Raw genomic sequence first — 288,358 nt, forward strand, 5'->3', positions numbered from 1 at the left:
ACTACTACTATTCTTAATTCTACTTATAAATTTTACTTTATAGATTTTGACTTTGAGCCCCGGGGCCGGCGAGGGCCTTTCTGTGTGGAGTTTGCATGTTCTCCCCGTGTCCGCGTGGGTTTCCTCCGGGTGCTCCGGTTTCCCCCACAGTCCAAAGACATGCAGGTTAGGTTAACTGGTGACTCTAAATTGACCGTAGGTGTGAATGTGAGTGTGAATGGTTGTCTGTGTCTAAGCCCATGTTTACATTAGACCGTATCAGCGGATCATCAGATTAATGTTTTTAAAACGATTAGTGTGCACACAGCAACACTAATACACGATTTGCGTGCACACAGCAATACCAATACACGGATACGCTCAGCTCCGCAGGCATCCTGTGTTCCAAATCACTCCCCCCTGAACAGCGAGTGCCCTCTGGAGGGTGCGCACTCCGGCCTTGCACAGCTCACAGAGCACGCGAGTGAAGTGAACAAGCTGTGATTCGGGACTGAGCCGCTGTGTGTGTGATCCCAGCGCACATCACTTACCACTTGCAAGTGGAAGGATGGCAAGCCTAAAGACAATCATAACTACACAATGGTCAGTATTTGCATCAGTATTTGCAGTATTTTCATACTTTTATACTCTTTAATGAAAGGTGATACAAGGCGGAAGTCCGCGCCGTTTTTCAGCAGTCGCGTCACATGACCAACGCCAGCGAATCAGGAAGGTGGATGTCACAGTGACGTTGTCCAATGAGATGCCAGCTAGAACTCAGCACAGCGTATCCACGTATTCTGAATGTTTACACAGCACCGGAGCTGACACGATCTGGATTGAATACGTGGACGCTGGCGGATTCCTGTTTCCCGGCGTTTCCAGGCGGTTTAATGTAAACGGACAGTGCATCTGCGAAGAAAACGAGACAGATACGGTCTAATGTAAACGTAGCCTATGTGTCAGCCCTGTGATGACCTGGCGACTTGTCCAGGGTGTACCCCGCCTTTTGCCCGTAGTCAGCTGGGATAGGCTCCAGCTTGCCTGCGACCCTGTAGAACAGGATAAAGCAGCTAGAGATAATGAGATGAGATGAGATTTTGACTTTAGATTTTGATAGTATATCATTTTAAAGAACTAAAGTCGGTTCTGTTAGGGTTTTGCTGGGATTCGAACCTGGTTCGTTGGTGTGATGATCCAGCAAACCCCCACTAGGCCACCAGGGGAATGACTCAAATGCAAGGCGTGAGGCAGAAGTAGAAAAAGTAACAAAAGGTTTATTTATACTATGTACACTATATACAATCCAAGGCAAAACAAAAAAAACAAAAACAAAGAGTATAATTCAAAAAGAAAAAGGCAAAAATGCAAAAGCTCAGAAGATCCACAAAACACAGTACAAAGGAAACTGGAGATAAACATAACAGCACAAAGACTCCGTGACAAGAGGACTGAACTCAGGGGTATAAATACACAAACTAATTAAGGACACAGGTGAAGATAATTAGGACTAACAGGCAATTAACAAAAAAAAACACAAAACACAGGAACAGTGGCGGCCTCTAGAGGCCAAAATAAATATGACACGAAAAGGAAATAACAGCGGCCTCTAGAGGCCAAAACAGTCCAAGTCCTAACAGGACCCCCCCCTCTAGGAGCGTCTCCTGACGTTCCCAGGGCGATCCGGATGGGCCGAATGGAAGTCCCGACACAGTTCTTTATCCAGGACATCCCGAGCAGGAACCCAGCAGCGCTCCTCAGGACCATAGCCCTCCCAGTCCACCAGATATTGCAACCCGCCACGGACCCGGCGGGAGTCAAGCAGGCGATGCACAGTGAACACAGTCTGCCCCTGGAAGATGCGGGGGGGTGGGGGGTTCCTAGGGGCAGGGGCATACGTAGACGTCAGTACAGGCCGCAACAGGGAAACATGGAAAGTGGGGTTGATCCTCAGAGTCCGGGGCAACTGGAGCCGGTAGGAGACAGGGTTCACCCTGCGCACCACCTTGAAGGGGCCAATGTAGCGAGGAGCAAGCTTGCGGTTCTCCACCCGCAGCGGAAGGTCCTTAGTGGACAGCCAAACCCGCTGCCCAGGGCGGAAAGTGTGTGCAGGTCTTCTATGGCGGTTGGCCTGAGTCTGGTTGGTTCTGGAGGTCTGTATGAGGGTCTTCCTGACCTTGCTCCAGGTCTTGCGACACCGTCTCACATATTGGTTGACCGAGGGCACCCCCGCGTCCTCCTCCTGGTCCGGGAACAGAGGTGGCTGGAACCCGAATTGGCACTGGAATGGCGACAGCTTGGTGGCCGATGACTGCAGGGTGTTGTGGGCGTACTCTGCCCATGGCAGCCAGGTGCTCCACGATGTCGGGTTATCCATAGCCAGGCCTCGCAGGGTGGTTTCCAGGTCCTGGTTGAGCCTCTCCGTCTGACCATTGGACTGTGGGTGAAACCCAGAGGAGAGGCTGGCAGTGGCTCCGATGACCTTGCAGAACCCGTGCCACACTCGGGAGGAGAACTGGGGCCCTCGGTCTGAGACGATGTCCTGTGGAAGACCAAAGACTCGGAAGACATGATTAAATATAAGTTTCGCTGTTTCAAGAGCAGAGGGGAGTTTGCACAGAGGTATGAAGCGGCAGGCCTTGGAGAATCTGTCAACAATGACCAAAATGACCATGTTACCTTGTGACTCAGGGAGACCCGTGATGAAGTCGACTGCCACGTGGGACCAGGGACGCCGGGGAATGGTCAGAGGATGCAGGAGACCCTGGGGACGCTGTCGTGGGTTCTTGGTTCTGGTGCAAACCTCACAGGACAGGACAAATGACCTTACTTCCTGCTCCATGTTAGGCCACCAGAAGCGTCTTTTCAGGAAGTCCAGGGTCCTCCGAGCTCCCGGGTGGGCAGTGAGAGGGGAAGAGTGACCCCACTGGAGAACCTTGGCCCGGGCTTGATGTGGGACGTACAAGAGGCCCGGTGGCCCCGTCCCAGGACCGGGGTCCTGGCGTTGGGCTCGTCGAACAGCCTCCTCAATACCCCAGCGGACAGGGGCCACAATCCGGGACACCGGGATAATAGGCCCGACTTCATTCTCCCTGTTAGTGGCAGAGAACAGCCTGGACAGTGCGTCAGGTTTGGTATTCTTGGAGCCGGGACGGTACGAGAGGGTGAAGTCAAACCGACTGAAAAACAGGGCCCACCTAGCCTGTCGAGGGTTCAGTCTCTTGGCTTGCTGGAGGTACTCCAGGTTCTTGTGGTCAGTCCAAACCAGGAATGGATGTTGCGCTCCCTCCAGCCAGTGCCTCCACTCCTCAAGGGCCAGTTTGACCGCTAGCAGTTCTCGATCCCCCACATCGTACCGGGACTCCGCAGGACTCAGGCGGTGGGAGAAGTAAGCGCAGGGGTGCAGCTTTCCTTCCGAATGTTGAGAGAGTACCGCGCCGACACCACTGTCCGAGGCGTCCACCTCCACGATGAATGGTTGGGAGGTGTCCGGGAGGACCAGAATGGGTGCCGTGCAGAAGCGGGCCTTGAGGTCTTTGAACGCCTTTTCTGCCTGAGGAGACCAGCCATAAGATCCACCTGTCCCTTTGGTGAGGTCTGACATGGGTGCTGCCACAGAACTGAAGTTCCTGATGAACTTGCGGTAGAAGTTAGCGAATCCTAAGAACCGCTGAACCTCCTTAACGGACTTGGGAGTAGGCCAGTCCCGGACGGCCAGGGTCTTGGCAGGGTCCATTTGGAGTTGGCCTGTCCGTACAATAAATCCCAGAAAGGAGACCTCGGGAACATGAAATTCGCATTTCTGGGCCTTGGCGAACAGATTGTTCTGTAGCAGCCTCTGGAGAACCTGGCGGACATGGTGGCGGTGCTCCTGCACGGTCTTGGAAAAGATAAGGATGTCATCGAGGTAGACAAAGACGTACAGGTTAATCATGTCCCTTAAGACGTCGTTGATTAGGGCCTGAAAAACAGCTGGTGCGTTGGTGAGTCCGAAGGGCATCACCTGGTGTTCGTAGTGCCCAGACGGGGTGTTAAAGGCAGTCTTCCACTCGTCTCCCTGTCGGATACGGATGAGGTGGTATGCGTTCCGTAGGTCCAACTTGGTGAAGACGGTGGCGCCTTGGAGCAGGTCGAAAGCAGTGGACATCAGCGGAAGGGGATATCGGTTGCGCACAGTGATCTTGTTCAGGCCCCTGTAGTCAATACATGGTCGAAGCCCCCCATCCTTCTTGCCAACAAAGAAGAAGCCGGCACCAGCAGGTGAGGTGGAGGGTCGAATGAACCCAGAGACCAGGGCATCTTTGAGGTATTCCTCCATAGCCTTGCGTTCTGGCTGAGAGAGGGAAAACAGTCTGCCACGAGGAGGGGTAGTCCCAGGGAGCAAGTTGATGGCACAGTCGTAGGCCCGGTGCGGAGGAAGAACGGCGGCCCTGCTCTTGCTGAATACCTCCTTGAGATCCCAGTACTCTGTGGGAACTTGAGATAACTCGGTGAGATCAGGGGGCTCAGCAGGAGACACAGGAGAGCTAGAGAGCAGACAAGAGGCATGGCATGCAGGGCCCCATTCCACAACCTGGCTTGTTACCCAGTCTATGCGAGGGTTGTGGCGAGTAAGCCAAGGAAGGCCTAGAATAACTGGGAACTCAGGTGAAGGAATCAGGTGCAGGGATATTTCTTCCTTGTGACCTTGAGACTGGAGGAAGACTGGAGAAGTAACTTGAGTGACTCTTCCATCACCTAACGCTTGGCCATCGAGGGCAGACACAGACAGAGGGACTTCAAGAGGTGCAGTAGGTATATTGATGCTTTGGGCGAAGTGAATATCCATAAAGTTCCCAGCCGCCCCTGAGTCTATCAAAGCTTGACAAGAGTGGACAGACTCACCCCAGGAGATGGAGACCGGGATGTAGATTCCTTGGCCAGGGAGTCCGGGAGAGAGGGTAGGCCCCGTCACAACCCTCCCTCGGCTGGACGGGGCGGTCCTTTTCCCAAGAGTTCGGGACATGATGCTCGGAAGTGACCAGGCTTGCCACAGTAGATGCAGCACTTGTCCCTCCTTCTGCGCTCCCTCTCAGATGCGGAGAGGCGAGTACGACCCACTTGCATGGGTTCTGGACAGTCACTGAAGGAGGTAGACGGTCTCCAGGTAGAGGTAGGGAGGCTGGGGGGGCTCAAGGCTTGGTGGCGTTCTCTCATCCTGTTGTCCAGACGAATAGCATGTGAGATGAGGGTTTCGAGGTCACTTGGGCATCCAATAGAGGCCAGACCGTCCTTGATGGGGTCAGACAGACCATGGTGGAAGGCTGACACCAGGGCAGTCTCGTTCCATCCACTTACTGCTGCGAGTGTTCGGAACGAGAGGGCGTAATCTGCGACGCTTCCTCCTTGCCGGATGGACATGAGCTTTCGGGCTGCATCGGTACTGATGTCTGCCTGATCGAAGACCCGAAGCATCTCTTCAGAAAACAGCTGGAAATCAAAGCACTCAGGTCCCTGTCTTTGCCAGATAGCAGTAGCCCAGGCTCGCGCCTTACCAGCTAATAAGGTGATCACAAAGGCAATCTTGCGGCGATCCGTAGTGTAGGTGGTAGGCTGAAGCTCAAAGGTGAGTTGACACTGGGTAAGGAACTCTCGGCACTCACTGTGCTTGCCGTCATACCTCTGTGGTGCAGGAAGGCTGGGTTCGCGAGGTGAAGAAGGCAGCATGGCAGGAGGCACTGGAGCAGGAGTGGGAGCTGGATCAGGAGCAGGAGATGCAGGCAGAGATGTCAGCTGTGCCAGGGTTTTCCCAATTTGCTGAAGCAGTTCCTCGTGGCGAGCAAGGGCCTCACGTTGGCTGGTGAGCGTACGTCCATGAGCGTCCATGGTCGCTCCGAAGCGTGTCAAAGCTGCCATAATTCCCTGAAGATTGGCCGGGTAGACAGTTGAAGCAGCCTCTGCTGAGTCGGTCATGACGGAGTCTTTCTGTTAGGGTTTTGCTGGGATTCGAACCTGGTTCGTTGGTGTGATGATCCAGCAAACCCCCACTAGGCCACCAGGGGAATGACTCAAATGCAGAGGCGTGAGGCAGAAGTAGAAAAAGTAACAAAAGGTTTATTTATACTATGTACACTATATACAATCCAAGGCAAAACAAAAAAAACAAAAACAAAGAGTATAATTCAAAAAGAAAAAGGCAAAAATGCAAAAGCTCAGAAGATCCACAAAACACAGTACAAAGGAAACTGGAGATAAACATAACAGCACAAAGACTCCGTGACAAGAGGACTGAACTCAGGGGTATAAATACACAAACTAATTAAGGACACAGGTGAAGATAATTAGGACTAACAGGCAATTAACAAAAAAAAACACAAAACACAGGAACAGTGGCGGCCTCTAGAGGCCAAAATAAATATGACACGAAAAGGAAATAACAGCGGCCTCTAGAGGCCAAAACAGTCCAAGTCCTAACAGGTTCCCTGGTGCTGTGCTGTTTGTGGTTATTTAGCTGCTAAGGAGAGGTGCAATTGAATGCGAGACGATGATAAATCATTCAATAGACTTCTGAACAATTTGTCCCCCTCACTTCTAAAATGATGGCTATGCCCCTGGGTAACGGCCAGTGTCAGATCCTTCATTAGCTGGAGTTTTCGTGAAAGCTCTTTGTTGAGTATTCCAACAACGATTCGGTCGCGAATATTTTCTTCTCGATTCGCACCAAAGTCACAATGTTCTGAAAGTTCATACAAAGCCCTGAAAAAAGTCTCAGCTTTTTCTCCCGGTCTTTGCAGACGTTGGTGAAAACATGCTTGCTCATGAATCACATTCCTCCGTGGCACAAAGTACTTATCAAACTTCGCCAGTATGATATCAAAATCATCCATGTCTTCATTCTCCGTAAACAAGAACGAACGAAAAACATTCTCTGACTCGCTTCCCATTGCATTAATCAGGCTGCTCACCTGCACCGCGCCTTCTTCTTTATTAAGTTTGGTAGCAGTTCTGAACCTCACAAAACGCTGCTTCCAGTCTGGCCACTCTGCAGGCTCATCGAATGAAAAGTTCGTCGGGGGGTTGAATTTCGCCATGACTCTCCTAGTCTTGCGCTTCTGACACCATGTCAAGGATTACTCCTGAGGCGTTTAATCATGTATAAACTTTACTCAGAACTTCTGTGGCAGCACGCATACTGTACAACAGCTGCATCTCTGTCTGTTAATCTCCCTCGAGTGTTCACCCCCCGTATACATCACAGTATATGTGCACACACATTTCAACTACCGTACATGACATCTCCCATCAGGAGAAGACTGAACAACAATGTTGTGCATGGCAGGGCTGCAAGGAGAAAGCCACTGCTCTCCAAAAAGAACACTGCTGCTCTTCTGCAGTTTGCTAAATACTTGTGGACGGATGAGACCAAAATAGAATTTTTTTGTTTAAATGAGAAGCGTTATGTTTGGAGAAAGGAAAACACTGCATTCCAGCATAAGAACCTTATCCCATCTGTGAAACATGGTGGTGGTAGTATCATGGTTTGGGCCTGTTTTGCTGCATCTGGGCCAGGACGGCTTGCCATCACTGATGGAACAATGAATTCTGAATTATACCAGCGAATTCTAAAGGAAAATGTCAGGACATCTGTCCATGAACTGAATCTCAAGAGAAGGTGGGTCATGCAGCAAGACAACGACCCTAAGCACACAAGTCGTTCTACCAAAGAATGGTTAAAGAAGAATAAAGTTCATGTTTTGGAATGGCCAAATCAAAGTCCTGACCTTAATCCAATGGAAATGTTGCGGAAGGACCTGAAGCGAGCAGTTCATGTGAGGAAACCCACCAACATCCCAGAGTTGAAGCTGTTCTGTACGGAGGAATGGGCTAAAATTCCTCCAAGCCGGTGTGCAGGACTGATCAACAGTTACCGGAAACGTTTAGTTGCAGTTATTGCTGCACAAGGGGGTCACACCAGATACTGAAAGCAAAGGTTCACATCCTTTTGCCACTCACAGATATGTAATATTGGATCATTTTCCTCAATAAATAAATGACCAAATATAATATTTTTGTCTCATTTGTTTAACTGGGTTCTCTTTATCTACTTGTAGGACTAGTGTGAAAATTTGATGTTGTTTTAGGTCATATTTATGCAGAAATATAGAAAATTCTAAAGGGTTCACAAACTTTCAAGCACCACTGTATTTGCAGACGGCTCTCAATCCACTCCTCCATGCAGAACACTTTAAGCTCTTTTATATTATTAGGTTTGTACATGTGGACTTCCCTCTTCAATTCCATCTACAGGTTTTTAGTAGAATTCAGATTCAGGGACTGAGATGGTTATTGCAAAACATTGATTTTGTGTGTCTTTAACCATTTCATTTTTGAGTTGGAAGTACACTACCGTTCAAAAGTTTGGGGTCACCCAGACAATTTTGTGTTTTCCATGAAAAGTCACACTTTTATTTACCACCATAAGTTGTAAAACGAATAGAAAATATAGTCAAGACATTTTTCTGGCCATTTTGAGCATTTAATCGACCCCACAAATGTGATGCTCCAGAAACTCAATCTGCTCAAAGGAAGGTCAGTTTTATAGCTTCTCTAAAGAGCTCAGCTGTTTTCAGCTGTGCTAACATGATTGTACAAGGGTTTTCTAATCATCCATTAGCCTTCTGAGGCAATGAGCAAACACATTGTACCATTAGAACACTGGAGTGAGAGTTGCTGGAAATGGGCCTCTATACACCTATGGAGATATTGCACCAAAAACCACACATTTGCAGCTAGAATAGTCATTTACCACATTAGCAATGTACAGAGTGGATTTCTGATTAGTTTAAAGTGATCTTCATTGAAAAGAACAGCGCTTTTCTTTCAAAAATAAGGACATTTCAAAGTGACCCCAAACTTTTGAACGGTAGTGTACAGTATGTTTGGCTCAATAGCCATCTCTCTTTTGTGTTCAAAGTTCTTTGGGATTTTTCCTCCCTCAGTAATGGATGATAAAGGGATTTTACATTTGTGCAACCTCATTTTAGAGTTCCTGTAGACTAATCGCGAATGAGACAATATAATGTTTTCAAGAATCACAATTTGCATTTGAAAAGATATTCCTGAGGGTTGTCAATAAATGTGGAACATATTTCAAAAGATTGTCTTAAGAATGATTTTTGCTAGACATAGAAATTTTGAATTCTTGTATGCAATGTTTATATTGTAATAAATAGCAAATAACTTTATGATTTCCAATAATTGTGGAGGGCACTGTGTTTTTGACTGTAATATCATTTAAAATTTTCACTAAAACACATAAATAACGAGAAAACCTACAAAATTAAAGTCTACAAATGTATTATTTTTTTTCTTTGTGTGTGTATGTGTGTGTATAAAAACGTACCTGTGACCAATTCATCCACTGCAGTAGCTCAGGGGATCTTACACCATCTCTCAATCCAGAGACCTGGGTTCAAAACCTCACTTCTCTGACAACTTTCTAAGTATTTTTGTAGATAACATTTTGTTCATCATTTGTTTTGTAGTTTACCAATAAATGTCAACAGGCAATTGACATTCTCACCACATGAAAAGCCAGGTCAAAGGGATGTGGATTTTTTTTTTTTGAGACTTTAAATTTACATCTGGGGCGGCACGGTGGTGTAGTGGTTAGCGCTGTCGCCTCACAGCAAGAAGGTCCGGGTTCGAGCCCCATGGCCGGCAAGGGCCTTTCTGTGTGGAGTTTGCATGTTCTCCCCGTGTCCGCGTGGGTTTCCTCCGGGTGCTCCAGTTTCCCCCACAGTCCAAAGACATGCAGGTTAGGTTAACTGGTGACTCTAAATTGACCGTGAGTGTGAATGGTTGTCTATGTGTCAGCCCTGTGATGACCTGGCGACTTGTCCAGGGTGTACCCCGCCTTTCGCCCGTAGTCAGCCGGGATAGGCTCCAGCTTGCCTGCGACCCTGTAGAAGGATAAAGCGGCTAGAGATAATGAGATGATGTGATCCTCAAATTATATTTTACATTGAGGACGTTATTCTTAAATTGTTGCACTGTTTGCCCACACAGCCTTTCACAGAGCGGTGAACCCCTCTCCATCTTTACTTTTGAGAGACTTCACCTCTCTGGGATGCTCTTTTTATAGCCAGTCATGTTACTGACCTGTTGCCAATTAACCAGATTAGTTTTTTATTTTTATTTTTTTAGCATTACACAACTTTTTCAGTCTTTTGTTTCCCCTGTTCCAACTTTTCTGACATGTGTTGCTGACATCAAATTCAAAATGAGCATATATATTTTTCATAAAACAATAAAATTTCTCAGTTTCAGAATTTGACATGTTGTCTTTGTACTATTTTCAATGAAATATAGGGTTTCCATGATTTGCAAATCTTCACTTTATGTTTTACACAGTGTCCCAACTCTTTTGGAATTGGGGTTGTCATATTTTATACATTGCTTTTGCAAGAATATCATAACTGAGTGTAGTAATGTTTGCTGAAGAAAGCAGTCACACAGTTGAGTATCTGAGACCATTAAAGGTCATAGGCAAGGGTCGGAGGTGGAAGGTAGAATATCAACTTTATTTTCTAGAAGAATGACCCAAAAAGCGAATTCAATCTTCCTGGTGTCTAATTTGCACCCTAAAATTTAAAATATATTGGTTTGCGCAAGTTCCGAAGGTTTGTTTACATCTCACTTACACGCACTTTTACCGTCAGGGGACAGTTGTCATAACGTCATTCAAGGCAAACAGACTGGGAGCAGTTCTGTGTTTACTTGGGAACCAAGCACACGTGTATGGACTTTGGTCACGAGAGTTTGTGTAAAATGTCTGAAAGTGATAGCGATTTTGAAGTAGGAAGTCTCCAAATTGAATATCGAGAGGTGAAACCATATATGTATGAACCTATGGCCGTTGCGAAACGATCAGTGAATGTGGTTCACTGGTTTGACCGTGCGGCCCCGGAATCGGACAGCGACTCGGCCGACTCTGATCGCGGTGACCCCGGACCTCAACAAGACTCGCGCCCAAACGATTTATCCTGGTAGTTATGATAAATTCCTACTTTCGTCGTAATACTAAATAAGAGCCCTTTTGAAGAATAATTAAACCACACGGGCACACACATAATCCCTATAATATAACATGGATTCATTTATATTGCTAATATAATATATTGCTAATAGTAATACAAGCATTATACTATTTATAGCCTACTCTAAGCGAGGCAATATCCCTTTTGTCTCATTTCCACAATGATTGTACAGGATCCCTCAGGATTCTTGACTTGTCAATTGCAAACAAAAGTAAAAATGTTTACCTCCAATCTTCTCCTTTTTGCTTGAGCGTTGCTGGTCTGTTTCTTCTTTGACTGCTTGATTTTGCGTTCGAATTTTGTTGGAACAGCATCAGGTTTGAGCCTTCTCTGTCCGACACTGACACCTAAACCCTCCAACAGATGGGGAGTCTTCAAAAATGAATGTGATCGGCGCACAGAGTGGCATATTTACCCGGCTGCCAACCCTCTTTCTTCACGCGCACAATCCACTCTCTCCGCCTCTTCTCCTCTCTCGGAAAAAGGTAAAAACTTGTTCCTGAACTGGTCCTGTTGTTACAGTTCACTGCACAACAATAAGGCATGGTTTTTCTTTGGAAATTCCTGAATGCACGTCTGCACTCCTTGAACTGCCACCTTATTGTGGTGGAGGGGTTTGTGTGCTTGAATGATCCTAGGAGCTATGTTGTCGGGGGCATTATGCCCCTGTCAGGGTTTCCCAAGGCAGACAGGTCCTAGGTGACAGGCCAGACTAAGAGCAGTTCACCAAGACCCCTATGGAGAAAAATCCGAGGACCGTGACGTCGCCCGGGATGACGCAGCCGGGGCCCCACCCTGGAGCCAGGCCCGGGGTTGGGGCTCGTATGCGAGCGCTTGGTGGCCGGGCCTTTGCCCATGGGGCCCGGCCGGGCTCAGCCCGAAGAGCTGACGTGGGCCCGACCTCCTGTGGGTTCACCACCCACAGAGGTAGCAGTAGGGGACTGGTGCAATGTGGATTGGGTGGCAGTCGAAGGCAGGGGCCTCGACGACCTGATCCCCGGACACAGCGGCTGGCTGTTGGGACATGGAATGTCACTTCGCTGGGGGGGAAAGAGCCTGAGCTTGTGCGGGAGGTTGAGAGGTACCGGCTAGAGATAGTCGGGCTCACCTCCACGCACAGCTTGGGCTCTGGAACCCAGCTCCTCGAGAGGGGCTGGACTCTCCACTTCTCTGGAGTCGCCCGTGGTGAGCGGCGGCGGGCTGGTGTGGGCTTGCTTATAGCTCCCCAGCTCAGCCGCCATGTGTTGGAGTTTACCCCAGTGAACGAGAGGGTCGCCTCGCTGCGCCTTCGGATTGGGGAGAGGGCTCTTGCTGTTGTTTGTGCCTATGGCCCAAATAGCAGTATAGAGTATCCGGCCTTCTTGGAGTCCCTGGGAGAGGTACTGAGGAGTGCTCAGACTGGGGACTCCATTGTGTTACTGGGGGACTTCAATGCTCACGTGGGAGATGACAGTGACACCTGGAGGGGCGTGGTTGGGAGGAACGGCCTCCCCGATCTGAATCCGAGTGGTGTTTTGTTATTGGACTTCTGTGCTAGTCATGGTTTGTCCATAACGAACACCATGTTCGAGCATAGGGGTGTCCATAAGTGCACGTGGCACCAGGACACCTTAGGTCGGAGGTCAATGATAGACCTTGTAGTCGTTTCATCTGATCTCCGGCCCTATGTCTTGGACACTCGGGTGAAGAGAGGGGCTGAGCTGTCAACTGATCACCACCTGGTGGTGAGTTGGATCCGCTGGCGGAGGAGGAAGCTGGACAGACCTGGCAGGCCCAAACGTATGGTGAGGGTCTGCTGGGAACGTCTGGCCGAGCACTCTGTCGGGGAGGTCTTTAACTCCCACCTCCGGGAGAGCTTTTCCCAGCTTCCGAGGGAGGCGGGGGACATTGAGTCTGAGTGGACCATGTTCTCTACCTCCATTGTGGACGCAGCTGTTCGGAGCTGTGGCCGCAAGGTCTCCGGTGCCTGTCGTGGCGGCAATCCCCGAACCCGGTGGTGGACACCAGAAGTAAGGGATGCCGTCAAGCTGAAGAAGGAGTCCTATCGGGCCATGTTAACCTCCAGGACTCCCGAGGCAGCTGACGGGTATCGGCAGGCCAGGCGTGCTGCAGCTCGGGCAGTTGCGGAGGCAAAAACTCGGAACTGGGAGGAGTTCGGGGAGGCCATGGAGAAGGACTATCGGTCGGCCTCGAAGAAATTCTGGCAAACCGTCCGGCGCCTCAGGAGGGGGAAGCAGTACTCTGCCAACACTGTTTACAGTGCGGGTGGGGAGCTGTTGACCTCGACTGGGGACATTGTCGGGCGGTGGAAGGAATACTTTGAGGATCTCCTCAATCCCACCGTCATGTCTTCCACTGAGGAGACTGAGGCTGATGACTCAGAGGTGGACTCGTCCATTACCCAAGCCGAAGTCACTGAGGTGGTTTGCAAGCTCCTCGGTGGCAAGGCACCGGGGGTGGATGAGATCCGCCCTGAGTATCTCAAGTCTCTGGATGTTGTGGGGCTGTCTTGGTTGACACGCCTCTGCAACATCGCGTGGCGGTCAGGGACAGTGCCTCTGGAGTGGCAGACTGGGGTGGTGGTCCCTCTTTTTAAGAAAGGGGACCGGAGAGTGTGCCCCAATTATAGGGGAATCACACTTCTCAGCCTCCCAGGGAAGGTTTACTCCAGGGTACTGGAGAGGAGAATTCGACCAATAGTCGAACCTCGGATCCAGGAGGAACAATGCGGTTTTCGTCCTGGTCGCGGAACACTGGACCAGCTCTATACCCTTCATAGGGTGCTCGAGGGTTCATGGGAGTTTGCCCAACCAGTCCACATGTGCTTTGTGGATCTGGAGAAGGCATTCGACCGTGTCCCCCGTAGTATTCTGTGGGGGGTGCTTCGGGAGTATGGGGTTCGGGGCTCTTTGCTAAGGGCTGTCCGGTCCCTGTACGAACGGAGCAGGAGTCTGGTTCGCATTGCCGGCAGTAAGTCAGACCTGTTCCCAGTGCATGTTGGACTCCGGCAGGGCTGCCCTTTGTCACCGGTTCTGTTCATAATTTTTATGGACAGAATTTCTAGGCGCAGCCAGGGGCCAGAAGGAATCCTGTTTGGGAACCACAGGATTTCATCTCTGCTTTTTGCGGATGATGTTGTCCTGTTGGCTTCTTCAAACCAGGACCTTCAGCATGCACTGGGGCGGTTTGCAGTCGAGTGTGAAGCGGCTGGGATGAGAATCAGCACCTCCAAGTCCGAGGCCATGGTTCTCGACCGGAAAAGGGTGGCTTGCCCTCTCCAGGTTGGTGGAGAAGTTCTGCCTCAAGTGGAGGAGTTTAAGTATCTCGGGATCTTGTTCACGAGTGAGGGAAGGATGGAGCGTGAGATCGACAGGCGGATCGGTGCAGCCTCCGCAGTGATGCGGTCGCTTTACCGGTCCGTTGTGGTGAAGAAGGAGCTGAGCCAAAAGGCGAAGCTCTCAATTTACCGGTCGATCTACGTTCCGACTCTCACCTATGGTCATGAGCTTTGGGTAATGACCGAAAGGACAAGATCGCGGATACAAGCGGCCGAAATGAGTTTCCTTCGCAGGGTGGCTGGGCGCTCCCTTAGAGATAGGGTGAGAAGCACAGTCACTCGGGAGGAGCTCGGAGTAGAGCCGCTGCTGCTCCACATCGAGAGGAATCAGCTGAGGTGGCTCGGGCATCTTTTTCGGATGCCTCCTGGACGCCTCCCTGGGGAGGTGTTCCAGGCATGTCCCCCCGGGAGGAGGCCCCGGGGAAGACCCAGGACACGCTGGAGGGACTATGTCTCTCGGCTGGCCTGGGAACGCCTCGGTGTTCTTCCCGAGGAGCTGGCCAAGGTGTCTGGGGAAAGGGAAGTTTGGGCTTCCCTGCTTAGACTGCTGCCTCCGCGACCCGGTCCCGGATAAAGCGGAAGAAGACGAGACGAGACGAGACGTCTGCACTCAAACTGAATAGCAATGCAAATACAGTGGGGCAAAAAAGTATTTAGTCAGCCACCAATTGTGCAAGTTCTCCCACTTAAAAAGATGAGAGAGGCCTGTAATTTTCATCATCGGTACACTTCATCTATGAGAGACAGAATGGGGGGAAAGAATCCAGGAAATCACATTATATATATTATATACAATATGGAGGGTGACATCAAATTATTAATTTGGCCTGCTCTAGATCCCAGATTTGAACCAGGGACGCTGAATTCAGACGATGGTGGGACAGGGGCATTACAGCAATATGCACATTAATCCACAGAAGGCTCTTTAAAAGTTTTAGAGAGTTACAAAAAGAATTCGGACTAGAAAAAGATTTTTTCCGAGACCTGCAAATAAGAGATTATTACGATAAAAGAATCAGACCAACATTGTCCAAAGAGAGCAATACAGTGATAGATATTCTGACTGAAGCCTATAAAAAGAGGAATAGAAAAATAATTTCAAAAATTTATCAAGGTCTTCAGAAGCAAAATGGGATCAACACAGGATACATTAAAGCAAAGTGGGAGAAAGAACTAAACATAGAAATATCAGAGGAGGAGTGGCGCTTTATGTGGTGTGCACAGCATTCATCTACAAGTTCAAGGAAGTGGAGAATATTTGGCTGGAAAAAATTGATTCGTTTTTTCATTACACCCCTTATAAAGAGCAAATTCTCTCAATCACAAGAACAGTGCTGGAGGCAGTGCGGAAACATGAGCGCAGACCACTCCCATATATTTTGGCTATGCCCAAAAATTCAAACTTTCTGGGGTAATGTATGTATTATGGTGGGAAAAATCTTGGGATACACAATTCCTAACAACGTGAAGATCCTCTATTTTTGTGTCTTTAATGAAAATGTGATTATTAAAAGAGACTGGTATCTATGTAAAATACTGCTGATGGCTTGTAAAAAAGCTATAACAAAATGCTGGTATAAAGCTGAGTCTCCAAGCATTAAGCAATGGATGGACAAAGTAGAGGAAATGTGTCTAATGGAAAAGATAACTTTCTCTCTCAGATCTAGAGGAGCAACCTTTCATAGGAAATGGGAGAAATGGACTGCTTTTATCAAAACAATTGAGGACGCTTCACATTAACAAGTAAAGACACTGGACATTAAATATAGATTTATCGACCGAGGAGCCCCCATGTTTTTGTTTTATTTCCTTGACAGCTTGTTGTCAACTTGTTTTTCTTGTTTTGTTTTTTTCTTAAATTGAAAAACTAAATAAAAAGTATCAAAAAAAGAAAGATAAAAGAGCATGAGGCACATGAAGAGCGTGCGGCACATGAAGAGCGTGCCATGTGTGGGTGTGTGCGGTTCTCAACGCTTTCTATACCTCACAGATGACAGGGTACCCAAGTTTGTTATATGGTGGAATGGAATGTGCTTTCTGTCTGAATTTCTTAATTTGAATATCTTTATTACATTCATAATGGTGATTTTGGCACCATTGGCACTTCCCATTTATTTTTATTTACAATGTATACAGAACAATTTTTTTTAATGTGAAAGGCTTCGAAACAACAACAACAACAACAACAACAACAACACTCACAGTTTGCTGTGAAATGTCCTGAATCTTGAAACTTGACTTGATGGTTCTCCATGAACTACTGTAGAATTTTTCATTTGTAGGGCAGGATTATATACACTACTGTTCAAAAGTTTGGGGTCACCCAGACAATTTTGTGTTTTCCATGAAAAGTCACACTTTTATTTCCCACCATAAGTTGTAAAATGAATAGAAAATATAGTCGAGACATTTTTCTGGCCATTTTGAGCATTTAATCGACCAATGTCACTCAAATGTGATGCTCCAGAAACTCAATCTGCTCAAAGGAAGGTCAGTTTTATAGCTTCTCTAAAGAGCTCAACTGTTTTCAGCTGTGCTAACATGATTGTACAAGGGTTTTCTAATCATCCATTAGCCTTCTGAGGCAATGAGCAAACACATTGTACCATTAGAACACTGGAGCGAGAGTTGCTGGAAATGGGCCTCTATACACCTATGGAGATATTGCACCAAAAACCAGACATTTGCAGCTAGAATGGTCATTTACCACATTAGCAATGTATAGAGTGGATTTCTGATTAGTTTAAAGTGATCTTCATTGAAAAGAACAGTGCTTTTCTTTCAAAAATAAGGACATTTCAAAGTGACCCCATCCCCTTTTCACTTTTCGTTCTCGCTTCATCTTTTCTCATGAAACAGCATTGTGAAAAATGAAAGTTTTTAGTCTGAATTTCTGCTGTTGAATACTACCTTTTATTATTTTCTTAAATGTTTACATTCAGCATGCAAGGACTTTTATTATTATTATTAATTAATTATTTATAAATGATTAAATTGCAAACTATAATATTAATGTTAAACAAATCAATTAAACCTACTTCACCACATTTCTCCCTGTCATCATGTATTTTGTACAAAGCTAAAGCTGTTTCAGGGATAAATTAGTGTATAAATAATAATAGTTATTATGAACTATTAATTAAAGTTTATTAATTAAGAATATTTATTTATTGAGTTTATGGAAAGATGGTCACTACTGTATGGGGAATTACAGTTTACATATTCATATCTAATAAGAGTGTATGTACAGTAAGTAATGTTTGTAACGTAGTTACAGTAGTAGAATTTTTGGCACCCTTGGTAAAGATGTAAAAAGGTTGTATAAAATGTATATATATATATATATATATATATATATATATATATATATATATATATATTTTTTTTTTTTTTTTTTTTTATTTTTTTTTTTTTTTTCTGTGGCAGAATGATTGTACAGCATACATCTTTAATTAAAAAAAAACACTAGAATTTGGTGCACAAGTTTTAATTTTCTTTGGGTTTTCTGAAATCAACACAGGGTCAAAATTATACATACAGGGTCAAATATTTACATATGCTCACTGACATTATTAATTCAGAGGTACCTGTGATGATAATGTCTGGGTTTCCTCAGATTGCTGATCATGATAAATTCCCTCTCGGATAACGAGCTGTGTCATCAGACAAGATCAAAGGATGGGTGGGGGTCTTCAAGTTGGTTGATTAAACAAAAACTTGTAACTGAAACTCACATTTTGTAAAATTGCTTTTTATTGGTAAATCTGAAAAGGTGTTGATTACCTCCGCCAAGGAGGTTATGTTTTCGGTAGCATTGGTTTGTTGGTTTGTCTGTTAGCAACATTACGGAAAAAGTAATGAACGGATTGCTCTGAATTTTTTTCCAGAGGTGTGACTGGGCACAAGTAACAATCCATTAAATTTTGGCAGTGATCCGGATCACCTTCTGGATCCCGGATTTTTTTAAAGGATTCTTGGCGGAGGTCTGCGCTCTCCGAGTGCTTTTCTAGTTATGGACTGTTTAACTGTAGCTGCTGCTCTAGTAATATTCTTTTGCTTTTCTTGTGTTTCTTTGCCGAATCTGGACATGAGTTGAATATTTTAGTTGGTATAATCAAGTCTTCAGGCAAAGGGTTCAAGGAAAAAATAACTGCAAACAATCTTCTACAGAAAATTGTCATTGGTTTTGAGCCTTATGCAGTTCTCAAGGTAAGCTGATGAAAAGTTACTGTGCAAAAGTCTTAGGCACATGTAAAGAAATGCTGTAGACCAAAAATGGCTTAAACAGTGAAATGTTTCAACATAACTATCAACAGTAGTAAGCCATAAATGAAACCAAGTCAATATTTGGTGTGAAACGACCCCTTTTTTTTTTTTTAGTTGTCTCCAGTACAGTGAGTTTGGTTTGATAAGGAAATGAGCTGTAGGTTTTACTGAGCATCTTACAGAACTAGCCACAGTTCTTCTGGACACTTTGTCACACTTGCTTCTTAATTTTGCAGCAAAACCCAGCAGCCTTCATTATGTTTTATTTTTTAATCTGAAAAGTGGTCTCTTAGGGAATATGCTGCTCAGATACAAACTTTTTTTTCCTGTAACATTTAATTTTGTGCTGGAAAATGAATGTCTGGAACTCAAATATTTTTATACTGACTCAATAATGTAGAAATTATAAGATAAAAATCCATAAAGTTTGTATGAAAAAAGTTCAATACTACTGATCTAAATTTAATCTAATCTTACATGTATTTGGACAGGTGGCACATGGAGTGGGTTTTAAACATGGATGTTTAAAGCTGGCAAAATAACTGACTTATTTTTAGTTTTTGATCTGTCTGTACCAAAGGAGGTTGAATTGACAAAGTATGATCTACGAATGTAGACCTCCGCCACTGAAGAGATTCTGCCTCACGGATCGATCTGGGAGCAATCAATCACTGACATACTTATTAAAGCACAACAGGCAAAAACATGGAAACAGTGGCCGCAGCCAAACGATCCCTTGCCTGTACTCTGCTTGCCCTTGTTTGTTCAAAACATGGAATTTGTCCCAAGAGCAAACAGAGTCTTTAACTTCTTTAGTCTTTAACTACAGTGTCTTGTAAAAGTGTTCATCCCCCTTGGTGTTTGTCCTGTTTTGTTGCATTACAAGCTGGAATTAAAATGCATTCTTGGAGGGTTAGCACCATTTGATTTACACAACATGCCTACCACTTTAAAGGTGCAGGCTGTTGTTTTCAATAATTAAGATGAAAAAAACAGAAATCTGGAGTGTGCATAGGTATTCACCCCCTTTCATATGAAACCCCTAAATAAGAGCTGGTCCAACCAATTCACTTCATAAGTCACATAATTAGTTGATTAAGCTCCACCTGTGTGCAATCACAGTGTCACATGATCTGTCACATGATGTCTGTATATCAACTTGTTCTGAAAGGACCCTGACTCTGCAACACTATTAAGCAAGCAACATGAAAACCAAGGAGCTGTTATGGGTGACGAGATGTGGTGAGTTAGGATCCAAAAGCAGAAACATAAACCAGAAAATCCAATGAATAAAAAAAGATTTAATTGAAGTCCAAGAAAGTAAACAAACAAAAATAGCAAAAATAGTCCAGACAAAAAGGACTGGAAACCAGAGGTTTAAGCTGTGATACATGAAAGATAGGATGAACACGTCACATGGTGACTGGTAATGCCAGTCTAACGGAACATGGGTTGATAACCTTCTTGATGAGGAAGGGTCCAAGGAACCTGGGTGCCAGCTTGCAAGAGATGGCCTTAAGTGGCAGGTGGCACATGGAGAGCATAACTCGTTGGCCCACTCAGTAGACGGGTGCCTTGGAGCGATGTTTGTCAGCCTGCTTCTTGGATGTGAGTGCGGAGCGAATTAGTCTTATCCGGGCCAATGCCCATGTCCTCCTGCAGCGGTGTATAAAAGCCTGGGCTGATGGTACGGCGACCTCCTCCTCCTGTCTGGGGAACAGTGGTGGTTGGTACCCTAGTGAGCACTGGAACGAAGAGAAACCTGTGGCAGAGGAAGGGAGAGTGTTATGTGCGTATTCGATCCAAGGTGAGTACTTGCTCCAAGAACTAGCATTCCTGTACGCCATGCACCTGAGTGCAACCTCCAAAGCCTGGTTAGCCTGTTCTGCCTGGCTGTTGGTCTGTGGGTGGAAGCCTGAGGAGAGACTACAGGTGGCCCCAATGAGTTTGCAGAAGGCTGTCCAGAACTGTGCAGTGAACTGAGGACCCTGGTCAGAAATTGTCAGTAGGCAGACCATGTAGGCAGAAAATGTGGTGGATGAGTAGTTCTGTGATCTCTTTGGCTGAGGGGAGCTTGGGCAGAGGAATGAAATGGACGGTCTTAGAAAAATGGTCAATGACAGTGAGGATGCATGTATTGCCACCTGAGTTGAGGAGTCCTGTGATGAAGTCCAGGGCGATGTGAGACCAAGGTCGATGCGGAGTAGGAAGGGGTCTTAGTAGGCCAGCAGGGGGTTGATTGGCTGTCTTGTTCTGGGAGCATGTGTCGCAGGCTGCCACAAACTCCTGGACGTCCTCCTTGATGGATGGCCACCAAAAGTGCTGCTGGATGAGAGCCAGGGTTTGGGCGACTCCCAGGTGACAGGCCAACTTGGAACTGTGACCCCACTAAAGCACCCGAGTTCGCACATGACAGGGGACAAACAGATGGCCACGAGGAATATTGTTGGAGTTACCTTCACCGGGGTCCTGCTCCAGGGCCTTCTGCACGAGCGTCTCAACCTCTAAAATAGCGGCTCCCACCAGGCAGCGTGGAGGAAGGATAGTCTCGGGTGGCTTGGACTCCTCTTGGTGGGAAGAGAACATCCTGGACAGGGTGTTGAGTTTGCCATTCTTGGAGCCTGGGCGGTAGCAGAGTGTGAAGTTGAATTGGGAGAAGAAGAGAGACCAACGGGCTTGACGGGAGTTGAGACGTTTGGCAGACTTGAGATACTCCAAGTTTTTATGGTCGGTCCAGACTAGGAAGGGGAGGTCAGACCCCTCGAGCCAGTGCCTCCACTCCTCCAAGGCTAGTTTCACGGCCAGTAGTTCATGGTCGCCGATGTCGTAGTTTCATTCGGCTGGGGATAGCCAGCGGGAGAAGGAGCATGAGTGGACCTTGTTGTCATTGGCCCTCTGGGATAGGATGGCTCCGACCTCTGACTCGGAGGCGTCGACCTCGACAATAAACTGCTTGGTAGAATTGGGTATGGTGAGAATGGGTGCTGTGGTAAACCTGTGCTTGAGACTGGAAAAGGCTTTTTCTGCTTCCTCCCCCCACTTGAACTTGGTCTTGGTCGAGGTCAGGGCTGAGAGAGGTCCAGCCACCATGCTGAAGTTGCGGATGAAATGCCTGTAAAAGTTGGCGAGCCCCAGGAAGCGCTGGAGCTCTCGTCTCGAAAATGGGGTGGGCCAGTCAGCGACTGCCTCCAGCTTGAGGGGGTCCATCTGGATCTTGGCTGGTGAAATGATGAACCCCAGGAACGAGACAGAGCCTTGGTGGAACTCGCTCTTCTCTGCCTTAACGAACAGCTTATTCTCCAGCAGGCATTGAAGAACCTGCCAAACGTGACCCCAATGTTCCTCCAGGGGGTGAGAGAAAATCAAGATATCGTCCAGGTAAACAAAGACAAAGGTGTTAAGAAGGTCCCTCAAGACATCATTAACCAATGCCTGGAATACTGCGGGCATGTTAGTCAGGCTGAAAGGGACTACGAGGTACTCATAGTGGCCTGTGGTGGTGTTGAAGGCCATCTTCCACTTGTCCCCTTCCCTGATCCTAACTAGGTGATAGGCATTGCGTAAGTCCAGTTTAGTGAACACCTTGGCTCCCTGAAGTAGTTGGAAGGCTATAGTCATGACCGGTAGTGGGTAGTGGTTCTTGACTGTGATGGCGTTGAGACCTCGATAGTCAATGCAGGGGCAGAGCAACTTGTCTTTCTTCTCCACAAAGAAGAATCCTGCCCCTGCCGGGGAGGAGGAAGGGCGGATAATCCCAGCTGCCAGAGACTCAGTGATGTATTTCTCCATGGCCTGCCTCTCAGCGGGGGAAAGAGAGTAGAGACATCCCTTGGGTGGCACCATCCCTGGCAGGAGGTCGATACCACAGTCATAGGGCCTATGAGGGGGAAGGGACACTGCTCAGGTCTTACTGAAGACAGGCTTGAGGTCCAGATACTCCGGAGGCACATGAGAAAGGTTGGGAAACTCACTGGCTGAGGGCGGAGGTGATTTGGCAGGAGGCAGAGCGGAGTTCAGGCAGGAAGGACTCCAGCCTAAGATGGTGTGGTCAGTCCAGTTTAGGTGGGGGTTGTGCTGCATCAACCAGGGTAACCCAAGAATAATGGGAACGTGAGGGTTGTTCATGACGTGAAGTTGTATAGTTTCAGAGTGATTACCTGAAATCCTTAGGGTGAGCGGGGTGGTGAGGTGAGTGATGGTGGTCAAGCCAGTGCCATTGAGTGTCAGGACGGTGAGAGGGACCTCGAGGGTGAGTAACGGGATTCCGAGGTCCTTGGCGGTGGCGGAGCAGATCAGGTTCCTGTCTGCCCCTGAGTCGACAAGCACCTGAAGATGGTGATGTCGGTTGTTGAGTGTGATGATAACGGGGAGTAACAGTCGGTCGGCAGGGGACTGGTTCCGAGCATTGCCCACCAGGGCCCCTCGATTCACTGGTGGGCTCGTCCTTTTAGTGGGCAGGCTCGGCAGATGTGTCCCTGCTGAACACAGTAGAAGCAATCCCCGTGCTCTGTCGGCGCAGTTGTTCCTCCGCTGAAAACCTGTACCTGATCTACCTGCATGAGTTCAACGGACGAGGTGGGTGGTGGAGAGGGGTTGAAGTTGAGGCGGCTCCTCTCTCTCCTTCATTGTTGAACCTGCGCATCAATACAATTGGCAAGGTCCATCAGGCTGGAGAGGTCCGACAGCAGTTCCCGCGAGATGAGTTCATCCTTGATGGCATTGGATAAGCCTTGTAGGAGCGAGTCGACCAGGGCACTCTCGTTCCAACCGCATGACGCTGCCAACGTCCGGAACTCGATGGCATAATCCGAGGTAGATCAGGACCCCTGCCGCAGCTCCATGAGCTCTCTTGCCACCTCCCAGCTGGACAGAGAGCGGTCGAATGTTCGCCTCATTTCCTCAGAGAATTCCTTGAAGCTGGAACAACAGGGCGTGTCAGCGTCCCAGACCACCGTCACCCATTCCCTGGCCTTGCCGATGAGGAGCGTGATGGTATAGGCTACCCGGGAGCATTCTGTGGAGAAAGCCAGAAGTTAAAGAATCAGTACTGGCTGCAGTTAAAAATTTCAGTACCGGCTTCAGTTAAAGAATCAGTACTGGCTGCACTACTAGCTGCAGTAAAAGAATCAGTACTGGCGGCACTACCGGCCTGCTGTTAAAGAATCAGTAACGACTGCACTACCGCTGCAGTTAAAGAATCAGTACTGGCGGCACTACCGGCCTGCTGTCAAAGAATCAGTAACAACTGCACTACCAGCTGCAGTTAAAGAACCAGTAACAGTGGCACTACCAGCTGCAGTTAAAGAATCAGTACTGGCTGCAGGTAAAAAAATCAGTACTGACTGCAGTTAAAGAATCAGTAATGGCTGCACAACCAGCTGCAGTTAAAGAATCAGTAACGACTGCACTACCAGCTGCAGTTAAAGAATTAGTACCGGCTGCACTACCAGCTGCAGTTAAAGAATCAGTACTGGCTGCAGTTAAAGAATCAGTAATGGTTGCACTACCAACTGCAGTTAAAGAATCAGTACTGGCTGCAGTTAAAAAATCAGTATTGGCGGCACTACCGGCTGCAGTTATAGAATCAGTACTGGCGGCACTACCGGCTGCAGTTAAAAAAATCAGTACTGGCTGCAGTTAAAGAACCAGTAATGACTGCAGTAGCAGCTAAAGTTAAAGAATTAGTACCGGCTGCACTACCAGCTGCAGTGAAAGAATCAGTACTGGCTGCAGTTAAATAATAATCAGTACTGGCTGCACTACCAACTGCAGTAAAAGAATCAGTACTGGCGGCACTACTAGCTGCTGTTAAAGAATCAGTACTGGCTGCAGTTAAAAAATCAGTACTGGCGGGGATGTTCTGTAAAGTTATCCTACCTCTTGGATTTGTACTACCAAGCCAAATCAGTAACTACTGCACTACCAGCTGCAGTTAAAGAATCAGTAACGGCAGCACTACCAGTTGCAGTTAAAGAATCAGTAACGGTGTGACCACCGGCTGCAGTTAAAGAATCAGTACTGGCAGTACTACTGGCTGCAATTAAAGAATCAGTACTGGCAGCACTACTGGCTGCAGTTAAAGAATCAGTATTGGCTGCAGTTAAAGAATCAATCATGGCTGCACTACTGGCTGCAGTTAAAAAATCAGTAACGGCTGCACTACCAGCTGCAGTTAAAGAATCAGTAACAGCAGCACTACCAGCTGCAGTTAAAGTATCAACACCAGTTGCACTACCAGCTGCAGTTAAAGAATCAGTACCAGCTGCAATTAAAGAATCAGTAACGGCTGCACTACCGGCTGCAGTTAAAGAAACAGTAACGGCGGCACTACCGGCTGCAGTTAAAGAATCAATCATGGCTGCACTACCGACTGCAATTAAAAAAATCAGTGACGGCTGCACTACCAGCTGCAGTTAAAGAATCAGTAACGGTGGCACTACCAGCTGCAGTTAAAGAATCAACACCAGTTGCACTACCAGCCGCAGTTAAAGAATCAGTACCGGCTGCAGTTAAAGAATCAGTACCGGCGGCACTACCAGCTGCAGTTAAAGAATCCGTAACTGTGGCACTACCAGCTGCAGTTAAAGAATCAGTACCATCTGCAATTAAAGAATCAGTAACGGCTGCACTACCAGCTGCAGTTAAAGAATCAGTAACGGCAGCACTACCAGCTGCAGTTAAAGAAACAGTAACGGCTGCACTACCGGCTGCAGTTAAAGAATCAGTAATGGCGGCATTACCGGCTGCAGTTAAAGAATCAGTACTGGCAGCACTACTGGCTGCAGTTAAAGAATCAGTGCTGGCAGCACTACTGGCTGCAGTTAAAGAATCAGTGCTGGCTGCAGTTAAAGAATCAATCATGGCTGCACTACCGACTGCAATTAAAAAATCAGTGACGGCTGCACTACCAGCTGCAGTTAAAGAATCAACACCAGTTGCACTACCAGCTGCAGTTAAAGAATCAGTACCGGCTGCAGTTAAAGAATCAGTACCGGCGGCACTACCAGCTGCAGTTAAAGAATCCGTAACGGTGGCACTTCCAGCTGCAGTTAAAGAATCAGTAATGGTTGCACTACCAGCTGCAGTTAAAGAACTAGTAACAGCTGCACTACCAGCTTCAGTTAAAGAATCAGTACTGGCGGCACTACCAGCTGCAGTTAAAGAATCAGTAATGGCAATACTATCGGCTGCAGTTAAAAAATCAGTACTGGCTGCAGTTAAAGAATCAGTAACAGCTGCACTACCAGCTGCAGTTAAAGAATCAGTACTGGCGGCACTACCGGCTGCAGTTAAAAAAATCAGTACTGGCTGCAGTTAAAGAATCAGTAACAGCTGCACTACCGGCTGCAGTTAAAGAACCAGTAACAGCTGCACTACCAGCTGCAGTTAAAGAATCAGTACTGGTGGCACTACCGGCTGCAGTTAAAGAATTAGTACTGGCTGCAGTCAAAGAATCAGTAACGGCTGCTCTATCAGCTGCAGTTAAAGAACCAGTAACAGCTGCACTACCAGCTGCAGTTAAAGAATCAGTCAGTACTGGCGGCACTACCGGCTGCAGTTAAAAAATCAGTACTGGCTGCAGTTAAAGCATCAGTAATGGCTGCACTACCAGCTGCAGTTAAAGAATCAGTACCGGTGGCACTACTGGCTGCAGTTAAAGAATCAGTACTGGCTGCAGTTAAAAAATCAGCACTGGCGGCACTACCGGCTGCAGTTAAAGAATCAGTACTGGCTACAATTAAAGAATCAGTAACGGCTGCAATACCGGCTGCAGTTAAAGAATCAATACTGGCTGCAGTTAAAGAATCAGTACTGGCTGCAGTTACAGAATCAATACAGGTGGCACTACTGGCAGCAGTTAAAGAATCAGTACTGGCGGCACTACCAGCTGTAGTTAAAGAACTGGTACCGGCTGCAGTTCCTGTGACATTTAAAAGATCAGTATGGGCTGCAGTACTGGCTGGAGTTTAAAAAGAAGTTAAAGTAAATAGCTGTAGGATAAAAAGCAGTACTGGCTGCAGTTCAAGATGTAGCATTGGATACAGGTACAGGTACAGCTACAAATCCAGCACCTGTGAGAGATGAGCAGCTAACAAAGGACACAATGGGAGAACAAGACACAAAGCAGTCCCAGGATACACAGGTAGCATTAAACCAGAACACACACACCAATAACACAAGATTCTGCTTGCTAAACATTGCAATATGTTATACAGTGGGGCAAAAAAGTATTTAGTCAGTCACCAATTGTGCAAGTTCTCTCACTTAAAAAGATGAGAGAGGCCTGTAATTTTCATCATAGGTATACTTCAACTATGAAAGACAAAATGAGAAAAAAATCCAGAAAATCACATTGTCTGATTTTTAAAGAATTTATTTGCAAATTATGGTGGAAAATAAGTATTTGGTCAATAACAAAAGTTCATCTCAATACTTTGTTATATAACTTTGTTGGGAATGACAGAGGTCAAACGTTTTCTGTAAGTCTTCACAAGGTTTTCACACACTGTTGCTGGTGTTTTGGCCCATTCCTCCATGCAGATCTCCTCTAGAGCAGTGATGTTTTGGGGCTGTCGCTGGGCAACACGGACTTTCAACTCCCTCCAAAGATTTTCTATGGGGTTGAGATCTGGAGACTGGCTAGGCCACTCCAGGACCTTGAAATGCTTCTTACGAAGCCACTCCTTCGTTGCCCGGGCAGTGTGTTTGGGATCATTGTCATGCTGAAAGACCCAGCCACGTTTCATCTTCAGTGCCCTTCCTGATGGAAGGAGGTTTTCACTCAAAATCTCACGATACATGGCCCCATTCATTCTTTCCTTTACACGGATCAGTCGTCCTGGTCCCTTTGCAGAAAAACAGCCCCAAAGCATGATGTTTCCACCCCCATGCTTCACAGTAGGTATGGTGTTCTTTGGATGCAACTCAGCATTCTTTCTCCTCCAAACACGACAAGTTGAGTTTTTACCAAAAAGTTCTATTTTGGTTTCATCTGACCATATGACATTCTCCCAATCCTCTTCTGGATCATCCAAATGCTCTCTAGCAAACTTCAGACGGGCCTGGACATGTACTGGCTTAAGCAGGGGGACACGTCTGGCACTGCAGGATTTGAGTCCCTGGCGGCATAGTGTGTTACTGATGGTAGCCTTTGTTACTTTGGTCCCAGCTCTCTGCAGGTCATTCACTAGGTCCCCCCGTGTGGTTCTGGGATTTTTGCTCACCGTTCTTGTGATCATTTTGACCCCACGGGGTGAGATCTTGCATGGAGCCCCAGATCGAGGGAGATTATCAGTGGTCTTGTATGTCTTCCATTTTCTAATAATTGCTCCCACAGTTGATTTCTTCACACCAAGCTGCTTACCTATTGCAGATTCAGTCTTCCCAGCCTGGTGCAGGTCTACAATTTTGTTTCTGGTGTCCTTTGACAGCTCTTTGGTCTTGGCCATAGTGGAGTTTGGAGTGTGACTGTTTGAGGTTGTGGACAGGTGTCTTTTATACTGATAACGAGTTCAAACAGGTGCCATTAATACAGGTAACGAGTGGAGGACAGAGGAGCCTCTTAAAGAAGTTGTTACAGGTCTGTGAGAGCCAGAAATCTTGTTTGTTTGTAGGTGACCAAATACTTATTTTACCGAGGAATTTACCAATTAATTCATTAAAAATCCTACAATGTGATTTCCTGGATTCTTTCCCCCCATTCTGTCTCTCATAGTTGAAGTGTACCTATGATGCAAATTACAGGCCTCTCTCATCTTTTTAAGTGGGAGAACTTGCACAATTGGTGGCTGACTAAATACTTTTTTGCCCCACTGTATAACCATGGAGATGATGTTGTGAAAACTGTGATGTTTAGTTATATTATTGTCACAACACACATTCATCACAGCATTCCAGTAGATGTACAATGATGTTAATGTTATTGTAATAATGTAACCCTGAGTGGTCTAATACAATACCTAAAAGAGAAGCAAATTTTCCAACATTGGTTCGAATCCTGGCTTTGACGTATGATTATGAACTTTGCAGTATAAAATCTATTTGGACATCCCCCAAGGAGTTCATTATAGTGGGGTTGCAGTGTATAAACAATATCCAGAAACACCACCAACTTCTCTGGGCCCGAGCTCTTGATGGACTGAAGCGAAGTGGAAAACTGTCCTGTGGTCTGATGAATCAAAATATGAAATTATTTTTGGAAATCATGGACACTGCATCATCTGGGCTAAAGGGGAGAGGGACCATCCAGCTTATCAGCACACAGTTCAAAAGCCAGCATCTGTGATGGTTTGTCGGTGCATTAGTGCACATGGCATGGGTAGTTTGCACTTCTGGGGAGGCGTCATTAATGCTGAATGATATATACACATTTCAGAGCAACATGCTGCCATCCAGCTGGTGTCATTTTCAGGGAAGGCCTTCCTTCTTTCAACAAGACAATGCCAAACTGCATTCTCTATGTATTAAAACTGCATGGCTCCATTGCAAAAGAGTCCGGGTGCTAAACTGGCCTGCCTGCAGTCCAGACCTGTCTCCCATTTAAAACATCTGGTGCATTATGAAGCACAAAATATGACAACGGTGACCCCAGACTGTTCAACTGAAATTGTATATTGGGTAAGAATGAGACAACATTTCTCTTTCAAAACTATGGCAATTGGTCTCTTCAATTCCCAAACATTTACAGAGTGTTTTTAAAAGTAGAGGTGATGCAACACAGTGGTAAACATGCCCCTGTCCCAACTGTTTTGAAACGTGTTGCTGACATCAAATTCAAAATGAGCATGTATTTTTGAAAAAACAAAATTTCTCAGTTTCAACATTTGATATGTTGTCTTTGTACTATTTTCAATAAAATATAGTATCATGGTAGTATCATGGTTTGGGCCTGTTTTGCTGCATCTGGGCCAGGACGGCTTGCCATCATTGATGGAACAATGAATTCTGAATTATACCAGCGAATTCTAATGGAAAATGTCAGGACATCTGTCCATGAACTGAATCTCAAGAGAAGGTGGGTCATGCAGCAAGACAATGACCCTAAGCACACAAGTCGTTCTACCAAAGAATGGTTAAAGAAGAATAAAGTTAATGTTTTGGAATGGCCAAGTCAAAGTCCTGACCTTAATCCAATCGAAATGTTGTGGAAGGACCTGAAGTGAGCAGTTCATGTGAGGAAACCCACCAACATCCTCTTTTTGAAGCTGTTCTGTACAGAGGAATGGGCTAAAATTCCTCCAAGCCGGTGTGCAGGACTGATCAACAGTTACCGGAAACGTTTAGTTGCAGTTATTGCTGCACAAGGGGGTCACACCAGATACTGAAAGCAAAGGTTCACATACGGTACTTTTGCCACTCACAGATATGTAATACTGGATCATTTTCTTCCATAAATAAATGACCAAGTATAATATTTTTTGTTTCATTTGTTTAACTGGGTTCTCTTTATCTACTTTTAGGACTTGTGTGAAAATCTGATGTTGTTTTAGGTCATATTTATGCAGAAATATAGAAAATTCTAAAGGGTTCACAAACTTTCAAGCAGCACTGTAAGTGAAAGATGAAGATCAGAGGTCCTGCCATTACTGTTTTAGTGTGGCCTGGCACAATCTCTTAAGCATTTAGTACACTAGCTGTAGCTTCATTACATCACAGGCAACCTGAGCAAGATATTCAATTGACAGTGTAAAATACAGATGATTTTAACGGTATGAGCTGGTAAAGATAGTCCACCAGGAGGCATCCAATACACTCTAAAAACTCTGTTGGCAACAACCCAATGTAAGCTGTTTCACAATGCAGCCCAGAGGAAATATTAAACAGAACACATGCTGGCAATTCCATGCATTTCTGTATATATTAATTTATCAATTTTAATTAATTTATGTTTATTAATATACTTGGTCAGTGGTAACACCAGTAATGCTGGAGTAAACAAGCAACTTTACAGCTTGCTGGAAAGCATTTTCCCCCCTGCATCTTCCAACTTCCAGTATTTTTGTGAAAAGGGACTGCATTTCAATACTACTTGAATAAAGTGCAAATCTACAAAATTGTACCTAAGTATAATAATGATGCACAGTTACTCCCATAATTATTTTCTACCCCTGATAACTAGGCACACTGTATGTGACTAAAATGTCAAGCTATTACACAATATGTAACATGGGAATTTGTCAGCAATCAGACAAAATTAAATATTCTAATACAGTCGTTCTTAGGCTCTGTTATGAAGACAGAGGTCTATGAGAATTTTATTTCTTAAGTCAATATGCTAAAATTAAAAGTTGCTCACGTCTTACTGTGTGTCAAAACCATGGATGTAGTATTTCCTGTTTGTCAGATTGTGTTACTGATTTGTTGGCTAATCATGCTGTGCACGTTTTGATCTCTGAATTTACACACCACGAATCGTAACAAAACTTTTCCATGCAGAAGCTATTCATAGCCCAAAGATATTTGATGATGATTTTGACCTGCTCTGACCATGACGAATCTTGATTGTAATTTTAGGAACACTTGGTGAAATTCAGGAGCTGCAGTTTTATGGACTCCTCTGAAGAAAGGCTAATTTTCTGCACCTCTTCCAACAGGTTTTGCAGGTGGTGTCTCAGGGTTGGTTTTGTAACCGAATAACGTCAAAGCTCAACTGTGAAAAGCTAATCTGTGAATATTGGGCTCAACTTGGCATCCCTTACCATCTTTATTATAATTCTGTGGATTTGTATGCTTATGGGTCATGTGCAAAATCTCCAATCAAGATACCTCTGACGTTGTCCAGTGAACAATTTTTGGGTTGAAATTTTCAACAACTGCATCAGAGGCAGCATACTATTTCACTACATAAGCGCTGACGTGTTTGTACCTTTGCATTTCTCCAACAAAATATGTAGACTGCCAGCAAGTTAAAGATCCAGTTCAAGGGGAACTGAAGGCAAATTTTTTATTATCAAAATTCTTTCTCTCATTTTATAAAATGTAGGAATGCATTTCTGACAGCTATTTTGTCACTGCTATAGCAAGTTATGAGTGTTTGAAATATGCTCTGTAATATATCAGTCCATATGTCAAAGCAATGGCCGTAAACGAGATTTGCCGAGACCTGTGCGAGACTTCGTAGGACGGAAGTAAAATCTCATCTCATCTCATTATCTCTAGCCGCTTTATCCTTCTACAGGGTCGCAGGCAAGCTGGAGCCTATCCCAGCTGACTACGGGCGAAAGGCGGGGTACACCCTGGACAAGTCGCCAGGTCATCACAGGGCTGACACATAGACACAGACAACCATTCACACTCACAGTCACACCTACGGTCAATTTAGAGTCACCAGTTAACCTAACCTGCATGTCTTTGGACTGTGGGGGAAACCGGAGCACCCGGAGGAAACCCACGCGGACACGGGGAGAACATGCAAACTCCACACAGAAAGGCCCTCGCCGGCCACGGGGCTCGAACCCGGACCTTCTTGCTGTGAGGCGACAGTGCTAACCACTACACCACCGTGCCGCCCCCTATATTATATTATATTTAACAGTTAACCATCTCATTATCTCTAGCCGCTTTATCCTTCTACAGGGTCGCAGGCAAGCTGGAGCCTATCCCAGCTGACTACGGGCGAAAGGCGGGGTACACCCTGGACAAGTCGCCAGGTCATCACAGGGCTAACACATAGACACAGACAACCATTCACATTCACACCTACGGTCAATTTAGAGTCACCAGTTAACCTAACCTGCATGTCTTTGGACTGTGGGGGAAACCGGAGCACCCGGAGGAAACCCACGCGGACACGGGGAGAACATGCAAACTCCACACAGAAAGGCCCTCGCCGGCCACGGGGCTCGAACCCGGACCTTCTTGCTGTGAGGCGACAGTGCTAACCACTACACCACCGTGCCGCCCCCTATATTATATTATATTTAACAGTTATTCCACGAAATCGAGTTGTACATGAGCTGATAACTGATGAGGCACGCAGCACCAAGTTGGCTATAAGCCATGTATGATGAGATGGAGTGAAATAACTGTTTTATTCTATCCACATTCACTGGATTTTGAGAAACAGAGCCTTTTTATTTTTTTACAAATGTGATCAATAAAAACTTTATACAAAACGTCCGACAAAATAATTTCCGCTTAGAACATAAATAAACAGAAGAAATGACAATAGCAATTTGTGAAAATGCTATAATAATATTTCTTGAAAAATAAAAAGATACATTCTTATCATCAGCCCTGTGGTGACCTGGCGACTTGTCCAGGGTGTACCCCGCCTCTTGCCCATAGTCAGTTGGGATAGGCTCCAACTTGCCTGCAACCCTGTAGAACAGGATAAACGGCTAGAGATAGTGGATGGATGGATTCTTATCATCAAATACTTTTATTCCATATTGTGTTGCTTTTTTTGTATTTTTGGGGGTTTTGTTTTTGAGGAGAATTTTTATTTCATCGTCAGTTGGTTCAGCAACATGCTCCACCATTTTATTTTTCTCTACTCACAGTATATGAGCAGATAGCCTAGTAATAAAGTAGCCAATCAGAGCATGCGATTGCTCATATCCAGTGAAAGTGTATATTATATTATATTATATTATATTATATTATATTATATTATATTATATTATATTATATTATATTATATTATATTATATTATATTAATGTGAGTTTCAGTTAGCTTTGCACAGCAACAGCTGGCAGAAATTTCCTTCAAAGGGTTACTTTTTACTTTGAGCGCATTTCGGACCCTGTACTTTCGTACCTTTAGTTGAGTAAAGAAGTTGAATCAGTACTTCTACTTAGAACAGAGAATTCTTTACACAAGTATCCGTGACTGTGTACACTTTCATGACCCCTGCCTTTGTGTGTGTTTGCAGTGAGAATCCAGTAACCAGAGAAAGGCCCCCCCTCCTTTTTTTTTTGCACACAGATATTCTGCAATATTACAGTAAAAACAACTCCTTAATATTCCGGCTTTGGTGGTTTACACTAAACCAAATAAGTCAGCATAAAGCTGACTAGTGTGGGTTTTTACACAGCATGGTGATGTTCCGCAACCAGAGGTGTGACATATAACACAACAAAGTGTCGCCATTTAGGGTGATGTGGAACACATTATAAATACGAATACCCCGAGCAAAATGTCACCCTCAGCCAAGAAGAAATCAGTTCAGATTGTCAGGACCATCAAGACACAGGCCTGCCATGAAATGGAAGCTGCTGGAACACTGTGTGAAGTTTTACCAACATCATCGAATGAGAGCCTGTCATCCAAGAATGAAGCCAGCTCCAAAATCGACACCTTCAAGTTCAACTAAAGTTTGTGGCTGACCACATGGACAAAGAAAAAGCCCTCTGGAGGAAAGTTTTATGGTCAGATGAGACAAAGATTGTGCTGTTTGGAAACAATGACCAGAAGTACACGAATTCTTCAGCATAACCTCAGATCATCAGAAATGTGGACACAATTGGGTGTTCTAACAGGACAATGACCCCAAATAATACCAAAACTGTTGTGGAATGAATAAAGCAGGGTAACATTCAGCTTCAAACAAATCCTGACCTCAACCCTATCAAAAATATGTGGACTCTGATTAAAAGTCTGGTCTGTGCCAGGAAACACACATTAACTGAACTCTACCAATTCTGCCAAGAAGAGTGGTCAAATATCCAACCAGAATTCTACCAAAAGCTTGTTGATGATTATCAGAGGTGTCTCATCAAGATGAACCTTACTAAGGGACATTTAACCAAATATAAAGTGTGCTGTATGTTCATTTTTGACCCTGTATGTATAATTATGACCCTGTGTTGATTTCAGAAAACACAAAATAAATTAAAACTTGTGCACCAAATTCTTGGTTTTAATTTTTGTTATTAAAGCTGTATATTGTACAATCATTCTACTAAAGAAAAAAAAGAACAGTTTAAAGAAATCACTGAAAGCCCAAATTGCCATAACATTCATTTCCATGATGACATTCATGTCTGTGTATGTAAACTTCTGGGCACAACTGTATAATAGCTTATCTGTGAAGGTCAGTATCATTTGTGTTAAAAGCTTTTTGGTTTTGCCTTCACTGTGATGGATGATAGAGATTTAACAGACACAATATGGCCAAAAGTATGCGAACATCTTACCATCACATCTATATGAGCTGGATGGACATTCCATAACCATGGGCTTTAACAGGGGCTGCACGGTGGTGTAGTGGTTAGCACTGTCGCCTCACAGCAAGACTATTCTGGGTTCGAGCCCAGTGGCCGACGGGGGCCTTTCTGTGTGGAGTTTGCATGTTCTCCCTGTGTCTGTGTGGGTTTCCTCTGGGTGCTCCGGTTTCCCCCACAGTCCAAAGACATGCGGTTAGGTTAACATGGGGCAGCCATGGTCTGAGGTTGGGCTGAAGTGCCCTTGAGCAAGGGCACCTAACCCACAACTGCTCCCCGGGTGCCGTAGCATAGCTGCCCACTGCTCTGGGTATGTGTGCGCATGTGTGCATGTGTGTTCACTGCTTCAGATGGGTTAAATGCAGAGGTTAAATTTCACTGTGTGCTTAAATCTGTGCTTGAGTGTACGTGTGACAAACAAAGGCTTGGCTTGGAATGAGAAGGCCTGTCATGCAATCAACATTTATTACATTACATTAATTGTAATGTAATTACGTTTGTAATGTAATTACATTACAAATGTAATTGTAATATAATTTACATTACATAAATGCTAATGGCATTTAGCAGACACGCTTATCCAGAGCAACATACAACATACCCAAAGCAGCCTGGGGAGCAGATGGGGGTGAGGTGCCTTGCTCAAGGGCACTTCAGCCATTCCTGTTGTTCCAGGGAATCGAATCGGTGACCTTTTGGTCCCAAAGCTGCTTCTCTAACCATTAGGCCATTGAAATTATTTTCAAAGGTGTTTAATGGAGTTAAGTTCAGACCTGTGCAGGAGATTGGAGTTCTTCCTCACCAATCTCATCAAACTATGTCTTTATGGACCTTGCATCAGTCATGCTGGAGCAGGAAAGGGCCTTCCCCAATCTTCTGCCACAAAATATGGAAGTATGCAATTGTCTATGTCTTTGTATACTGTAGTACTAACATTACTCTTCGCTCAAACTAAGGAGCCTAGCGCAAACCTTGAAAAACGGCCCCCGACCGTCACAGCACTATGCATTCCAGTAGGTAGTGTTCTTCTGGCACCCACCAAACCTATCAGACTGCCAGGTAACAAAGAGTGAGTCCTCACTCCAGAGTCCAATGGCAGTGTGCGTTACAGCACTCCACTTGGCGTTGCACATCCTGATCTTGGGCATGTGTGCAGCTGCTGACCTATGGAAAGTCATTTCATGAAGCTGCTGATGCACAGTCCTTGTGCTGAGGTTGTTTGAAATTCTGGAGTGAGTGATGCAACAGAAGATAGGACATTTTTACCTACCACTGATTCTTGAAACTCTGGCAAAAACATGTCCCACTAAGAAAAGTGCTAAGTCTATTGGAAATTAATAACATTTTCATAAATAAAAAAAATTAAAGTTATAATCAGGGGGTCCTTTGCACATATGTACGGTTCTTTTATAGGATTGTGTTTATTTTTTATTAATTTAATGATTATATGCTGGTCACTGCCTACAAAATCAGTTGTCCTCGGATAGGAGCTAATCATTTCAACTTGATTAAAAAAACAAAAAGTAATAATTTAACTGAATAATACCTTTACTACATGAAAGAATACATTGTTATATGTATTTAAAACTGCAAACAGTGAGTTTTGAACGATGCTTACTATTATTTTGTGGTTGCTCAAAATGTGTCCCACATATTCGTCACCACCGTCAGATATTTACAAAAAGCAATAAAATCAGGCAACTACAAGGTCAACTATATTCCTGAGGACCCTCTTTTCAAACCTTCAGCTGTACTGCATGCTTCCAGATTACTCAAGCTCCTGTAAGTTTGGTATTTTCTCTTAAAGTGCCATTCCACCATTGGATGTATTCTTTGGCATAAAATACAATAGATTTTATGACAACATGACTAGACAGAGAAATCTTTTAGCTTCAAAATGATATATCAAACATAATTTTTTGACAATGACAAGTATATTAATTTTGCGACCAAAGTCACCTACCCTTTTAATTTCCGCGCGGTAGTGAAACGTGATGTCATCGGCAGGTTCCCCTTCTTGTGTACCACGTGTCGGTCTATTTTTAGACCAGAAAACCCCCAAAGTGAGAGAGTCATTTCTCCTCGTATATGGGGGCCAAAAAAATTGCGAAAAATTTTGAGTTAATCTTTCAATTAGCTAGATTTATTGGTATTAGCTAGATTTATTGGTATTATTTTTATCGCGTTCTATCCGCCATTGCTGATAATACAGTATGTGCCACGTCACACGTCACGTGGTACACAAGAAGGGGAACCTGCCGATGACATCACGCGTGGAAATTAAAAGGGTAGGTGACTTTGGTCGCAAAATTAATATACTTGTCGTTGTCAAAAAATTATGTTTGATATATCATTTTGAAGCTAAAAGATTTCTCTATCTAGTGATACCATTTATATATGTTGTCAAAATATATTGTATTTTATGCCAAAGAATACATCCAATGGTGGAATGGGACTTTAAACTTGTTCATATTTTTGGACACTGCTACAGTCACAACCATAGCATGTCAACACCATCACTTTTGTCTAAAAAATATTAGATTAGATTATGACATAAATGTATACTTTTTAAGAAGAGGTCTGAAGTAGCTAGCAACAGAGGGAAAACAAGATGGCTAATGTGAACAACTCCTGCATATCATGTGAAAGAGTAGGTTTTTGTCACCGCCGTCAGACGTCACCACCGTCAGGTTTTCTCTCTGACGGTGGTGACAAAAACCTCCAAATGGCCCTCAACAGAGGCTAGAACATAATTGTTGATCACAATAAATACCAATATGACATGTGATGTTTCATTAACCTCTTTTATATTTATATTTATGTAATTCCTCCTATATTTCTTCCCTATTGTCCAACCCTTAGGGGATGTAGTGCCTTTCCTCTCTCTCTCTCAATTCACTATTATGCCACGTTCATTTGGCTTATGTCTTTTGGGATGCACATAGGGCACCTACTACCTACCTATATAGCACATAGTATACAGTGTCCCTTCTCCAATGACTAAAGCCAAATGGAAATGGAATGACCTTTAACCAAATCCAACATTCATAACATCTCCCTCAATTTCATAGTCATTACACTCAACTTTGACTTTATGTATTTTAGGAAGTTATGGCTAGGCAGCAGCTATCAGTGGAGGAGAGAAGGAGAAGAAACAGGGAATATCAAAAAAAGCGCAGAGAGAAAATAAACAGTGATGCAGAGCTAAAGAAGGAATACCTCAGTACGGAAAGGCAAAGATGGAAGAAGAGAGTGGAGGAAGGGAAGATTAAAAATAATGACTTGAATGAAAGGGAAAAGAGAAGTCAGAGAAAGGCTTGGAAACGTAGGCACCAAGTATCAAGAGAACGTACAGTAAGAGAAAGGTCTCAGATCACCCAGAAACTCCCCCAGACAGCCCAGTGTTTTGTGGTATTTACACAGAATTTCTTATTGAATGTTTGCTCACAATAATTTAGTAATTTTTTAGTTTTTAGTTAATAACAAATATAGTTTGTTTTGTTCTTGTTTTTGTTGTTTCGTTACCTGTTCACATCCAATACAGTTTACAGTCCAGTTTACAGAAGAATCTAATGTATTATTTTATGAGTGGGGGGCACTAGATGACAGTTTAAGATGTTAGTGATGCATTGTACATTATTCCCACTGGTAATAACATTATTTCTTACTATGATGATTTGATATTTGATGGTATGGGGATGGAGTACTTTTAAAAATGATATTGCTTAATTGTACCTTAGGCCTATATTCCTTAAAAAAGTGTTATTACATTGGTCAGGATTGTTATTTTTTTGGACCAAATAGTTAAATAAAGTTGTTAAGCAAAAAGCCATTGACTTTGGAATTGAAATTTGGAATTATATGTTGTAATGAGGCCACTGTCACCACCGTCAGTTCTAAAGTCACCATCGTCACAGGGAGTTTTATTTGCTTTAAATGAATATGCTTACAACATGTTTCTTCAGTGCTGTTGAGTTATGAAAGTAATAGTCTCTTTTAATGCAAAAATAAGTTTGTTAAATAAAAAAACATTACTTTGTCTCCTGAGGCTGAAAGTAAATATTGTATAATAGTAGATCTTTAAAGGAGTCCACGTGAAACTGTATAAAAAATTTAATAAAAGTGAATATTCAACTTTTAACAGTCTATATGTGTGCTAAGAATGCCAGACAATTATTTAAAAACTCTAAAAACATATTAGACTAAATATATACAAAATAATTTGCTTTTTTATTGTGTCTGACGGTGTTGACAAAAGCAAAGTAATAGCTGAAAAAATGCCTATTTTATGAAAAAAAATACAAAATGAGGAGCTTGTACCGGTACATTGCTGAACAGCCAAGGCCTTGTCCTATAATGATATACCTTTAGATTTTGTAATTTAAGTAGCTTTTTATTTTCAAAATTAAAACCTGTTTTGGTCGGCACGGTGGTGTAGTGGTTAGCGCTGTCGCCTCACAGCAAGAAGGTCCGGGTTCGAGCCCCGTGGCCGGCGAGGGCCTTTCTGTGCGGAGTTTGCATGTTCTCCCCGTGTCCGCGTGGGTTTCCTCCGGGTGCTCCGGTTTCCCCCACAGTCCAAAGACATGCAGGTTAGGTTAACTGGTGACTCTAAATTGACCGTAGGTGTGAATGTGAGTGTGAATGGTTGTCTGTGTCTATGTGTCAGCCCTGTGATGACCTGGCGACTTGTCCAGGGTGTACCCCGCCTTTCGCCCGTAGTCAGCTGGGATAGGCTCCAGCTTGCCTGCGACCCTGTAGAACAGGATAAAGCGGCTAGAGATAATGAGAGTGAGATGAGAATGAGAAACCTGTTTTATCCAGAATCCCAAGAATCAGTGCTACTATGTGTTTTCGCACTCAGCAGTCCAGCTCTGTGAGTTTATGTGGTCTCCTGCTTCACAGCTGAGCTGTTGTTACTCCTAGATGCGTCCATTTCTCACTTACGCTTACAGTTGACTGGAGCAGATCTAGCAGGACAGAAATTTCCTGAATTGACTGGGTATTCTCTAACAGCACCATGTTTAAAGTCACTGAGTGCTTCAACATGACAAATTATTTTGCCCTAGTTTGTCTGTGGAGATTTCATGGCTATGTGCTTAATTTTACACACCTATTTGTAACAAGTGTGGGTGAAACACCTGAACTCAGTCATTAGGAAGGCTCTCCACATACTTTTGGTTCTATAGTGTATTTCTGACTGATGCAACTTTTGAAATTATTTTTTTAAAAATATTGCTTATTCAAAGAGGGATGATGTAGCTGGTCGCAGTTTAAGCCAGAGTATAAGTTTCCTCCATGTTCCTTGCACAGTTTATCAAGCTGGTAAGTGGATTAGTTACTCAATTTGACAATGTGTGTGTCTCCATTGTGCCCTGTGATCCACTATAAGCCTGAACTGCAGTTGTGATGAAAAATACCATGGAACCAGTAGCTAGACAAATAAAGGCAATCTAATAGCATCACATTTCAGCTTACATTTGAAATTTTAACATAGAAAATGATTTTATAGCCCAATATTTCTTTTTATACCGTTATCAGCAACGTGAGCTGAGCCACCAGAAGTTTCCAGTGCTCAATGCATGCTGGGATCTGGTAAAGGGGCAAAGAGGATGGAGGTGGACTGCGAAGTAGAAAATACAAATTTTGGTTGACAGAAATCTTTACCTGCACAGACCCTACAAAGGAAGTAGGTTACGCCAAGACAGTGTTTCTCAACCATTTGGCAAGCGCCATCTAGCGGGCTGCCAATTTTTTTTCAAGTTTGAATCCAAATACTAAGTAGTTCAGGATGTCGTAGTGTCCCAAATCTGGTAGCTGGTTTGATGTACACCTTTCAAGTGGAATAAATACATTTGTGGGTAAATTAAGAAGAACAAGTCTTTGTTTTTGTCACATTCCTCCTCTACATTTAACTTTCACGTGCATGCGTGCGCGTGCACACACACACACACACACAGAGGGAGCACGCTATAAATAAATATGTTTGTGGGTAAATTATATGGATTTGTGATGCCTGCTGGAGGAGAAGAGCAGGGCGGATTGAGAATCGGGCGGCTGTCGTTTCTTTACACCCGATACTAAAACTTGTAGCCTCCTAGCACCATTGCAAAGATGCAGACAACAAACCCAGAAAATTCTCCTTCCCTGTGTATAAACAGTACACGATTTATCTTGTAGTGTCCTGATCCCCAGAACTTTAACCCAGCCATATATAAAAAGTTGTACGCTTCCATGCTCTTCCATGTTTTCATCGGCTTGTCTGTGTAGAACGACGTCTGCAGCAGCAGGTAGTTTGAGGTATCGGGGAATTCAACAGATGGATAATTTTCCAAATCATAATGAATTAATAACTTTATTTAAACACACTAAGTTGATCAGCAGAGTTGGTGGGGTCGTGCATGTACAGATACAAATAATTACAGATACAAAAGACAAAAAATATATACAATCTTTAAAAAAAAAACCTTAAAATCTATTGATTATCTGTTAATTATCTTCACATTAAGTTAATTAATAGTATGCATAACTATTGTCTTTGTATTTAGTTACAGCTACAGTAGGATCAAAATATTCTACTAATATCAAATTTAGATAGTAAATTTTTCTTTCATAGGAAAAATCTAATCCCATCTGTAACAGGGAATGATGTTGCATCCCATTCATACACTTTACAAATAGATTATTAGATTCTAATAGAATCTTCTTTCTTCTTCTTTTGGCTGCTCCTGATTAGGGGATGCCACAGCGGCTCTTTCGTCTCCATTGCACCCTGTCTTTCTCATCCTTTTCTACCACACCTGCCATGTATCTCCCCTTTGGCCTTCCTCGTTTTCGTGTACCTGGCAGCTCCATCCTCAACATTCTCCTTCCAGCATGCTCTGCATCTCTTCTCAGGATGTGCCCATACCATCTCAGTCTCAACTCTCTTAACTTAATTCCCAAGCTCTCCACATGTGCTGTCCCTCTGATGTGCTCGCTCCTTATCCTGTCCAACCTCGTCACTCCCATTGCAAACCTTAACATCCTCAACTCTGCCAGCTCCACCTTTGCCTCCTGTCTCTTTGTTAAGGGTACGATCTCCAATCCATACATCACAGCTGGTCTTATACAGCTTACCTTTCACTTTTCACAAATGACTCCAGAAATCCTTCTCTAACTGCTCCACTCTGCCTGCACTCTCTTTCTCACCTCACTATCGCAGCCCCCATTTTCCTGCACAGCTGACCCCAGGTATTAGATTCTAATAGAATAGATGAGCCAAAATAATCGGGGATCTTTTTTAACGGGCCCCGACTCGTTACAGGTATGAATAGGTGGGCATTAAAGTAGAAAAGGTTGAGAACCACTGATCTAAGGAGCAACATCTAACTTCTGATGTCATCCATTATCTGCAGCCACTTATCCTGTTCTGCAGGGTCGCAGGCGCCTATCCTAGCTGACTATGGATGAGAAGCAGGGTACACGCTGGACAAGTCGCCAGGTCATCATCACAGGGTTGACAGACACAAACAACCATTCACACCTACGGTCAATTTAGAGCCACCAATTAGCCTAACGTGCATGTCTTTGGACTGTTGGAGAAACCGGAGCAAACCCAGACAGACACGGGGAGAACATGCAAACTCCACACAGAAAAGCCCTCGTCGGCCGCTGGGCTTGAACCCAGGACCTTCTTGGTATGAGGCGACAGTGCTAACCACTACACCACCGTGCCGCCCCTAGAACCTGACTGGTTTGAGGTTAATTTATGGAACTATAAACAGTCTCAATTCTCTTTGCTGTGGGCGAAACCAGAGCAAACCCACGCAGACATGAGGAGAACATGCAAACTCCACACAGAAAGGCCTTCGTCGGCCGCTGGGCTCGAACCCAGGACCTTCTTGCTGTGAGGGGACAGCGCTAACCACTACATCACCGTGCCGTCCCTAAAACCTGGCTGGTTTGAGGTTAATTTATGGAACTATAAACAGTCCCAATTCTCTCCGCTGTGGGCGAAACCAGAGCAAACCCACACAGAACATGCAAACTCCACACAGAAAGGCCCTCGTCGGCCGCTGGGCTCGAACCCAGGACCTTCTTGCTGTGAGGTGATAGCGCTAACCACTACACCACCGTGCCGCCCCTAGAACCTGACTGGATTGAGGTTAATTTATGGAACTATAAACAGTCCCAATTCTCTCCGCTGTGACGCAGAACATGCAAACTCCACACAGAAAGGCCCTCGTCGGCCGCTGGGCTCGAACCCAGGACCTTCTTGGTATGAAGCGACAGTGCTAACCACTACACCACCGTGCCGTCCCTAAAACCTGACTGGTTTGAGGTTAATTTATGGAACTATAAACAGTCCCAATTCTCTCCGCTGTGGGTGAAACTGGAGCAAACCCACACAGAACATGCAAACTCCACACAGAAAGGCCCTCGTCAGCTGCTGAGCTCGAACCCAGGACCTTCTTGGTATGAGGTGACAGTGCTAACCACTACACCACCGTGCCGTCCCTAAAACCTGACTGGTTTGAGGTTAATTTATGGAACTATAAACAGTCCCAATTCTCTCCGCTGTGGGAGAAACCGGAGCAAACTCACACAGACACGGGGAGAACATGCAAACTCCGCACAGAAAGGCCCTCGCCAGCCGCTGGGCTCGAACCCAGGACCTTCTTGGTATGAGGCGACAGTGCTAACCACTACACCACCGTGCCGCCCCTAGAACCTGACTGGTTTGAGGCTAATTTATGGAACTATAAACAGTCCCACTTCTCTCTGCTCTCCCCTATTGCGGCGTATTTTATCATCTCATTATCTCTAGCCGCTTTATCCTGTCCTACAGGGTTGCAGGCAAGCTGGAGCCTATCCCAGCTGACTACAGGTGAAAGGCGGGGTACACCCTGGACAAGTCGCCAGGTCATCACAGGGCTGACACATAGACACAGACAACCATTCACACTCACATTCACACCTACGGTCAATTTAGAGTCACCAGTTACCCTAACCGGGCGGCACGGTGGTGTAGTGGTTAGCGCTGTCGCCTCACAGCAAGAAGGTCCTGGGTTCGAGCCCCGGGGCAAGCGAGGGCCTTTATGTGTGGAGTTTGCATGTTCTCCCCGTGTCCGCGTGGGTTTCCTCCGGGTGCTCCGGTTTCCCCCACAGTCCAAAGGCATGCAGGTTAGGTTAACTGGTGACTCTAAATTGACCGTAGGTGTGAATGTGAGTGTGAATGGTTGTTTGTCTATGTGTCAGCCCTGTGATGACCTGGCGACTTGTCCAGGGTGTACCCCGCCTTTCGCCCGTAGTCAGCTGGGATAGGCTCCAGCTTGCCTGCGACCCTGTAGAACAGGATAAAGCGGCTACAGATAATGAGATGAGAATGAGTTAACCTAACCTGCATGTCTTTGGACTGTGGGGGAAACCGGAGCACCCGGAGGAAACCCACGGGGAGAACATGCAAACTCCGCACAGAAAGGCCCTCGCCGGCCACGGGGCTCGAACCCGGACCTTCTTGCTGTGAGGCCACACCACCGTGCCGCCCGTAATTTATCACGGTAGAGATATTACATCAGATTGCCCAGCCCTGTGTGTAATATTTATTTCCCTATGTCTCTGTAATGAAGCGTGCCAAGAGCAGCGGTTACATGTGTCTGAGGTCTGAGACACTCCCTGCATTGTACTGTCGCTTCTTACGCACGATGATGCAAGGGGAAGTATGTGGAGTATTTCTGAGCATCCTAAAGGCCCGGTCACACAGCGCTTTACGGCTTTATCACGTACAAAAAGATACAAAAATCTGGTGGACGTGGTCGTAAGTGGTAATTTTTGGTCAATTTTTGGCTTTGCCGTGCTTTGTACGGGGTATGGCCGTCGGCGGCTGTTTCACTGCTGCAGCACTGTCAAATCACGGGTAACCGCGGCTCAGCGTCGTTGGAAGAGCGGCTTGCTGCGCATATAAAAGCGGTAGGATATGTTGAGCCTGTATCAGTTGGTTCTGTTGGTGCTGGAGCATTAAGATGAGGACATCACAGCGTTGAGGGTTCATGTTCACCCCTTGACATCTAGACTGCAAGTGCCGAGGTCTCAGAAAATTACGGTATTTACATGCCGCAAATCAGAAGTGATGCAGAAGTGATTAGACAGTGATCAATCGAATTTAGAACTTGTTTGAGACGTCGTTTAACGGGCTTAGACAGTGGTATGTACGCGGAAAAATCCATTTCTCAGTGATAAGCCGCTAAACACACGCTATATCCCGTGATACCAACGCGTAACACCCGTCCGATGACCGTGCTCTGCCCGTGATAGACCGCCAAACTTTCGCGTCTTACCACGTCTCCCCAAGTTTTAATAACGGCCGGGACACTGATTATCACGTGTTTTTCACGTGTGTTGCACGTCTTTACCACGTGTGCCGGCCGTGGTTGTCCGCGGTCTAAAGTTTTGAGCAGTCCAAAACTTTTTGCCGCGTCCGACGCCGTTCCGATTTTCCCCTGCGTCCTGTCACGTCTGTATATCGACTGTAACACGTCTTAAGTTCGACATCAACACGAACAACATCGTCTGCTTCACGGGAGAGCACTTTTTGACGGGTTTTGGCCGTGATAAAGCCGTAAAGCGCTGTGTGACCGGGCCTTTAAGTAAAGTGTGTGTGTGTGTGTTGATCGCGCCCTCGAGTTGGACTCTCTCCGTCACTCCCCACTCCCTTGTGAAAGCCCTCCTCTTCACTCGGTAGGCTGAACACTCGCCCTGGATGTGCGCTCAACACAGCGGCTTGGAGAAGATGTCCGCCGCGGGTGCTGGAGCTTGCGGACCCGGTGGCGCTCCGGGATCTGGAGCATCCAACCCTCGAAAGTTCAGTGAGAAAATCGCCTTACACACTCAGCGCCAGGCCGAGGAGACTGCTGCCTTCCAGGAGGTCATGATGGACATCACCTCCACCCGGGTAAGCAGCAGCAGCAGCAGCAGGATGAGCCTTGGAGCTTAGGCCTGCTAAATAAACAGATACACGGACGAGTTGGTCTAAAACTATGTTCCTTATTATGTGATAATATAATGATTAAGATACACCACGGATGGTGTTTACAGGAAGAAACCTGCACTTCAAAGGCATGCTAACTCCACAGCTAACAGCTAGCGAGTTAATATGTTGTGATGTGGCTAGTTGCGGTTGGGAGATAACAAGTTTTGACCCTTTTTCTTACCTTGAAGGCTAAAACCTGAACCATGTAAGCTTTCAAAAAGTCCTAATGACTTCGGGGATAATAAACAGGGAAAGCAAGAAGCCAGTGCGTGTTATAAACTCGCTCGCACAGACAGAAGCAGGAAGCTAACGTTAGAGAGCTGGCTGTTTGGTTAGCATGTTTGCTAACAGCAGAAGCTCGCTAGCTGTGTTGCTCCCTGACAGGAATAATGTTTATAAAGGAATATGGATTTACTGTAGCGCTGAGTTCATTAACAGCTAAACGACTGTGTAGTGCAGTGTAATGTTAGCTGGCTGTAACTTTTCCGCAGTAAACGGAGTACAGGAACTGCGGCTAATAAACCTGCTAGCCGAGTGCAGTGCTGAGAGCGGAGCCGCTCGCTGTGATTTATCGCTTCACTGAGCTCACAACATGCCGACAGCTTCGACTATTTAAATTCTCCTGCGATTAAAATAGATGTTTGAGAGCTTCATGGACAGTATACAGAGAAAAAGATGCCCTCGTTTTTATTTTATACTCAGAGCAAAACATCACGTTTTCCCCCCATGACTCATCCTGTACTCATTTTGTGTTCGTCCAATAAAATACTCTCTATAAAACACAAGTCCCGCCCACAGGCCCAGACCATGCTCTAGGAAGGACTTTCACTGACGTCACAGATTTTTGTTTTTCACGCAGCGTCCGCCATATTGCCGGGCAAACATTATCCTGTTCTACAGGGTCGCAGGCAAGCTGGAGCCTATCCCAGCTGACTACGGGCGAAAGGCGGGGTACACCCTGGACAAGTCGCCAGGTCATCACAGGGCTGACACAGACACAGACAACCATTCACATTCACACCTACGGTCAATTTAGAGTCACCAGTTAACCTAACCTGCATGTCTTTGGACTGTGGGGGAAACCGGAGCACCCAGAGGAAACCCACGCGGACACGGGGAGAACATGCAAACTCCGCACAGAAAGGCCCTCGCCGGCCACGGGGCTCGAACCCGGACCTTCTTGCTGTGAGGCGACAGCGCTAACCACTACACCACCGTGCCGCCCCACTGTGACAGTTAATAATGAAAATTGAAATGACTGCAGTTGGTACAGTCTCTCTCTGAAACGATTAAAAATTTACCAGCAGATCATGCTACATCGAAAAGCTGCAACATGCAGGCATCGCAGGTCCAGATAATTTACCTACAAACGTTTTTATTTATTATTTATTCTGCCTACTGCACATTCTCTCTCTCTCTCTCTCTCTGTATGCATGCGTGCATGCTTGTTCACCACTTCAGATGGGTTAAACTGCATATTCTGGACCAATTTCCTTTTTTTTTTAATATGAAAGTATGTGGGTGGCACGGTGGTGTAGTGGTTAGCACAGTCGCCTCACAGCAAGAAGGTCTGGGTTTGAGCCCCGTGGCCGGCGAGGGCCTTTCTGTGTGGAGTTTGCATGTTCTCCCCGTGTCCGCGTGGGTTTCCTCCGGGTGCTCCGGTTTCCCCCACAGTCCAAAGACATGCAGGTTAGGTTAACTGGTGACTCTAAATTGACCGTAGGTGTGAATGTGAGTGTGAATGGTTGTCTGTGTCAGCCCTGTGATGACCTGGCGACTTGTCCAGGGTGTACCCCGCCTTTCGCCCGTAGTCAGCTGGGATAGGCTCCAGCTTGCCTGCGACCCTGTAGAAGGATAAAGCGGCTACAGATAATGAGATGAGATGAGATGAAAGTATGTCCCTTTACACACTCATCCAGAAGGGTAATTTTGCACAAGGCCGTCTGTCTGCAGCAGAAAAAAATAAAATAACAAAACACGTCTGGAAAAATCCCAAGCGAGTCTGGAGCCAGATTCGTGACGTCACCTGCGGAAACGCCAGCAGGCTGAGAGAGCTTTGCACGGTTTCAGTGCACAGCCTGTGTAGACCAAGCGCTCCCATTTCTCTCTCATTGTCCGGTCTTTTGGGAAACGATGAGTACTAATCCCATCATGATTGGTGTTGCTACACCCTCCTACAATACATCTGTTAACCATTTTAATAATTACGCGATAACATTGAAGAAATTTGCAGAAAACCACCAGGTCGTTTTCTCATAAACAAACCAGTGCTGACGTAGGATTCAGAAGGAGGCGTCCCGCACTAGGGATGTCACGAAAATCAACGTTTGCTGGGAAATCCAAATGCCAAGTTTTTTCAGAGGCGGACCAATTCGCCTCAAATGGCTTGATTTCAACTGAATTTTTCTGGTATTGTGCAAGGAAAAAAATTGCAGAGAATGCAAAATGTGACAGATATATGACCAAAGTTTAATATAAAATAGGAGAATTACATTGATCTTGCTCCTGAATTTACCCATGATATGTACTTTAAATGCCGAGGAGGAATTTCGTTGTGCTTGAGTTTACATGCAACAAATCAAAAATAAAGGCTGCATCATCTTAATTTACCCACAAATGTATTTATTCCACTTGAAAAGTGTTCGGCAAACCAGCTACCGGATTTGGGACACTACAACATCCTGAACTATTTAGTATTTGGGACTTCTGAATACGGGCGGCACGGTGGTGTAGTGGTTAGCACTGTCGCCTCACAGCAAGAAGGTCTGGGTTTGAGCCCCGTGGCCGGCGAGGGCCTTTCTGTGTGGAGTTTGCATGTTCTCCCCGTGTCCGCGTGGGTTTCCTCCGGGTGCTCCGGTTTCCCCCACAGTCCAAAGACATGCAGGTTAGGTTAACTGGTGACTCTAAATTGACCGTAGGTGTGAATGTGAGTGTGAATGGTTGTCTGTGTCAGCCCTGTGATGACCTGGCGACTTGTCCAGGGTGTACCCCGCCTTTCGCCCGTAGTCAGCTGGGATAGGCTCCAGCTTGCCTGCGACCCTGTAGAAGGATAAAGCGGCTACAGATAATGAGATGAGATGAGATGAAAGTATGTCCCTTTACACACTCATCCAGAAGGGTAATTTTGCACAAGGCCGTCTGTCTGCAGCAGAAAAAAATAAAATAACAAAACACGTCTGGAAAAATCCCAAGCGAGTCTGGAGCCAGATTCGTGACGTCACCTGCGGAAACGCCAGCAGGCTGAGAGAGCTTTGCACGGTTTCAGTGCACAGCCTGTGTAGACCAAGCGCTCCCATTTCTCTCTCATTGTCCGGTCTTTTGGGAAACGATGAGTACTAATCCCATCATGATTGGTGTTGCTACACCCTCCTACAATACATCTGTTAACCATTTTAATAATTACGCGATAACATTGAAGAAATTTGCAGAAAACCACCAGGTCGTTTTCTCATAAACAAACCAGTGCTGACGTAGGATTCAGAAGGAGGCGTCCCGCACTAGGGATGTCACGAAAATCAACGTTTGCTGGGAAATCCAAATGCCAAGTTTTTTCAGAGGCGGACCAATTCGCCTCAAATGGCTTGATTTCAACTGAATTTTTCTGGTATTGTGCAAGGAAAAAAATTGCAGAGAATGCAAAATGTGACAGATATATGACCAAAGTTTAATATAAAATAGGAGAATTACATTGATCTTGCTCCTGAATTTACCCATGATATGTACTTTAAATGCCGAGGAGGAATTTCGTTGTGCTTGAGTTTACATGCAACAAATCAAAAATAAAGGCTGCATCATCTTAATTTACCCACAAATGTATTTATTCCACTTGAAAAGTGTTCGGCAAACCAGCTACCGGATTTGGGACACTACAACATCCTGAACTATTTAGTATTTGGGACTTCTGAATACGGGCGGCACGGTGGTGTAGTGGTTAGCACTGTCGCCTCACAGCAAGAAGGTTCTGGGTTCGAGCCCAGCGGCCGGCAAGGGCCTTTCTGTGTGGAGTTTGCATGTTCTCCCCGTGTCCGCGTGGGTTTCCTCCGGGTGCTCCGGTTTCCCCCACAGTCCAAAGACATGCAGGTTAGGTTAACTGGTGACTCTAAATTGACCGTAGGTGTGAATGTGAGTGTGAATGGTTGTCTGTGTCTATTGGCCCTTTTCCACTACCCTTTTTCAGCTCACTTCAGCTCGCTTCAGCTCACTTCAGCCCGACATGGCTCGCGTTTCGACTACCAAAAACCAGCACGACTCAGCTCGCTTCAGCCCTGCTTAGCCCCTAAAACTCGCACCGTTTTGGAGTGGGGCTGAAGCGAGCCAAGCCGTGCCGAGTGAGGCTGGGGGCGTGAGCAGACACTCCCCTGTGCACTGATTGGTGAGGAGGAGTGTCCTCACATGCCCACACACGCCCCGCGAGCGCGCTGGGATCTGTAAACACCGCAAACCCGGAAGGAGAAGAATTACGAATTACTAGAATTTCTGAAGCCTTATGCGCCTCGCCTCATCTATACGCTCTTGCCAGTATCTGTTGGCGTTGTCGGTGACAACAAGCCACAGCACCAAGACCAGCAACACTAACGACTCCATGTCCTCCATGTTTATTGTTTACTATTCGGGTCGAGAGACTACCGCTTAAAAGCTCACTGATGTCACTGTTTGCGCTTCTTAACGACATCACCTGACGTCCACCCACTTTCGCTAACTCCACCCAATGTGTCCACCCACTTCCAGCCAGCACGGTTCAGCGCGGTTGTAGTCGAAATGCAACTCCAACAGCCCCACTCAGCTCGACTCAGCACGGCACGGCTCAGCCCGACTCAGCCGCGTTGGTAGTGGAAGAGCGGCATATGTATCAGCCCTGTGATGACCTGGCGACTTGTCCAGGGTGTACCCCGCCTTTCGCCCGTAGTCAGCTGGGATAGGCTCCAGCTTGCCTGCGACCCTGAAGAACAGGATAAGTGGCTACAGATAATGGATGGATGGACTTCTGAATACACCAGAGATGCTAAAGGCTTACAAAAGTACAGATGCCTACCAATATCTCGAGGCAAGTTTTGTGCCGGAATGTTATGGGAAATTCCTAATTTATGATAAAGGTAAGCTCAAATGTGGACTTGTAACAGTAATAAATAAGCCAAATCTGGCATATTTTATGGTGTTTTTAGCCGAGTCTACATTATCAGTACATAACAAACGTGCTGCTAGTTGAGCCAAGCGTTAGGTCTAATAAAATATATTGTGTCCAAAGCCCACATCCAGATTTGTATTTTAATGCTGCACAGAGCTTTTACAACTAACCTGATATAAAATATTCTCCACACACACACGAATATTTTATCATTCAGTCTTCCTGTTTAACTGCAGCTCGCCACTTTTCTCATCTTTCTGGGTTCGTGGGGAAGTGGTGAAAAGTTAAACCAGGCTGATCTCCACATCTGTTATTACATCCAACAGCACTATAGGTCTTTGGATTTTTTTTTCTTAAGATGTAACTTCTACAAGTTTGTCTGCAGATGTGTACTGAATTTTGCTTACATACACTTGTACCGGTCATTGTAAAACACAAAGCTTGCCAGGCAATATGACCCCGTAAACCAGGGGTGTCAAACCTGATCCATAAAGGGCCGTGTGGCTGCAGGTTTTCATTCCAGCCATGCAGCAGCACCCTGATTTGGCTTATTCAATCAACTGACACACCCACCCTTTAATCAAGGGTGGGTGTGGCTGCAAGTATTTGACTGTGTGAAGACAGTTCAGTTGATTGAATGAGCCAAGTCAGGTGTGCTGCTGCATGGCTGGAATGAAAACCTGCAGCCACAAGGCCCTTTATGGATCAGGTTTGACACCCCTGCCGTAAACAAATCTGCAGTTGCGATGATGTCATGTGAAAGTCCTCCTATAAAGTTGCCATTTGGATTTAAATAAGCAAATACTTAAGAGCCTTTGATTGGATAATTACTGCAGTGATTGTTTCAGCTGGCAACAATTCTTTTAACCCTAATTGATGCAGTGAGTAGTTTCTCATTTTTAAAACAAGCATGTCAGAAGATGTATCCTGATGTATTTAGCTTCTTAAGGAACACAGGTCTAATTATTTATTTATTTATTTTTGTTTGTTTTTGTTTTGCCTCATACTTGGAAAGGTTAAACTCAAGTACCACACCCCAGGCCAGCTGGTGGCAGTAATGCACCATTGAAGCTAGTTGCCAACCGCCATAAAACTGAAAGAAGATGATGATGATGATTATGTATCCTGTGCTAATGGAAAAGATGTTACTGTGTTTCAAAAAGGTCAAATTCTTGGCCTGCATCAAGCAAAGAAAACAACTAAGGAGATTACTGAAATGACTATAATTGGGTTAAGAACTGTCCAACGCATTATTAAAACCTGGAAGGGTAGTGGTGAACCATCAACTTCCTGGAAGAAATGTGGTCAGAAACACCTCTTGACTGACCATGATCAGAGATCATTTGAATGCTTGGGGAAGTTGAATCATAAAAAATTGACAGCTGAAGTCACGACTGTGTTTAACAGTGAAATTAAGAGCATTTCCACACTCTCACAGTGTGACGAGAACTGGCAGGATTGAGACTAAACAGCTGTGTGGCCAAAAGGAAACCACTTGATAATGAGGCTAATTGAAAGAAATGGCTTCAATTTGCTAGGGAGCGCAAAGATTGGACTCTGGAGCAATGGAAAAAGGTCATGTGGTTTGATAAGTCCAGATTTAGCCTGTTCCTGAGTGATGGGTGTGTCAGGGTAAGAAGGGAAACACATGAAGCGATGAATCCATCATGCATAGTGGCCACTGTACAAGCCTGAGGAGACAGCGTTGGGATCTGGGGTTGTTTCAGTTGGTCATGTCAAGGCTCAGCAACATTATGGGGCAATAAGATGAAGTCAGCTGACGATATGAAAGACCAGGTTCTCACATCAATGGGTTTTTCCTTCCCTGATGGCGCAGGCGTAAAATTATGGCTCAGATTGTGAAAGAGTGGTTCAGGAAGCATGAGCAATCATTTTCACACATGAACTGGCCACCACAGAGTCCTGACCTTAACCCAACTGAGAGTCTTTGGGCTGTGCTGGAGAAGACTTTACAGAGTGGTTCTACTTTCTCATGGTCAAGACAAGATCTCAGCGAAAAATTAATGCAACTCTGGGTGGAAGTAAATTTTGTGACGTTGCATAAGGTTGCTGAAACGATGCCACCGTGGTCCAACAAAATCTTAGTGTGTGAATTTTTTGTGGCTGGGCAGTGTATGTTGAACTTTTTTTTTTTTCTTCACATAGTCCAGCTTGTTAGAAAGCTTGGGTCAGTCGTGATGCAGCACCTCTGGAGCAGAGGGTTTGCGGCCTTGCTCAAGGGCCCCAAGAGTGGCAGCTTGGCGGTGCTGGGGTTTGAACATCAGACGTTCTGATCATTAACCCAGAGGCTTAACTGTTGAGCCGACACTTCCTAACAGCTATTCCCTTTTCCAACCATCACCTGGTGGAGGAAAAAATGGTTTATTCATTTCAAAGAGGAAGAATTTTGTGCGACTTGGCAGTTGTGTTTTACCAGCTGGTGAAACCTTAGTCTTTTGTCTGAAATCATAAGGAAGATTGATTGTGTGTGTGTGTGTGTGTGTGTGTGTGTGTGTGTGTGTGTATAAAATTTCTCACAATAGCATGTACTGTGAATTAATCTTTTTTTTTTTTTTCCACATGTAGTTTTATTAAAACGTTATCAGTTCTCTGTGCTTGTCTTCAGGTGGAATTTGCAGTAAACCATGTGCTGGTGTTTAGATTCTACCACCCGCTTGTGTGTATAGTGTTGTGTTTTTCATCTCATCTCATTATTTCTAGCCGCTTTATCCTTCTACAGGGTCGCAGGCAAGCTGGAGCCTATCCCAGCTGACTACAGGCGAAAGGCGGGGTACACCCTGGACAAGTCGCCAGATCATCACAGGGCTGACACATAGACACAGACAACCATTCACACTCACATTCACACCTACGGTCAATTTAGAGTCACCAGTTAACCTAACCTGCATGTCTTTGGACTGTGGGGGAAACCGGAGCACCCGGAGGAAACCCACGCGGACACGGGAAGAACATGCAAACTCCACACAGAAAGGCCCTCGCCGGCCACGGGGCTCGAACCCAGACCTTCTTGCTGTAAGGTGACAGCGCTAACCGTGCCATCCCGTGTTGTGTTTTTCTTTTTTTTTAAAAAAAAAAAGGACTTCATTATTTTACAAATCTTCACATTTTCAGCATTTTCAAGTTTGGGATCATGAATTGTTGGATCGTGAGCATAGTCTTAATAATAATACCACCCTTTGTCGTATGACGCGGCAAAGCCACAAATCCAGTCAATCAGCTCAAATGGTTCCTCGGGCCAATCTTAATTATAGTGCCTTGCTATTTACTGTTTACTCAAAGAATCTGGTTATTTGATCTGCAAATGTAAACCGAGAGATTGTAAAGAAAAATAAAGCTTGGCGGGAAGTAACAGAGACTGTTGGTGCCTCAGGTAAATCTCTGTTGCTAGTACGGTTAGCTTCCCTTGCTAATTAAGCTACATACAGTGGTGCTTGACAGTTTGTGAGCCCTTTAAAATTTTCTATATTTCTGCATAAATATGAACTAAAACATCACATTTGCACACAAGTCCTAAAGGTATGTAATATTGGATCATTTTTCCTCAATAAATAAATGACCAAGTATAATTATTTTTGTCTCATTTGTTTAACTGGGTTCTCTTTATCTACTTTTAGGACTTGTGTGAAAATCTGATGTTTTAGGTCATATTTATGCAGAAATACAGAAAATTCTAAAGGGTTCACAAACTTTCAGGCACCACTGTATAGCTACTATCATTTCTCACAGAAATCCAGCTTCGCTGCAGATGTGTTCATCTGATTAGTTTTTACTGTTCACCCTCGAAGCAGCATGTTTGGCTGAGCTGATTAACTTTTAAATAATGATTTAATGCTGGAGTCTAGCTGTGTGCTGTGATCTGTAGCTGCATAGTACTGTAGCAGTTATACGCAATTATGGGCCGCTAAATGGATTTTGTGGCACCAGGCCAGAAAGAGATTGCGTAATTTGAATGTAGTTTCACAGGTTTTTGAATAAACAAACAGTGACAAAATGTGACCTAGTTGTCTAGTTTAGCTGTTTTTTGTGGCGTCACAGTGGTGTAGTGGTTTGCACTGTCACCTCATAGCAAGAAGGTTCTGGGTTCGAGCCCAGTGGCTGACGGGGGCCTTTCTGTGTGGAGTTTGAATAAATAAACGGTGACAAAATGTGACCTAGTTGTCTAGTTTAGCTGTTTTTTGTGGCTGCACAGTGGTATAGTGGTTTGCACTGTCGCCTCACTGCAAGAAGGTTCTGGGTTCGAGCCCAGTGGCTGACGAGGGCCTTTCTGTGTAGAGTTTGCATGTTCTCCCCGTGCCTGCGTGAGTTTCCTCCGGGTGCTCCGGTTTCCCCCACAGTCCAAAGACATGCAGGTTAGGCTAATTGGTGGCTCTAAACTGACCGTAGGTGTGAACGGTTGTTTGTCTCTATATGATGATCTGGCAACTTGTCCAGGGTGTACCCCACCTCTCGCCCATAGTCAGTTGGGATAGGCTCCAGCTTGCCTACAGCCCTGTACAGGATAAGCAGTTACAGATAATGGATAGATGGATGGATGGAATGGAGCTGTTCCTTGTGGTATTTTGTGTGGAGTAGTATCGAATGCTCTATGAATGTTCACTGGCACTCACAAGAACCCTGTACAGCTGTTTTGTTTTTTAACTCCTCAGAATCATGTGTGTTTGCTGAAACATGGCTAGTGATGTATTCTTCTCGTAATGAAGGCCTGTGCTGTTTCCTGACAAGCATTATCAGAATTTCTACAATTTTCCTCCAGGAAAGATACAACCCCGATTCCAAAAAAGTTGGGACAAAGTACAAATTGTAAATAAAAACAGAATGCAATAATTTACAAATCTCAAAAACTTGTATTCACAATAGAACATAGACAACATATCAAATGTCGAAAGTGAGACATTTTGAAATTTCATGCCAAATATTGGCTCATTTGAAATTTCATGACAGCAACACATCTCAAAAAAGTTGGGACAGGGGCAATAAGAGGCTGGAAAAGTTAAAGGTACAAAAAAGGAAGAGCTGGAGGACCAAATTGCAACTCATTAGGTCAATTGGCAATAGGTCATTAACATGACTGGGTATAAAAAGAGCATCTTGGAGTGGCAGCAGCTCTCAGAAGTAAAGCTGGGAAGAGGATCACCAATCCCCCTAATTCTGCGCCGACAAATAGTGGAGCAATATCAGAAAGGAGCTCGACAGTGTAAAATTGCAAAGAGTTTGAACATATCATCATCTACAGTGCATAATATCATCAAAAGATTCAGAGAATCTGGAAGAATCTCTGTGCGTAAGGGTCAAGGCCGGAAAACCATACTGGGTGCCCATGATCTTCGGGCCCTTAGACGGCACTGCATCACATACAGGCATGCTTCTGTATTGGAAATCACAAAATGGGCTCAGGAATATTTCCAGAGAACATTATCTGTGAACACTATTCACCGTGCCATCTGCCGTTGCCAGCTAAAACTCTATAGTTCAAAGAAGAACCCGTATCTAAACATGATCCAGAAGCGCAGACGTCTTCTCTGGGCCAAGGCTCATTTAAAATGGACTGTGGCAAAGTGGAAAACTGTTCTGTGGTCAGACGAATCAAAATTTGAAGTTCTTTATGGAAATCAGGGACGCCGTGTCATTCGGACTAAAGAGGAGAAGGACGACCCAAGTTGTTATCAGCGCTCAGTTCAGAAGCCTGCATCTCTGATGGTATGGGGTTGCATTAGTGCATGTGGCATGGGCAGCTTACACATCTGGAAAGACGCCATCAATGCTGAAAGGTATATCCAGGTTCTAGAGCAACATATGCTCCCATCCAGACGACGTCTCTTTCAGGGAAGACCTTGCATTTTCCAACATGACAATGCCAAACCACATACTGCATCAATTACAGCATCATGGCTGCGTAGAAGAAGGGTCCGGGTACTGAACTGGCCAGCCTGCAGTCCAGATCTTTCACCCATAGAAAACATTTGGCGCATCATAAAACGGAAGATACGACAAAAAAGACCTAAGACAGTTGAGCAACTAGAATCCTACATTAGACAAGAATGGGTTAACATTCCTATCCCTAAACTTGAGCAACTTGTCTCCTCAGTCCCCAGGCGTTTACAGACTGTTGTAAAGAGAAAAGGGGATGTCTCACAGTGGTAAACATGGCCTTGTCCCAACTTTTTTGAGATGTGTTGTCATGAAATTTTAAAATCACCTAATTTTTCTCTTTAAATGATACATTTTCTCAGTTTAAACATTTGATATGTCATCTATGTTCTATTCTGAATAAAATATGGAATTTTGAAACTTCCACATCATTGCATTCCGTTTTTATTTACAATTTGTACTTTGTCCCAACTTTTTTGGAATCGGGGTTGTAGATAGATAATGCTTTTCATACAGACCAGAATTGAACGACTTGATAGAATTGATCTGATTGCTGCATTGAACTGGCATTTATATTTCAGATGTTTGTCTCGGTGCTGAGCGTAGTTCACGCCGGCCAAGTTTCTGAAGTGTAGTTACACCGCTTCTTCACGAGCATTTGCTGTCAGAGGCACATTTGTACTGTGTAAAACTCAAGTAGCCCAAGCAGCACTCTGCCTTTGTTTTATATGGTCTTGTTTTGCTCATGCATGAGTGAAGTATAAACTTTATTATTCACATTTTGTCTTTATACACTGTTAATTTTTTTTAAAAAAACTACAACAATATCATGTACACAGCAAAATCCGCATACCCAAATTAACACTGTCAGATTTAATTTCAACACTTTTAAAGTGTCTATATGGGTCCACCCCATGAGTGTTAATTTAACTCTTTTTGCAGTGTTGGTACCTTAACACTAATTTGGTGTCATTTTTCACTCTTTTTGGAGTTAAAAGTTAACACTTATTAACAACATCCAGTGTTAGTTTTTCTCAACATTGATATGTAGTGTTAGGGCCTCTGCATGCTCTTGCGACAAGGCTTTCGCAGATAGCTTTTCGCAGACAGTTGTAATTTATCGTTGAGCGGGGAGTAATAGGCGTGCGCGATGTTATTCACCGCCACAACGCAAGGGGGCGTGAAGTCGCGAAATCGCTAGGAGTAGCCTAGTTGGTGGGTGTGGTTAGTGGAGTGTTTATCCTCCAGTTACTTATAATGACTAGAACTGGAGTCGTATAGATGTACGTACTTCCTCACTTCCTCGATCAACCGCTCTTCGTGCTGCTCCATCTTCGCTCGTGTTTTTAAAAATGGCCGTCGTGAAAACAAACCAAACCGGGAAAGTAGGGATGCAGAAGTGCGTGTACAGCGGATGTAGAGTGGACCAATCGGAGCCCTCTTGTCTGCGACGCTGTCTGCGGTGGTCACAATTTTTGGGAGGTGCGCGCAGAGCGTCTGCGAAGGGGGGGGAGCTACGCAGACGCCATCTGCGACGCCATCTGCGAGGACTGGGTTGTCAGCATAAATTGGCCTTTAGACATTACCTCTCTCAGAGGATCATTTGTTGACTATAAAAGTGTTAGCCCCATAACACTTAAAAGGTGTAAATACAGCTCTTCCTGGAAATGATTTTCAAATTAAAGTTTGCTGAAATAAAGGTTGACATATTTTGTGTTTTACAATTAAACATTTGCACCCCAAAAAAAATGAAGTCACATTAAAAAATGTAACAATATGGAACAATATATGTCCTTTCCCTCTCATTAGAATATTGCTTCTGAAATGGTCTAAAGTAAGTCAACTGGTCAACAAAAATCAAAGCATGTTCATTACTCTGTTCCTGTATACAGTATGCATGAAAGTGTTCATCCAAATAAAGTGTATCAACAGTAGAGGCTATTATTAAAGCACGCTGTTCATGTAATATTCTACCAAATCGCAGTGATGTACTTCCGGTTAACATGAAATGCACACGCGTGCCGCCGTGAGTCCGACTTCGAAGGTTGTGTCCATAATTGTGCTTTAAAATCTCATGTTAACCGGAAGTACGTCACTGCGATTTGGTAGAATTGAAAATTAAATGAGACTTACCTGTAAGTTGAAGTTCGATGATAATTCTACCAAATCCGCAGTGGTACTGAGGGTTAACATGCCCTCCCTTAATTCACCCAACCCTATTTATTCCTAACTATTATGTCCACAACCTTTGAAGTCTGACTCACGGCAGGGCGCGTGTGCATCTCATGTTAACCCTCAGTACCACTGCGGATTTGGTAGAATTATCATCGAACTTCAGCTTACAGGTAAGTCTCGTTTAATTTTCAATTATGTTACAGATTTTGTTGAATACAGGTAGGTCATTGGATGTTCCAGTGCATACAAACAAACCAATCTGATACTCAGTGCCATAATTTCTGACCCATCTTGCAGTTGAAACATTTGAAAATGGATCTAAATGTAATGTTTGACACAGTAATTGGCTTCAGCCAATCGATGTGTGTCTATGCAGTGGGCGGGGTGACATGAACACTTCAAGTGTAAAACCCAGGATCGGAGTTGAGAGTTAGGGCCTCTGCATGCTCTTGCGACAAGGCTTTCGCAGATAGCTTTTCGCAGACAGTTGTAATTTATCGCTGAGCGGGGAGTAATAGGCGTGCGCGATGTTATTCACCGCCACAACGCAAGGGGGCGCGAAGTCGCGAAATCACTAGGAGTAGTTGGTGGATGTGGTTAGTGGAGTGTTTATCCTCCGGTTACATATAATGACTAGAACCGGAGTCGTATAGATGTACGTACTTCCTCACTTCATTGATCAACCGCTCTTCGTGCTGCTCCATCTTCGCTCGTGTTTTTAAAAATGGCGATAGTGAAAACAAACCAAACCGGGAAAGTAGGGAAGCGGAAGTGCGTGTACAGCGGATGTAGAGTGGACCAATCAGAGCCCTCTTGTCTGCGAGGCTTCTGCGGTGGTCACAATTTTTGGGAGTTGCGCGCAGAGCGTCTGCGAAGGGGGGGGGGCTACGCAGACGCCATCTGCAACGCCATCTGCGGGGACTGCGTTGTCAGCATAAATTGGCCTTTAGAAGTTCAGAGTTAGTATTTATACAATTACACTGACAGGTTTGATTTAGTGACGCTTTGTTTTTTACACCCGATTTTGATACCAACTACTTATCAACTGAAGTCAAATATCTCATCTCATCTCATTATCTCTAGCCGCTTTATCCTGTTCTACAGGGTCGCAGGCAAGCTGGAGCCTATCCCAGCTGACTATGGGCGAAAGGCGGGGTACACCCTGGACAAGTCGCCAGGTCATCACAGGGCTGACACATAGACACAGACAACCATTCACACTCACACCTACGGTCAATTTAGAGTCAACAGTTAACCTAACCTGCATGTCTTTGGACTGTGGGGGAAACCGGAGCACCCGGAGGAAACCCACGCGGACACGGGGAGAACATGCAAACTCCATACAGAAAGGCCCTCGCCGGCCACGGGGCTCGAACCCGGACTGAAGTCAAATATAATGGATTTAACTCTATCAGAGTAAAATTAACTCTACTTTTGCTCAAATTTCACTAACACCCAAAATTTAACACTTCTGAATTTGCTGTGTAGGTTTATAGTGAAGCATTTGTACAGTAGAGTTGCTCATGGATAACCAGAAGAAAAAAAAAACAACAACAACCCACTGTTTATTCACTGCGCCACTGTTTAATATCACATTATTATGGCGCTGTCTGGTAATTCCAGCTGGTCCAAATTTGGCAGTCCTCGTCCCCTGTGCCTAGTTGACATGGTTGTATGTGTTGCCGTTGGTTTTTGTGCCAGTAGAGCATGTGGAACGCAAGCCGTGTGCCTTGAGCAGGCGATCCGGCAAAGAATGACCATGTGCTTTTTTTGGACCTCAGCATTGTTTCTGGCATTTGGGTTAAAAATAGAACTTCCTTCTGCTGTGTGGTAGATCGATGCCGATATGGTATTTGTGTCCATCATTACTGAGAGCGGAGTGCTATGATGAATTGCTTTCTTCATGGTGAAATTAACTCCAATTAAAGGGTCAGTAATGTCACACAAATATCACATGAAGTGGGCATGTCAAGCTTGTGAAATTTTAACTGCGAATGAATTGACATGCTAATTTCTTTTGTGAGTTTTATGCATCTCTTACAGCAGGGGTTTTCAAAGTGTGGGAGAGTCAGCCCCCCCTCGGATAGCGAATAAACAACAGCGCCCCCCCCTTACAATTTTTGTTGTTGCTATACTTAATGTTCCATTCGTATTTTTAAAAAATGGTTGTTGTATACATTATTTTTTTCTTTTTCACATTTTAAACATCTGTGCTTTGTAAAACAAGATGTTTTAAACATTTTAAACATCTCATAGCATCGTTAGCGAGCACCTCTTGGCAGACAACACACCGTGGCACTGGAGCATCTTCAGATCCAGTCCATGAAAATCCAAACTTTAAATAATCGTGGTCATACTTCCGTCTTTTTTCAGTCCTCCCAGGATCTCTCGGGCCTTTTTTGTGATTGTTGCGGGCTAAAATGTCTGATGTTGCGGGGGGTTTTCCAAAAAATTGCGCTGAAAGTTGCGGTGTTTTTTAGGTTTTTGTTGCGATTACATTGCGGGAGAAAGTGAAAGTTGCGAGAAATTGTTGCGATTTTCTCTTTTTGTGATTAAAATTGAGTGATATGTTAAATACTAAGTTATTACTGAAAAACTATTGATTAAAAAAACAAAGACACTGAGAAATGGTCCTATAAACTACTTTACCAATATAAAAGATTAGCAGGACTACAAAAATGCAGAAAAATAGGCTTTACTTATCCAAATGCACCTGTTGGTTCAAATGTTAAAGTGCAGAGAACCTCACAGCACAACATGAAGTTACCTTAAAATATAAATGCCTCAGCTTTCATGTAAGAAAAAAAACTATTAATACTAGTACCGTGTGCAGGCAGTCTCTCCTGAAGACTAAATTAAACAATAATTATAAACTAATAAAATAAATGGCTCAGGCTTCATAGAAGAAAAAAAACAATTTGAACAGAATCTCACAGTATGATGCTGAAGCTGCCTAAACAATGGAAAATCAAATACCATTTTGGAAAAAATGTTGGCATCCATTAATTTCTTGTATTAAGTAAAAAATAATGTAAAGTGCACACAGTCCTTCACTGTAAACATAACACACTTTCAGTAACAGAATTTAAGCCTATATAAACACTGACTCGCACATCATGCAGTGTTGCCAGATACTGCTGACATTTTCCAGCCCAAAATATGTTCAAAACCCGCCAAAATGCACTTAAAACCGCCCAATCTGGCAACACTGCGCGCATGCTGCTTCTCTTGAATGTATACACGGAAGTAAGGCGGAAAGTAGTTTGTCGACGTCACCTCAAGACGACGCCAACGATTGGTCAAATTTGCGGGAAGGTTGCGGTGATTGGATATAATTGCAACACCGCCCTGAATTCGCGGGGATTGGTTGAATTTGCGTTGAAGTTGCAAATCGCAACATCCTGGAGGCTCTGTTTTTTTTGTTTGGCCCAGACTCTGTCTCCTCACTCACTGTAGCTTTAGGTGCTAAAAATCGATCCATTTTGTCTCTGGTAAAGGCTAGCTGAAGTTCACTAAATGTCCGCAATAGTAACTTATTCTGGTTTATTTTTCCTGACGTTGCATCCCCCCCCCGAAGAACTCTGGCGCCCCCCAGGAGGGGCGCGCCCCACACTTTGAAAAGCCCTGTCTTACAGTATGCAGTACTTTTGGTGTTGGCCAATTCATACCCACTAGCCAGCTCTCTCCTCTCACACAGCAGCTACCAACTGGAGAGGATCGAGACCAACACATGCTTCCTCCGAAACACGCAAAACCATCCTTCACAACTTACTGAACTGCTGCTCATGCTGCATCACAGGGCTGCATCTCAGAACACAAAAGAAAGCGTTCTCTGCCCTTTTACGCACACGTGAGCTCACAGGAGCCTATGATTGGCTAGTGTCACTGTGATTGACTGAGGAGAGAGGAATACTATCCCACCCAGAGAGCATGACTAATTCTGATCTCCTGGTGTAGGATAGCTCTAACATTGTCTCGATTCAAACTCGAGATCTCCAGGCTGTTACTCAGGAGCCTCAAAGCACACAGTATGTTCTAATATAAGCTAAATGAAAAGATACTGATGGTAAACATCTGGCTTCCTATTTACTGTGTTTACCAGGTAGTGTATGACACAAAATCTGTCTGGAACCTACATAGTGTGTCTTATACCAGTAGAACAGAAAAGAAAAATATGCACATCAAGTGTGCCTTAAAGTGCACATCACGGGTAAATTCAGGAGCAAGATCAATGTAATTCTCCTATTTTATATTAAACTTTGGTCAAATATCTGTCACATTTTGTGCAATTTTTTTTTTACCTTGCGCAATACCAGAAAAATTCAGTTGAAATCAAGCCATTTGAGGCGAATTGGGCCGCCTCTGAAAAAACTTGCCATTTGGATTTCCCGGCAAGCATTGATTTTCGTGACGTCGCGTGCGGGACGCCTCCTTCTGAATCCTACGTCAGCGCTGGTTTGTTTATGAGAAAACGACCTGGTGGTTTTCTGCAAATTTCTTCAGCGTTATCGCGTAATTATTAAAATGGTTAACAGATGTAGCGTAGGAGGGTGTAGCAACACTAATCATGATGGGGTTAGTACTCATCATTTTCCAAAAGACCGGACAATGAGAGAGAAATGGGAGCGCTTGGTCTACACAGGCTGTGCACTGAAACCGTGCAAAGCTCTCGCAGCCTGCTGGCGCTTCCGCAGATAACGTCACGAATCTGGCTCCAGACTCGCTTGGGATTTTTCCAGACGTGTTTTGTTATTTTTTTTTTTTTCTGCTGTAGACAGACGGCCTTGTGCAAAATTACCCTTCTGGATGAGTGTGTAAAGGGACATGCTTTCATATTAAAAAATAATAAAATTGGTCCAGAATATGCACTTTAACTTACAGTCTCTTGCAAAAGTGTTCATCCCCCTTGGTGTTCGTCCTGTTTTGTCGCATTACAAGATGGAATTAAAATTGATTTTTTTTTGGGGGGGGAGGGTTATCACCATTTGATTTACACAACATGCCTATCACTTTAAAGGTGAAAATCGTTGTTATTGTGACACAAACAATAATTAAGATGAAAAAACAGAAATCTGGAGTGTGCATAGGTATTCACCACAGGTGGCTTCTCCAGTGAGGAGAGGGAGGAAGATCCTCCTTAAAAATTCTAAGAATAAAAAGTTGAAATTGTCTTGACCAATTTAATGAATTGCTGTCCTTGAATATTACTATTTTACTGCCAAATACGACATGTACATTATATTTGTTTCTCTGGGTGAAATTACATTAGCACCCCCTATCGCTCGCTATTAGAAATTACTGCACGGAGGATCTTCCTCCCTTCGGCTCCCATTCACTCCGATTCAAACAGTCTCCGGCACTGGCGGCTCGTGGTTAACATAGACTTCAATGAGAGAGAGGAGGAAAATCCTCCTCTAAGAGGGTGGGACTAGCTAAGAGATCTGACAAGTGCTACAAAATATCAACCAATAGGCTGCAGCCCTAGTTGCGCAATGAACCAATAAGTAGAGGCCTTAGCTGCCTGGGGGGAGGGGTTATCTTATCAAACTTAACTTCTAGATCCGGTGACTTGGGCACTTCGGCAGTCAGAGTGAGAACGGCGAGGTGGAAGTGGATTGACTATGTTATAAATATTCTATGAATAAAGTAATGGAAACAGAGGACGTGGTGAATGTTTTGCTTGCAAAACCCTTCCATGGGCTGAGCTACAAACATGGCCGCCAGGTTTGCTTCATTAAATACGGAAGATTTTGAGAGAATTTTGAAAGAGAAAGATGTGTTGAACACCTGAAAGTAATGTGTACAGCAGCTATAAAAAGTGTACACACCCCGTTAAAATGATAGGTTTTTCAACTATTATCAACTCAACCCGTGCGTGTAACTATAGCCGGTCCAGCAGGTGCGGTCGCATTGGGGCCCGTGACCTTCAACCAAGCATTCCTTCCTCCCTCACTTTTACAAAAGCCAGCCGCTACTGGTATTCACCCCCCAAAGTCAATACTTTATAGAGCTACCTTTTGCTGCAATTACAGCTGCAAGTCTCTTGAGGTATGTCTCTATTAGCTTAGCACATCTAGCCACTGGGATTTTTGCCCATTCCTCAAGGCAAACCTGCTCCAGCTCCTTCAAGTTAGATGGGTTGCGTTGGTGTACAGCAATCTTCAAGTTATGCCACAGATTCTCAGTTGGATTGAGGTCTGGGCTTTGACTAGGCCATTCCAAAATATATAAGTGTTTCCCTTTAAACCACTCCAGTGTAGCTTTAGCAGTATGTTTAGGGTCATTGTCCTGCTGGAACGTGAACCTTCGTCCCAGTCTCAAACCTCTGGCTGACTCAAACAGGTTTTCCCCAGAATTGCCCTGTATTTAGTGCCATCCAGCTTTCCTTCAGTCCTGACCAGCTTTCCTGTCCCTGCAGATGAAAAACATCCCCACAGCATGATGCTGCCACCACCATGCTTCACTGTAGGAATGATGTTCTCAGGGTGTTGGGTTTGCGTCACACATGGCATTTCCCATGATGGCCAAAAAGATCAATTTTCATCTGGTCATCTGACCAGAGAATCTTCTTCCATGTGTTTGGGGAGTCTGCCACATGCTGTTGGGCAAACTCCAAACGTGTTTTCTTAAGCAATGACCTTTTTTTTTCTGGTCACTCTTCCATAAAGCCCCACTCTGTGGAGTGTACGGCTTAAAGTGGTCCTATGGACAGATACTCCCATCTCCACTGTGGATCTTTGCAGCTCCTTCAGTTCTCTTTGGTGTCTGTGTTGCATCTCTGATCAATGCCCTCCTTGCCCGGTCTGTGAGTTTTGGTGAGCGGCCTTCTCTTGTCAGGTTTGTAGTGGTGCCATATTCTTTCCATTTTGCTATAATGGATTTAATGGTGCTCTGTGGGATATTCAAAGTTTGGGATATTTTTTATAACCCAACCCTGATCTATACTTCTTCACAACTTTGTCTCTGACCTGTTTGGAGGCTCCTTGGTTTTCATGTTGCTTGCTTAGTCGTGTTGCAGAGTCAGGGTCCTTCCAGAACAGGTTGATTTATACAGACATCATGTGACAGATCATGTGACACTTTGATTGCACACAGGTGGATCTTAATCAACTAATTATGTGACTCATGAAGTGAATTGGTTGGAGCAGCTCTTATTTAGGGGTTTCATACGAAAGGAAGTGAATACCTATGCACACTTTTTTTTTTTTTAATCTTGATTATTGTTTGTCACAATAAAACAACCATTTTCACCTTTAAAGCATGTTTTGTAAATCAAATGGTGCTAATCCCCCCAAAATCCATTTTAATTCCAGCTTGTAATGCGACAAAACAGGACGAACACCAAGGGGGACGAATACTTTTACAAGACGCTGTACATGCATTTTCTCAAGGGACATAGGAGTTTAGGAAACATCTGTTTCAATAGATTTGCATTAGGTGTTGAAAAAGAGCATCTTAAAAACTGTAAATAAATGTAGCGATGCAAATATGATGAAAGTTGAATTTGTTCTGACACCTGTACTGTATACTTTGACCTGAATGTAAGCCTGTCGTGTTAGTTTGCTGATTTTGTTGGGATTTCCTTACAGGAGTGTTGATTTAAATGTGAAATAGGTATCCTGAGCATGCTGAAGCAGCTCTGCTGAACAGACATTTAACTGTAAATCCTTTTTAAAAACTATTCTACAGGTCGACCATACAGACAAAAAGAGGGTTAAGATAATTAGCTAATTCATAAGTGAATGTGTAAAAGTCTGCTTGATGTTTTCAGGTTAATGTAATGAGGAGCAGTCATTGTTTCCTCTCTTAATTGTGGATTATCAAACTAGAAAAGCTGGATGATGTAATTATGCGACGTAAATGGACGATTGCACAATCGTAAGATTGGAAGATATTTGCGGTCAGCTTCAATAACTGTGGTCAAGTGATTTACGCCTTAACTCTGACAGGACTAATTGAGGTGTTTGTTTGTTTGTTTGTTTGTTTGAGCATTCTTATAACTGCTTAACAAGGAACAGGAGTTTAATGAAAGAACTGTTGAAAAATAAAATGAAGACAGAACTGATAGACGTTCAGTTCCTTGTGATTCATTCACACAGCGTAATGTAACATGATCGTGTTTGGCACAGTGCCCTGTCTCCTGCCTGTGATTTGAGCTGCTACTGTAAACAACTGCGTCAGGGTTTGATCTTGAACTCGGGTTGCTGTCTGTATGGAGTTTCACGTCTTCTCCCCCGTGTTCATGTGGGGTTTCTCAAATTGTCCAGAAAGCATGCAGTTAGACGGAGTAGCTCTGATAAATTGCCCCATGTGTGAATAAGTGTGTGAATGGCTCACTGCTATGGATTAGCATCCCATGCAAGGTCCCACTCTCGGGAGAGACTCTGGATCCACGTTCACTCTGACCAGGATGAAGCGCTTACGAAAGGTTAATGAAGTGAGGCCATCCTTAAAAAAAATCCGTTTCCTGTCCACCGGGTGAGCAAAAAAATTTTCAGTAGGGAGGGAGGGATTTTTTATTTTATATAATATGGATAGGGATATATATAATATGGAGATATATATTAGTGCTGTCAAAAATATCACGTTATTAACGCGTTAAATTGACTCAATTTTAACGGCGATAATTTTTTTATCGCGAGATTAACGCTCTGTGACATGATGTAGGTTTTGAAACTGCTTTTGAAACTGCCAGGAACTTGGAACAGAGACTTTGCTTAGAAAAACGATAGCAGCTAGACTGTAATGCCACGCCCCGCACAGCCAGAGTCCTCTGCCCTCCCCCGAAGAGCCACGGTGCTCGGCTTAGGTTTCGTTTTCCCATCGGCGGCTCCAGCCCGACTTTGCAGTGGCTGTGACAAGACGTGTTATGCTCTGCAATAAAAAAAAAAAACATTGGTACAACCAGTGTTCGAACTATGCCGATATTTTCGGGGGGGTCCCTTTTTTCCCCTTGGGGGGGGTGCTTGCGCTTGTCTCAGAGCGCGGATCTCCATCGCGCGCTCACTTCCGATATGCAAATGCTTCCCGTTACACACGATTGCTATGTCAATAAACATCATTTTGCCAATATTTTAGAGACCCCCCAACATTTCCCAAATCATGTTTTCAAGGGATCTCATGTCTGTTTCAGGGGATCTCGGATCCCCCGAGTACCCCCGTAGTTCGAACGGTGAGCAAGCCCATTCACTTTTTTATGCTGATAAGAGAATTACATGGTTTTTCATGTGACAAAAATGTGCGATTAAATTGCGATTAATCGCGAGTTAACTATGACAGTCGCAACATTAATCGCGATTAAATATTTTAATCGCTTGACAGCACTAATATATATATATATATATATATATATATATATATATATATATATATATATATATATACACACACACACACACACACACACACACACACATACATACACATATATATATATATATATATATATATATATATATATATATATATATGGATGGATAAGAAATCACAATGCTGTGTTTGCTTTTTCTTTCAGTACTTTATTACAAAAGCAGACACATTTCATAAAATATGACAGTTTAATCAACTGAAACTTGTACAAAAACTTTATTATAAAACCTACCGTGCAGGAACAGGCGTCACCACAGATGGTCCTCGGCATTTCACTGCCTCTTTGATTATGTCCTGGCGGCCGTCTAAATACCACAAGCAGTTTGTAATGTTCATTACTACATTTGTTCCTTCAGTTTGGCCAGTATGTCTAGATAGACAAGGTCCTTCTCTCTGGATGTCTTTTATAATTTCGTTGTGTAATTCGTTCTTTTTATTTGCTACAGACACAGTTTTTAATTCTCTCCAGCCAACCTGCATTAGTTCCGTAAACGCATTTTTTTTTTTTTTTTTTTTGTTCAGTTCTGTTCTCATTTTGAATAGATCTATTGGGTTCTCCTACAGATCTGTCAGGGTCGTTAACAAAGTAGGTAATGAATTTAGCATAACAAAACTCAAAAGCTGTTTGTAACGTCTCGGATGGATCAAGATCAAATGAATTTTCCAGTAACGGTTTGTGATGGTCCGACACACGGACTTTTTGTAGTTCTAAACTGACCGTTAGGCCTAGTTCGGATGAAATTACACTATTAAAATGATCATTGAATGATTTGTTTTTCTGAATCTTTACTATTTTGTTGTTCGCTAGAATACCATTTTGCGATTTCACAATTAAGCAAATGTTTGAAAACTCCGGATCTCCTTCCTTCATGGTGGCTGCCATTTTTTTGTGCCGCACGGCGCATGCGCAGATCTGATTTGATTCTATATTCTGCGCGGAATGCGTAAATGTCAAGTTCGATTTTAGATTTACGAACCCGAAAAAAATGTCGAAAAAACGGCGTTAAAAAAAAAAATTCAACCGCTCAAACGGCACTCACCCGGCCGGTGGACCGGAAACAGAAAATTTTTTAATAATGGCCTGACGTTTGCTGCTACTAAGATTCTAATCGCTGACTTTTTATCCCCACGCTGGCCAAAAGGCCCGAAGGGGGATTATGTCGTGGCGATGTCCGTCTGGCCATCCCGGGAAGGGTGCTCACCTTCTGAAATCGACTCCTCTCTCAATTTTTGGAGGAATTTCACCAAACTTGGCAAAAGGCTTTGTTATATGACAGTTATACACATATTGTAATTTTGTTAAATTCGGTCACGTTTTCCCCAGAGTTATGCCCTTGATTATTAACAAACTTGTACTTTGGCAACTTCATCAAGGTGTGCTTACGTTCTGAAATCAACTTTCCTTGTAGTTTTTATTATCCCCGCTGGCTGAAAGGCCCGAAGGGGGGTTATGTCGTGGCTCTGTCCGTCCCGGGAAGGGTACTCGCCTTCTGAAATCAACTCCTCTCACGATTTTTGGAGGAATTTCACGAAACTTGGCAAGATTCTTTGTTGTATGTTGGTAATACGCGTATTGCGATTGCATTCAATTCAATTGCATTTTACCAGAGTTATAGCATCGTTGCCAGCGGGGGATATTGTGCTCTCGGAGCACTCGAGGTTTTTTTGTTTGTTTGTTTTTCGCATAATTTGCATGTGAATGGACGATATTTACCATTTTTTGTTTATGGTATTGCAGCTATTTACAAAGTGGACAGCTAAATAATGTTTTATTTTTATAAATTTATGCTCTTAAAAAAGGTCAGGATAAACTGATTGATATGAAATGTTAACCTTTTCATAGATGTATTTTTGTGTGTGTGTGTGTTCATTGTTTTACTTTTTTTTTTTTAAATTTGCTGTAGCAAAGCTGCTTGTAGAATCATGTAACTGTAGCCATATGTTCACGATCCTGGCTCAGATCTTCGAGCTCTTCCTCCTGTTAGGAGGAGGGTTTTTTTTTTGCGGTAGAGGATGTGGTTAGTGGTGTCAAGCTGAAGGTGCGAATAAAATGGTTTGATCCTGGATGCTTCATTCTGCTATTAATCACACCCAAGATACATTTCTTCCTGTTGTTTCTCTTCATGTTTGTGACGTTCTTGATCACATGGACCCAGGAAGCTAAATAACACCATTATTTATCTGTTCTACAGTTTACCCATAGCTAGATCTGAGCAGGGAAGACCTGGAGATTTTTTTTTTTTTTTTGACACTGCAGTGAGACACTGTAGTGATGCAGGTCAAGTCTTTTTTTCTTTCTTGGAGAATAATAAAACTTTCTTCAAGATTTTGAGCGAAAGCTACAGATACAGTTGAAGAAGCTGAGCTCAAACTCGGCATCTTTGGATATTTGCTTGGAAGCAATAAATACTCGAAGCTTCTGCTGCTTTAAAAATGGTAAACCACAGTGCCTCAAAAGCTCTCAAACAGAAGAGCCACTTGGATCATTTTTTATTTGTTTAGGCTGTGAATGAATGATTGTTCAGAAAATCTCATTCACCAGGTCATGGCATAAGGCCATTATTAAAAAATGTTCTGTTTCCGGTCCACCGGCCGGGTGAGTGCCGTTTGTGCGGGTGAAATTTTTTTTTTTAAACGCCGGTTTTTCGACATTTTTTTCAGGTTTGTAAATCTAAAATCGAACTTGACATTTCCGCATTCCCAGGGCTTTCCACTAAGGCTCATACTAGCCAGCCATGACAAATAAGTAGCCAGCCGGGGGGGGGTAAACACAAAATAAACTCCTGTGCACGCAGTTCCCAGGATTAAATGTATTTTCCACAGGCCATTTATTTATTCACTTTACTCAAATACAAAGTAAAATGGCAGTAAATCTTCTTTCTTTTCTTGCGTATTGCATCATGAGGCGTTCCTGGCTTGTAAGTCTCTTATTTTTGGTGCATGACACATTCACGCAACTGAGCATGCGCCGAGTGACCGCGCACACCGCATGTCGGGGCGCGGATGAGTTACTCTCCCTTGATCAACGGTTCAGTTTGACATTATTGTCAGTCCGTTAGATAAACATTTAATTTTATTAAAATCGAAAATTAATATTTAGAGCCTGTGGGCTACAAAAATAGTCATTAAAGTAGCCGGCTGGACTTAATTGTGCGGCCGGCGCTTGTGGAAAGCCCTGTTGAATCAGCTCTGCGCATGCGCTGTGCGGCACAAAAAAATGGCAGCCACCATGAAGGAAGGAGATCCGGAGTTTTCAAACATTTGCTTAAGTGTGAAATCGCAAAATGGTATTCTAGCGAACAACAAAATAGTAAAGATTCAGAAAAACAAATCATTCAGTGATCATTTTAATAGTGTAATTTCATCCGAACTAGGCCTAACGCTCGATTTAGAACTACGGAAAGTCCGTGTGTCGGACGTTTTAAGTACCTTTGTAAAAGTTTTGCAAATGTTGCAGTCAGCATTTAAAATGCTAACTTAGTTTTTGTACAAGTTTCAGTTGATTTAACGGTCATATTTTATTAAATGTGTCTGCTTTTGTAATAAAAAAAGTACTGAAAGAAAAAGCAAACACAGCATTGCAATTTCTTATCCATCCATATATAATAAAAAAAAAATCCCTCCCTCCCGACTGAAATTTTTTTTGCCCACCCGGTGGACAGGAAACTAATTTTTTTTAAGGATGGCCTAATAATGTATTTATTGCATTGTGTATATCGTGCCATATACACAAGGTGTCCTTGACCATGACCTCATGTCGCGCTTGGCCTTGCCCATGCACGGTACTCTGCCTTTTATTCTCGTTTCCTTTGATTAATAAACGTTGGTGGAGTGCCACACTGGCTCCAGCACAAAACAATATCGTCACTGTCATTTATGTACCGATTTTAAGCCTTTGAAAGATGTGGAATGTGAACTGCTGTTGGTCCATGCGTACCGAAACAAAAGCGTGATTATACTCTTTTGGAGTGGGTTAGAACAGTGAGGTGGAGCACACAATCGCCCTCGTTTCAGCTTGCTCGAGATGACAGCAGCCGATTGCGCCATGAATAAATGTAACACTGACCAGTGCAGCACTGTGAGAAGTTATAAAAATGTACAGAGAAATGATGACACACCACAGTATTTATTGGTGGAGTATCTGAATCGTTCTTCATCTTGTTCTCCTCCTTCAGTGCAGTTTTCAGTATGAAATGCAGCAACATGGCATGTCTCCTAATAATCTGCCTTTTATTGTGTGACTTAAAAAAAAAAAAAAAAAAAGTGGGGTTGTTCGGGGTTACATCACTGTACTGTCGCCTCACAGCAAGAAGGTCCAGGTTCGAGCCCAGCAGCCGGCGAGCGCCTTTCTGTGCGGAGTTTGCATGTTCTCCCCGTGTCCGCGTGGGTTTCCTCTGGGTGCTCCGGTTTCCCCCACAGTCCAAAGACATGCAGGTTAGGTTAACTGGTGACCCTAAATTGACCGTAGGTGTGAATGTGAGTGTGAATGGTTGTCTGTGTCTATGTGTCAGCCCTGTGATGACCTGGCGACTTGTCCAGGGTGTACCCCGCCTTTCGCCCGTAGTCAGCTGGGATAGGCTCCAGCTTGCCTGCGACCCTGTAGAACAGGATAAGCGATTACGGATAATGGATGGATGGATGGATGGATGGATGGATGGATGGACACCACTGCACTGTTCTTTTTCTGTAACCTTCCACTTCCTCTAACAGCTCTGATGGAAGTGTTTTATGTTAACACGCTCATTCAAATATTTGAAGAAGAATAATGATTATAGTAATATTTATATGTTACCATTTCTCTCCTAAAAGCTCATTCACAGGGATGTGTATGGTGGACCCGTCACATAATCTTAGCCTAATAAAGATCACTTTATTTAAAAAGAAATGTATAAAGATTGATCTTGTGAAGCTTTGTGCAAAGAGACATTTATGGAATGTTTAAAGTGCACTTCACGGGTAAATTCAGGAGCAAGATCAATGTAATTCTCCTATTTTATATTAAACTTTGGTCAAATATCTGTCACATTTAGCATTTTGTGCAATTTTTTTTACCTTGCGCAATACCAGAAAAATTCAGTTGAAATCAAGCCATTTGAGGCGAATTGGTCCGCCTCTGAAAAAACTTGGCATTTGGATTTCCCGGCAAACATTGATTTTCGTGACGTCACGTGCGGGACGCCTCCCTCTGAATCCTACGTCAGCGCTGGTTTGTTTATGAGAAAACGACCGTATTATTTACATCTCCGGTGTTGTCTCCGTCATCTTCACTACTTGAATCATCATCAAGTCCAAACAGATGAAGCCCCAATTCTGATATCTCATTATATTCTTCAGGGATGAAAGTCTTCCGGAAATACCCAGAAATCCGGATATTTGACAAAACTCTTGAAAATCTCCGGTTTTCCAAATGGAGAAATGTATTTTTTGGGATTTTTTGCTTTCCTAGGCAAGGCAAGTTTATTTATATAGCACATTTCATACACAATGGCAGTTCAATGTGCTTTACAGAAGTAAAAACAAAAACAGTAAACAATAGAGAAATAAGATTACATAAAATAATTGTATTTTTATTCTAAAACAATTAATTAAAAGAATTAAAAGAAAATAAGAATTAAACAATAGTAGAAATAAAATAATAAAATGAAGTAGAAGTTCAAATAGGAGGAGAAAAAAAAGAAACCAGCAGAATAGAATAAAGAATAAAATGGAATAAAGTTAAAATTAAAGTAAATTTAAAACATCTAGACACGGTGTAATACTTCACATCATCCTTGCATGGGCGCGGTCCTTAAACAGCCCAAACACAGTTCATTGATTAAAGCCAGGTGTTCTTTGTTAACGGCGCACGTGCCGGAGCTCGTTAGGTGTGGGCGCGCCCCAAGGTGCGCCTTCAGGTGCATGTGCTAAGGCGTGCAGGACTGACACCGTTCTGCGCAAGCACAACACAATCACACTAGAAAGCATGTTCAAGCTGCCAGTGTAGCTGCAGTCTTTTTAGTTGTGAATTACGAGTATTTCCTCGTGTTAATAATTCACCATGTCAAAACAAGCAAAACTTTCCTCCTTCTTTCGACGTGAAGAGAGGTAAGCAATTTATTATATATATTTTTAGCATCAAAGTTGCGTTTTGTGGTTTCGAAGCTAAGTTTTAGTGCTGTTTCTAGAACACAACATCAAGAAAACGTGGAAGAAACGGCAATAATGGAAGAGCCGGTTTCTAAGCTGCCTAAAACTAGCAATGGTAATTTTTATTTTTTGTTACATAATGCACTCAGGCTGCCAGTCAGTGTGTGACATATATACACACACACACACACACACACACACACACACACACCCTACGCCCCTGATTTACATGAGGAATTTGGTCTTCATTGGCGTGTTTAAATTTACAGACAATACGAGCTAATGTAAACAATTGGCTTCAACTCGCATAAATATGAATTGGAAATTTTTAGTTCACTTTAGCTTCTGCAAGCGCACAACTCTACTAAAAGATTGATAAACGAGGCTCAGTGTCCCCAACATTGAAACCTGAAAGCTTTAGAAACTCTAACAGACCTTTCCTTTTTAACAGGACTGTTTTGGGATTTTGCTGAGTTTACCTTCAACTGTCTGATTTTTTTTTTTTTTTTTCAAAGTAATGAACTGTGTAGCAGGAAAATCACCGCGTTTTCTAAATGCACTCCTGAAAATTACTCATTAACTAGCGGAATTAAATTTGATATTTTTGACATGTTAATCATTAATGTACATGAAAGAAAAAGGCTTAAAAGTTATAACTTGTTTTAGTGAGTACTAAAATGCACTAGAATGCAGGGTTTTGCGTGTTGTGTTATTAAAATATTTTCGGGGGACGTCCCCCTCCATATCTTAGTTTGACTTTCAAAAGTTCAGGATTTTTTTCTTTGCTCCACTTTCATTTCGAATTCTTCATCCAAAGGTGAAGTAACATTGCGCTCAGGTGACAATTCCATATTTCAGTGCAAAATCGCTAGCTGCTAAACTTGGTCTACACAGGCTGTGCACTGAAACCGTGCAAGCTCTCTCAGCCTGCTGGCGCTTCCGCAGGTGACGTCATGAATCTGGCTCCAGACTCGCTTGGGATTTTTCCAGACGCATTTTATTTTATTTTTTTCTGCTGTAGACAGACGGCCTTGTGCAAAATTACCCTTCTGGATGAGTGTGTAAGGGACATTCTTTCATATAAGAAAAACGAAATTGGTCCAGGATATGCACTTTAAGGAAGAAGTCTGCAGTGTCAGCAGGTGGTAATGAGCATTTGATATTTGGAAGTGTCTAATGTTTATTTCTTGCTTATGATTTTTATTTCTTTTCAGATTCAGGCTCAGAAGGTGCGACTGGCTAGAACACAGGGCCCTTCCTACGGAGGCTCTCTGCCAAACGTCAATCAGATCGGCAGGAACGCGGCCGATCTCCAGGTATGTCGCTGGGTTCCGTAGTAGTGGGTGCTGTAGGTAAATGTTTATATTGGACTATAGTTTCAAATGATCCCAGTAAGGGTGTATAGCACAGAATAAAGTGATGTCCTTTAAACTTCACAAGGATCAGTAAACAATTATTTATGTTGGGCAAGGAGCTAGTGTTCTGGTATGCAAGCCACTGTGGCAGGTTGTTTAAACCAGTGGTTCTCAACCATTTCTACTTTAAGGCCCACCTGTTCATACTTGTAATGAGTTAATTAAAAAAGATCAATTATTTTTGCTCAGCTATTCTATTAGAATCTAATAATCTATTGTAAAGTGTATTAATGGGATGCAGCATCACTCCCTGTTACAGATGGGAGCCCAGGAATTAAATAAATGCAGTAAAAGCAAACTGTTTTTAACTGTAGGTATTGTATTTAAAACTGTACGGATGTGCCAGAAGCCAAACCATGCATGCAGGTCATTCTCAGTCAGAAGGGATTAATGATCCAAAAGTGGAGTCTGGTTCATTAACACAAGAACTTACTGCCATGTTTGTGTTCAGCAAACAAGCAAGTTATTAAAACCAAGAAGTGCACTCAAAAGAAGTGGATATAGAAACCACTCAATGGGATTAGACCCTTACACGCTAACAAAGAAGGATTTTTGCTATGAAAGCCAAATTTACCACAAAAATTTGACATTACTAGAATAAATTTTGTTCCTGTTGTAGCCGTAACTAAATACAAAGACAGTAGTTTTGCATACTATTAATTAATTTAATGTGAAGCTAATTAACCGACAATCAGCAGATTTTAAGGGTTTTTCTTAAAGGTAGTGTATATTTTTAGTCTTTTGTATCTGTAGTTATTTGTATCTGTACATGCACGATCCAACCAGCTCTGCTGATCAACTTGGCGTGTTTAAATAAAGCTATTCATTACGAGTTGGAAAATGATCCATCCGTTGAGTTCCCCGACATCTCAAACTACCTGCTGCTGCAGACATCGTTCTGCATGGACACCCAGATGAAAACCTGGAAGAGCATGGAGGGGTACAACTTTTTATATGTGGCTGGGTTAAAGATCTAGGGATCAGGACACAACAAGATAAATCTTGTATTGTTTATACCCAGGGAAGGAGAAATTTCTGGGCTTTTTGTACATGTCTTTGCGATGGTTGCTAGGATGCTACAGGTTTTAGTATCAGGTGTAAACAAACCACAGCTGCTCGATTCTCCCTGCTCTCCTCTTCCAGCAGGCATCACAGATCCATATAATTTACCCACAAACGTATTTATTTATTCTGCCCACTACGTGTGCTGTTTGTGCTCTCTCTCTCTCTCTCTCTCTCTCTCTCTCTCTCTCTCTCTCTCTCTCGGTGCGCACACATGCTTGGGTTAAATGTAGAGGAGGAATGTGACAACAATAAAGGCTTGTTCTTCTTAATTTACCCACAAATGTATTTATTCCACTTGAAAAGTTTTCAGCAAACCAGCTACCCAGATGTGGGACACTACGACATCCTGAACTATTTAGTATGTGGTTTCAAACTTGGAAAAAAATTAGTGGGCCACGGCGCAGTGGTTGAGAAACGCTGGTTTAAACTGCTTCACCTTACATTTGATTCAAACTTCACGCAAGCAATACACACTCCCATGTGGGCTAATATTTGGAGTAACTTCAGCCACAAGGAATGTGCGATGTAAAATATAACTTATTCTGTCGTCTTCTGGGTGGTACGGTGGTGTAGTGGTTAGCACGGTTGCCTCACAGCAAGAAGGTTCCGGGTTCGAACCCAGCCAAACCGTGTGAGAACTGTGAACATCCGGCACCTCAAGACTAGAGATTTAAAATCGGTGCTTCTATAGCCAATAAAACCACTTGTTTGAATTTCTTTGAGAAAAAGCACCAGTATTGGCAGTCTACCCAACAGAACTGCAATAAGTTGTACAAAAGCTCGTTATTTGTCCTTGTGTATGGGCTGGTGCACGTTTTGTGTTGTGATGGATCTTTTCTTGTGTGTGTGCATTCCCTTAGGGCCTGTTCCACTCAAATTTGGAATCCAGCCGCTCCACACGGCACCATGGGCTGGTGGAGAGAGTCCCTAGAGACCGACGCTTTGCCTCCCCCAGCCGACCGTACAGGAGACATGTATCCTTCCATTCAGCGAACTGCGTTTGCTCTGTTGTATCAGTTAATGTCTTTAGAACAAACGATGTCCTTTGAAAAGTGTTCAGTGGGCCATTTGCTTATTGGAAAGGGGTTTATGTTTGCAGTTGTGCCCTTGACCTTTGACTTAAGATGGACAGCTCTCACTGCAGCTCTGCATACCTGTCTCCACCCCCTGACCCGAGCTGGAGAAGGTAATGCTTACTAATGAAATCTAACGATGAGCTCGGTCAAGACCTTTGTGTGGCGCATGTATTAACTTCACTGTGCATTTTGTCGTGTAATTGAAAGGTGTGTGCGTGTGTGTGTGTGTGTGTGTGTGTGTGTGTGTGTCTTGTGATGCACTAACACTAGCACTGACAGAACTAACCCAACGGTGCTGCTTCAGTTACCACTCCTCCACAGCTTTGTCTTCAGTTGCTTTTCAGGCATTTTGGTCAGATTTTCCCATCTTCTTTCATCTTTTTCTTTAACTTTTTAGCAAGCCGTTTTTAATATATTTGTCTGACTTGGGATATCTTCATTTCTACTATTCATCTCTTTCCGTTTCTGGCTTCACTAAATGGAACAGACTCCGTCTCAATGAGTGGGATACTGACTTTCCAAACGAATCACTTATTACTGATTAAACGACAAAGTACTTCATTTTTGACCATTCGGTTTATTAGATTGGTAATTTCAGTTTAGATTTTCTCAAATCTTGGTGGTGGATTGCCCAGTTTAAGCCTGGAGGATTCAGTAAACATGTATACTTATTCTATCCACGTTCACTGGATATGAGCAATCGCGCACTCGGATTGGCTACTCTACTACTAGGATATCAGCTCATACACTACCGTTCAAAAGTTTGGGGTCACCCAGACAATTTTGTGTTTTCCATGAAAAGTCACACTTTTATTTCCCACCTTAAGTTGTAAAATGAATAGAAAATATAGTCAAGACATTTTTCTGGCCATTTTGAGCATTTAATCGACCCCACAAATGTGATGCTCCAGAAACTCAATCTGCTCAAAGGAAGGTCAGTTTTATAGCTTCTCTAAAGAGCTCAACTGTTTTCAGCTGTGCTAACATGATTGTACAAGGGTTTTCTAATCATCTATTAGCCTTCTGAGGCAATGAGCAAACACATTGTACCATTAGAACACTGGAGTGAGAGTTGCTGGAAATGGGCCTCTATACACCTATGGAGATATTGCACCAAAAACCAGACATTTGCAGCTAGAATAGTCATTTACCACATTAGCAATGTATAGAGTGGATTTCTGATTAGTTTAAAGTGATCTTCATTGAAAAGAACAGTGCTTTTCTTTCAAAAATAAGGACATTTCAAAGTGACCCCAAACTTTTGAACGGTAGTCTATACTGTGAGTAGAGGAAAAACAGAATGGCGGCGCGTGCTGCTGTGAGCCAAGCACGGACGAAATAAAAACTCTCTACTTGAAAACAAAACCCCAAAAACTAATAAAAAAAAAAAAGCAACAAAATATGGAATAAAAGTATTTGATGGTAAGAACGTATCTTTTTTTTTTTCAAGAATTATTATTATCGCTTTTTTCACAAATTGCTCCTGTCAGTTCACCGGTTTGTTTACGTTCTCAGCAGAAACGATTTTGTCGGATGTTTTGTGTAAAGTTTTTATTTATCGAATTTGCTAAAAATCAAAACACTCCATTTCTCAAAATCCAGTGAAATGTGGGTAGAATAAAAGTTATTCCGCTCAATCTCGTCGTACATGGCTTATAGCTATGTGCCTCGTTGGCTATCCGCTCACGTACGACTCGATTTCATGGAATAACCAAGTGTTCCATTGTATCAGTGAAGTCTAAACGCTTTTTGATTAACAACTGTATAAATCCTAGCCACACACCCACAGCGGAAACCTGTGAAGTAAGTATTGAGACATGTGCTGGCTTGCATGGAAAAAAGTTAGTTGATGAATATCCTGATGTAAATTCCATTGACCATGTCCTTGGCAGTACTGGTTTGGGTTATAGGGTGAGAGAAAGGCTCGATGTACTATATATGCTGTCGGTGTCCCTCTTTCTGATTTTTACCCTTTGGCTGCTTTCGGTACTTTCGTAAGCCTGCTCCATTTTTTCCTCTTGGTGCTGGAAATAATGGGCATTTTTCTGTCAATCATAAAGGAACTGGTCCAGTAATTTCTCCATGGACAAGAACCCATTGTTCCGTCTTCCCACCACAGCACTCAACAGGTGAATTCGCCTCTCTGATGCTCTCTCTCTCTCTCTCTCTCTCTCTGATTATCTCTGTCTGTGTCTGTCTCTCTACATCTCGTTTGCTTTCCATTCCTTTCCATTTTTCTTTGACCCTGTGTCCAGCTGTCTTTTCCACTCTCCTTTTCTTTCCTCTCTTGCCTTTTTTTTCCTGAACTCATATGATGAGGTGTTCTGACAGCACTAGGACTCGGACGGTAAGTGTGTGTGTGTGTGTGTGTGTGTGTGTGTGTGTGTGTGAAGGGCTTGTGTTGGAGAGCAGGTGTGAGCTGTTTCTACTTTTATGCATGCACTGACTGACCTGAGTAAACAGTCTGGGGTTATTGTATTTTAGTCACTTCTGCATGCCTTGTTAGCGATGCATCACTATGGAGAATTTCTCAGTTTTATTTGGTGTGTTGTTGTGATTTTCTGCACTAACGGTGTCCTTAAAACTGCTTTCCCCATTTGTAGGAAGGAGCAGTAAGAGAGGTTATTTGTTTGCTCCTTTGTCTTTACAGTCGCCATCTCCTGAGACTGCTACCTTCTCAAAAGCTGTTCTGCCATCTTCACCTGACTTCATTTTCACCTTGTTCTCGTCTGCTCTTTAGAACGAACTCCGACTCTGCTCTGCACACCAGTGTGATGAACCCTCCCACTGGAGATCCATTCAGTACAGGATACGCCCTAAGTCCACACGGGAGACGCAGCGGTGGGTTCCTCACTAACTTGCAGTGGTGCTTAAGTTTATGAACCCTTTAGAATTTTCTATATTTCTGCATAAATATGATCTAAAACATCATCAGACTTGTACACGAGTCCTAAAAGTAGATAAAGAGAACCCAGTTAAACAAATGAGACAAAAAATATTATACTCGGTCATTTATTTATTGAGGAAAATGATCCAATATTACATATCTGTGAGTGGCAAAAGTATGTGAGCCTCTAGGATTAGCAGTTAATTTGAAGGTGAAATTAGAGTCAGGTGTTTTCAATCAATGGGATGACAGTCAGGTGTGAGTGGGCACCCTGTTTTATTTAAAGAACAGGGATCTATCAAAGTCTGATCTTCACAACACACGTTTGTGGAAGTGTATCATGGCACGAACAAAGGAGATTTCTGAGGACCTCAGAAAAAGCGTTGTTGATGCTCATCAGGCTGGAAAAGGTTACAAAACCATCTCTAAAGAGTTTGGACTCCACCAATCCACAGTCAGACAGATTGTGTACAAATGGAGGAAATTCAAGACCATTGTTACCCTCTCCAGGAGTGGCCGACCAATAAAGATCACTCCAAGAGCAAGGCGTGTAATAGTTGGCGAGGTCACAAAGGACCCCAGGGTAACTTCTAAGCAACTGAAGGCCTCTCTCACATTGGCTAATGTTAATGTTCACGAGTCCACCATCAGGAGAACACTGAACAACAATGGTGTGCATGGCAGGGCTGCAAGGAGAAAGCCACTGCTCTCCAAAAAGAACATTGCTGCTCATCTGCAGTTTGCTAAAGATCATGTGGACAAGCCAGAAGGCTATTGGAAAAATGTTTTGTGGACGGATGAGACCAAAATAGAACTTTTTGGTTTAAATGAGAAGCGTTATGTTTGGAGAAAGGAAAACACTGCATTCCAGTATAAGAACCTTATCCCATCTGTGAAACATGGTGGTGGTAGTATCATGGTTTGGGCCTGTTTTGCTGCATCTGGGCCAGGACGGCTTGCCATCATTGATGGAAGAATGAATTCTGAATTATACCAGCGAATTCTAAAGGGAAATGTCAGGACATCTGTCCATGAACTGAATCTCAAGAGAAAGTGGGTCATGCAGCAAGACAACGACCCTAAGCACACAAGTCGTTCTACCAAAGAATGGTTAAAGAAGAATAAAGTTCATGTTTTGGAATGGCCAAGTCAAAGTCCTGACCTTAATCCAATCGAAATGTTGTGGAAGGACCTGAAGCGAGCAGTTCATGTGAGGAAACCCACCAACATCCCAGAGTTGAAGCTGTTCTGTACGGAGGAATGGGCTAAAATTCCTCCAAGCCGGTGTACAGGACTGATCAACAGTTACCGGAAATGTTTAGTTGCAGTTATTGCTGCACAAGGGGGTCACACCAGATACTGAAAGCAAAGGTTCACATACAGTGGTGCTTGAAAGTTTGTGAACCCTTCAGAATTTTCTATATTTCTGCATAAATATGACCTAAAACATCATCAGATTTTCACACAAGTCCTAAAAGTAGATAAAGAGAACCCAGTTAAACAAATGAGACAAAAATATGATACTTGGTCATTTATTTATTGAAGAAAATGATCCAATATTACATATCTGCGAGTGGCAAAAGTATGTGAACCTTTGCTTTCAGTACCTGATGTGACCCCCTTGTGCAGCAATAACTGCAACTAAACGTTTCTGGTAACTGTTGATCAGTCCTGCACACCGGCTTGGAGGAATTTTAGCCCGTTCCTCCGTACAGAACAGCTTCAACTTTGGGATGTTGGTGGGTTTCCTCACATGAACTGCTCGCTTCAGGTCCTTCCACAACATTTCCATTGGATTAAGGTCAGGACGTTGACTTGGCCATTCCAAAACATTAACTTTTATTCTTCTTTAACCATTCTTTGGTAGAACAACTTGTGTGCTTAGGGTCGTTGTCTTGCTGCATGACCCACCTTCTCTTGAGATTCAGTTCATGGACAGATGTCCTGACATTTTCCTTTAGAATTCACTGGTATAATTCAGAATTCATTGTTCCATCAATGATGGCAAGCCGTCCTGGCCCAGATGCAGCAAAACAGGCCCAAACCATGATACTACCACCACCATGTTTCACAGATGGGATAAGGTTCTTATGCTGGAATGCAGTGTTTCCCTTTCTCCAAACATGACGCTTCTCATTTAAACCAAAAAGTTCTATTTTGGTCTCATCCATCCACAAAAAACATTTTTCCAGTGGCCTTCTGGCTTGTCCATGTGATCTTTAGCAAACTGCAGACGAGCAGCAATGTTCTTTTTGGAGTGCAGTGGCTTTCTCCTTGCAACCCTGCCATGCACACCATTGTTGTTCAGTGTTCTCCTGATGGTGGACTCATGAACATTAACATTAGCCGATGTGAGAGAGGCCTTTGGTTGCTTAGAAGTTACCCTGGGGTCCTTTGTGACCTCGCCGACTATTACATGCCTTGCTCTTGGAGTGATCTTTGTTGGTCGGCCACTCCTGTGGAGGGTAACAATGGTTTTGAATTTCCTCCATTTGTACACAATCTGTCTGATTGTGGATTGGTGGAGTCCAAACTCTTTAGAGATGGTTTTGTAACCTTTTCCAGCCTGATGAGCATCAACAACGCTTTCTCTAAGGTCCTCAGAAATCTCCTTTGTTCGTGCCATGATACACTTCCACAAACATGTGCTGTGAAGATCAGACTTTGATAGATCCCTGTTCTTTAAATAAAACAGGGTGCCCACTCACACCTGATTGTCATCCCATTGATTGAAAACACCTGACTCTAATTTCACCTTCAAATTAACTGCTAATCCTAGAGGCTCACATACTTTTGCCACTCACAGATGTGTAATATTGGATCATTTTCCTCAATAAATAAATGACCAAGTATAATATTTTTGTCTCATTTGTTTAACTGGGTTCTCTTTATCTACTTTTAGGACTTGTGTGAAAATCTGATGCTGTTTTAGGTCGTATTTATGCAGAAATCTAGAAAATTCTCAAGGGTTCACAAACTTTCAAGCACCACTGTATTCTCATCCCTGCAGTGTGACTGACATTGCGTGTGTTTTAACTTTCTTCTGTCTGTATTACAGGTTTGCCTGAGGGTGAAGGGCGGAGAAGTAAGTCAGTGATCATCTTTCACCGCAGTGGCCATGAAACATTTCGTCAATTTTTAATATCAGTAGAATGAGCCGTAAGTTTAAAAATAAAAAGGTTACTGAGATGTTGATTTACTATCCCGATTTCTGCACAGTGTTTCCATATCCAGTCCCTCCAATAGAGGAGAACGTATTAGATGAAGGCAGGCTTTTAAAACCCTGGGACACAAAGAAGGTATTCTGAGCGATTATCTTATTAAAATAATTGTGTTCTCAGTATCATTTGCTGTAGTTGATTGATTTTTGCCTTTGTGTGCTCCAGTTACCCATGCTGTCCTCACGACCAAAATCTTGTGAAGTACCTGGAATCAAGTACGTCTCAAACTCCACCCCCCCAAAAAAAATAAATAAATAAAAATACGTTTGAAGTCTGTGAAATGGTTAAACTGATCTGTTTCATAATTTATCAATTGCCTTATCTTTTATACACAATTTGTATATATTTCTCACCGAATAAAACCTTACACTCCTCTCTCTCTCTCTCTCTCTCCTCTCCTTTATTATTAGTATATTCCCTTCACCAGATCAGCAGTCCAATGCCCCTGTTGTCCCGTCTGCTTTGAATACTGGAGGTTCTCTGCCTGACCTGTCCAGTCTGCACTTCCCCTCACCGCTGCCAACACCACTCGACCCAGATGAGCCTGGCTACCCGTCTCTCAGCGGGGGCAACAGCACTGGCAACCTAGCCTCCACCCTTACTCAGCTTGGCATCAATACCACTAATGCCTTCAACTCTCCAGGTGTGTGTCTTCATGACATGCAAATGTTGCGAATTAATTTTTTGAAAAAAGGTCAAGACAACACTGCGATCATGACGACGTTACAAGGGGGGGGGGGGGGGCAGGGGGGGAAATCCTTAGAAAATTTCCATTCAGCGTGTTTAACTTGAGACATGTTAAACTGAAGGCAGCTTAGTAATTTGAACACACTACTGGGCCACGCGTTGTCTGACAGCGAAGGACGTAGTAGGTGTACATGTACTCGGAAGTAGCAGCGAGTTTTATCTCCTCTGGGCTGATCTTAATCACCACACAGGATGCGGCCTCCTCGCTGCACTCTTTCAGTGTGGTTTGCAAATCCGAGCTGGAGATTCCCTTCAACATTTAGCAGACAATTATTTTCCCCTTGCCTGTTTATTTTGGGCTGTGCAATTCAAAAAGCACCAGAGAAGTTGTTTGTTTCTGTATTTTACATGCTGAATTCTTGTGTGTCATGCATTCTGTATCTCTCCTTCGCTCTTGCAGGTCTCCTGGCCTCTCTGCAGGGCACACTTAGTAACCCTACTCTCCAGTCTTCTCTTAGCAACCCGAACATCCAGTCATCTTTAAGCAGCCACTCTTTCCCCAACTCCCTTAGCTCTGCCTCGCTGCAGTCATCACTCAGCAATCCTTCCCTGCAGTCCTCCGTCAGCTCCTCCCCTTCTCTGCAGTCGTCCCTCAGCAACCAGTCCCTTCACTCCTCCCTAAGTAACTCTTCTCTAAGTGGTCAGTCCCTCCCATCAGTGAATAGTACAGTGGGGTCAGGCCCCTGTTTAAGTTCCTACCCTACGCTGTTACCTGGCCAGGTGCAGCCACAGTTAAGCTCCTCCCCCCGCAGGCGGGGTCAGCTGTCACCGCTTAACCTGCCCCTGGGCCCGGATTCCCGCAGGCACCACTCCAAACAGTTCTCGCCCACTATCTCGACCACGTTGACTTCAATCACACAGGTAAACAACCCCCACAGTCACAGAAGAGATGCCTGCTGAGCACAGACTTCTAACATCTGCTTGGATGTCACTTTACCCACGAGCAGATACAGTTACATTCCTGTTGGTGGCTTTGACCGGTGAAAATGTTGGACTAGTTACTAAGTTTGGAAAAACATTTCAACAAAGTTTAATTTCAAGCCCTGAAACCACAGGATGGTTACGAAGCACTGAAACTCGAGACTCGTTCCATAAAAGTTATATGAAGTCTCTTGACCGAAAGCTTCACTGCATCAACGGTCATTCATTTTTCCTGAAGTAACTTTTTAAAGGTTTATTATTAGCCCTAGATTATGCGGAACCTCCACCATAGAAATCCTTGTGAATGATAAATGATGATGATGATGTATTAATACGACCCTGCGATTTTAAATTAACAGCTGGGACTAATTGATTATGGGACCCAACTTTTGTATTGAATTATCCGTATGTCTGAGTGATGAAAGCCCGTCCTGACTACTACTACTCCTTCTGTCCAGGGTGTCCCACTAGATACCAGTAACCTTCTGATGGACCAGAGATTACCACCATATCCTTTCAGTCAGCCTCAGCCAGTCCAAAGCAGTGATGCACAGAGAGGCTGCTCCTCACCACAGTCAGGCCAGGCACCAATCCAGCACCAACAATTACAACAACATCAGCAGACAGCACCGTCTCCTCAGCACCACCCACATACACAACACCCACAGGCCATGCAGCTGCACATGCAGAACATGCACAATCTACATAAAACGCAGAACTTTCCATTCGAACACACCCAACGACAACAGGGCTCCCATCTCCAGCCACAGCCGAACCAAAACCGCAACAGCGCAGCTGACACGCCAGGGCCAGTGAACTCGCAGAGCATGCAGGAGCCTGATGGACAGACGCAAACACACATACAAGCTGCACAGCAAGAACAGAACCAGAACCTTCCTCAACTTCAGCAGATCAGCCAGTCTCTAGCCAGCGAACTTGGGCTTTACAACGTGAGTCACTTCTTTTTTGTGATTTCTGATCAGACCAAAAAAAGTTCTGTACCATGCTCTGGTTTGTAGTGCTGTACGTTTTATTTTACTTTCTTGGTATGTTAATCTGTTGTGCAGTGAAACACAATGAATTTTGTTTCACTGTGTGACGTAAGCTTCTTTCGGTCTTTACCCGTTTATGTATTTGCAGTGTATTAGCCAATATGGCTGTTTCTCATGTAGTAACAACAGTGTCAAGTTGCACTGGTTGACTCACTTGAACTAGCTGCCAACAAGACCTAATCATAGCGTTTTATTCATAGTGCAATACCAGTTATAGAACAGTGTGCTGTTTTTTTTTGGTTTGCTTAGTTCAGTGATGGTGGGTTAGGAGTTTGCTTCTCTTAGTAACTTGTGAATCGCTGCTCTCATGCAGTACAAATATTCCATGACCAGCAAAACAGCCTCGTTCCTGCTCGAACAGTGTGTATGTATGTGTGTGTGTGTGTGTGTGTGTGTGTGTGTGTGTGTGTGTGTGTCTGAGAGGGAAATAATTACAGTTTTCTACCCACAAAGTCAGAAAAAGGATGTGGTTCAAAGACGCCTAAACTAAGGCTGCACGTTTTAGCTGTCTTGTGTTCTTGGTGCTGTAGTTAGGTGGTTGTTGAACCATTAGAAGGTTAGAATGGGTTTACTGATTTTTATCTGAACCTTTGTTGAGGAACATATGAAGTTGAAAGGAGGACTCTGTGTGTAAATGTATCTAATATATAGATTTAGGCACTGCCTAAAAGCAGAGCTCCCATCTATTTCTGGGTTGTAGAATTTTCTTATATCATAGCCAGTCTCTTTTTTGTTTTATTTCTTTACTGCCTAGCACTGGCCACTAGGCGGTGTGTGTATGACTGGTAATTACTAACACTGGCCACTAGGCGGTGTGTGTATGACTGGTAATTACTAACACTGGCCACTAGGCGGTGTGTGTATGACTGGTAATTACTAACACTGGCCACTAGGCGGTGTGTGTATGACTGGTAATTACTAACACTGGCCACTAGGCGGTGTGTGTATGACTGGTAATTACTAACACTGGCCACTAGGCGGTGTGTGTATGACTGGTAATTACTAACACTGGCCACTAGGCGGTGTGTATGACTGGTAATTACTAACACTGGCCACTAGGCGGTGTGTATGACTGGTAATTACTAACACTGGCCACTAGGCGGTGTGTGTATGACTGGTAATTACTAACACTGGCCACTAGGCGGTGTGTGTATGACTGGTAATTACTAACACTGGCCACTAGGCGGTGTGTGTATGACTGGTAATTACTAACACTGGCCACTAGGCGGTGTGTGTATGACTGGTAATTACTAACACTGGCCACTAGGCGGTGTGTATGACTGGTAATTACTAATACTGGCCACTAGGCGGTGTGTGTATGACTGGTAATTACTAACACTGGCCACTAGGCGGTGTGTGTATGACTGGTAATTACTAACACTGGCCACTAGGCGGTGTGTGTATGACTGGTAATTACTAACACTGGCCACTAGGCGGTGTGTGTATGACTGGTAATTACTAACACTGACCACTAGGCGGTGTGTATGACTGGTAATTACTAACACTGGCCACTAGGCGGTGTGTATGATTGGTAATTACTAACACTGACCACTAGGCGGTGTGTATGACTGGTGGTACACGGACAAACCACAAAAAATCGACTCGATGGGTTTACCATTATTTCTTAGGTATGGTGCTCCGCTGGGAGCTCCGCTATTAATAGCTCTGTCCTAAGCCCTGCTTCCTGTCTTCTTTTGTTTGAAAGGTCCCTGAGATCAAGATCAGTGTAACACAGGCACTCTTAAGAGGTGTCGGACATTAGTCCTCCATTCATAACTCTGATGGTTTGTACAGTTTCTCAAGCAGAATGGGTATCGCGGAGTCCAGTGTGCAGCATGGATTTGTTTGGAATCTAATCTCTCCTTTTTTGCTTTAGGATTCCTTATTACTGAATTCCCTTCTGGATGATCCATACCTGGGCCTACAACTCACTGGCAGGCAAAACCAGAACTTTTCTCAGCAGGTCAGAAGCAAATATACTATAGCAACAATTCACTGAATAAATGAACAGAAGTGAGTGGTTTTATGAGATTTTCCTGTTTTCCTGAAATGAGTAACGTAACTTCACCATCCTCTTTATTAGAAACTCTTACATCTGCTCAATCATGCGTCAAGTTTGTTTGTATCACGCTTTTGACAATAAACATTGTCGCAAAGCAGCTTTACAGAATTTGAACGACTTAAAACATGAGCTAATTTTATCCCTAATCTATCCCCAATGAGAAGCCTGTGGTGACGGTGGCAAGGAAAAACTCCCTCAGATGACATGAGGAAGAAACCTCGAGAGGAACCAGACTCAAAAGGGAACCCATCCTCATTTGGGCAACAACAGACAACATTAACAGTTTTAACATGAAGTCAGTTTCGTTGATGTTAAAACTCTTCATTGATGGAAACTTGAGTTTCATCATGTCACTGTGGCCTCAGTGCATAAAAATCATGTAGATACAGGTCAGGGGCTTCAGTTAATGTGCTCATCAAACATCAGAATAGTGAACCTGTGCCCACTGGAGCCTCGAATTCCCGTTCTTGTAGCCCAGCCATATCGAAATTTTTCATATTCTGGGATGTTTTTCTGCATACCACAGATGTAGAGTTATTTGAGTTACCAGAGAGTTGTGTCGGTGCAGACCATTCTGGATTTTCCTCTGACCTCTCTGACTAACAAGACCTTTTCACCCACAGAGCTGGTGCAAGTGTGGGTATGTGTGTGTGTGTGTGTGTGTTTATATATAATCAGTGTTTTCCCCAGAAAAAATTAAAGCCCTAAATTCTGGCATGATAATACCCAGACAACTGAGCGCCAATGGCGCAAAAGTGAGCGTCGAAGGCGCGAAGTGAAACTGGGGGGGTCCGGGGGCATCCCCCTCCGGAAAATTTTTGAAAATAGATGCTCTCGGGTGCATTTTCAGGGTCTCTGAGAGGTTTTAGATCCATGATTATAGGCTAGATTTTACCAGTGTTTCAATGATTTCTGACCTAAATAGTATTAATGTATACACATTTGAAATTTCACCTTAAAGTTCAACATGCAAGTTAAACTGTTTTGTTATAGATTACTGAGGTATATGATAGATTGAAAATCTACGGGGATCCCTTGCACTTAATTATCTATGATCAAGTAGTGTTGTAACAAAAATGTGCATGAAAATATGAACAGTGGTTCGCGCCATCTTATGCAATCCAATGAAGAGAATCGATCACAAAGGGATCTGAACGTAAGACCTGCCACCTTAAAATAAGTTGCTGTATTACTATAACTGTAATGATTTAGAATGTTTCTGATGCAATTACCATAATATATGTATAACTAATACACTGAAAAGAAAAACTGCATATTATAAAGTTTAAATTTTGGCACTTTATTAAATGGACTAGATTAAGATTAAAACATACTTGAAGGAAAGGAAAACTTAATTTCTACAGTTTAAGTTTGCAGAAAGATTATGTACTTTTAAACACATTTCATGAAGGGAATTTGTTAATAAGTGTCAAATGTAGCATAATTTCGAATAATAATGATAAGCGTATTTGGCAGTGTGATGTCACTGTGAGCCTTTAACAAAAGAATAATCCGGAGCCGCCTTTTGTTAAATGGATCCCAGTGACATCACGCTGCCAAAAACGCTTATGATTATTATTTGAAATGATGCTGTATTTGACACATTTGGACAACTTCACTTCGTGAGAGTGTTTATAAGCACATAATCTTTCTGCAAACCCAAACTAATTAATTAAGTTTTCTACTCCTTTAAAGCAGATTAATTCTCCTTGGCTTTTGCTCGGCCCAATGTTGGGCGACCCTCTCATAGTCCATCTCGCTGTCATCCATGCTGATGTGGATTAATTTGTCCAGCGAGTCTTCTCCTAGCTTATTAAAATCAGTCGGCTTTGTCCGTCTGGTGGGGGACAACATCGGCAGCCGATGAGATCGCTTATAATGAATCTGAAACTTCTGGGATGTCTGACGTTTTCTTTCGATATTTTTATTGGACGGTTTGAACACGTGATCTTGACGTAGCCAACAGATTACAGTTTGTTTACATCATACCACGCGGACAGATTACTTTGACAGAATCAACACAAACATTGGAAAAAAAGGCCGCTTGTTTAACACAAATATCAGTCAATATGTAAATGGATCTGTTATTTGCTCTCCGGTGTATCTAGTTACTTGTGGGTAGGAAATTTAACGTATCGGTATAAATCTAAGCGTATCGGATTTTAATTAAAGCAACTAAGCGTATCGGCAGGCAGAGCAAGTGTGTGTGTGTATATGTGTGTGTATGTATATATATATACACACACGCACGCGCGCGCGCGCGCGCGCGCGCATATTAAACACAATTTTTTTTTCTTTCTGTGTATGGACATGAGTGTTTTACTGGGAAATACACCACTCATATTTTTCAAACAAGTTACATCCAGGACATTGAGAACCAAAACCGTGACATAAATCTCTGTTTTTTTCGCGGTCCAAGTCCTGCGCTCTGATTGGCTGGCAAGCGGGTCTGTATCCTACAGTACGGACCCCGGTTACGGACCTCTGACGACTCGCTCGTTCACAACAACAACAAACATAGTAGCAATTTTTGTCAACATTTATTAGATTTATTTATAAGATTATCAAAACATCTTATAATTTTTTGCCAGCATTTCTCAGGAGAATAGCATTAATTTTACAGCATGGATAGCGATAACAACAGTGTTCACAGCGAAAGCGAGTTTTACTACCCTGAGGAAGAAGAAATAAAATACAACATTTCAGGAGAAAGCTAAAAACCTCCAATTTGCTAACGCCGAGCAAAAGCATGGCTGAATCCTGAATGACTCCTATTTGTATAAATAGGGGACCACATAGGCGGCAAAATGTAGTTTTTTCCTGCCATGGAAGTGCACTTGTATACCGAGGAGGAAGCCATTTATATTACAGCCATGAATGAGGATTCAAAATGGCGGCTCGGCTCGGTTTTCCCTTTCGGGCGCTCTCGTTTTCTGTTAGAATTTGGTAAAGAAAAAAATAAATGTTATTTACCAGCTTAAGGTCGGTCCGTATGGTGAAATACCGTGAGCTCGGCCTTGAATACTGACCTCGGCCCAGAGGGCCTCGCTCAGTACTTTCAAGACCTCGGTCACGGTATTTCACCATACGGACCTCCCAGCTGGTAAATAGTGTGTGTGTGTGTGTATACGGTATATGTCACTTGTGAGGAAATCGATGAATTGTTTTGATAAATTTGGGTACTTTGTTTGTGAATGTGTCAATATAATAAAAAAAAGATATGAAGTTTGTCTTCTCATGCTGAAAATACTCAACTGCTGCTTTCACTCATGAATATGTTCACCACTCGAAGATGAACTTCATATCTTCGCGCAACTGTGTAATATCTCTCTCTCTTTTTTATATATATATATATATATATACATATACACACACACACTCACCGGCCACTTTATTAGGTACACCTGTCCAACTGCTCGTTAACACTTAATTTCTAATCAGCCAATCACATGGCGGCAACTCAGTGCATTTAGGCATGTAGACATGGTCAAGACAATCTCCTGCAGTTCAAACCGAGCATCAGTATGGGGAAGAAAGGTGATTTGAGTGACTTTGAACGTGGCATGGTTGTTGGTGCCAGAAGGGCTGGTCTGAGTATTTCAGAAACTGCTGATCTACTGGGATTTTCACGCACAACCATCACTAGGGTTTACAGAGAATGGTCCGAAAAAGAAAAAATATCCAGTGAGCGGCAGTTCTGTGGGCGGAAATGCCTTGTTGATGCCAGAGGTCAGAGGAGAATGGCCAGACTGGTTCGAGCTGATAGAAAGTCAACAGTGACTCAAATAACCACCCGTTACAACCAAGGTAGGCAGAAGAGCATCTCTGAACGCACAGTACGTCGAACTTTGAGGCAGATGGGCTACAGCGGCAGAAGACCACGCCGGGTGCCACTCCTTTCAGCTAAGAACAGGAAACTGAGGCTACAATTTGCACAAGCTCATCGAAATTGGACAATAGAAGATTGGAAAAACGTTGCCTGGTCTGATGAGTCTCGATTTCTGCTGCGACATTCGAATGGTAGGGTCAGAATTTGGCGTCAACAACATGAAAGCATGGATCCATCCTGCCTTGTATCAACGGTTCAGGCTGGTGGTGGTGGTGTAATGGTGTGGGGAATATTTTCTTGGCACTCTTTGGGCCCCTTGGTACCAATTGAGCATCGTTGCAACGCCACAGCCTACCTGAGTATTGTTGCTGACCATGTCCATCCCTTTATGACCACAATGTACCCAACTTCTGATGGCTACTTTCAGCAGGATAATGCGCCATGTCATAAAGCTGGAATCATCTCAGACTGGTTTCTTGAACATGACAATGAGTTCACTGTACTCAAATGGCCTCCACAGTCACCAGATCTCAATCCAATAGAGCATCTTTGGGATGTGGTGGAACGGGAGATTCGCATCATGGATGTGCAGCCGACAAATCTGCGCCAACTGTGTGATGCCATCATGTCAATATGGACCAAACTCTCTGAGGAATGCTTCCAGCACCTTGTTGAATCTATGCCACGAAGAATTGAGGCAGTTCTGAAGGCAAAAGGGGGTCCAACCCATTACTAGCATGGTGTACCTAATAAAGTGGCCGGTGAGTGTATAATATATATAAAATGAGAGATTGCACAGTTGCGCAAAGTTGTTAATCTTCTATTCATAACTCTGATGGTTGCCTCATTTCTGTGTCAACTCTTGAGTCTGTTGTGTGTAAAAATCACAGGAGATCAACAGATTCTGAAATACTCAAACCAGCAGATCCGGCACCAGCAAGCATTTTCTGTATTGTGGTGTTGCAGCATGATTTTGTTGATTTGGATAATTGCAGAAATGAACAGGCGTACAGGTTCTCCTCATAAAATGGTCAGTGAGTGTAGATGGGCTGCTTAATATGAATTAAAGTTATTACTTATTTATCATAAAAACAATGGACGTTTCTGAACTCTGGACGTATGAACTATGGAGATGTGTGTTTGCTACACTCCGGCTGAGTCTGGAGTCATTGCTTGTTTTGAAACTGATGTATACTTTGTGATTTTGTTCGACTTTGTTTCGACTCAAATGTAGCCTCAATGTTGTTGTTGTTGATTCAAAACCTGCTAGTCAGCTCCATTTAATAAATAAGATCACATAGTTCTGATCCATCCCCAACATCCAACTGGATCTTTTCATTGTTCTTTCTTTCATGTGTTTTCTTCTTGTAGTTCACCATTGACTCTCATGTGGAGGGTTTGACCTTTAACCACAATGTGGACTCTGGAACCCCCGCTAAAGGCCAGGATGGCTCCTACCCCAGCAACCAAGGGGTGCTGGACTTGCTGGACTCCTCAGATCAGCAGTTCCTCAATGCCAGTCAGAACCAGAACTATGGAAGTGGGCGCCACCCTGTCCCCAACATCATACTGACTGGTGTGTGTTGGTTACTAGGCATTTAATGATCTATCATGCAACAATAAATCACGATACAATTTGACTATTCAAAATGATAATGGCATGTTGTGGTTTTGTTTTTAATTACTCTATATTATTAGGCTGTGTAATTTTTTCCGAGCTGTAATTGCCTTGTTTAGACATCAGCAGGTGTAAAATAGCAGTAATACACTGACTTCATCGTAGGCAGAAGTAACCCAACTCCAAACAATGCCGCGAAAAAAAACCCGGAACTAAAGCTGGGCATACACTGTGCGATTTTTGGCCTGATTTTGACACGATTTTCACTCGTGCGACTGTTTTGGAGATCGGGCCGAGTTTTAGCTCAATCGTGCGTCTCGGATCGTGTAGTATACGTGGGGTAACGACAAGCGATTAACACCTCACAACCTCCTCCTGATCGATCGGATAAAAATCAAACCTGTTTGAAATCCTGAGCATCGCATCCGAGCATCGCATCGTATAGCGTGAGAACAGGAATCGTAAGCTGCGTGCTGTTTACCCCTGCGATTCACTCGTACAGTGTGAGCAGCAGCTGAATACCGCGATTGAAAAAATCGCAGTGTATGCCCAGCTTAAAATGGGTAAAACGCTTTTGTGCGATTGACTTTATACACAAATTCAACAAGAAAGCTGAATAAAAGGGAAAAAAAGGATGTAGTTTTGTGTTTTAAGCTGGTTACAGCCTTCACTAAGGCCTATTTGTTAACCTTTTTAAGAAAAGGAATAGGCTATTTTATTTTTTTTCGCCGTGCGGTTTTCATCAAATCCTGCGCTCTGATTGGCTGGTGAGCGGGTCCATATCCTATGGTCCGGACCTCTGGCGACTCACTCGTTCACAACAACAACAAACATAGTAGCAATTTTTGTCAACATTTAGCTTTTTTTATAAGATTTATTTATAAGATTTTTATTAAAAATCTTATAAATTTTTGCCAGCATTTCGCAGGAGAATAGCATTAATTTTACAGCATGGATAGCGATAACGACAGTGTCCACAGTGAAGGCGAGTTTTACTACCCTGAGGAAGAAGAAATAAAATAAAACATTTCAGGAGAAAGATAAAAACTTGTAATTTGCCAACACCGAGCAAAAGCATGGCTGAATCCTGAATGACTCCTATTTGTATAAATAGGGGACCACATAGGCGGCAAAATGTAGTTGTTTTCCTGCCATGGAAGTGCACTTGTATACCGAGGAGGAAGCCATTTGCATTACAGCCGTGAATGAGGATTCAAAATGGCGGCTCGGCTCGGTTTTCCCTTTCGGGCGCTCTCGTTTCCTGTTAGAATTTGGTAAAGAGAAAAATAAATATATTATTTACCAGCTTAAGGTCGGTCCGTATGGTGAAATACCGTGACCTCGGCCTTGAATACTGACCTCGGCCCAAAGGGCCTCGCTCAGTACTTTCAAGACCTCGGTCACGGTATTTCACCATACGGACCTCCCAGCTGGTAAATAACATATATTTATTTTACTCCAACATTTAAAAATGTGGGCAAATAATTGTTGGTGGTTATTAAGACAAGTTCTTTTTTTAAATTTAACATAAAGGTTATTTAAGTCGATAATAGGAAAATAAATGTCGCATGTTCTTTTTGGTGGTAAAATTTGTTCTCCGTCTCACTCTTTCCTTCAAAATATTATGGGAAAACCGAATCGTGAATTAATACGTACCCATCTGTTACAATAAGTCTGTATTGAGTCAGTGATGGTCTATCTTAAAGGCATTGCATGTGAACCTGAAGCTGAGATAAGCCCACATCTAATAATTACGCAAAACAAAGATGTTACAAAAAGCATAGGTTAGGACCAAAGTAGTTTGATGGTTAGCTTCTTTTTTTTTTTTTTTTTAAATTCACTTAAATGCGCCTCAACTTATCTCATGCACTTTGTTACAGGATGTGGGAATCATGTGTGAAATAATGAGCCCTAAAGTTTGGAGTGCATGAACAGTATACACTTAGGCTTCGTGTGTCCGCCGTCTTCCCATTCTCATGACTTACCATTTAAACAAATCATGATTAAGGATGTACTCATCCACAAACTAAACAGACTAAAAAAGAAAGGAAAGTGAGCATTTCCACCATGTTAATTTTAAGGAGAGTATGGGAGGGTGTAATATTCCCAGCTGTGCAGTCAGGAAATGCTTGCCAGCAGCGACACGGTGGATTTTTAAATGATTCTTGCTAGGGCTGTCGAAGTTAACGCGATAACGCATTAACGCGATCTCAATTTATCGCGATTTTAAAAAATGGTGCCGTTAACACAAATTCTAATTTGGCCCTGCAAGTCATCCGTAGTTCATGTTGAGGCTTGTTGCCTGCTGCTTCAATCAGACCCTCCAGGATTTCGCGATGTTGCGATTTGCAACTTCAATGCAAATTCAACCAATCCCCGCGAATTCAGGGCGGTGTTGCAATTATATCCAATCACCACAACTTTCCCGCAAATTTGACCAATCGTTGGCGTCGTCTTGAGGTGACGTCGACAAACTACCTTCCGCCTTACTTCCGTGTATACGTTCAAGAGAAGCAGCATGTGCGAGTCAGTGTTTATATAGGCTTAAATTCTGTTACTGAAAGTGTGTTATGTTTACAGTGAAGGACGGTGTGCACTTTACATTATGTTTTTACTTAATACAAGAAATTAACGGATGCCAACATTTTTGCCAAAATGGTATTTTATTTTCCATTGTTTAGGCAGCTTCAGCATCATACTGTGAGATTCTGTGCAAATTGTTTTTTTCCTTCTATGAAGCCTGAGCCATTTATTTTATTAGTTTATAATTATTGTTTAATTTAGTCTTCAGGAGAGACTGCCTGCACACAGTACTAGTATTAATAGTTTTTTTTTCTTACATGAAAGCTGAGGCATTTATATTATATTTTAAGGTAACTTCATGTTGTGCTGTGAGGTTCTCTGCACTTTAACTTTTGAACCAACAGGTGCATTTGGATAAGTAAAGCCTATTTTTCTGCATTTTTGTAGTCCTGCTAATCTTTTATATTGGTAAAGTTGTTTATAGGACCATTTCTCAGTGTCTTTGTTTTTTTAATCAATAGTTTTTCAGTAATAACTTAATATTTAACATATCACTCAATTTTAATCACAAAAAGAGAAAATCGCAACAATTCCTCGCAACTTTCACTTCCTCCCGCAATGTAATCGCAACAAAAACCTAAAAAACACCGCAACTTTCAGCGCAATTTTTTGGAAAACCCCCCGCAACATCAGACATTTTAGCCCGCAACAATCACAAAAAAGGCCCGCGGAATCCTGGGGGGACTGCACAGTAAGTGTGAGTGATGGAGAAAGGTCTGTTAAACGGGAAGTTTCATTTCAAAAGTTTCATTTCAAAAGAAGAGTGTGATTGAGTTGGTTTTGGTATGCACTTTACAGTTCTAAAATCCTTTTGTAAAGTGAGATTTCAGTACGCTGTAGCACTGTGATACGACACTAAATGTCATTATTGAAGTCCAACTGCAATTTATTTTTGTTTGCACAGCACTGAGTCCTATAGGCTGTGACTGAATACAACTCCGGCACAACTGAAGTTTTATTTCATTTTTATTTTCTTTTGTCACACATGTCTGAACTGAGGCACAGCAGTATGTGACTCCATGTTTTATATTTGAGACTACAGCTCCCTAATCCATCACAAAATCCAATTTTGTGTTTTGTATGTTCAGTACTGCCTAGTATGCGAGTGAATAAACTCCCTTACCATTTTCTCTTGTCCCAGCAGTTTTTAACAAGTACTTTTAGCATAAAATGTGTTCACCATTTTAATTGTAACATTTCACTTTAAAAGCCTTATTCATTTACATAGATTTTAAAAAATGCGATTAATCGCGATTAACTATATGAAATTCTGAGCTTAATCGCGATTACATTTTTTAATTGTTTGACAGCCCTAATTCTTGCATAAACAGGCGGGGGGAAACCCCAGAACTGTACATTTTCAGTATAATCTGTTTGCCTCTAATGTCCCCATGATCCACAGAGATCTTGCATTTCCTGGTTTTCCCACGCTAACCTGACATGCTTCTTCATGTGTAGTTGTGAAAAGGCTGTATTTATTGTGAATGTGTAATTCACTAGTCATGAATCGAAACGCTTTGTTGTAATGCTCTGGTTCCTGTCTGTGTGTCGTGCAGGTGACTCTCCTCCTGGTTTGTCGAAAGAGATCACCAGTGCTTTGTCCGGCGTGCCAGGCTTTGAGGTGGACTCGTTCTCTTCAGACGACACACTCAGGATGGAGCCTCTGGCTCTGGATGGCCTCAACATGCTCACCGATGGAGACTTGATGCTGGCCGACCCTGCCGTGGAGGACTCGTTTCGTTCTGACCGACTCAAATGAACACGAGAAGAGAGATTCGAACGACTGGGAGTCAGGAGACGTCCATACAACGTGCGAAGAAGAAGTAGTAGTGAAGTCTTGAAGGCATTCCAGTGGGATTTCTCCTTGAAACCAGCTGAAGAGATTCCTGAAAGGGACCAACTATGTTTATGATTAAAAATAAAAAGTGTTAGTCCAGCTGTTTTTGCTGTAAGCCCCATGCACTTGCTGAGAGTTTTTTTTTTTTTTGATGCAAACATAAATCTAGGCATTAGCTTGTCTAAGTCCTACCTGCATGCTGACGTGCACTTCAGATTACACAGCTCCCACAGAGGAGTCAAGCATGCGATGCCAACTTGCAGCGAAACGTTTAAATCCACGGGAGGCTCGTTTTCTATTTATTGTCCGCCGTGTGTCGACTCTCAAAAACAGACCAAGTGTTAATCTCTCAGAGGAGCATTTGCCAAAATAGAAATATGATCAACATGTCGCTGTACGTCACCAACTTTGTATTGAGGGCAACCTCTTGTACTAAATTCTGAGTATTTATTAATTCCAAGCTGGTTATTTAGTGACGGTCTCTATTTTTTATGACCTTGCCATTGAACCCCAATCCCCCCCACCCCACCCCGAGTCTTTAATTGACTTGTGGCTTGGATTTATCAGCAGCCTCTCTTTCCATGAGAGCATCAGGGGGGAAAAGATCAAACTCTCTCTCTTTTTAAAAAAAGATTTTCTTGAGGATACCGACCAAAATGCCTCCCAATAGATTATTTCCGTGCTTCAGCTAAAGCAAGCCTCCGTCTTGCCGCCGTAATGTGACCTGATGTGATAGTGGCTGTGTGTACTGGCAGTGTGTGTTTTTTCTGATGTCTTCTGTGTCGGGCTGAACTGGTACCCTGGAGCTTGGTTCATGTGAACTGAAAGCTGCAGTCCTGCTAATGTAACGTAGCCTGTGCTATTGCGTTGCAGATGCATGAAACGGTGGTGGTTTTGCATACAAATAGCCACACACCGATGCATTTGTCCTAATTGTTGTTCCTCGTGATGTTTGCTTGTTCCCGGTGGTGTGTGTGTGTGTGTGCACGCATGCGTTTGTAGCTCAAGCATGCAGTCCAACCTTCAGTCACTGTGATCTGCACCTCTTCCTGCTCCCTGCACCTGCCTTTGCACATACCTACTCCTGAACAAGGCCATATACAAAGGACTACATATTTTATGTAACAAATAGTATGTACTATGAATTTTTATTTTTTAACAGAGCAAGTCTAGATGTAAATGTATATAAATGTATTCCTCTAATATAAATCTCTAAATTAAGGAAGAGAAGCCTATTTCTGAATAGAATGCACCAAAGCAGCATCATTCAGCAGATTGAGTTTTATTGTTTAAGCCACAGGTTATTAGTCGTTTTTTGCCTTCTCGGTCAGTGTTGTTTTGTGATTCTGGTTTTTTTTTTTTTTTTTTTTATATCTATCTATATATATATAATTTTATTTTAATTTTTTTTAAACATCTTTGATTATTATTTTTTTGAATAATTGTACAGTTGCAGTGTTTACTGTCCCTTCACTGCTATGTGCACGTTATTAACAGCACTCGAGTTGTCACTTCTTCGTGCTCCATGTGAAATCAAAGCACAGGCATGTCTCAAATGCCAGAATGTCTCGAAAATGTAGAAAAGCCTTTCGTTCTACTGTAATGATGATAATTTTCAAAATAATTGTTTATGTGTAAGTCTTTTTATACGCTTGCGCTTTAGTGGCTTGGTACCTTCATGCTTAGCCTGATATCTAGGCTGCTAACTCTATTGACTGCCGCGTAATCTTTATGGAGGGGGGAAAAACAACCAACCAAACAAAAAAAAACTCTATCTAGCACTTTTCGTACATTTCTAATTCATCTCAAAGTGTGTACAAGTACTCATGAGACATCTGTGGGTTTTTTTGTTTTTTTTAAATGCATGCACTGGTTAAAAAAGAAGGTGAAGTGTGTGTGTGTGTTGTTTTTTTTTTTAATAGAAGAAGAAACCTAGCTCATAAAATCCAATGAATAGAAAAACACACACATTAAAGAAACCTGATGTTTCCAAAAGAAACGCTCCGAATTGAAAGTGTGTGAAGTAAAAGGTAGCTTTCATCACGCTCATCTTGCGTTCGAGTCTCGTAATTATTCATCAAGACCTAATCCTAGGTCCCGACTCGACGTGTATTCGGTCACGTCCATTGAGAAATGGGGAAAGGTGCTAGATTGCAGAGCTTTCAAGCCATAGTGTCTGGTATTTGCACAGAAACCATTTTCTGACTTTCAGCTGTCTTGCTGATTACCGTTCGATTTCACCGATTTAAGTTCACACCAGTTTGTCTGGGACTTTGTGTAGAACGCGATTTTCGAAAAGGATAGACCCCTTCATTTCAAAGCACTGTGAAACGAACAGACGGCGTGAGCAAAATTCCATCGCTGATATCCGAGTAGCTGCAGTTTGTACTGGTGTCTTTCTAGATAATCCTCATCGAGTCACGATTTTCTTCTGCATGGTAATTGAGCTCGAAAATGAAAGAAAGCAAGCATTATCGATGACCGATTTCTCAAATCAGAGTTAGGCGCATCACCCAGGTTCCTTACTGCAGACTTGATTTCTAGCACCAGATTCTTTAGTTCTACAGTAAAAAGTAGAATTGCTTCATACGTTTTAATATTTTTAGGCCATCTTCAACACCGCGTCTTATTGCTGAGGTCTGACGCGAAGATGCGCTCTAACGCTCATCTGCTGTCTCGTATGTGCAGCGTCTTTTGTGTAAAATAGCCTTATTCCTGCACTACCTTAAGATTTATACAAAGACTGCACTTGAAACAAAGTTAAGGTTTTCAAGCCATTCCTGTGGATCTGCCGTATTGCAAACGTTTGGCCACTCGTGCGATATAAAATTCAGGTAATCGTATAATGCACTCTGCTGTCGAATGAATGTCATGGTGTCCAGGGAAGCGATTTGAAAGGTTTATTGTGGACGTTTGTGTAGATGATGAGAGAAAAGTTGTGAAGTCAAAAGGCTTATCAGGCATACCTGATGTTTCTTGCTTGTACTATTTTGATGCTTATTAGATCAGTTTCCCCCGTGCCACATCATCATCATCCAGGATCATCTTGAAATCGAACAATCTTGGTTGGGTTTCCTAAAAGCCGCTTAACGCTAAGAGCATCTTAACTAGGAGAGAGAGTGTTCATTGTGCTGCTCGCTCTACCATTTAATGATCTTTGTGCTGCGATGTTTTTGGGAAACCCAGCCCTGCTGAGCTGCACAAAAACTTTCTGGTTTATCAAAAGTCAGGGACATGAGAAGGTTGTATGAAGGATGTTGAAACCAGTGCAGGTCTCGATGATGATGATGATTTTTTATTTTCGTTTTGCAGCATTTTCAACATTCCATGAGCAGTAAACTTGTTCATGATCATCAACAGCTGTATCTCTGTTGGCTCTGGTTTTCACACGTTTTTCACTGAACTGTAGGACTAATGGAACAGAGGGCTTGTTTTTCTAAAAGAACTGATTTAAGAGACACCAAGACTGTGATTAGAAATATAACAGCCGTTTAGCAACCAAGGCTTTGTTACTGAGTCCAAACAGAGTATTTTCACCATTTCTACACAATGTTTGGAAAGATTTTCAACCATGACTGTGGACATTTCTTTTAATGAGGATGTGTGCAAAGAATTTTTTAAAAACCTATTTTCATATGCTACAACTGCATGCCAGGCGGTTATGCATGCTTTCGACTTTAACTGCACTGTAGAAATGCGCATTGGACTTTGTTTGTTTGTTTGTTTGTTTGTTTGTCCTGGGTGTATTAAAGGCACTGCATGCTTCAGTCAGGCGCAGTGCTGTTTTCACAGCAGGTGGAGCTGTTGAACAGCGGGTCAGAGCTGAACACAACAGATTATGTGTTTTATTGAGAGAATTAAAACAATGTTCTTTATTCCGTTTTCTGTGTCCTTGTGCTTGAGTTGAGTTGAGTTGAGTGATCCACTCTCCGGTCTCTGTTTATATCCAAGTGAAATGAATAAATAAATAAATGTCATGCCTTTTTGCAAATGTTACTTTTGCTTTACATTATTTTGATAACCAGGGAATCCATATTTGTTGTAAATATATAAAATATAGGTGCTTCTAACGGAATATTTTTAAGATTGTATGCTCCATAATATTTTACAAAAAATAAAGAATTTAATTGAATGTGTAAGAAGGTCTGTTGAAATCATTCACTTGGTTCTTGCATCTTTGTCTGTCAAGGTTCTCAGTCATCCAGGTCATCGTAAACCGTAGGTGCTAAAGAAGGCAACCGGACTCGCTTGAAATCACCTCTCATCCGAAAGGCTTCTTCAGTTCTGTCTGACCTAGTTCCTGGGAGTTCCAGGTTATTATCCTGTACTGGACCAAAAACAGGCCAAGTTTACATTAGACCGTATCTGTCTTGTTTTCTTCGCGGATGCACTGTCCGTTTACATTAAAACGCCTGGAAACGCCGGGAAACGGGAATCCGCCAGCGTCCACGTATTCAATCCAGATCGTGTCAGCTCCGGTGCTGTGTAAACATTGAGAATACGCGGATACGCTGTGCTGAGCTCTAGCTGACGTCGTCATTGGACAACGTCACTGTGACATCCACCTTCCTGATTTGCTGGCATTGGTCATGTGACACGACTGCTGAAAAACGGCGCGGACTTCCGCCTTGTATCACCTTTCATTAAAGAGTATAAAAGTATGAAAATACTGATGCAAATACTGCCCATTGTGTAGTTATGATTGTCTTTAGGCTTGCCATCCTTCCACTTGCAAGTGGTAAGTGATATGCGCTGAGATCACACACACAGCGGCTCAGTCCCAAATCACTGCTCGTGCGCTTCACTCGCGCGCTCTGTGAGCTGCGCAGGGCCGGAGTGCGCACCCTCCAGAGGGCACTCGCTGTTCAGGGCGGAGTGATTTGGAGTGCAGGATGCCTGCGGAGCCGAGCGTATCCGTGTATTGGTGTTGCTGTGTGCACGCGAATCGTGTATTGGCGTTGCTGTGTGCACGCGAATCATTTTAAAAACGTTAATCTGATGAGCCGCTGATACGGTCTAATGTAAACTTGGCCTAAGGAGAATTGTTAAGATCACACACGTCGTTAACCCCCTTGGTCATCCTGTAGGTGTTAGGGTCGCTGGACGCCGGGTGTGAACGGTGTTAGCAGCTTTGTGGGTCGTTGGCTCTCTCTACCATCATGTGAGTCACTGAAGTCTAGACCTACACCTACAGGATGATTTGAAGGTTAGTGACCAATGTGACCTCAACGACTCCCTTTAGATTTGTTTTTGGTCCACTAGAGGATAAATACCTGGAACGCCCCAAGAGTCAGACAGAACTGAAGAAGCCTTTCGGATGAGAGGTGAAACGTCTTCAAGAATTTTAAATCAAGTCCAGTTGCCACCTTTAGCGCTAATGGTTTCTTGCATCTTATTCACAGACTACGCTGACCATCTTTACCTCAGCTCGTGACTAAAATCCGACAGCCTACTGTATTAAGAGTGTGTAGTCATTGTTTTGTAAAGTAAAAACAGCAGATGTACGGTACATGAAACATGACCCTTGTTTATCATCTATACAAAAAAAAAACCTACCTTTGTAACAGCATGGTAGAGGTCAGACAAGCTGATCATCCATCCATCCATCCATCCATTATCTGTAGCCATTTATCCTATACAGGGTCGCAGGCAAGCTGGAGCCTATCCCAGCTGACTATGGGTGAGAGGCGGGGTACACCCTGGACAAGTCGCCAGGTCATCACAGGTCTGACACAGACACAGACAACCATTCACACTCTCATTCACACCTACGGGCAATTTAGAGTCACCAGTTAACCTAACCTGCATGTCTTTGGACTGTGGGGGAAACCGGAGCACCCGGAGGAAACCCACGGGGAGAACATGCAAACTCCACACAGAAAGGCCCTCGCCAGCCCCGGGGCTCGAACCCAGGACCTTCTTGCTGTGAGGCGACAGCGCTAACCACTACACCACCGTGCTGTCCAGCTGATAATCATTTTTCATGTTATTGACTTGGTTGTTATCACTTTGTGGTATAAATGTAGCTTTTGTTTTATACCAGTGGTTCTCAATGTGGAGTCAGGGGACCCCCATGGAGCTGTAAAGTATAGACAGACTTTTATCTATCAATCTAATCGAATCTATTTTTTTTTTTTTTGCACTGGTGGAAATCGCAATGTCACATTAGCAAAGTGGTTATATTTAGGAGTCCAAGCAGGTTGGTGCAGCAGGTGTAGAATCAGAGAAAGACCCTCCAACTGCTGAACCCTAAACAAATGCAGTTAAACACAGGGCTCTACTGACCTTGGTGTATTCAGTCGTGTGATAGTTCAAAAGCATTTTCAGTTTTCCATGTCGTAAAACCCTCATGTTGGTGTTCTGGTTAGTGCTGGACATTGATCAGTCTTCTATAGTATCAGTCAGTTCAGATCTAGTGTGTTCTATTAAAAAGTTTTCATAAAATAAATCTTTACTCTGGGCATCTGTGGAATATTACATATTTGACAGTTTAAGGGGGTGGCATTGTCGCCTCACAGCAAGAAGATCCCAGGTTCGGGCCCAGTGGCCGGCGAGGGCCTTTCTGTGTGGAGTTTGCATGTTCTCCCCGTGTCCGCGTGGGTTTCCTCCGGGTGCTCCGGTTTCCCCCACAGTCCAAAGACATGCAGGTTAGGTTAACTGGTGACTCTAAATTGACTGTAGGTGTGAATGGTTGTGTCTACCGTATGTGTCAGCCCTGTGATGACCTGGCGACTTGTCCAGGGTGTACCCCGCCTTTCACCCGTAGTCAGCTGGGATAGGCTCCAGCTTGCCTGCAACCCTGTAGAACAGGATAAGCAGCTATAGACAAGGGATGGATGGATGGATGGATGGACAGTTTAAGGGTTCGCTGTCTACAAAAAGTGAAAACCTCTCTGTTTTATACATCCATCCATTATCTGTAGCCGCTTAACCTGTTCTACGGGGTCACAGGCAAGCTGGAGCTTATCCCAACTGACTACGGGCGAAGGGCGGGGTACACCCTGGACAAGTCGCCAGGTCATTGCAGGGCTGACACAGAGACACAAACAGCCATTCATACTCACATTCACACCTATGGTCAATTTAGTCACCAGTTAACCTAACCTGCATGTCTTTAGGGGCGGCACGGTGGTGTAGTGGTTAGCGCTGTCGCCTCACAGCAAGAAGGTCCGGGTTCGAGCCCCGTGACCGGCGAGGGCCTTTCTGTGTGGAGTTTGCATGTTCTCCCTGTGTCTGCGTGGGTTTCCTCCGGGTGCTCCGGTTTCCCCCACAGTCCAAAGACATGCAGGTTAGGTTAACTGGTGACTCTAAATTGACCGTAGGTGTGAATGTGAGTGTGAATGGTTGTCTGTGTCTGTGTGTCAGCCCTGTGATGACCTGGCGACTTGTCCAGGGTGTACCCCGCCTCTCGCTGATGGTTCTCCTCCTGGCCTGCAGGTGTCGCTGTGGTGTTTGAGCTGCGCCTCCTACAGGCAGAAACCAATAGCGGCTATGTGCTGTGTTTTGGTTTTTTCTTCCTTAACTTCGTGATGGTTGAACAGTGCTGTGCTAACTGCTCAGCCGCGTAGCGTCGTCACGGAAACTCCGGTTAGTTTGTGTGTGAGAGAAACACTCTTTGCGGGGAGAGAGAGAGCGGCTCTGAGCCCGGGTTGTGCTGCTCGGTGTTGAGAAGCGGCCGGATGGACGAGCCGGGCTGCACCCTGAGCTAAACCCGCCCGGAGATGCCACTCTACACCGCGCTGTGTCTCTTCCCAGCACAGGTCAAGTGGTGAGTGATTGTTTTTGCCCCAGAATTAAAATGAAACGTGTTGTTGTTGGTTTAAATCTCCTCCGGCTTGTGTTCGGTGTGTGTCGTGGTGTGGGTGAGATTCGAACCTGCCTCCACATGGGCACTGTGTGCACAAAGCAAAGCAGAATCATGTTCAGTGTGAATCAGACACCCGTCTGGTTTCCAGTGTTGGCCCCGGATATTAAAGCCCTGCGCGCTGGCGGCTGGGAGCGGAACGGGCTCGATGGTGTTTGCTAATGTGTCCGTTAGCTGATGTTAATGGTGCTGTGTGAGGAGCCCGAGCTTTCACCCTCCAACAGCAGCGGTACATTTCTGTCAAACACCATCACACGTGCTGTCCAGGGGGCTGGGAGAGTCCGGCCCTTCCACACCACTCCGGGAAAACTCAGCAGCAGCAGCATCAAGTCTACTGGACTGTCAAAGGCTTATCATCATGGATAAATACTAACTGAAACATACAGGTTGCTTTTTCTTCTAAATTATGGTACAGAAATGTTGTAATGAAAACAAGTTTCAGTTTTCACCCATACTGCCAATATTTCAGTATGTAAAGGTTGTATACAGGTTATCAAGTCAAGTCAACTTTATGGTCAAATATGCTATACATGCTCGACATACAGCACAGATGAAATATCAGTCCTCTCTGACCCACGGTGCAAACAGGCAATGCAATAAATAAAAATAGAATAATTGAAATAAACAACACAAACAGTGTAAACACTCTAGATAAGAACTAGACATAGACTAAACACACACACACATGCATACATACATATTGAAGCAAATAAACATTCAAGGGCACTTGAGGTATAGCAGGTAAACATGAGATAAGCAGAATAAACAAAGTCAAGTCAACTTTATTGTCAAATATGCTATACATGCTCGACATACAGCACAGGTGAAATATCAGTCCTCTCTGACCCACGGTGCAAACAGGCAGTGCAATAAATAAAAATAGAATAATTGAAAAAAACAACAATATAAACAGCATAAACACACTAGATAGGAACTAGACATAGACTAAACACTCAAACAATATAAACAGTGTAAACACTAGATAAGAACTACACACACAGACTAAACACTCAGACAATATAAACAGTATAAACACTAGATAAGAACTAGACATAGACTAAACACTCACAATATAAACAGTATAAACACTCTAGATAAGAACTAAACATAGACTAAACACTCAAACAATATAAACAGTATAAATATAAACAGTATAAACACTAGATAAGAACTAGACATAGACTAAACACTCACAATATAAACAGTATAAACACTAGATAAGAACTACACACAGACTAAACACTCAAACAATATAAACAGTATAAATATAAACAGTATAAACACTAGATAAGAACTAGACATAGACTAAACACTCACAATATAAACAGTATAAACACTCTAGATAAGAACTAAACATAGACTAAACACTCAAACAATATAAACAGTATAAATAAACAGTATAAACACTAGATAAGAACAAGACATAGACTAAACACTCAGACAATATAAACAGTATAAACACTAGATAAGAACTACACACAGACTAAACACTCAAACAGACAATATAAACAGTATAAACACTCTAGATAAGAACTAGACATAGACTAAACACTCAGACAGTATAAACACTCTAGATAAGAACTAGTCATAGACTAAACACTCAAACAATATAAACAGTATAAACACTAGATAAGAACAAGACATAGACTAAACACTCAGACAATATAAACAGTGTAAACACTAGATAAGAACTACACACAGACTAAACACTCAAACAGACAATATAAACAGTATAAACACTCTAGATAAGAACTAGACATAGACTAAACACTCAAACAACAAACAGTATAAATATAAACAGTATAAACACTATATAAGAACTAGACATAGACTAAACACTCAATATAAACAGTAAAAACACTAGATAAGAACTAGACGTAGACTAAACACTCATATATACACACACATATATATATATTAGGGTTGGGCGGTATTACGGTAAGAAGGTATCCCGAGGTATCCAAAAGTACCAACGGTATCGGTCTCATTACCGTCATTTTAAAAAAATATATAATATCTAAATAAATATGGAGTACATGAGGTCATAATATAAAATAATAAATTGAAGATCATCCCGAATAACTGTGTGATCGTATTTTCACTAATTCTATCAATTTCCTAAAGAAGTTTTCATCGCGTGCAGGGTTGTTTATGTCGTTACCATGGCAACCCTGCGTGACATTTTGGAGTCTGACAGAAAGCTTCGCAAGAGACTGAGCCCGGGGGTGTCATGGCTCAGATGGCTAAGGCACCGTACCATAAATCCGGGGACCCGGGTTCGATTCCGACCCGAGGTTATTTCCCGATCCCGTCTCTCTCTCTCTCTCCCCCGCTCATTTCCTGTCTCTCTACACTGTCCTATCTAAAAAAAAAAAAAAAGAGACTGAGACCGCGGTTGAAAGATGGCAAGTCAAGATAACGAGTTAGTGGCAAAAAAAAATACAACATCGGCAGTGTGGCAGCATTTTGGTTTCAAACCAAACGAAAAGGAAGAGCCAGCAATAATGTAAATGACTGCGCAAAATCGAAAAAAATCTAATATGTCCCCTAAGGCACACCATAGCCTGGGGTACTCCACTTCCACGAGATCTCTCCAATGAGTTGTGTTTTGAGTAGGTTACATGAGTAACAACAAGGTAAAATAATATAACGTATGACATTTGGGATGTGGGTAATAAACGTTTGAAATGTCATCTACTGAAGAAACGGAAGAAAACATCGTAGCGTAAACTGTTCGGTTTCTGGTGGGAATTAGCAATGCGCTTGCTATCTTTGTTGGGTGTGTTAAACCGTATGGATTTAAGTGGAATAATTGTAAGGAGTTATGTGATCAAGACAACGTTTTAAGCAAGGTAAGGCCATTTGATTATTAATTTCCCCGCCATGGCATGACGTGGGCCCATATGATTTTGCCTTGTGCAGCTATCACGCATTTGAATTAGGTTCGCCTCATTTGCGCTGAAGAATATGGTTTATCGCGCAGTCTAAACGGACTTGGGTGTTGGTTGATTCTTTTTCTTTTTTTTATTTCCCATGCTTGAAAGGGTATGATCCTGCTCATCGTGTACTTTTTTTTTTGATGGAGTAGGTGAAATAGTGCTGCAAATGGCGTTTCAACGCAGACATGCGTAAACGACAGTTGAATGCTATTTTCAAGATGAAGGAAGAGTTGCGTGATGCTTTGAAATATCTCTTAATCCGTTCATCAATGCGCAAAATTCGCTTTGCTGCTTAATCCATACCACAATGCACACAATTCGCTATGCTGCTTTTAAATAGTACATTTGAGGCATAGGCGCACGTTACACAGTAGGCCGAAACAAAATATTTTTTTCTCGGTAATACCGTATACCCCGGGAAAACACAGAGACGGTTTAAAGGTATCAAAATTTGGATACCGCCCAACCCTAATATATATATATATATATACACACACACACAAACTAATAGCTATTAAGATGAGGTAGTGCGGAATAGTGCAAATGAGCAAGGTAAAGTGAAATGTGCAGTCCCTGAGTTCAGTGTGTCAATGAACGTTGAGAGTAAGTGTGTATGTGTGTGTGTGTAATACATCCTTCAGGTCTAGTTCACCATCAACCAAAGGAAGCATTTTGTTGAGTTTAAGCTGTGTGTCATAAATTCAGGGTGTTTTGAAAATGCTTTCATAGGCAAAGAAAGAAAGCACAACTTTATTCATCACACACTTGTGAAAATTCCTCTCTGCATTTAACCCATCTGAAGCAGTGAACACACACCCATACCCAGAGCAGTGGGCAGCCATGCTGACAGCGCCCGGGGAGCAGTTGGGAGTTAGGTGCCTCGCTCAAGGGCACCTCAGCCCAAGGCAACAGTCAACTTGTGAATGGCCGATTTTCTTGGTCTTTTTCTCGGCTCTGCTTTGGTCCTCGGCTTTTTCCGGGTGCCTCACACCGCACAAAGCACTCCCGTTTCTCTCTCATTGTCCGTTCTTTTGGGAAACGATGAGTACTAATCCCATCATGATTGGTGTTGCTACACCCTCCTACGATACATCTGTTAACCATTTTAATAATTACGTGATAACGTTGAAGAAATGTGCAGAAAACCACCAGGTCGTTTTCTCATAAACAAACCAGCGCTGACGTAGGATTCAGAAGGAGGCGTCCCGCACGCGACGTCACGAAAATCAGTGTTTGCTGGGAAATCCAAATGGCAAGTTTTTTCAGAAGCGGACCAATTCGCCTCAAATGGCTTGATTTCAACTGAATTTTTCTGGTATTGCGCAAGGTAAAAAAAATTGCACAAAATGTGACAGATATTTGACCAAAGTTTAATATAAAATAAGAGAATTACATTGATCTTGTGCCTAAATATACCCAAGATGTGCACTTTAAGGTCAAAATTATTAGCCCCCTTTGTGAAATCAGACATAACCCTTTGTTTATCCATGAAAATGACAATTTCCAAAAATGTGTATCGTTTATATGATTCCAAAAGAGGAAAGACAGAATGGCCACTAAGTTTGATGATGATATTTTATTCATGCTCTGACTTGTAACAAGAAAATAGAAAAATGACATGGTCAAAATTATTAGCCCCCTGACAGTCAATAGTCAAACGGGTGGCACGGTGGTGTAGTGCTTACCTCACAGCAAGAAGGTTCCGGGTTCGAACCCAGCGGCCGGCGAGGGTGGAGTTTGCATGTTCTCCCCGTGTCTACGTGGGTTTCCTCCGGGTGCTCCGGTTTCCCCCACAGTACATGCAGGTAGGTTAACGTGGAGTGGCCTTGGGCTGAAGTGCCCTTGAGCAAGGCACGCCGGGCACTGTAGTGTGGCTGCCCACTGCTCTGGGTGCGCAGGTGTTCACTGCTTCAGATGGGTTAAATGCAGAGGATGAATTTCACTGTGCCTGAAGTGTGCATGTGACAAAGTGCTTTGGATAGTCCTTTACAAGGTTGGCACATGTCTCTGTAGGTATTTTGGCCCATTCCTCCTTGGCAAAGAGCTCTAGCTGGTCCAAATTACATGGTTTTCAGGCATGGACTTTTGTTTTGAGCATGTGCCATAGATTCTCAATGAGATTGAGGTCTGGGCTCTGTGCAGGACATTCCAGGTGTCCTTTAGGAAGTTTTGGACCACTTTCGATGTGTGCTTTGGGTCATTATCATGCTGAAAGACCCAGCGGCGACCTAAGCCTAGACTAAGAGCAGATGTCTTGATGTTATCCCTCAATGTCAACATAATCTTCCTTTTTCATGATCCCATCAGATCAGAATTACTTTATTAATCCCCGGAGGGAAATTCAAATTTGCTACCGAGCTCCCGAATCAAAGAAGTAGTCTGAAAAAGAATAAATAAAATAAATTTAAATAAGTTCAATAACTTACATAAAAGCAAAATGAAGTGATTTTATATACAATGATTCCTATATACATATATTGCGCCTGAGTTAAGGATACAGTATACATGGTAAGACAGTGTACCACAGTTATACAGTGGCATTGTACAGCTTGATTGCAACAGGTCGGAATGATTTCCTGCGTCTCTCAGTTGTGCACCGTGGAAGAATCAGCCGTTTACTGAATGTGCTCATGTGGCTGATCAGCTCCTCATGTAGAGGGTGGGAAGGACATGCACCCGAACAAGGCTCCCTGTGCCTGAGGCAGCAAAACAGCCCCATAACATGATGCTCCCACCACCATGTTTCACTGTGGGAACTGTATTTTTGGGGTTGTAGGCCTTGCCCTTCTTTCGCCAAACAAAGGCAACATCCATGTGCCCAAACAGCTCCAGTTTAGTCTCATCAGACCAAAGGACAGACTTCCAAAACTCATCTTTAACTTTCAAATGTGCATGGGCAAAGTTCAGTCTGGCTTTGAGATGCCGCTTTTGGAGTAATGGTTTTTTTTCTTGGGTGATGACCTTGGAGCCCTCCACGATGAAGAGCCCTCGCTATTGTCTTCCTCGAGACCTCAACCGCAGAAGAGGCAAGGTCAGCAACAATCATTTTGGTGGATGTGCGGGGATTCTTGCCAACATCCCTGATGATTTTTCTCTCTTGGGATTGAGAATTTGCATTTTCGTCCACGCCCAGGTTTGTTTCGCACAAATGCCCCTTTTCCACCAAAGCAGTTCCAGGGCTGGTTCGGGGCCAGTGCTTAGTTTGGAACCGGGTTTTCTGTTTCCACTGAACAAAGAACTGGCTCTGGGCCAGAAAAACCGGTTCCAGGCTAGCACCAACTCTCTGCTGGGCCAGAGGAAAGAACTGCTTACGTCAGCGGGGGGGCGGAGTTGTTAAGACCAACAACAATAACAAGACCGCGAAAGGTCGCCATTTTTAAGCGACGAGAAGCAGCAGCTGTACAAACGCGAAGTCAGCCATTATTATTATTATTATTGTTGTTGCTGCTGCTTCTTCTTCAGTGTTGTTTTTGCTTCGATATTCGCGCCAAGGTTTATGCAAACGTAGCGACGTAACTGACGTATACAGCGACGTAATGACGTGGCTTCCCTTAGCACCGCAAGCTATGGAAAACCAAACTGGTTCTCAGCTGGCTCGCAAGTTGAACGAGTTGTGAACCAGCACCAGCACTGGCCCCGAACCAGCCCTGGAACTGATTTGGTGGAAAAGGGGTAAAAATGGAACTCCTTGTACTTTGCAATGATGCATCGCACAGCTATTCTAGAGACTGTGAAGTGTCTGGAAATGACAGTATAGTCTTCCCCCTTGGTATGGGCCTCAACTATTTTTTCTTTCTGAGGTCCAGAGTGATTTCTTTTGTCTTCAGCATGGCTCTCAACGCAGACCCCTCTCAGAAATGTCTTCAACTGCCTCTAGGCCTGTTCCATCGAGTCCCTTAAGTAACAATCAATGCTGATTGGATGTTCAGGTGTTGTGTGGGAGCTAACTGACTGCACAGATGTGGCTTGAAAGCTGACAGGCTGGTCATGTGTGTTTTTTAAAAGCAAGAAAATTGCATGGGGGCTAATACTTTTGGCCACCCCATTTTTTTTCACTATATTTGAGATTAAGGATACTTAAATTTTAATCTTACATTCCAAAATGCACCAGATACTACGGAATAACACTTGTGAATGGTTGATATTTTAAAATTACGTCAGTGTTACAAATTTTGGGGAGAATTTTATAGTAATGTTCCAAAATTTCATGGGGGCTAATAATTTTGACCTTAACTGTATCTCAGAGTAATAAAATATGATGATTTTTCTCAATTATGAGGCAGGGTCACATGATTTTTATCTCATAATAACGACTTGCTATCTCATTGTGAGAAATTGTTCTCATTATTATTATTATTATTATTATTATTATGACGTGTTTTTCCCTAAGTGGTGTGAAAGGGCTGGACTCTCCCATCCCCCTGAATAACACGTGTTATTATATTTGACAGAAATGTAATAACGTTAGTCGGTGAAAGCTCAGGCTCCTCACACATCAGTATTAACATCAGTTAACGGAAATGTTAGCAAACACCATTGAATCCGTTCAGTATCATGCTAGCTGAAGGGAATAGATCTGATATACCATGGAAAAAAGTTGTTATTATTATTATTATTATTATTATTATACATATTTCTTTTCGGGTGTTCAACTCAAAATGTGCATGAATGAGAATGGGGATGAGAGTGTAGTGAAGATGCAAGGAGTAGACGTAAAGAAAGTTGGTGAAATTCAAGTACCTGGGGTCAACTGTGCAGGAAAATGGGGGCTGCGATAGTGAGGTGAGAAAGAGATGGAGAAGGATTTCGGGAGTCATTTGTGTCCCAGCAAAAGTGAAAGGTAAGATGTCAGTAGTGAGACCAGCTGTGATGTATGGATTGGAGACCGGACCCTTAACGAAGAGACAGGAGGCAAAGTTGGAGGTGGCGGAGTTGAGGATGTTAAGGTTTGCGATGGGAGGTTGGACAGGATAAGGAACGAGCACATCAGAGGGACAGCACACGTGGAGAGCTTGGGAATGAAGCTCAGAGAGATGAGACTGAGATGGTACGGGCACATCCTGAGAAGAGATGCAGAGCATGTTGAGGGGTGTTCACACGGCACATATTTGCATCGATGCTGCACCGATGTATTTTGTTGCGATATATCTTACACCGGTGTAAATTTTGCGCAGCGTTCACACGTCACAACCCTGCTTACTAGAGAGAAGCGTGTCAGCACCGGTGCAGCCCCACTTGCGGTCACACGGCAGTTTCTGCGACCGTGTTATAGTAGCAAAAACTTTATTACTATCATTTCCTATCATTATTACTATCATTTCCGATAGTAATAATGCGGAAATGAAATATGCGCATGCGTGAAAATGTACTTCTTTTTCCCGGTTGTCATGGCATCACCAAGCGCCGGGAAAACAACGTGGATGAAGACACCAGTGTTGCCAGATATTGCTGACGTTTTCCAGCCCAAAATATGTTCAAATCCGCCAAAATGCACTTAAAACTGCCAAATCTGGCAACACTGGAAGACACGCAGTTCTGTTGTTGATATTCGCCATTTTGGAAGCGCAAAATACCAGGATGCAAATTATGCAATACCCTTATGTAATCAACTCTCCTCACGCGTAGCGAGTCTACCCCTGTAGCGTTCAGACGTCCCATTTTATATCAGTGCTGCCCCGCAAACTAGCATTTACTCCGGAGTAAATTTCTTAAACCACCTCCCGAGCAGGGTTAGATTTGCACCGGTTTAAGCAGCTTTCAGGGGCTGCACCGGTATAACTTTGTACCGTGTGAACGCTCTACCGGGGCAGCCCCGGTGCTACACCGGAGTAAAAGTTGCCGTGTGAACACCCCTTTGGAAGGAGAATGTTGAGGATGGAGCTGCCAGGCACACGAAAACAACGAAGGCCAAAGAGGAGATCCATGGATGTGGTGAGAGAGGACATGAAAGTGGCAGGTGTGGTAGGGAAGGATGTGGAAGACGGAGCAATGGAGATGAAAGATCCGCTGTGGCGACCCCTAATCGGGAGCAGCCAGAAGAAGAAGATTCCTTTCGGGTGTTCAACTCCTCTTGCTCTTTCAAACCCCTAAAGTTAAAGCAGATACGCAGAACCTTTATTTTTAAATACATTTTCTGAGTGGATAGTATCTCCATCCTTGACTCTTGTATGCTGCATAAATGGGAAAAAAAAAAAAATATATATATATATATATATATATATATATATATATATATATATATATATATATATTTTTTTTTGTTGTTTTAGTTAAAATCGACTGCAAAGTTGGCATTCGAGCTGCCCCGCTGACTGTAAACATGGCCAAATTTGGTGTGTTTATTGATGATAGAAATCTAGATTTTGTAGTTAATGTTTTATTAATACTTGGAAAATTCTTTATACATAAATGCAGGTATTTTAAAACAAAACCCTGTCTCATTAGGTGGAGGAATGAGCATATGGTCCTCAGTAATTCATTAAAGCTGATTAATGATAAAAAAAAAAAACCCTTAAATTTTCATTACTTGATACCTTTAAGTTAATATGAGAGAGATCTTTGTATTTTGTTTATTCTTTATTTTATTTTGCTCAACCAAAAGAAGGAACTGTCTTACCCCTTTTCCACCAAATCAGTTCCAGGGCTGGTTCGGGGCCAGTGCTGGTGCTGGTTCACAACTCGTTCAACTTGCGAGCCAGCTGAGAACCAGTTTGCTTTTCCATAGCTCACGGTGCTAAGGGAAGCCACGTCATTACGTCGCTGTATACGTCAGTTACGTCGCTACGTTTGCATAAACCTTGGCGCAAATATCGAAGCAAAAACAACACGGAAGCAGCAACAACAACAACAATAATAATAATGGATGACTTCGCATTTGTACAGCTGCTGCTTCTCGTCGCTTAAAAATGGCGATCTTTCGCGGTTTTGTTATTGTTGTTGGTCTTAACAACTCCGCCCTCCCCGCTGACGTAAGCGGTTCTTTCCTCTGGCCCAGCAGAGAGTTGGTGCTAGCCTGGAACCGGTTTTTCTGGCCCCAGAGCCAGTTCTTTGTCAGTGGAAACAGAAAACCCGGTTCCAAACTAAGCACTGGCCCCGAACCAGCCCTGGAACTGCTTTGGTGGAAAAGGGGCATCTGTGACTTTGAAGTGCCTTGTTTGTTTGTACCTGTATGTTCTCAATAAAGTTGGGGGGGGGGGGGAATCTTTCTTTTTCAAAATCTTCCGTATTTAACAAAACAAACAAACCTGGCGGTCATGTTTGTTTACAATTCGCTCACTCGTTCACTACTCCCTATATAGGGAATTACTATATAGTGAGCTCATTTCTTTTTTGCCGCTGCCTTTTATTAAAATAAATTTGAGACTTTTAATTTGATTTCTTTCAGCGTGACTGCAGTGCATGATGGGATATATTGCTTTGGTTAGTGACCATCAGTTGTACACTACTTTTCGTGATGCATTGTGGGATACTTTGAGTGCACTGTATAGGGTGTAAATAATCTTCACTAAAGTTTCGGGCAGCACTATAAAATGGCGTCCTCAGTATATAGTGCTCTATGTAGTGAGTAGGGAGCGATTTCAGACCAAGGGACAGTCTCTCGCTAGCGCGGAAGTTTTGCAATATCATAAACCATATGCAGCACTCGTTCTCCATTGGGTAGAGTGATGTCATACATGTAGGATAAGCGATATGCTAACAATATTGCATGCTATCAAACCAAATGAACAAAACCTGCTAGAAGGGAATAGAACACGTTTTTATTCCGTCGAAAAAGTGTCCTGTATGTATACTAATGAGAGAAATCATCATGACTTCATGATTATGATGGAGGAAACGGGCCTCCATAGAATGGGCACCTGTACCAGATGAATGTGTGTGGTTTTTTGAGGGTTTTTTTTTTCCCTTGTATTTGTATGATATTGAAATGTTAAATGGACTTTTCAGTTGCGGTTTGTGTTTAATATCTGGAGTCAGCTGTACAAAGTAATGGCGAGTGAGGAAGAGAGTGCAAGCAGGTTGGAATGGGTGGAGGAGAGTGTCAGGAATGATTTGTGACAAAAGGAAAAGTATACAAGATAGTAAGAACAGCGATGTCGTATGGTTTGGAGACAGTGACACTGCCACAAAGACAGGAGGCTGAGCTGGAGGTAGCGGAGTTGAAGATGGTGAGGTTTTCATTGGGAGTGACAAAGTTGGACAGGATTAAAAATGAGGAGTATATAGGGGGTGTTCACACGGCAACTTTTACTCCGGTGTAGCACCGGGGCTGCCCCGGTAGAGCGTTCACACGGTACAAAGTTATACCGGTGTAGCCCCTGAAAGCTGCTTAAACCGGTGCAAATCTAACCCTGCTCGGGAGGTGGTTTAAGAAATTTACTCCGGAGTAAATGCTAGTTTGCGGGGCAGCACCGATATAAAATGGGACGTCTGAACGCTACAGGGGTAGACTCGCTACGCGTGAGGAGAGTTGATTACATACGGGCATTGCATAATTTGCATCCTGCTATTTTGCGCTTCCAAAATGGCGAATATCAACAACAGAACTGCGTGTCTTCCAGTGTTGCCAGATTGGGCGGTTTTAAGTGCATTTTGGCGGATTTGAACATATTTTGGGCTGGAAAACGTCAGCAGTATCTTGCAACACTTGTGTCTTCATCCGCGTTGTTTTCGCGGCGCTTGGTGATGCCATGACAACCGGGAAAAGGAAGTACATTTTCACGCATGCGCATATTTCATTTCCGCATTATTACTATCGTATAGCACGGTCGCAAAAACTGCCGTGTGAACGCAAGTGGGGCTGCACCGGTGCTAACACGCTTCTCTCTAGTAAGCAGGTTTGTGACGTGTGAACGCTCCACAAAATTTACACCGGTGTTAGATATATCGCAACAAAATACATCGATGCAAATATGTGCCGTGTGAACACCCCTTATTAGAGGGACAGGACATGTAGGATGGCTTGGAGACAAAGTGAAAGAGGCGAGATTGAGATGGTTTGGACATGTACAGAGGAGAGATCTGGGGAAAGAATGCTGGAGATGGAGTTGCCAGGTCGAAGGAAATGAGGAAGACCAAAGATGAGATTTATGGATGTGGTGAAGGAGGATATGCAGACGATTGATGTGACCGAAGACACAGAGGACAGAAGGAGATGGAGGGACCCCGAATGAGAACAGCTGAAAAGAAGTAGTAGTGGTCGCAGTTTAATTTTGGCAGCCGTTATACCTTGTTCATACAAATGCAACTGCGAATACATATTTAAGTTAGCATTTTCTTGAATGTTATGTTAAGGTTTTCTTTAAAAGATGGAAATTTAACCCTAATACCTCATTTATACTAGTCACCCTGCTCATGTGTCTTTATTCTACTATGCTGCACTTGTTTTTCTTTTTTAATGCCATATATTTCTTTTTATTCGGTATAAAAATAAAAATTCCACTTTTATCGAAACCGCATATTACATTGGTCTTGCAGCCGCCTCTTCAAATTATCCCTGTGTGTTTCCATCATGGTCCTGGAAGCTCGATGATTCCACCTACTATGTACTCGTATAAGGATAAAAATAAAACTCAGTGGCTGGTGATGCTTATGAAATGAGGAACTTCTGTCCAGACCAGTATGGCATAATTAGATTTCTTTTGGAAGAATGGTGTTGGTTTTTGTATATACAGTGAAACAGACCCCGCACATGTGTGTACAGTGGTGCTTGAAAGTTTGTGAACCCTTTAGAATTTTCTATATTTCTGCATAAATACGACCTAAAACAACATCAGATTTTCACAAAAGTCCTAAAAGTAGATAAAGAGAACCCAGTTAAACAAATGAGACAAAAATATTATACTTGGTCATTTATTTATTGAGGAAAATGATCCAATATTACGTATCTGTGAGTGGCAAAAGTATGTGAACCTCTAGGATTAGCAGTTAATTTGAAGGTGAAATTAGAGTCAGATGTTTTCAATCAATGGGATGACAATCAGGTGTGAGTGGGCACCCTGTTTTATTTAAAGAACAGGGATCTATCAAAGTCTGATCTTCACAACACGTTTGTGGAAGTGTATCATGGCACAAACAAAGGAGATTTCTGAGGACCTCAGAAAAAGCGTTGTTGATGCTCATCAGGCTGGAAAAGGTTACAAAACCATCTCTAAAGAGTTTGGACTCCACCAATCCACAGTCAGACAGATTGTATATAAATGGAGGAAATTCAAGACCATTGTTACCCTCCCCAGGAGTGGCCGACCAACAAAGATCACTCCAGAGCAAGGCGTGTAATAGTTGGCGAGGCCACAAAGGACCCCAGGGTAACTTCTAAGCAACTGAAGGCCTCTCTCACATTGGCTAATGTTCATGAGTCCACCATCAGGAGAACACTGAACAACAATGGTGTGCATGGCAGGGTTGCAAGGAGAAAGCCACTGCTCTCCAAAAAGAACATTGTTGCTCGTCTGCAGTTTGCTAAAGATCACGTGGGCAAGCCAGAAGGCTATTGGAAAAATGTTGTCTGGACAGATGAGACCAAAATAGAACTTTTTGGTTTAAATGAGAAGTGTTATGCTTGGAGAAAGGAAAACACTGCATTCCAGTATAAGAACCTTATCCCATCTGTGAAACATGGTGGTGGTAGTATCATGGTTTGGGCCTGTTTTGTTGCATCTGGGCCAGGACGGCTTGCCATCATTGATGGAACAATGAATTCTGAATTATACCAGCGAATTCTAAAGGAAAATATCAGGACATCTGTCCATGAACTGAATCTCAAGAGAAGGTGGGTCATGCAGCAAGACAATGACCCTAAGCACATAAGTCGTTCTACCAAAGAATGGTTAAAGAAGAATAAAGTTAATGTTTTGGAATGGCCAAGTCAAACCTTAATCTAATGGAAATGCTGTGGAAGGACCTGAAGCGAGCAGTTCATGTGAGGAAACCCACCAACATCCCAGAGTTGAAGCTGTTCTGTATGGAGGAACGGGCTAAAATTCCTCCAAGCCGGTGTGCAGGACTGATCATCAGTTACCGGAAACGTTTAGTTGCAGTTATTGCTGCACAAGGGGGTCACACCAGATACTGAAGGCAAAGGTTCACATACTTTTGCCACTCATAGATATGAAATATTGGATAATTTTCCTCAATAAATAAATGACCAAGTATAATATTTTTGTCTCATTTGTTTAACTGGGTTCTCTTTATCTACTTTTAGGACTTGTGTGAAAATCTGATGTTGTTTTAGGTCATATTTATGCAGAAATATAGAAAATTCTAAAGGGTTCGCAAACTTTCAAGCACCACTGTAAGTCATAATGAGCATGAGCGACCAGTGGACCGTGACATCATTTCTCCACACACCAGGACGTGTTGTCTCCTGTGGTGCATTTCTTCGAGGAGTAGATTTGCAGGATGACTCTGCTCCATAGCGTGACTTTCAATGTTTTCAGAGAATTGTTCTCTGCCTTTGATAGTTAACTGACACAACACAAACACTATGATGTCTCTCTTTCACCTGGCAGACTGGCTCTAACGTGTATTATATATTAGTCTCACTTTTTTTTGGAGTAATGCCAGTCTCCTCAGCATCTCTGCTTTCATCAGTCACTGATTGTGTCCTTAAATCTCATCTCGTTCATAACTTGTAAATGTTGATTAAAAATACGTAATTTATAGCTGCCACCAAACGGTTCCAGAGTCCTCACCGTGATCCTGAGTTTGGGTTATGGTCTGTTCAGAGTTTCCCACATTCTCCGTGTCCATGTGGGTTTCTTTTGGAGTTCTCTAGTTTACTCGCACATCCCAACACCACGACAGCAGGTAGATTGGCTTTGCAAATTGTCCTGAAGTGTAAAGGAGTGTGCGAATGTGTATAAGCATGTAGTGCGCTGAGATGGACTGGCGTCCCATCCAGGGTCTATTCCCACCTGATGCCTAGTGTTCCCAGGACAGGCTTCAGATCCTCCGTGACCCTGACCAAGATAAAGCAGATACTGAAGATATATTTGCACCAGAATAAACTTTTTTTTTTTTTTCCCCCCCTGAGTATCACCAACAACGTCAGGCATCTGTGCTTAGATAAAACACCATGAGCCACTGAAACGAGCAACCAATTACCAATCTGTTAGGAATGAAACAAAGAGGAGAAAAAGCAGAGCAGCATTAATTTAACAGAACCCAGAAGAAGAAGAACCCAGCCGAGCTGAAATGGCTTCTCTTTCCCTATTAATTACTTGATGTTCTGTGGGTTTGGTTGCCAGCTTGTGACTTGGAATATTATAGAAAATGATGTATTACGTCTCTCGGATACAACAAACTTCCCCCTTCTTAATTACACCCAGTTCCCCCAAGTGTTTTATTTCAAGCCTGTGGGAAGTACTGAATGCCATGAAGCCATGATCTGCCTTATACAAGTTGGACAGATGGGACGCTAGTTCTGTGGGCTACCATAAGGCAAAGAAAGAGTCTGACCCTCCCCCCCCCCCCCCCCCCCCAATAGTATCCTGTGTTAGTGTAGAAGAGAAGTTCAGTAATCCAATCAGCCCTATTGATTATGATCCCTCATTTACAGTGACCTTTTGTATATTTAATGCAACCAAATCCAGGGCATAACACAACCGCTACGGCTGGAACGAACAAATCCGTCACCTCTTCGACTCCTCTCACGCAGGTTCAGCTGCGTCCTCGTTGCATCGGAAAAGTCTATTATGACACAGCCGATGACCATTTGAGGAACTGAACAACTGAAAGTGCTAAGATGGAGCTAAAAATGAGTGCTACAGGAAATGGCACATGCAGGCACATTTCACTTGTAAAGTTTTGAATGAGGAACTCAATTGGTTGAACATAGAAGAATGTGAAAGTTGAGTGGTGGTGTGACGTGGCTACAGCATACAAACGCACACTTTTTTTTTTTTATTATTATGACCAGCTTCCCTGTCTGAACTGATAAGCACATCAAGTTTTTTGGCTAATCCACTCTTGCTGGAGCAATTGGGGGTTAGGTGCCTTGCTCAAGGGTACTTCAGCCAGTCCTGCTGGTCCAGGGAATTGAACCAGCAACCTTTTGGTCCCAAAGCTGTTTCTCTCACCATTAGGCCATGGCTTCCCTAAACACGCACTGTCCAGGTGCATAAACCTGACCATGCTTTGGTCAATAATCAAGTATCATTTTATTTCTAACTTCCAGTTGTGGTCAGAAGTTTACATACAGTGACATGAAGGTCATCTTGGATACGAATATCATGGCAATATTTAGGCTTTCAATGATTTCTCTGAACTGATCTTTTTTTCTATGGTAGAATGATTGTACAGCATACATTTAAAAAAAAAACCTAGAATTCAGTGCACAATTTTCTTTGGGATTTCTGAAATCAACACCAGGTCAAAAATTTACATACACTCACTTGGATTATTAATTCAGAGGTGCTGAAACTTCCAAAATGTCTCTTATCTTGCCAAGGCCTCTTAACTTCCTGTTAGTGATGTGTGATTGACTGACTACATCTGGTAGTTTCTCTGTGTCTTCATAAAAAGGGTTTGTTTACAGCACTCGTTTGATTGACCAACACACAATAAAATGGGAAAGTCCAAGGAGCTCAGTGCAGATCTGAGAAAGAGGATTGCCGATTTACACAACTCAGGAATGTCTCTTAGAGCCATTTCTAAACAACTGCACATCCTGAGATTAGTTCAGACAATTGTATGTAAGTTACTGGGAGGTGTAGTCACTTTGCTAAGCCACTTTGCTTCAAGAAAACCCAAACTGTCACCCTCAGCTGAAAGGAAGTTGGTTCGGATGGTCAGGAACCACCATGGCACAGTCCTGCCATGAACTGGAAGCTGATGGATCACTGTCTACAGTTCAGTGAGTTTTATATCACCATGGACTAAGAGGCTGCTATCCAAGAAATAACCCCCTGCTCCAAAATCGACACCTTCAGGCTTAACTAAAGTTTGCAACTGACCACATGGACAAAGAAAAAGCCTTCTGGAGGATAGCTGTATGGTCAGATGAGAGAAATATTGAGTTGTTTGACCACCATGTACAGAGGGACACTGTACCAGCTGGTGGTGGTGGTAGGATCATCATGCTCTGGAGCTGTTTTGCTGCCAGTGGAACTGGTTCATTGCACAAAGTGGATGGAATAATGAAGGAGGACTACCTCAGAATTCTTCAGCATAACCTCAAACCATTGGAAACTCGAACATGACTGGGAGTCACAATGGGACAGTGAGCCCAAACACACATCAGAGCTGGTTGTGGAGGATAAAGCAGGCTAATATTAAGCTTAAAACAAATCCTGACTGCAACCCTATTGAAAATATATGGACCGTGCTTATAAGTCGAGTCCATGCCAAGAAAAAAACAAATTTAATTGAACTCTACCAATTCTACCATGAAGTGTCGTGAAATATCCAACCAGAATTCTGCCAGAAGCTTGTTCATGGTAAACAAAAATGTTTGGTCAAGGCAAATCTTGCAAAGAGACATTTTATCCAAATATTAGGTGTTACTGTATGTAAATCTTTAACCCTGTATGTATACTTTTGTCCCTGTGTTGATTTCAGAAAACTCAAAGAAAATTGTGCACCAAATTCTAGTTGTGTGGGCTTTTTTTTTAAAGACGTATGCTGTACAATCATTCTGCCACAGAAAAAGATCAGTTCAGAGAAATCATTGAAAGCCCAAATATTGCCATGATATTCATATCCAAGATGACCTTCATGTCACTGTATGTAAACTTCTGACCACAACTGTACATTTGTTCAGTTTCATGTTCATGACATTAGGGCATTCAATGTTGTCTTCACACATAAGGCTGTTACACCGACTCTACACTGTTAACTTGAGCTATATTTGAATTCTAATAGGGCTAACCAGTTTTTATGGTGGTGCAATGGTTAGTGCTGTTGCCTCACAGCAAGAAGGTTCCAGGTTTGAACCTCACGGCTGATGGGGGCCCTTCTGTGTGGAGTCTGCATGGGTTTCCTCCAGGTGCTTAGTTTTCCCTACAGCTCAGACCTGCAGTTAGGGACAATAGGGCCGCTGTAGCGTTTTCTCAGTTATAATGTACATGCATATATATTTTGCTATGACACAGGTAAATAAATTAAAAGCCTTCATTAAATACATGATTAAAATGGTTTCCCCCACAGTTCAAAGACATGCAGATTAGGTAAAATACCCAGCCACTGGGGCTGTACAAGCCAGTGCATACTTGGTGCCAGTCCCAAGCCCGGATAGATTGGGGAGGGTTGCGTCAGGAAGAGCATCCGGTGTAAAACCTACACCAAATCAACTATGCAGAACAGATCCGCTGTGGCGACCCCTAAAGCCTAGGTCACAACCGGACGTATGACTTTTTTGGCCGTGCGATTTTTGGCGTTTCCCAAATCGCTGCGTTTTTTTTTTTGTTGTTGTTCGTGGAGAAAGATGCACGTTGGCCGTAAGTTTGTCTTGCAACCTGAAAAAAAACATAAGCGCCTGTAGAGTTTGTTTGACATGACAACGAACCTCTGCGGCCGGTCTGCAGCCAGTCTACGGCTCGAAAATCAGCACGTCACACGCGCGCCCTCCGTGCGTTTCTTGCGTTTTTTGCACGTAGACCGGCCGTAGGAGCGCGTACGGCCAGTTGTGACCGAAGCATAATGGGAGCAGCTGAAAGAAGAAGAATTCAAATCTGTGGTTGGTTGAAGAGAACAACTGGACTTGCTTGAAGATTCTTGAACACGTTTCGCCTCTCATCCTAAAAGCTTCCTCAGTTCTGTCTGACTAAAGCCTAGGTCACAACCGGATGTACAATTTTTTTTGGCCGTGCGATTTTTGGCGTTTCCCAAATCGCTGCGTTTTTTTTTTTTTTTTGTTCATGGAGAAAGACGCGCGTTGGCCGTAAGTTTGTCTTGCAACCTGAAAAAAACGTAAGCGCCAGTCGAGTTTGTTTGACATGACGAACCTCTGCGGCCGGTCTACGGCTCAAAAATCAGCACGTCACACGCGCGCCCTCCGTGCGTTTCTTGCGTTTTTTGCACGTAGACCGGCCGTAGGAGCACGTATGGCCAGTTGTGACCGAGGCATAATGGGGAGTATCCAGTATTTATCCTCTCATGGATCATCATAGAATCCGAATCAGAATGCTGATGGCTGCATTGTAGGTGGCTGATAAAAGATGTCATAGACACCCACCTCTGTTCAGTGGTGGTCGTTCCAGGTTGACAGAAAACTGGCAGACATCGTAGCCAGAGAGGATCGTTCATTTTTGTTAACCTGGAACGACTATCATTGAACAGAGGTGGGTGTCTATGACATCTTTTATCGGCCGCCTACAGTGCAGCCATCAGCATTCTGATTCGGATTCTCTGATGATCCATGAGAGGATAAATACTGGATACTCCCTATTAGTCAGACAGAACTAAGGAAGCCTTTAGGATGAGAGGCGAAACGTTTTCAAGAATCTTCAGGCAAGTCCAGTTGCTCTCTTCAACCAACCACGGATTACTACAGTATGTACCTGGATGACTGAGATTCGTCACAGATAAGAATTCACATCACGTTTGAGCACGTGCCTATTCTTGTGCATCATAAGCAAATCTGAAAAAGAGTGAAACATACTGATATTGTTGAGCTTTGTGTCCGATAACACTCCTTATCATCAAAGATGTGTACAGTCCGATTAAAACAAGAGCACGTAAATTCCAAATTTTCTTAATCATCAGTTTGATAGTGTATATGATGAATAATTTATCATTATCAGCCATTCTATAGTGAGTAATGGTAATAGTACAGGTAATAACATATTTTAAAATGGTTATTAATGCTGTTTACTATCATTATGCATGTGGAAACCTCATACTTTGATGCAGACGATAGCGTAAACTGTGATGTAAGAAGAAGAAGCCTTTATCACATGCACACTCGAGCACGGTGATATTTCATCCTCTGCGTTTAACCCATTTGAAGCAATGAGCGCACACGCATATACCCAGAGCAGTGGGCAGCTTTACTACAGCGCCCAGGGAGCAGTGGGTGGTTAGGTGCCTTGTTCAAGGACACTTCAGCTCAAGGCTGTCCCATGGTAACCTAACCCGCATGTCTTTTGGACTGTGGGGGGAAAACCGGAGCGCCCGGAGGAAACCCACGCAAACTCTGCACAGAAAGGCCCGCCCGTCAGCCGCTGGGAACCCAGAACCTTCTTGCTGTGAGGCAACAGTGCTAGTCACTACGCCACTGTACCGCTATTATTACAAGAAATTTCTCCTGTCATTTTAATTGTAGCTGGGTAGTTGGAATGAATAGTCTGTCTGTTTTCATAGAGCATTTTAGCACACAGATATACAGACCGTAGCGCAGGAACTGCAGCCTTTCCCAGAAGTCCGAGTCCAGTTCCTGTATGATTTCCATCCGTGCTTATTATCCATCCTTCTAAGGGCCTCTGCATGCTCTTGCGACAAGGCTTTCGCAGATAGCTTTTCGCAGACAGTTGTAATTTATCGTTGAGCGGGGAGTAATAGGCGTGCGCGATGTTATTCACCGCCACAACGCAAGGGGGCGCGAAGTTGCGAAATCGCTAGGAGTAGTTGGTGGGTGTGGTTAGTGGAGTGTTTATCCTCCGGTTACTTATAATGACTAGAACCGGAGTCGTATAGATGTACGTACTTCCTCACTTCCTCGATCAACCGCTCTTCATGCTGCTCCATCTTCGCTCGTGTTTTTAAAAATGGCGGTCATGAAAACAAACCAAACCGGTAAAGTAGGGAAGCGGAAGTGCGTGTACAGCGGATGTAGAGTGGACCAATCAGAGCCCTCTTGTCTGCGACGCTGTCTGCGAGGCTTCTGCGGTGGTCACAATTTTTGGGAGGTGCGCACAGAGCGTCTGCGAGGGGGGGGGGCTACACAGACGCCATCTGCGACGTCATCTGCAAGGACTGGGTTGTCGGCATAAATTGGCCTTAACACATACTGAACTCTAACATCATGCTCTTTCTGTACCAGTTTAAACTGTACAATACTGAGGCGTCAGTCTGCCAAATGAAAAATGACCCTTTTTGTGAGAGAAGAGCAGCACGAGCTATGGCAGGTGTGTAACTGTTACACTTCGACATGTTACACTCATGAATTTGGATTTGCACAGGGCTGTACGTGATCTTACACAGGAAAGCAGACTAGTTCAGCGCTAAATGGATCCTGGAGATGACTTAAAATAAACCCACACTTTTTTTTTTTTTTTTGGCTCTCACGCTGTCTCTGTCTCTCACTTCCTTTTTGTTACACATCCCGTTCTGTTTTCTAATAAAGGCCAGATGAGGTTTGGTGGAGTAGCAGCACCCAAAACATACTTGCCCGAAAAACAACTCCACTTGCCCAGAGCTCTGTTTTATTTTAGAGAGGACAGAATGCAGGGTTTTTGTTTTTTTTAAATAGGTGAAGCAGCATAATTTATCATAAATTCACAAAACCATAACACCAGTATATGCAGACACATTCAGAAAGAAAGAAGTTCTAGTCGAAAAGGAATGAATATGGTATATTAAGCTGTAGAGAGTTATGAATGAGTATGATCTTCTCTCATCTCATTATCTCTAGCCGCTTTATCCTGTTCTGCAAGCTGGAGCCTATCCCAGCTGACTACGGGCGAAAGGCGGGGTACACCCTGGACAAGTCGCCAGGTCATCACAGGGCTGACACATATGGCCCTTTTCCACTACCCTTTTTCAGCTCACTTCAGCTCGCTTCAGCTCACTTCAGCCCGACACGGCTCGCGTTTCGACTACCAAAAAACAGCACGACTCAGCTCGCTTCAGCCCTGCTTAGCCCCTAAAACTCGCACCGTTTTGGAGTAGGGCTGAAGCGAGCCAAACCGTGCGGAGTGAGGCTGGGGGCGTGAGCAGACACTCCCCTGTGCACTGATTGGTGAGGAGGAGTGTCCTCACATGCCCACACACGCCCCGCGAGCACGCTGGGATCTGTAAACACCGCAAACCCGGAAGAAGAAGAATTACGAATTACGAGAATTTCTGAAGCCTTATGCGCCTCGCCTCATCTATACGCTCTTGCCAGTATCTGTTGGCGTTGTCGGTGACAACAAGCCACAGCACCAAGACCAGCAACACTAACGACTCCATGTCCTCCATGTTTATTGTTTACTATTCGGGTCGTGAGACTACCGCTTAAAAGATCACTGATGTCACTGTTTGCGCTGCTTAACGACATCACGTGACGTCCACCCACTTTCGCTAACTCCACCCAATGTGTCCACCCACTTCCAGCCAGCACGGTTCAGCGCGGTTGTAGTCGAAATGCAACTCCAACAGCCCCGCTCAGCTCGACTCAGCTCGACTCAGCACGGCACGGCTCAGCCGCGTTTGTAGTGGAAAAGCGGCAATAGACACAGACAGCCATTCACACTCACATTCACACCTACGGTCAATTTAGAGTCACCAGTTAACCCTAACCTGCATGTCTTTGGACTGTGGGGGAAACCGGAGCACCCGGAGGAAACCCACGCAGACACAGGGAGAACATGCAAACTCCGCACAGAAAGGCCCTAGCCAGCCACGGGGCTCGAACCCGGACCTTCTTGCTGTGAGGCAACAGCGCTAACCACTACACCACCGTGCCGCCCGATTAAGTATAATAATAATAATAATAATGCTGGAGCTTTGATTCTGTTATCAAAGGAACACAGTCCTGTGCAAAATGTCCCCGTGGAAGTAGCCTGGCTAACGCGACTTCAAAGCTCTGCGAGCTATTGGTCTGGCCAAGATATTAAGCCCAACCGTTTCCCAAAGTGCGTGGTTGACCCGCCTCCCTGAAATGCCTCAGTTTGCTACTGGTCGAAGGCAGAAAAGGCTGTGACGAAGCTTAAACCAATCGCATCACTCTTTCCTCTGACGTATGTGACGCGACGGGGCTAACTGGTAGATTAAACTCTTACCGAAGCCGGTCGGGAGCAAGGCGAAAACGTCCTTCCTTTCAATAAATACCTCCAGGGCTGCTCTTTGCTCCGTTTTCAATGAGAACTTGCTCCATGTCCGTAATGTTTCTAGTGAATGAAGCGCTTCCGGCATAGATTCTGTAAACAATCTATGGCTTCCGGTCGCAGTTCTACTACGTCACTGCCTTGAACACGCCTCTACCCAGGGCCGTTGGAGATGCTCAAAGTTGATTGGCTCCCGATTTTTCGGGAGCTTGGAAGAGCTGTAGATAGCTTGCCTGGCCAGACTAAGCTCGCAACAGGCCGTCGTGTTGCGTCACACTTAGGATGGGCGGGCCCAGGCTACCGTGGAAGCAGAGTTAGAAATGAACCTACAATTCAGTAGAGTTCTACACAAACACACTGAACTTTACACCAGCTGCACGCAGGTGAAATGGAAATAAATCGACTAATGCAGGAAAAACTATTTTGGATAAAATTATTACAGTCTGTTACACACTTATCAACCTGCGTGACTCAGCTGTGCCTCTGAATCGAGAATAAATGAAGAGGGAACTGAGCATTAACCGTTTATTGAAATTATTATTACAAGGGTGATTTATAGTTACTATATGACTACAGCTACAACTGGAATGTGCTGATTCTGTTAGCGTTTGTAATTATTGTACCATCCACTATTAGATAAAATTAAAACTAGATAGAACTCGACGCCAACAGCGTCGATGGGGATGCCTCCGCCCGGTAGACCACACGCCTTATTAAGTTGTGATTTGGGGATGGATTTGACCTCACAGTAATCTTGACCTGGTGAAATTCCTTTCATCTGCCTTGGAGATATTGTGTTCACAAGGTTTTCGGACGTGACCTTGACCTTAGACCTTTTGATCTCAAAATCTAATCAGTTCATATTTGTCCCAAAGCGCACAAATGGTGAAAGTTTGGTGAAATTCCTTTCATCAGCCTTTGAGATATCGCGTTCACAAGGTTTTGGGACGGGCGCACGCACGGACAGACGGACAACCCGAAAACATAATGCCTCCTGCACCTTATGGTGGCGGAAGCATAATAAAATCTTACAATATTGTTTGAAAGTCTAGAGCAAGATATTTTGTTATTTTACAAATAACACTTCAGATATTGTTTTAACAATAATTAGCATCACTGTATAAATGACAGTGTAGACAGCTGTGTAGCTACATATCCTTGGGGTTGATGAGACATGAAGGGGCGGGAATACCATCTAGCCCACAGTTTAGGTCAGAGCCCTTTGAGAGTAAATGCTTTATATAAAATATAAATAACTGTTCTTCCATGTCAGGACTTTTCAGGGAAAAAGAAGGTATATTGTATGGGCGGCACAGTGGTGTAGTGCAGTGTTTCTCAAACTTTTTCAGACCAAGGACCACTTTGTCCCCAAAAAAAATTTCAGGGACCACCTGTCAACACCCCCCCCACACACACAGAGATGTGTACTATTAGGTGTTTTTAATTGAAAAAATTATAGTTAACTAAATACATTAAAGGCCTATCCATTCCATATCCTCCGTGGTTTTTAAAGGCAAAAGTATGGAGGTTTAAAATTCAGCAAACAGTTAATCAGAACAGTTCGTATCAATAGTTCAAAATTGTTCAAAATTAGGAGGAACATGAATGAACTGAAATGAACAAAACAAATTTTAGATTTAACAGATTACACTTACTTGTCTTCTGCTCAAAACTGACTCTTTTTTTTCTTAACCCATTGACGCCTGAAACGTCTGCAAATGCCTAAGCCAGTTTTTAGAAAAGGTCCCCATCTGCCTGAGGGTTTTCTGAAATAAAAATAATTAATTGAAAATGCCTATGAAAAATTCAATATCTCAGCCTCTGAAGCACATAAAGACATGAAATAAGTTGCATTTAAAAGATAAAATTCTCTGCTTTTATTGGATCATGCTCATTCAGCATTAACACTAACACATTTTTATAAAAAAACAAAAAAACAAATCTGGCATGCGTCTTGAAAATAATGACAAATCAACAATGCTGCGTTATGCAGCAACCAGCATTTGGGGCAATGTTGCGTTACGCAACAACCGGCGCTAGGGGCAATGTTGCGCAACGCAGCATCCGGCGTCAATGGGTTAATGGGAGGAGTGGTGCTGATGCATACTAAGCATCAATGATTTAATATCTGGTTCCAAGCTGGAAATCGTGGAAATCGCCACGAACACGAGCTAGTTAGGATTAGCCTATTATATGTTCAGAATTTTCATTTGCTTGTTTTCAGGTCTGCCTGCCTGTTTGCCTGTGAGGCAGAGATTTGTGAGGTGACTGTTGCCTAGAGACGAGAGGCGGAATAAGAGCACGTGCACACTACAAGTTTTATGTGGTGCAAATTCAGATGCGGAACGCTTTTTAAATAATAATGATGATGAAATTACAGGCCCGTTTGATTGCCGTTAAAAACAAGATTGGATAAATTTAGCTTTCTAATAATGTTACAAAGCATACGCTAGCTTATCTTGAAAACACTGACTACATTTGTAGATCACTTCGCGGACCACTTGAGGTCTCTCGCGGACCACACTTTGCGAAACACTGGTGTAGTGGTTAGGCACGGTCGCCTCACAGCAAGAAGGTTCTGGGTTCGTGGCCAGCGAGGGCCTTTCTGTGTGGAGTTTGCATGTTCTCCCCATGTCTGCGTGGGTTTCCTGTGGGTGCTACGGTTTGGTTAATATGGGACGGCCTTGAGCGAGGCACCTAACTCCCAACTGCTCCTGGGCACTGTTAGCATGGCTGCCCACTGCTCTGGCTATGTGTGTGTGCTCATTGCTCGCATGTGTGTGTTCACTGCTTCAGATGGGTTAAATGCAGAGAGGAAATTTCACAAGTGTGTGATGAATAAAGTTGTTCTTTTTCTTCCTTCCTTCCTTCCTTCCTTCCTCCCTCCCTCCCTCCCTCCCTCCCTCCCTCCCTCCAACATGTAGCTACTGCTAACACTAGGCCACAAATCTGCACCATCACTCCAGCCGTTTCAAGGAATTTTGTACAGATCAGAACCGCGAATAAACTCTAATTTCCGCGTATATCTATCCTTTGCTTCTTTCTGACTAAGGTTGTCCAAGTAATCCGGTCGTAGAGCTTTTTTAGCTGTAGTTTTCTTCAGACTTAACAACAGCACCAGACGCAGGACATCTCCGCTTGGCTCCAGTATGTGAACTGCCAATCAGCGGGTCCCGTATATGTTAACGATTTTTATGCCTCCGCCACCGGAAGGTGCAGGAGGCATTATGTTTTCGGGTTGTCCGTCCGTCCCGAAACCTCCGTCCGTGCGTGCATCCGTCCCGAAACCTTGTGAACGCAATCTCTCAAAGGCTAATGAAAGGAATTTCACCAAACTTTCACCATTTGTGCGCTTTGGGACAAATATGAACTGATTAGATTTTGAGATCAAAAGGTCTACGGTCAAGGTCACTGTGAGGTCAAATGTCCGTCCGAAAACCTTGTGAACACAATATCACCAAGGCTAATACAAGTAATTTCACCAGGTCAAGATTACTGTGAGGTTAAATGTCCATCCCCAAATCACAACTTAACAAGGTGTGTAGTCTGCCAGGCGAAGGCATCCCCATCGACGCCGTTGGCGTCGAGTTCTATCTAGTTATGTCATGATTTACAACCAATGGGAGACACCCTTTGTCAGCTGCCCACCAATCACAAGTTCCTGTGCCACAATGGCGGTATGTTGATAAATATTTAGAAAATAAAAATATCATTACGAAATATATGAAACCATCAAATATATGCTGGTTAGAGGTAAGGAACATTATTCAGTGATATTGTTTATTATTAACTCCAGTCGTGATATAAAAGTTCCAAGTTTGACACCTGCCTGCTTCAACCACACTGCTGGCACACGATGTCCTTGACCCGCGTCGCCCTTAGCCAATTGGTATAATTACATCAATACGTGGACCCCTCTGAGCTGAGCTTTTCCAGTACACTTGAACACACGCACACTTCGACGAATTATAACCAAAAAAAGGGAATTTGAATGGTTTCCTCAAAATATTTTTTGTACTTTTGTGTTGATGAATAAAACTTTTTAATGCATTTTCCGTGAAAGGAGACGAGCTACTTTAGACTGGTTCTCTGCTCTCTTAGCGCAGAGTGAGCATACAGTCAATTGCCGCTTTTCCACTACCAACGCGGCTGAGTTGGGCTGAGCCGTGCGGTGCTGAGTCGAGCTGAGCGGGGCTGTTGGAGTTGCATTTCGACTACAACTGCGCTGAACCGTGCTGGCTGGAAGTGGGTGGACACATTGGGTGGAGTTAGCAAAAGTGGGTGGACGTCACGTGATGTCGTTAGGCGGTGCAAGCAGTGACATCAGTGACCTTTTAAGCGGTAGTCTCACAACCTGGATAGTAAACAATAAACATGGAGGACATGGAGTCGTTAGTGTTGCTGGTCTTGGTGCTGTGGCTTGTTGTCACTGACAACGCCAACAGATACTGGCAAGAGCGTATAGATGAGGCGAGGCGCATAAGGCTTCAGAAATTCTCGTAATTCGTAATTCTTCTTCCGGGTTTACGGTGTTTACAGATCCCAGCGTGCTCGCGGGGTGTGTGTGGGCGTGTGAGGACACTCCTCCTCACCAATCAGTGCACAGGGGAGTGTCTCCTCACGCCCCTAGCCTCACTCGGCTTGGTTTGGCTCGCTTCAGCCCCACTCCAAAACCGTGCGAGTTTTGGGTGCTGAGTAGGGCTGAAGCGAGCTGAGTCGTGCTGCTCTGAGGTAGTCGAAATGACACTGTTGTCATTTCGAGCCATGTCGGGCTGAAGTGAGCTGAAAAAAGGGTAGTGGAAAAGGGCCAAATGTCTCTGATGCTTGGTAGGATTCATTTTATATAGGAACCAGTTCAGGAAAACAAGATTTTCGATAGATGCAGGTGAACTTTTTGTTTTGAGGAGGAGTCACAATGCGTGATTCACTTTGCATAATAATAATTGAAATATGCAACTGCTGGACTGACAGTTCAGATCTGCATCATGGAGTGGTTACCTGTGTTGCTTAGGTTGCCAGCACTAATTTTTGTCGTCTGATCGGACAATTACCATTAAAGTTTTACTCGTCCTTGCACATGCTTTAGTTGTCTCGGACGATCGGACATACGGTTTTTCGAGCATTGAGCAGGATCATTCAGTTGTGACTGACAGATAACACATGTATTAGCCAGTACGTAATTTAAGAATGAAGTACACCATACCGTACAATGTAAGGAAGTAATATAATGATTGAAGTGGTGTTATCACCAACAATTAGAGATGACCCAATACCATGATTTCATTTCTGATGTCGATACTGAAACTTTGAGGATCGGTCCATACTGATAATCATTTGATGTTTTTAAAATTTGAGGGTTTTTTTTTGTTTTATTTATTTTTTATTTATTTAAACTTTGCAGTTAAACTCTTTCACATAATCACTTGCATGGTGTATATAATAAAATCAGTCCTGACAAAAGTATACATTACTTTTCCAAATTCATTGCCAATCTTTGCCATTTGTTACCAGGTTCACTATCTGATATGTTTTTCTCCAATATCCAATCCACTTTAATTTAAAAAAAAAAAGTAATACTGCATTAAGGCGGAGCTCCTGATGAGTGTATGAGCAGGATATTTGCAAGGGCACAAAATCAACCTGAATAGAATAATAATAATATGGCATGTGAACCATTGAATTGTGTAGCGTCGTGTATTTCATGTCAGTAAATTGCTGCATTGTCTTGTGACAGTGATACTAATAATGAGATACGCATCACAGTTACGATACATATTTATTCCTTTCTTTGACACCACATGCCATGCACCAGAAACAACACCATGACCTTTATTATGGTGTGACTCTGCTGGGTGTCTGGTGGACAGCTGGGAACCAGAGCTTTCACTTTACATCATTACTATATAGTTACGATTGAATATCAAACTTGATATGTCACCAGGCTTTCACCTAAACCAGGGAACAGGGGCACTGCGCCCTCTTACCGAAATGCCTATTGAACCCCAAGTCACACTTAGGCCATGCACTTATATGCTACTGCACAACATGCAGGCTTTCTCAAAATTATCTTTTCTCCATGAAAACATCCCAGCAACACCACGTGACAATGTGTCTGATCATCAAATACGTTATAATTACTCCAGAAATATTCCAATCATAGTAGATACACCGCCAGACGGTGCAAAAACAATCCGAATTGGCGTTTTCCAGACTGAGGCGCCATGTTGTTTAGTTGTTTACTTGTCGCAGCTGCTCTCGTGAGATTTGACATGGGTTACATACAAGGTCAGCTGACTTGTAGAGCGAGATTTCTCGAGACTGAATGACCTTTCGCCCACCGGCGCGGGAGCTTTTGACAGAAGTAGTTCATTAGTTGTTTTTGTTGACACTTGGGCATTTAAAGATGTCATCCCGCAGCACGAAACGGAAGAAAGACAAAGACTGTCCGGGGCAGAAGAAGATTACTTCTTTCTTTTTCAATGTTGACAAACAATTAGTTACAATTTCCCTCTCAGATAGCCTCAGAATGTCCCATTGTAGCCTCAATTTTTCAAAGGCTTTGCACGGCAGAGGGGGGTGGACCCCCCCCCAGTTGCTTTGCTCCCTCGCCATGGTGAGCGCCCTCCCTCATACTAAATTTTTCTAGAAAAACCTGTGTCACAGTTGTCTGGTTACATCTTTCACATCCATGTGCGTTGGTATTTGGAGCACACAGCGCTGTTAGGACTAATTACCAAGCACCTGTTCCTGATTACAGTGCAATCACAGCGTAAGGACTCTCAGTAACACACAGACCTTGCAAAAAAAAAAAAAAAAACGCTCTGTCCCCTGCATTTGACATTACCAAGCCTTGTATCGCTTTTCTGGTTTAGACCCTGTTTGTGTTTTTGGACTGTGAGTATTGTGTTACCTCCAATATCCTGTCTGTGCCTCACTCAACCACTGTCTGTCTGTTTTTCGACTCTGCCTTTGCCTTTGTCTGTGTTTTGGATCTGTTTGTGAGCGTGCTTTGAGTAAAACTCTTCCCGCACTGATATCCGTCTATCATCCTTTCATGACCGAAACTGTCGATTGTCCAACAAGTTCATGGACGTTTAAACTAGTTTTGAATATGAAACTGTTGTGAATATTTTCTGTAAAATGTGTTCGTAAATAATCCCACTTTTTTTAAAAGCAAATTAAAATTAAGTGCTGGATTAAAAACCTATCTATCTTATGTAAATAAAGATACAAATTTCCTTGTCAGGTGTTTGAGATACATTGCCTGGCACTTACGATCAGGTTCCCTGCGGTGGTACACACGTACGGATGTCGTACGGTCGCCAAAACCATCAAAAATGAGTTTGATGCATTATTATTCTCTTAAGTATGGACTGGCGTGCTCCGCTATCAGATCAGTGTCATCTCTAACTAAAAACTGACTTGATTACAATATACAAAAATCAGTCCACCTTTAAGTGTTATCTTTTCACCTGAATAAATAATCTTTTTTTTTAAATTATTTGTGAAGAAAGACAAGTTTTCAGACCAGTAAAAATGTATTTTGTTATTGGCTGTGTGTCTGTTGGTCGAGGCTTAATGTTACATTAATGGAAATATGATGGAAAAATGACATCACAGTATTTATCAATGCAAGCCTGAAAGGTTACACCTTAGTCATTTCTTTGTCTAAAAACCGCATGATAAACATTACACAATGACATGGTGATCCTTCACAGAGACCCATAGAATCTATTTAGCTTCTGTAATCTAGTGAGAACCAGGGGCCTGTTCAGTCTCTCAGAGTAATCGGTGTGCAAAAAGTTTGTTTCGCCTGGTTGTGCCTTTTGCTGAATATTTAACACTGAGTTTCATGTATAATACATTTGAAAGTCCCTGTTTAAGAACGTGGCTTTTAGGACACAGTTCTAGTTTGCTGCAACTTGTTTTCGCTTGAATATGGTGCATGACATTGTTGCCAGACCAGAAACAGGCTCCACCACTTGATTAAGAGTAGCATTGCCAAAATTCAAGACCAATAACAAAATAGTGCAGATGGATTATGTAGGGACCATGCTCGTACCCGTGTTTCACATAGGCTTGTTGTAATTATGTAAACATTTTGTAGAGAGCATGTTTACTTTGAATCCTGACGGTACAGGGGTAAATTTGTTGTTCCTGTTTCTATGGAAGTAGAAAATACTTGGTTAATTTAGTAACTACTGCTGGGTCGTATATGGGTCGTGTCCGCCCCCCCCCCCTCCCCCCTCCCACACACACACACACAGATTTAGGAGTTACAACGCTATTGCTGCGTTCATGTGCTATGGGAAGATGATATTTTCCAGTTGGGAAGTGGTATTTACCAGTGTGTTGTGTTCACATGCTTTTGTTGTTGTTGACAAATTAAAGATGGTGGACCAGATTCAGAATCAGGCCTGTTATTTGGCTAAAACAATTATAGATTGCCTTGTTCATCAGCTGCAGCAGGAATATGAGTTATCAAAAGTCAAAAGGTAAATAATGCTGAATATTTCCTGATCATGACAAGTAGAGATTTTCTTAACACATTGAATGCCACGCAGTTTTTGGAAATTTGGCTGTAGCCACAATGAGAGTAGCCAGTATCTAGATCATTGTTGGCGTTCTTTGGACAGCCACAGAATATTTTGTATTAGGCTATAATATACATATTATAATAATATAATATACATAACATGACTCGTTTAAAAGGTGAGAGTCAGCTTTCCGTAGGTGAAAACCACTTCTTTCTTGGTTCATAAGCTAGTCTTGTACCGCTCGCCGCCATGTTGAAAAGGTTAAAGTTCATCTCATCTCGGCAACTCGTGTATCAAAATTTTCTACGAGTTGCCCAGTGGAAAATACCACAAGAGGGGGCGTTCATGTGTGCTTTCCATGTCGGTGTTTGGTATTTACCATAATTCCCATAGCACATGAACGCACCATAAGTCTGTGCTACTGGTATTTAAATGTACACTCACTGTCTACTTTAATTGGAACACCTGTAGACCTGCAGTTATCCAATCAGGGCTTGACATTAACGGTAGTCCGACTGTCCGGGACAACCAAACGTTTGTTCCGGACAAATCTGCATCTGCCTGTCCAACAGAGGTGGACAAAGTACCCAACTTCATTACTTAAGTCAAAGTACAGATCCCACTGGTCAAATGTTACTCCGATACAAGTGAAAGTTGTCCAGTCAAATTTTACTTAAGTTAAAGTACTGAAGTACTTGCTTTTAAAAATACTTAAGTATTAAAAGTATATTTTCTGTCAACGCATTATTGTATTATTGCCACAACGCTTACAAAACCTAATGCCTTTGAAGCAACAGACTGGATTTCCAAAATGAACCCATGCTGTGCCATCATGGTGGTTTAACATTAAGCTAGCTAGTCAGTGAAGCTCCACCTGACATGCTAGCAAACTCTTTCAAACTCAAAATCATATTGGGTAGCTAACGCTACTAGAAAAGAAATATTTGTACGTTTTGTTTATTTGGCAAGATTCTGCCAAAACATTTCTGAAAGCACTTCAGATAAGTTAAGGGTTGTTTTACAATCAGGGTACAAAGTTTTTGTCACGGGGTCCAAAATTCAAATTGATTCAAACTGGTTCTTGTACCTGTTTTTAAGTGAAGGACAAGTTAAGGAACAGATTTCAGGTAATTTTTTGACATATGTGTATGGTAGTTTTGTGTAATCTGCTATAAGGTAAAGAAGATTAAGTGTAGCTTTAAGCAGGGCTGGGAGAAACAAATGAAGTGATTCTCGGAGAGGACTTTTTTTTTTTTTTTGACAATTCAGAATCCACTACTTCCATAGTGCTTTTAAATATAAGGCTGTAAGCTTTGTGTTAATTGTCTCTAATATTTATGTCCCGATATCTTGACCACATTTTAGGATGAAAATAATCATTTTAGATATGTTATTTTATATTGAAAAATTAGCAGTCTCGGAGAGGACTTTTTTTTGACACAATTACATACTAATTTGATCAAAATAGTCTGAAAACTTACTGGCATTCAACATTAAAACTTAACTATGTTTCCAATGATATGGAACCAAATATTTGTTTTATGCTATAAAGAATGATTTAAGTGCATCCCTTTTGGAGCTACCTGTGGTCAAAAAAGCACTTTTTCTAAATGACACGAGTAATTTTGCTAAATATGACATGTATTGCCATACATTCACCAAAAATAACGTTATCACCAAATTTTATTTTGCATGGTAAATAGAGCGATCACAGGGCTACAATAAACAACCAAGTTTATTTAGTCAAGCCTTTTGATATTGAAGATAATAAGTGTTAAATGTGATTTTTAGCTTGCGCACCCTGATTGTAAAACAACCCTTAATGTAACTCCATTTTTACATGCTAGCTAACGGTGTCCAAGTTAACTAGCTATGTGTTAACGTTAGCTGTGGACAAGGCTACAGCAACTTGGTGGGAAAATCCACAGAAAGTCATTTGACAAACCAGACTGCAGAGCTATTAGTCAGTGAGGACTGTAATTTCATCTGTGCTGTATGTCGAGCATGTATAGCATATTTGACAATAAAGTTGACTTGACTTAGCAACGTTATCGCTAGCTCTAAATGCACAGACAACTTCATTACAAGCTTTCTCTTGGAATAAAACGTTTATATCCCTCAATATGCTTCCTTCCACAGGTTGGACGGAGAGTTTTTGTAGGCTGTGATGTGGTTCGTTTTTGGCAAACAAAGCAAACATTTTAAATGAACTGAATCTTTAATCCGTTCAGAAAACTGAAACATGAGTTCTAGGTAAAGCCATGAGTGCGTGCATTCCCCAGAAGAACCACCTTCTTATGTTCTGCCATCAACTGATTATGTTAAATAACGCTGCTGAGAAATCACTGAACTTGATTTTATCCAGTCTATGGACGTGACGTGACCCTAGTGATTACTGATCGGCTGTCTCAGTGTCACCTGGGAAAAAACCAATCACGTTTTAGAAAAGAAAAGAAAAAACATCCACTTTCAACGCCGCTTCATAGTAACAAGGACCTTGATAGAAATGTAGCGGAGTGAAAAGTACGATATTTGTTTTTCAAATGTAGTGAAGTTAAAGTCATAAGTTTCCAAAAAGAAAATAAAGTACAAATACTCAAAGTGTACTTAAGTACAGTACTCAAGTAAATGTACTTTGTTACTGTCCACCTCTGCTGTCCAATGGGACAAGTCAAATGTTTGTTGAAAATCACCATTTTTATAGTAATTTATTCAAGATTTACATCGATAAAGTTCCAATAAAACTAGTTCAAGCCCCTCAGTGATCCGGCCGTGTTATTGTTTATGAAATTCCAGGGAAGCCGAGTACAGCAGGTCTGTGTGAAAAAATAACCACGTTGTAATATCTAATCATAGATTATTAGACTTTGAATTCATTGAAATCGAAGAAATGGCAATCACATACCTCAATAAAACTAGAAAAGCACTCGGAGAGTGCAGACCTCTGCCAATAATTCTTTAAAAAAAAATCCGGGATCCAGAAGGTGATCCGGATCACCGCCAAAATTTAATGGATTGTCACTTGTGCCCAGTCAGACCTCTGGAAAAAATTTCAGAGCAATCCGTTCATTACTTTTTCCGTAATGTTGCTAACAGACAAACCAGCCAACGCTACCGAAAACATAACCTCCTTGGCGGAGGTAATAAATATCTGTGGTGAATCTTCATTTCATTCGCACATTCACTGTTTTTTTTTTTTTTGTTTTTTGTTTTTTTTTTCGTACGGTTCACATTAGCCATCACAAATGTCGTAAAATATTTCATGGGAATTTTACAACAGTGTCAAATTCACTCATGGTTTGTTTTCATCCACCGTGTGCTTCTATCCCTCTTATCATGTCCATCTTGTTTTCTTTTGGTTTCATTTCATCGAAAGAAAGTGAAAAAGACGACAGTCCTAACTCTTAAAACTGCAGGTCAGGTCATGGGTTATTACCTGACACGCACGGTAATGGGGCATTGGATGGTTTGTTTATTGTTGCAATTAAAGTTTAAGTTTTATTGAAAATTATATAAATTATTAAAGAAAAAATGATTATCATAACCTATAATTGCTTTTTGATTAAGTACTTTCCTTTCATTGAACTAGTAAATGCATAGTCATAAAAAGATTATGGACAGGACAAGTGAAAAGCCTTGCTGCTTGTATGACTGGACAAGTGGATTAAAACGTTAATGCCGAGCCCTGCCAATCATGTGGCATCAGCACAATGCATAAAACCATGCAGCGCAGACACAGGTCAAGAACGTCTGATAATGGACAGACTCACCTAACCTGGACAGTTAATGACGGGAAGAAAAAAAAAATCACCTGGGCTTCTTCCAGTCTTCAGCTGCCCTGTTCGGGTGAGTCTGTGCCCGTGGTAAGTTCTGATTCGTGTTCTTGGCTGACAGGAGTGGAACCTGATGTAGTCTTCTGTTGTCGTAGCCCATCCACTTCAGGGTTTGGTTTGTGTATGTTGAGATGCTTTTCTGCTCACCACGGTTGTAAAGAGCGATTATTTGAGTTACTATGTGTTTCCTGGCAGCTTGAACCAATCTGGGCATTTTCCTCTGACCGCTCTTCTCAACAAGACGTTTCCACCCACAAAACTGTTGTTCACTCAGTGAGTTCCTGGAGATCAGTAGATTCTGAAATACTACCGAAAAAACAAACAAATGATCATGTTTTCCCCATTCTGAGGTCTGATGTGAACATTAACTGAAGCTCTTGACCTATGCGTGATTCTGTGCGTTGTGCTGCTGCAACATGATTGGCTGATTAGATCACTGCGTCAATGTGCCGGTGTTCCTATTAATGTGGAGGGTGAGTGTAGTGTAGATCAGATCAGGATGTAATTATGCTTTAGCTTCGTTTTTTTATGGTGAATCAGTAAATTAAGTACTAAGTATTCATTCATTTTCAGTAAGCACTTTATCATGGTCACGGTTATAGTGGCTCTGGCAGCTATCCCAGGATCACGGAGTATGACGTAGGAATACAGGCCAGTCCAGGCCAGTCTCTCTCACACACGCACACACTCGCACACACTGGGCATGAGCCAGAAAATGTGCTCTGAATGCTCTGAATACTCTGACGCTGGAGGTAATATTGTGCTGTATGGCTCAATCTCACCTGTTAAATGTCTCTTTTTGCTTTTCTATCAAAATATCTCTTGATGCCGATGGAAGACCTCAAGCTGCTCAAGCATGTACTTAGTCGTGATTCTCAGCAAGATAAAATAAAATACGGAGCAGGTTTACCTACATTCTATACAGCTACCATTTGTACACGTGCTAAAAATGTGTATTATTTACAGGGCTTTGAACCAGAATTTTTTTCCTATTGGTTCGTTCCGAACAGAAACGGAATTTTAACGTTTCCGGTTTTGGGTTCCACCATTAAATAGACGTTCCCGAACCGGTTAGAACAAAAAAAATTTCGTTCCTGGAACGGTTAATTACGTTCCCTGTCAGCTGTTTAACAAATGGCTATAAAATTATGTCTCTGTCTCATCCAGCTTAAGCCAAATGTAGGCTAATTCTATTACAACCTTCATTAAATAAGACAAGAAATAATTCAAAACAATTATTATTTCAAATGTTGGCGATTTGGATTCTCAGTATGTCTTCCCATCTACACAAACAGAAAAAGTGCCAAAAATGAAAGATAATTCGTTTAGTGTGTTACCAAAGGCTAGTCAGGCCCTATAGAGGGCTACCGCATGACGTCACCGCGCCGCGAGAGTTTGTTAGGTGCCATATTGGAAGACCAAGTACACATCTATGCAAGTACATACATACATAAAACAAACTACACCTGAAATGTAGCCAGGGCCGGTTCTGCCCTAATCTGGACCCGGGTGCAACATCGCGCAAACCCCCCCCCCCCCCCCCCCCAAAAAAAAAAAAAAACAAAAAACACCAGTCTAAATCAGGACAACCATCACATAACTATAAACATTTTATATCAACTATTTTAACTAAATGGGCTATAATAAATCAGCCTGCAGGCAGCCACGGCGGGCTGCCTCAGAAAACTAACCATTCAATGACAACTGAAAGCCTGCAGCCACGGCGGGCTGCCTCAGAAAAGTAACCATTTGTCCTACCTTAAAACTCGTTTTGCATTTTCTGCCTCCTTTTTTGTATTTTCGACCCTCCGTTTATTTTCTTTCCTTTTCTGAAAACCCGATTTGTGTCCAGACATTTTGTTCTGCTACCAACGAACTAACTCGTCAGGTCTCGTCTCTCGAGCCCGCGATGATTCCCGTGGGAAGGGCAACAACTGATACATTTTTACAAACAGCCAATAGGGAGGTTGCATCGTTCAGACTCTTCTTTGCTCAGACACTCAGTAATGGATAGTGTGATAGTAGTCCACCTTCCCGCTCTCTCCATTCAGTCAGCAAACGTCACACAGGAAGTGAACCCCAGCGGGTCATAGAAACTTGCGCAGGAGGAGAATGGCTTTTTTATTTGTAGGCTACGGAAACTTTGAGGAACGAAATAAAAACCGGTATTAACCGGTTACCATTATTTTTAATAAGCGTTTCTGTTCCGGAACATAAAAAATAATAAAGTTTCTGGTTTCGTTTCTGTTCCATGTGAAATAGAAAAAGTTCCCGGTTTTCGTTCCTTGAACCGGTTCAAAGCCCTGATTATTTATAACCTACATTGCATGCTGCCTTATTACCGTGATTTGTGAAGCCAGCACACTATTGTTAGCCATAAGACCACTTTTTTGTTGTGCTGCTTCCCCCGCAATTTTCGAGATATTGACCCTAAGTTCAACTTGTCTGTTCTCTTGTTTCTGGCCTTTTTTTTTTTTTTTTTGCCTAATAGGAATACGTAGAGTTTCAGAATCCAACCCTGTGTCTGAAATCGCTCACTACTCATGATATAGTGGACTATATAGTGAGTTCGCCATTTTGTAGTGCTGTCCAAATGTACAGTGAGAATTATTACACCCTACATAGTGGACTCGTACCCTGTGTCCAAAATCGCTCACTCATTCACTACTCCCTATATAGGGAATTGCTATATAGAGGACTATATAGTGAGCTCATTGGTATTTTTTTTTTAAATTTATTTCGAACATGTATAAAAAAATGTATGTAACTATTTGTACATACAAAAGAAAGAAAACGAGAAAATGACAAAAAAAAAAATAATAAATAAAATAACATAAAGAGCTAAGACATTACAATACACCGCACATTGTTCGAAAAAGGAGTGGGAAGAAGTACAATACTTTTTTTAATTTCCCACCCCTTTTTAACTACCCCGAAATCCAAACTTCATTAATACACCTATAAAAATATATACCATATATACACTTCATGAATATCTATATAATTACAAAAATATATACTACACACCATATATACACACTTCCAAAATATCTATATAAATATTTAATTACACAATAAATATATACTACATTCCATATATTCACTTCACAAATATCTATATAAATATATAATTACAAAAAATATATATATACTATATACCATATATACACTTCATAAATATCTATATAAATATACAATTACAAAAAAAAATCTACTACATACCTATCCCTGTAAATATGAATATATAAACTATCCCCGTAAATAAATACATACCATATATACCATATACTAAGTTAGTTCTAATATAACAATCAACTCTATTTATCCCTCATCATAAAATGGGAAAAAAAAAAAAAAACTTTTTCGGACACTAGTCCGTCACGCTGGTATTTACGTCATTACTGTCGCACAGTTAAAACATGCCAGATCAGCTGGCTGTGTTTGTGATAAATCCATATTATACTGAGCGTATTTCCTACATTAATCAATACAAAGTACCTGCATCTTTCAGTTCTTTTAAATCAAGCCTGAATGCTTTCTTCTTTGCCGCTGCCTTTTAAATCAAATTTGAGGCTTTTAATTTGATTTCTTTCAGCACGACCGCAATGCATGATGGGATATATTTCTTTGGTTAATGACCATCGGTTGTACACTACTTTTCGTGATGCATCGTGGGATACTTTGAGTGCACTATATAGGGTGTAAATAATAATCCTCACTAAGGTTTCTGACAGCACTACAAAATGGCGTCCCCACTATATAGTGCCCTATATAGTGAGTAGGGAGCGATTTCAGACACCGGGATAGTATCCCACAATGCACCGTGAAAAGTAGTGTACAACCGATGGTCACTAACCAAGCAATGTATACCATCATGCATTACGGTCGCACTGAAAGAAAAAGTGTGTTTGGGGGGCGAATGAACAGAGGAAGAAACGCGTTATAAACGGACATTCAAGTACAAATAAAAATAGTAAGCGAATAGGAAATTAAAAAAAAGCTAAAATAGAATAAGATAAAATACGAGAATAAAAGTTATAGTGCAGAGCGAGGAATTGGTCAAAAGGCTCATATTTGATTTTAATAAAAAGCAGCGGCAAAGAAGAAAGTATTCAGCCTTGATTTAAAAGAACTCAAAGATGCAGCAGACACAAAGTATTCCTACAGTATTTATTACTGTAGGAAATATGTTCAGTATACAATGTATTTATCACAAAAATACATGCATGTGTTTTATTTTGTAATTGTGCGATAGTAATGATGTAAATAACGGTGCGGCGGAGTAGTGTCTGAAAGTGTTTTTTCATTTTACCAATGAGCTCACTGTATAGTCCTCTACTCGAGGGAGTAGTGAATGAGTGAGTGACTTCGGACACAGCCCAAGTCTTCATGCTTGGACACATCAGAGAGCCACCGAGCTTAATGACACCGGATTGGCAGTAATGCATTTTTTTTTTTTTGTGCTGCTGCAGAGCAATCACACTCCCATTTTGTTCAGGAAATTCACTTGTCTAGTTGAATACTCGTGTTGTTGGGTAATGGCTAAATTTAAAGTAGTGATGCCACAGCAATACTGACGAGTGTTCCTGGTCTATAGCCATCTTCGAACATGGTTTTATAACAATCACTGTAATCATTCAGTGTCTTCCATCAAGCAAAGCATGACTTAAATCCATTAAAAAACTGTCTGTCCTGAATCCTAAGGTGAAGCTGCTGGAAAATCCTAAGTGTGCTGCACTCTCTGATGTTTCCTATATGACCGAGCAGTTTATTTCTGAGGGTGGCTTTAAATAGAGGCGTCTCTTTGAACTCTCTGCTCTTTCACTGTCTGCGTTGATAGACCGACACAACCTACATGTGGCCAAGCAACCAAACACACACCAACAACACCAAACTTGTACTTGACAATGGAGGTCACTCTCACAAGCTTAATGTTTTTAACATCGGTGGATATTTTGGCCTTTTTTTTTTTTATTGACTCATTATAGTTCAGGGGTCACCAAACTTTTTTCTCTGGGGGCCACATTGTCGTTCCTGACTGTGATGGGGGGCCGGGATCAGGTCAGCTATATAACATAGAATTGTATGACGCAGACAAATATGACCACCAGCAGGCCTCATTGTGTAGTAGAGATTACTAGCCTGGCACAGCCATCCCCACTACTATATCCCCACTACTATACCCACACTACTATATCCCCGCTACTATATCCCACACTACTATATCCCCACTTACTATATCCCCACTTACTATATCCCCACTTACTATATCCCCACTTACTATATCCCCACTTACTATATCCCCACTACTATGTCCCCACTACTATATCCCCACTACTATATCCCACACTACTATATCCCCACTACTATATCCCACACTACTATATCCCCACTTACTATATCCCCACTTACTATATCCCCACTTACTATATCCCCACTTACTATATCCCCACTACTATATCAGCACTACTATATCCCCACTACTATATCCCCACTACTATATCCCCGCTACTATATCCCCACTTACTATATCCCCACTTACTATATCCCCACTTACTATATCCCCACTTACTATATCCCCACTTACTATATCCCCACTTACTATATCAGCACTACTATATCCCTACTACTATATCCCCCACTACTATATCCCCGCTACTATATCCCCGCTACTATATCCCACACTACTATATCCCCACTTACTATATCCCCACTACTATATCAGCACTACTATATCCCCACTACTATATCCCCACTACTATATCCCTACTACTATATCCCCCACTACTATATCCCCCACTACTATATCCCCCACTACTATATCCCCACTACTATATCCCTACTACTATAACAGCACTACTATATCCACACTACTATATCCCCCACTACTATATCCCCACTACTATTATCCCTACTATTATCCCCCACTACTATGTCCCCACTACTATGTCCCCACTACTATGTCCCCCACTACTATATCCACAATACTATATCCCCACTACTATATCAGCACTACTATGTCCCCACTACTATGTCCCCACTACTATATCCCCACTATTATATCCCTACTACTATATCCCCCACTACTATATCCCTACTACTATATCAGCACTACTATATCCACACTACTATATCCCCCACTACTATATCAGCACTACTATATCCCCACTACTATTATCCCTACTATTATCCCCACTACTATTATCCCCCACTACTATATCCCCACTACTATTATCCCCCACTACTATATCCCCACTACTATATCCCCACTACTATTATATCCCCACTACTATATCCCCACTATTATCCCCCACTACTATGTCCCCACTACTATATCCCTACTATTATATCCCTACTACTATATCCCCCACTACTATATCCCTACTACTATATCAGCACTACTATATCCACACTACTATATCCCCCACTACTATATCAGCACTACTATATCCCCACTACTATTATCCCTACTATTATCCCCCACTACTATTATCCCCCACTACTATTATCCCCCACTACTATATCCCCACTACTATTATATCCCCACTACTATTATATCCCCACTACTATATCCCCACTATTATCCCCCACTACTATCCCCCACTACTATCCCCCACTACTATTATCCCCACTACTATATCCCCACTACTATATCCCCCACTACTATATCCCCCACTACTATATCCCCACTACTATTATCCCCACTACTATTATCCCCCACTACTATTATCCCCCACTACTATTATCCCCCACTACTATTATCCCCCACTACTATTATCCCCACTACTATTATCCCCCACTACTATTATCCCCCACTACTATTATCCCCCACTACTATTATCCCCCACTACTATTATCCCCCACTACTATTATCCCCCACTACTATATCCACACTTGATTCCTGGCACATATTTGTTTATCTTTACTAGTGGTTTGCAAAAGTAGTAATCGAGTCTTCACACTTTTGTTTTAATTTGAAATACCACATATATTCCATTTATTTATTTTCTAATAAAAATAACATCAAAGCTGTCAAGGTAAGAAACATATGCCTAGTTGAGGTGATTGACACTGGCAAAGGTGAGTGGGAAATTATAAATTGTAGGTAGGCCTGTTGATATTATTAATAATAATTGTGTGCAGCACTTAATAAAGGTCAAATAAATAGGCCTATAAAATAAATACATTTAAAAAAACAGTGAAAGTATAATATGAGCAATAGATCAATAGATCACAGCAGTTGTGCTGTGTCCTGCACGTCATTGCTCTCATCCATGGCCAAAGCAAAAAACTCGAATTCTGACGCTTTCTCATTCAGCTGGTCATGCACGTTGTCCCCCAAATCTTCGGTTCGCCTGGTCATAGTAGGTGCAGAGAGACTCACTGCGCTGAGCGCATCCTTCTTGTCGGGACACACCACCTCGGCCACAGCAAGCATGCATACTTTAACAAAGTCCCCATCAGTAAATGGCTTTCCATGGGTAGCTAGTAGGTGAGCTACCTTATAGCTAGCTCGGACAGCAGCCTGGTTGATCTGGGTTTGGCGAAGGAATACATTCTGTTGTGCAGCCAGTCCGCATTTCATCCTCCGAATCCTGTCTTCTCTTGTTTGCCCTTGTAAACTAGCATACTCGTTGTGGCGTGTTTCGGAGATTATATTCTTTGAAAACCGACACACTTTCTTTACATACAAGACAAACTGCACGGTCCTTACACTGAACGAAAAAATAATCGGTGGTCCACTGTTCTTTTAAAAACTCTGCACTTTCTGTCAGCTTTTCGCTGACCGCTAGCCATTTTGCTGTCCTGAACACTGACGGTTCTCTGCGCGTGCGCTGCCTGTCACTGCTTGATCGCGAGCATATGACGAAAATTCGGAAAATATGAATAGTTCATTTTATAACTAAATATCAATTTTAATTGATAAAATCAACAAAATACAAGATGCAGACATGTTATTATTTGCCAAAAAGCAATTTAAAAAAATAGGCCATGACCACTTTTGGGGATTGCCTCATAGGGCCGGTTCAAGTGGTGGGGGGCTGGGGGGGCTGGTCAAAGGGGGGTGGCGGGCCGGAGTCGGCCCGCGGGCCGTAGTTTGATGACCCCTGTCATAGTTTAACAAATCAGGGCTTGAAATGCAGGTAAGCAGTTGACACCATTGGTCCTCTGGTCCCACTGAAATACATTTGCAAACATTTTGAGTAATCACTGGGGGGAAAGGGTTAGGGTTTCATTATGGTAACGCTGAGCAACTGATAATGATTTTAATTGTGGGTTGGGAAGTCACGAGTTCGAATCTCAATGATACCACAGCCATCTGTGGCCAAGAGTCAGTCACAGAGATGCTAGCCAATCATAGGTATCTGTAAGCTCGTGTACGGAAGAGGGCAGATAGCGCTTTCAAGTGTGTTATGCCACCCTGTTACACAGCATTTTCAAAAAGATGTGGTTTGCTCGCTTCAATAAGCATGTTCACTTTCAACAGTCGCTACTTGCTGTATGATGAGTAAGAGCTGTCTGGTGGGTGGGAATAATTATAGAGAGAAAAATGGGGGGGGGTTGGTCCCCTTTTCAATATCCTGTACAGCCATCACTGGGTACAGTGCCCTGCTGTACCCAGGGCACAGTGCATGCTTGGAGGACCAACTGTTGGTGGTAGCATCATATTCTGGGGCTGTTTTGCTGCCATTGGAACTGCATTGCACAAAGTGGATGGAATAATCAAGAAGGAGGACTACCTCAAAACTCTTCAGCATCACCTCTAACCATCAGAAACATGGACACAACTGGGTGTCCCAACAAGACAATGACCACAGTGCCCTGGGTACAGCACTGGGTATCAGTATCAGGGCTGTCAAACGATTAAAAAAATGTAATCGCGATTAATCTCAGAATTTCATATAGACCCCTTTCACTGACATCACCCGAAACCGGAAGTAAACAGACCCTGCGCCATTTTGGAAGACCAACAAACTCGTGATTAGGGGATAATAATGGCAGCGGTATGTGAACCCACGAGAATAAAGTGGAGTGGCAAACGACTTAAACAAACAAATCTGAGCTGTTTTATTTATGATTTATTGGCCCAACAGTAGACTTGAAAGAAACCTGTGTGAGACTTGGCAAAAAACTGTGGATATAATGGATAAGTCTGTGCATGATCTGCGGACACTTTGAGGTAAGCAAACGCAAGAAATTCAGATTTAAAACATGCTAAAGTGGCCCCAAGTTGATAACTGTATGAGGAGCAAGCCTCCCAGACTTCTACAATTTAATAATAATAATTTAGGATGTTTTGGGGCTTGCTCGCTGCTGCCAGGTTGGTTGTTGAGTAGCCTGACGTTTTTTTTTTTTTCTTGCGTGTGGTATCATTGTTGACGCGAGGTTGTTTTTTGAACATGCCAATGTGGACACGATTTCCCCTGATGAGTTATGACTTCAGACGCGATGCGTGTGCGGAGGTGTGGAGTCCGCGTGATATGTGCGTAAGATAGGCTTCTCATGTGTTTGGAGATCCGCGCTCTGAGACAAGCGCAAGCACACACGCCCCCAAGGGAAAAAAAGGGGCCCCCCGAAAATATCGGCATAGTTCGAACACTGAGTGTAGGCACTGGGTGTAAACAACAAATAGTTTACAATGTCTGGGTAGCAAACAGATGGCAGAATTGGTGTCAGGTCCTCCTTATGTTTCCATTCTCCCTTGCCGCGAGTCTTATCATATGGGTCAAACCCATCAATCACAGCCAGTTTCTCCACATACCGTGCCCTTGTAGCTGGTAATGTACTCACATAACCAGAATTATCATCCATCGTGTCACTTTACTCTCGCTCGTACTTTGTTTTATATTGTGAGTGCATGTACTTGGTCTTCCAATATGGCGCCTAACAAAATCTTGCGGCGCGGTGACGTCATGTGAAAGGGGTCTATAGTTAATCGTGATTAATCGCATTTTTTAAAATCTATGTAAATGAATAAAGGTGATGATACACGGGGCAACTTTTTGGGCAATGTTGCCGAGCAATGTTGCTGGCAACGGGCAACTAGGTGAGACACAGGGCAACTTTTCAGGGCAACTAACAATGGGCAACAACAGTTAGCAACAGTTAGCTAAAAAAAAATCTATGTCTTAATTTTTGCTGTGACCATTTAATCAAGCTGTCTGTTGTTTTTTTAGAGCTTTGGTGAGGTAAATTCCTCCATATAGAATATTAAAATAACTTACCGGCGTAAAAACAGATGAGGAGTCTCTCCATCTCTTCACTCCACTGATGGTGATGATACACGGGGCAGCTTTTTGGGCAATGTTGCCCAGCAGTGTTGCTGGCAACGGGCAACTAGGTGAGACACGGCAACTTTTCAGGGCAACTAACAATGGGCAACAACAGTTAGCAACGGCAGTTTACAGTTAGCTAAAAAAAACGATGTCTTAATTTTTGCTGTGACCATTTAATCAAGCTGTCTGTTGTTTTTTAGAGCTTTGGTGAGGTAAATTCCTCCATATAGAATATTAAAATAACTTACCGGCGTAAAAACAGATGAGGAGTCTCTCCATCTCTTCACTCCACTGACACTGAGCGGCCGCCATATTTGTTTGAAATTTCTGATCCGAACCTCACCGGAGGTCACATGACTCGATACTCGCGTTCTGATTGGCTTATCTCAAAAAGTTGCCAGAGATTATCAAAACCATTCAGAAAGAAACAATGTTGCCCAATCTCAATAGAAAAGAGTCAAAACGCAATTGCCCAGCAACATTGCTCGGCAACATTGCCCAAAAAGTTGCCCCGTGTATCATCACCATAAGGCTTTTAAAGTGAAATGTTACAATTAAAATGGTGAACACATTTTATGCTAAAAGTACTTGTTAAAAACTGCTGGGACAAGAGAAAATGGTAAGGGAGTTTATTCACTCGCATACTAGGCAGTACTGAACATACAAAACACAAAATTGGATTTTGTGATGGATTAGGGAGCTGTAGTCTCAAATATAAAACATGGAGTCACATACTACTGTGTCTCAGTTCAGACATGTGTGACAAAAGAAAATAAAAATGAAATAAAACTTCAGTTGTGCCAGAGTTGTATTCAGTCACAGCCTATAGGACTTCACAGTGCTGTGCAAACAAAAATAAATTGCAGTTGGACTTCAGGAAAGACATTTAGTGTCGTATCACAGTGCTACAGCATACTGAAATCTCACTTTACAAAAGGATTTTAGAACTGCAAAGTGCATACCAAAACCAACTCAATCACACTCTTCTTTTGAAATGAAACTTTTGAAATGAAACTTCCCGTTTAACAGACCTTTCTCCATCACTCACACTTACTCTTATTGAAGCAGCGCGCGACAAGCCTCAACATGAACTATGGATGACTCGCAGGGCCAAATTAGAATTTGCGTTAACGGCACTTTTTTTTTTTTTTTTTAATCGCGATAAATTGAGATCGTGTTAATGCGTTATCGCGTTAACTTCGACAGCCCTAATCAGTATACATACAGCACACCTAATATTTGGTTAAATGTCCCTTTAGAAAGTTTAATCTTGACCAGACACTTTTGTAGACATCAACAGGCTTTTGGAAGAATTCTGGATATTTGACCATTCTTCTTGGCAGAATTGGATGTTCATTTCCTGAGACGGACCTGATTTTTACGCACAGTCCACATATTTTTGATAGGGTTGAGGTCAGTAATTTAGAAAGGTCATTTTAAAAGCTTAATGTAACTGTGGTTTATTCGTTCCACAACGAGCTTTGGGGGTCATTGTCTTGTTGGAACACCCAGTTGTGTCCATGTTTCTGATGGTTAGCGGTGATGCTGAAGAATTTTGAGGTAGTCCTCCTTCTTGATTATTCCATCCACTTTGTGCAATGCAGTTCCAATGGCAGCAAAACAGCCCCAGAACATGATGCTACCACCAACAGTTGGTCCTCCAAGCATGCATCTGGTCGTTGTGGCCAAACTTTCCTCCAGGTTTTTTTCTTTGTCCATGTGATCAGCTGCAAACTTTAATCACACTCGAAAGTGTCAATTTTGGAGCAGGGGATTCTTTCTTGGATGGCAGCCTTTTAGACTACGTTCAGACTGCACCCTGAAACGACCCATATCCGATTTTTTTTTTTTTTTGCCCATATGCGACCTGTATCCGATTTGTTATTGACAATCTGAACGACACAGATCCTTTTTTTTTTTTACATGCGACCCAGGCCGCTTGGATATGTGGTCCTAATTCTGATGCATATCCGTTATTTTCACATGCGACTGCAGTCTGACCGGACAGGTCGCATTCATGCGACGTACACGTCATCAGCAAGAGACAAACGTCACTATTCTGCGTTGGCTAATCCTGCCTCTTTGGTGGAAACTTGAAGAGTGCGCTTTTTTTTGTTTACGTATTACGTAGGTGTGCTTATTACGTGTCAATTTGCACATGCGGGACACTTTTGGGTCGTTTTCCGTTCATATTGGAGATCGCATACAAGTCTCATATAATTGGTAATGTGAATGGCCTAACAAAAAAAAAATCGGATTTCACAACAAATCGGATATGGGTCGTTTCAGGTTGCAGTCTGAACGTAGTGTTAGTCCTTGGGGATGAAAAACTCGCTTGACTGTAGACATTGTTCCAGCAGCTTCCAGTTCATGGCAGGGCTGTGCTTTGGTGGTTCCTGACCATTCGAACCAATTTCCTCTCAGCTGAGGGTGGAAATTCGGGTCTTCTTCCAGATCTTGGCAAAGTGGCTACATGTCCCAATAACTTGTAATTGCATACAGTTGTTTGAACTGATGATCTTGAAGTCGTTTAGAAATGGCTATAAATTACATTCCTGAGTTGTGTAAATCTATGATCCTGTTTCTCAGATCTACCCCGAGCTCTTTGGACTTTCCCCATTGTAAAGTATGTTGGTTAATTCGATAAGTACTGTCAAACAAACTGTTTTTATGTTGGCACAGTGAAGCTTCCTGCTGTAGTCAATCATGATCACTAACAGGAAGTTAATAGGCCTTTAAAAGACATTTTGGAACTTTCAGCAGCGCTAAAATTGATAATCTAAGTGGGTATATGTATATTTTTGATCGTGTATGCATTTTTTGACTGTGTTGATTTGAGAACTCAAATTAAAAGTTGTACACACTGTTTTTTTTCCTTTTTCTATTAAAGATATGTTTTACAGTCATTCTGCCCCAGAAAAAGAACAGTATGTGTTACTGTATATACTAGCATGTGCTTTAGATCGAACAACATGCAAACATTTTTTTATTATTATTATTATTATTATTAAGTTCAACTTATAAAGCACCTTTCTCACACCCAAGGTCACTTTTTTTAATAATTATTTTTAAAAAAGAAAAGAAAAAGTCCACCAAAAGAGGGTCAGGATGTAATTCCAGTGGCGTAGCTGCCCACAGTCCCACAAAAAGGCACACAAAGATATGTCCCGCACAGCCGCTGCGATGCCACCGGGCAGCATCACTTGGAACACCGCACCAAGAACAGAAGTACCACCGCACAGAGTGCTGGATAACCCCGATGTTAAAATGCATAATGAGCTCACTACAGTCCATAGCGAGGAGTACAGGCATCACCCAATGGCGGACCAAGGCCTGAGGAAACAGACGCTCAAAACTGGGTCTGGAGCTACGCCACAACCGGCGAACAAAACATTCAAACAAAGAACAAACATCAAGTCATACGATCACAAAAAGAAAAACAAAGGGAAAGAAAAAGCTCTAGTGAGAAGCGGCAGCCAAAATGCACACAGCGTACTCTAAACGGAAATGGGGAAAATGTAGAAACAAGTCTATAACCTTGACTATACGGTTTGCAGTTTTTAGGAGGACCTCATATCCCTACTATTAGCTGCAAGATTGTTGCTAACCAAAGCATCCAAGTTTTTTGCCACTTTCAAGATTTTCAACCTCGGTGTCGAACACGACACACTACTTCTCGGTTCCAGCTTCTCACTCTTGAGATGAACGCAGCATTAAACTCAATATAGGTATGGCCTAAACTAGAAGTGGTGTTATTTTAAGTATTCTGGCTCTGAAAGTTCCTCAGCCTCAAGCGACAGCACTCAGGTTCATCACTGGTCTCAACTAGAGATGTGCAGGAGACTGTGTGCTGCTTTTTTTTTTTTTTTTTAAATCCCACTTCATGTACTGTATTTTTCGGGCGATAAGGTGCACCGGATTATATGGCGCACTGTGAATTAACGTCTCTATGTTCACACATAAGGCGCACCGGATTATAAGGCGCATTGAGCAAAACAACACAGTCCGGTAAGTCAGACTTTATTCCACTCAGTTGTAACAACAAATACCGGTACAGAAAAATACACTCACTTATTGATTCATTCCTCTTCCAACCCGCTTGAAACCCGCTTCGTAAGCATGCCTCTTAACAGGTGCCATTTTGGGGGTCCTTTTACGTACACACAGATGTACTGTAATATAATGTTGAAGCACAGTACGTATTACGGTACGTATAAAAAGTGGCGGGGGTAAGCGTACTAAATACTGTTCTCTGATTGGTTTATTGTTGCTAGCTTGTACTCCGGGCCCGGGCTGCCTTACATGAATGCACTTCTAGTTTAGACGTTACAGTCAGGCAGTCTTGTAGACTGCTCAGGGGTCCTGTTACGGGGCCGATCAGGTAGTGACACAGCGTACCGTAATGCTCCGAATATCCATTGAGCGGAGCGGCTTCGTTGCTTACCAAAGTCGTACTTACACATTTTGACAAATTTTTGAGCGCATTGTACCACATAAAATCGGTCAGTAAGCACAACAAGTAATCATACATAAGGCGCGCTGGATTATAAGGCGCGCTGTCAATTTTTGAGAAAATTTAAAGTGCTGATGACACGTTTTTGACATCTTTGGTGATGTTTTATAACATAAAAAGTAATTCCCAATGATCCATATATTAATTCACGAAGGCGCCTATTTTACAAGTTATGATAAAAAATGCGGCTATTTGGGCAAATTTGACGGGGCTGCAGCACCCAGGAGACGAACGAGGAGGAGGAGCTATATGACGTCAGCGAAAGAACCTTCCTCCTCACTTACCAGTTTGTTGTTGATGCAACAGGTGTTCAGTTTGTCATTATTATTATTATTATACATTTTATATATATATATATAAAAAAGTTATTATGCCTTCGTGTTGTGTTGCCGGCTTTTGCTCCAAAACCCACAAGGATGGGGTAAGTTTATTCAAGTTTCCCAGAGATCCCGAGCTGCATGCGAAGTGGGTGAAGCAAGTCAGGCGCACTCGTGACAAGTGGGAGGCCTCACCAACATCCGTCCTGTGCTCTGAACACTTCGATTTGGATTGTTTTGACACCCTTCCCAGCTTAAAAGAATCTCTTGGGTGTTCAGTTCAGCACAAACGTGTGTTACTACCATCAGCAGTGCCTACACAGTGTCACAGTGCCTACACAGTGATGCCTACACAGATACTGCTGAAGTTTTCCAGCCCAAAATATGTTCAAAACCCACCAAAATGCACTTGAAACCGCCCAACTGGACGGGATTCCTCCCAATCTGGCAACACTGCCAGTATTCCGGAGGGGGTCTACTAGTAGCTATGCCGGATCCAAAGACAGTCCTCCTGTCAGAACATTTGTTGTGAAACGACATAAGATAAAGGTACGTAGAGCTATAGATTCTACATGATAATCATAAATGTAATCATAAAGTCGGCGTGATATCAGTCATGTATTTGCTTGTGAAAGCTTGCGGCTTTCATGTAACTGCCGCCTAGCAACGAGAGGCAAAGGGTAAAGAGGGTAGGCTATCATAGATTCTATTCGGAAGAGATCAACACAATTCTAGACTCCCAGAAGAGGAAGAGCTAGCACTAGAGAGTTCACCGGCGTTTTCATGTGCCATTTCCACTGAGTAGAACCAGAGTAGAACAGCCAGTGAACCGCAGCGTGTTCTTCCGCTGACGTCACAACATGGCCGCAAGCCACGGACCCAGTTTTCTTGCGCTGTGCAATTAAAAGTTGGATATTTGCGTAACAACAGCTTCTTTTCACGTAATTATAACAGAAATCTAACATGTTTGCCATGTTGTATAGTTTATTTAAGAAATTGCATAGATTCATGTTCGTGTCATCAGCACTTTAAGGATTTTAAGTGTGCCTTATAGTCCCAAAAATGTTAGTTATTTTTGTTTTATTTGCTCTATTTGTCCAAATATTAACAAACTAACAGCCTAATTTAAACCACCCTGTCCCTGACCAGGCATTGTCTAAGGATGACTAAATGAAAGATGTAAATGCATGCCATCTTAATGAATGTGGCCTTTGTCCTACAAGCTCCGTATCTGACCACTTGTTTACATCCGGATAAAAGTAATAAGCTCCTGTTCATGTCCTGTACCATTCAAAAAATATATATTTTTGTGTATGTGTCCTACAGGATCCCAGTCCCGATGCACACCTCGGGTGTTTTATACTATATCTGCCTCATGATCCAAAGCAGCTCAGTGATTGATTGATTAAAGCAGCTCAAGCTGTGTTTGCGGTATTTATTGTTAAGTGGTGACACTGGAGAGAAGTGATTATTACTCGTGGTGTTGATGGCTTGCTATTTGTCAAGTCTCAGCCTGGAGCACTCGTTTTTTTTTTTTTTGTACCAAAGATGTAGAGATGGTTAGATCTACCAATGAGAGACGAGCCTGTAACACAGTGAAGCATTGTAATATGGCTGTGTGCCTGTAAGCGAAAGACCGGTATTGTTTGTGATTCAGCAGTGATGTGGATGTCACTGTGTCAGCTTGGGCCTTCCCAACCCTCTCCTCTCTCTCTCTCTCTCACACACACACACACACACACACACACACACACACACACACACACACACACACACACACACAGGCCCTGGCACCTCCTGGCCTGTTTGAACATGCACACACTCTCTGAATGGCTTCTGTGTCACTCTTCTCTTCTCCACTTCCTCTGTCAGCACGCAGGATGAGCCGACCCTCACAGAACACACCTTTAGTGAAGTTCGAAGAAAGTGCACAGGTGATTTTAGTTTCCCTGGTTAGTTATTGTCTCTAGTTGTTAAAAACTAGACCGAATGTAGTGGGTTTGTTCACCAATATGCAAAGCCATTTGAAGCAGAAAGAACGAACTGCACACTGTGTGTGTGTGTGTGTGTGTGTGTGTGTGTGTGTGTGTGTGTGTGTGTGTGTGTGTGAACACTGACGGGTTTGGACTTTGGGACTTATTGGCTCTTGTTGGCTGCTCGCACCTTTAGCGTGAGACAGGAGAATTTTATCTTGCACACATGCTTACTCACTCATCTTAATGACCCACTGACAGTCATTTCGTATTAATTTTTAAACAAACAATATATGACTCCAAAGATAAATTCTGGTTTTAATTCTTGGTTTAACTGTCCGTTTTAAACATCAGAAGTAATTTTAAATTTCGCGCAGGGAGATTGACCTGGATATGAACTGGGCTCATTCAGAGATGCCGGAAGTGACGTCACATCGGTGTGTCGTTTTTGTTTACAAGTCACTATGTTGGTTCGGTTCTCACAAGTCTTGTGATATTGAGCTGTGGTTTTGTTGTGATTTCCTTGCGTGAAAAAGTTAAATGGCGTCTAACCGAAAAGGGATTATATGTGTGGCTTACGGGTGTTCTAACACCACGTCGGAAGGAGTGAAACTCCATTCCTTTCCTTGGAAAAAACACCCTGAAATAGCAAAAGAGTGGGAAAGAAACGTTTCCAAAACACGTGCGAACTGGAAGTCAACAAAATGGTCACGTCTCTGTTCAGCACATTTCGAGGAGCACTGTTTCACTTTGTCGTCCAGAACTCGAAGAACGTTTGATCCAACTTATCCACTGGTGTTGGAGGAGTCAGCTGTGCCGACGTTGTTTGACAGGCCCGGGCCGAATCAATCTGTCAAAAGAGAAACAGATGACAGCAGACCCCCCGAAGGGGCGGTCAAAAAGCGAAAGTCCGGTGGTGCCTTTGCCAAAAGAGAACGAGCCAGGGTACGTGGCTATGTGTTGTTATTCAATACATGTATGTTGTTTAAAATTTGTTGTAACGTCACAAATGCGTCTTATACCATTGCATATTACTTATCAATAGGCCAAAGCAGCTAATACCAGTAATGTACAACAACTGAAAGGCCAATACCTTGTTTCATATATTTAGTTAGGATAATATACATGATATATGTGTGGAGTGATAGATATAAGATGTCATCCGGCATGTTTTTTCCTATACCATAAAAGAAAAAAAATTACAACAAATTCCTTTCATCACCCCCTCCTCCGTGTCTTATTATAGAAATCGAAATACTGACAGACTATAATATAATGCAACTTTCTTCAAATTAGACGCTCCAAGAAATAGAAGACTCAGAACCCAATGTACATGTGCCAGATCATGCAGAGGAGGTTATACCAGATATTGAATCTGAGGTTTGTCACAGACCATGCAGACATTGTTTTCAACTTCTACATGCCATGAAATTGTTCAAATGTTCTTTTGTCTCTTTGTTATTCTTATTTTTGTATTGATGCCGACTGTGTTGGTTCAAACTGATACGGTAAAACGCCGAGTTTTGGATATTCTTCATAACACTCTTCTTCATGCTCTGAATCAGAAATATCCGCATATTCGCCACTGAAACTTGACGAAGAACAAGAGAAGTGATCGTCTTCGACATGAGCCATGTTTTGTTTTCATGCAATCCAGAACGACATACACTGATGTGACGTCACTCGCCCTAGCGGCAAAAACGGGCAAATGGCTCATGGCGCTTGGAGAAGCCGGGGCAAAAAACACAAAATCGGCTCTGAAATTCTTGATTTTCTACAAAGACGACCCTTTATTCAAGTTGAGTTTTGGATATTTTATTTCACAATACAGCAATAAAACAATAAATATACATATTACGTGGTGTAAAAAGTTCTCAGTGGGTCTTTAAAACACTAGACACACTTGGATGATATGGGTGCACTTATACAGTCACTTAAAAGTCCTACAAGTTTCCTGTCTGTCTGCGCGCACTCATGAAGAGTTGGATGATTTGCTTATCAGACACAAAGCTACTCACAACTTGAGAGAATCTTTTCCCTGGAAAACTAGATTCATTACATGGTTCAGTCTTTCCGAATTCCATCCATCCATTATCTGTAAGCCGCTTATCCTGTGCAGGGTTGTGGGCAAGCTGGAGCCTATCCCAGCTGACTACGGGCGAAAGGCGGGGTACACCCTGGACAAGTCGCCAGGTCATCACAGGGCTGACACATAGACACAGACAACCATTCACACTCACATTCACACCTACGGTCAATTTAGAGTCACCAGTTAACCTAACCTGCATGTCTTTGGACTGTGGGGGAAACCGGAGCACCCGGAGGAAACCCACGCGGACACGGGGAGAACATGCAAACTCCACGCAGAAAGGCCCCTGTCAGCTGCTGGGCTCAAACCCAGAGCCTTCTTGCGTGAGGTGACAGCGCTAACCACTACACCACCGTGCCGCCATATATTGCTTGATTGGCGCAACAGCAAATAATTGGTCCAGAAAGTACCCAGTCTAAATAAGAAGGGAAATGAGACTGATTGAGTGTAGCATTTCAGTTCTGTACATACTTGAGAGATTTGAAAATTGTTTTATACTGTAGCTGTCTTTAAAATGGCTCTTCCCAAACTGTAACATTATCTCATTCATAACTGGAACAATTTAACATGCACACCATTGTTAGTTGCATAATTAACAATTATTCCATGAAATCGAGTCGTATACAAGCTGAGAGCCAACGAAGCATGTAACGCCGAGTCGGCTGTAAGCCATGTACGACGAGATTGAGTGGAATAACTGTTTATATTTTTTGCAGTCCAAATCCTGCGCTCTGACTGGCTGGCGAGCGGGTACGTATCCTACAGTACGGACCCCGGTTACAGACCTCTGGCGACTCGCTCATTCACAACAACAACAAACATGGTAGCATTTTTTGTCAACATTTTTTTTTAATAAGATTTATTTATAATATCAAAAATCTTATAAATTTTTGCCAGCATTTCTCAGGAGAATAGCATTAATTTTACAGCATGGATAGCGATAACGACAGTGTTCACAGTGAAAGCGAGTTTTACTACCCTGAGGAAGAAGAAATAAAATAAAACATTTCAGGAGAAAGATAAAAACCTGTAACTTGCTAACACCGAGGAAAAACATGGCTGAATCCTGAATGACTCCTATTTGTATAAATAGGGGACCACATAGGCGGCAAAATGTAGTTTTTTTTCCTGCCATGGAAGTGCACTTGTATACCGAGGAGGAAGCAATTTGCATTACAGCCGTGAATGAGGATTCAAAATGGCGGCTCGGCTCGGTTTTCCCTTTCGGGCGCTCTCGTTTTCTGTTAGAATTTGGTAAAGAAAAAAATATATATATTATTTACCAGCTTAAGGTCGGTCCGTATGGTGAAATACCGTCACCTCGGCCTTGAATACTGACCTCAGCCCAGAGGGCCTCGCTCAGTACTTTCAAGACCTCGGTCACGGTATTTCACCATACGGACCGACCTTAAGCTGGTAAATAAAATTTTTTTATATATATATTTATTTATTCACTGGATTTTGAGAAACAGAGCATTTTTATTTTTTGCAAATTCGATAAATAAAAAATTTGTACAAAATGTCAGACAAAATAATTTCCGCTTAACAAACCGGCAAAATGACAGTAGCAGTTTGTGAAAAATGCTATAATTATTCTTGAAAAAAGATGCATTCTTACCATCGAATACTTTTTTTATACCATATTTTGTTGCACTTATTATGCCTCCACCACCATAAGGTGCAGGAGGCATTATGTTTTCGGGTTGTGCGTGCGTCTGTGCGTGCGTCTGTCCCGAAACCTTGTGAACGCGATATCTCAAAGGCTAATGAAAGGAATTTCACCAAACTTTCACCATTTGTGCATTTGGGGACAAACATGAACTGATTAGATTTTGAGATCAAAAGGTCTACGGTCAAGGTCACTGTGAGGTCAAATGTCCGTCCGAAAACCTTGTGAACACAATATCTCCAAGGCTGATGCAAGTAATTTCACCAGGTCAAGATTACTGTGAGGTTAAATGTCCATCCCCAAATCACAACTTAACAAGGCGTGTAGTCTACCAGGCGGAGGCATCCCCATCGACGCCGTTGGCGTCGAGTTCTATCTAGTTTTTTGGAGTTTTGTTTTCGAGTTGAGTTTTTATTTCGTCCTCGGTTGGTTCAGCAACACGCGCCTCCATTTTATTTTTCTCTACTCACGGTATATGAGCTGATAGCTTAGTAGTAGAGTAGCCAATCAGAGCACGTGATTGCTCATATCCAGTGAATGTGAATATAATAATGTTTGATAGTAAGCCGTGTCCGTTGTATTCTAGCCTGGCTTTTTTTCATCTCTCTAGCTACAGTATGTTGATGGTCCATAATTAAACCGCAAACAATACCCAGATGTCTGCTGGTGTTTCGCTGTGAATAGCATTTGCTTATATGTACCTTTTTATAAAAGCAAGACTTTGGTAACATCAGCTTTGACTATGGCTTATAGTGAATGCATTGTAAACAGTTGTTGTTTTCCTGTCTTTCTGATTTGTCCTCTTAACACGATCGTTTCTTGCTTTTGTTGTCTGAAGCTACACACACTTCGCTTCTCTAATTATGTCGTCTCACTCACGCGTGCATTTATTCACACCATCGAGTGTATGACTGCTCTGGTTCTCAGCTTGTTGCCAAGCAACCATTCTATCCTAATGAGAGGGGATGTTGGCCAGAGTGTAGCAAGTGCTGAGGCGAGAGCAATGTGGAACATGAATTTTTGTTGTAGTGACTGGAATTTCAAGGGACTTTTAATACGACTGATGTTAGGGGCAAGGGATTAGTTTAAATCGAGTATAAATATGGAACATCGACTCAAGTGCCGTAGCATGGCACAAATGGATCGTGATTCAGAAAGAAATCTTGACCGTGTGTTCTGTGCTCCAAGTTGGAAATCTATTGTGGTCAGGGTATGTTTAGTATCCTTTCCCATGGCGTTTATATACAGAGAAATGAAAGCAAAAACTTGAGTCATGGTCACTACAGGCAGGACAAAGCGTGAGGCAGATCCCAGATGAGAGTCCTCCACGTGTCTCTAATTGTTTCTAATTAGTGGTAAGATACGGACAGATAAGTCGTAATTCCGTGTCCCAGTCATCACTTACATTTTCCTCGGTAGTATTTAGGCAGCACGGTGGTGTAGTGGTTAGCGCTGTCACCTCCAGTGGCGTGCACAGACATTTTGGGGGGCAAGTGCTCTGGGGGGAAAAAAGGGCACTTTTTTGCGCATGTGGAACACCTTATTATAAAAGTCTGAGATTTAACCCTCCTCTTGTGTTCGGGTCGCCACTGACCCGTTTTAGTTTTTAAAGGTGTAAAACAACCACTTAATTTATTACATCAAGGCTTTTTGACTTTGCCAGGAATCTCTAGTTGAACAAAATAGAAAAATAAATTTTTGTTTTCCTAAATCTGAAAATGGTCTAGCAAAAAATATAATACTTATGTGCAGTTGTTTCTGTATGCGACGGGCTACTTCACGACAAAATAATTACAGCTTGGGCTTAGAGGGCAAACAATACATTTTCACTCGATTCATGTGTTACCTGGCTGGTGGGGCAGGGGAAGAGCTGACTGACTGCCCGATGTGTTGTCTGCGCTACGACAAGGCCGTGGCTTCCAGGACGCTATGCTGCTGCAACCTCACATTGAATGCACTGCACGCTTGTTCACGTGACAGAGCAAGAGAGACAGAGGTCCGGTGTGTGTGCGGAGGGGGCACACATCGGGACATTATTTTCTCACACGCTTTTAATGCCGCGGCTTTTCTAAAAGATCATGTCGACATTGGCTTCAGTAAACTGTAAAAAAAAAAAAAATTCAAAAGGGCACTTTTTTGGACAGAGGGCAGAGGGGCAGGTGCTTGAGCACCACCTCGTGTCTATCTGTGCACGCCACTGGTCGCCTCACAGCAAGAAGGTCCGGGTTCGAGCCCCGTGGCCGGCGAGGGCCTTTCTGTGCGGAGTTTGCATGTTCTCCCCGTGTCCGCGTGGGTTTCCTCCGGGTGCTCCGGTTTCCCCCACAGTCCAAAGACATGCAGGTTAGGTTAACCGGTGACTCTAAATTGACCGTAGGTGTGAATGTGAGTGTGAATGGTTGTGTGTGTCTATGTGTCAGCCCTGTGATGACCTGGCGACTTGTCCAGGGTGTACCCCGCCTTTCACCCGTAGTCAGCTGGGATAGACTCCAGCTTGCCTGCGACCCTGTAGGACAGGATAAGCAGATGGATGGGTAGTATTTAAATTCCAAATTATCATGAACTGCTTACACTTGTTATTCCTGTGTTCCATTTTGATGGCCTACTTCTGTTCTCTTGAACAGGAAGTAGCAGCTGCATTATACCTGTACCTACTCGGGTAACCTTTTCTGAGGTAAACAGACGGCTTTGCTTCCACATAATGTGTTAGACTCAGGACAAAGCAGCTTGACCAGTTTTTAACTGATGTTTTCAGACCGCAGGAAAGAGGATGTTCATGTAACGGATGCTGAGTCTCACTGTCTCTTTCTAGCCACAACAGGTGTGTCTCCACAACTGCGTGTCTTTTTTTTTTTTCCACCCCACCCCCCACTGCCGTCATGTGAACCTCAGATTCACACAATACTAATGAAATCTCACGTACTCTGTGTGTGTGTGTGTGTGTGTGTGTGTGTGTGTGTGTGTGTGTGTGTGTGTGTGTTTATCTCCGATTTAATCTGTATGTACTGTATTTTCTCTTAGGCTATTAGTATCTTATAAATTCTCTCTCTCTCTCTGTCTCTCTCTGTGTGTTTTGAAAAAGTGCGACTAGGAAGCACGCTAGCATATTCACTTCCTGTGTGAATTAAACCTTGCATGTTTAGCCTAGCGTTGTGCACTGTAAAAATACACTGTAGTGATCCTTTTGTCCCTTCGTGTTTTGGCTTAGCTTAGTGAACAGCAGTGTTTTACTGATGTACTCCGGGCTACGCTCATATCCAGAGATCAGTGCCTTTGTACTGGTAAGTTATAATGACTATTTTTGTGTAAATGATGGCCTCTATTTGCTATTCATTTTCTATGCGGATACATAACAGGATGTATGGATGGCATGGAGGAAGAGTGCAGGGTGAACTTTAGGCCAGCCAGCAACCATCTGTCTTCTGATGACAGAGAGTGGAACAAGGATTTAAAAAAAAAAAAAGAGCTGACGATGAATCCGTGAGCAGACGTGCTGAAAACAAATCATGTAATGGGGTTTTTACTGTTCTTCTGATAACTGTAACGCTTTTTTTTTTTTAACTCTGTTTATACATGTTGCTTTTATGGAAGCCGCAGCTATTTTAATTTATTTATTTTTTTTTTAAATTCACTTTCATGCAACCCTAATATGTGTGGCACTGTAATAGAGCTGCCGTTCTGTTACGCTGCTGTAGCATGCATGTGGAGCCAGTAGTCACTCGGTGGTAAAGGCTTTGGGCTACAGGTGAGTTTTTCATTCAAATCCCGGCACCACGAAGCTGCCTTAGAGTCCCTGTGCAAGTTGCTTAAAGGAACAGTCCACCGTACTTCCATAATGAAATATGCTCTTATCTGAATTGAGACGGGCTGCTCCGTACCTCTCCGAGCTTTGCGCGACCTCCCAGTCAGTCAGACGCAGTCAGACGCGCTGTCACTCCTGTTAGCAATGTAGCTAGGCTCAGCATGGCCAATGGTATTTTTTGGGGCTGTAGTTAGATGCGACCAAACTCTTCCGCGTTTTTCCTGTTTACATAGGTTTATATGACCAGTGAAATGAACAAAGTTCAGTTACACAAATTGAAATGTGGCGATTTTCTATGCTATGGAAAGTCCGCACTATAATGACAGGCGTACTAACACCTTCTGCGCGCTTCGGCAGCGCATTGATATCTGAGCTCCGTATCAATGCGCTGCCGAAGCGCGCAGGAGGTGTTAGTACGCCTGTCATTATAGTGCGGACTTTCCATAGCATAGAAAATCGCTACGTTTCAATTTGTGTAACTGAACTTGTTTCATATCACTGGTCATATAAACCTATGTAAACAGGAAAAACGCGGAAGAGTTTGGTCGCATCTAACTACAGCCCCAAAAAATACCATTGGCCATACTGAGCCTAGCTACATTGCTAACAGGAGTGACAGCGCGTCTGACTGACTGGGAGGTCGCGCTAAGCTCGGAGAGGTACGGATCAGCTCGTCTCAATTCAGATAAGAGCATATTTCATTATGGAAGTACGGTGGTTCCTTTAACCCTCTCTGTTTCAGGCATGCTGTACTATGACTGACTCTGCATTCTGACTCCGGCATCTTTTGAAAGAAAACAAAAAACCAGACCTTTCTTGCACTGTATGTGTGCATATGTACAGTGTGTTGCACAAGTACTCACCCATCCTAGACTTTCCCACACTTTATAGTGTCACAACTTGGACCTGAAGTGGACTTATTTTGTATAATTACCATACGATTTATATAATATGTCTAAGGGTGTATTCAGACCAGGATAGTTCGATAGTTCACTTGCTTTGGTCCAAACCAAATGTTTTTTTTTTTTTTAATTTTTTCATTTTGGTGCGGTTCGCTTTCACACTGTACATTTTAGTAAGCGGACCAAAATCTGTCAACAAAGCCACGCGCCCTGAGGTCGTTCAGCTATTGGTCAGAGACGACACGCGCACAAAGCATTTAAGTTCAAAAGTAGTCATGGAGGCTTTCCATGCTGTTATTCTTTTTAATGTCATCAAAGCTATGTTTTTTTCCAGTTTTTACTGTTTTCACAATTGTGTGATTACTATGCTGTTGTACAAGTAATTTATCAACGACGACTTCAAAGGGCAAGGCGGCTACGGAGGATAGCGCTGATGAGCGCACATCATGTTGTGACAGTTCTGGCTCTTCACGCAATAGATGAATTTCTTTTTTGCGTCGCTAGTACCGCCACTTTTTGAAAGAATGTCCCTGATTTTAATGTAGGTCTGACGGAGTTTCTTCACTTTTAGCCGACATTGTTCTGGGGAGCGCGTGAACCCCTTCTCCTTCATTTTCTCACTGAATACAGCAAACACGTCGGCATTTTTGTGTGTTCTCTCCAAAAGCTCAGATATGTGGACATCTGCCCATATATCCACAAGGGTACGCGTTTCTTCCTCGGCCCACGTTTGCCCCTACTCATTTTTTGTACTCTGTAGTCTAGCCTACCACTGGTCTGAATGACTGAACGACTGTTGTAAGGTTCCCTTGACAACCGAAACAGTGTTTGCGCTTTGCGGTGGAGTGTCAAGACTCTGTTTCCCATAATGCTCCACAAACGACGGAAGCTCCCGAGGTACAAAAAAGCAAAATTGTCAGATTAGGTCTGGTCTGCTTTCACACCTCCAAAAGGTCCGCACCAGAGTTCCTTTGGTCCGGACCGAGTCCGACCTTGCAGCTCGGTTTCGGTCCGCTTGTTTGGTCCGGACCAGAGTTCGGTGGTTTGTATTCAGACCAACCCAAAAGGTCCGGACCAAGGGAAATTTGGTTCGTTTGGTCGTTTGGTCCAGACCAAACAACATAGGTGTGAATACGCCATAAGTTTTGATAGTACAAGGCAGTGTATGACCTTTAGGCCAGAAAGTTGCAAGCTATTTGGGCTCTCAACTTTAAAAAGTTAAGTGCCTGGCAGAAAACTTAAGTGCCCGAAATGTAGCAGAGACGGCACGGCAGAAACTTTTTGTTACCCATTGAAAATGAATCTGTAATTGGTGGTGAATTTCATTTCCTGTTAGAGTAAAATAATCTGAAGGAAATCAAAGCCTACTTCTTGTGATGGTATATTGTAAAATTTATTGAAGAACCAGATTCTGAGCTCTTCAGCTCGGTACACTCTAGCAGTAAATAAAATTCATGACCAATTACATAATTAGTAATCATTTGGGTTGAAATAATTTTTTTATGCCTCCGCCACCTTAAGGTGCAGGAGGCATTATGTTTTCGGGTTGTCTGTCCGTGCGTGCGTCCGTCCGTCCCGAAACATTGTGAACGCGATATCTCAAAGGCTAATGAGAGGAATTTCACCAAACTTTCACCATTTGTGCGCTTTGGGACAAATATGAACTGATTAGATTTTGAGATCAAAAGGTCTAAGGTCAAGGTCACTGTGAGGTCAAATGTCTGTCCAAGAACCTTGTGAACGCAATATCTCCAAGGGAAATGAAAGGAATTTCACCAAACTTTCACCATTTGTGCATTTGGGGACAAACATGAACTGATTCGGTTTTGAGGTGAAAAGGTCACAGGTCAAGATTACTGTGAGGTCAAATGTCCATCCCCAAATCACAACTTAATAAGGTGTGTGGTCTACCAGGCGGAGGCATCCCCATCGACGCCGTTGGCGTCGAGTTCTGTCTAGTTTCCACATGAAAGCTAGCATTCACATAATCTGTCATTTTGTTTTTGGGAAAACTGTAGCACTTTGGTGGGGGGGGTCTACCTGCAGACTTTGCAGAACATTCCATTCTTCTTGTCATGCAGTAACCAGGGAAATCCTTGCACCCAAGCATCCTTAAAGCTTCTCTCTCTTGTCTCTTCATATTCCTTCTTTTTTTTGCTTCCTCTCCTCCTCAGGTTTCCTCCTAATTTTTGCAGGAGGGGGGTTTATTTCTGACTTTAACCACCTCTGCAAGAAGGACATGTTGTATCTTGTGACTCAGCCCCTTCTAACAGCGCATTTGATTGGCTGTATTTGCAGGTGGACCAATCAAATTGCCCCTACTAAAACTAGGTCAGCCAGCAAAAAAAAATGTGCTCATCTTTTGATGACGTAGTACGCATAGTACACATATATCACGTGTAGCCTAGGCCACTCAGTGACTTATTGACCTCGGATCTAGGCTTTATGTCGGCGGGTAATGTGACGCTAAATGCTGGGTTTTGATTGGCTACAATTATATACTTCCTGTCCAACTAACCAGTCAGAAGAGGGCAACCCCCCTGTTTTTATTAATAAGGTTGGGATTCTCCTGGTCAACGTGCCTCACACACGGAAGTGATGTTTAGGCACCGGTGTCTTCACCCAGTCCTTTTTCGCTCCAATTTCTGGCTGTTCAATGCATATTTCATAAATAAATATTAGTTTAGGGTGGCACGGTGGTGTAGTGGTTAGTGCTGTCGCCACACAGCAAGAAGGTCCGGGTTCGAGTCCCGTAGCCGGCGAGGGCCTTTCTGTGCGGAGTTTGCATGTTCTCCCCGTGTCCGCGTGGGTTTCCTCCGGGTGCTCCGGTTTCCCCCACAGTCCAAAGACATGCAGGTTAGGTTAACTGGTGACTCTAAATTGACCGTAGGTGTGAATGTGAGTGTGAATGGTTGTCTGTGTCTACGTGTCAGCCCTGTGATGACCTGGCGACTTGTCCAGGGTGTACCCCGCCTTTCGCCCGTAGTCAGCTGGGATAGGCTCCAGCTTGCCTGCGACCTTGTAGAACAGGATAAAGCGGCTAGAGATAATGAGAAAAATGAGTTTATTTATTAGGTAGATGTATTTTCTAAATTCCTGCCTGTTGTTTTCTGGCTGTCTCTCCATATTTTGGTCGCATTTTGAAGAAACACTGCTCTTTTCGCAGAGTATGTGGTGACTGTGTAAGAGTCAAGAGTCTAGGTCCCAATGTCGGCGGGTAAAGTGACGCTAAATCCTGGATTTTGATTGGTCACAATTATATACTTCCTGTCCAACTAACCAATCAGAAGAGGGCAACCTCCGTTCTATAAATAATAAGGTTGGGATTCCATCCTGCCAAGTAAAGTGACTCTAAATGTTGGGATTGGCACCTCCGTCTACATAAACCGGTAATTTTCGCTCCGATTTCTGACTGTTTAATGCATATTTCATATATAAATATTAGTTTATTAGGAATAATTTTGATAAATTTGTCTCAAAAAGTTGGTGGCCAGACGGGCACCCATCTATAAAAAATTTTGTGCCCGCCCAAAATGTTACGTGCCGCAGGCACGCGGGAAAATCGGACCCTGGTACAAGGTGCATTTGGATGCAAGGTATGTACATTACCCCCTGGATCAATACTTGGTTGAACCCGTTTTGACTGCAATTACAGCTGCAAGATGTCAAGGACATGTCTCTGTCAGCTTTGCATGTCAGGATTCTGGTATTTTTGCCCAAATTTGCCCAGGTTCTGTCAAGTTGGAAGGTTGCGTTTGGTGACCCGCATTTTTCAAGTCTTGCCACAGATTCTCAATCAAACTGAGGTCTGGACTTGGGCAGTATGTTTACACCATTGGCCTGTTGGAAGGAAAGCCTCTTGCCCAGTCTCAAACTTCTGCAGGCTGGAGAGAGATTGATTGTCTTCTGTTTGTTCCACCCATCCTGTCCTCAACCCCAGCCAACTTCCCAGTCCCTGTTGATGAAAAGTATCTTCACAACATGATGTTTCTACATTGACATTACGTTACATGGCATTTAGCAGACGCTCTTATCCAGAGTGACATACAATGAGTGCAAAAGTCAGGTACACACAGTGCTGAACTTCTAGACAAGAAAGTTCTAGTGCCAACTGACCAAGTGACAGTAATGCCTACAGTGGTGCTTCAAAGTTTGTGAACCCTTTAGAATTTTCTCTATTTCTTCGTAAATATGACCTAAATATGATCAGATTTTCACACAAGTCCTAAAAGTAGATAAAGAGAACCCAGTTAAACAAATAAGACAAAAATATTATACTTGGTCATTTATTTATTGAGGAAAATGATCCAATATTACATATCTGTGAGTGGCAAAAGTATGTGAACCTCTAGGATTAGCAGTTAATTTGAAGGTGAAATTAGAGTCAGGTGTTTTCAATCAATGGGATGACAATCAGGTGTGAGTGGGCACCCTGTTTTATTTAAAGAACAGGGATCTATCAAAGGCTGATCTTCACAACACATGTTTGTGGAAGTGTATCATGGCACGAACAAAGGAGATTTCTGAGGACCTCAGAAAAAGTGTTGTTGATGCTCATCAGGCTGGAAAAGGTTCCAAAACCATCTCTAAAGAGTTTGGACTCCACCAATCCACAGTCAGACAGATTGTGTACAAATGGAGGAAATTCAAGACCATTGTTACCCTCCCCAGGAGTGGTCGACCAACAAAGATCACTCCAAGAGCAAGGTGTGTAATAGTGTAATAGCAACTGAAGGCCTCTCTCACATTGGTTAATGTTCATGAGAACACTGAACAACAACGGTGTGCATGGCAGGGTTGCAAGGAGAAAGCCACTGCTCTCCAAAAAGAACATTGCTGCTCGTCTGCAGTTTGCTAAAGATCACGTGGACAAGCCAGAAGGCTATTGGAAAAATGTTTTGTGGACGGATGAGACCAAAATAGAACTTTTTGGTTTAAATGAGAAGCGTTATGTTTGGAGAAAGGAAAACACTGCATTCCAGCATAAGAACCTTATCCCATCTGTGAAACATGGTGGTGGTAGTATCATGGTTTGGGCCTGTTTTGCTGCATCTGGGCCAGGACGGCTTGCCATCATTGATGGAACAATTAATTCTGAATTATACCAGCGAATTCTAAAGGAAAATGTCAGGACACCTGTCCATGACCTGAATCTCAAGAGAAGGTGGGTCATGCAGCAAGACAATGACCCTAAGCACACAAGTCATTCTACCAAAGAATGGTTAAAGAAGAATAAAGTTAATGTTTTGGAATGGCCAAGTCAAAGTCCTGACCTTAATCCAATCGACATGTTGTGGAAGGACCTGAAGTGAGCAGTTCATGTGAGGAAACCTACCAACATCCCAGAGTTGAAGCTGTTCTGTACGGAGGAATGGGCTAAAATTCCTCCAAGCCGGTGTGCAGGACTGATCAACAGTTACCGGAAATGTTTAGTTGCAGTTATTGCTGCACAAGGGGGTCACACCAGATACTGAAATCAAAGGTTCACATACTTTTGCCACTCACAGATGTGTAATATTGGATCGTTTTCCTCAATAAATAAATGACCAAGTATAATATTTTTGTCTCATTTGTTTAACTGGGTTCTTTTTATCTACTTTTAGGACTTGTGTGAAAATCTGATGCTGTTTTAGGTCGTATTTATGCAGAAATCTAGAAAATTCTAAAGGGTTCACAAACTTTCAAGCACCACTGTAGTGTAATATTCTGTTGAAGTACCAGTGCTCAAACAGCCAAGGAAACAAACCAACTATACAAAGTACAACTAAATAGATAACTCAAAATGGCTAATCCCAGGCTAGACAGTACGCAGCCTGGGTTGGTCTAGACCGAAACGCAGTTTCACAAATCATGTCGAAGGCTCATTGAGTTACATGAGACACAAAGGCTAGCCCATATGGTCCAATCCCACAGAAGAGTAACTGGAGCGCAAACTACTGAAAAAGTTAATGCTGACACCTTTTTGTTTCAGCCAGCATTAACTTTTTCAGCAGTTTGTGCTGGAAAAATAATGAAAAATTCACAATGTTTTAATAAAATGCACTAGTATTTTTTTTCACTCTATCTTTTCTTTCTCCCTCTTTGTCTCAGTGGTGGGTAGATAGGCGGCATGACTGAGGAGAAATGTCCTCAGTTGGTGGATTATTTTGTGGTGGCGGGGCTGGCGGGCGACTCTGCTCCACCAGACGAGGAATGTCAGCAGAGAGGCGGCCGTGGTATGGAGCCCGTCAGCGACCTGACTGTGATCGCCCGTGGCCTTGGAGAAGACGTGCCTGAGGGCTTCACGTGCATTGAGAAGACATTGGGGGGCCACCCAGCTGAGCTCAGTGCCGGCCTCATCAACAACCCACACATGTTCCTCTGCTACCGACGCAGCCATGACAAACCACCCATTGTGGAGCTCGGGTAGGACATGCCCACACATGCTCTCGCTATACACTCACTCCGCTGAAGAATTGCCACAACATCCCTAATCTGGATCACAAACTCAACCTTCTTGATCCATCTAATAATACTGTTCTCAATTTGCTGTATCACATTCTCAGTCCACTGTGTAACAGCATAATCTCACAATTTAGTTGCTAACAATCTTTATTTAGTTTTCATAGTTATCAATACAAGACAATCTCGTCAATAGTATTGGAAAAAAAAAACAACCCAAAAGATATAAACAAACAAAAACAGAGCCTGTGTGAGATTGTATTAGTAAATGTTACTGACATTTGATTAATCATGTCTTCCCTTATATGTCAACCATTTCCCACATCTTTTTATATAAACATCTTCTTTCATTTTCAACTTGTATGTGAGATGCTCCATCACCAGTATATCTATGATTGTCATCCACTGTTTGTAACTTGGGGTGTCAGACTTAAGCCAATTTTTAGTACCGTATTTTCCAGACTATACGTCGCTCCGGAGTTTAAGTCGCATCAGCCAAAAAATGCATTATGAAGACGAAAAAAACATATATACGTCGCACCGGACTACAAGTCGCACTTTTTTGAAGGGTTATTCTATCCATAGAATCTGTGATTCTATCTGATAAGCGGCGCGTGGTTACTGCGCGACTGCATTGTTTATTTAATAAACGAACAGCTGAGCAGTGATAACGCGCCCTTTGCCCTGTAAGTAGCCTAGTCTGATTATTTTAAATATCTTCTACTATCTTTAATACTATCACTATCGTTATTACTAATAGCTTATATTATTATTATAACTAATATTAGTAGCCTATTACTGATGCATTAATCAGTTTGCTTTTAGAATATTTTTACCGGTAGGGCTTATTGTCGCCCCATGGCTCTTTCATCTGTGTTATTAAAGCTGTAGTCATCATCGAGGAGTGTCATTCTTCATTTTTGTCGAATTTTATTTCATCAAATCAGAGGCGACTTATAGTCCGAAAAATACGGTAATAGTCTTCTTCCCAGCCACCAAAAGAATCCTGACCAAATATTGGTCACTTTCATCCACCGTGCCCTCCAAATGACCCAGGTACAAAAGAAGACAGGATTTAGGTATCCTATATCCCAAAACATCACAGAGAACTGAGTGAATATTCCCCCAGAAGGGTTGTATTTTTGTGCAGTATGATCTGGATCCATGTGGTTGCATAATCTCCAACATGGCTGTTGAACTTTTATCTGTTTTACTTCTAATTTTAGGTGTAATAAAGTACCGAATTAGATTCTTCCAACTGAATTCCCTCCATTTCAAAGATTGTGTTGTAATTTGATGTGTTTTCCACATATCATACATATCCCCTCTGGAATCTCCTCACCCAGCTCTCTTTCCCATTTGACTTTATAATGTTGAATCTCTGTTCTAGAAGCCATCAAACATTCATACAGAACCACCACAGCCTTTGGAATAGCTTGGCTATAACCAACGAGCAAATATTTAAGCCACTCAAAATTGTGTGATTGATAGTTAGACACTGTATGTGTGGGGATGTGGATTTTTATCATCATTTCTTAGAATTTCCAAACCTGAACCTGTAGTTCTGTAATTCTTCTCTCATCTCAGTGTGCTGTATGATGGGAAAGAGGTGGTGAAGCAGGGTTGGCATGTGATCGAGACAACGCCATACAGCCGCTGTGCCAGTCTGAGCTCAGGAGGCCCTGCCACCCATAAGACGTTCCTCATGTACAGGCGCGCCCCTGACTCGCAGGCCCTGAACACACTCGGGGTGACTGATATCTCATTACTCATGCCCAGCAAGGGAGAAGTGGCACCACACACCTTCTGCAAAGTGGACAAGAATCTGAATACTGGCATGGTAAAGCCTCTCTCTGTCCACCATTCAGCTAATTTCTGATTCTGTCTCTTGTTTTTTTGGGGTTTTTTTATTGCTCATGAATTGTATTTGTTTTCCATCACTTAATTTGTATAGTGTTTCTACAATACTTTTTCTTTTTTCTTTCTTTTTTTTTCTTATCATACCATCAAGCTTCTTTTTCTGTATTTTTGTCTTCTGTGGTTTTGGCTTTCCTGTTTGTGAATAGCAGTTTTTGAATAACAGTCGACTGTTTGTTTACACTCGTGCTTGTTTTTGTACGTTCTGCAGTGGGGCCCGGCGCTGTACTTATGCTATAAGCGGGCTGTCGCGAAAGCCAACGCCCTGGTGTATGAGGCAGGTGAGTGAGACTTTTTTTTTTTGGTCTCATGTGGTTCTTGCTTTAACCAAGCCACATGTAAGCTCCAGGTTTGAGGTCAGGTGCAGGTAGAGGGAACTGTAACAGAGGGAAACAAAACTATATTAATCCTTCTCAGGAATGATTGTCTCAATGGACTTCCCGCTGAGGTCAGTTGACCTCTTTTTGGTGGCTTTTGACAGCAGTAACTGGTTCTCTTTAAAGTGCATATTCTGGACCAATTTCGTTTTTTTTTTTATATGAAAGAATGTCCCTTTACACACTCATCCAGAAGGGTAATTTTGCACAAGGCCGTCTGTCTACAGCAGAAAAAAATTAAATAACAAAACGCGTCTGGAAAAATCCCAAGCGAGTCTGGAGCCAGATTCGTGACGTCACCTGCGGAAGCGCCAGCAGGCTGCGAGAGCTTTGCACGGTTTCAGTGCACAGCCTGTGTAGACCAAGCGCTCCCATTTCTCTCTCATTGTCCGGTCTTTTGGGAAACGATGAGTACTAATCCCATCAAGATTGGTGTTGCTACACCGTCCTACGATACATCTGTTAACCATTTTAATAATTATGTGATAACGTTGAAGAAATTTGCATAAAACCACCAGGTCGTTTTCTCATAAACAAACCAGCGCTGACGTAGGATTCAGAAGGAGGCGTCCCGCGCGCGACGTCACGAAAATCAATGTTTGCCGGGAAATCCAAATGACAAGTTTTTTCAGAGGTGGACCAATTTGCCTCAAATGGCTCGATTTCAAATGAATTTTTCTGGTTTTGCGCAAGGTAAAAAAAAATTGCACAAAATGTGACAGATATTTGACCAAAGTTTAATATAAAATAGGAGAATTACATTGATCTTGCTCCTGAATTTACCCGTGATATGCACTTTAAACACTGCATTAAGGGGATTGTGTGTGTGTGTGTGTGTGTGTGTGTGTGTGTGTGTGTGTGTCTTTCAGGGCTGATTAGCCGCTACCCTGAGGAGGATCTTGAGTCCTTTGCACTGCCAGACTCAGTTCCTGTCTTCTGTCTTCCCATGGGTGTCACTGTAGAGAGTTGGCCACTCAATACCAAATACCAACTCCCTGTCTTCTCCACCTTTGTCCTCACCACCGCATCTGGAGATAAGGTCAGCTACTCTACCTCTGCCTGAATGTTCTCTCACCTTTTCCCCTACCCATTGCTGTCTTGATTGCAATAACTGATTTGATCTCGTGCTTTCGGCTGATCTTATTGACCCTCCGTTTTACCAAGATGATTTAGGCTACAGGGGGCGGCACGGTGGTGTAGTGGTTAGCGCTGTCGCCTCACAGCAAGAACGTCCTGGGTTCGAGCCCCGGGGCCAGCGAGGGCCTTTCTGTGCGGAGTTTGCATGTTCTCCCCGTGTCCGCGTGGGTTTCCTCCGGGTGCTCCGGTTTCCCCCACAGTCCAAAGACATGCAGGTTAGGTTAACTGGTGACTCTAAATTGACCGTAGGTGTGAATGTGAGTGTGAATGGTTGTCTGTGTCTATGTGTCAGCCCTGTGATGACCTGGCGACTTGTCCAGGGTGTACCCCGCCTTTCACCCGTAGTCAGCTGGGATAGGCTCCAGCTTGCCTGCGACCCTGTAGAAGGATAAAGCGGCTACAGATAATGAGATGAGATTTAGGCTACATCCACACGACAACGGCAACAAGATTTTTTTTTTGTAAAATATCAGGTTCATATGGCAACGCAACGCTTGCTGAAAACGATGCAATACACATGCCACACCTCTACATGCGCTGTAAGACGGTCTGATCGGAGACACCAGAACAATAGAAGAAGTAGATGCATGCGCATAAACCCCTTCTTCTGTAGCATCAGCCACATAAAGTTTTGATTATTAATCAGTAGCGTAAAACGAAAGACGCAGAAAGAGGAATGAATGGGGGTAGATGGAAGCCGCTACGCCAACATTCTGATATCCTCCAGAATTCTTTAATGGTCCGGAATAAATTGAATGCTACACGTTGATGGATTACTTTGTTCTTCTACGCCCTTTTTGAGGAATGTATTGTCGGACTTAAACCAACATCTGAAGAGGTGAGATCGCTCCTTTTTTTTTTTTTTTCCCCTATTTTTGCTGGCGGGATTGTTTTTGTTTTTGGAAAGCAGTGAAAATACTTTGTAAGCGCGTTTCATGAACCAAGTTATAGGATTTGTTGACAACTCGCATCGAATTCGTTACACTTCTACCCGGCGTGAAGCACTGACAGTCGTGGTTGTGACATCATCGTAAACAAATCCGTTCTACTCATCCAGACGACTTCGCAACGGCGCGGTTGCCAGATTTTTCCACTCTGGAACCCGTTCTCAAAAGATTTCGTTTTGGGGCACCCAAAACGCCGGTGCTGTGTGGACGCCAGGCCGAAACGATAAACAATTTTATCAGATTCACCTGAATCCGTTGCCGTGTGGACAGGGCCTTATTCTTCTGTGTGGTAATCTGATCTCTTCTCTCACCTGGCCTGATTTACTGTCTCTCTTAGGTGTACGGAGCTGCGATCCAGTTCTACGAGGCGTACCCACGGGAGGCTCTGTCTGAAAGGCAGCGGGTGCGGCTTGGGCTGGTCAGTGTTGTGGACCGCCGACCTATCACCAACCGCACAGTGCAGGTGAAAAAGAGCGTGTGTGTGCTCTCTCACTGGCCGTTTTTCACCGTCTTCCAGAAGTTTCTCACCTTCATCTATCGCTACTCCATCTCTGGACCTCATGTGCTGCCCATTGAGAAGTGAGTGTAACAGTACATAGTAAAGCTTTCTTTTTTAGAAATGTACAAGATCGTCACTGATTGCTGGCACGCGATTCTTTTGTAGCTTAGGCATGTGTTAGCCCTGTTTATTGCCAAGACTGCTTCAATTTGATTTTAGACTCTACAAACCGACCTGTCGTTTTTATTCGTGTGAGCATAATGTATATAACATTACAAGGCATTTCCTGTGTCTCATGCAATTCTCGTATAATAAGAATATGGGAGTTGAGTGTTTGTATTATTCAGAGGTTTACGTCCAGCAAAGCTCTAATAGAAGCGAACAATGGTCTCTTAACAGGCATATCTCCAGTTTCATGCACAACGTGCCCTTCCCTTCACCACAGCGGCCGCGCATTCTGGTACAGGTGAGACTCATGCACTGCATAACTGGAGCAGTTACAGGACTGGTGCACATACACAATGCCATATTACGTCAACCTACTTACATCTTTGTTACACAGCAATAAATAAATAAATGACAAATAAGACCTGCGTAGGATTGTCAATGCTTCTGATACTTTTTTTTTCCTGTGTTTCTGGAGTTGTGTGTGTGTGTGTGTGTGTGTGTGTGTGTGTGTGTGTGTATATATCACTAACGGCCTCACTACCTCCACAGGCGTTTGATGGTCTCACTGCTTAAAAACCACACAGTCGAGTTACAGGGTAAAAGTGGGCTCTATGATGGCTCCGTATAATCAGTAGATTAGTTCAATTATTTGTGATCCCTGCAAATACAAATCCTGATGCAATCAGAATCACTTGTCTGTTTGCATTCAGTTTACATGAAATGCTTGATTCTCCAATTGATGACCAGGGAATAAATTGGAATCATGGGTGAAGATGGTATTGTGTTGATGAAACCGTAGATGTAGTTCAGTGTTGCAGTGCAGCCATGTTTCATGTACAAATATTTTTGTTTGCTTTTACAGCTGTCTCCGTATGACAACCTCCTGCTGTGCCAGCCAGTGTCCTCACCCTTACCATTGAGGTAAACCTGGTCCCTCTGGTTCGGATCATTTTGGGCTTTGTTCATATTTGATCTGTGTTCAGATTTAAGAAATGTAGATGCCAGTCCAAATCTGTTTCATTAAATTCTGCACTGACAACACAGCTCTGCTTTGACATCCTCTGTACGTGCTGTCTGCCTGCAGTGGTGCCAGCTTTGTGAAACTTCTGCAGAATCTGGGGCCAGAGAACGCATGTACCCTGCTGTTGGCTGTTCTCACTGAGCACAAGCTGCTGTTACATTCCCTCCGGCCAGATGTGCTGACCTCAGTCAGTGAAGCCCTGGTGTCGGTCAGGACCTTTCTTTGTTCCTACTATCTACAGTGCCTTGCAAAAGTATTCATCCCCCTTGGTGTTTGTCCTGTTTTGTCGCATTACAAGCTGGAATTAAAATGGATTTTTTTGGGGGGTTAGCACCATTTGAGTTACACAACGTGCCTACCACTTTAAAGGTGGAGTGTGCATAAGTATTGACCCCCTTTTGTATGAAACCCCTAAATAAGAGCTGGTCCAACCAATTCACTTCTTGAGTCACATAATTAGTTGATTAAGATCCACCTGTGTGCAATCAGTGTCACATGATCTGTCACATGATGTCTGTATAAATCAACCTGTTCTGGAAGGACCCTGACTCTGCTACACTACTAAGCGAGCAACATGAAAACCAAGGAGCCTCCAAACAGGTCAGAGACAAAGTTGTGGAGAAGTATAGATCAGGGTTGGGTTATAAAAAATATCCCATGGAGCACCATTAAATCCATTATAGCAAAATGGAGAGAATAGAAGGCAGCCCAACAAAACTCTCAGACCAGGCAAGGAGGGCATTAATCAGAGATGGAACAAAGAGAACACTGAAGGAGCTGCAAAGATCCACAGTGGAGATGGGAGTATTTGTCCATAGGACCACTTTAAGCCGTACACTCCACAGAGTGGGGCTTTATGGAAGAGTGGCCAGAAAAAAGCCATTGCTGGGGCGTCGTGGCTCAGGTGGATAAGGCGCCATACCATAAATCTGGGGACCCGGGTTCAATTCCGACCCGAGGTCATTTCCCGATCGCTCCCCGTCTCTCTCCTGCCCATTTCCTGTCTCTACACTGTCCTATCCAATAAAGGTGGAAAAAGCCCAAAAAAAATCTTAAAAAAAAAGAAAAAAGCCATTGCTTAAAAAAAATCACGTTTGGAGTTTGCCCAACAGCATGTGGCAGACTCCCCAAACACGTGGAAAAAGATTCTCTGGTCAAATGGGACAAAAATTGAACTTTTTGGCCATCATGGGAAACGCCATGTGTGGCACAAACCCAACACCCTGAGAACACCATCCCTACAATAAAGCATGGTGGTGGCAGCATCATGCTGTGGGGATGTTTTTCATCTGCAGGGATGGGAAAGCTGGTCAGGACTGAAGGAAAGATGGATGGCACTAAATACAGGGTAATTCTGGAGGAAAACCTGTTTGAGTCAGCCAGAGGTTTGAGACTGGGACGAAGGTTCACGTTCCAGCAGGACAATGACCCTAAACATACTGCTAAAGCTACACTGGAGTGGTTTAAAGGGAAACATTTAAATGTCTTGGAATGGCCTAGTCAAAGCCCAGACCTCAATCCAATTGAGAATCTGTGGCATAACTTGAAGATTGCTGTACACCAACGCAACCCATCTAACTTGAAGGAGTTGGAGCAGTTTTGCCTTGAGGAATGGGCAAAAATCCCAGTGGCTAGATGGGCTAAGCTAATAGAGACATACCTCAAGAGACTTGCAGCTGTAATTGCAGCAAAAGGTGGCTCTATAAAGTATTGACTTGGGGGGGGGGGGAATACTTACTGTATGCACATTCCAGATTTCTTTTTTTTTTCATTTTAATTATTGCTTGTGTCACAATAAAAAAAAAGTGCACCTTTAAAGTGGTAGGCATGTTGTGTAACTCAAATGATGCTAACCCTCCAAAAATCCATTTTAATTCCAGCTTGTAATGCGACAAAACAGGACAAACACCAAGGGGGATGAATACTTTTGCAAGGCACTGTGTGTGTGGGATTGGTTTAATAATGTGGTACAGTATGTGCTGAAATCACTGTTGTAATCATATTTTTTTGTACCAATGTATTAATTGGTGTGATCAGTCGATGCTATCTGCAGGTTTATTTTAGCTTGTTTGATTTCAGATTATCAAACTAATTAATTAAATTAATCTCTCCACCCTACCTTTCAGATGACGTTTCCGTTGCGTTGGCCCTGTCCGTACATCCCGCTGTGCCCGCTCCGGTGTGCAGATGTGCTGTGTGCCCCAATGCCTTTCATCGTGGGCGTTCACTCCAGCTATTTTGACCTGTACGACCCTCCTTCAGATGTGGTGTGTGTGGACCTTGACACCAACACCATTTTCCAGTGAGTTGTGGTGTTTTTTGTTGTTGTTTGTTTGTTTGTGGGGGGGTTTGGCCATTGTTCTGGCAACAGATGACACAACAGCACAGTGTGCTCAATGCTGCAGATGTTTGGCTCCGAGTATATCACAATGAAGGTGAAAGAGCTCCATTATCATTGTATTTTTTTTTCTGAAAACAAAGTAATTATAAAATAGCAGTTTATTGTTTATCACTGTGGACAACGGAGAAAAACTGAATGACTAACTGAAATGAAATCTTTCAGATCAGAAGACAAGAAACCCTTGTCATGGAAATCTTTACCCAGGAAACATGGCAAAATCTTGCTCAGCTCACTCATCCACCTGCACAAAACTTTGGAGAAAAGTAAGTATTCTACCGTAGATAAAAATCTGTCTCAGCTGTCGATAGAAATTCCACCAGAAAGTTAAAGGAGGGCTGGAGAGGTTCATTGACTTCTGGACAGGACTGAAACTGTTCATTCTTTTCTCTCTAGTCTGTACCCCTGGTCACGAAGAGGCGACCCTGGAATTCTTGCTGACAGATTACGATCTGATCTACGGGCGTCAAAAGCAGCTGGAGCTGGAGATCCAGGAGGCCTTCCTGCGCTTTATGAGCTGCCTCCTAAGAGGTTATCGCTCCTACCTCCTGCCCATCACCCAGGCTCCCTCTGACAGAACCACTGACTGCAGCTCTCTTTTCAATTTGCAGGGTGCGCTCCTGACCTACTCACACCCACTTAAAGTCTAATAAGCTGTTGAAGAGTTAGTAGCTGATCTGTTGACTTGTAGCAAAATCGTAGTGTCCTAGAATCACATCTGATACCCTGCTGTTAAATTAGATGTTGCGTATGATTGAGTAAATTGATGTCCATGATCTTCACGCAGGATAAATTCCTCACTGTATAATATTGTTTCTCCTGGTTACAGGGATGTGATTTTTCCGCGAATTCGCAGAATTCCGCTTTTTTCATCTCAAAACTTGAAGAAAATTTTTTTTCCGATTTTTCCCTCATCCACATTCGTATCCTATTCGTTCCGACTTTGTTTGAAAGATGGCAGCCTCGGATTTGCATCTTTACGCTCGATCACGGAGGCTGCCATCTTTCAACTCTTTGTTTGAAGCGAGCTTACGTACAGCTATCTAACAAGCGCGTTCATTGGTTGTTACAGAGCGATGAGCCAATCACGTACCTCGTTTCATCTCAATGACGTAATTGCGTAAATTATGTAATTACGTCAATGAGATGAAACGAGGTACGTGATTGGCTCATCGCTCTGTAACAACCAATGAACGCGCTTGTTAGATAGCTGTACGTAACTCGCTTCAAACAGAGTTGAAAGATGGCAGCCTCCGTGCTCGAGGCGTAAAGATGCAAATCGAGTTAAAGAAATCGACAGAATAATGAAAAAAAAGTTCCGCTGGGAATGGTTGGAGAAAAACCGTGGCTCGCCTCGGGGTGAATTACGTCACAAGGCGCGGGGCTAGCGGGCCCTGCTCGCGCTGGTTCTTTGGGGTGTGTGTGTGTGTGAGCGAGAGTGAGAGAGAGTGTGTGTGTGAGCGAGTGTGTGTGTGTGAGAGTGAGCGAGTGTGTGTGTGTCAGAGTTGCATGTTGACCATTAAATTGGCTTGAATTTGTTAATCATGACAAGTTTTTTCTTGTGTGTTTGCTTGCCATTTTAGTACAATTTTTAAGTCAGAAAACCCCAGAACCCAGGAGCTTCGGGGGGCTTCCCCCCCTTGTCCCCCCACCAGGCCGCTGCCCTGGACCAGCTGGGAGCCTGCGGCCCCCAGACCCCCGGCTAAAATTTTCAGATAATTTCACCAGCCCCAAATCACATCCCTTTGGTTAGGATGAGACACTCCAGAGTGGGTCTAGTCAGTTTGCAACACTAATCATAAATTTTGATGCTTCTCCTCAGGCTTTCTAAAGTCTCGAGATCGGACGCAGCAGAAGTTTTATTCCCATCTCACCAAGACTCAGATGTTCACACAGTTTATAGAAGAATGCTCCTTCGTCAGTGACAGACACGCATGCCTTGAATTCTTTGATGAGTGTGTTCAGAAGGTCTGTATGTTAGCATACTTTGTGTATTTTGTAATTGAAAATACTTTATTATTATTATTATTATTATTAATTTATTATTATTTTTAAATACCCCTGCTTCCTTCGGAGTGTGTGTGTGTGTGTGGGGGGGGGGGGGGGGGGGGGGGGGGGGGGTAATACTGGTTTATCTCTGTCCGTCCATCCGTATCTCTAGGGGTGTTCACACGGCAACTTTTACTCCGGTGTAGCACCGGGGCTGCCCCGGTAGAGCGTTCACACGGTACAAAGTTATACCGGTGTAGCCCCTGAAAGCTGCTTAAACCGGTGCAAATCTAACCCTGCTCGGGAGGTGGTTTAAGAAATTTACTCCGGAGTAAATGCTAGTTTGCGGGGCAGCACCGATATAAAATGGGCCGTCTGAACGCTACAGGGGTAGACTCGCTACGCGTGAGGAGAGTTGATTACATACGGGCATTGCATAATTTGCATCCTGGTATTTTGCGCTTCCAAAATGGCGAATATCAACAACAACAGAACTGTGTCTTCCAGTGTTGCCGGATTGGGCGGTTTTAAGTGCATTTTGGCGGATTTGAACATATTTTGGGCTGGAAAACGTCAGCAGTATCTGGCAACACTGGTGTCTTCATCCGCGTTGTTTTCCCGGCGCTTGGTGATGCCATGACAACCGGGAAAAGGAAGTACATTTTCACGCATGCGCATATTTCATTTCCGCATTATTACTATCGTATAGCACGGTCGCAAAAACTGCCGTGTGAACGCAAGTGGGGCTGCACCGGTGCTAACACGCTTCTCTCTAGTAAGCAGGTTTGTGACGTGTGAACGCTCCACAAAATTTACACCGGTGTTAGATATATCACAACAAAATACATCGATGCAAATATGTGCCGTGTGAACACCCCTTCTGTATTTCCATCTGTCTGAAACATCCTTTTCCTCAGCTACCACAAATCATAGCCAAACTTCAGCTTGGGGTTCTGTACCGCGTATACCGTTTTCAGGTCTGTCGCACATCGACTTCCTGTTTACCGACTGAATATATTTACAAAACCATATAGCGTGGATTTACAAAATTTTCATAACACTTTTCTCCGCAACTACAAATCACAACTGCTTGATATTTGGTACCGAGCTTCAGCTTGGGGTTCTATACCATGTATACCGTTTTCAGGTCTGTCACACATCGACTTCCTGTTTACCGACTGAATGTATTTATGAAACACACAGGGTGGATTTTGACACTATTTCAAGAAGCAAAATGCTATTTCAAAATGGCAGTTTACCAGGATGCTGTTTGAAATCCCTGGGAAGAGACACTGCTCTTTACTGACTTGTTTCAAGGTTAATTATTTGTTGAAGTCAACATTCATAATAAGCGTCCTATTCCTTCTGATATAAGCGAGAACGGGGGGATACGTAAGTGAGCAGTAGCTCACAGTTGATCTTGTTTAGTAAAAAGAATGGTTTTTCCCCCATAAGGTACTCGAGTAGTAGTCTGGTTAACACCAGACCATATCACAAGTGAAATATGGTCTGGAATCCGCCTATTGAATTTCTCGTAGGGGAGGTGTGGTTTACGATTGTCAACGGCCGTTTATTGGACGTTACGAATGTCTATCATTTGGCGTATACGTAGCCCATGGCCAATCATGGCAGTTGTACCCGGTGACGTAGTTAGAGCGGCGAAGAAGAGAAGGAAAGAGAAGGCAAAACAAAAAATAGGAAAACAATGGCACTGAACGATTACTGCCGTTTGTGCAAGACAAATATGAGAGAAGCTGGTTTGGTTAGTTTGGTTCGTATCACTCACCACCATGTTAAATGTGATCCGTAAACAGTCCCAAATAAACTACAAGCTTCCAAAAAAAAAAAACTACAAGCTTCCGTTTGTCGAGTAGTACGCGTCACCATCTTTCTACCCCTCCCCACTCTCTGATTGGCTCCCTAACTCAGGCGAGCCTTTAGACCATAGTTTCCATGCTGTCTTTTCAGATCGGAACGATTGTGCAAAGCAGCATGGGATTTCCCAGGCTACTCGAGTAGAGCAGTCTCACACTAGCCATGTTTCTATCCAAACATCTAAAATTTGAACATTTTCTTTGTATTTTTCATATAATAAAAATTCTTTGAAGGAAATGTATCTTGTATCTCACTCTTTCACACCACCAAACTCACTGTTTCTTATTTTTCTCTCTTCCCTGTGTAGGTGGATGTGGAGAAGCCTGAGGAGGTGAGGCTGATCGATCTTGATGAGACTCACAGTGGAGAGCACACAGTGTTTATAATGCCACCAGAGGAGCCTCAAGAACTTGATGGCTCTGAATGCCCTGCGCCCTACAGGTTAGCCCAGACACACAGTCAGGTTGTTCTTCACACACCCAGTTACAGCATATTGTAGCATTTTCTGTTATTTAACTTGTGTATATACATTGATCTAGCTATGAGACGTTTCCTGTTCTACATCCTGAGTTGTTTGACCGGCCTCAGGATCAGCTCCGTACCGCAGCGAAGGGAAGTGCCCCCAGTAGTCCCGCCCCTCGCCGTACCAAACAGGTACACCTTACTAAATGAATCCAAAGATGTAGTCAAGTCAAGTTTATTTCTATAGCGCTTTTAACAATAGACATTGTCGCAAAGCAGCTTTACAGAATTTGAATGATTTTAAACATGAGCTAATTTTATCCCTAATCTATCCCCTGAGCAAAACCTTTTTGTTTCATTATCATCCTTCTTTGATGGTTTATTTGTATATTAATGTTATAGAGCATTATTTTTTTTTTAAATCTGAGAATCTGGTTAATCTAGAATACAGCTAGGGTTTTGTTTTGTTTGTTTACGGTATAATGCTTATGACGTTTATAAGATGACTATAAAATAAAATTAACATGTTTCTGGTTGCGTGCTGATTCAACCTTTGGCTCATTAATTCTTTACCCCTTAATGACGACCCCATGCATGCACCATAATTATGACATTTGACGACTGAATTTGCCTCGACATACGTATTTTACCCTTTACTGGTATCCCAGGTGAATATTTATGATAAAACGTATGAATTTTGAAAAGATAATTGAGCAACGTTATATAAAGCATCTTTGTAAAGTTGCAGTAATCATTTATTGTACACCATTTGACATGAATTCTTCATGTAAAATGTGAAGATTGGTTTTCACACAGGTATTCCTCACCTTTCAAACACTACCTGTGAGTTGCTGAATGTTGAAACAACTTTGAGTGATTTTTGTATTCTGTGTCATGCCCTCTTTTCAAAAATGTATGATGTGTCATGATTGTGGGGCGGCACGGTGGTGGAGTGGTTAGCGCTGTCGCCTCACAGCAAGAAGGTCCGGGTTCGAGCCCCGTGGCCGACGAGGGCCTTTCTGTGCGGAGTTTGCATGTTCTCCCCGTGTCCGCGTGGGTTTCCTCCGGGTGCTCCGGTTTCCCCCACAATCCAAAGACATGCAGGTTAGGCTAACTGGTGACTCTAAATTGACCGTAGGTGTGAATGTGAGTGTGAATGGTTGTCTGTGTCTATGTGTCAGCCCTGTGATGACCTGGCGACTTGTCCAGGGTGTACCCCGCCTTTCACCCGTAGTCAGCTGGGATAGGCTCCAGCTTGCCTGCGACCCTGTAGAACAGGATAAAGCGGCTAGAGATAATGAGATGAGATGTCGTGATTGTTTGAACATAATGGAGAAAACTGATATGAACAAAACCTTGTCTTTAGACTTTTTTTCTTGTAAATACAGTTAGGTCCATAAATATTTGGACAGAGACAACATTTTTCTAATTTTGGTTCTGTACATTACCACAATGAATTGTGAACAAAACAATTCAGATGCAGTTGAAGTTCAGACTTTCAGTTTTAATTCAGTGGGTTGAACAAAATGATTGCATAAAAATGTAAGGAACTAAAGCATTTTTTAAACACAATCCCTTCATTTCAGGGGCTCAAAAGTAATTGGACAAATTAAATAATTGTAAATAAAATGTTCATTTCTAATACTTGGTTGAAAACCCTTTGTTGGCAATGACTGCCTGAAGTCTTGAACTCATGGACATCACCAGACGCTGTGTTTCCTCCTTTTTAATGCTCTGCCAGGCCTTTACTGCAGCGGTTTTCAGTTGCTGTTCGTTTGTGGGCCTTTCTGTCTGAAGTTTAGTCTTTAACAAGTCAAATGCATGCTCAATTGGGTTGAGATTAGGTGACTGACTTGGCCATTCAAGAATATTCCACTTCTTTGCTTTAATAAACTCCTGGGTTGCTTTGGCTTTATGTTTTGGGTCATTGTCCATCTGTATTATGAAACGCCAACCAGTCAGTTTGGCTGGATTTGAGCACACAGTATGTCTCTGAATACCTCAGAATTCATCCGGCTGCTTCTGTCCTGTGTCACATCATCAATGAACACTAGTGACCCAGTGCCACTGGCAGCCATGCATGCCCAAGCCATCACACTGCCTCCGCCGTGTTTTACAGATGATGTGGTATGCTTTGGATTATGAGCTGTACCACGCCTTCGCCATACTTTTTTCTTTCCATCATTCTGGTAGAGGTTGATCTTGGTTTCATCTTTCCAAAGAATGTTCTTCCAGAACTGTGCTGGCTTGTTTAGATGTTTTTTAGCAAAGTCCAATCTAGCCTTTTTATTCTTGAGGGTTATGAGTGGCTTGCACCGTGCAGTGAACCCTCTGTATTTACTTTCATGCAGTCTTCTCTTTATGGTAGATTTGGATATTGATACGCCTACCTCCTGGAGAGTGTTGTTCACTTGGTTGGCTGTTGTGAAGGGGTTTCTCTTCACCATGGAAATTATTCTGCGATCATCCACCACTGTTGACTTTTGTGAGCGTCCAGGTCTTTTTGCATTGATGAGTTCACCAGTGCTTTCTTTCTTTCTCAGGATGTACCAAACTGTAGATTTTGCCACTCCTAATATTGTAGCAATTTCTCGGATGGGTTTTTTTCTGTTTTCGCAGCTTAAGGATGGCTTGTTTCACCTGCATGGAGAGCTCCTTTGACTGCATGTTTTCTTCATAGCAAAATCTTCCAAATGCAAGCACCACACCTCAAATCAACTCCAGGCCTTTTATCTGCTTAATTGAGAATGACATAACGAAGGAATTGCCCACACCTGCCCATGAAATAGCCTTTGAGTCAATTGTCCAATTACTATTGGTTCCTTTAAAAACAGGGTGGCACATGTTAAGGAGCTGAAACTCCTAAACCCTTCATCCAATTTTAATGTGGATACCCTCAAATGAAAGCTGAAAGTCTGGACTTTGTCCATGTCCATTATATACAGTGGGGCAAAAAAGTATTTAGTCAGTCACCAATTGTGCAAGTTCTCCCACTTAAAAAGATGAGAGAGGCCTGTAATTTTCATCATAGGTATACTTCAACTATGAGAGACAAAATGAGAAAAAAAATCCAGAAAATCACATTGTCTGATTTTTAAAGAATTTATTTGCAAATTATGGTGGAAAAAAAGTATTTGGTCAATAACAAAAGTTCATCTCAATACTTTGTTATATACCCTTTGTTGGCAGTGACGGAGGTCAAACGTTTTCTGTAAGTCTTCACAAGGTTTTCACACACTGTTGCTGGTATTTTGGCCCATTCCTCCATGCAGATCTCCTCTAGAGCAGTGATGTTTTGGGGCTGTTGCTGGGCAACACGGACTTTCAACTCCCTCCAAAGATTTTCTATGGGGTTGAGATCTGGAGACTGGCTAGGCCACTCCAGGACCTTGAAATGCTTCTTACGAAGCCACTCCTTTGTTGCCCGGGCGGTGTGTTTGGGATCACTGTCATGCTGAAAGACCCAGCCACGTTTCATCTTCAATGCCCTTGCTGATGGAAGGAGGTTTTCACTCAAAATCTCACGATACATGGCCCCATTCATTCTTTCCTTTACACGGATCAGTCGTCCTGGTCCCTTTGCAGAAAAACAGCCCCAAAGCATGATGTTTCCACCCCCATGCTTCACAGTAGGTATGATGTTCTTTGGATGCAACTCAGCATTCATTCTGCTCCAAACACGACAAGTTGAGTTTTTACCAAAAAGTTCTATTTTGGTTTCATCTGACCTATGACATTCTCCCAGTCCTCTTCTGGATCATCCAAATGCTCTCTAGCAAACTTCAGACGGGCCTGGACATGTACTGGCTTAAGCAGGGGGACACGTCTGGCACTGCTGGATTTGAGTCCCTGGCGGCGTAGTGTGTTACTGATGGTAGCCTTTGTTACTTTGGTCCCAGCTCTCTGCAGGTCATTCACTAGGTCCCCCCGTGTGGTGCTGGGATTTTTGCTCACCGTTCTTGTGATCATTTTGACCCCGCGGGGTGAGATCTTGCGTGGAGCCCCAGATCAAGGGAGATTATCAGTGGTCTTGTATGTCTTCCATTTTCTAATAATTGCTCCCACAGTTGATTTCTTCACACCAAGCTGCTTACCTATTGCAGATTCAGTCTTCCCAGCCTGGTGCAGGTCTACAATTTTGTTTCTGGTGTCCTTTGACAGCTCTTTGGTCTTGACCATAGTGGAGTTTGGAGTGTGACTGTTTGAGGTTGTGGACAGGTGTGTTTTATACTGATAACGAGTTCAAACAGGTGCCATTAATACAGGTAACGAGTGGAGGACAGAGGAGCCTCTTAAAGAAGAAGTTACAGGTCTGTGAGAGCCAGAAATCTTGCTTGTTTGTAGGTGACCAAATACTTATTTTACCGAGGAATTTACCAATTAATTCATTAAAAATCCTACAATGTGATTTCCTGGATTCTTTTCCCCCCATTCTGTCGCTCATAGTTGAAGTGTACCTATGATGAAAATTACAGGCCTCTCTCATCTTTTTAAGTGGGAGAACTTGCACAATTGGTGGCTGACTAAATACTTTTTTGCCCCACTGTAACTATAACTTGAATATGTTTCAGTAAACAGGTAAAAAAAAAAAAAAAAATTTGTGTCAGTGTCCAAATATATATGGACCTAACTGTATGTTCTAAGGGTGAACGGTATATACATATGCAAAGGTGGCTGTAGCAACTCCTTTAAGGGGTAAAGAGTTAAGTTTCATCTATACAAATTATCTTTGGGCATTTATTCACACACCTTTTTGTGTCCTTCTGAAGGGCTCTGTCTGTGTGCGCACTTTAATGTCTTTTTCGTGGACTATAATAACAATATAACGGTGTAATCTCTTTCTGTCCATTCTGTTCTACAGGAGATCAAACTGGCTCAGAAATGTGCACAGAAGTACTCTGCAGTACCAGACATGTGGTCCAAGTGTCTGCTGGGCCACTGTTATGGTCTGTGGTTCATCTACCTGCCCACATTTGTTCGGGCTGAGAGCACCAAGGTGCGGGCACTGCACACTGCCTATGAGGTCCTCAAGCACATGGAGACACGGAAGGTGGTGCTGCCCGATGAGGTGAGACCTCATACCAAGCACTGACGTATGACATGAGTGTGATAAAGCCCTTTTACATGACTCCAGAGTCAGACGAGACTTCACCGCCTCCCTTTATGCCCTCAGTATTCGAGATGAGCAATGTCAGTGCTGTCTCCTCCGATTTCCTCATGCAAAAAATCTTTTCATGCACTTTAATTAATTAATAGTGTCATATTTACAGTGCCAATCAAAAGTTTGGACACATCATCTTATTCAATGGTTTTTCTTTATTTTAATTCATTAAAAGACACTTCATGTCTTAAAGTAATGACGGATGTCGTTTCTCTTTATTAGTTGAGCAGTTCTTAAAAGTCTTAAATTTAATATTCCAAAATTAAGGCCTTAAAGTCTTTAAATTGCTTTAAATTCTTAATTTTTTAAACAAAGGTCTTAAATTTACTCATACTATTCTACAATGTGAAAACGTGGGTTTTGCGTAACATCAGTGAATTTCTTGGAGTACGCGCAAAGAGAGAAACAATATTGATACATTTTCGCGCCGGTGTTCTGATAAACTGTCCTACACGTCAGTGTGTCCTACAAAGCCCCACTGCGCATGTGCAGAGCACGAAATGTCATTTCATGGCATTTGAACAGATTTTTGTCCTACATCAGCTGTGCTATAAACGGTGCAGATTAACGGCGTGCATTCAATCTTTACTACTTAATCTAACATAATGCTGATTTCTAACCATTGCGTGAGTCTTGCAATACATCTGAAAAATCTCCCCTTCACGATCTTCCACCAAAGCGCTTCAACTTCTGACCTATCTGATCAAACGTAAAGATAACTTGAAAGAGAACAAGTTATATTACTTCATTTATTTGAGGCAACGAGTTTCCACCTTTTTTCAAGTAAGCTTAACTTATTCTTTTTTACAGTGAGTGTAGTATATTCTGGTGGGGTCATTTGGTGGGGGAATTGTCAAAACTTCCTACATTCATATGTTAATGTAAAGGCATATTCTGATGGTCATTGAGTTGTCAGAAAGTCCTGCATTCATATATTAAAGTAAAAGAATATTCTCTGACGAGGTCGTTTGAACTGTCAGAACGTCCTACACTCCTATCTTAATGTAGAAGCATATGTCAGAACACCCTACATTCATATATTGTAAAAACATATTCCGATAGTCATTTGAATAGTCAAAACGTCCTACTTACTGTAGAAGCATATTCTGACGGGGTCATATGAGTTGTCAGAACATCCTGCGGCGTCATTTGAATTGTAAGAACGTCCTACACTCATATTTTAATGTAGAAGCATATTCTGAAGGGGTCTTTTGAATTGTCAGAACATCCTACATTCATTTATTAATGTAGAAGCATATTCTGATGGGGTCATATGAGTTGTGAGAACGTCCTGCAGCGTCATTTGAATTGTAATAACGTCCTACACTCATTTTAATAAAGCAAATGAATAGTGACAAAAAAAACTATTAATTCTACATATTCTGACAGGGTCGATTGAAGAGTCAGAGCGTCCTAGATTCATATGAATGTAAAACAGTGGCGGCTGGTAGCCTTTCAAACAGGGGAGGCTGGTCGGTTACGATATTTCCAGATTTTAAAAGAAAAAACATCAATTTTGCCCATACTCTTGCCTCTGATCTGGCTGATTGTTGGCAGGGTCACAAACTGTGAAATAACAGGTTCTTTTGGCCCATTAGCCTACTGTCCAATATACATGATGGTGGTGTTGGGGGGGGTATATTTTAACATTTTAAAATTGTGGCATGTTGTTTAAAAATTGATCATTATTGAAAGCAGCTGTTTGTCAGGAACCTCAGCAGTAGAGCTGGGTGCCACACATTTCATTCAATGACACTTTCCCTATATTTTACTTATTTTGACTGAGAAATGTTTTATTGACAATTTTGATAACCCTTCACTTTTAATCCAGGTCTGTAGTGTGAAATGTTCTTGGCTGTGTTTTTGTTTAAAAATGTTTTCCAAATTGTAGCGGTGTTTAATTCATATCCAGAAAAATATATATTCCAATATAATATACTCAGCATAAACATTTTAAATAGATTCTATATTTTTGGTCCATCCATGACATATTACTAAAGTAGCCTATTTACTGTTGTTGATGTGGATCACTTGCTGTTAGCCAATTCACTTTCTCGTACCAGGAGAGCTGAAAGGAACGAGTATTATTCCCTACCTTTTTCACCAAGTCACTTTGAGGCGTTGGTCTACCCTGCTCTTTAATTTTAATTTTTTCCTCGAAAGGAAGACTGGCAAATAGCTTCGCCAAAATTAAATCAGCAATGCTTGGCATCCGTGCGCAGCTTTCTTGCTAGCTGACTAGCCCCCTCAAGTTCAGTCACTCAAATAAACAACATTTCTGGAACTAAGATAGCAAACTTGACAACACTATACACTTTATTTACAATGAAAATGTATACAAACTAAAAAAGCTGGTAGAAACCGTATGTAATGAATGAAATCGAAATGTAAGCTGATCTCTTACAATACACCACAGCACTTGCGAATCCTCATGGGACTGAACTGAAATTCACCGCTGCCTGTCTATAGTTGAAACGAGCTGTCAATCAAAGAAAATATCCGGCCGCTTTCACCAATCACCAGTCTCCTCGCAGAAACTGCCATGTCCCTCCCATGTGAGGCTTGGAGTCCGTAGGCGGGCATTTTCGCAGTATTTGTCCAATAACCGTCTTGCATTTTGAGATTGAAAAGCGCAGAGCTCCCAATGCCATTGGTGCACTGAGTCTGCGCTGCATCGCGCTGTCACGAGGGGGAAAAACTCACGCGCACATTAAAGTTATAAGGGCATTTTTAGAGGAGGCTGAGCCTCCCTCATTGTCTTAGAGCAATCGCCCGTGATGTAAAAGCATATTCTGACGGAGTCGTTTGAATTGTCAGGACGTCCTACATTCATATGAATTCTGACAGGGTTGGTGGACGTTGTATCAATGTAGAAGCATGTTCTTTGCAGAGGGAAAAACCGCGAACTATGACTAAAAGTTAAAGTTGAATCACACTCTAGGATTTCCTGCAATGTAGGACTGCTCGACAGACATGTCTGACATCCCCTCCTACCGTAAGACGCTTCACGGATGTAGGACCGTTTATCAGAACACCGGCACAATTGTCGGAGTCCGTGGTGGAGAGGAGACTCTACGAATCGCAGCATGGGGAAGTGTCGTTTTAATCAGCAGTGGCTTTCAGATGAAAGATATCGTGATTGGGTGAGGGAGGTTCCTGGAAGCGACATTGAAGCAAGACACTGTGTTTGTCGAAAGACCTTCAAGTTGTCCACTATAGGTCATTTCGCTTTAGAGTCTCACATGAAGAGCTCAAAGCACATTGCATCTGCCCTGCACCGCCACCAGCCCATCGCTCAGTTCTGCATGGTTCAATCTCCGAATGCACCTGGAGTTGGCACTAGCACCACTGTCGAACGTCAGCAGCATCAGCCAAGCCAGACATCATCGGCACGGCTAGCAACAACACAAGGGCCGAGCAGTGGCATGATGGGTGTCGGTGGAACCCCAACACTTCGGGCAGAGGTGCTCTGGATTTTAAAAACAATTACGGAACACCACTCGTACAGCTCGAATGAGGGCATAAGCGAACTCTTTAAGGCTATGTTCCCAGACTCGGAAGTCGCTACATCATTGTCCTGTGGAAAAAACAAAACGTCTTACATAACAAAATTCGGTCTTGCTCCTTATATAACGAAGGAGTTGGTCAAAGACGTTAACGAGGCAAGTGGTGGATTCGTCGTAATGTTCGACAAAAGTCTTAACAAGACGACGAAAAATAAACAAATGGACATCCACCTCCGGTACTGGAGTGGCGACCGTGTGAACTCCAGATATCTTGGCTCCCAGTTTATGGGTCATGCAAAAGCTGAAGACCTACTGAAACATTTTAAAGTAAGTGTTTGTGATCGTTTGCGTTGTGAATCGTTTGTGATTGTGTATCGCTTCACGGAGGTGCCTTAAAGGTTCCTCTAACATCAGGACTTCGTTCGTCTGTTGTGTCTGCAAGGAGCAGATACAGAATGCACCTCGAAACCGAAAAGCAAAAAAAAGACATCAGAAGCACAGGGCCTGAAGCGAAACGCAATTGAGGAGGAATTGCAGCAATTGAAAAAGAAAAGGTTATCTGTTCAGCAAGTGCCTAGTGAGGGATGCAGACAGTTTAGCAGAGAAGGCGGAAACGAAACAAGGGAGCAAGATGGCTGAATTAATTTCAAAATCAAATGCTTTCAGGATGAGCCACAGAGAAAAACAGGCCGAACTGAGGAATGTAGATGAGGAGATTGTTGCCAAAGGTGTTCAGCTTAGAAACCTATAGGTACTATTGTAATTTCATGTTATTGTGATCTACTGACACCACTCTATCTGTCTCTCTCTCTCTCTCTCTCTCTCTCTCTCATATATATCTGTCTATCGCTCGGTCTCTCCTGTCTGTCTATCTCCTATCTATCTGTCGGTCTGTCTCTCTCTCTTAACTGTCTACCACTCTGTCTGTCCTATCCATCTATATATCTCACGATTCTATCTATATCTTTTTAGCTTTCCTCTCTCCTATCTATCTCTTATGTCTGTCTACCAGTCTATGTGTTATCTATCTATTAGGGCTGTCGAAGTTAACGCGTTATTAGTGCGTTAACGCAATTTAATTTGATCGCGATTAAAAAAAAAATGACGGCGTTATCGCAGGGTATTTAAACAACAGTGAATTGGGCTCATCTTGGTAAGGAACAATGCAGATTTTCGTGGGTGACTAGCATGCAAAATAAAGCTAGTTATAACATTAACTTTGTGGTAAAACGTAGCTCTACAACTTGTCAAATAAACCCACAACATGGTCAGTTAAACTGTAGTCTGCATATGCGATGCGGTGCGAGTTCCGTTTACTTTCACTTTACCGGGTGAAATGTGTTGATTTCTGATGGGCTACGATCGGGAATGCGCACATTTCCTTTATCTCCACCTGTAGATTGTAGGTAGCCTAGCGATTTCCAAATAGCCTACTGCTTCACTTGAATGAACTTGCAGGAGTCAAACTACTTCCTCTTTACTCTTCGAAGTGTAGCTTGCAGCCATTACAGTTGAGAAAAAAAATATATAGTCTGTTATTTCTCCAAATCGTATTTTGCACATAGCCTACAGTATGCCCAACAGATGTCTGATGGGCTACATTGGAAAGAATATGCTGCATGCCTAGATCTAATATCACAACCCGAATGCCAAATAATTGTGCATTAGGCCTATATATTGTCTATCATAGAGAAGATGAGCCTTATAATTGACATGGAGCATCAGAGCATATATTCAAATGTGTGCTCTGATGTAGAAATGTATTTGAGTACAATTTAAACAGATGTTTAAAGATTTTTTTTTGCGATTAATCGCGATTAACTACATAATTTTATGAGATTAATCGCGATTAAAAATTTTAATCGTTTGACAGCCCTACTATCTATATTATGTCTATCGCTCTCTCCTATCAATCTCTTATCCATCTGTATACCTCTTTCCTATCTATCTATTTATCTCATTGTGTCTCTTATCTATCCACCTCCACATCTATGTCTTCCCTCCCTCCCTTGTTTACTAGGAGTATTTACATTTCTTTTTATTTTTCAAAATGTAAAATGGTTGAAGCCAGTTGAATGCTGGGAAACTAAGACAAAGAGTTTGTCTGTTTATCATCTCTGGGTGCATGGTCATAATTAGTTTAGAGACAGTTCTTTAGGCCTTGAGTTGGGCCCTCAGTTTGGCTTTTTGACTTGTGAGTGCACACCATTGTACCAATGTATTGGTACGCCAATTGCATTTTTGTGCACCTTTAAGAGACTTTAGGCTTACCTCTTTTCTATCGATCTATCTATCTCTATCTCTCTTCCCATCTATCCCCCTCGTCTCTTATCTATCTGTGCCCCTCTGTATCTCTCTCCCTCCCTTGTTTACAAGGGTACAAAATGTAAAATGGTTGAAGCAAGTGCTGGGAAACTAAGACAAAGAGTTTGTCTGTTTAGAGTGTTGTGAATGTTTTGATATTTTATTTAAAAAAAAATACACCCACATCACTTTTTTATTTTAAGTATCATCTCTGGGTGCATGGTCATAATTAGTTCAGAGACAGTTCTTTAGGCCTCGAGTGAGGCCCTCAGTTTGGCTTTTTGACTGGTGAGTGCACACCTTTGGCATTAACGTGTTGGTATGCCTATTGCATTTTTGTGTACCTTTAAGGCCATGACTTGGTTTAGACTTGTTTTTTTGTCTTGAATGTGAAGATTCGACAAGCAATGCACATAACGACTTAAGTATATAACTTTTATAATAAAAGTATTTTTACTTGAAACATTTGTCATTATTGGGAATTTGATCTGGTGTTCTACGACCGCATAATGGGTGCGATGTAGGTCTTAATTCTCATTTAAGTGGTCTTAAAAAGGTCTTAAATTTATGGTGGTCAAACCTGGGGAAACCCTGTCTTGACATATGGATTACTACAGTTGTGGAATAGGGCTATTTACTGTATTTTTATTATTTACTGTTTGATCTCAAACACGGGCGGCATGGTGGTGTAGTGGTTAGCGCTGTCGCCTCACAGCAAGAAGGTCCGGGTTCGAGCCCCGTGGCCGGCGAGGGCCTTTCTGTGCGGAGTTTGCATGTTCTCCCCGTGTCTGCGTGGGTTTCCTCCGGGTGCTCCGGTTTCCCCCACAGTCCAAAGACATGCAGGTTAGGGTAACTGGTGACTCTAAATTGACCGTAGGTGTGAATGTGAGTGTGAATGGTTGTGTGTCTATGTGTCAGCCCTGTGATGACCTGGCGACTTGTCCAGGGTGTACCCCGCCTTTCGCCCGTAGTCAGCTGGGATAGGCTCCAGCTTGCCTGCGACCCTGTAGAGCGGCTAGAGATGATATGAGATGAGATGATCTCAAATACATTCATGTTAAAACTGTTATCACATTGTCTGTTCTCACCCAAATGAGGACGGGTTCCCTTTTGAGTCTGGTTCCTCTCGAGGTTTCTTCCTTGTGTCGTCTGAGGGAGTTTTTCCTTGCCGCTGTCGCCACAGGCTTGCTCATTGGGGATAGATTAGGGATAAAATTAGCTCATGTTTAAAGTCATTCAAATTCTGTAAAGCTGCTTTGCGACAATGTCTATTGTTAAAAGTGCTATAGAAATAAACTTGACTTAAGAAGGCAAGAAATTGCACTAATTTAACTTTTGACGAGGCAGAGCTGTTAATTGAAAAGCATTCCAGGTGACTACCTCATGAAGCTGGTTAAGATAATGCCGATAGCGTACAAAGCGTCATCAAGGTAAACACTGGCTACTCTGAAGAATCTAAAATATGAAACTTTTTTTTTTGCTTCCCACATAATTCCATACATGTTCCATATGCTATTTCATAGTTTTGATGTCTTCAGTATTGTTCTACAATATAGAAAATAATACAGAAAAACCTCTGAATGAGTACGTGTCCAAACTTTTGACTGGTACCCTCTGTTCGTTGCCCTTCACTGGCTGCCTGTTGCAGCTCGCATCAAATTTTAAGATGTTGATGCCAGCATACCCCAGAGACAGATCTGACCCTACACGCCAGCCAGATCCCTATGCCCTGCTGCTACTGGTCGTCTGGCCCCTCCTCCTCCTCTCTGCTCCTGGCCAGCCTGCTCAAGACTGCTGTCTGTCCCAGCTCCCCGTTGGTGGAATGACCTTCCTATCGAGGTCAGAACTGCCAACTCCCTAACCACCTTCAAGCGAAGACTGAAGACCCACCTCTTCAGGCTGCACCTCTCCGCTGCTTCCCTGTGCGCTGTGTAATCACGTAGCTGTCTTGGCTGACCAACCCAGACTGTGTATTGTCTAGCCTGGTCATCATTAGCCGTTTGGAGTTTTTATTTTTCTCTATTTAGTTGTACTTTGTACGGTTGGCTTGTTTTCCTCGGCTGATTGTTGTTACTTCAACAGAATATTACACTAGATGTTATTCTGTCACTTGTTCATTTGGCACTTTCTTGTCTAGAAGTTCAGCATAGAGCCCTGCACTCCCGCGGGAGTCCCGCGGGACCCGACGCAAAGCAGTGCGGCGCGGGACAAATTTTGAAAGCTCATTGCGGGCGCGGGCGGGAGGGGGAGTGCACAATGCGGGAGCGGGCGGGAGAGGTGATAAGCTGCAGTCCAGCTAACTAAAAACGTGTTTAAAATTTATAAATTATTAATTTATGTCTATCATATATAATTTGTGCTGGATATTTTATTTGGCATTAATAAAAACATTTTAAGATGCCTAAATTTGTGGATGTGGTCTAATCTCTCGTACGTTTCCGATTCCTTTCTGCTCTTCCGTGTTTGAGATCTCCGATCATGGCAGAAGAGCAGAGCTCCTCTAGTGAAGCTCACAGTGCTTCAGAAGTAAGTGCTGCTTTAAAAAGAGGTACATTTCAGACCAAGTTGGTACTACAGCTTTGGGAAACAGTCGTTTTTTGGATGTTAGTTAGTTCAAACTTGTATCGTACCATATTGGTTTAATGCTAACTTGGTTGGTTGTTTGGGAAACGCACCCCTGAACGTGAGCTGTAGATATTTATGCTCAAATCCACTCAAAGTAGGGGGCGGGGCACCATCACACTGTGTCTTTAAATTATATTAATTTCTTATAGGCCTACTTGTATTTCCTAGAATGTAAATGTGAGGAGTGACACATAAGCTATGTGCAATGTACAATATTCTTAATATCCACTGTAGATTTTGGTAGGTGTGTTGGGTATCTCTGTAAAGCCTCAGCTGCGCATGCCACCTGGCAACGTGCACCCTTGCTACGTGTGCTAGGTGAAGGATCGGTCAGTGGAGAGCTCAGTTAAGCTCAGCATGTTTAATTCCCCAAGCCAATGACAAGAACTTTCGTGAGAATAACGCGAACGTCTGCATCATGCGGGATTTGCGGGCGGGAGCGGGACAAAATATGGCAGGCGGGAGCGGGACTGAAAATCATAATTCTTTGCGGGAGCGGGACTGCACAATGCGGGAGCGGGACTGAAAATTCTGTCCCGCGCAGACCTCTAGTTCAGCACTTGTTGTACGTCGCTCTGGATAAGAGCGTCTGCTAAATGCCGGTACTGTATGTATTTATATATTGTCCTTAACTAGCATTCTGTAGTATTTTGGAATGTATTTACAGCCCAAAACACAAATTTCAGTCTGACATCTTGTGGTTAAACCATTGGTCATGCTGGACTTAATATTTACACAAGTTCAGAATCGCTCATAACTCGGAGACCACTCTGTTTTACTCAGCTTCCACCCTGGGTGTGTATGGAATCAATTTTGTGCCAAAATGTTCATACAATACTTTTGAAATATCAAACAAAAATGACAAATCAAAATACACAAAAAGAACAAAAAGTCAATTTTTTTAGACTGGCAAACAAATTATTCGTGTAATCGTGCAAAATATCAGTCTGTTACTCTTCAGAAACCTTTTATTTTTGTTCCGCGTCTTTCTCAGTTTTGCTTGACGTAATTTATTTTGGTTGCGATTCCAGCCTTCTCGTTTGCGCTCCCTGACTTTTTGCTTGCAGTTTTGGCACAAACTTCACGTGTGGGTGGGCTGTCCAGGAATGCATTCCCATTGGCTAACTTGTATTTGACTGACAGCTACGCTCAGCCATTCCCTACTCGGATTCTGGCGGACTGTTTGACGAGTGACAGATCCATTGACGGTAAACAAGGATCGAGTGGACTTCAGTGATACTGAATTAATTCAACAAAGTGTAAATTCAATATCATAGTCGCCACTGAAGTCCACTCGATCCTTGTTTACCGTCAATGGATCTGTCACTCGTCAAACAGTCCGCCAGAATGGACAGCCCACCCACACGTGAAGTTTGTGCCAAAACTGCAAGCAAAAAGTCAGGGAGCGCAAACGAGAAAGCTGGAATCGCAACCAAAATAAATTACGTCAAGCAAAACTGAGAAAGACGCGGAACAAAAATAAAAGGTTTCTGAAGAGTAATAGGCTGATATTTTGCACGAATACACGAATAATTTGTTTGCCAGTCTAAAAAAATTGACTCTTTGTTCTTTTTTTGTATTTTGATTTGTCGTTTTCGTTTGATATTTCAAAAGTATTGTATGAACATTTTGGCATAAAATTGCTTCCATACGTGTGCACCTCTCACATAACTTCTGAATAGCGCTCAAGCCTGTAGGTACGTCTGAGGTCTGAATACTAATGTGCATGATTTCAGTATTAAATCCTCTCTGCATGCACACAACTGTGAATATTTTAGACAACCACGATATCTATGGATTTAGTGTTTGCATTGCAAATGTGTTTGAGGACTTTATAAAAGCAGGCTGTAAAAATGCGCTTTACATAAATGCTGTTGACACCCTAGTGACTACCCCAGGCTTCCATTAATATTTATATATAGGCCTAAATGCGGAGCTCCCAATGAGTGTATGAGCAAAATATTTGCAAGGGCACAAAATCAACCTGAATAGAATAATAATATTTAAATAATATTGGCTGGCTTTTTTCATGGTACAGTGGGGCAAAAAAGTATTTAGTCAGCCACCAATTGTGCAAGTTCTCCCACTTAAAAAGATGAGAGAGGTCTGTAATTTTCATCATAGGTCCACTTCAACTATGAGAGACAAAATGAGGGGAAAGAATCCAGGAAATCACATTGTAGGATTTTTAATGAATTAATTGGTAAATTCCTCGGTAAAATAAGTATTTGGTCACCTACAAACAAGCAAGATTTCTGGCTCTCACAGACCTGTAACAACTTCAAGAGGCTCCGCTGTCCTCCACTCGTTACCTGTATTAATGGCACCAGTTTGAACTCGCTATCAGTATAAAAGACACCTGTCCACATCCTCAAACAGTCACACTCCAAACTCCACTATGGCCAAGACCAAAGAGCTGTCAAAGGACACCAGAAACAAAATTGTAGACCTGCACCAGGCTGGGAAGACTGAATCTGCAATAGGTAAGCAGCTTGGTGTGAAGAAATCAACTGTGGGAGCAATTATTAGAAAATGGAAGACATACAAGACCACTGATAATCTCCCTCGATCTGGGGCTCCACGCAAGATCTCACCCCGCGGGGTCAAAATGATCACAAGAACGGTGAGCAAAAATCCCAGAACCACACGGGGGGACCTAGTGAATGACCTGCAGAGAGCTGGGACCAAAGTAACAAAGGCTACCATCAGTAACACACTACGCCGCCAGGGACTCAAATCCTGCAGTGCCAGACGTGTCCCCCTGCTTAAGCCAGTACATGTCCAGGCCCATCTGAAGTTTGCTAGAGAGCATTTGGATGATCCAGAAGAGGATTGGGAGAATGTCATATGGTCAGATGAAACCAAAATAGAACTTTTTGGTAAAAACTCAACTTGTTGTGTTTGGAGGAGAAAGAATGCTGAGTTGCATCCAAAGAACACCATACCTACTGTGAAGCATGGGGGTGGAAACATCATGCTTTGGGGCTGTTTTTCTGCAAAGGGACCAGGACGACTGATCCGTGTAAAGGAAAGAATGAATGGGGCCATGTATCGTGAGATTTTGAGTGAAAACCTCCTTCCATCAGCAAGGGCATTGAAGATGAAACGTGGCTGGGTCTTTCAGCATGACAATGATCCCAAACACACCGCGCGGGCAACGAAGGAGTGGCTTCGTAAGAAGCATTTCAAAGTCCTGGAGTGGCCTAGCCAGTCTCCAGATCTCAACCCCATAGAAAATCTTTGGAGGGAGTTGAAAGTCCGTGTTGCCCAGCGACAGCACCAAAACATCACTGCTCTAGAGGAGATCTGCATGGAGGAATGGGCCAAAATACCAGCAACAGTGTGTGAAAACCTTGTGAAGACTTACAGAAAATGTTTGACCTCTGTCATTGCCAACAAAGGGTGTATAACAAAATATTGAGATGAACTTTTGTTATTGACCAAATACTTTTTTTCCACCATAATTTGCAAATAAATTCTTTAAAAATCAGACAATGTGATTTTCTGGATTTTTTTTTTCTCATTTTGTCTCTCATAGTTGAGGTATACCTATGATGAAAATTACAGGACACTCTCATCTTTTTAAGTGGGAGAACTTGCACAATTGGTGACTGACTAAATACTTTTTTGCCCCACTGTATATCAGATATATTCCATTCAGCTAGCATGATATTAAACGAGTCGAAGACAAGTTCACCATCATGCTAGCTGAATGGAATATATCTGATATGCCACGAAAAAAGCCAGCCAATATTATTATTATTATTATTATTATTACATACATATTCAATGGAACCAATTGTAGATTTTGCAAAAAGTTAAGAACAGGGGGGTAACGTACCAATATTGAATGCTGATTCTGATCGAGTGTAATTCAGTGTTCTGTCAATCCAATGTACAAAGTCAAAGTTCTAACAATAAAAATGGTACAAGTCCAGAAAGCCTGAACAACAACCTAACTTGTATACAAGCGATGTACAGGTTGACGGTTGAAGTTCAAAGTTACTTTTGGTCGTAGTTAATTGTTATATTGCAGTTGTTCAAAACAAAACGACTTTGCTGAGTGAAGTCCTCTTGTACAAATCTCCATCACTTTTCCTCACCTCCAAGTAGAACTTTGACAATATTTCCGTTATTGCTCTCTCTTCCAGTTTTTCGATGTCTGTTGGTATGTTTTTCTCTTGTAAATATGCATGAAGAATATCCAGTGACATTTTGGTAGCCTTTCGGGAGTTCAGCGCATCTTTTCTCTTTCAAAACAAATCTTCCGCTTTTAATGAAGCAAACCTCGCGGCCATGTTTGTGTAATTGTCACAGTCACTCGCTACCGCGCAAGTTTTACATCTCCGACGTGTCTCTCTTCCAGTTTTTCAGTGTCTGTTGGTATGTTTTTCCTCTTGTAAATATGCGTGAAGAATATATAATGAAGTTTTGGTAGCCTTTCGGGTGTTCAGCGGGTCTTTTAGTTTCAGTTTTCAGTTTATTTATTTAGTGCTTAAACCTAGCACTGGATCTTCTCTCTTTCCCGGGCGACAAAGAAATGATTATGCGCATGTGCAGCAGAAAAGTTTTGTCATTGGATCTTCACATCAGCTTCGAAATGTGATGTCATGTTGTCCTGACAACGTACAATATTGTACGCTCATTCGCCATTGTGGCGTAATACATGGAGGATAATCAGTACGATAATATTGCATGCCATCAGTAAATCCGCTAGAAGGGAATAGAATATGTTTTTATTCCATGGAAAAAGTGTCCCGTATGTATAATAACGTGTATTTCGCGTTTATAAATTGCTACATTGTCTTGTGACAGTGACCTGTGGTGGTACATGTATGTCGTTCGTATGGCCTTCGTATGGTCGCAAAAGCCATCAAAAATCAGGTTAATGCATTATCATATTCTCTTTAATAGCAGAGCGAAGCTTCATATTTATGAGGTACAGGGAAATGTGTTGACAGTTTTGCCCATGCTAATCATGCATTCTCTGCAGTATTTAGCATTTGATGTGTATTTTCAACTAGAGTTGGGCGGCTTATCATTTCTTTACAAGTGAGCTCCTGGCCATTTCACTGTTTCGTCTTGTAATAGTTTTTGATAAGCCATTTCTTATGGACACGACGTGCAGTAATTTCTGCAAGCATCCGGTGATTTAACTCTGGGACTCTGGAGTGTGGTAAGTTTTTTATGTCCATTTTGACTGACCGTTTGCAGTGTTCTGTGTGTGTTGCAGGTGTGCTACAGGATCCTAATGCAGCTGTGTGGGCAGTACGGGCAGCCTGTGCTTGCTGTCAGGGTCCTGCTGGAGATGAAGAAAGCAGGAATCACTCCAAACACCATCACATATGGGTACTACAATAAGGTTAGTCTTCCAAAAGGCGAAGATACCACTGACATTCCAGTGACCTTTGATGTTTATGACTGGATTGGTGTTTAAATATGTTTAGTAAGAGAGATCAGCTACCCAAATGTACGACTACTGTGAGGTGTTCCCTCACAGTTCTTCACCTTTCTTGTGTTTACAGGCTGTGCTGGAGAGTAAGTGGCCATCCACCAATCAGGGAGGTCGCCTTCGATGGGCCAAGCTTCGCAACGTTCTTTTGGCCGTGGCACAGTTTAGGCAACCAATCAAACACAGGCAGAAGGGCGGCTCTGTTAGCTCAAAGCAAGGTTTGTGCGCTTTGAACAGTTCAGCTCCACTAAATGTAGAGTAGCTGTGGTCATACCTGAGCTTCTAATTATTTTTGCATTGTAGGTAACTCCACCTGTAATCTTCACCCACACTCCACTCTTGTACGCCAGACCAGCTGGAGTGGTTTGAGTGAAAGTTCAAGCCATGAATCACTGACTGGTCCCATCACTAAGAGCAACAGTCTAAGCAGCATGCGACCTGACAGTAAGTGACAAGCAAATGATAATTATTTTCATATTACTGCTTACTGTTCAGCTTCACAAAAAGATACAGATTGCTATTGCTAAATGATACAAAGCACACCGGATACACCTTGTGCTCATGCACATGGCAAAAATTTATGTCAAATCAGAATCAACCGAATTTTACATCAATTATGTAACTACAGGGTGGCCGCAGGTCCTTAAAACGTCTTAAATTTAATTTTCCTAAAATAAAGCCATTAAAAAGTCTTAAATAGTCTTAAATTTCAAACCCCGTGGTCTTAAATTTTCAATCTTAAAGTGCCATTCCACCATTGGATGTATTCTTTGGCATAAAATACAATATATTTTGACAACATATATAAATGGTATCACTCGATAGAGAAATCTTTTAGCTTCAAAATGATATATCAAACATAATTTTTTGACAACGACAAGTATATTAATTTTGCGACCAAAGTCACCTACCCTTTTAATTTCCGCGCGTGATGTCATCGGCAGGTTCCCCTTCTTGTGTACCACGTGACGTGTGACGTGGCACATATTATCAGCAATGGCGGATAGAACGCGATAAAAATAATACCAATAAATCTAGCTAATACCAATAAATCTAGCTAACTGAAAGATTAACTCAAAATTTTTCGCAATTTTTTTGGCCCCCATATACGAGGAGAAATGACTCTCTCACTTTGGGGGTTTCCTGGTCTAAAAATAGACTGACACGTGGTACACAAGAAGGGGAACCTGCCGATGACATCACGTTTCACTACCGCGCGGAAATTAAAAGCGTAGGTGACTTTGGTCGCAAAATTAATATACTTGTCGTTGTCAAAAAATTATGTTTGATGTATCATTTTGAAGCTAAAAGATTTCTCTGTCTAGTCATGTTGTCATAAAATATATTGTATTTTATGCCAAAGAATACATCCAATGGTGGAATGGCACTTTAAATTTATGGAGATTTTACTCAGTCATATCGTTAAAATGTGGTACACTTTGGATGGGGAAAAAGTTTAATCGTTTTTGATGCTCACAATTCTACCGCACAGGCTCCGAATCCACCGGTTGCTAGACACACGCGTGCTTGACAACCACTCAGTGCCTGATCTGTTGATGGAGGGTAGTCCGAGCCACAATGGGTAAATGTAAATTTAATGATAACTGGCTGCAAGATGCAAAATACTCATGGTGGCTGAAAGCTGTACCCAAAGATGCCAACGAGGTATACTGTGTAGCATGCTGTAAGACTTTTAAGTTGGGCACAATGGGGATAAGAGCAGTGGACTCTCATATGAAGAGCGCCAGGCACGTTGCTTTTGCTAAAGGCCGCGAGCATCAGCCTCAAATATCCGACTTCAGCGCTGCCACCACTAACGGTCGTGGAGAAGAGGATAGATCTGCGAGATGTAAGAGAATATTGTGTGTGTGAGAGAGAGAGAGAATATATTCTATTGCGTGCATGTGAGAGAATAGTATTGTTTGTGTGTGGGTATCGTTCCAAGTGTTTTAAGAAGTGCAAGTGAGCATACCTTTCAAGTGAGTGAGCCGAAGTTTCAGGCGTACGTGCATTCACATTGTTTAACTGTTGTTTTCTGCATTGTTGTTTGACCAAAGATGGAATTGAACAATTCCGCTTACAACGTGACTCCCCAAGCAGAGAAAATAATAATAATAAAAAAAACTCTTGCATTGGATTCTGTGTGTGAGAGACTTCATTCACATTTTCACATTGGATTCAAAGGTTGTGACTGCATTCTGATTGTCACATAGTTACAAGTTTATCCGATCCTTATATTGTGTTCTGAGTGTGTGAATGCCTGTCAAGGAAAAGAAATGAAGTACTTCTACTAGAATAGTGTTTTCTGGTGAATGTTTACAAGAACAATAAGTTACATTAAATTATATAGACCCCTTCGCATGTTTGTCAACAAACAGACCGTTGCCAGGATGCGCGCGCAGCCTGGACTCAGAAACAATGGCGCTGCCCATAGACCGGCATTATGAGCTGTCAGATTATGCAAAACAATTGTCGTTACAAGATCGAGAATGCTACATAAATAAGTTAACTCTAACAAGTGGACATCGCCTACCGGATCCGTATTTAATTAAAGAGTGGACGGACGATATTAGCAAGTTCCCTGGTATACAATGGCCAGATATATACTCGTACCTTATTGACAAGACTTCAGTGTACACCCACGAAAAACTTCGTGCCTACAAGTCTTTAGACGCATATGATTATGTTATGTGCGGGCATGTACAGAACGTGTTCTGAATATTCATTACATTGTGTAACTATGACCCAGCTAATCAGACAAACGTTACCAAAGTATTTTGCTACATCAATAAACGAAGACTAGAAAGAATAAAAAAGAAAGATTTAATAAATAGCCTGATCTTACCTGTGATGAAGTGGGCGCTGCAAACCCGCGCATTTTTGATGGTGCTTTCATCCCAGTCTACATATTTGATGGCTTGTAGCCATAGACGTCGGCGATTTTTTTTGGAATGGGTGAGATCCTGCTGGAATTCTGTACATTTTAACCCCATCACTGCTACGATTCTGACACCCGACAACACAACTACTAGGCATTTCTTCCAAATATTTCTTCTCGTCTCTACCGTCGCTGAGTCTTTTTTGGGTCCAGGCTGCGCGCGCAATTTCCTCTTGCGTATGAATGACGTTTACTGCGAAGGGGTCTATAGTTTTTTTTTGTTTTTTTGTTTTTTTTTCCCAGAAGAGTACGTTTTTGCATAACTTTAGATTTGGTCTTAATTTTTTTTGGAACATGCTATGAAAAAGTCTTAAAAAGTCTTAAATTTAACTTGGACAAACCTGTAGACACCCTAATAATAACAAGACAGTTCCCCTGGGGGAAATTGCAAGAGTGATGCAGTGCACGTAGCCACGCCTCTAGGTGAAAGCACCACCCAAAAGGCAGCATGAGATATGAGGCAAAAGTCATTGTCCCTAGGTATAGCGCCCCCTAGCGGCCAACTTGTCCCAATGTTTTTGTGGGCCTCTGTGGAGGGGTGGGGCATAGTGCCACTAAGTTTCGTCAAGGTACGCCAACGGGCGGCCGAGATATGAGCACACTTCCTGTTTCGCGTCTGCGCAGCCAATTTTGATTGGCTGCCAGGGCGAAACGCGTATGAAACTCTAAACACCGGGTAAGTCTCTTGTTCAGCTTAGTCCAAAGCTGCCATGTACCAAGTTTGGGAGAAATTGGTCAAAAATTGAGGGAGGAGAAGCATTTTAAGTGATTTTCACAAAATTCAAAATGGCGGGAAAACTATTCGGGCGGAAAATGACGTCATAGGGTGCGCTGGACTCGTGTTGGCCCAAGGATTCCAGGGATACCAAGTTTTCAAAAATCGGACCAACGGTTCAAAAGTTACAAGCAGAAATGTACCTGAGACTTTGAGCCGTTGGTGGCGCTAGAGAGTTTCACAGAATAACGTACAAAGTAATAGCACACCGAGTCCGATCGAGCCGCACGTATTATCTGCCAAAATCACCACAATCACACTACATTCAAACTGTCTTTCATAATTCTAACTTACTGGCTGCCAGAGATGTAGACAAACATGGCTGTAAAAATAGTTTGAAATTGATATTGCTGTGGGTGGCAGTATACCCTTAGCAAATCACTAAACCGTGTTGAGTTTGCTGTGGATTTTCTGAGTAATCCCTGATGCTTTTGAAACGCATTATACAGGTATTATTTTAAACCAAGACATGCTAATCACTGACGTGTAATATGCAAAAAGAGGATGAAGAGCGGGCGGCACGGTGGTGTAGTGGTTAGCGCTGTCGCCTCACAGCAAGAAGGTCCTGGGTTCGAGCCCCGGGGCCGGCGAGGGCCTTTCTGTGTGGAGTTTGCATGTTCTCCCCGTGTCCGCGTGGGTTTCCTCCAGGTGCTCCGGTTTCCCCCACAGTCCAAAGACATGCAGGTTAGGTTAACTGGTGACTCTAAATTGACCGTAGGTGTGAATGTGAGTGTGAATGGTTGTCTGTGTCTATGTGTCAGCCCTGTGATGACCTGGTGACTTGTCCAGGGTGTACCCCGCCTTTCGCCCGTAGTCAGCTGGGATAGGCTCCAGCTTGCCTGCGACCCTGTAGAAGGATAAAGCGGCTAGAGATGATGAGATGAGATGAGGATGAAGAGCATTTTTATTTGACCGAAATATTTCTACAGTAAATAATACAGGCAGAATGCTTTTACACTGTCTCTAGCTGTAGGACTAAGATCTGATTAAACCAATGTGATTTTGTTTTCCACAGAATCAAAGATGGCTAGGACAACAATGCTGCAAAACAAAAGCACTGATGACCCCGCCTCCCGCAAACCTCCCATTAGTCCGCGGGATATGGCTACACCCTCGCCAGTTCCCTCTGATGACTGTGTAAGAGTGCGACGGAGTGATGTCTGCTTGTCCACCTTTTACAAGGAGTGTGCAGAGCCAGATACAGACTGCAGGTGCCAGCCGACTGAGAGAGATGGCAGGTATATGCAGATCCGGAGAAAAACTGTTAAGATATTAGTGTTCTGCATTAAAACATTTCATAGTTTGTTTGTTTTTTAATCTGTTCAAAGAACTTTTTTCCCCTTTTTTTTTTTAAACATTAATGAGACCATGATGATTTTTTTCTCTTTTTTTAATTGGTTTCTGAATCCACTAGACCTGCAGAACAGCAGGAAACCCTGAATCGCAAGGCAGTAGACGAGAACTACAATAACGTGTTGTCCCCGAATCGTGGACTGGCAGGTAAACTTCAGCAGCTTCTCACACCCACGCGTCACCGGAACTCATCACGCCGTGCAGCCAGTGTGGATGAACGGCGGCCTGCTACTAACGGCCCGTCACGCAAATCATCTGAACAGAGGCAGTCTCGCAAATCGCAGGTGGCCGAGACGCTGCTGAAAGCCAGAGAGCGGCTCACCAATGCCACTTCAGAGGTCAGAAATAGCTTGATTACATTAGTAGAAGTACCAAGTGTACAACACGTTCCGGCTTTATCAAGTTTTAGTGACTTTGTAACATAAGTAGGTAGAAATACTGACTGTCGTTTGCGTTTTGCTTTTTTCCAGAGCTCATTGTCTGTAGGTAGTGACATTGACCTGACAGACCCTCCAAATTCTGGTTTTTCACTCAGGAAGTCATGGGATTCTTCACAGGAAGGGGTGGGGCTTGAGGTAATTTCACACAAGAGAAACTCCCTAGATTTTATACAGAACTTCCCTTTTTTCTCTTCCTCCCCCCACCCCCCACCCTTTATACTTGGTTTTCTTGTGAAACTTCTGACTCATCTGGAATTGACGTAACCTCAGCTGTCACCGTGTTATAGTTCCTACAAAAAACATTTTGCCATTAAAAGACATGTATGTGAATTGAATTGAGGGAAAAAAAGTTCATATTCTAAACAATAAAAAAGATTCAGAATCATGGTGGTTTGTGGAAATAGGGGATGTAAAGCTGCTGTTCTTGCCCAGGTGTCGATGTCGAGCTGTACTCTTTGCCGGAGCTGTAACTCGTTGGTGTATGATGAGGAGATCATGGCAGGCTGGACATCCGATGACTCCAATCTTAACTCCACCTGCCCATTTTGCTCAGCATCCTTTGTACCACTGCTTAATGCAGAGATCTGTGACCTTGGGCCTGTCAGCAGGTAACAAATCCTGAGCATGCCAGGACAGCTCTGTTCTGGAAATTGTGTTGCTTATGAAATCAAAATGTGTTGACTGTATCCATAGAGACTGAAACGTCAGAAATACACCAACGGAAAAACAGACTTTTGTTTCGGTTCTTGTGTAAACAGTGATTGTGACAGTTATTGTGTAAACATGTGATTATCAGGCTGAACAAATTTTGCTCCATTGCTTTACTTTGGGCATTAAGTGAACAACTTTTTTTTTTTTTTTAATTCATTTCATTTGGACTCTATCTCCGTTGTATTGAGCAGAGGTGGAAAAAGTACTGAAAAATTGTAATTAAGTAAAAGTATCTTTACTTTGCTTAAATTCTACTCAAGTAAAAGTACCCATCTAAAAAATCTACTCGAGTAAGAGTAAAAGTACCCATCTAAAAATCTACTCGAGTAAAAGTACCCATCTAAAAATCTACTCGAGTAAAAGTACCCGTCTAAAAATCTACTCGAGTAAAAGTACCCATCTAAAAATCTACTCGAGTAAAAGTACCCGTCTAAAAATCTACTTGAGTAAAAGTAGAAAAGTACTCAATTTAAAATGTACTTTAAGGCCCACTTTACACGGGGACGGTCTGAAACAAAAACGCAAAAGTCCGTTTTCGTTCTCACTTTTTTCCGCGTCTACACGACCGTTTTCAAGGAGGAAATCTGTGTCTATACGGTGACGCATAAATGTGTGGAATTCAATTGGATGTGCGTGCCAGGCGGCTAGGTGGTGCTGTGAAAGACCTCCGCTATGTCTGCACGCATGCGCAACGTCTTCCGTCTTGTCTGATCTGCACATCTGCGCCGCGAAAACTTTGACTACTCTGGCTATGGTAAGTAAGAAAGTAAGTAAAAAAGTAAGAGCATCCTATACCCGCCTCTGTTCATTAACGGTATATGTGCAGATTCGGTATAGATGTTCGAAGGACTCCTGGACGTTTATTAAAGCTGCCAGAGCAGCTTGAAGGTCCGTTGGATCGATGTAATCAGACATGCGCTTACTTTTTTACTTACTTTCTTACTTCCCGGGCTGGCATGTACAGCATATGACATATGTATGACGTAAACACGTACCCGACGTGAGCAGATCCGAGCAGAGTTTCGCGTATTGGGTAGTTTAGACGGATATGCAACGGGGGCTGTTTTTAACTTATCCACTCTGGAAGGCATTTTCAATTTTTTCCGTTTTTCAGCCTCGGAAACGCCGTCCCCGTGTAGACGAAAGGCACTTCCGATAAAATATTTAGTCGTTTTTACCCGACAGCGTCCTCGTGTAAACGGGCCCTGAGTAAAAGTTACTTAGTTACTTTCAATTATTTGATGTAAAAAAAAGAAAGGACAAGTCATAAATCAAATTGTTTTTAATGAACTATTAGTCCACATAATAACCTTTCAGGCAGTATAATGTATAAAGCTTTGTTTGGACTACCCCATAAAACATTTTCAAGTACAAGTGGCATAACTTGTAAATTCTATCATCCATTTTTTTTTCTTTACTGACAAACGCCAGCTATTAAAGCCACTAAAGCAGACTTACTAAATGACACACATGAAACGTAAACCAACCAAACTCAAAGTGTCCTGGGCTCTCACGATTTAAAGACAGCTAAGCGATTCCTTAGTAACACTGTGCTCTTCCTTATATAGAAAATATAATTGACAAATTAACTGCGTAATGTTTACAACCTGTCGAGAGGTAATGTGCAAACTATTTTGAGACCACCCCATAAAAGATTTTTAAGCAAAGTGCCAAATTCTGAATTGTATGGTCCAACTCAAACACCACAATAAAAAAAGAAAATGAAACCAAAATCAAGCAAAGTATCCGAGACAGTGAAAATGTTGAGCAATTCCTTATTAACAAACTGTGCTCTCTTTTTCTTTCTATAGCAAACATAAATGTCTTATGTCATCAATTGTCTTAATTGAAAAATGAACACACTGACTGCTGATAAAAGAAATGAAATAAAGTGCCCTGCCCACTCTGCCCACTGAATACTAAAACATTAAACCGAAAAGCTCTTGTTGAGTTTCAGCAGGAGCTGATTCTCAAAGTTTGTTGCACTAATCCGTGCTCTCTTTGCAGTAAACAATAAACCAGCCGAGCTGAAAAGGCGCTCACAGGCAGCTGAGGCCGGAAGGCCCGTGTTGAGTTTCAGGGAAAGTTTTCTTTTTTTCTTTTTTTTGGAAAGGAGTTGAGAAGGTCCATGCTCTCTGAAACACAGGCAAGGTAGCCCTGATGAAACAAATTTGTAAACGTGAGGTGATTCATTTCATTTAGGCTACTTCACTTGAAACGTTAGGCCAAGTTTACATTAGACCGTATCTGTCTCGTTTTCTTCGCGGATGCACTGTCCGTTTACATTAAAACGCCAGGAAACGGGAATCCGCCAGCGTCCACGTATTCAATCCAGATCGTGTCGGCTCCGGTGCTGTGTAAACATTGAGAATACGCGGATACGCTGTGCTGAGCTCTAGCTGGCGTCGTCATTGGACAACGTCACTGTGACATCCACCTTCCTGATTCGCTGGCGTTGGTCATGTGACGCGACTGCTGAAAAACGGCGCGGACTTCCGCCTGGTATCACCTTTCATTAAAGAGTATAAAAGTATGAAAATACTGCAAATACTGATGCAAATACTGCCCATTGTGTAGTTATGATTGTCTTTAGGCTTGCCATCCTTCCACTTGCAAGTGGTAAGTGATATGCGCTGGGATCACACACACAGCGGCTCAGTCCCGAATCACTGCTTGTGCACTTCACTCGCGCGCTGTGTGAGCTGTGCAGGGCCGGAGTGCGCACCCTCCAGAGGGCACTCGCTGTTCAGGGCGGAGTGATTTGGAGCGCAGGATGCCTGCGGAGCCAAGCGTATCCATGTATTGGTGTTGCTGTGTGCACGCGAATCGTGTATTGGCGTTGCTGTGTGCACACTAATCGTTTTAAAAACGTTAATCTGATGATCCGCTGATACGGTCTAATGTAAACCCCACCTTAGTGATCAGTATGGATGCTAGGCGGCCAAAAGAATTGATGATGAAGGCACATTTTACTCAACAGTGGAAGGTTTTAACCAAACAATAAATATAACGTCTGGGATACAAAGGTAAATGCACATATCTACTTACCACCACATGCTTCCGCAAATTTGATGTGGAAGTTTTGTAGACTGATAGCTCTGTGTGGCACGGCAGGCACATTTTGCATTGCATTATTATGTTATTGCCTCGTTTGCGTTTGAATGCAAAGTACTGGCTGAGATACGGCCAAGGATTTCCCTCGCTGTCCGGCGCATCTGTTCCACGGGAATTCTCTTCTTGGCAATCTTCAACCTCCTCCATGACCTCCTCTATCTCTTGCTCGGCTACCTCGGCACCAGCCATCATCCAACCATACATGTAGGCTAATATGGATATTCCGTGCGCGCACCTGCGCCAGTTTCCTTTCAGTTTAGGCCAATTGTTTTTTTTTCCCCGCACTTAATTTTTTTACTCCGTAACGGGCGGTTTTCGAATGTAGCAAAGTAAAATACTTGGTTCAAAATAGTGCTGTCAAGCGATTAAAATATTTAATCGCGATTAATGTTGCGACTGTCATTAGTTAACTCGCGATTAATCGCACATTTTTGTCACATGAAAAACCATTGTAATTCTCTTATCAGCATAAAAAAGTGAATGGGCTTGCTTTGTACCAATGTGTTTTTTTTTTTTTTTATTGCAGAGCATAACACGTCTTGTCACAGCCACTGACATCCATAACTTCCATATTAGATGAGAAAACCAAGGGATGAAAAATAAAGTGCAGATCACTGTGAAAATAAAAAAACGTTTTATTTTACTCTTCATTAGTTTCTTTTGAAGAGAAGTATTTGCCATAAAAGAAGAAAAAACTAGATAACAAAAATAAAAACATTCATCATACGTTCAAAAACGTTCATCATAGTGTGGCGCTGTATTCTCTAATCCTCACTGCTTATAACTCTACACCTCCCCGGTGGAGATGAGCTGGGAACCTGAAGACTGAAGGAACAGTATTGAAAAGTATTTTTCCAGTCTCACCTGTGAAAGGTAATCCCATGTGATCTCGTTTGGACGGTAAACCTGTTGGTACAGTTAAACGCAGCACATGAATGAGGCATCTTTATTCTCGGCTACTGTCTAGACGCTATACCAGAGACGGGTGAAGAATCTCCACTTTGCCCCATCCAATATGGCGGTGAGGATGTTTATATGTCTATGCCTTTCTCCATCACTCACACGTACTCTTATTGAAGCAGCGCGCGACAAGCCTCAACAGGAACTACGGGTGACTCGCAGGGCCAAATTAGAATTTGCGTTAACGGCACTATTTTTTTTAATCGCGTTAAATTGAGATCGCGTTAACGCGTTATTATCGCGTTAACTTTGACAGCACTAGTTCAAAATGTACTTGACTAAAAGTAAAATTACCCATTTCAAAAACTACTTAAAAAAATTACAAATTACACAAAAAATCTACTTAATTACAGTAACGTGAGTAAATGTAATTCGTTACTTTCCACCTCTGGTATTGAGCAGCTTCATGAATACCTTTTTCCACTAGCATCCTCTATGTGAATTACAGGAATACTTGATAATGAGAGCATTCTGCGGTACTAGCAGCATAGTTTGACACCGTTAAATGTTGATTTAGGGCGTATTCAGACCAGGATAGTTCAATAGTTCACTTGCTTTGGTCCGAACCAAATGTTTTTTTTATTTTTTCATTTTGGTGCGGTTCGCTTTCACACTGTACATTTTAGTAAGCGGACCAAAATCTGTCAACAAAGCCACGCGCCCTGAGGTCGTTCAGCTATTGGTCAGAGACGACACGCGCACAAAGCGTTAAGTTCAAAAGTAGTCATGGAGGCTTTCCGTGCTGTTATTCTTTTTAATGTCATCAAAGCTATATGTTTTTTACTGTTTTCACAATTGTGCGATTACTATGCTGTTGTACAAGTAATTTATCAACGACGACTTCAAAGGGCAAGGTGGCTACGGAGGATAGCGCTGATGAGCGCACATCATGTTGTGACAGTTCTGGCTCTTCACGCAAGACGGAGGAGGTATGTGTCGGGATATTCGCCTTATCCATCGTAATAGATGAATTTCTTTTTTGCGTCGCTAGTCCCGCCACTTTTTGAAAGAATGTCCCTGATTTTAATGTAGGTCTGACGGAGTTTCTTCACTTTTAGCCGACATTGTTCTGGGGAGCGCGTGAACCCCTTCTCCTTCATTTTCTCACTGAATACAGCAAACACGTCAGCATTTTTGTGTGTTCTCTCCAAAAGCTCAGATATGTGGACATCTGCCCATATATCCACAAGGGTACGCGTTTCTTCCTCGGCCCACGTTTGCCCCCTACTCATTTTTTGTACTCTGTAGTCTAGCCTACCACTGGTCTGAATGACTGAACAACTGTTGTAAGGTTCCCTTGACAACCGAAACAGTGTTTGCACTTTGCGGTGGAGTGTCAAGACTCTGTTTCCCATAATGCTCGACAAACGACGGAAGCTCCCGAGGTACAAAAAAGCAAAACTGTCGGATTAGGTCCGGTCTGCTTTCACACCTCCAAAAGGTCCGCACCAGGGTTCCTTTGGTCCGGACCGAGTCCGACCTTGCAGCTCGGTCTCGGTCCGCTTATTTGGTCCGGACCAGAGTTCGGTGGTTTGTATTCAGACCAACCCAAAAGGTCCGGACCACGGGAAGTTTGGTCATTTGGTCCGGACCAAACAACGTAGGTGTGAATACGCCCTTAATCACTTTTTTTAAAACCATTTCACAACAGTTGGTTGTGGTTACCATAAAGCTAAAGGACAGATTGAAATAGAATAAAGTTGTATGCAGTTTTACAATTTCACTCTGCTTGTACAGATATGCTGGTCCACACGTTTTTCTGTGCATGTATGTGTGCATGTTCATTTCATGTGGAAGCAGTCAGTATCGCAGTAACTGGAACATGGAGGATGAGGTAGAGAGTGCAGTGAGGCCCACGAGTGGTCACGATGGTTTTCTCCATCTTTATAATGGTGTGAATGAGCATGACTCCAGTTCAGAGACCAGCACATACTCCGAGAACAGCAGTAATACTCTAGTAAGATTTCTTTATCTGCTCTTTACAAATTTTCTGTTTTCAGTAAGTGTATTATACAACCCCGATTCCAAAAAAGTTGGGACAAAGTACAAATTGTAAATAAAAATGGAATGCAATCATTTACAAATCTCAAAAACTGATATTGTATTCACAATAGAAGATAGACAACATATCAAATGTTGAAAGTGAGACATTTTGAAATCTCATGCCAAATATTGGCTCATTTGAAATTTCATGACAGCAACACATCTCAAAAAAGTTGGGACAGGGGGAATAAGAGGCTGGAAAAGTTAAAGGTACAAAAAAGGAACAGCTGGAGGACCAAATTGCAACTCATTAGGTCAATTGGCAATAGGTCATTAACATGACTGGGTATAAAAAGAGCATCTTGGAGTGGCAGCGGCTCTCAGAAGTAAAGATGGGAAGAATTCTGCGCCGACAAATAGTGGAGCAATATCAGAAAGGAGTTCGACAGTGTAAAATTGCAAAGAGTTTGAACATATCATCATCTACAGTGCATAATATCATCAAAAGATTCAGAGAATCTGGAAGAATCTCTGTGCGTAAGGGTCAAGGCCGGAAAACCATACTGGGTGCCCGTGATCTTCGGGCCCTTAGACGGCACTGCATCACATACAGGCATGCTTCTGTATTGGAAATCACAAAATGGGCTCAGGAATATTTCCAGAGAACATTATCTGTGAACACAATTCACCGTGCCATCCGCCGTTGCCAGCTAAAACTCTATAGTTCAAAGAAGAAGCCGTATCTAAACATGATCCAGAAGCGCAGACGTCTTCTCTGGGCCAAGGCTCATTTAAAATGGACTGTGGCAAAGTGGAAAACTGTTCTGTGGTCAGACGAATCAAAATTTGAAGTTCTTTATGGAAATCAGGGACGCCGTGTCATTCGGACTAAAGAGGAGAAGGACGACCCAAGTTGTTATCAGCGCTCAGTTCAGAAGCCTGCATCTCTGATGGTATGGGGTTGCATTAGTGCATGTGGCATGGGCAGCTTACGCATCTGGAAAGACACCATCAATGCTGAAAGGTATATCCAGGTTCTAGAGCAACATATGCTCCCATCCAGATGACGTCTCTTTCAGGGAAGGCCTTGCATTTTCCAACATGACAACGCCAAACCACATACTGCATCAATTACAGCATCATGGCTGCGTAGAAGAAGGGTCCGGGTACTGAACTGGCCAGCCTGCAGTCCAGATCTTTCACCCATAGAAAACATTTGGCGCATCATAAAATGGAAGATACGACAAAAAAGACCTAAGACAGTTGAGCAACTAGAATCCTACATTAGACAAGAATGGGTTAACATTCCTATCCCTAAACTTGAGCAACTTGTCTCCTCAGTCCCCAGACGTTTACAGACTGTTGTAAAGAGAAAAGGGGATGTCTCACAGTGGTAAACATGGCCTTGTCCCAACTTTTTTGAGTTGTGTTGTTGTCATGAAATTTAAAATCACCTAATTTTTCTCTTTAAATGATACATTTTCTCAGTTTAAACATTTGATATGTCATCTATGTTCTATTCTGAATAAAATATGGAATTTTGAAACTTCCACATCATTGCATTCCGTTTTTATTTACAATTTGTACTTTGTCCCAACTTTTTTGGAATCGGGGTTGTAATTGATTTGACGCTGTGTAATTGCTCATGCGTGTTTAGAGCTCATCATTGGGCGGCACCCCTCAAGTAACAGTGGCGTACCTGAGCCCTCTGGTCTTGCGTAAGGAACTGGAAAGTCTACTGGAAAACGAGGGAGAGGGTGTTCTTTCTCAGGTCCAGTTACTAGACAGCCACTCGATCCTCTTCTGGAATCTGGTGTGGTACTTCACTCGCCTTGGCCTCCCCAGCAATCTGCTCCAGCTGGTGCGGGCCTCGCCGCTGGCTTCACAGATTTCACAGGTAACACGGGCACATACTGTACATACACACGCTGGCTGTTACACAGATTTTAGGTTACAAAATTGAAAATTCACAAAGCAGATATGATTGTGTGGCATTTCTGTGGTGTGTTCCAGAGCTCTGAGAGTACTTCAGTAAGGGTGAGGTTATTGTGGGACACTTTGACGCCTGATACGGATCACTGGCCTCCTCTCTATGTGCTCTGGAGAATACACAGTAAGAAGAGTCGCATTCATGCAGACGCAGTGCATACTGAACACCAACAGTTTAATTTTCCAACAGATCCGTGTGTCTCCAAGCAGAGGTTAACAGTAATGTAAAAAAAAAAAAACCTAAATTCTCTATTGTTTATCACCAAATTGACAAACCCCAGGGCCCCATGTTTGTGATCAAAACATAAAAATAAATAAAGCATGCAATTTTGTGGTTGGCGCATGATTAGGGTGACCACCTGATCATAAGCCCAAGGGGGGACAAGGGATATGTTTTTGAGGGACAATGTGGGACGCCGCCCCCACTGCGCCGCGCCGGCTGCTGGAAGACTCACAGATAGTGGTTTACCCATTTCTAGCACATACTACCTTACATGGTATATCAATAATACCCTATTCTGCTGTTATTGGTGATGTATGGTCATGAACAGGCCACCAAATGTGTGGGTTTTTTTAAATAAACATTCATAATATCTTGACCATTCAATTATGACTTGACAGACACACTTCCACTTATGATTTACTGAAGCTACTCAATTTTATTTATTTTCCATTACAATTTATTCACTTTAAATCAATCATAATATAATATTGAGTCTGAGGCTTTGCAGTGCATCAGAACAGCAGGAATAGTGACAAGTCTCCATTTAGTTTTCAGTGGATTAACAGGAATTGTCGTGGCTCAGCACCACAGAAACAGTAGAAAAAAAAAGTCCTGCCCGATATGATATTGCGTGTTGGACAGTGTGATACACACTCGTCACCTCTGCCGCAGTCACTTTGTCAGCTAGAGAGTCGTTTTTAGGTCGGAGGAAAGCATCCATAGATTTAGACGTTTCTTTCTGTTGCACACGTTTCTTGTGAGTCTCCGCGAGCCTGTGTCGTTTCACATCGTATTCCCCGCCATGTCCGAATGAGAAAGATGTTTTGCAAAGGTCACAAAAAGCCCTCTCGGTATCCCTCTCAACCCCTTTCAGCCGCAAATATTCATTTTCCCACTCTTTCCTGTACGTACACCTTCTCTTTTTAACTGGAGGTGGCGGTGCCTCACCTGCCATCTCCCCGGTACCTTTCTCCATTTTTTAATATGAAAGCAATGCATGCGTTGCACCTGCGTCCCTCGTCACTATCTGTGCACGTGAGTGCGGTGTCATGGCAACAACAAAAAGTTGACAACAACCGGTCAGTTGTGAGGTGTGTGTGGTTTTGTTCTACAGTCTATAGTGGCGACGGTGGTGTGCTGAAATGTCAAGTAATATTCGTTTGGCTGCCTGGGTGGCCCAGGGAGAGCGACATCCCCCTCAGCAAGCATCGATTATGCGGGACACGTTCTGAATTTGCGGGACGCATAAATTCGGCTTCAAATGCTGTACGCGCACGCGCTATGCGGGACAGGTGGTCACCCTACGCATGACACTATTTTTTTATTTTATTTATTTATTTTTGTAACTTTGCAAAGGGTAGCTTAAAGCAGATTCGCAGAACCTTTTATTTTAAAATAAATTTCTGAGTGGATAGTATCTCTATCCTTGACTCTTGTATGCTGCACAAATGGGAATAAAAATGTATATATTTTTGAGAGTTAAAATCGACCACAAAGTTGGCATTCAAGCTTCCCCGCTGAGCCAGCCAGCCCTGAGCGCGTGACGTCACAGCGGTAACCGGTTTTAAGGCCGAGGCCTTTGACAGCTGTAGACCAAAGTCATATAAATAAAAATTTATGGTGAAAGTAAGAAATACCGTTACCGACTTGCTCAACTAAGCCTGATTTGACTTCTTTGATTGTGGGTTGACTCTAATTAAAACAGGATAGGTGTTATAACTTATGCAACATACATGTACATGCATGCATTTTCACTGATAAAATGTAAAAGGCTAATTAAATAATCAGATGAACTGAGACAATCACATTCTGAAGCAAATTAAATAATCTTATACCGGTAACTTAAACACATAATACAAGTTACATGTATTAATCTAAATGCAGGTAAACAACGTGTTTTTGTCATTTTATATCCAAATGAGAGTCGGAGCTTACCCGTCTATGTTCTCGTTTCTTGAAGGCCGATCTTGTGGCCGATTGTTTTGAAACAGTCTGACTTTCAGTTGTTCGTTCAGTTCTCAGTTCGTTCACTTCTTCCACGTAAGGGCGAGATGGCAGCAACATCCAGTTTAGAAATCAGACGGCTGCTCCACTCATTCTCCATTTTCTCCATACTGAGTACTCCGCCATTACTGCTCGGCTCAGGCAATTACTAAAACCTGGGACGGAACGGAACATCACCGGTTTTAGCAACAACCGCGGGGGTCACTGCCTGAGCGATATGTCCCCTCCCGTTCCGTCCCGGGTTTTACCAACAACCCTCGGCTCACGCTCCGGGAGAACTGGTGCAACTGAACTTAATTTCCTTTTAAAAAAAATAAATAAAACAAATACTTTCCTTTTCTTGTAGTTTTATTTAATTGTTGGTACTGCATCCTCTTTCAATATGGGCTTATAGCCAACGCTCCTCAACAGATCAGAGGTCTCGTACGAGGCTTCAGTAAAATGTGCAGAGCAGAGGAGAGACCACTTCGTAGCCGCCCAATGTGCTCGTGAACTTCTCGCAAAACGCGTCTAAATCTTTGCAGTTTGAACATTCTTGGGCCATGAATGCAATGTAAATCCACCTTCTGTCGTGTTGCTGGCACATCTACGTGGCATGGCGATAAATTAGCTCGAAATGGAGGATCGGAGTTGCACTTAGCTCTGTTTTTTAGTATAGCGGAAATGGCAATGAGACCGATAGACTTCCTGCTTTGACATTACAGACGTCAAAGTCATTCACTCACACTGCTACCTATAGAAATCACTTTAATCATAAAAATTACTATATTAGATTGATTGTTAACACTTAAAACTAATTCCTGTGCCATTCTTGAGGTCTCAAGGCATTTATAAACGAAAGTGAGGCCCATGGTTCTGTGTATATGCTTTAAGAGTTGGGGGCAAATGAATTCTTGATTAGGAGGTGTGATTGTGTGCTGATGTGATATCCAATTTAATATCCGCGTCCCCAGCAGCTCATTTGGACACATTTTTGGTAATTATATACAATTTGATTTCACTTGTAGATTTTGTTTTTATTTAAGTGATAGAAATAACTGGCTGATTGGCACAACTGCATTTTTCTGCATAACTGGTCATGCCTTTTTGTGGGCATACACTCACTCACTCACTCACTCACTCACGATACGTAGAATTTGTATTAGGAAACATCCATTGTTTTTTGTGAAGCTGAACAGGAAGCAATTCAGTATGTTGTATTTGGGCAAAGTAGCCTATTCTTATTGAAGTGTATTGTCATAAATAATATACAGCCACAAAACTGGGTTCTACAAAATGGGACAGGATTCATAATCCATAAGGATTATGCTAAGGGGTTGGACAGGATTTTGAGCAAAAGCAACAGGTGATTACAAGTGTTACAGCTGCCATTGTTGCACCACACCACTCGCATCAATGCAGGTGTGTTCACTTATAGTGCGAAAAAATAACTGCCCAAAAACAAGGGAAAATGTACCAAAATGCTAATGCTATTCTTCCAAGTTCATGTGTCTAAAATAGAGCCCTAAGCCTTACTTGCTAAGTAAGGTCTCTTTGAGAATCACTTGATGTACAAGATGAAAGGTTGCCCCTCTCTGCGTAGTGATAACCTCCAACCATTTGCTCCGTCTTTTCTGGCAGGCGGAGTGCCGATGCGTAACTGCGCATGGCGCAGACACAACCACCCCTTCACGCTGAGCTTTCTAGAGGAAGTCCTGCGCTGTGTCGGTATGAATGAGGTACACAAGGCCATCACGTTCTTTCTGGACACCATCGCAAAGCAGCCAGGCGCTCCCCGGATACAGAGGTGTGAATACAGTTTGACGTGAGCAAATACGGGGATCGTAGTACGCTGTAATGATGAGCAGCGCACTGCCATCAGTCATGAAAGGAAATTTGTTGAGCAACACACTAGACTGTACAAAAACAGTAATTCTATTTTATTGAGGAGAATGAGATATTTCGAAACTTTTTAGATCAATCCTTTCAAGTTGTCTGTGAGAAATTCAAACACAGCACACACTCACTAACCTGTCTTTCCTGTTCATAGGAGTTTGTACAGAGAATTTCTTTTTCTTACTTTGGCTGCTATGAGCAAAGATCACGTTGGTAAGTGGACGAATATCAAAAAACGAGAACCGTTCTGGCCACCAAATCACTTAAAATAATCTCTATTTCTGTTATTCTGTCTCCTTGCACTCCAGCTGCTTTTGACAAGAGGTACAAGGCCGCCTATGCCAGGCTGAGTAGCTCCCTGGGCCGAGAGGAGCTGAGGAGGAAAAGAGCTCAGCCACCCAGCCCCAAAGCCGTGGACTGCAGGCGCTGTTTCCTAGTGCCCCTGGACTGCTGAGGGTCGACACGCCCACTCATGCTCCACAGCTGGGACACCTCTCTCTCTCTCTTTCTTTCTCTCTCTGTGTCTCTCTATCTCTCGCAGTGGCTGCCTCCTGTAATTATCCCTCCAAAGTCAGTCCTAATTGGGCTTTTGTTTCATCGAGTCTCACACGTCTACATATTCCAGTCAGTAGACCGTTGCTCTGAAGCCCTTTCTTTCTCCTGTTGCTCTGCAGCTTTAGGCACGTGAAACTTAAATTAGAGCTCACTGGGCGATTACAACTATTCTCTTTGGCCAAGAATGGGTTATCTTGTTCATTTTTTGTTTGTTTGTTTGTTTTGTTTTCAGTTGCCTCGGTTAATTTTAATGCGGCGTGTCTAATCAGATCTTTCTATTTGTAGTACAGCAGAAATTTGGACCTTCACCGCTAGGCTGAGGCTTCTCTTTGCCAAGTAACTAGACACTGCAGTCATGCTTCAGTGGCTTTCCGATCTATGCATCGAGCAGATCGTCATTATACCAGCATCACAATGTGTACCATTTTGTTTTATAAACGAGGCCTCATCATCCCAATACTCCTTAAGTGTGCACATTCTGTAATCCTGCCTCTGTGGTGTGTATAGTTTACTAGACAGTCTCCATTTAAAATTAAAAAACCCTTTAAGTTCTGCTCTCTTCTAGCCTCTCTTTATGTTCGGTCTTATTGACTTCTTGTTAGCTGTGCCTCTAGTGAGTAGGCTGGGAGAGAGGAGCTCTCGGCGCATGAGATCCACCACAATACTGGGATGAAACTTCAGACTAATGGCCACTGAAGAGGAGGAAAGACTCCAGATTGGGGCTACAGTGTGGTATGGACCGAGTCTGGGATGCGGCAGGAATTCAGCTCTTCTGAAAACAAGAGCACAGACGTGATGGGTGTAACAGGCAACCCAAAAAAAAAAAAAAAGCACTGAAGACTGAACGCCTGGGTACAGTGCAATGGACTGGAGTATACGAACATTAGGAATGATGCCCTGCTAAAGACTCATAACCAAAAGACTGTCTAATTGGACTTTACCTCCTTTTTGTTTTACTCGTTTGCAGTCTGATTTTGTTGTTTTAAATATATGGGATGTGTGTATGAGCCTTGCTGATGTGTGTATTCAGCTTTCAGTCGTCCAGATATTTATTGAACAAAAGAAAAGCATTACATTTCCACTTTCCCCATGTTTAAACTCAACCCTATCTCTCCTTTATACCCCAATCCATGAGACACTATACAACATGGAAAACACACCTATCAGCAACACAGTTATCCAGCCTGAAACACAGAGTCGTCTCCATCTCCTGGCCTTTTGGTTCAGCTCCGCCCAGGTAGAAGTTGTTGGACGTGGTCTGACTCAACTCCATGGACTTTTGGGTTCTGCAATAAGGGGTACTTGAGGAAAGGGGGAAGGGAAAATGGTAAATGTCATATCTAACAGGTGGGGGTGTGGTTTAGCAGAAGCAGCAGGACTGTTGTGTTTTGGGGGATGTGCTACAGGTGGAACATGTCGATCATCTCATCTCATCTCATTATCTCTAGCCACTTTATCCTTCTACAGGGTTGCAGGCAAGCTGGAGCCTATCCCAGCTGACTACGGGTGAAAGGTGGGGTACACCCTGGACAAGTCGCCAGGTCATCACAGGGCTGACACATAGACACAGACAACCATTCACACTCACATTCACACCTACGGTCAATTTAGAGTCACCAGTTAACCTAACCTGCATGTCTTTGGACTGTGGGGGAAACCGGAGCACCCGGAGGAAACCCACGCGGACACGGGGAGAACATGCAAACTCCACACAGAAAGGCCCTCGCCGGCCCCGGGGCTCGAACCCAGGACCTTCTTGCTGTGAGGCGACAGCGCTAACCACTACACCACCGTGCCGTCCCCCACGTCGATCATTACACTTGTAATTCGTCCACAAAACACCGCCCCTTGGCTACAGACTCCTGCTAAACCGCATCCCCACCTGCATTATGCTTGATGCTTTACTTTTACTGGACCACTGAACAGCTTTGTGTGCGTTTGTGCTTCATCCCTTTCCGCCTTTCTGGTTGTATTAATGCTCCAAGAGGCACATATGCACCTAGCTCAGCCCCCTAGCACTGTGTCAGAAACGTGCTGCACTAAGCTGCACACTCACACAACCGCCAGGTAGTGGAGTCCCACACATCGATTTTAAATCCACTGACTGAACCACAGCTCATTTAGTATCATTTAGTTTTGCAGTGCGAAGCCGATTCTGTGAAGCGGAGTTTGAATGAGGATGAATCCTTCTCACTGATGGCCTTATAATCGCTTCTTTCACTCTGGGAGTACGTTTTGGGGGGGGGTCATGGTGTCAATGCTTCTCTCTGCATATAAAAGTTCATCTCCACTGCTGATCTGAGAGCAGTCGGTTGAGGTCATGTTTCGAATGAACATGTGCTTAGGTACGTGGCAATAGATGAGAGCCAAGGCTGTCTGAATTCTCATCCATCACTGTGGCTTCTGATCATTTAGCAATATAGTTAGTAGGAACCTCCTTAGATAAGCTGTTTTGCCAATCTATATTACAAAGCTCAGCCTTATAATGTGACAATGGCCTTCACAATGTCCTTTACCTCCTCTCTCTCTCTCTCTCTCTCTCTCTCTCTCTCTCTCTCAACACTTATGTTTTGTGTCTGTCTTTCTTTGTACAAGCCGTCCAAGTCATAACACTTTTATGCGTCATATGTTTGTGTGGGGCAAGTCACCTTATAATGAAGAACGATAGAGTTTTTTTGAACGAGTCAATACACGTTCCTCTAAAATATATGAAAAATAGGAGTGGAAAGCTGTGATTTAATAGAACTATAATCATTTCAGTATAGAAAGGTCATGATGGTAGAAATATGTTGTGTAATGTTTAGTCTTAGGACAGAATTCAGCACTGACATTACTGTTAATAATTAGCTACAGGTTAAAAAAAAAAAAAAAAGTGAAAAATATGTTCCTGTTCAGGAATGAAGTCCTCTTTCTTGCCCATTTGTAGTGCCGTGTTGTTTAATGATGACCAGCAGAGGACAGCATGCCAAAGGGAGATTTGCTGAAAAGGTCTGCAATGTTTTCACTGTATTTTAATGCATCTGACTGCAATGTGAGCAAATCGGATTTAGGACAGTTTTTATTTTTTAAAATTAAATGGCAAAACAAAGGATTGCAGAGCTATATTTAAGATGTATTGTGTTTGCTGTAGTAATTTATATAGATGTAAGTTCTGTTGTGATTTTTTTTTTTTTTTTATGTTGAAAAGAACTCATGCTTGTGTTTTTGTTTGATTGTGGAAATGGTGAATTGGTTTGGCCATGGTGTAACAACATCCAAAATGTGACCTAACAACATTAAAAGTCCCTCATACATTACTATAAACATTCATGTTTAGCGCGAATTAGATTTATCTTTGCAGCCAACATGTTATAAAGGGCGCTGTCGCCTCACAGCAAGAAGGTCCGGGTTCGAGCCCCGGGGCCGGCGAGGGCCTTTCTGTGCAGAGTTTGCATGTTCTCCCCGTGTCCGCGTGGGTTTCCTCCGGGTGCTCCGGTTTCCCCCACAGTCCACAGACATGCAGGTTAGGTTAACTGGTGACTCTAAATTGACCGTAGGTGTGAATGTGAGTGTGAATGGTTGTCTGTGTCTATGTGTCAGCCCTGTGATGACCTGGCGACTTGTCCAGGGTGTACCCCGCCTTTCGCCCGTAGTCAGCCGGGATAGGCTCCAGCTTGCCTGCGACCCTGTAGAAGGATTAAGCGGCTAGAGATGATGAGATGAGATGTTATAAAGGGCTGTAAATGAAACATGAAACTGGATTCAAAAGGAGAAGAGCACAGCGGAATGAATCTTATCTTAATATTTAGAGGAAAATAGTTTTCAAGAGACCGTCTGAGTTTTGTTTATCCCCCTCTCTATAAACTATTGACCGCCTCTGGATTACATCATCTAATAAACTGTTATTTCAACTAAAATACATATATGGTAAAAGGGGGGGGGGACTTTTTGATTTTACACCGTATTGTTATTCCTTCCAAAACCAAATTTAGAAAATGAACATATTTGTGTGTTCCTGGACAGCCAGTGGAGACTGAGAGTGTGAGCTGTGTAAATGACAGCATTGTTGGAAGCCGGCCAGTGTATCCATGTGTAGTTATTGCACAAAGTGACATGGAGTGTTACCAGGTCGAGTTTAATAAGCACTCCATGGTGGCATGGCTAATTTATGTCTCTCTGTTGGACAACTTTCATTATGAACAGACAGTGGTGAATTTCCTTCAAACTCCAATACAATTGAACTTGGCTGCAAACACAACTGTAACGTTGCTCTGTAATGTGTCTTTGAGTATGTTTTCAGAGTCCCGAAGTAGACGACAGCTTGGCTTTGATTTCATCAGTCATATACAAACATTTACTGCATAAATATGAAGTACATTTAAAACTGAGACAATCCAAATTAAGCTCTGAGAAATTATCATCTCCATTCTCATTCTCTCTAGCCGTTTTATCCTGTTCTACAGGGTCGCAGGCAAGCTGGAGCCTATCCCAGCTGACTACGGGCGAAAGGCGGGGTACACCCTGGACAAGTCGCCAGGTCATCACAGGGCTGACACATAGACACAGACAACCATTCACACCTACGGTCAATTTAGAGCCACCAGTTAACCTAACCTGCATGTCTTTGGACTGTGGGGGAAACCGGAGCACCCGGAGGAAACCCACGCGGACACGGGGAGAACATGCAAACTCCACACGGAAAGGCCTCCGTTGACCACTGGGCTCGGACCTAGAACCTTCTTGCTGTGAGGCAACAGTGCTAACTACTACACCACCATACCGCCCCAGCTTGAAGCAGTCTGCTCATTCTCCTCTGACCTCGATCATCAACAAGGTGTTTCTGCCCACTCACTGGATTTTTCACCATTCTATGTAAACTCTATAGACTTTTGGGTGTGAAAATGCCAAGAGATCGGCTTTTTCTGAATGACTCAAACCAGCCCATCTGGCACCAACAACCACGCCACTGTCACAGTCACCAAGATCACATTTTATCCCATTCTACTGTCTGACCATGGAGCGCTTGACCTGATTTTTTTTTTTCCCCCCTGATAGGAATGTTCTGCAAAGAGCAGTGGAGGGGCTACAAATTTCACTTATAAATTCAAATGTATGGGGGCGTCATGGCTCGGGTGGATAAGGTGCCATACCATAAATCCGGGGACCCGGGTTCGATTCTGGCCTGAGGTCATTTCCCGATCCCTCCCCGTCTCTCTCTCCTGCTCATTTCCTGTCTCTACACTGTCCTATCCAATGAAGGTGCAAAAAAGCCCCAAAAAATATCTTAAAAATAAATAAATTCAAATGTATACAGGTTGACCAGGGATGCTGAAGCTCTTTCACACGAGTGTATTTTCTTCCAATCGTAAAACAGTAACACTGATTCAAATACAGTTAGCACTAGTAGTAAAGTATTAGGACAAAACGTACCATAATATTTGTTTTTGTTACAATATAGACTTGAAACATTTTATAGTAACATTCATAATAATATAATTGCAATATGATTAAATTGGTGGTTGATTTGACATTATACTTACTGAGAGTTTATATTTAACTCATGCATTGCTTTACTCAGCAGTCAAGTTTGGCTTAAAACATAACTGTAGACAGTTATAACAGCATTAGTAGGACTTCCTAGTTAAATTCTCAGACTCCACTTTGAGAACCATGGCTCTATACATTATCCCAACTACTGCTGTTATAAAATAACACTTCTTTTACTTGAAGAAATGTGTGTTATTTTGCATATACTGACTAATTGGATCTTAATCTGTTTTAAATGATAATTTAGGAGGAATGCTACTTGGTGGTTGCGCTTACTGACTCAGAGGAAAAGCAAAAATGAAAAGATCAAAGATTAAATGCCCGGGCGGCACTGTCGCCTCACAGCAAGAAGGTTCTGGGTTCGAGCCCCGTGGCCGGCGAGGGCCTTTCTGTGTGGAGTTTGCATGTTCTCCCCGTGTCCGCGTGGGTTTCCTCCGGGTGCTCCGGTTTCCCCCAAAGACATGCAGGTTAGGCTAATTGGTGGCTTTAAATTGACCGTAGGTGTGAATGCGAGTGTGAATGTTGCGACTTGTCCAGGGTGTACCCCGCCTCTCGACCATAGTCAGCTGGGATAGGCTCCAGCTTGCCCGTGACCCTGCACAGGATAATGGATGGAGTTAAATGCCCTAAATAATTACTGCAGGTAATACATAATTGCTAAAAAAATTTTGCCAGTATCGACACATACTGGAAAGCATTAGTATATCCAGTTTATTCAGGTTTGTGAATTGTACAACCCTGATTCCAAAAAAGTTGGGACAAAGTACAAATTGTAAATAAAAACAGAATGCAATAATTTACAAATCTCAAAAACTGATATTGTATTCACAATAGAACATAGACAACATATCAAATGTCGAAAGTGAGACATTTTGAAATTTCATGCCAAATTTTGGCTCATTTGAAATTTCATGACAGCAACACATCTCAAAAAAGTTGGGACAGGGGCAATAAGAGGCTGGAAAAGTTAAAGGTACAAAAAAAGGAACAGCTGGAGGACCAAATTGCAACTCATTAGGTCAATTGGCAATAGCATGACTGGGTATAAAAAGAGCATCTTGGAGTGGCAGCGGCTCTCAGAAGTAAAGATGGGAAGAGGATCACCAATCCCCCTAATTCTGCGCCGACAAATAGTGGAGCAATATCAGAAAGGAGCTCGACAGTGTAAAATTGCAAAGAGTTTGAACATATCATCATCTACAGTGCATAATATCATCAAAAGATTCAGAGAATCTGGAAGAATCTCTGTGCGTAAGGGTCAAGGCCGGAAAACCATACTGGGTGCCCGTGATCTTCGGGCCCTTAGACAGCACTGCATCACATACAGGCATGCTTCTGTATTGGAAATCACAAAATGGGCTCAGGAATATTTCCAGAGAACATTATCTGTGAACACAATTCACCGTGCCATCTGCCGTTGCCAGCTAAAACTCTATAGTTCAAAGAAGAAGCCGTAACTAAACATGATCCAGAAGCGCGGACATCTTCTCTGGGCCAAGGCTCATTTAAAATGGACTGTGGCAAAGTGGAAAACTGTTCTGTGGTCAGACGACTCAAAATTTGAAGTTCTTTATGGAAATCAGGGACGCCGTGTCATTCCGACTAAAGAGGAGAAGGACGACCCAAGTTGTTATCAGTGCTCAGTTCAGAAGCCTGCATCTCTGATGGTATGGGGTTGCATTAGTGCGTGTGGCATGGGCAGCTTACACATCTGGAAAGACACCATCAATGCTGAAAGGTATATCCAGGTTTTAGAGCAACATATGCTCCCATCCATTTTCCAACATGACAATGCCAAACCACATACCGCATCAATTACAGCATCATGGCTGCGTAGAAGAAGGGTCTGGGTACTGAACTGGTCAGCCTGCAGTCCAGATCTTTCACCCATAGAAAACATTTGGCGCATCATAAAACGGAAGATATGACAAAAAAGACCTAAGACAGTTGAGCAACTAGAATCCTACATTAGACAAGAATGGGTTAACATTCCTATCCCTAAACTTGAGCAACTTGTCTCCTCAGTCCCCAGACGTTTACAGACTGTTGTAAAGAGAAAAGGGGATGTCTCACAGTGGTAAACATGGCCTTGTCCCAACTTTTTTGAGATGTGTTGTCATGAAATTTAAAATCACCTCATTTTTCTCTTTAAATGATACATTTTCTCAGTTTAAACATTTGATATGTCATCTATGTTCTATTCTGAATAAAATATGGAATTTTGAAACTTCCACATCATTGCATTCCGTTTTTATTTACAATTTGTACTTTGTCCCAACTTTTTTGGAATTGGGGTTGTACCATAAAACAGAAATATTCCACAGATTTCCAAGCTTTGTGCAAATGCAGTCTGTGGGCCTCTTTCCATCTTTTAAAAATGCTTTTTAGTTAAGCCCTTTAAGACCCCCTCCATCCAGGGGTAGTTAGTTCCACAATTCCCAAACAGTCACACCCCTTACTGAAAATGATGCACAAAAGTTTGCGCATTCCCTAGCAGCTGGAAAGAAGACAGGATTTCAGAAGGTTAAAGCGATATAGAGAAGTGTCTCATTCACTGGTCCACTTTAGAGGCTGCTGGTTTCATCCTCCTGTCCCCCTGCCTGGACCATTCACACAGACACAATACAACGACCAGTTTGTATGAGTAGGCGTGTGTAGACTGTCAGATGTGTGTGCGGTAGAGCAATGCAGCGTGCAAAGCATTTATGTATGTGTGTGTAAGTGAGCTGTAAGCAGTATTTAAGGTGGGTGTAAACTTCCATCAGGAGCGGATTAAGTCCCTGTGATCATCACTGTGTGAAACCACTATGGCTTTCTATGACTAATAGGATAAATCTGGACTGCCTGGCTGACTATAAGCAGTTCACAGCAGGTAGTACAGCACTATTACTACTGCCACTACTACTGCTATTGCCCCCACAGTCTAACTATAGAGAACCAGTAGACCACCCCATCACACACAGCATGCTGAACACTCAACAGGCTGCATCACAATGATAAGATTTACTATATTCTTATTTTTCCTAAGAAATCTGTTGAACAGATTTGCAAGTATCCTAAACATAACAGTATTGAATTATGGGCGGCACGGTGGTGTAGTGGTTAGCGCTGTCGCCTCACAGCAAGAAAGTCCGGGTTCGAGCCCCATGGCCGGCGAGGGCCTTTCTGTGCGGAGTTTGCATGTTCTCCCCGTGTCCGCGTGGGTTTCCTCCGGGTGCTCCGGTTTCCCCCACAGTCCAAAGACATGCAGGTTAGGTTAACTGGTGACTCTAAATTGACCGTAGGTGTGAATGGTTGTCTGTGTCTCTGTGTCAGCCCTGTGATGACCTGGCGACTTGTCCAGGGTGTACCCCGCCTTTCGCCCGTAGTCAGCTGGGATAGGCTCCAGCTTGCCTGCGACCCTGTAGAAGGATAAAGCGGCTAGAGATAATGAGATGAGATGAGATACCACTCAAAGCCATTATTATACTTACACATTCGATGTAACAATTATAGATATAAAAAAAGTGTGTGTGTGTGTGTATATATATATATATATATATATATATATATATATATAAATTTGTGTGTATGTATGTATAATGACAAGTGTTTTACTGGGAAATACGCTGCTTTGTATTTTTCATGCGAGCTACATCCCGGACCAGGAGATTAAAAACTGACCTAATTCTCTCTATTTTTGTTTGTGAAAGTGTCTATATAATAAACAAGAACATTAGCTTGAAGATATGAAGTTTATCTTCTCGTGTTGGAAAAACTCGCATTTTTCATACGAAATTCATCGCAGATCTGAGTGACCTATTTAAATAATGTTGGCTGGCGTTGAGTGGTATATCAGATATATTCCATTCAGCTAGCATGATACTGAATGAGTCAAAGATGAGTATCTGAATGGAATATATCTGATATACCACTCAAATCCAGCTTTTATTATTATTATTATTATTATTATTATACATGCACCTTCAATGGAATAATTATAGATTTTACCAAAAGTTAAGAAGGGAGGTGTAACTTACCAATATTGAATGCTGATTCTGATCGAATGTAATTCAGTGTTCTGTCAATCCAATGTACAAAGTCAAAGTTCAAACAATAAAAATGGTACAAGTCCAAAAAGCCTAAACAACAACCCAACTTGTATACAAGCGATGTACAGCTTGACGGTTGAAGTTCAAAGTTACTTTTGGTCGTAGTTAATTGTTACATTGCAGTTGTTCAAAACAAAAGGACTTTGCTGAGTGAAGTCCTCTTGTACAAATCTCCATCACTTTTCCTCACCTCCAAGTAGAACTTTGACAATATTTCCACTATTGCTCTCTCTTCCAGTTTTTCGATGTCTGTTGGTATGTTTTTCTCTTGTAAATATGCGTGAAGAATATCCAGTGAAGTTTTGGTAACCTTTCGGGTGTTCAGTGCGTCTTTTCTCTTTCAAAATTCTCTCCAAATCTTCCACTTTTAATGAAGTAAACCTCGCGGCCATGTTTGTGTACAAACTGTCAGTCACTCACTAGTGCACAAGTTTTATGTTCTCCGACATGTCTCTTTTCCAGTTTTTTTTTATGTCCATTGGTCTGTTTTTCTCTTGTAAACATGCATGAAGAACATATAATGAAGTTTTGGTAGCCTTTCAGGTGTTCAGCGTGTCTTTAGTTTCAGTTTATTTATTTAGTGCTTAAACCGAGCACTGAATTAACCCCGTCATCTTTCTCTCCTGGCCGACAAAGAAATGATTGTACGCATGCGCAGCAGAAAAGTTGTTAGTGGCTCTTCGCATGAGCTCCGAAGTGTGATGTCCTGTTGTCTTGACACCATGCAATATTGTACACTCATTGTCCATTGGGGAGTGTGGCATAATACATTTAGGATAAGCGATATGATGACAATACTGCATGCCATCAATAAACCCACTAGAAGGGAATAGAATACATGTTTTTATTCTATGGAAAAAGTGTCCTGTATGTATAATTAAATAATATTGGCTGGCTTTGAGTGGTCTATCAGATATATTCCATTCAGCTAGCATAATACTGAACGAGTCGAAGATGAGTATTATTTGAAGATATGAAGTTTATCTTCTCGTGTTGAAAAAGATATTACTCATTCACTACGCTCATTCGTGAAATATACATTCACCACTCGAAGATAAACTTCATATGTTTGGGGAAACCATGTAATTGATACATATAAAATTAAATTCTATTAACATTTAGCACCAGTTTGATAGTTTGGGCTTCTTTTTAAACAGCATTTCAAAAGTCACTTGAAGTCTTTCCAACATTTTAGCCAACAGTTTGAGGCAAGTAATACTGTAATAATTCAACAAACAAGTTAATATATGCAACAACGATATAACTCATGAGAACTCGCTGAACATTATAAATGTACAAGTCTTTTGAAAAATTTTAAATGCATTTTTCCTCACTTTTCCCTTTTAAAGGGGAACAGAGGGCAATATATAGAGTAAATATAACAATAAAACACACATTAACGAACCTTATTCAAGACTTACAAAAGTTTTTTGTTCTAAGGTTGGAAAGTTATAGTGTTTTGAAAGTAGCTCGAGCAAACTATTTCCGCAGTTTGAACAGCCCGCCATGATATTAATTTTATCCAATCAGAATGCACGTTCATTTTCTCTGCGTAACACTCATGACGTATGTATGTGCCCAGTTGTGTTGGCTCACTGAGGTTGGGAATAGCACGTGTGAATCGGAAAGTAGGATGAATTGTAAGTGATCGGCTACACAATGCCACAGTGTGTTGCTTTCGGGTGTAATAACAGGACCGATGGAAAGCATAACGATCCTCCAGACGTGTCTTTTCACTCGTTTCCACTGAAAAACACCAAGCGAGTTCGAGCTTTCTTCTCTTCTTTCGTCATCACCGGAGTCGAGAGTACCTCTCCTAGGTTCAAACTGGTACCCTTCTAAGCCATAGCCTGCTTGCAGTGTGTCTTGCGGGATCTCTTCGTATGATTCGACAGAGCTGTCGCTTTCACTTGATGCGCCCGACGCCATGATTACACGCTTCTCTCCTAGTGCAGTGGGTAGGGCTGACGTCACGGTCTTTTAAAAATGGCGACTCTTGTGCCGTTTAGCATACCGACTATTATATTTACAATTACCAAGATATTTCGTTGTTTTCTAGTATATAAATTTGATAGAATACTTAAGAATACGTTACTTTGTCACATCAGCAACTGTATATATTATATTTGGTACCCCTTTAACCAGACTATAAAGATGGGAGAACCTTACTTGTGATTGAGGTACACATAAACGGGAAACATTTAAGCTCAGCTATAGTGTATACAGTAGAAATGGTCAAACTTTGAGCATGTAAGGGTTAGTTACAGGTGTGTCTTATTAAAAGAAACATATTTTCAGATCTGGATATCTTCTCTTTTGAGTTTCTTCTAGCTAGTGATTAAGTTGAACTGTATTTCCACTGGGAGGTTTAGCTGGAGATATTTTCACAGATCTTTGGGTAAACGATGCTGTATTTACTGAAATAGAGGAGGGCAGAATTTTGCCTTGGTTACTCTATAGAATTAAATAGAGGAGGGCAGAATTTTTCCTTGGTTCCAGACTCCTTCCATGTTGTTGTTGGCTGCAGTGTAGAGTATGGGTCTATGTCACTCAGATCTAATCCTAATTAGATCTCTTTTGCATGTCTTTTAGGGAGAACCAAAGAACCACCCAAGGAAAAAAAACACACTGCTGGCCCCTTGTTTTGCTTTAAGGGCCTTTGCATTGTGTGTGTGTATCGGACACCCCACTAGGTATGTTAATGCCTGTTAATTGGCTTTGCTGTCATGCTGTGCGCCACACAGTGCTCCAACAACACAGGCTTTGAGGCAGTTTTCTCAGCTTACTCCTCAAGCAGGAGTGCCAGTTTGGCTTTACTAATCCAAGGCCTTCAGTAGCGCTTGGCAAGTATATTGTTGAGTGTATTATTATTTTTTTATTATTTAAAAAAAAAATACCTGAAATTCATCTCATCTCATTATCTCTAGCCGCTTTATCCTGTTCTACAGGGTCGCAGGCAAGCTGGAGCCTATCCCAGCTGATTACGGGCGAAAGGCGGGGTACACCCTGGACAAGTCGCCAGGTCATCACAGGGCTGACACATAGACACAGACAACCATTCACACTCACATTCACACCTACGGTCAATTTAGAGTCACCAGTTAACCTAACCTGCATGTCTTTGGACTGTGGGGGAAACCGGAGCACCCGGAGGAAACCCACGCGGACACAGGGAGAACATGCAAACTCCACACAGAAAGGCCCTCGCTGGCCACGGGGCTCGAACCCAGACCTTCTTGCTGTGAGGCGACAGCGCTAACCACTCCACCACCGTGCCGCCCATGGGAGGACACATTTATTTGAAAATGTCAAGATTTTTATTTTCTGTTTGTGCATCTAATTGTCTATTTTAGGATACAAAGTAAGACTAAACTTACCACCAGAAAGAGGATGCTGGTTGTCTAAAGCACAGTGTATATGGATCAGTTCTATGGGTAAACTGTTCATACCATTTCTCATGCTGAATGCTACTGCAGTAGATATGGATGAACCTCCTGGTTTACCTGGTTTCCAACCTGCCTGTAGGTGGAAACTAGACAAAAGATTTCCATGCATGAAAAGCAGAATTGGTTAATAATGACTAGGACAGTGTTATGGCTATGGTAAGCAAGCAGATCAGTTGCAAGGTTCACTGTGATATGGAAACATGGCTAATGGACAGTGGTTTAAGAAGAACGGTAGAAAGGTACTGTGCCATAGAGACAAGTCAAAGGTTTGGACACACCTAATTCAATGGTTTTTCTTTTATTTTTATTAATTACTTTAAGACATGAATTGTCTTTTAATGATGGATGCCGTTTCTCTTTATTTAGCTGAGCGGTTCTTGACATAATATGGATTACTACAGTTGTAGAATGGGGCTTTTACTGTGTTATTTGCTATTTGATCTCAAACACATTAAGAAGGCAAGAAATTGCACTAATTAACTTTTAACGAGGCACCTGTTAATTGAAGCGCATTCCAGGTGACTACCTCATGAAGCTGGTTAAGATAATGCCAATAGTGTGTAAAGTGTCATCAAAGGTAAACGCTGGATACTTTGAAGAATCTAAAATATCAAACACATTTTTAAACACTTTTTAAGTACGTAATTCCATATCTGTTATTTCATAGTTTTGATGTCTTCAGTATTGTTCTACAATGCAGAAAATATTCAAAATACAGAAAAACCTCTCATCTCATTATCTCTAGCCGCTTTATCCTGTTCTACAGGGTCGCAGGCAAGCTGGAGCCTATCCCAGCTGACTACGGGCGAAAGGCGGGGTACACCCTGGACAAGTCGCCAGGTCATCACAGGGCTGACACATAGACACAGACAACCATTCACACTCACATTCACACCTACGGTCAATTTAGAGTCACCAGTTAACCTAACCTGCATGTCTTTGGACTGTGGGGGAAACCGGAGCACCCGGAGGAAACCCACGCGGACACGGGGAGAACATGCAAACTCCACACGGAAAGGCCCTCGCCGGCCACGGGGCTCGAACCCAGGACCTTCTTGCTGTGAGGCGACAGCGCTAATCACTACACCACCGTGCCGCCCCCTTTTCAGATTTACCAATAAAAAACAAATTTTCAAAGGTGAGTTTCAGTTACAGCAGTTATTTTTAGTTAATTAATCAACCTGAAGACCCGCCTCGCACTTTGATCTTGTCGTCTGATGACACAGCTCGTTATCTGAGATGGATTTTTTTTTCGCACGATCAGCAAGCTGAGAAAAACCCGGACGTTATCATTACAGGTAAGCATGGTGGAAAGATCATGGACATGTTTTTACTGATCAAATTCACCGATATTTCATGATCTCCTTGTCAAAACCTTTGTTTCTTACTGTTTCATTTGTCGCCATTTTGTATCTAAAAGTGCGTTTGAGAAGTCACGTGAGGTGTCGATAATAGTGATCACTTTCACCGGTGTCCACCATTATCGACACCCTGTGGAATTAACGGACATTTACAACTGTTATGGATCGATCTTTGTGTAACATTGTTGAAGTAGATGAAGTACTTAAAAAAAAAAATAATTAAAGTGCTGTGATTTATCTTTTTTTTTTCTGATCCATAACAGAATGGAATGTTTATAGAGTATTTGGAATCCGATTGCAGTAAATAGAATGAGACCAGAATTAAATTCCTAGCATATAAAAAAAAAAATTACATGCTTGAAATATTCAGATTTTTCTATTCCATTCAGAATTTTTTTTTTTTTGCAGTTTGTTATAAATATCTACCACATATTGTAATATCAGTAGACATTTTATATTTTTAGATATAAAAATATAAAGTTTTGGTTTGAGGAATGACATGTGACCTTTGACCTGGATTTTCATGTGGTTACAATGTCAATTGCCTGTTGATGTTTATTAGTAAACTACAAAACTAGAAATTAATACAAACAGCAACAAATGATTAACAAAATGCGATTACGAAAATGCTTAAAGTGGAACAAAAAGATTTTCTGACACAGGTTAAACATTATCAGTTTATTTGTTTACAAACATTAAAATTACTTCATTTACGTACATACTTCATTTACGTACGTACTTCAATTACGTCATTTACGTAGTAATGTTGATGTATTTATATAAAATATATTTTGTACTCAATATAAGTCTATGTAAAACAGATTTTAAATAAAAACTGTTTTGTTAACTTAATACCACATCATTTTTTAAAAATAAATAATCATCTGGATGTCTAATTGTGGGGTGGCACGGTGGTGTAGTGGTTAGCGCTGTCGCCTCACAGCGAGAAGGTCCGGGTTCGAGCCCCATGGCCGGCGAGGGCCTTTCTGTGTGGAGTTTGCATGTTCTCCCCGTGTCTGTGTGGGTTTCCTCCGGGTGCTCCGGTTTCCCCCACAGTCCAAAGACATGCAGGTTAGGTTAACTGGTGACTCTAAATTGACCGTAGGTGTGAATGTGAGTGTGAATGGTTGTCTGTGTCTATGTGTCGGCCCTGTGATGACCTGGCGACTTGTCCAGGGTGTACCCCGCCTTTCGCCCGTAGTCAGCTGGGATAGGCTCCAGCTTGCCTGCGACCCTGTAGAACAGGATAAAGCGGCTAGAGATAATGAGATGAGATGTCTAATTGTGGAACAGTGTTGATAATTGTGGACAAAGGTGTCAATTGTGGAACGGTGTCACGTGATCTGATGTGCTCAAAAGTCAAAGTCCCTTCCCACGCCTTGTGGTGGCGCAGATCTCCGTTTCCCTCAGCCTCTCGCCTATTACATAGCTAGGGTTACAGTGGGGGGCTAGTCCTCTGGTAACCAGTTTGACTCTCCACTCGCATCTGTACGAGTATTGCAGCGTGCCTTGCCAGACGGCAGGAGGTACCATTTTTATGATGGTATTTGGTATGACCCGACCGTGAGTAGAACTCATGATCTCCTGATCGAAAGGAGGACACGCTAACCACTAAGCCAACTTGCAGTGATGTGCTCAGTAATCGGGAATCAACTCTTTTTTTTTTTTTTTCCCATTCCAGTGGAAGTTTGAGTAATTATTCATGCACAATTTACGTATTGAAAGTCTTTTCTACTTTTGCAACGGCCAAAAGATTGTGTCGATAACTGTAGCCACCGCTCTATTACTGTATCTAGCTTTGTAAACATGTTTCTTACACTGCAGCCTTTGAAATTGTTGGTTAGTGGAATTTAAACAGAATTCGAACTTTTTATGCTGGGACTGGAAGCACCATAATTTTTCACACACAACAAAAAACCTGCACTTTTCTATGTGGGTGGAGTTCTCACTTCTCTCAGCCAAGAACAGAAATCTGAGGCTGTGGTGGGCTCAGGCTCACCAAACTGGGGGGAACAAAAAACATAGCCTGGTCTGATGAATCTCAATTTCTGCTGAGACACACACGTTAAGGTCAGAATTTGCTGCAAAGAGCAGGAATCCATGGACCCAACCTGCCTTGTGTCAACAGTCCAGGCTGGTGGAAGTGGTGTAATGGTGTGGGGAGTGTTTTCTTGGCACACTGTGGGCCTGTTAATACCAATTAATTAGCACTTGAATGTCACAGACTATTGGAGTATTGTTGCTGATCATGTGCATCCCTTTATGGTCATGTCACAAAGCAGAAGTTGTCTCAAACTGGTTTCATGAACATGACAATGAGTTCAGTGTTCTTCAGTGGCCTTCTCAGTCACCGGCTCTGAATCCAGTAGACCACCTTTTGGGATGCGGTAGAACAGGAGAGTCACAGCATGAACGTGCACCTGAAAAATCTGCAGGAATTGTGTGATGTAATCATGTCAACATGGACCACAATCTCAAAGGAATGTTTCCAACATCTTGTGGAATCCATGCCATGAAGAACTGAAGCTGTTTTGAGAGCAAAGGGAGGCACTACCCAGTATTAGTATAGTGTTCCTAATTAAGTGCTTTGGTGAGTGGGCATTTGTGGGCATTTTTCAGAGATAAAGACAGATGGAATTTAATAGAAAAGTTATGGTTTCATTGAAATTTTCACCAACGTAAAGCATTTGGTCACATTATTCATAGGCCTGTTATATTCTGCATTATTCAGGACTAACACACACAAAGAACCATTCACATTCATGAGCAATTTAGAGTAGCCAGTTCACATAATTTGCATATCTTTGGACTGTAGGAGGAAACTGGAACACCTGGAGGAAACCCACATAAACACAGAGAGAACATGCAAACTCCACACAGAAAGCCCCCGTTGGTCACAAGGTCCAAACCCAGAACCTTCTCACTGAAGCAAAAGTGCTAACCCCTGCGCAGGCCTAATTTCTATTATGGCAACACTGTATTATATATATCCATTATCTGTAGCTGCTTATCCTGTTCTACAGGGTCACGGGCAAGCTGGAGCCTATCCCAGGGCAGGATACACCCTGGACAAGTCACCAGGTCATCGCAGGGCTGACACAGACAACTATTCACACTTAGTCAATTTGGAGGCACCAATTAACCTAACCTGCATGCCTTTGGACTGTGGGGGAAACTGGAGCACCCAGAGGAAACCCATGCAGACACGGGGAGAACATGCAAACTCCACATAGAAAGGCCCTCGTCGGCCGCTGGGCTCGAACCCAGGACCTTCTTGCTGTGAGGCGACAGTGCTAACCACTACACCACCGTGCTCGCTCGCTCTCTCATAAAAATTATAATTTTTTTAAAAAGACCCTCTGCCTGTATCCATAGACCCCACTGCTATATCACAATTAACTGAAGATCATGGTATACTTTCAGAAATAAAGGTACCAAAATGTAATATTCCCTGTTACTGGGGTGGTACCATTAAAGTGCATATCCTGGACCAATTTATTTATTTTTAATAAATAATAAATGAATAAATGAAATGAATAATACATGAAAGCATGTCCCTTTACACACTCATCCAGAAGGATAATTTTGCACAAGGCCGTCTGTCTACAGCAGAAAAAAATAAAATAAAAACGCGTCTGGAAAAATCCCAAGTGAGTCTGGAGCCAGGGCGGCACGGTGGTGTAGTGGTTAGCACTGTTGCCTCACAGCAAGAAGGTCCGGGTCCAAGCCCCATGGCCGGTGAGGGCCTTTCTGTGTAGAGTTTGCATGTTCTCCCCGTGTCCGCGTGGGTTTCCTTCGGGTGCTCCGGTTTCCCCCACAGTCCAAAGACATGCAGGTTAGGTTAACTGGTGACTCTAAATTGGCCGTAGGTGTGAATGTGAGTGTGAATGGTTGTTTGTCTATGTGTCAGCCCTGTGATGACCTGACGACTTGTCCAGGGTGTACCCCGCCTTTCGCCCGTAGTCAGCTGGGATAGGCTCCAGCTTGCCTGCGACCCTGTAAAACAGGATAAAGCGGCTAGAGATAATGAGATGAGATGAGTCTGGAGCCAGATTCGTGACGTCACCTGCGGAAGTGCCAGCAGGCTGCGAGAGCTTGCATGAATTCAGTGCACAGTCTGTGTAGACCAAGTTTAGCAGCTAGCGATTTTGCATTGAAATATGGAATTGTCGCCTGAGCTTCTAAACCCATGGATTCATGTATCACTGCTCATCTACCTATTGTTACATAAATCATATTTTTTCTAATTACTATTATGTATTTATATATTTCTTCATTTAGAAGAGTACTGGCTACTGTAGGAGAAAGATTTCATAAGCTACACACATGGAATCGGCTAAGCAGGATTGTATATACATTTAATGTGTTTGACAGGTCCCAAGATCTCAAGCCCTGACACGCATATCCATTGATACATGTGAAGTAAGTGTATTATCGCCCAGTGCTTTCGTGTTGTTTACTTTTGTGTGTGTCAATAAATAACATTATCCGTGTACCACACAAACACAGGATCGCCTAATTTAGAGTATAGTCTCTCTTATTTCTTACCCTGGTAACAGTCAACTTGTGAATTGCCGATTTTCTTGGTCTTTTTCTCGGCTCTGCTTTGGTCCTCGGCTTTTTCCGGGTGCCTCACACGAAGCACTCCCATTTCTCTCTCATTGTCCGGTCTTTTGGAAAATGACGAATACTAATCCCATCATGATTGGTGTTGCTACACCCTCCTACGATACATCTGTTAACCATTTTAATAATTACACGATAACATTGAAGAAATTTGCAGAAAACTGCCAGGTCGTTTTCTCATAAACAAACCAGCGCTGATGTAGGATTCAGAAGGAGGCGTCCCGCACGCGACGTCACGAAAATCAATGTTTGCTGGGAAATCCAAACGCCAAGTTTTTTCAGAGACGGACCAATTCGCCTCAAATGGCTTGATTTCAACTGAATTTTTCTGGTATTGTGCAAGGTAAAAAAATTGCACAAAATGCAATCTGAGACATATTTGACCAAAGTTTAATATAAAATAAGAGAATTATATTGATCTTGCTCCTGAATATATCCAAGATGTGCACTTTAAGGGCCATCATCTGTACCTTTTAGTATGTATCTTACCTACGAAGGTGCATGTGGTCTACGTTTAGTTTGCTTTTAGAGCTTTATATACTAAAAGTACAAAACGTATCCAGTGAGGAGGATAAGTAGTCTACACTCTGGTACCTTTTATGATGGGTGTATTTCTTCCTTTATCTACAGTGGCATGCAAAAGTTTGGGCACCCTTGCTGAAAATGTCTGTTACTGTGAATAGTTAAGTGAGCAGAAGATGAACTGATCACCAAAAGGCATAAGGGTAAAGATGACACATTTCTTTAATATTTTCTGCAAGATTACATTTTTATTTCCATCATTTACAGGTGTAAAATACCAAAAAATGAAAAGGACCTGAAGCAAAAGTTTGGGCACCTGACATGGTCAATACTTTGTAGCACCCTCTTTGCAAGTATTACAGCTTGTAAACACTTTTTGTAGCCAGCTAATAATCTTTCAATTCTTACCTGGGGGATTTTCACACATTCGTCCTTGCAAAAGGCTCCCAGTTCTACAAGTTTCTTGGGCTGTCTTGCATGCACTACTTTTTTGAGATCTATCCACAGATTTTCAATGATGTTTAGGTCAGGGGACTGTGAGGGCCAGGGCAAAACCTTCAGCTTGTGCCTCTTGAGGTATTCCATTGTAGATTTTGAGGTGCGTTTTGGATCATCGTCTTATTGTAGGACCCATCCTCTTTTTAACTTCAACTTTTTTACAGATGGTGTGATGTTTGCTTCCAGAACTTACTGGTATTTATTCGAATCCATGCTTCCCTCGACCAATGAAATGTGCCCTGTGCCCTGCTGTAACACAACCCCAAAGCATGATCGATCCACACCCATGCTTCAGAGTTGGAGAGGTGTTCTTTTCCTGGAATTCAGCACCCTTTTTTCTCCAAACATACCTTTGCACATTGTGGCCAAAAAGTTCTTTTTTGATTTCATCAGTCCACAGGACTTATTTCCAAAATGCATCAGGCTTGCTTAGATGTTCATTTGCAAACTTCAGATGCTGAATTTTGTGGCTCGGACGCAGGAAAGGTTTTCTTCTGATGACTCTCCCATGAAGGTCATATTTGTTCAGGTGTCGCTGCATAGTAGAACAGTGCACCACCACTCCAGGGTCTGCTAAATCTTTCTGAAGGTCTTTCGCAGTCAAACAGGGTTTTTTATTTGCCTTTCTAGCAATCCAACAAGCAGTTCTTTCAGAAAGTTTTCTTCATCTTCCAGACCTCACCTTGATCTCCACTGTTTCTGTTACCTGCCATTTCTTAATAACATTACAATCTGAGGAAACAGCTACCTGAAAACACTTTGCTACGTTCTTGTAGCCTTCTCCTGCTTTGTGAGCTCAATCAGAATGCGAGGGAGTTGCTTAGAGGAGCCCATGGCTGTTGATTTTAGGGACAAGTTTGAGGAGTCAGAGAATTTATACAGCTTTGAAATCTGCATCATCTGACCTTTCCTAATGAAGAAGTTGAACAAGCCACAGCTCAATAAGCTAATTAAGGTCTGGAACCTTGTAAAAGTTACCTGAGAACTCAAATGTATTGGGGTGCCCAAACTTTCGCATGGTGTTCCTTTTCTTTTTTCACTCTCCAATTGTACAAAACAATAATCCACAAATCTTGCAGAAAACGCTGAAAAGAAATGTGTCGTCTTTACCTTTATGCCTTTTGGTGATCAGTTCATCTTCTGCTCACTTAACTATTCACAGTAACAGACATTTTCAGCAAGGGTGCCCAAACTTTTGCATGCCACTGTATATGACTTGTGTACTTCACTACAGGGAGTCAAGTGATATCCTAATTTCTTCTTCTACAACAGTACTGTCCAAAACTCTCATGTTAGTCTATTTTCTTTTATAGGTAGGATTTTTTTTTTTTTAGTACAAACTTTTGTTAGAGATTTTTTTTTAATTTTCTGACTTCTACATTATCATGCCAGTACAAAAACATTTTAGAGTTCCAAACATTAGTTTTGCAGCATGGAATTAAATAGTACAGAAATAAGTTGCTTTCAGGCAAAAGAAGAAGAAGGCAAGGCAAGTTTATTTGTATAGCGCATTTCATACACACAGGCAATTCAATGTGCTTCACAAAAAATAAAAGCATAAGAACAGTAACAAAGAATTAAAGTAAAAGTAGATCATTAAAATCCAAGATTAAAAAGAAATTAAAATAAAGTAAAATCATTAAAATCAAAATTAAAAGAAATTATATTAAAGGAAATTAATTACACTTTAGGTAAAAATTAATCAAGTGAAAGCATCTGAAAACAGCTTTGTCTTGAGCCTGGATTTAAAACTAACAACAGTAGGAGCATTTTTGATATCATCTGGAAGTTGGTTCCAAAGCTTAGCAGCATAGCAACTAAAGGCTGCTTCACCACACTTCGTTTTGACAGCTGGTATTACTAGCAAGTTTTTCTCTTGTGATCTTAGAGACCTAGTTGGTGCATATAATTGAAACATATCCAGTAGGTAGCTGGGTCCCATCCCATTTAATGTTTTAAATAGAAGAAGTAATGCTTTAAAGTCAATTCTATAGCTCACTGGGAGCCAGTGCAGAGACCTTAGGATTGGAGTGATATGGACTACCCTTTTTGTTCTTGTAAGAACCCTTGCTGCTGCATTTTGGATTAGTTGAAGCTCTTTGATGGTCTTTTTTGGAAGACCTGTGAAAAGGCTATTGCAGTAATCAACCCTACTGGAGATGAAAGCATGAATAAGTTTTTCTAGATCATGTTTTGACATGAGACCCCTGAGTTTAGAAATGTTTTTTAGGTGATAGAATGCAGACTTTTTTACCACTTTCATATGACTGTTGAAGTTAAGTTCGCTGTCAATAAGGACACCAAGGTTTTTGACAGTATCTTTTGCTTTAAGCCCCTTAGTTTCAAGAACAGTGGCAATCATAAGCCTTTCCTCCTTTTTGCCAAATATAATTGCTTCAGTTTTATCTGCGTTCAGCTGAAGAAAATTGTGAGACATCCATTTGTTAATTTGGTCAATGCATCTATGAAGAGATTCAAGAGGGGCATAGTCATTAGGTGACATAGCTAAGTAAAGCTGAGTGTCATCTGCATAGCTATGGAAGTTTATTGAGTTATTCTTAATAATTTGTCCAAGTGGGAGCATATAAAGGTTGAATAGTAATGGTCCCAGGATTGAGCCCTGGGGAACCCCACAGTTCAAGGACACGGGTGATGAACTGTGGCCTCCAATAGCCACATAAAAAAATCTTTGTTGTAGGCAAGATTTTAACCAGTTGATTACTATACCAGTAAATCCAACCCAGTGCTCCAGTCGATGTAACAGTATGGAATGATCTACCATGTCAAATGCAGCACTTAAGTCTAAAAGCACCAAGACTGATGTTTTACCAGCATCAGAATTAAGACATAGGTCATTCATGACTTTAGTAAGAGCTGTTTCAGTGCTATGATTGGCACGAAAACCTGACTGAAACTTATCAAAACATCCGTTTAATGTCAGGAAGGCAGTTAATTGATTAAAAACAATTTTTTCAATTATTTTACCAACGAATGGCAAATTGGATATGGGCCTGTAGTTGTTGAGTACTGAGACATCTAGGTTATTCTTTTTCAGTAGGGGTTTTACAACCGCTTTTTTCAGAGATGAGGGAAACATGCCAGTTCGTAAGGAGGTGTTGATAATCTGAAGTACCTCGTCTGATATTAGGTGAAGAACAGATTTGAAACAGACCGTAGGTAAAATGTCCAGTTCAGATGTGGAGGAGCTGAGACTTTGTACTGTTTTTCTCAGAGTCTCAACATCAATTAAACTAAATGTTGACATTGTATTACGACCCCCTCTCTCGTTATCCAATGGTTCCAGATTTTGAAGTGTTTGCACCTGTGTGGCTATATTCATACGTATTTTATCAATCTTTCCTTTGAAAAAAGATGCAAAGTCGTTGCATGTATTAACTGAGAGAAATTCAGAAGGCATTTGTTTTGATGGGTTTGTTAGCTTTTCAACTGTAGAAAATAGCACACGGGCATTGTTGATATTCCTATTAATAATGTCAGCAAAAAAAGACTGTCTTGCTTTAGAAATTTCTAAGTTGTATTTACATAACATCCCTTTGTAGAGTTGATAATGAATCTGGAGTTTAGATTTGCACTATTTTCTTTCAGACTTTCTACATTCCCTCTTTAACATTTTAACTGTTGGATTTAGTTTCCAGGGTGCTTTTCCTTTGTCTATGACTCTTTTGGTTTTTAAAGGAGCAATAGCATCCATAATATGATTCATTCTTGAATTAAAAATTTCCATTAGATCATCTGCACAATCTGAAGATTGACATGGGAGTTCTGAGAGTGCCTGCTCAAAAAGAGCTGCTGTGCCATTGTTTTACCCTCTTTTTTAGTCACAGACTTGTTTTGAAAGTGAGGGGAAATGGAAACATCAACGAAAACACAGAAATGATCAGGTATACCCAGGTCCATGACACTAGTAGATACATTAAGACCCTTAGTGATGACAAGGTCGAGGGTGTGGCCATGGGACTGTGTTGGCCCTTGTACGTGTTGTGTTAGGTTGAAGGCATCAATCAGTGTAAGAAATTCATTTGCATACGTGTTATCTGGATTATCAACATGGAAGTTAAAATCCCCAGAAATAATAAGATTGTCAAACTCTAAACAAATATTTGACAACAGTTCCCCAAACTCCTCTAGGAACAGTGGTACAGAAAGTCTTGGTGGTCTGTAAATAGTCAACACTAATATGTTAGAAGAACATTTTAGGATTGCACTTAAGTATTCAAAAGATGTAAAATCACCAAGAGTTGTCTGTTTGTACTGAAAACATGCCTTGTATATATTTGCTATTCCTCCTCCCCGTTTATTGGCTCTTCCAACACTCATGAAATCAAAGAGTGGGGGAGTTGCTTCAATGAGAGTAATAGAGCTACCTGATTGTTCAAGCCAAGTTTCAGTAAGAAGCATAAAATCCAGTTTGTGTGTACCGATGAAGTCATTCATTAAAAAAGGCTTATTAAGTGATCTTACATTCTGAAGAGCTAGTTTTACAGTGAATGTGGGGATAATTTCCACAGAAGCGTTCTGTGGTTGTTTTGGAACTGGAAGGAGATTTGACAAGAAGAGAGCAAACAAACAAAAACATAGCCTCATGAAGACTGCTGGGTTAAGAAGCAAAGTCTCCAGAAGAATTTTGACCTTTTCTCAGTAAAACCGCCCAGCTGTACACTACCATTCAAAAGTTTGGGGTCACTTTGAAATGTCCTTATTTTTGAAAGAAAAGCACTGTTCTTTTCAATGAAGATCACTTTAAACTAATCAGAAATCCACTCTATACTTTGCTAATGTGCTAAATGACTATTCTAGCTGCAAATGTCTGGTTTTTGGTGCAATATCTCCATAGGTGTATAGAGGCCCATTTCCAGCAACTCTCATTCCAGTGTTCTAATGGTACAATGTGTTTGCTCATTGCCTCAGAAGGCTAATGGAGGATTAGAAAACCCTTGTACAATCATGTTAGCACAGCTGAAAACAGTTGAGCTCTTTAGAGAAGCTATAAAACTGACCTTCCTTTGAGCAGATTGAGTTTCTGGAGCATCACATTTGTGGGGTCGATTAAATGCTCAAAATGGCCAGAAAAATGTCTTGACTATATTTTCTATTCATTTTACAACTTATGGTGGTAAATAAAAGTGTGACTTTTCATGGAAAACACAAAATTGTCTGGGTGACCCCAAACTTTTGAACGGTAGTGTATTTCCTTATAAAATTGCACAAACTTACGGAAGCCGAGAGAGGCCCTTCATATAATCCTTTTTTTTATTCACCTTGTTATCCCGAGATAACGACATAATTAATTCAGGATCTCGAGAAAACACAACTAATTCGAGATCTCGAGAAAACAAAACCGTTATTTCGAGATCTCGAGAAAACAGCTGAGATTTCTAGCAGAGCTGCGCCTCCTGTGGGTCAGATCAAAATATTGCTGAACCATTTCTCAGCTGTTTACTCAAGATCATGAAATAATTGTTTTGTTGAGATCACGGAATAATTGTTTTGTTTTCTCGAGATCTCGAAATAACGGTTTTGTTTTCTCGAGATCTCGAATTAGTTGTGTTGTTTTCTCGACATCCTGAATTAATTATGTCGTTATCTCGGAATAACGGTTTTGTTTTCTCGAGATCTCGAATTAGTTGTGTTGTTTTCTCGACATCCTGAATTAATTATGCCGTTATCTCGGAACAACGGTTTTGTTTTCTCGAGATCTCGAATTAGTTGTGTTGTTTTCTCGACATCCTGAATTAATTATGCCGTTATCTCGGAACAACGGTTTTGTTTTCTCGAGATCTCGAATTAGTTGTGTTGTTTTCTCGACATCCTGAATTAATTATGTCGTTATCTCGGAACAATGGTTTTGTTTTTTCGAGATCTCGAATTAGTTGTGCTGTCTTCTCGACATCCTGAATTAATTATGTCGTTATCTCGGAACAATGGTTTTGTTTTTTCGAGATCTCGAATTAGTTGTGCTGTCTTCTCGACATCCTGAATTAATTATGTCGTTATCTCGGAACAACGGTTTTGTTTTCTCGAGATCTCGAATTAGTTGTGTTGTTTTCTCGACATCCTGAATTAATTATGTCGTTATCTCGGAACAACGGTTTTGTTTTCTCGAGATCTCGAATTAGTTGTGTTGTTTTCTCGACATCCTGAATTAATTATGCCGTTATCTCGGAACAACGGTTTTGTTTTCTCGAGATCTCGAATTAGTCGTGTTGTTTTCTCGACATCCTGAATTAATTATGTCGTTATCTCGGGGTAACAAGGTGAATTAATAAAAGGATTATATGAAGGGCCTCTCTCGGCTTCCGTACAAACTGTATTAGAGAATCTCTGAATCTCTGCTCTACAGCATTTCCTTGCACGCGCAAACCGCTCCTGCGCACTACCACCTTAAACTAAAATAAGCTCGCGCGCCTTCGCTTTTATACGCGGTGCCTGTTGTGAGACCCGCCCCCTGCACTTTGATTGGTTGTTTTCTGAGGCTCGCGCTCCTGAGTCGCTGTCAGTTTGTTTGGCAACGGAAACAGCGCGTGAGTGCAGAGCGCTGCGGTAACAGTCTGCACGCGCGCAGCTTCAGGCATAACAGTGCAGACATGTCCTGCTGACTTCCCACAGGAACCATATCAGCAGCATCATCATCATCATCATCATTGTTGTTGTTTGTCGTTTTTTTTCTTCTTCCCAAATTGCTATTTTAAATTGAATAACTAACTTGAAGACAAATGAAATATCTGTCCCTCCTCTGGAGTGTAAAATGATGCTCAGGACGGATTATTACAGAACCGTGACCATGAGCGTTGTGTTGCTACTTCTAGTGCTAGCAGCATTACCAGGTAAATATGTCATATTTAATTATTCATCATGCTATATTTGTGCTCTTTTATGTGTCTTAATGCTTCTTTCTCTGCGTCTCTTTTGTATATGTCTTTTCAGAAATGCTATATTAGATTTATATGATGCTGGATGCATTTAAATCAACACAACCAGCTTGTTTATGCGTTGTTGTTGTTGTTGTTGTTGTTGTTTGTGAGTGACGCGTGTTGTTGTTGTTGTTTTTCCCTCCCAGTGATGTAGACTAGATGTTACACCTGAAGTTCACTAGTTGTTCTGCGGCCCAAAAACATGATATACTCATTAATCTCTGTTACTCCATACCATTGTTTCATATTTTTGTTTGTTTGTTGGTAGAACCTGAGCTAAATAAATTTCTGAAGATCCACTTAACGAACATCACTGATAGAATTGATGGGTTTCATTGAATATTTTTTTATTTTTATTTCAGTCTTCTACAGCATTTAATATCTGCTTGAGATAAACAGTAATAACAGGAGAAACAGCAGGACACCAGAATGGTTTATATGTTCCTAGGCAATTTATTTTGGACACTGGTGTCAAATATCCTAATATTTAGCCTATTATGATGTCATATACAGTATCATCTAGTTTATTTTATTGCACATATTTTTATAGGCTATTTTATTGTTCAGGTGTGAGTTGTTTAGAGCCAGACCATGCTGTAACGGATAGTCCTGTTAGGTTATATTGAGGTTGTATATTTCTCTCTTCTTTATTCTATTTTTCTCTATATATTGAGTTCGGTGATATATTTCTCTCTTCTATAAACTCGTATTAAACTCTGCAGTGCACTGTGAAATCATGAAGCAGTTTATTGTGAATTCATGTCCGGCTGTGTTCATTAGATCAGGATTTGGAAATGAGAGCACGCTGTAATGAGAGCTGATCTTTAATTGGAAGTATAAATGTAGCATAGGTAACACCTGTAATTGTAGGTGTTTTCAAGTGTAATTGAAGTGTGTGTGTGTATTGCATGACTCGGTGGCCTATAGATTACTGTACTCGGGTAGCTGATGTTAGTGGATGAGGATCAAATTTTAAATTTTTTTTGGTAATCTTTATCTGTTTTTACAAGTAAGGTGAGAGAGAAACAGCATTTCGATTCTCCTATATGTCCTGGATATATAATGAATCGACAATAAAAAAAAAAAAAATCTTTGAATCTTGAATACGAATCAAACTGCAAAACATTTTTTAAACAAACATAAATCAAATTTCAAACATCTTCATGCATGTAAACTTTCATAACGGAATGTGAAACTTCAAGAAACCTTCAGAGAACTGTTTATGCTTGGTTCCCAAAATGGAATGATTTCAAGGTGCTGATGTGTACTTTTTTTTTTTTAAAGTGAAATTGGGTTTAAACGGTAAAAGGTTTGATTTTATTAGAAATGTGGATATTATTTGATGAATCAGTATTTAAAGGACGCTTGAAGTTTTTGTTTGCTTGGTCCTAATAATTTCAGAAAGTACCGAAAACGCAAGATGAGCTATCTATGTACATGACACATAGGTGTTAGGATTGAGGCTGAATTTATGCACAGCACCAGATTTTGGGTTTGAAGCAGCAAGTTCATGGCCATCAGTGTGAAGCAGACAGACAGACCTGGGCCAGACAGTTGGCACTGACCTTTAACCCTGACCCCTGGCACACCCCAACACCCCTCATCTCCATAAGACTTAGAAAGGTTCAGGGGAGGGGGAAGGCTGCTCTGATTGAGATCTCATTAAAAGGGGCGGCAATCCCTGCAGCTGCCTGAGACCAGGACACACACACACACACGCGCACACATCTCTATAGAGTCACAACCAAGCTACTTTTAATCCAACAAGGCTCCCCTCTGGTTCAGGAGGTTAATCCAAAAGATCCACACAGCGTGCGGCTCAGGCCCAATCCAGCAATGCACAGGAGGGAGGGGGGCAAAGCATCCATTCTCTCCGTCCTGTGGATCAACCATTCTGCTGCTATACACTCATGTGCTGGGTCTGTCTTATGTTTACCAATTAGAGCCAAACTTAATTCAGTGCTGTGGGAAATGCTGGGTTTTTTATTGCAGAGAAGTGCAGGGGAAAGGGATTATACAACAAACTGCTCCGTCATTTAGCAGATGGTAGGCTATAAGATGTCCAGAACTGCATCAGACTGAAGACACCGTATGTTATTATATTGCAGCTGATAAAGTATCTTTTGACAGATTTTTTTTTTTCAGAAAACTATGGCTCAGAATTAGCCGTAGTTGTGGCCTTCCTTGATCACCACTACAGAACTTTTCCTGAAGCAGAAATTTCCAGACACATTAACCATCCACACGGTTTCTTTTCCATTCGCTAAAGAGTGTGTCTGTAAAATGTAGTCAATCTGGGTGTATGTTACATTAAAACATAGCTTTGTACCCTAACCGTTTTGTATATGATTACCGTTTTTAAACACTTATCCCTCTTGTGTGAGAAGTTACTTGTGTGTTTAAAGAGCAGCAAACATAGGAAAGCGAACAAAGATGTTAGAATTTGTATTTAAACATAATATACAGTAATATAATAGAATAGACCACCATTAAGCCTGTATTTCTTACAAACTTTCTAAGAATATGTAGCTCTAAGATTGTAGTTCATGTCATTCTTTTAAAAAAAAAACCTGGCAGCTTTGATTGATATTCCTGTGGCTATGCGTGATGGAGAAATTTTTGGAAATGATAAATGTTAAACATCATGAGTACTGTGTGTGTGGTGCATAACTCGGGAGTGAAAATGAAATGCAGAGAAATGGGACTTACCGTATAAAAGCCAAATCTGTGAACTTTAAAAGTCGAGACAGTCACGGTAGAAGAGATCTATCCCAAATCCATCAGATCAAGTTCATGCTTTGATAAGTCAAAGACAGTCGGTTATACCCACTGACTAAGACTGTTCATGAGTTATACCCACTCCCTCTAATTGTTTGTTAATTTAATTACCCACCTATTAAGTCCCAGGGGGTAGTAAGGAGGATGTAAGTACATGCCTCACAGTTAATTTGCGCCAAACCTCAATCGGAAATCGTCTTGTGTCTTATACACACCCATTCCCCATTTGGCCTGCACACTTTAATGAGCATCCCTCTTTAAACAATAGGCAAGAGCTGTGCGTTTGTGTGCCTGCTCTGGCAGCGAATGGGCACGGAGTCTGCCAGCCAAAGCGAGGAGTTAACTCCCATTAGAGAGACAATAGGCCTGCCGCGGGCTCCTTCTCTCCTGCTGCGTTTGGACTTAGAGCTCCACAGACAGAGTCCCTCTGTCCCAAACTATAGAGACCATTGCACTGTGTTTATCCTGTGACCAACTACTGAGGCTATGGAAACACAGAGGCTGTGGAGGCTCTGTTACGTGTGAAAGAGGCAGCAGGGTGTATTGCTCATTCTATGCAGTGGCCTATAAAACATTTACAACGGGGGCCATAAAAGAAGATTTAAGGATCTAGCACAATATACAGTAATTCAAACTCTTTTAAACCTGTTTAGGTTACGTTTGGCCTGCCTTTTGTCCTAAAGTGAAGTTGTCTCATAATACATCAGCAGGCCTGCTTAATACATAGCAACTTTTCCTCTTTTACTTTTAAAGATATTCACAGATTTTAAAGTATAGGCTGCTTTAAGTCTATATTTGGTCTAATAATGTAGTCAAAAGCCTGAGTTATCTTGGTGCTGCTGCGTGTGCAGTTTATTTAGTGGTGCTTGTAATTTATCCTAATAATAGCCCTGGGAAAAATAACTTTTTTTTTTTTTTAATCAAACTGTGAAATTCTGACTGGAGGCCCTAAGCAGTGCTTCCCAAAGAAGAATATTTCAATTTCAGATTTTGCAAAAGAATTTAATTTGTCTAGCCCTGACATTATGGACTTAAAAAAAGGGACACCATCCATAAAGGATTTAGTCACGTTTTTTTCTATCCGTATCACCCAGAACCCTGCCTGTCTGTTTGTGGGGGTTTCAGCATGAAGCAAAACCACAATAAACTGTGAAGTTCACGGCCAGCTTTTAGAACAATAAACAAAAGGATAGGGTGCATTCTGGGCTTTGGCTACCAAACACAAGCTGCTCCCTCATCGTTGCCCTGCACCCACTCTCTCATGACCTTTAGGGCCTAGGGTCACTGTCTACCCATGGGGGTGGGGTTTGATGGGGTTCGCTCTGTCCAAGTGAATATCCAAAGTCCTCTGCTTATTAATGACACCCAGATGGGAGGTGAATTTATCCCCAAACTTGCTCTCTCAGTCACATGCAGGGCCAGGAGGTCCCATAGCGCTTTACGAGTGGATATGGGCTCGCTATTGTGGAAGCGTAGAATGCAGATGGCGCTGTAGGCATAACTAAGTGGCTCTAATTTAACAAAGAAGCCATTGTTACCATCATATTGCTCAACCTCCTACAAATTGCGATCAGCAAAATTAAAAACAACGTGATCAGTTAAATGGATTCAATGCCACACTTCAGGTTCTAGTGGATAGCTTGTGGAGATATTTTAGCCCATACAAAAACCAATACGAATACAGTTAACTGGTCCAAACCTTTGGATTAAAACAGTATTATAGTCACATTTGACCAGTTGAAACTGTAATGGCACTTCCATGCCAGCTACAGCTCACACTCATGAAGCTGCTAAAGCAGATGCTTTTAGAAGTTTAAATCTAAATTTAAGAGGTTTGATTCAAGCACCTCATGGACATTGTTTCTCTTTCAGTTAGTGGCAAAGGTGAAACAGATTCAAGCAAAACTAAAAGAATAATTTCATATTTTTGTTATGTAGAGGAGCTTTTGAATTAGTTCTGTGCTCTGCAGTTTATCTGATCTGTGTACTCTTTGGAGACGGAAAAGGTGATGTACATTTGTAAAAGATGGGATTTGTTACAGAGGGGTAACAAATTAAAGGAAAACCCAGAGGGTCCGTTATGCTGTATAGAGCGTTTTTCTGGCATGCTGTAAGTCCATTTATCCCCTGCATGTCAACACAACATGATTCTGACTGATCTCCTTTATCCCGTCATGAAGCATTTCTTTCCTGGTGGAAGTGGTTTCTTCCAGGATGACAGCGTCTCCATTCACAGAGAACGAAGCCTCATTGGATGATTTGATGAGTCTGAAAACTATGTAAATCATATACTATGATCTTCATAGTTACCAAATCTCAACCCAACTGAACAACATGTAAGAGTTGACTCACACCAACTCAAATAACAGCTTTTGGGAAAATGGTGTTCGTCCCTCCAGTACAGTTCCAGAGACGTGTAGAATTTATGCCATGGTTCACTGAAACTGTTCTGGTGGTTTCAAATCCGTAATTCTGTGAAGATTATAATTGCTGAAGATAACGTGTCTAGATTTTCACTTAAATGTTTGAATATGTTGCCAAGCTTCAGATTAAAATTCACAGTGAAGATATTTTTGGGCACAACTGACATTTTGAAGATGACTACAATGACATGAATCAGTCATGTAGTGGTTTCAAATCCTCAAAAGTTACATATGGCTGCTTTAAAAAAAAAAGTGAGCAGAATGAATTACAAACTGTGTTTGAGACAATATCTTTTGGAAGAATGGTTTTCGTCCCTCCAGTACAGATGCGCTGAAGCTCTTCTGTTGGCTTACTAAAACACTTTGTGTTGGTTCTTCTTAATTTACACTCTAATTGCCATCTGGTAATTTGTAACACTACTAATTAAAATGGGAATGAAGTAAAGTTCCTCTCTTAGAATCCTTCGTTTCATCCTCAACACAAACTGGAAGAGAACCAAAATATGTTGTGTAGTGGAGCCATGGCCCCAAATCTGTAGTAACAGTCTGATGACGATGTACCTGGCACTCCTGTATTTATAGACTATGTACAGTCTCCAGAGTTTAGAGTTAGTGCTTCTGATATGCTTGTGAGGTAAACCTTTAGAGTTTTTAAAATCTTCTGTATGAGGACGTACTGTACATTAGCGCAAGATAGGACAGAAAAACAGATGAACTCACCAGCTGGAAGGGAATGATGGTAATGATGTCCTGAGGAGCAAGAGAATGGTGATAAGTGTGGAAAGGGCCAGAAGGCTAGACAGCAGTTTATGATGATGGCTTCATGGGGTCATCACATGCGATGAAAGGTGACAAACTCTCAATTTCACAATTGGGCGCATTCAAGTTCAAGTGCGACTGGAGTGTTTTGTTGTGTCTTTGGGGGACAGCTGGGAGAGGGGGTATTTGGGTGCAGGGTATGAGAGGGGTCGGGGTCTGCTCCAGTGAATCACCCAACACAGACATCCCCAAAAAAAGAGAGAATGAAGGGCTGGGCGTGTTGGCGGCACAGGGATAGAGGCGAAGTTTGAGTGATCGGGTGGCATGGGAAAGTCACCCCCAAGTTCAAGTGAAAAGGGGAAAACGTGCTGGGGGCAGGGAGAGAGGGCAGATGGTTCCACTGAGTGTGGCGGGGGATGATGAGATTTGGGGGTGGGGCAAGGGTAATTATAAAGTGGTGGGAGCGAAGATGGAGTACTGTCACTGGTCTACCCCAAACCCCAAATCATGTGACCCTGCTCCCTTCTCCCTCCACCCTTGTCCCCTCCACTCCTGACATTGCCGTGGCTTTGGGTGCTTGAATGGCTCTGTGGCATTTGGCAGCATTGTGTTGCTGTTTTGGGGTGATGGAGAGGGATGGGGGTGCTAACAGAGCCATCAATCAGACTAGGGAAAGTCAAGTGCAAGTTCAGCTGAGATGAATAGCCCGGAGCAGCCCCTCTTCAGCCAGCCTGCGGCCCCTCCTGCGCTGTTGTCCCCAACTTTCTCATGCAAACACCCAGTAGTGTGTAGAGGGAATGAAGATGTTATTGTGGCATTCCCAGCCTCAGAACAATTCCTCTGCCCATCTCCTTCTCTCTCTAAGAATAAATCAATCTGTGGCCAAACACATTGGATTGTTAAAGTGCTAAAAAGTATTTCTCACATGAGCTTAGTGACATGGATTGAATCGGTACGATGTACTAAATTGGCAACGAATGCTGATATTAACACCTTTAGAAATGGTGCTATTACATTTCCAGTGCTTTCATGTAATTACAGTATTCCTGGTAAAATGGTGTCATAGTTCACTCGTTCGCTCTTGGCAGATAAACGAGAAGTGATGTCAGTGTTGGTGTTAAAACATACTTTCTAATCAATTACTGTAATATGACCCATCACTCCTGTCTCTGCCCAGCCTTCTCAGCCTGACCTTTACTGGATTTACAGCTCCATAAAGCTGGGACTGAGCTTACTAGGGCCTCCCAGAGTAAAGCTTCCAAGACTGTTGCTTGTCAGACTTTTTTTTTTTTTTAATATAAAAGAGTGGGCAGCACGGTGGTGTAGTGGTTAGCGCTGTCGCCTCACAGCAAGAAGGTCCGGGTTCGAGCCCCGTGGCCGGCGAGGGCCTTTCTGTGTGGAGTTTGCATGTTCTCCCCGTGTCCGCGTGGGTTTCCTCCGGGTGCTCCGGTTTCCCCCACAGTCCAAATACATGCAGGTTAGGTTAACTGGTGACTCTAAATTGACCGTAGGTGTGAATGTGAGTGTGAATGGTTGTCTGTGTCTATGTGTCAGCCCTGTGATGACCTGGCGACTTGTCCAGGGTGTACCCCGCCTTTCGCCCGTAGTCAGCTGGGATAGGCTCCAGCTTGCCTGCGACCCTGTAGAAGGATAAAGCGGCTACAGATAATGAGATGAGATATATAAAAGAGTTAAAATTCTCATATTTCTCTTTTATGTGTTCTAGTTAAAATGCAATTTGAAATTGTTCTTTTGTTTAATGATGTTATCTTTGCTTCATCAGCTTACCATCGTCGTCGTCATCATCATCATCATTGCTATGGAGCGGTCTTTTCTTGCTCCACCATTTCATCTCCTCATCAAAGCAGACACATGATCTTTTTTTTACTCTTTGTAAGCATCTGCCACATTTCAAATCAAAAAGCTGAAAAAAAAAAAAAGCTGTGCTTTATACCACCTGACTCTCACTCTTGCTTCTTTTCTCTCACAGATTTGGGCAGAACTTCTGAGCTGGCCTTCATTAAAGAGCCCCATGATGTCATTGCTGTAAGGGACCGCCCCTTGATGTTGGACTGTGAGGTGGCGGGAGAAGGCCCTATTACTATTACCTGGAGGAAGAATGGGGTACCTATTCAGGTGGGCCCCAGAGTGGCCGTGTTAAGCAATGGCATGCTCCTGATCCGAAATTTCCAGAAACGGCGTGAGAGCAACGAGACAGATGCGGGAGAGTATGACTGTGCTGTACAGAACCGCTATGGCATGCTGATCAGCCGTAAAGCACGCGTCCAGTTTGCATGTGAGTGGCCCTGTCTTTATGCACCTCATTTAATATCCGTTTAAAAAGTCCTGACTGAGTTCTGATTGCTTAATTGAATGGGTCCTGTTCATGTTTGGTAAATGGAGAATGTGGTCTTCACACTTTCAGTGCTGGAAGACAAACTGTGCACTGTCCTGGTGAACACTTTAATTCTAATTAAATTAACGAATTCTAATTCTAAGAAAGGGACCCTTTAACTTGTGCTTGATAATCCTCTCCCTCCTCATTGTTGTGACTTCCATTCGGCCAGAGGCTACTAAGAGAATCCCTTTCTTTCTAAAAATGGCCTCCATTATTGATCGCATGCTGTTAGAGAAGGCAGAGGTTGCACAATGGTGAAGACTTTGAGCGAAATCCTGGCCCTTAACCCCTCGACTTCTCAGCTGTACACTGTCTCAGTTGAAAGTCATGTTGGAAAAAGGTGTCAGCCAAATGAGTAAAATGTGCTGAGGGATTCGTTTGTTTTCATCTCTGCTCTCTACCAGCTCTTCCCAAGTTTCACACCCACCCAGAGTCCATGGCAGTGGATGAAGGAGGGGTGGCCCGTTTCCACTGCGCCATCAATGGGATTCCTGAAGCTAGCATCACGTGGGAGAGGAACAGAACCACACTCGGCACAGACGATGACAGGTTACAAACCCACACACAATGTATCCACAGTCAGTGCGTTTACATGCACATCCAAATCGAGCTACTGTCGGTAATCGAGCTAAGGGTCCCAGCAGGGGTGCCAGAGAAATCCAATCCTACATGCACACAAGGAAATCGAGCTATTGTGTGAGGTACATTGTGCACCTGAGCCACAGGTGGCACTACACACCCCATCGTGTTGGTACACTTCCGGTTGTCGTCATGAAGAAGAGCTATTCAAGAGTATAAACAAAGTTATCAGCAGTGTTGCCAGATACTGCTGACGTTTTCCAGCCCAAAACATGTTCAAATCCGCCAAAATGCACTTAAAACTGCCCAATCTGGCAACACTGGCAGTTTCGTGTTCACAAGTTCCGTGCTGAAGCTGTGAGGCTTGCTCTAACAGACTGTATGGCTACAAACTGTCCGGCGCAGACCACTGTTTTGTAAGACAACTTATTTTGCACAATTGTATATTTTTCTAAAGTCCATTTTTTGCTTACAATTTAACTTATGTCTTAATAAACACACAAAAAGTTCAATTGTTTTGTTTTTATTGACATTCTTCAGATGTTGGACATCTATACACACACACACAAATACAGTGACTTGTTTATGTACACAATTCACAGCTATGCAACAGCTGTACAGATGTATTTGGTGATACAGTAAGTGAGCTAAATTTTAACAGTGCAAACAATGCCGCAAAAAGAAAAGATTCATGCCGTTGTCATGATTCGTTGTCATGCCGACCGAGGCTGTTGTGTTTCCTGCTTGTGGTCTCGTCACTCATCACTTCCGGAAGGGGCAGTGCTGAAGTAAGTAGCTCGACTCCGTAGCTCGATAGGGTTTACATGCACTAAGTAGCTCGGCTAAAATCGCATAATCTAGGTCGTGTAGCTCGATTACGAGAAATCAAGTTTGGTTCGATGTCAGCCGAATTAAGGTGTTTCCATGGCATTTAGAACTTCGATTTCAGTCGAGCAACGGCAGAAATTCGATTTTCTCTATGTGCATGTAAATGCACTGAGTGTTGTCAGCATTCTCTACCTAATTTCTATAGTGTAGATAAATACACATGCTCCCTTCTGTATTACGTTGCTTTGGGGTTCCCTCTCTGCAGGTATACTCTCCTGCCCTATGGCATTCTGCAGGTCACCGGTGTGCATCATGAAGACAGTGGATTGTATCGCTGTGTAGCCAAAAACATTGCTAACACACGTTATAGTCATGAGGCCCTGCTTACGGTCACTGGTGAGACCAACAGCCAAACTGGCCTTTACATCTTACGTCCATTAGGATCTCTATTTCTGTCTGTCTCTCACTCTCTCTCTCTCTCCACAGTGGCAACTCCTCGTACCTATAAGGAGCCAGTGATTCTCTCAGGTCCTCAAAATCTCACCATTAATGTCCACCAGACTGCCATCTTAGAGTGCATTGCCACAGGCAACCCCCGACCAATTGTGTCCTGGAGCAGGCTGGGTAAAACTGATACCTTCTGACACAAATACCCATAACAGTGCATCTCTAACGCAGTATGACGGTGGATATCTTCTTGAAAAAGAGCTTTTTACTCTGTAACAACATACTCTATGGTTGATGTCGGAATATATTGTTACAACATCTTGCAGTCCAAGTACCTTACAAACAATTTTAACATTTTCTCTTATTCACTCACTCACACTCACTATCCTTTTCAAGTCTGCTTCCACTTCTAGTGGGTTAGACGCTGCATGGCATTTCTTTCGCAGTTTTCTTCACTCCTTTCTGTCAGTTGCATCCATAGCAGTGAGGCCCGTTTAAATGTAGATCGTGCTTGATCACCTCCATCCAAGTTTGTCAAGGTCTCTCTCTACACCTGTGGCCATCCACCTGGAAACCTTGAATGGTGCTGATGCAGGCTGACCTATGCTGAGCATGACCAAACCAGCCCAGGCACCTGCATCTGATTTCTGTCTCAAGATCCACTAGCTTAAGCCTCGAACGCAGGACGTTTGAGCTTACATCATCCGTAGGCTTCATGCCGCATATCCACTGGAGCGTTACTTGCTCATTCCTCTCAATTTCAATGTCTTTTTCATAGACCAGCACTCACTGGCATAGAACATGGCACCCCTGATGCAGCAGTTGTATACTCTGCCACGTGTACGGAGAGATAGGGCCTTGTTGGTTAGCAGGGGCAAAAGTTCTCTAAACTTGCCCCATACAGCTCTAACTCTTGTGATGGTGGCGGCTTCGCAGCCGCCACCAGCACAAAGAATGTCACCTAGATAACAGTAGGTGTCCACCACATCAAGACAGTGCTGCACGACCATCACATGGTCTTCCATCGATGGGACAGGCTGTGCTCAGACATCTGCTACATCTGTATGTCGGGTCAGGTTTGAGTCTGCCATATATATATATATATATATATATATATATATATATATATATATATATATATATATATATATATATATTACTGCACTTGAGAGCAACCACTACATAAGATGGAGTTACTACCGACACCTTTCCTACGTACACCGCAGGGATGCTTTCCTGAATCCCTCAATGAGTTAAGGTTCGGCCCAAACACCATTATCTTGGTTTTGGTCATGTTTATATGAAGACCTCCTGACCCCAATCCTCCCTTCCAGACATGCAACTTCTCCTTATTCATGTTTGTTTTACTGAAGTATAATGAAGGGTATGTATAGTCCTGTGTAATCATGTACATGCTAGGGTACATTTCTATTGCCTTTATTTCACTCATATTTGATCACTTCACTGTGTGTCTGTGGGTGTCTCTTGCAGATGGACGTTCCATTGGAGTAGAGGGTATCCAGGTGTTGGGCACAGGTAATCTTATGATCTCCGACGTTTCCCTACAGCACTCTGGAGTCTACGTGTGTTCAGCCAACAGACCTGGAAGCAGGATGAGGCGTACCGCACTGGGCCGACTGGTGGTGCAAGGTAGGACAAAAATCCCATCCAGACTGCTCCAAGGTCTCCATCATTTACATATCTTATATTTTTCTGACGGGGGCGGCACGGTGGTGTAGTGGTTAATGCTGTCACCTCACAGCAAGAAGGTCTGGGTTCGAGCCCCGTGGCCGGCGAAGGCCTTTCTGTGTGGAGTTTGCATGTTCTCCCCGTGTCTGCGTGGGTTTCCTCCGGGTGCTCCGGTTTCCCCCACAGTCCAAAGACATGCAGGTTAGGTTAACTGGTGACTCTAAATTGAGCGTAGGTGTGAATGTGAGTGTGAATGGTTGTCGGTGTCTATGTGTCAGCCCTGTGATGACCTGGCGACTTGTCCAGGGTGTACCCCGCCTTTCGCCCGTAGTCAGCTGGGATAGACTCCAGCTTGCCTGCGACCCTGTAGGGCAGGATAAAGCGGCTAGAGATGATGAGATGAGATATTTTTCTGACAGTTATGTTTGTGTGCCTGGGAAAACATTTCCTCAGGTAGCTTAAAGTAAGCATTAGGCAGGTGGTATCTTATCACTGGCCCTTGAGTAAACACATTACACAAAACAACCCATTAATATGTAACAACAAAATGGGGAATGTGCTCCTAACGTGAACATTTTTCAGATAGGAGGCTTAGATTTGACCTAAAAGTCATAAATGTCGTACACACTTAAGTCATTTGTGTCACAGAACAGAAATGTTTCACTTTTGCTTGCATTCTAAATAAAAAATAGTTATAGCATTTTAAAATCTGCCTGCGACTAAAAGTGAAAAGGTGGAAAGCCACATCTAAAGACTGCATTCCAGTTCCACTGAAAGACGCCCTGCCTACTGTACCTATACGATTATACACTAATTTATCCATCCATCCATTATCTGTAGCCGCTTATCCTGTCCTACAGGGTCGCAGGCGAGCTGGAGCCTATCCCAGCTGACTATGGGCGAGAGGCGGGGTACACCCTGGACAAGTCGCAAAATTACTGCCATATTTTAAAGAATTACATGCTTACAGTGGGACATGACTTGTTAATCTGATGACCATCACCTGAGGTAAAGGTCACTCAATTCATTTAAACATGAGCAGTCAGAGCTGTTCTGTTGACTAAATTTCTTATAATTAATGTATTTTTATTCTGTCATTAATTAACAATTATTCATTAGAGGCAAAGTGAATATCGGTGAATAAAAACCGAGATAAAGTCAAGCTTGAGGCAGATAATTGTTTTAGTATAACTACACAGTTGATTTAAACAAAAAATTTTAAAAAATCATCTCATCTCATTATCTGTAGCCGCTTTATCCTGTTCTACAGGGTCGCAGGCAAGCTGGAGCCCATCCCAGCTGACTACGGGCGAAAGGCGGGGTACACCCTGGACAAGTCGCCAGGTCATCACAGGGCTGACACATAGACACAGACAACCATTCACACTCACATTCACACCTACGGTCAATTTAGAGTCACCAGTTAACCTAACCTGCATGTCTTTGGACTGTGGGGGAAACCGGAGCACCCGGAGGAAACCCACGCGGACACGGGGAGAACATGCAAACTCTGCACAGAAAGGCCCTCGCCGGCCACGGGGCTCGAACCCGGACCTTCTTGCTGTGAGGCGACAGCGCTAACCACTACACCACCGTGCCACCCTTTAAAAAAAAATCATATTTAAAAAAATTATTTATTTCAAACTTCAAAAGCGGCATGCAAATGTAATAACGGCGCACGCAGACTTGTCACTTATCTACACCGACTTACATAAAATACTTTGTTTTTGAAATAGATAAAATAAATCACCATTCCACCTTACCTTTGAATAGTTTTAGACCAAACTTCGTAGCATCTTTAGTGCTTTTAGGAACAGCATTTTCTTTCATAATTTGTAATTCTTCCTCACTTACGGTGACAAAGTGATTGGCCGCCATTTTGCCGAGTCCAATCAGCACGCATGATTTTCTATAATCACCTCCGCATTTATCTGTACAAAGTCTGTAAGCACTCTTCCGTGTTTTGATGATGTGATGGCACAGGAGCATTGCAGAGATCTGATTACAAATTGAATTGATCAGGCTCTTCGTTATGGCACGTAGTTAGCTTGTAAGAAAAGCATGCTTGGCTACCAAAGTTTGTGCCATCGTCAAGGATACTGACTGTGTTTACCACTGTTGAAAATTGAATGAAAAGAAAATGAAAATTCAAAAATGTAATCTCTGACATTCGTAGATTATTCCATTTAATACCAAAATGAAAAGACACAAAATTTTATTACAATACAGCACAAAGAAAAGGTGGCACAAGAAGGTCAAAGTGTGCCAGATATAGCAGCATTCAGATGTATTTCAGCTGACTCTGAATTTTAAATAACAGTGATGCATATTAAGAATATTTAAGAAGAAGAACTTTATTAATCACACGTACACTTGTGAAAGTTTACTTTTTCCTGTGTTGTTCCACTCTCTTTGGGGCAGCCTGGTGGTGTAGTGGTTAGCACTGTCGCCTCACAGCAAGAAGGGTCTGGGTTCAAGCCCAGCATGTTCTTCTCGTGTCTGCATGGGTTTCCTCCGGGTGCTCCGGTTTCCCTCACAATCCAAAGACATGCAGTTAGGTTAACATGGGGCAGCCATGGCCTGAAGGTTGGGCTGAAGTGCCCTTGAGCAAGGCACCTAACCCCCAACTGCTCCCTGTGCTCTGTAGCAATGGCTGCCCACTGCTCTGGGTGTGTGTGTGTGTGCGTGCGCTCATTGCTCACATGTATGTGCATGCATGTGTTCACTGCTTCAGGTGGGTTAAATGCAGAGATGAATTTCACTGTGCTTAAGTGTATGTGTGATTTTAAAATAAAATTCTTCTTCTTCTCTGGAAGTATACATTGCATTTTAATATAGAGTATTACTTGTTTAGGGTGGCACAGTAGTGTAGTGGTTAGCACGGTCACCTCACAGCAAGAAGGTTCTGGGTTCGAGCCCCGTGGCTGGCGAGTGCCTTTCTGTGTGGAGTTTGCATGTTCTCCCCGTGTCCGCGTGGGTTTCCTCCGGGTGCTCCGGTTTCCCCCACAGTCCAAAGACATGCAGGTTAGGTTAACTGGTGACTCTAAATTGACCGTAGGTGTGAATGGTTTGTCTCTGTGTCAGCCCTGTGATAACCTGGCGACTTGTGTACAGGGTGTACCCCGCCTCTCACCCATAGTCAGCTGGGATAGGCTCCAGCTTGCCCGCGACCCTGCACAGGATAAGCAGCTACAGATAATGGATGGATGGAATATTTTGTTTTTCTGTGCTGTTGGTTTCCAGACTAAGGTATTTAGTATTTGACGTAATTTATGTAAAACAAGCAAACAAATAAATAAAAGCAAGTCACCGCAGTACATATTAAGCTATTTGAGGCACCTCTAAATATATGTTGATTTCAATAAAACTTGGCATGAAGAGTTCTTTTATATATTGGCATAAAATGAATAGGTGAAAGTAAGAAATTTCCAAAGTCAAAATTTGTGTCAAATATGTACGTATTTTATGTAGACATCAAAGTATGCTAAATACTTTGATGTCTATATCAAAGTAGACATCAATGGCATGGTGGTATAGTGGTTAGCATGGTCGCTTCACAGCAAGAAGGTTCTGGGTTCGAACCCAGCAGCCGGCGAGGGCCTTTCTGTGTGGAGTTTGCATGTTCTCCCCGTGTCTGTGTGGGTTTCCTCTGGGTGCTCCGGTTTCCCCCAAAGACATGCAGGTTAGGTTAACGTGCGGCAGCCTTGGGCTGAAGTGCCCTTGAGCGAGGTACCTAACCCCTGACTGCTCCCCGGGTGCTGTAGTGTGGCTGCCCACTGCTCTGGGTGTGTGAGCGCGTGTGTGTTCACTGCTTCAGATGGGTTAAATGCAGAGGATGAATTTCACTGTGCTTGAAGTGTGCATGTGACAAATAAAGGTTTCTTCTTCTTTTAAATACTTAAACACACACATGCTTTTTTTTCTTTTTCTTTTATCATTTTTGCATTTTTGACTGTTTTCCAGAATTCAGCCATGGGAGATATCTAACATGCACATAAAAGTAACCTACAACCTGAGAATAGAATAAGTGTAGAGCAGACAAATTATTATTTTCCTCCAGAGCATCTTTTTTCTACGCAGACTGGGCATCTTTTCTGGTCATTCTTACAGTTTCCAGAGATATGCAAGTATAAATATGGATAGTAAGAAAGCATCTCTTGTATCCTGTTGAGGGCTGATACCTGTGATATTAACCTGGTATATGAGGTATACTGTATATATTTACTGAATATATGCTTTTTAAATGGAATATGGCTGACCATAGGACTGTCATTCAGACACTTGGCTAATGTCAAGTATCAGAAGCTAATCATAAGCAATGTGCAGTTGCCCTGAGGAGGTCACATATGAAATGAAACTGGCTCAGATAAGACATGGTTGGTTTTATGTGTATAGCCCCAAGCCAGTCCATTCAGCCATATCCTAATTCTCTCCCCACATAATTGTGTCCCCCCCCCCCCCCCCCCCCCCCCCCACACACACACACACACGTGCGTTAGGATAAATGATGGTAGGTTTGCACTTTCAGAGTACGCCAGACTAGACTGACCTGACCCGAGCCTGACTGTGACCTGTGGGCTGAGCTGACAGCCTTTTCTTTCCAACACCTGATTCTACGCATGCACAGACCCCCACACGCATATAGACACACACCCGCATCTCGTATTAAATGAGTGAGACTCCAGCTGGACTCTGATAATGCCCTGTACGCCACTCCAGTGTGCATTGCCCTCTCTGCCTCCCACACCAGAGTGGGAGGGGTTTCATATAATCATATTGCAGTTAGCTCTTAGTATACTGTATACTGTTCACTGTATGCTGCTCATACAATAAAGCAACATCCAGTGCTTTACTGTAAAACTACTGAAATAAACAAGACTTCAAAACTAAATGTACATACATAACTCTTGCTGTGCTGAATTTATTCAGATCAAATCACTGTACGTGTAAAGCACATTGAGATTTTATTTGAAATGAAAGATAATACAGTATATATAAATATATAGTTTGATATATTTGCTATGCTTGCATGCTTCTTATATCAGCTCTAAGATACACATAGGAGGTAAGCATACAATGAAACGTTGAATGTCTGTTATTTGTGTCAAAGGTTTTCTGCTTCTGACCTCATGATCCAGTCAATCAGTCGCTCCCTCTATCAGCCTTCCCCCTCACAGGCAGTGGAAGGATAATGCATTCATTCATTTATTGATTGAGCTGGTAGAGGAACAAAGAAAAAGAAACACTCCTGCCTTTCCACCTCTCTCTCAATCGTAGTTCTGGTTTCATATTTATTTGTGCATTTTCTTTTATTTCTTGTTTTAATGTTATAGAACCCCTGATTAAGATATCGTGTTTCCTGGCAAAGTTAATTGAACACTTCTCTCTCTCTCTCTCTCTTTTTTTTTTTAATCACCTTAGGTTTATTTGACGCTCTTCCATTTATGACTCATCAACCAGCTTCAGTGTTAATTTAATTTTTATTAAATGCAATGATGCAAGTGCTACATATATGTATAATTACTTGGCTATCTGGTGCTTATTCTTACTATTGCTGCTCATCACACCATCTGCTTGCTGTTCCCAGACCAGTGCTCCCAGTTTTGCCCCAAGCACTTGAACTTGAGCAATTTTTTTTTTTTAATGGGTTTGACCGGCTTTGAGTATGGGAAGATGTACTTTGCATAAAATGGAAGTATGTAAATGAGAATTAGTCATGGCTTGGCCTGCTCTGACCCTGTCTGCCCTCTGTCCTCGTGCTAGGCAAAGCCTGAGCAGGTTCAGCATATGTGGCCTGATATGAGACAGACAATGAAAACCCATCTGGGTGCAGATAGACACAGAGAAGGCTTTCAAGTTAATTTTCTGCTTTGTTAGGACAGTAAAAAGTAGATAACGATTAGGTATCAGATTTGACTTTAAATTTACGCTTACTTCTACAGAGAGAAGAAGAGATTTGCATAGAAAGGATTATAAATAATGATATATTCGGACTTTACACAGAGAGAGAGAGAGAGAGAATGAGGAAGAGGAGCCGAGGCTGGGTTGGTGCATAAAGGTGGAGCAGAGTGAGAGAGGGGAAGGGTGCGAATGAAAGAATAGGGGAAGGGAGGGGGAAAAAGAGGAGGGGCAGAATAATGTGTCTCAGGATCACCTCCCACCTTTGACCCCCTGACCCTATTCCAGCAGGCCTCTAGGAGATGGTGCGTGTTAAGGGTGTGGGTGGGAATACTCCTGGGTGTGGGTGGGGTGTTGTGAGAGGCTGGGGATTGGCGGGGACGGTGATGCTTGCAGTCTTTGGGGACCACAGGTGGCCTATCAGCGACATGCAGCCAACAAATTGACAGAGAATGACTAGAGAGATGGGAGAGAAAACGGAGTAGGTCCATTGTGTTTGCACAACAGCGTATTCTGATGTGGTTCTGTCCACTCAACCATTTCCCATGACCATGAACTTCTTCAGCTGAACTTCTCCTGTACGCCGAGGAGCCTCTCGAGTCATCCTTTCTCTTTCAGCACCAAACTGAGACAAACTGCCTCATTCAGCCCGAGAGAGAAGTGTAGTTAATTCACAAAGACAGACAGATGAGTACGGCATCTCGGTGGATGCGATAATGAAGCTTGTGCTTTATTCAGTGCGCCTCTGTTTGCAGAGCATTCAGGTCTTCAGAGTTAATGCTTTCACTTACGCTTGATTGCGAAGAGCCCTTCAAGCTGCTAGGCAGGACTGATAGGCTGGATTTATTACGAGAAAGCAACCCCTCCCTTTCCCCGCAATGTACTGCCATTAAAATGAGCTCTGAACACACACATGAGAACTGGTCTCAGTATATGCTTTACACTTCACTTGAGGTTCGTGTGTAAAGATTGTCGAGTGGTCCCTATTCACGGACCTAAAGGGCTATGGAGGGGGAGCAAAAAAACCATTTACCTTCTCTTTAATACACACACACACACACACACACACACACACACACGCGCGCTCATTTTCTACATTTATTAAATGCATAATAATTTGAAATATTCATAATAACACTGATAATGCCTGTCTGTCAGTCTGCATACAATAAAGCAAATTTCAATATTTTCTTCAAAGTTAGATATGTACTTTTTTGACTATTTTCTCAGAAATTATGTATCACTACTTTTTATTTGCAGCACATGTTGTTGGTTGTGTACTCTGCTGTCTCTGATCTCTGTACTATTGCACCAAAGCCTTGGAGAATGCCATTTCATTCGACTGTATATTTGTATATGGCTAGAACAGGGGTGGGCAAACTTTTTGGCTCAGGGGCCACATTGACTTTTGAAATTTGCCAGGCGGGCCGGGCCAACACCAAATTCATACATATCGAACATAAACCGGAAAAGCTTTAGTGTTATTGTAAGGCCTTGACTGACAGAGACCCAAATGCAGATCAGACTGACATTTATTTTAGTTCTCAGTCAACAAAGGCAGAGCAGAAAAATGCTTGCAGTTCAAGAGATTGGCACATAAAAAAATATATACACATAAAAACAAACACCAGCACTACAGCAGCCACCCACGACAACCAAAATTACTAAGAGTTATACTTTTTATATTATTATGTCTGTAAACATGTGACTACCATCTTATTACAGCTCCAACATAGTTTTAAAAAGAGAAAGTGTTAATACTCACATTCACTCAGCAACCGCTGAGCTGTATTCGTCCGTGCTTGCGCTGACTGGTTGTTAGCATAATTAGCATGCTTGGAGGAAAAGTGCCGTTTGATGTTATATTATTCCTTTAAAACTGCAACGGTTTCTTTGCAAATAAGGCATACAGCCTTTGATCGGACTTCAGCAAAAAAATACTTAGTTGTCCATTCTTTATTGAACACCCTGCACTCACTGTCCACTTTTCTTTTTTTAGGACCACTCATTGTAAAGTTTTATCCTGTGTTCTCGAGATCATCAGTGGCACGGGCGCCAGAATGACTTCCATGGCACGCGCTGCACCACTCTGCAAATGTAATCTCGCGTGAATACGACTGACTGGAAAGACGGATCTTTAGAACACCTGTCTGCGTGATAACACTGATGCTTATAGTTTATAGATCTGCTCAATCGCGTTTATATGATTGTCTTCCGCGGGCCGGATTAAAAACGCCAACGGGCCGGATGTGGCCCGCGGGCCGTAGTTTGCCCACCTCTGGGCTAGAATGACAAGGAAAAACTCGAACGATATCGAATAGATCTGGAACTGAAGGGTCTGACAGTGCGGCGTCATAAACACCATGTTGCCAATGATTGATGTCTTCTTTTGTCGTTTTCATCTCTTCTATCTTACACTCTTAGTTGAGTCCTGCTTGTGTTTTTTTTTTTTTAAGTCAGTACCTGAGACATTTTTGATCCCTGTAGAAAAGGTCAAGGATAGGACAGACCTGATAGATCTTGTATACTCCTTAATTACAACCTGTGATGCATGGTTTGCAAAAAAAAAAAATCCAGTTTAAGATGTGGTCTAGTAAAATGGCTTCATATACTACATTTACTTCAGGGATTGGACTGTACTAAACCAATCCCTGGACATTATTTTTCCTGTCTGAAAAAATAATGTCCACACATAAAAATACACCGTTAAAGAAAAAATGTGATTCTCTCTCTCTCTTTCTCAGCTCCACCTGAGTTCCTGCAGTGGCCACAGTCTGTGTCTAAGCCAGTAGGGGGCAGTGCGGTGTTTACCTGCCAGGCTCAGGGAGTCCCAGAGCCTCACCTCATCTGGCTGAAAAATGGCAAGATCCTCACTCCTGGAGACAATGTTAAACTCACCAATAACAACAGGTGCAACCTCACCTCCATTCAGATCCCTAAAGTCCAAATTCAGTGCACTATATATTAGTCTCCAAATATATCATTTCCTTTAATGCTGCGGATGTTTGTTTGCTCTGCAGCACTCTGGCTGTGACCCGGATCACTGCCGAGGATGAGGCCATCTACCAGTGCATAGCAGAGAACAGCGCTGGCACTAACCAGGCTAGTGCACGCTTAGCTGTGTCCCAGTCTCTTGAGAGTCCACTTCCCGAAGCCCCACAGGACCTGACGGCCACACCACTTACACACACATCCCTGCAGCTCAGCTGGAACCAGCCTGAAAGCCACGTGCCCGACAACATCATTGGCTATGTGCTGCACATCCGCATGCTTGGCGGTGAGAGAGCAAGCCAAGGGAGGACAGGAATTTCTGGGGTTTGAGTGTAGGATTTGTAATGTGATTTTCGAAAGCAAATCAACTAGTGGTGGTGTAGAGATTGCAGAAATGGTCATCAATTACGCTTTAGTGAAACTGGAACTCTGTGCAATGATCTAATCAATAAGATTCACATTTTTTTTTTCATCTCCAGAGCCAGACAGTAAAGAGCTCCAGGAGGCTGTGAGTAAGGACACATTCCAGCATGAGTTTAATAATCTGGAACCAGCAACCACTTACTCCATTTACCTCAAAGCTTACTCTCCTCTGGGGGCCAGCCAGAAGTCCAACACTGTCATTGCTACAACACTAGGGGGCGGTAAGTCATCACACTGATGCCACAACGCAATATGTCCTGCAGGATGACATGAAATTTAGCAAATAATAAAACAATAAAATGTCAGAATAATAACATTGATTCTTGGAATATTGATTAATGTGTAATCTCTCTCACTATAGTTCCCACAATGCCCAGTTTCTTCAGTAAAGTTCTAAACAGCACGGCAATTCAGATTTATTGGGAACTGCCCAGTAAACCAGGGAAGCTGGAGGGCTTTAAACTGTCGCACCGTGTTGTGCCTCAGGAGCAGTTTGGTCCAGAGGAGCTCTTCCCCAGCCACATCAACACACACACCATCTTGCACCTCGGTTAGCTTTACACACACACCAGTTGCATAGCTAGACTGATTTTTAACACTGTATATGATGTGTATGTTATGATTTAGCGCGAAGTATATAGCCCGTGAAAATATTCTTCATGTAACAAAAGCCACACTTTCTATGTTGAAAAACTACTCCATTTACTTACAAGTTTCCTTTTCCACATAATACACTGTAGCTCAAATATTCTTGATGGTGAACATAGAAAACTGTTTAATTACTCACATAGCTCTTTGTGAAATTTCCCTTCTCAATGCCCAGGTGAATTATTTCTTGAGTGGTAGTACTTTTACTCATGTCAGGTTTTTCAATACTTTTTCCACCACTGATTACATCATTTAAAACCTTTGCAAATAAGTCTGGATTAGCCCTGCAAAGTACATCCAGACGCATAAAGGACATATTCATGGTGTGACGTGATGTGATATTTAATAGTAATCAGGATATTGGTTGGATTGTCACAGCTAAAAGAGATTGTTTATGTGGCTTCACAGAGCCAGCAGCTGTGTATGAGATCCAGTTGGTAGCGTTTAATGGGAATGGAGACAGCATCGGGAATAAACGGCTTGTCTCACTGGCTGAGAGTGGAACAGGAGACATGAACAGTGCTGGTGAGATACACTATACACACCCAGTTCATCTTAATCTCACTTTTTCTCATGTTTTACATATTTTTACATACGTAAAGATGGATATTTGTACATCACACGTGTGTGAGTGCGTATCTGTGCCTGTAGTATAATTTCATCCAGCTGTCTGTAGTGAGTTTTCTCTATCACTCAGTGGTGACAGAATATTAAGGAAGCTTATGCTGCAGCTGGGGGTGGCACGGTGGTGTAGTGGTCAGCGCTGTCGCCTCACAGCAAGAAGGTCCGGGTTCGAGCCCCGTGGCCGGCGAGGGCCTTTCTGTGCGGAGTTTGCATGTTCTCCCCGTGTCCGCGTGGGTTTCCTCCGGGTGCTCCGGTTTCCCCCACAGTCCAAAGACATGCAGGTTAGGTTAACTGGTGACTCTAAATTGACCGTAGGTGTGAATGTGAGTGTGAATGGTTGTCTGTGTCTATGTGTCAGCCCTGTGATGACCTGGCGACTTGTCCAGGGTGTACCCCGCCTTTCGCCCGTAGTCAGCTGGGATAGGCTCCAGCTTGCCTGCGACCCTGTAGAACAGGATAAAGCAGCTACAGATAATGAGATGAGATGCTGCAGCTGTAGCTTATTTTTGTTCCTCTCAGTAGTAAGGTTAGGAGCACCTTAAAGTGCATATCCTGGACCAATTTCGGGTTTTTTTTTAAATATATGAAAGAATGTCCCTTTACACACTCATCCAGAAGGGTAATTTTGCACAAGGCCGTCTGTCTACAGCAGAAAAAAATAAAATAACAAAACGCATCTGGTAAAATCCCAAGGGAGTCTGGAGCCAGATTTCTGACATCATCTGTGGAAGCGCCAGCAGGCTGCGCGAGCTTTGCACGGTTTCAGTGCACAGCCTGTGTAGACGAAGCGCTCCCATTTCTCTCTCATTGTCCGGTCTTTTGGAAAAAGATGAGTACTAATCCCATCAAGATTGGTGTGGCTGCACCCTCCTACGATACATCTGTTAACCATTTTAATAATTACGTAATAATGTTGAAGAAATTTGCAGAAAACCACCAGGTCGTTTTCTCATAAACAAACCAGCGCTGACGTAGGATTCAGAAGGAGGCGTCCCGCACGCGACGTCACGAAAATCAATGTTTGCCGGGAAATCCAAATGGCAAGTTTTTTCAGAGGCGGACCAATTCGCCTCAAATGGCTTGATTTCAACTGAATTTTTCTGGTATTGCGCAAGGTAAAAAAAATTGCAGAGAATGCAAAATATGACAGATATTTGACCAAATTTAATATAAAATAAGAGAATTACATTGATCTTGCTCCTGAATTTACCCAAGATGTGCCCTTTGAGTAATTTTTTGTATCATCGGGTTTGTTTTGTATTTTTTTTTAAATAGCTGTAAAGATATCTTCTTGCCAACACTTATATTCTCAGAATATAACCTTTTGTCCAAAACTAAAACACAATCCCACAGCAGTTTAGCATATTAATGAAGGAAAGTGTAAAGCAGAGTTTCAGGCTTCATTACAAGCTCAGTTTATGGTCTATGCCTCAGACATCCTAGGCTTTTAGATGTTCTCAGAAGGATCTGTTTAAATTATTGCTGTCTGAAGGGCATTACAGAGCTTCCGTGTAAATGAGCTTGTTAGAAGAAGACCGAGATGCGTACATGGAGTTGTCTCCTATGAGATGTGGGATTAGGAGAGAGTTTTAAATCAAGTTCATTACCACTTTTCTCAAAAAGCAGCTCGGCTGATTTGGGTTTTTATAATTGGCCGCAAGCCAGCGTGGAATAATGACAAACCCTGAAAGTTTGTCTAATATGCTTGATATAGCAGGGTTTTTTTTCAGACTGCCCCGGCTGAGAAGAAAAGATGGTGATCTCTCTCTCTCTCTCTCTTTCTCTGTCTCTCTCGTGTGTGTGAGAACAGGAGGGCAAAGCATGTGTAACTGCAGGCAGGATGGCGAGAGCTCTATAACTGGCATAGTGGTTGGCATCCACATTGGAATGGCCTGCATCATCTTCTGCGTGCTCTTCCTCATGTTCGCATACCGCCACCGGTGAGCTTTCCACTCCGGAAATATTTATCCAATCAGAGATTAATGCCATTTAGTGCCAGTGAAGCTTTTCCTCCAGTGCTGATCTGTACCCAGCTGTTTGTTTTATTCTGTTGATCCATAGTTTAAGCTCATCGAATCTGATCACATGTTTTCACAGATTTAAATAATACTATTCAAGAATGTGTACAGTATTGTTTTATGGGATGTGTACTTTAACTGAATAATAATGTAAATTAATATTTGCATGAAAATATGCACTTTGACCACTTTTTTAATTTAGCCCTTGTACTCATTACAGCTCACAGATGATTTTTATTAACTCTAATAACTCTTTATTTAGTAACTAGAGATTTGATTTATCAGTACCAGTTTTTATAATTACCAAACTAACCACGTTCACCTTTGCCTGCGTATTGGTCTCATTGTGTTCTTAGTATAATAAAATAAATTATCTTTATGTCATGAAAAATCGGGGACAAATTCCATGACCATGAGCAGTGTAGATGGACATCAGTCCATTTATATAAACTAGAGACCTGTGCAGGTCTGAGCTCAGCCTTTCACGTCGATGCCAGGATTCGAACTGATGTTGCAAAATCTGTTCCTTTGCTAGACCACTCGGTCATGGAGGATTACATCATGACCTGAGGTTATGTAACATGGCAGTTACACCGTCAGTATGCAGTGGTGCCACACCACGACTCCAAATCGCTACCTGAGGCTGGCACGCCAATTACATTCTTAAACACGCTCAAACTCAGTTAAACATACACATACAGACAGGTGCCTCTATAGGCTTCAGCCAAAGCCTGAGCCAATAAAGTCACAGGGAAAAGTACAAACATCTATGTCCATCTATAACTTCTGTACTCTTTTTATACAAATGAAGAATGATTAAAATTTGCATATATGAGACCATGTCAAAGTAGAAAAAAGGTCCTGACTTCCAATTTCAGTCTAATTGACCTTTTTTTTTTTTTTTTAAACTTCTAAACACTTGAGTACATTGAAGTTTGGACACCTGTTTAAATTTGACTCAAGTATAATTTTGTCTAACTACCAGTGATGGGAATAACGGCGTTAGAAATAAACGGCGGTACTAACGGCGTTACTTTTTTTAGTAACGAGTAATCGAACTAATTACTTTTTACATCGTTATAATGCCGTTCCCGTTACTTACAATAAAATACTATGCGTTACTTTATTAACGCTGTTCTCATCTGGCACGCTGCTCGTTCAGCCTTTCTTTCCTCTGCTTTAGTGTGGGGTGGGGAGACGCGAGACAACGGCACAGTAAGCCAATCAGAGTAGATTTGGACAACATACGTAGGTAGGCCACGCCTACTGCACTACTGCGCGCTCTTTCAATCAGAAGACACAGCGATGGCGAGCGGTCAGCCCAGCACTGCGCTTTCAAATTGGAAATACAGCCATTACTTTTCATTACTTGAGATAAAAGGCAAGAGTGTTTACGTGCAATGCACATTATGTCGAGGAACAAAGCGTTTGTCCTCGTCAGTGGCCAGTAATTAGTAACATAATTTTAATAACTACAAAAATATATTAAATTTGATAGATGTCTTATCTCACATTGTCCCACAAAAATATTAATATAGTGTAGATAACGTTACTAATTGGTTCTGTTAAGTGTCCATTTCAGTCATTAAACACATTTAACATTCACTTTTATTATGATTACACTAATTGAATTTGATTTTTTTTTTTGAGGGGGAACAAAATGTAACGGAATAATTACTTTCCCTGGTAATTAGTTACTTTTATGACAAAGTAACTCCGTTACTAACTCAGTTACTTTTTGGGAAAAGTAACTATAACTAATTACTTTTTGAAAGTAACGTGCCCAACACTGCTAACTACTACTCTTCGTTTTTTTTTTTATTCTACTATTGGTTGTATGATATTTTTAGGTGGGGTTTACATTAGACCGTATCAGCGGATCATCAGATTAACATTTTTAAAAACGATTAGCGTGCACACAGCAACTCCAATACACGATTTGCGTGCACACAGCAACGCCAATACACGGATACACTAATCACATGACTAATTCGGCACGTAAGTTGAAATGTGTCATTGCGGCTCATCGCTTCCTCCTCAGCGGCTGCGCTCCAAATCACTCCGCCCTGAACAGCGAGTGCCCTCTGGAGGGTGCGCACTCCGGCCCTGCGCAGCTCACAGAGCGCGCGAGTGAAGTGCGCAAGCAGTGATTCGGGACTGAGCCGCTGTGCGCAAGTCACTTACCACTTGCAAGTGGAAGGATGGCAAGCCTAAAGACAATCATAACTACACAATGGGCAGTATTTGCATCAGTATTTGCAGTATTTTTATACTTTTATACTCTTTAATGAAAGGTGATACAAGGCGGAAGTCCGCGCCGTTTTTCAGCAGTCGCGTCACATGACCAACACCAGCGAATCAGGAAGGTGGATGTCACAGTGACGTTGTCCAATGACGACGCCAGCTAGAGCTCAGCACAGCGTATCCGCGTATTCTCAATGTTTACACAGCACCGGACCAGACACGATCTGGATTGAATACGTGGACGCTGGCGGATTCCCGTTTCCCAGCGTTTCCAGGCGTTTTAATGTAAACGGACAGTGCATCCGCGAAGAAAACGAGACAGATACGGTCTAATGTAAACTTGGCCTTAACACAATACACATATTTTCACCAAAGTATATGTACCCTTTTAACCCTTGACTATATGTACCTCTGCTAATACACTTGATCCCTGTGTCTGTGTGTTCCCTTGAGCAGCTCATTTTGTAGAAAGGGCACCCAGGATGACTGGAGAGTACCACAGAGAGGAGCAGGACCAGTGGGAGACACGGTACCTAAAGAGGGAGTGATACACAACACTGAGGCTATTGAGCTAATGCCACAGGTAAACACATGCAAATAAACACATCTAAATAGCCCATTTATACGGTTGTTCTCACTGCTTCCAAGTAGCTCATTACTCTGATTCTGAGCGCTTTTGAAATAGCAGTAGTGTCCTAAACCAACGTGCCATTTGCTCTGTGTTCACAGCCTCAGAGCAGTTCTGCAGAGAGCCAGGCTGCAGGGGCACACTGCCAGGTTCTCATTGAGCAGCAACCCAACTTCCAGCAAGGCACAACCATGAGCACTGGCACAGGCTGAACACCCCTTACACACACACACACACACACACACACACTCTCTCTCTCTCTCTCTCTCTCTCTCTCTCTCTCTCTCTCTCCCCCCCTCCCCCTTCAAAGTGAGGTACTTGGCCACTCCATGTCACACTGTTCACCAAAGCCTTATTCCTACCTGCCTTTCCTTGAGCAGTCAGACACACACACAAGACTGTAAGGGAGTAAATGTATATATCACAAAATCAAGTCGTACATGAGCCGATAGCTGACGAGGTGTGTAGCACTGAGTTTGCTATAAGCCATATACGATGAGATTGAGTGGAATAACTCTTTCGTTCTATCCACATTCACTGGATTTTGAGAAACAGAGCATTTTTATTTTTTGCAAATTCGATAAATAAAAACTTTTTTGGGGGCTTTTTCCACCTTTATTGGATAGGACAGTGTAGAGACAGGAAATGAGCGGGAAATGACCTTGGGTCGGAATCGAACCCAGGTTCCCGGATTTATGGTATGGCGCCTTATCCACCTGAGCCACGACGCCCCTGATAAATAAAAACTTTATACAAAACATCTGACAAAATAATTTCCGCTTAGAATGTAAATAAACTGGCGAAATGACAGTAGCAATTTGGGAAAAATGCTATAATAATCCATCCATTATCTGTAGCCGCTTTATCCTGTTCTACAGGGTCGCAGGCAAGCTGGAGCCTATCCCAGCTGACTACGGGTGAAAGGCGGGGTACACCCTGGACAAGTCGCCAGGTCATCACAGGGCTGACACATAGACACAGACAACCATTCACACTTGCTATACTAATAATTCTTGAAAAATAAAAAAAGATGCGTTCTTAACTACTTTTATTCCATATTTTGTTGTGCTTTTTTTGTTTTTTGGGGTTTAATACTATTTCTTCTTCAGGATTTTTTTGGTGGTTGGCAAACCAACTTAAAGGTGCATTACCGCCACTGACTGGGCTGGAGTGTGGAACAGGAGATATTGGGGGGGGATAGCTATATTCTTTTAGCTATTTCTGTTTATTTTAAATACTTGATAACAGTTTTTGGGGTTTTGTTTTCGAGTAGTTTTTATTTCATCCTCGGTTGGTTCAGCAACACGCGCCGCCATTTTGTTTTTCTCTACTCACAGTATATGTGCTGATATCCTTGTAGTAGAGTTTGGTGAATCAGAGTGCGCGATTGCTCATATCCAGTGAATGTGGGTAGAATTATATATCCCTGTGATGACCTGGCGACTTGTCCAGGGTGTACCCCACCTTTCGCCCGTAGTCAGCTGGGATAGGCTCCAGCTTGCCTGCGACCCTGTAGAACAGGATAAAGCGGCTACAGATAATGAGATGAGATTTTATATACACACACACAGAGTACGTTGAAGTAGTCCTACATCTTTTAACCTTTACTACAAGACACACTATTTTCCACTCTTAACTCTGGTCTTAATCCAAAGCCCTTTTTCACCATATTCATATTTTAGTAATAATTCTGATTTAATGTGTTTGTTACTAGACTTTTAGTTCTACTGATTCAAATTATACAGACGAGAAAAGTTGCTGATCATGTTGGTTTTTCCTTTTCATCACATAAGAATTTCTAAAGTGGGACCAAAATAACTGTGTTTACTGGTGTAGTCGAAAACTGCCAAACTGAAAATTCTGAGGCCTTAGCATGACTGGACAGATACTGAAGATTTCTATTTTATGTGATTTAAAAAAAAAAAATTTTTTAAATAATTACGTGGCATAATTCTTCTCCAAGTAGAATTGTTACTGTCCGTTCATTTCAGCTGTGAGTGAGACGCCCCACTGTAGCCTTATATATGTGATAGTGTCACCGCATTAGCCTGCCAGAAGAGTGGAATGGAGTGGCTAACCCTGCACCCTCTGACCTCCTCTCCTCTCCTTCCTCCCCTCGCACCAAAATTACCTCCAAAGATAGCTACCTCAGCCTGATGAGAACGTCAGAGCTTTCAGGGTAAACCATCTGCTTGCCTTGCTGCTGGTTAAGCATACCTACCTCGACCAAAAGCCCTGTGCACATCAGAGCCCATCTTTATTTCGTCGTTCAGGTGCTAGTGCCAGTGTCCTGTGCCATTCAGACAACAATGTTGATACTTTTGCCTTCGACCAGCCTCTGCCACTGTGTCCCCTGTGTCTCACCCTTGTGTCTCTCACTACTGCCACATCCAAACCTTTCCACAATGCTCAAGCCTTCACTCTCAGCCTTAGGATGACTCACTGACCTCTGGGGATTTTTTTTTTTGGATGTGTTGTTCACAGAGATACTTCCCCTAAGGTTCTCTCTTCTCCACACAGTGAATAGAAGAGAGCTTGCTAACGATGTATGTGACCTCTGTGTCGATGTTGCGAGACTCTCTGTGGAGAAGAGACCAGTGCAGAAGAACACATTCTTTCTTCTTAATACAACATACAGTCCAAAACAAGCTTAAAAATAACACTGGTAGGAAGGAATGGACTTAAAGAGCACTAGTTCCTCAGCCTGCTGTGGTTGACGGAGGTGTTCTAGCACTTTCCTATCAGCACTGCACACAGGAGGAAGGCTATCGGAGAACCAGTGGTTGTCCTGGAGATCTGTTGTTATTTTTAAGTACTTACTAACCATTTTCCAGGTTTCTTTGGTGACCATTTTTTTTCATGAAAGTATTTGGTGTCACAAACAAACCTAGTTTCTGCCTTTTTCTGTTTTTAACCTCTCCAAATACTCAGTGAAAACCAAGTTGAGTGATATCCAAAGATGCTGTATTGTAACGGTTTTCATTGCTTTCTAAAATCTTTTTATTAGTCTTTTTATTTTCCAGTGGATGTTTTAGATGTCGTGCTTTTTCCTGTTTTAAGGGTAGCCACGATATTAAAGGATTAGAATATCAGCTTCTCATTAACCAAAGCAGAAAAACAATACCCTCCAAACCCAATAGAGTTCCTCACGTTTTAGTTCAAGTCTTTCTATGGTTACCTTTAAGACATGGAATTCTATAGAGAACTAGCATATATAACTAAAAAATAAAATAAAACGATAACTAGCGAATAATGCATATATTTTCATACACTGATACCAGAAAGTAATAACTGCTTTTCTCTTTTTACTGATGGAGTTGATATTGCCAAATAACTCTTATGATTTATAGTGAAATGTGACCAAATACCTCATATGTACTTTACATTTTGTATTAATTCTTTTGTTTTATTAAGGCACATTTCATGTTCAGTGCTGCTTTTTTTTTCTTCTTCTTCTTCTGATATGTGAGTGCTGAATTGCTGACAGTTTACAGCCTTGAATGCAGTGGGATAAACTGGAAACAAGAGAAACCAAGAACTGTGAAGTAAATTTTAAAGATGTATTTATTATTAATAAATGAAATTATTCAGTATACACAGTACAAGAAAAGTACCGCTGTTTTTTAAAGGTTGTGAATGAACTGTCAGGGTTTCACACGTGAAATGTCTTTAATATAGAATGAGCTCACAGCTGTATGTAGTGAGAGGGCGTTGCTTACGAGAGCAACAAGTATGATGCCAAAATATGAAAATGTAAAAAAGATAAAGCCCAGGAAAAAGGAAGTGAAACAAAAACTAGTATTTTTACCTGTTCTCTTTAGAACCTTTTTTGTACGTTTCCGCTCATTTGTTTCCTTCCGTTATAAATAGAAAAACTGCCAAAAACTGATGTTTTGATAAGTTCCTAAAAACTGGTTATTGTAATTAATAATAATAATAATAATAATAATAATAATAATGTAATTTGATTTCTTGCTGTATTCAAATTTGATTTTCAGGTTTGTTTGTTTTTTTTCCCTTTGTCAGTAGAATTAAAAGAAGAATGTTGGAAATTTAAGAATTTGAAACAGAACTGCACATTGATGGCAAGCAGGACATGACTTTTTTTTTTTCTTTTCATTGCTTCATTGTCTGTTCACCGTAGTTATTTATTCACAATGTTCATCATACTGTATGTCTCTTTAGAATATGTTTATTAGTTGGACTTTTGCCATATTTTAATAAGCCATATACAAATTAGTTTAATACATAATTTAAATTTTACCTTATTAATCTATTCCATTCAGTGATTTTCAGGATGACAACATGCAGTACCTCAGATTTATCTTAATTTGTCTATTCATTTGGCCTGTCAATACTGCAACATTTGCTGCTACATGTCATATCTCCCAGTGTTAATAAGTTCACTAGGGACGTTACTAGTATAAGTTCATGTGCTCTTGCCTGTCCAACATGTGTGTAATTTAGAATAAGTGATAAAATGAGTAGGAAAGTAGTGAATGCCTGATGCTTGTACCAATGAGAAAGCAATGCTTTAATGTTTGTATTTTCTGTTTCATTTATACCACGTTTGTGATTCGGAACCAAACTCTCCTTAGCTTTAAATTGCTATTCGACTGGCGCAGCTCCATACTGTGGAGTCGTTTATACGGAGACACACTGCAGTACATAAAACAGAAGCCTACTGTAAACCTGAGTAAACTCCTGAATTGCTCCTGAAAACAGTTTGCAAATGAAACCATCTCGTGAATACAGAAGGATTCTGATTGCCGAGTGTGTCTCAGTTTAAAATGAATATGATTGTTTTTCTGTTTTCTTTCAGTTCTACTGATGCCTATGTACCAAATAAAAGACTGCTAAGTAGATGTCCGTGTTCCCAGAGTAATTTATTCATTGCCCTTCTCACATTTATTGTTCGATTCTTCTTTTCCTCACTCCTGTGTTGTGACTGTTGAAACTGCACTTTTTACTACCTAATGCACTGTGTTGGTGTTGGGAGTTTTGTCTCCATGCCAGGAAGCCTGTTCCATGTCATGAATTGAATTCATTCTCTATTCAACATATAGAGGATTGTTAGAGAAGTACTGTCGAGTTGGTAAAATTCCCTCTTGACCAATTATATTCCTTGGCTAATGACCCTAACCCATAACTACGTCATCTCTTGTTTACCGCAATGCATTATGGGCGAGACCCGGGTGTCAGCTCTGCCGGATTGTTTACTTTCGCCTTTGTTAAACACTGCATTGTTGTGTCTAACCGGTTTTAACCGTGCCTAAAGTGAATTGCTGTGTGCCTTACTGTGTCTCCACAACAAAGAGAACACCTAATCTGAGCGTTTATCAGCTGCCAGTCGAGAAGAGAAGAAAGAAATGGATAAATTTTTAATCCGCAACGAAAACCTTCGAACTGAATCGAAATGGGCAAGTGTTTGTAGCTTACATTTCTCTGGTGGGAAAAAGATGTACTTAAACTGTGACCCAGCAATATTTCCATGGTCTGTGGAACGGCCTTCGGTTATAGAAGATTATAACAATCGACACTGTTCATCGTCTGAAATTAGCGATATTCCAAAGCCTGTAAAGGGGGAAGTCATGGCCTAATGGTTAGAGAAACAGCTTTGGGACCAAAAGGTTGCTGGTTCGATTCCCCAGACTAGCAGGATTGACTTAAGTGCCCTTGAGCAAGGCACCTAACCCCCAACCGCTCCGGTAAGAGTGGTGGTGTACCTTGCATCTGATTAGCCAAAGAAAAACTGATGATGTGATCATCAGTTCGGGCATTGAACCCGACCAACTGAAAACGAAGCATTCTTCGGCCTTTGCCTCTTAACGTACCGAAGCACTCGGCAGCTGAACGAGCCTGTCGGACCGATAAAACTCCCAAACCACGAAGGGGTTCTCTTTCAGGTATGTATAATGTTCAGTGTACCTCTGTGTCCCATATGTATCGACTTTAATCCACTGTTTATTAAGTCCTTCACCCTGTAAAACACACCAAAAATTAAGTTCAGTCTATGTTCAACAAATAAATCCAGATTAGACATAAAATAGTTTATTTCTTAAGATTTGACTAGATGTAGCAAAATGTTTCAAAATTAGGAATGAAATTATTTAGAAAACAAATTATTTATATTGTTCGTACATTTTCGTTGATTTAGGCCTGTAAAATTTTGCTGTACCTGGCCGCAGGACCTGGCAGTAGGGCTAACATGAACGTAACTTCGCCATGAACACTATAGACATTACAGCCAATTTCAGAGAGGCTACGTACAATTCCCGATATTCAGATAGATTTGTTGTCTCGATAAAGTTTAGCTGGTGCAATATACATCCTTAGAAACAAGACATTCTGAGATTTGATTATGTTGTAGTACAGTGTAGTAGACTTGGTCTAGACTCTTACCTTCTCACCAAGCTTGATTTGGATTCCGATTTTCCTGCTGTAAACCCTCGACATGTTCTCCACCTCTTTAAATCACCAATTTCATTGTCTTCCACGACCGAGCACGGCAAAATCGCTCCTCTCGTATCGCTCTCACGTAAAATTAATCTGACATCCGTCATATCGCTCAACTACCGACCCCAGCTATCCCCCACAATGCACTGCAGTAAACAAGTGATGACGTAGTTATGCTTGAGGGCTATTCTCTATTTTAGCACCCTGAGTGCACCATATTCAAGTGCTACTACAATTCAGAGGTGTAGTGATGAAGATGGATGTTGGGTTTGAACCCTGCTGAAATAATTTCCAGTTCCAAATCATTCCAGCTCAATTACTACATAAACAGTGTTCATGTCAATTGTGCAACAACTGTCGTGTAATATGTCAAGAACTGGTAGTGGAGGCGGATGATGGATGGAAGTACAGGTAATTTATTGTGGAAAGTGCAAATAAAAGGAAAACATGAACCATCAACATGAACTATGAATGCAAGGCAAGAAACATACAGTCTATAGGCAATAACAGGGAACACACAACAACAATAAAAGCTTGCCACTGAGACACTGAATAATTAGAACTTAAATAGTAGTGCTAATCAAGGTGAAACAGGAACCAGTGATCATGTGACATGCAGGGGCTGATGGGTAATGTAGTTCTGCTCCATTTAGCATTATCATCACGTAATGATATTCATAAAATGTCAATCCAGTCATCCTATTTACAATTCCATATTTACTCACCCCAGATCTCAAATGAGTAAAGGAACAAGTCTCTTTGTGTAATCACATTTTATTGGCTCTGAGCTCAAGTATATGGAGGTGATGGGTGACAAAGTATCACAGATTTAGCGCAAGAGGAGAAATTAAACCACAGAGCGAGTTTTATAAGATAAAATTTCACTCCTCCCTATTACTAGCATCTTTTTGTCATTTTTACTGGAACTGACAAAAGTAATGTGTTTTTGGCAACATTAATAGTATATCAAGATTGGTTGAGAATGGATCATATTTTTAATAAGAGTAATAAAATAACAAATTCATCATCATCGCACCTAGTACATAATTACATCACATCACACTCATTAATATAATCGCGAACACATGCACATGACCACACAGGTAGTATCCCAGGCTCTGAATCAAACCCAGGACTCTGGGATGTATATGACTAAGCTGCCTCACGTGTACCATATCTGCTGGAATGAGCAGATGTTTGGGTAGACACTGATGTTATGTGTGTGAATGTGTTCAAGTCTCATTTCCAGTTCAGTGGCTATGCTGAAGTGTACCCCTTTTCCACCAAATCAGTTCCAGGGCTGGTTCGGGGCCAGTGCTGGTGCTGGTTCACAACTTGTTCAACTTGCGAACCAGCTGAGAACCGGTTTGCTTTTCCATAGCTCGGGGTGCTAAGGGGAGCCACGTCATTACGTCACTGTATACGTCAGTTACGTCGCTGCATTTGCATAAACCTTGGCGTGAACATCGAAGCAACACCATCACGGAGAAGAAGAAGAAGCAGCAGCAACAACAACAATAATGGATGACTGCTGCTTTACTGCATCCATGATATCTCGTCGCTTACTTAAAAATGGCGCCCTCTCGCGGTCTTGCTATTGTAGTTGGTCTTAACAACTCCGCCCCTCCCGCTGACGTAAGCAGTTCTTTCCTCTAGCCCAGCAAAGAGCTGGTGCTACCCTGGAACCGGTTTTTCTGGCCCCAGAGCCAGTTCTTTGTCAGTGGAAACAGAAAACCCGGTTCCAAACTAAGCACTGGCCCCGAACCAGCCCTGGAACTGATTTGGTGGAAAAGGGGTAGTGTATGCTCACACCATGCTTATTCGACACCATTGTGGACATGCTCAGTACACAGTGTGTCAGTTCAGACAGAGTCAAGGTGAGAGCAGCATCAGTGAAATCTACTTTCCAGGAAGTCGAAATGCACTGTGTGTATTCTCACTAAACAGGAAGTCTCAGTTGGCTTGTAGAAAGTGATAACACTGAAGCCATTGACTAATGGTTAGAGAAGCAGCTTTGGGACTAAAAGGTCACTAGTTTGTTTCCCTGGACCAGCAGGAATGTGCTGAAGTGCCCTTGAGCAAGGCACCTAACCTCCAACTGCTCCCCAGGCTGCTCTGGGTGTGTTGTACGTTGCTGTGGATAACAGCGTCTGCTAAATGCCGTAGCCTAAATATTTCTCTCAGACTAACATTCTAAAGCATTTTATTTTTTCTAAATTCACTTCACCTACACCGCATTCTCTTTAATACGTGTATTGTTAAGTGTGTGTTGATTAACGCAAATGTTTTAATATGGAAATTCATAAGAATATTTGTATACATTAATTGAACAAAAAACCTGAAAGAGAATAACATTTAATTTCCGTAACAGATATAGGCTGCATTCTTTATCTCTGTTGCTGATTACATACATCAGTGTCAGGAGCTGACAGATTAGTAACTGCTTAATTATAAATCATTCTATGTGCAAACATTATGTGAATTACGCATGAATAATACATTAAGATGCATGCATGTTTAGAGACATACTAGTAGACAATATTTTCTAGCCTTTATCGTCCTCTAGAGACCGATCACATGACCAACTGAGACGCATACCTCAAAAACCATAATGATATAAGAAAAGCGTTCTTTGTATATACAGGCATATAAGGTATATAGTGTATACATGTAGTGTGTACACGTGCTGTCAGAGTGCAGTATGAGGCACTGTCGAATTTTAATGCTTTCCATGCATTAAAAAAAAAAGACTGAATGATCCAGTTGTACACCAGACGATGAGTTTTTCTATAATCTCTCATAGCACTTCTGGTGTCAGCA

General features: G+C 42.5%; 3 protein-coding genes across 8 annotated transcripts; all 3 read left to right on the forward strand.

Annotated features, from left to right (window-relative positions):
- Positions 1-44,564: 44,564 nt before the first annotated feature.
- Positions 44,565-98,988, forward strand: LOC132886775 (CREB-regulated transcription coactivator 2-like). 3 transcript variants are annotated; one of them, XM_060921830.1, is made up of 15 exons: positions 44,565-45,755; positions 75,732-75,833; positions 77,858-77,971; positions 78,122-78,183; positions 80,134-80,202; positions 80,814-80,914; positions 84,019-84,045; positions 84,180-84,259; positions 84,347-84,396; positions 84,592-84,824; positions 85,329-85,789; positions 86,308-86,799; positions 88,778-88,864; positions 94,164-94,368; positions 98,550-98,988. In XM_060921830.1, the coding sequence occupies exons 1-15, from the start codon at positions 45,564-45,566 to the stop codon at positions 98,750-98,752; spliced, it is 2,478 nt and encodes an 825-aa protein (XP_060777813.1). In that variant the 5' UTR covers positions 44,565-45,563; the 3' UTR covers positions 98,753-98,988. The 3 variants fall into 3 exon arrangements, with proteins under 3 accessions (XP_060777813.1, XP_060777814.1, XP_060777815.1); XM_060921832.1 differs by lacking the exon at positions 44,565-45,755 and adding an exon at positions 74,556-74,632; XM_060921831.1 differs by lacking the exon at positions 80,134-80,202.
- A 7,324-nt stretch (positions 98,989-106,312) lies between these two features.
- Positions 106,313-225,712, forward strand: LOC132886776 (DENN domain-containing protein 4B-like). 4 transcript variants are annotated; one of them, XM_060921833.1, is made up of 29 exons: positions 106,313-106,598; positions 173,597-173,911; positions 175,535-175,787; positions 176,076-176,145; positions 177,111-177,280; positions 178,663-178,904; positions 179,224-179,290; positions 179,855-179,913; positions 180,077-180,221; positions 182,140-182,315; positions 182,577-182,677; positions 182,808-183,023; positions 184,234-184,379; positions 186,583-186,716; positions 186,815-186,929; positions 191,599-191,805; positions 205,567-205,695; positions 205,859-206,003; positions 206,089-206,229; positions 210,514-210,736; positions 210,913-211,189; positions 211,322-211,426; positions 211,724-211,899; positions 217,874-218,033; positions 219,717-219,956; positions 220,073-220,172; positions 223,896-224,061; positions 224,305-224,363; positions 224,459-225,712. In XM_060921833.1, the coding sequence occupies exons 2-29, from the start codon at positions 173,616-173,618 to the stop codon at positions 224,602-224,604; spliced, it is 4,464 nt and encodes a 1,487-aa protein (XP_060777816.1). In that variant the 5' UTR covers positions 106,313-106,598; positions 173,597-173,615; the 3' UTR covers positions 224,605-225,712. The 4 variants fall into 4 exon arrangements, with proteins under 4 accessions (XP_060777816.1, XP_060777819.1, XP_060777818.1 ...); XM_060921836.1 differs by having other exon boundaries at positions 217,877-218,033; XM_060921835.1 differs by lacking the exon at positions 106,313-106,598 and adding an exon at positions 158,990-159,008.
- Positions 225,713-258,136: 32,424 nt separating this feature from the next.
- On the forward strand, positions 258,137-279,294 carry LOC132886258 (immunoglobulin superfamily DCC subclass member 3-like). Its single transcript, XM_060920816.1, has 15 exons — positions 258,137-258,141; positions 259,451-259,560; positions 259,658-259,963; positions 260,470-260,614; positions 261,738-261,868; positions 261,959-262,096; positions 263,411-263,569; positions 272,251-272,416; positions 272,527-272,783; positions 272,977-273,141; positions 273,282-273,470; positions 273,977-274,093; positions 276,003-276,132; positions 278,911-279,037; positions 279,184-279,294. Exons 1-15 carry the CDS (start codon positions 258,137-258,139, stop codon positions 279,292-279,294), a joined length of 2,256 nt encoding a protein of 751 aa, XP_060776799.1.
- The last annotated feature ends 9,064 nt before the right edge of the window (positions 279,295-288,358 follow it).

Source organism: Neoarius graeffei, chromosome 5 (assembly GCF_027579695.1).
Source record: "Neoarius graeffei isolate fNeoGra1 chromosome 5, fNeoGra1.pri, whole genome shotgun sequence".
In the NCBI taxonomy this organism is placed as follows: Eukaryota; Metazoa; Chordata; class Actinopteri; order Siluriformes; family Ariidae; genus Neoarius; species Neoarius graeffei.

Excerpts from the sequence above, each read along its gene's own strand:
- LOC132886776 (XM_060921833.1), top strand. The coding sequence starts at position 173,616 with ATGACTGAGGAGAAATGTCCTCAGTTGGTGGATTATTTTGTGGTGGCG. Across the intron at positions 224,062-224,304 it reads GGCGCTCCCCGGATACAGAG|GAGTTTGTACAGAGAATTTC; the intron begins GTGTGAATACAG and ends TCCTGTTCATAG. Across the intron at positions 224,364-224,458 it reads TATGAGCAAAGATCACGTTG|CTGCTTTTGACAAGAGGTAC; the intron begins GTAAGTGGACGA and ends CTTGCACTCCAG.
- LOC132886775 (XM_060921830.1), top strand. The coding sequence starts at position 45,564 with ATGTGCGCTCAACACAGCGGCTTGGAGAAGATGTCCGCCGCGGGTGCT. Across the intron at positions 75,834-77,857 it reads GGAACGCGGCCGATCTCCAG|GGCCTGTTCCACTCAAATTT; the intron begins GTATGTCGCTGG and ends GCATTCCCTTAG. Across the intron at positions 84,397-84,591 it reads TGTGAAGTACCTGGAATCAA|TATATTCCCTTCACCAGATC; the intron begins GTACGTCTCAAA and ends CTTTATTATTAG.
- LOC132886258 (XM_060920816.1), top strand. Across the intron at positions 262,097-263,410 it reads TGTGTCCTGGAGCAGGCTGG|ATGGACGTTCCATTGGAGTA; the intron begins GTAAAACTGATA and ends TGTCTCTTGCAG. Across the intron at positions 263,570-272,250 it reads GGGCCGACTGGTGGTGCAAG|CTCCACCTGAGTTCCTGCAG; the intron begins GTAGGACAAAAA and ends TCTCTTTCTCAG.